This window comes from Artibeus jamaicensis, unplaced genomic scaffold (genome assembly GCF_021234435.1).
Source record: "Artibeus jamaicensis isolate MK-2021 breed Jamaican fruit bat unplaced genomic scaffold, CSHL_Jam_final contig_851, whole genome shotgun sequence".
Classification (NCBI taxonomy): domain Eukaryota; kingdom Metazoa; phylum Chordata; class Mammalia; order Chiroptera; family Phyllostomidae; genus Artibeus; species Artibeus jamaicensis.
In genome coordinates, this window is record NW_026521986.1 from 6,212,210 (window position 1) to 6,487,932 (window position 275,723).

The 275,723-nt window shown below is 48.2% G+C and overlaps 3 protein-coding genes and 1 non-coding gene across 15 annotated transcripts; 3 read left to right on the forward strand and 1 right to left on the reverse strand.

Moving 5' to 3' along the window:
- The first annotated feature begins 32,867 nt into the window (after positions 1-32,867).
- LOC119034821 (small nucleolar RNA SNORA57) lies at positions 32,868-33,018 on the forward strand. Its single transcript, XR_005079644.2, has one exon. It is a non-coding gene; the product is annotated as a small nucleolar RNA SNORA57 (small nucleolar RNA).
- Positions 33,019-74,883: 41,865 nt separating this feature from the next.
- On the forward strand, positions 74,884-114,842 carry PLEKHG3 (pleckstrin homology and RhoGEF domain containing G3). 9 transcript variants are annotated; one of them, XM_053673276.1, is made up of 20 exons: positions 89,165-93,122; positions 93,207-95,360; positions 99,404-99,584; positions 99,830-100,216; positions 101,281-101,378; positions 102,580-102,649; positions 102,983-103,029; positions 103,139-103,289; positions 103,380-103,511; positions 103,714-103,896; positions 104,106-104,198; positions 104,461-104,547; positions 104,782-104,815; positions 105,180-105,284; positions 108,012-108,050; positions 108,497-108,519; positions 109,024-109,383; positions 109,887-110,000; positions 111,593-113,018; positions 113,524-114,842. In XM_053673276.1, the coding sequence occupies exons 4-20, from the start codon at positions 99,869-99,871 to the stop codon at positions 114,252-114,254; spliced, it is 4,041 nt and encodes a 1,346-aa protein (XP_053529251.1). In that variant the 5' UTR covers positions 89,165-93,122; positions 93,207-95,360; positions 99,404-99,584; positions 99,830-99,868; the 3' UTR covers positions 114,255-114,842. The 9 variants fall into 9 exon arrangements, with proteins under 9 accessions (XP_053529249.1, XP_053529251.1, XP_053529248.1 ...); XM_053673273.1 differs by having other exon boundaries at positions 89,165-95,360; XM_053673277.1 differs by having other exon boundaries at positions 89,165-95,360; positions 108,500-108,519.
- Positions 114,843-116,346: 1,504 nt separating this feature from the next.
- SPTB (spectrin beta, erythrocytic) lies at positions 116,347-234,810 on the reverse strand. Of its 2 annotated transcripts, none has more exons than XM_053673288.1 (36): positions 234,597-234,810; positions 182,551-182,749; positions 166,006-166,157; positions 164,577-164,750; positions 163,475-163,566; positions 163,034-163,114; positions 162,549-162,664; positions 162,123-162,235; positions 161,163-161,350; positions 159,354-159,471; positions 158,572-158,730; positions 157,441-157,743; positions 156,534-156,684; positions 155,043-155,913; positions 153,774-153,911; positions 149,002-149,758; positions 148,329-148,531; positions 148,129-148,219; positions 146,739-146,885; positions 145,296-145,559; positions 144,762-144,968; positions 144,238-144,327; positions 140,111-140,389; positions 139,427-139,557; positions 138,285-138,489; positions 137,643-138,017; positions 136,040-136,284; positions 134,457-134,595; positions 133,715-133,799; positions 132,800-132,996; positions 132,451-132,500; positions 131,853-131,931; positions 122,195-122,454; positions 119,854-120,027; positions 119,564-119,606; positions 116,347-119,387 (listed from the first exon to the last, which is right to left on the reverse strand). In XM_053673288.1, the coding sequence occupies exons 2-36, from the start codon at positions 182,696-182,698 to the stop codon at positions 119,220-119,222; spliced, it is 6,993 nt and encodes a 2,330-aa protein (XP_053529263.1). In that variant the 5' UTR covers positions 182,699-182,749; positions 234,597-234,810; the 3' UTR covers positions 116,347-119,219. The 2 variants fall into 2 exon arrangements, with proteins under 2 accessions (XP_053529263.1, XP_053529264.1); XM_053673289.1 differs by lacking the exon at positions 234,597-234,810 and adding an exon at positions 203,298-203,362.
- Positions 234,811-260,425: 25,615 nt separating this feature from the next.
- On the forward strand, positions 260,426-273,009 carry CHURC1 (churchill domain containing 1). Of its 3 annotated transcripts, none has more exons than XM_037125899.2 (4): positions 260,428-260,540; positions 264,013-264,073; positions 266,203-266,273; positions 270,560-273,009. In XM_037125899.2, the coding sequence occupies exons 1-4, from the start codon at positions 260,502-260,504 to the stop codon at positions 270,650-270,652; spliced, it is 264 nt and encodes an 87-aa protein (XP_036981794.2). In that variant the 5' UTR covers positions 260,428-260,501; the 3' UTR covers positions 270,653-273,009. The 3 variants fall into 3 exon arrangements, with proteins under 3 accessions (XP_036981795.2, XP_036981794.2, XP_036981793.2); XM_037125898.2 differs by having other exon boundaries at positions 260,432-260,540; positions 264,013-264,148; XM_037125900.2 differs by lacking the exon at positions 266,203-266,273 and having other exon boundaries at positions 260,426-260,540; positions 264,013-264,148.
- Positions 273,010-275,723: the final 2,714 nt, after the last annotated feature.

The following is a 275,723-nucleotide window of genomic DNA, read 5'->3' on the forward strand; positions in this document are numbered from 1 at the left end:
TGTATAATCTTGAATTCTCAAGCAGCCATCAGTCATTTATTGATAAGCCTACTTCATACTCAGTGCCTTTCGAGGTCTATGATGGACTCAAGAAGTATAAGGTAGCATTCCTGCCCTCAGAGCTGAACTCCAAAGTCAGGACAGAGTTTGCTAACAGACTGAGGGATCATGTAGGTAAGACCAGAGTGTGAAGTGGAGTCCAAGGGCTCAGCTCTCAGCTAGCTCAGGGTGATCCAGGCAGAAGCGATGAAGTCCCCAGACAGGAGGAGCTCACAGCTCATTTCCGCTGGTTACGCCTTCCTCCTCCTGCAGCGATGCTCTGATGAATGCTCTTCCCATGCAGCACAGCAGGGGCATCTAAGTTTGTCTCTTTTTTCCCCAGCAGGCAGTGATTTCTCTATCAAAGTGTACCTGAGAAAAACAATAAAACAAAGTGTGCCTTAGGGCAACCCACATAGTTGATGAAGGAAATTTTCTCTATGGAGAAATATGCCAGGTAATAAATGTGGAAGGAATAATAGAGTTGTAATAATAGAGTGTGAATATTATCGTCTTACAAAACCTTAATGGAATAATGGGTCTAGGTACTGTTTATTGGCAGCAGTGAGAGCCACCGAGTGATAATGTGCCCCGTGTTGGACATATATGCCTATGATGTGTTCCTGGAAAAAAACAAAACCCAAATCAGATTGAGATTTCTAAATCTAACATTGGATTGATAGAAAATTCATGGGAGGAGGAACATGTTAAATAATACCACAGGGATTCAGTCAGAAATATCAAAATGGTGAGAACTCTACACACAAAAAATTACCATACTCTTCAAAAAATAAGGGAAAGGAGAGAGAGAAGGGGAACCTTTAGGTTAAGAAAGAAACTTAAAAGACCAACCAGTCAAATGCAATGTTTGGACCTTGCTTGGCTTCTGATGTGACTAAACCAATTACTTCATACATGTATATTTGACACTTGAACAGCAAGGGTCACTGTATAGAGGCACTGACACCTGTTTGGTTGAAAATCCCCATGTAATTTAAGTCAGCCCTCTGCCTCCATGGTCCTGACCATGGATTGAAAATACCATTTTTGATCTGAGATTGGTTGAATTCACTAATGCAGAACCTGGGGATACAGAAGGCCAACTTCTGCATTTATTTATTAAGAAAAATACATTTATTTTAATAAGAAATATATATGTATATTTATTAAGCAAAATATATGTATATGTGGACCCACACAGTTCAAACCCATCTCGTTCAAGGGTCAACTACACACACACACACACACACACACACACACACACACACACACACACACACACAGTCTGTCCAGAAGTTACCCAGCCATGTAATATGAAAAATAGAGACATTTATTGAAGAGGATACAAGATACGAGAAATACTGTACATAGGACAGTGACATCTTAGTCCCCTTCAAAATAGGCATCTTGGGACCTCACACAGTTCTGCCATTCACCATCACCTGCTCTGTACTATTTTCCTGAATCTCATCAATAGTCTAAAATCTCTTCCCTTTCAAAGGTGATTTTAGTTTTAGGAAAAGCACGAAGTTGCAGGGTGCCAAATCTGGGCTGTAGGAGGGCTGAATCACCTGGGTGATTTGATGTTTCGCCAAAAAACTCTGCAGAAGATATGATGCATGAGAGGATGTGTTGTCTGTAATGAAGCTGCCAACCACCAGTTGCCCACAGCTGTGGCCTTCTGAATCATCTGAATAGTGTCTGCAGAGGAATGTTCCAGCTCAACGCAAGAGTTGATGCAGGTTTGTTGCTCTGCTCCAACTGGGTGGCCCTGGAGAGGGACGATGGTGAGCAGGACTAGAGGTGGATTCTGGATAAGGTTAGAGTTGACAGGATTTGCTGATAGATTGGATGTTGGGGGTGAGAACAGGGAATGCAAGGATAAATCTAAAGTTATTGGCCTAGGCAACTGGGTGTTCAGTGTTTCCACAGGAAGAGTGGATGAGGAACAGGCTAAGGGAGAAAATCTTGAGTTCTTTTTCGGACTGTTAAGTTTGAGATGCCCATTAGTCATCTAAGTAGAGATTAGTCAGCCTTTGGATATACAGGGCGGATATACAAAAGTAGGTTTATAGTTGTTCCTACAGAAAATAATGCAATAACTAATAAATAATAATACAAGAATAAATTTGCTGTTTTGCATTTTCACAATTATAAACCTACTTTTGCATTGGTTTTGGTGGCCCTGTTTTGGTTTTGGGTTCCTGGGCGAGCTCAGAGGTGGAAATAACAGATGTGGAGTAACTGGCTATGGGACTGGATAAGATTACCTAAGGAGAAAGTGAAGCTCAAGAAGAAAAAGAACTAGCCATGGGGCCCTCTACATGTTAGAAGGGGCAGAGGAGAAGCAAGCAAAATGCAGGAAATCTCTCATGTGCTCCAACGACACAACTCACCTTCAGAATGTGCCACTAGCTAGTGAGGTAAGGGAAAACCAAGAGAGTGAGATGTCATGGAGGACAAGAGAAAGAAGTGTGACATGAACTAGGGAGTGGGAAGCTGCATAGAAATGTGCAGAGAGAACTAGCAAGGTGACAAGAGAGATGACCATCAGATTTGGGATCATGGAGGTCGACTGTGCATACTCGGAGGTGCCGTGCCCTCTTGAAATAGGCTGAGCAGAGAAAGGCGAGAAAGTGAATACCAAGACTATGGGCACTGCAAAATTTGCCTTGAAAGGAGGGAAGAAATGGTGCACCTAGGAGGTGATGTAGGGTCAAGGGGATAGAGTTGATTGGTGGTTTGTTCATTTTGGGCTATTTAAAGACAGGAGATGACAGAATAGAGTTTGTACGCTGATATAGATGGTCATCTGGTAGTGAGTGAATGGGGGTGAAGTGAATAGGACCAGAAGCCCAGGTTGGGGGGTGCCCTTAATGGGAAAAGGCATCTGCATTATAGGAGGGAAAACGGAGGGTGTGACACTGACACCCTCTCCTGAGTGTCATCGTTTTTCCATGTTCTCTCCAATATTCTGGAGTCTCTTACGTACCCAGAAGCCCTCTCCCTGTGCACCACTTGGGCCAGGCCAAGTCTTTGAATTTTCAACAGAATAATTCCAGATAGCAAAATGTGTTAGCCCGAACAAATCATTCCTAGTGGTGGACTTTCAGACACCACACAGGAAGGACATAGTTGTGCTGGGAAGTGTCTCTGGTTTCCCTGAAGCCTCATTTTCTTGGGTGGCCATCTGCTCCACTTACGCATAAATCCAGCCGTGAACGTCGTATTGTTTTTTCCCCTAGGATCTCTCAACCACGTCACGGGTCATCAAGCATTAAACCTAATAGCACCAGATCTCTGAGCTGCTTCCCTTCTCTAGAACTTATTCTGTGCCCTGGGGGTTATATTTTAAGGTGAAGTTTCCTTCTCTTTTTGAATCAATTGCTACAGGAAATATCGTTTCTCCTAAAAATTTTACTACAATGACTTTAATCACAGAGTGAGAATATGTAACCCACCATGGCTCCTGTTTTTCTTTTGCTGCAAAGAAGCACAGAAATACACTTAATGCTCCATCATAAGAACTTGGAACTTGGGCCTCTCAGATTTTTGTTTTCTGTTTTTACAGCTCTGTGTTTTTTATACTTTTCCTTTTGTTTGTTTCTTTTTTAATTAAATGTTTTATTTTGAAATAATGGCAGATTCCCACACAGTGGTAAGAAAGAACACAGAGGGATCCTGCGAACCCTTTACCCATTTTCTCCCAGTGGTGACGTCACAGCACAATTTCACAGCCAGGACATCGGTGTTGATCCAGTCGACACACAGGACATTCCTTCGCCATCAGAATCCCTCCTGCTGCACTTTTATAGCCACATACTTCCCTCCCGTCCCACCCTCTCCTTAGTCTCTGGCAACCGTGAATCTGTTCTTCATTCCTATAATTTTATCACTTCAAGAACGTCGGAATCATAGAGTATGTAACTTTTCAGGATTGGCTTTCTTCAGCCAAAATCATTTTCTGGAAATCCATCCAGATTGTTGCATGAGTCAGTAACTTGTTCCCTTCAACGACCACATAGCATCCATGACAAGCATGGAAGACAGTTGGTTTAATTCATCCTTTGAAGGAAATCTGGCTTGTTTCCAGTTTGGGGCTATTACAAAGAAGCTGCTACAAACATTCACATACAGGTTTTGTGTGAACACAAGTTTTCATTTCTCCGAGCTTATACCTTTTACAGTGAATTGTATTAGGTCTTTTTCTGCGAGTTTCTATAATCCCTAAATAAACAAAGACCATCTACTTTATTTGTATCATGATTATTACAAGCATGCTATAATCCTTCATCTTCACGGTTTACCAGTCTCCAGCTCCTCTCATGGCCTAGGAAAAGGGCAGACGAAACTTGGGAGAGTTACACTGTTTATTCGCAGGGCCGGAGGAGCCTAAATTCTGATACATGTTCTCAACTCCTTTGCTTTTATGTGGTTCTTATGAAGACCACTACAATTCTTAGAATATAGTTTATATTTGTTTCTTCTCTCCAGAATCCTGGTCTATTTGAACCCTGTTTAGCTTCAAGTTACTTGCTCAGGAAAGGCTCAGAGATGCAGCTGAGCGGTCCTTTCTGCCTGTGTGCAGGAAAGGCTCAGGGATGCAGCTGGGCGGTCCTTCTCCTAAAAAGCCAGGCAGCGGGTCTTTCCTCAGGAAAGCTCAGGGTCACTGCAGTCCCTTCATGCCTGTGTGCAGGAAAGGCTCAGAGGTGCAGCTGGGCGGTCCTTCCTGCCCGTGCACAGGCAGCGAGAAGTCCTACGAGAGACGGAAGCACAGTTGCCTTCTGGACCCACTTCATGTTAAATGTTCGGGTTGTAACGTCTAAACTTCAGACAATCACTTCATGAAAACATGTTTTTATACAAACCTCTAAAGAGAGTGCTCAATTCAGAGAAAGAGATAGAATGAAACCACCATGAGCTCAAGCCACAGGTTTTTGTTGAAGCAGCAGCAGACAGACTGTCAGTGGAGTCAGGGAGGATGAGAACGTGTGTGCGGCTGTTCAGTTTTGAGGTTCTAGAGTGACACATACAGGTAAGTACAGCTCTCACTCTCTCTGCCTGCAGTGGCGTGATATCTAACAATTACATTTTGTGTGTTAGTTTCATTCAGCATTCTGCTCACTCAGTGCCAGGGACTGGGGTGGGGGGGCTGTAAGTTGGGAGATTAGTAAGATGCCATGCCTGTGCCCAACGGGCTCAGACTCCAGTGGGAGAGGCAGGCGAATGCCTCCAGAGTTGTGAGACGACGCAGTCCGTGCTATCCCAAAGTCTGCTCACGGCAGTGGGGTCAGCAGCAGCCTCCAGTGACCTGGGGTGGTGGCAGCAGGGGTCTCACTGGACTGGGTCGCTGCTGTGGCCTTGCCTATGGTTAAGGCTAATTGTCCATTTCTCCCTTTATTCTTATTTATTTCCTAAGCCTTCCTGGTGACTCTACACCATATACTCTCAGTAAATTCTCTTTCTGCTTAAATCAGTCAGTGTTTATTAATAGGCCTCTAGTGTCAGGTCCTTAGGAAATGTTCTAGAATTGTTTGATGCATGTAAATGCAGAGCTAAGCCTCACTTGGTTGTGAAAATGTTGAAATAATTGAAATACTTCATGTCAGTTGGTAAATAGACACTGTCCCTCGCCCCTGAAACCCCGGCCTCCCTGGTCCCTCCCCTCAGACCTGCCCCACTCTAGTCTGTCATCTTGAGGGGTTAGGCACAGATGCTCCCATATAAAAGGTACATTCTTCCTGATTGACAGGTGCCTCTGGTGATGCATCTAAACATATACAGTGTGTGTATATAAGTGGAGGTAAGTATATTAAATATCTATATATTTATGACAACTTCATTGCAAATGGGAACTTACTACATGTTCTGTATGATTAATGTGAGACCTTCCCATATTAGGACAGGTAGACTTACCTCCCCTCTCCAATGGCTGCTTGGTGTTCCATTACATGGATTTAACCATAAATAATGTCACTGATTCAGGGAGGTTTTAAAAAATAGAGATACCCTGCCCCCATGTCTCAACACCACCTACAGGAGGAAGACTCAGGAAGTCTAGGGAGAAGTTGACCATGTGAATTTCCCAAACTCTCTAGGTGGTTCTGATTATTGGCAAGGTCTGGCATTTATTGGCATAAGCAATGCATCGGTTCATCCTACAAATACAAGAGCAAAGAAAAAGCCATGAAACTTCTGTTTTTTAAAAATGCCCGTCTTCTCCTTTCTCAGACACCAGAAATAAAATAAACAACATAAGAATTTGTGTTTAAGAACATCCAATACTTCATTTTATAGTCGCCCTGGCTTGCTACCAGATTGCAAGTTTTCTCTGTTTAGCAATAACTAAAAGGCATGCGAGTCTAGAAGCAAGATGAGAGACTGAGCCCTCTCAGTAAGTTCCAGATATCCAGGCCAAGTTTTCGCTTCCAAAGAACATTGCTATTTCTCCTATATTTAGAATCAATTCAATTTTGGTTGTTCTCCGGGAACTGAGCAGTGGCCAAACATCATCAGTATTTCTTTAGATTTGTAAATGAATCTTTTTTTATCATCACCCGAGGACATGCTTATTAATTTCAGACAGAGGGGAAGGAAGGGAGAGAGAGAGGAAGAGAACATTGATGTGAGAGAGAAACATCCATCAGTTGCCTCTTGCACGCACCCTGACTGGGAACTGAACTTGCAACCCAGGAATGTGCTCTACTGGGATTGAACCCATGACCTTTTCGTTTACAGACGAGACGGCAAGCAACTGCACCACTGGCCAGAAATGGAAATGAATCTTGATTGTTTCTTCATAAATCTGCATAAAACTCAGATAATCCACTGCAGTTCTTGAAAAGGATTAAAATGAGAACTCAGTTCACCACTTCCAGCCTATCAGGAAGCCAGAAAACTATATTTACAGGTAAAGAGGTTTATATAAATATTCTCCCCAGTGAACACATGATAGAGTTGAGAAGAAGCATCTTATGTTTGGAGGATGATACCAAATTAGGTGGAGTTGCTAAGAGCCCAAACAGTGAAAGCTGAACTCAATGTGACCCTTTTAGATTCGCCTTGGCAATTTTTAAAAAAATGACCCGTACCACAAACACAAGATGAGAAATGACTCACCAGAGCTATAGTGCAAAAGAATGGTGTGAGGCCCAGAGTGAGCAGCTCTGTTGCAGCCCCAGATTAGTGAGCCACAGAGAAATGACTGGGGAAACAAAAGAACAGGACCCCGGCATATTAATGAGGAAAAGATCAGCACATTCCTGAACGCTTTCCCCACATAGGACCTTGGCCCGCCCTTCCCTGGAGAGCCCTCCTATCCAGTTTGGGCCTTCATAATTTCGGGGCCTCCGTCTGAAAAAATAAAGGGTGCTCTGAAAAATGTGGATGACTTATGAGATGGAGTGGGCGTGTCTGGGAGATATTTTTAACTAACTGGACGTGTTTACACTGCAGACGGAGACCTCTGAAACAACTTAAAAACTGTCTTCGAATATTTATGGTGTGATTACAAAGAGTGCTGAATATCTTTTTTTCTCTTGCACAGAGGGCACAACTGGAAATCAAGAGGTACGTAATAATAAGTCGGATGAAGCTAGATCTAAGGGTGCGTTTGCCCGAGGCAGACAAGTGCACTGAGCACCTTAGCGTGTAGGGCCTGGAGTAGAGAGCGCGTACCCTGGAGCCAGATGGCTGCAGTTCGGATCCGGGCTCCGCCACTTACCCCTGGGAAGCCCCGCGTGGGTTACTTACCCTCCTACTGGTTCTGTTATCCCCATATAAGAAGTGGGACGTCAGTAGTGTCTGCCTCATGAGGTCGTGGGGAGGATAGCATGAGATGACGAGTGGAAGGCCCTGAGAAAGGTGTGATTATTGGCTGATCCCTAAAGATGGTAAAACTTCTAGAATGGACTCTTGGAGGGGATCCTTGAGTCTATTCCTACATGTTTAAAAGACTCTCATGCCCTGACTGGTATAGCTCAATGGATTGAGCGAGGGCCTGCAAACCAGAGGATTGCAGTTTGAATCCCAGTCAGGGTACATGCCTGGGTTTCAGGCCAGTTCCCAGCAGGGGACGCATGAGAAGCAACCATGCATTGATGTTTCTCTCCCTCTCTCCCTCCCTTCCCCTCTAAAGATAAATAAATAAATAACATTTAAAGAAACCTCTCAAACTTATGGTTAAATTTGTAGTTCTAACGCAAGTCAGCTCTGTCAACAACACATGGTGTCTATGCTAAACACCTCACACAATATTTTAGTCCTGATATCAAAGTTGCCTCAGCCTATCACTCTTATTCATAGACTTACCACTCTCGTGCTCCCAGTCCTGGCTGCCCCGCACAACCGCACGTACCTGCAGTCACATGAACTGTGAGCCTGGGTGTGGCTCAGGGGAATATTTGCTCGTTGGCCTTTTGATAGCAGAGAGACATTATCAAATAATTTTCATAACATACCATGTAATAGATTCACTCCTGAATTTCTTGTTAGTGAGCCAGTTTCATTGAATTCAAATAAATTCCTTTCGGTTCAACTTGTGGTTGTTGAGCATCTGCACTAGGCCCTTAGAAAGACAAATAACTCCTGTCCCCTTTAGAGACCTTGAGGTCTAATAAGAAAAAGAAGAAACAAGAATGGTTCATTTTACCACCATGTGGTAGATGGAACATTTCAGGGGCAAATTGTCATAGATGCATAGAGTCTGACTGATGGCATTTGCCTGGGAATCACTAAAAGCTCACAGAAGCCCCAGTGCTTAAATCACCCTTGAACAAAGCAAAGCATTTCTTGAGCAGAAGCTGAGAGTCGGAAGTGACAGCTTCTGCTGGGTCCAGGGACTGGCACTCAGTATGGCGGAGTGGGGAGCATGGTGGAATGGGGAAGAGGAGGCACATTTGAGACAGGGGCTATTGATTCCAGAAGCTGCTAGCACTGAGTGACACTCCCTGGCTCTGCGAGAGCCCTGTTCCCCAGGGCACCTGTTCCACCTTGGTGTCCATTGTAAACAATCATGGGAATGGACTAGGTGGTCTCTCCCAGCTCCTCTCCTGCCCTCTGTGCCGGGAAGATAGTGATGGAAGTTATAGGGACTCCATCTTCCCCATAGTGGAAAAAAAATCCACACTTTATAATTGTGGTCTTAGGGAAGTAATGTGCCTCCTTATGTATCAGGAGGGGCGGAGCAAACACCAGGTTTAGAGTTGGGTTCTGGGCCTGGGTTCCAATTCCAGCTCTGCCACTTACCAGCTACGTTACTCTGGGTAGGCTGCTCCTTGGCACTCAAGTTTTCTGGCCAATGGCTTAACATGGCCAGTTCAGGGGATCCTGGTAAGGATGAAATGAGATTGCATTTGAAAGCAGCTAGCTTCAAGTAGTTGCTCCAATGACGTTTGAGAGATTTTTGTTATTGTTACCATTATTATTTTGCCTATGAAATGTTGTCATAGAACTATGACTCAGTATTCGAGGCAACAAGAACTCAGAGGCCATAGGTTTAAACTGCACCTCTGCCTTAACAACAGACTTCAAAAGCACCACTGACAATGAACTCATTAAGAATCCTGGGCTGTGCATATGTATTCATCTGTCTGTTTTTAACCGTTCTTAAACATTTTCTAAATAGTAAAACAGTAAACACCAGAGCAAGATGTCCTGTCTGTGGTACACGGAGTAGAAAGAACTCTTTCCTACGACCCTATTTCTAGGGATTCTGGCCATATCCACCCAAAGCACACAGTATGTGTGAAGTAGACACTCATCCCAGCTTATTTCTATGTTCCAAAATTGTGGAAGTATAAAATCCTCTAGCAGTAAAGTGGGAAAGTTCAAGGAATTCTGCCCCTGCCTGAATGTTGCTATGATGTTTTTCACGACGGGAACAATAAAGAAATAGTAAGAAGAGAGGAGAAGGGAGGCCAGGAGGGAGACACAGGTATCCCTGCAGATTAAGGCCAAGCAGAGGTTAAGGAATCTCTTAATCTTTCTTTAGGCAGCATGACTTTTTCCTCACTGATGTTTTCATAAGTAACACTTATGAATCTGTTATGAATCAGCCCATCTTCAGGTTACAAGGAGGGTGGCCACTGACCAAGCCACTCCCTGCCCAGCAGGCCCTCAGGATCCTGAGGGGACAAAGTGGCAAGTATTTTCCTGGACACCAGGGCCAGACATCGAAATTGGCCCCAGCTCCAGTAACGGGAAGCCTTTATTTCAGGGCAGAGCTGGGGAGAGGCAGCTGAATGGGGAGTGTTCGGTGCCTTCCTATGGTACAAGGTCAATGCTTTTTTCAGAGCAACCAACAGATCATTCTTTGTCCATTCTAGCTGAGTGACACCCGAGGCCCCAAGAGAAATAGTTGGTGCCCGTCACGAGACACCGCACCCTCGTCACATGCTTGTGTCAGTCTCTAAAAGGAGACCTGACGAGCTGGTCCTGCGGCCCTGCCCCTGACCTCTTGCCAACAACTGGACTTTCACCCCCTTCTCTTCTTTGGTGCCTGGTTTCACAGATGCCAAATAGAAATCTCATTGATTCAGCATTCGGGATCATCAGAGCTGGACAAGCTGGTTTCCCTTTTCAATACCTTCAGAGAAGGGTTTGATAAATAATTGAACCAGGTAAGAAGTTGTTAGAGGAAGGGGATGGGGGTTGGAATTTAACCCAATTTGGAAAATGGTATTAAAAAAAAAACTTTAAGTAAGGTTGATGTGTTAGCCCCTAGTAGATAGATTTTATTTTGGCCCATCTCCAACTGAGAAAGATTATGCATTTAAATTAAAAGAAAGGAAGGAAGGAAGGAAAAGAAAGAGTTTAAGTTAATTTAAACAGCACTGATTTATTAGCAATGCCTGCCCTGGGCTCAGAAAAGAAGATCCAGAGTGGTAGTGATAGGCTGGGCATTTACCTCCTTCATGGTGTTCAAATCTCTTTTGGAATCAGAGCTATGTAGAAAGCAAACAAAATAAAAAAACATTAAATAAACAGTTGTTATATTCTAGACTTTTTTCTTCATTTGGTTCTCATCAAACTCTGAAAACTAGTAACAATCACCCCAATTTTACAAAGGGGAGAATGGAATCCTGAAGAGATTAAGTTGACAAAGGTCACATTTCTGGTCAGCAGCAGAGCCTGGTTTCAAATGCAGGTTTGGTCAACTGCAAAGTCTATGCTCTTTAAGTTAAAATAGAAAAGACCTCCAGCTGACAGTACATTAAAAGAATCCATACACTAAAAGGTTTCAGTGTGTATGAGAACATTTTTGATTTAAAAAGTTTGCCCTGCCAGTGTGGTTTAGTTGGTTGGAGCCTCATCCTATAACCTGAGAGGTCACAGGGTCAACTCCTCCCAGTCAGGGCACAGGCCTGGGTAGTGGGTTTGGGCCCTGGTTGGGGTGCATGTGATATTCCTGTCTCACATCGATGTTTCTCTCCCTCCCCCTCTCCCTTCCCTCCCCGATCTCTAAAATCAATAAGCATGTCTTTTAGTGAGGGGAAAAAAGCTATTTAAGTGGAGGTAAAATGGACTAATAAAAAAATACTAAATTAAAGCCCTGGCTGGTGTAGCTCAGTGGACTGAGCACGGGCCTGGGAATTAAAAGATCGCGGTTTGATTCCCTGTCAGGGCACATGCCTGGGTTGCAGGCCAGTTCCCAGCAGGGCCAGTTCCCAGCAGGGGACACACAAGAGGCAACCATACATTGACGTTTCTCTCCCTCTCTCCTTCCCTTCCCTTCCCTTCTAAAGATAAATAAATAAAAACACAGCTAGATTGCTAGTTATAATTTTTGTAAAAAAAACTTAAATTAATTCACAAGAAGACAGGAAAAGAGAAAAAAGGAACAAAGATGTGACAAATGGAAACAAATAGCAAGATGGTAGATTTAAAACCAACATATCGATGCTTACATTGAATTTAATAAGTCTAAACTGCTCCCAGTTAAAGGCAGAGATTATCAGATTGAATAAAAAAGCTAAACCCAAATATATATTGCCTATTAAAAAACACTAAATATAAAAACACAGACAGATTAAAAGTAAAAGGATGGTGCCCTGACTGCTGTGGCTCAGCTGCTTGTGCGTCATCCCATAAACTGAAAAGTTGCTGGTTCGACTCCTGGTCAGGGCACATGCCCGGGTTGTGGGTCCATCCCCAGCAGGGGCAAGTGTGAGAGGATGTTGGATGTTTTTTTAAAATTTTTTAGACTTCATTTATTTATGTTTAGAGGGTCAGGGAAGGAGAGAGGGAGAGAAAGGTCAACGTATGACGTATGGTTGCCTCTTGTGTGTCCTCTGCTGGGAACTGGCCCGCAAGTCAGGCATGCATCCTGACTGGGAATCGAACCCCGATCCTTTGTTTTGCAGGCCTGTGCTCAATCCACTGAGCTACACCAGCCAGGGCATGTTGGATGTTTCTGATGGATGTTTTTCTCTCACATCGATGCTTTTCCCTCTCTGTTTCTCCCTCCCTTCCCTGCTCTCTAAAAATAAATAAAATATTTTAAAAGTCCAGGAATAACAAGTTTTTTTAAATAGCACATGAATCAAAGTAGGGATCACAAGGGAAATTAGAAAATATTTTGGATTAACTGAAATAGCCTAAAATGCTGATGTTTTACAAAGTCAAATTGGTCTGAATTAGTGCGGTTTCTTTGCAGGTTATAAGGCAATGTGCCACTGGGGCAATTTTATTAAAATACGTGAGCGCCCTGACCAGTGTGGCTCAGCTGGGTTGGTGTCGTTCTGCAGGGCGGAGGGCCACCAGTTCAATTCCCAGTCGGGGCACGTGCCTGCGTTGTGGGCCTGGTCCCCGGTTGGGGTGCATGTGAGAGGCAACTAATCCATGTTTCTCTCTCACACCCATATTTCTCTCCCTCCCTTTCTCCCTCCTTTTTCCTCTTTCTAAAAATAAATAAATAACATGCAAAAAATAAAAATAAAATAAAGGAGCAAGAACACTGTGCTCTTGTCAGTCTCCGAAGTGAAGACCAGAAGGGTCATGTCTGGGGAGCATCTTCCTCTGCCTCCCTCCTCTCCCTGCAGCCCTGGCTCTGCCGGGTTCCGAATCACGAAGTGCATACCTGCACAAGTGAGGTTTTACTCCAGACACCTGGTGGGGTTGAGTGTTTGTGGGGGAGCACCTCGCCCTCGATGCAATCACTGTGCAGTGGGGGCGAAAATGGGATCCTGCAGAAAGCAACCTCACAAGGAGATCTGACCACAGATTCCTCTAACTGGCAGTTCCTGGTGAGTAATCACACCCCAGGCCTGGAACTTCTTTAGTAAAAGCCCGTCTTTGCCTTAAGTCCACTATGTCATTGTTTCTGTGCATGTCGCTTAACACGCCTTTGAAACGCCTCTTTACAGATCTCTCCATGGAAACCACTCTCAAGTGAGCATGTAATCCTTTTTTTCAAAGATTTTATTTATTTATTTTCAGAGAAAGGGGAGGGGAGGGAGAAAGAGAAGGAGAGAAACACGGATGTGTGAGAGAAACATCAATCAGTTGCCTCTTGCACGTCCTCAACTGGGGTTCTGGCCCCATGGGAATCAGACCTCAAACCAGCGACATTTCAGTTCACAGGCCGGCACTCGATCCACGGAGCCACGCCGGCCAGGCCGAGAGCACGTAATCTCGCTAACTATCCTGTAATCCAGTCCCTGGCTCGCTTCCCTCCACCTCTGCGTAACCTTCCCACGATCCCTCCTCAATTCCAAATGCATAAAAGCTGCAAACTGCCATTCTAGGGAGCATTCTTCTTAGTCTGTTGAGATCAGACATGTGCTTCCAGGCATATCCTCCCTGTGGCTCAAAAAATTTTTATAAAAGTTCTCTACAATTTTGGGTGTCATGTTGATAGCAATGGGCCAAGAGCTGGGAAGCTCTCTCTTCAATGAGCAGGAGTCAGCTGTCTTCCTGGCTCTGGGTTTAAACACTTGCAAATAAGAGCACCAACCATGGTCTTGCTCTGCTGCAAACTTCTGAAGAAAGCCAGAGGACTGCGTGAAACTCATTCAATCCTCATCGGTGAGACAGCCGGAATGGGCCTTAGAAAAGAGGAAAATCCAAGCCAAGGTTTGGAGATGTATAGATTACATATATTACTAGTAATCACAACACTTATATACTGCTTATTCTGTCCCAGGCATTAACTCTTTAAATCGTACAGCAACCCTGTGAGGTAGGTCCATTCTGCAGAGAAGAGACTGAGGCACAGCAAGATAAATACAAGCAAATTATTCAGGGGCCCACAGCCAGCAAGTGCCGGAGCTGGGATTCCGTCCAGGCTGCCTGTTCTGGCAACCGAATGCCTCTAAGTCTAAAGGCTTCGTGTTGAAGTACCTGGTCTCCGTCAGCCCCACAAGGATGTCCGAGGGAGGCCTTATAACCAAATGGTTGCTGGAGGCGTGCCAGTGCCTGGACAGAGGGACTGACAGACCCCGAGAGGTTAAATGACTTCCCACAGTCATTAGGCCATTGATGAAAGATCTCAACCTAGGGCTCAGACCTTCTAGTCCCCAGGCCAGCGCCCTTCGCTCCACACAACGCTGCCTCCTCACCTGGTGCCCCGAGAGAATGAATCCCTCACGTTTTTTGTTGTTGTTGTTAGGATTTTATTTATTTATCTTTAGAGGGGAAGGAAAGAGGGAGACAAATATCAATGTATTGTTGCCTCTCATGTGTCCCCGGCTGGGAACTGGCCTGCAACCGAGGTATGTGCCCTGATTGGGAATCGAACCGTGATCCTTTGATTCGCAGGCCCGCACTCAATCCACTGAGCTATACCAGCCAGGGCTGAATCCCTCACGTTTTCAATGTTCTGCTGTTAACACTTTCCAAAGCACCACTCTGACCAGCTGTAGATGCGGGTGTGGATATAATGAAGAGCGGAGGTAGTATGACGGGGGCACGGCTCCAAGAGCTGCATGGTGACAGGGAGAGGGAAGGGACTGGGAGTTACTGGGCTCTGTGGGTCCACAGGATGGGGGTCCATTGGATACGGATCCGGCCAGGAGGCTCAGTCACACAGATGAGCTGTGTGACTTTAAGCAAGTTACTTAACCTCTCTGAGCCTCTATTTCCTTATCTTAAAAAATGGTTTAGCCCTGGCTGGCATAGCTCAGTGGACTGAGCGCGGGCCTGCGAACCACACGATCGTGGTTCGATTCCCAGTCAGGGCACATGCCTGGGTTGCAGGCCAGTTCCCGGCAGGGGAGTCATGAGAGGCAACCACACATTGATGTTTCTCTCCTTCTCTCCTTCCCTTCCCCTCTAGAGATAAATAAATAATAATAAAAAATCTTACAAAAATAAAAGTAAATTTAAAAAATGGTTTAATAATACTAACAACCTCATGGAGCCTGTAAATATTAAATTCTAGGGATAATGCAGGTAAAGCACCCAAGGCAGTGCCTGGCACACAGGGAGGGCCAAGGCACTGTTGGCACACGTTTTCTAAGTACTGCTTCTCAAGTCTGCCTAGGAAGTAGCTACTTGAGTGTGCACTCCTGGAACTATAACCTCTGGATGAAAACGGAAACCAAGTCTTTCTCTTTCCTTCTTTCCCCCCTTGGGAATGGCAGTTTCTACCCCGGGTCTTTCCCAGGTGCTCACCAGCCTGGGGGTTGGAGACGCTCGCCTGTCAGGGCCTGTCCCACAGTTCAGCTCAGAGCTTCTCTTTGTTTTTAGCACATACCTAGCATTTATGAAGTTCCTCCTTGGATCCAGAGCAGGTATGTCTAACCGTGTGTTTTTTTCCCAAAGCTCAGAAATGGGAAGATTCCATCAGAATGTTTCATAGAATACACACACACACACACACACACACACACACACACACACACACACATTTAGCAGAGGGGACAAGGGGGCCCAAAAGAAGATTGCTTTTGCTTCCTAGTGTTGTATATTCAGCCTCTTCTGCAGAGGGTCAGGGCCCTAGACACCCTAGACTATTGCTCCATGGGGTGTCAAACACCGGGAAGGACCCTTGTTTTGGAGGACACTATCAAAGCTGCCATCTCCCACCCTGAGATCCAGTATGACGGGGAACACAGCTGCTTCCTCCTGGGTACCTCCCACTCTCATAGCTCCGATATGTGAAGCCATCCAATGACTATTTGACTTGGTGGGCAAAGCGAAAGAAGCCGTGTCTTGATGCCAGCACCAAGAGAAATGGCAGGGACCAGGACCCCGAAACTCTCCCAGAGCTTGGCGATCCTTGGATGTCCCATGAAGCCCTTGGGAAAGATAGCACAATTGGTGAGACCATTCACTGGTCCAGACTGCAGAATGTGCCTTCTCACCCTCTTCCTGCCTCTGGTGCCTGTGCATCCAGGAGATCCCTTTTCTCCTAGACTCGATCTGCTACCAGAGCATGTCCCATGTCTTGGCTCCTGTTTGTAAAGAACTAGCTTTTCTTGCTGAAACCTTGCCCATCTTGCTCAAATGATCTTCACAGCCACTCGTTTTGTTTCCAAACCATGCTCTTTGGCCTTAATCTAACCTCCCCGCTCTAAGAAGAGAGCTGAAAAAACTTGGCATCGCTGTGCCTTTTGGACCTGCCACCCACCACAGGAAATGGATGTGGCACTGAGAAACCAGGCTGGCCCTGCCCACAGCACATAATTACTGGGTTTGCTACTCTTGGGATGGTCCATGCCAGTGCCAAGTCTCTTGTACTTGGAGGAGCCAGGACATAACCCCCTATCCTTCCTGCCAAAACAAACTCAGGGAGCTTTTATTCTATGTACTGATTTCTTTGATGAGGTTTTCCAGGGGCTGATGGATGACTGTTCTCTCACCTTGGCCTCTAATTCTGCCCACACTCGCTTCCATCTTTTGTGGTTTTTGAGCTATGAATGGAAGTGTACTTGGATGTTTTATCATTGCTTTGGAACACAGGCCTAGAAAAGCACTGTGCTCCCTATAATTTCCACCCCTTTGTGTTCAGCCTCAGTTTTTGCTGAAACAGCACATGTGGCAAAGAATAGGCGAGGTGTGGGCCCCTCCCCAAAGTTCCAGCTACCTCCCTGCCTTATCAGGAGTGAAATCAAATGAGGGAGCATGTTTCTGTCTTTAATCAGCCATCAGTCAGCAAGGAAGTACAAACTCACCACACACCACACCTGTCTGGACACTGGGGGTGAGGGATGTTTCCAGAGACGGCGCATGCTCTCCGCCCACAGGGGGTTCGCCTTGTAGACTGTGCACGCACACATATTCTCCATGCAGACCCGTGTGGCCAGCAATGAACGGGTGTGGTTCTCAGCCCAGGGGAAGGCACAAGGGCAACACACCATGGGAGCTGTTGCACATGCAGTGACTGTTCTACCAGCTCAGGGCAGCTGGGGGCCGCTTCGGACTGGAGGGCTTTCGGAAAGTGACCTAGAGGAGGAGCTATTTGAACTGAATTTTTAAAATCAAGGAAGAGCTATTTAGGTGGAAGGGGAGTGAAGAAGATAAAGGTACTCTAAACTGTGCACTCATAGGGACCCATGCTGTGGTTCCCCTTTTCCTCTGAGCTTTTTCCTTCAACTGCTTTAACCAAGTAAGAGAATCCTGTTAGGCTGCAGGCCTACCCCTAAATCAAGAGATAATCAGAACCCCTGAAGGTGAAGCCCCTAAATCCCAGCTCCCTCATGCCCACCCCAAGTCACCTAATACACAAATATATATAGTCACTGAAGTAAAGATTACTAATTACAGAAGCTGAAGGGGGACACTCCTGCACTTGACCTGGGGTGTTCTAGTCACTGCCAACTGGAGACAGCTCTTGCCTCAAACCCTGGCTTCCACCCACTGCAGCCCCTGCAGTACTTTCTGCCCTTGATCCCTGTGCTAACAATAGCCCAAGCAAGGCAGGCTCTTCCCCTGGTCAGAACCAGGGACGAGGCAGAGGGGGAGGAGGAGGAGGAGGAGGAGGCAGCTTAGCATGTGGGAACAGTGAACATGTGCGAGGCTGCCAGGAGGGAACTGCCTGAGATCAGGGCCCTGAGGCTGCCCACCTGCCTGGGAACTGGGAGTGTTTGGGTTCCAGTGTGAAAGGAGCTTGTTATTGACACCCATTCCTCAGGATTGTAACTCTTAGAGCGTGTCTTTGCTCTTCACCACGATCTTCCTAGCAAGAGGCATGGGAATGGCGCGGCCAGGAGGAGGCCCAGGAAGGTTTTGTCAGTGGAAGGAGAACACAGGCTCCAGGGCGCAGGAGGTTCCCCTGTTTGGCTCACTGCTGTATCCTCCGTGCTTGCCACACATAGGCACTAAATTAGTATGTGTTTATCTACTGAATTAATTGAGCATTTAAAATTACCTTATCACACCCCATTTCTTGGTGGAAAGATGGGAAGGAACGGCTTCGGGCACATCAGGCCGTCACTCACTCAGATCCGGATGATGAGGTTCCAGCAGAGCTCGAATCCTTCAGCTTCCGGCTTTGGCCTGGAGAAATCGATTCAGCGGAGGAGGACCCTCCGTCAGGTCAGAGGGGAGGACGCTTCTGTCTCCCCGGGGCCTCCAAGCCTTTCAGCTGAACCTCGGTTTGCTGAAACTGGGGGTGGAGGATGGAAAGAATGGGAGGAGCTCACGGGCACTGAAGCGAGAGGCCCGCGCTCTCTGGAAAAGTTAATGAAGGTTTGGTGCTGTGCGCGTGAGACGTTCCTGAACAATTATCCAAACTACAGGGTCTTAGCTCCTGTATGTGTATATTTTAAAACTATTTTTAATAGTAATATATGCATCTTGTCAAATACTTGGAAAAATACTACACAAGTACAAAGAAGGAAACTATTGCCCATAATCCTACTCCCCTGTGAAACTTTCCCGGGCATATAGAAACTTAATATTTTTGAAATAAAATTAGTATTTTATTTTTTTTAATTACCTGATCAAGGCTAGAAGCTTTTATAAAAGTTGCAATCTGGAAAAAGCCAGAGCAAAAATTTTGCCAAGCCAGAATTCATGATCCATCCATTTATTTACTGAGAACCTACTCTATGCCAGGCCCAGTGATGGATGTTTGAGATACAGAAATGAATAAAATATGATCTCTGTCTTCAAGATGGTCACAGGAGGCCTAACAAATTAAAGGCCAAAAACACATCACTCCAGCCACACAGAATCAGAGAGGTAGTGTCGGGAAGGGGATGAAAGCATGGTGCTGGGGTCAGAGAGTGTCTCATCATTTTCTCTCAGTTTGAATTTCCGCATCTGTCACTGGAGGATGATAATTGTTTCTATTCTCTACAGAGGTTGTTGGGCGAATGAAATGAGCTAAAGCACAAGTTTCGCTCAGCACAGGGCATGTGGTAACAGAGCACGGGGGTCCCAAGGGAAGAGCAGTGTCCCGCATGGAAGGAGGGACGCAGGCTGAGTCTCCCAGGACGAGTGTGTGTTGGCCGTGTGAGTGGAGAGGAGGACTGGGTTAGATGGGGCAATGACGAGAATGACACGCGTCCTTCTAGGTCCAGCTGATATAGGGGCCTCAGGACACTGAGAAAGTGCTTAATGCCTGCATTGACCGCATAATGGCTGCCATGACCACCTATCACCACACTCAACCCCTGGAAGGTCCTGCTCTTCTCCCTGGAATCCCTGCAGTATTGTCTATGCATTTAGGGCCCTCCACGGTACTGCGCTGACCACGGGACGTGCTGCAGCTGCATCCCCAAGCACTCAGAAGATACCCTCACAGTCCAATTGGGGGTGACCACCTAGGAGTTGTCAGCCTGCATGAAGGAAGGGCCTAAGACCACCCAGCTGCCTGGGTGCCGGGCTCTGTTCTAAGCACACTAGCCGTATTAACTGGTTTCACCCTCACGACAAGCCAGTGAAGTAGGTGCTCGTTTGCCCCATTTTATAGTTGGAAAAACGGGCATAGAGAGGTTAAGCAGTTCTCCTGATGTCACACGGCTGGGAAGTGGGGGCGGCAGGCCTGGTCCAGAGTTGGAGCTCGTAGGCACCAGTCTATGTTAGAAGCATAGTGAGGGGTAGACAATCACAGTCTCTGCAGTTTATATGGGTATAAACATCAGTCAAGTTTGCTTTGTCGGGAATATTGGAGACCTACAAACAGCTGAACCTTTTCACTTCTAGGGTCCTGGAGATGGGAGATCTGAAGACTGGACACTTCCCAGAAAAACACGTGGTTGGAGAGGTAATTCTGGGAACTGGCGGGTCCTCTGAAGCCTGTCCATAGACCCATTACCGGCCTGGGAACTGGAAGTGAATGGTCTGGAGGTAGGGCAGGGGCAGGAGGGGGGTTTGCTGGAGGGGGCCCAGCAGCTGGCAGGTTCTGAGGCAGAAGCAGGCTGAGCCGGGCCAGGGTGAGAGCAGCACGGGCAGCCAGCCGGGAGCTTCAGCACGAAAGCACCCTTCAAACTCTGAATCATCCCTTGCTGCTTCTTTACATACTTTTGCAAGAAAAGAAGGCTTTACTTGGACTGATTTGCCAACGTATTATAAATCAAGAGACATACAAACCAGACTTAAAAGGCTAAAGAAACTCACAGAGACTCAGGAGCTATAAAAATAAATAATTTACAATGTTCCCACACAAGGCATGTAAACTCAACTTCAGAGAAGTGAATAAATGAAATCGACTCACTTTTTCAAGAGGTTACAAATCTAGCTAATATAACGCACAGCCTTTTTCTTCTTTAAAAATTAAACCAAGGCAAAACGAACAGGATTAAAAAATAAAAAACTTTGGAAAATCCCCCAGTGAGCAGTACCGTATTTTGCCGTGTATAGTGCACCCACGTTTTTGTGTGCATTATACACAGGATTATTGTATCCATTATTATACCCATGGTATGTACTCACTATATCCATGTATAATGCCTGTCCTTATTTTTCCCTCAAAAATTTCGGCAAAAATTGCACCTTAGACACGGCAAAATATGGTAACGGCTACATCTCTCCCCACCTTGAGTCCCAGACTCTAAAGGAAAATACCATTGCCCTGATTGGTGTGCTCAGTGGGTGGGACATTTTCCCCCAAACCAAAAGGTCGGCAGTTCGATTCCCAGTCAGGGCACATGCCTGGGTTGCCAGCCAGGTTCCTGGTTAGGGTGTGTGAGAGGCAACTGATCCATGTTTCTCGCATCGGTGTCTCTCTCCCTCTCTTCCCCCCTCCCTTCCCCTCTTTCTAAAAATAAATAAATAAATAAAATTGAAAAAGAAAAAGAAATACTGTTAGCTGTTGCTGTTCCTGCCCTGGGAGCTACCTCATCTCCAAATAACGTGCCTGACTTGCGTTGTTTTGCCGTCCCAACAAGGATTTAGGTTACGTCACCACCCCTGCCTCACCCCCTCCCATGTCTTTACCATTAAACCACTGTTTTTCCCTCCGTTGCATTGGTTAACATTGTCACTTTGAAAAATATATACTTAAGTCTCTCATGTCTTGTTCATCCAACTTTTGACAATGTCTCATTTTTCTCCTTTACAGATGAGAAAATGGAGGCTTGGAAATATCCTCACCTGCCTAAGACCACACAGAGAGAAGGTGAGGGGTGGAGCCGGGTACAAGCTGGCACCTGTCACTGAAGTGGGGTCACCTGCTATTTTTACACCTGTTACTGTGCAAAGAGAGCAGCTTGTCCAAGGACTCGGCTCCGTGGCTGCCGAAATGCCAGATTAGCTCGTGGAGGAGGGGTGTTTTCAGAGTACATTGCAGGGCTGAGATCAGTCCCGGGGTTTCCTCGCGTTGTCTTCTGCAGCGAAGCCGGACTAGAAGAGCTAGTTCAGGGCGTTTCGTAACGACGGGGACTGTGAAGCCAGCCGAGAGGCTCCCTGTTCAGCACTGTTACTCAGTGTCGGCAAACAAGAGCAAACACGTGGAGGTCAGTAGCTGCTGGTTTACAGTCCCGCCCCAAGGCTGGGAACACGGGGCGGCCTTCCTGGTGTCGCTCTTATTGGGTGTCTCCCTCTTCTGTGGAGCTGTGGGAGACTGAATTTGTCCTCCTTTTCCCTTGATGGTTTACATTCCAAATCAGACACGGGCACACCTGGTAATCGTTGCTTCTCAAGCCTTTTCGGTTGATCTGATACTCTGTCAGAATGAACAGCCCAAGGCTCATGTCAGCACCTAACGTGTGTCAGTAAATGCCCAACAACCGGTCCTTGGGGGGGGGAGCGGGGGTGCCGACGTGTAGCTTTTGCCAGTTTCCATGCAGTGAATATTCCTACTGGAGTCAGCCACCAGCTGATGTCACCGAGCGTGGAATTGGGAAGAGAAGCAATTCGTTATAAAGTATTTCCACTGTACAGTTGCATATGTATAACCTCAAAAGCACAGACAGCAGTAATAATTAGGAAGTGATGATTTTTGAGTATTTATTACTTTAAAAAATATTTAATTGATGGGATATTTAATTGTTTTGGGAAATTAAATATTTTCCCATTTAATTTTTTAATAATGGCTGTGTTTAACAACTCATTCACAAAATTCCTGAAAACTCAACAGCCAGCTCTTGTGAACATATAAAAATCAGCCTGAGCATACCACTGCCTCCTCGTACAACTTAGGAATGTTACCGGACTAAAGGGGTCTGTTTGCCTGTATGCATCAAAGCCCAACACAAGACAGGAACAGGAGCTTCCAACAGGGAAAGTAAGGGTTTATTTTTAGGAAGTGGCCCAGGCCCAGATACGGGTTAATAACACTCGAAAACCTGGCCCCTGATGGCTTCCAGGGGTGGGTTATGTAAAGAAAAAATCATTAATCGTGCTGACTAAGGGAGTCAGGGTCATGGTCACGGTCACGGTCTCTGCTGATTGGCCAGTGCTGGGGTAGAAGTAGCTAGCTGATCAGCGCATCTGGTCCCAGTATCAGCCATGGTGTCACTTTGCCTCATTTCACTGCTTTTCTGAGCCTGGAGCTGAAACACAGTTGAGGCCTAGATGTCATTTCTAGTTCGACCAAAACCCTGCTCTGGGGTCAACAGACCAGAAGCTTTGTGCTGCCCAGAACCTCACTGACCTGAGAGCTTTGTGATTAAGAGAAGGGTCCTGCAAGAGAGAAGGGGACAGTGTGGCAGGGTGCTGGACAAGGCCAGTTTGAACCAAAACGAAAGAAAGGAGAAAAGGTCATATTAAAGAAATGAAATTTCTATGAGGCTACAGGCCCTGCTTCCTTGACTAAAACAAGGAGTGAGGAGGCTGGGGTCTATTATGACACTATAACATCATAAGTGACCAGTGAAACAGTAAAAAATATCGAGGGGGGTGGGCTCCGGTCGCACGCACTGCGAGAGCAGCCGGGGTGGGCTGCGTTCTGGGAGAGCCGAGGAGAGCGGGGCTGAAACCTTACTCTTTACTCTCCCATGTGCAGATTAGGGCAACGTTCTTTGTGATTCTTTTTTTTTAAAAAATCTTCCTCTAAGGCCTCTCTTTCCTCTGGTTGGGGCAGAGGATTTCTACTTGCCTATGAAAAGTAACTCCAGAAAACGACTTCTTTGATTTAGAACAGTCTCTTCCTGGTTCCCTCGGCCCCTCCTGAAGAAAGATCTAGTCTTTCGGATTTCTCCCCATGCACCTTGAGTCCTCAGCAGAGATGGTGTGTTGGTTTGCGGGAGCTGCTGTGACAAAATACCACTAGCTGAGTTGCTTAAACAACAGATATTTACTGTCTCTGTACTGGAGGCTGGTAGTCCAAGGTCAAGGTGCCAACAGGGTTGGTTTCTTCTGGGGACTGAGAGGGAACAATCTGTCCCAGCCTTGCTCCTTGGCTAGTTAGAAGGTCATCTTCTCCCTCTGTCCCTTCACGTTCTCCATGTGCTTCTGTCTCCAAATTTCCCCTTTTTATTAGGATCTACGTCACACGGACTAGGGGCTCACCCTATTCCAGTACGACCTCATTTTAACTAATTATATCCACAGCAATCTATTTCCGAACAAGGTCACATTCTGAGGTAATGGGGGTGTAATATTGTGTTTGATAATAAAAATAATATATTTGGACTTTGTCTTATTTCTGGCACATAGCCCCTGAAACCCCCGGAATTTCCTAAGTGATAACAGCTGTGAAGGTATTTTATGTTATGTTAATGAGGTGACTTTTGGACCCCACCTAAGGATAGGGGCTAGTTGCCAGTAGAGCCACTCATGTGATAAGAGGGTTGAAACTTTCTATCCATCTCCCTAAGCCCCCAACTCCAGGGAAGAGAGAGGAGCCAGAGGCTGAATCAATGGCCAATGGTCAATGATCTGATCAATCACACCTATGTAATGCAGCCTCCATGAAAACCCAAAAGACCAGGTTCAGAGAGCTGCCTGGTTGGTGGCTTTCGGGGACAGTGGCGCTCTCAGAGAGGCCTGGAAGCTCCGTGCCCTTTCCCCGTGCCTTTGGCCCACGCATTTCTTCCATACATTGGAAGTTGTTCTGAGTTATATCTCTTGATAATCAGTGGGTGATCTAGTGAATAAAATGCTTCTCTGGGTTCTGTGAGCTGCTCTAGCGAATTATTGGAGCCCAAGAAGGAGGTGCTGGGCCTGCAGGTCTACAGCAGGCGGGTGGGAAGCGCAGGAGCCGCCCGGGTTTGCAGCTGGTGTCTGAAGCGGAGGGGAGCGGCTTGGCAGGCCTGAGCCCCTAACCCGGGGAATCTGACACTATCTCTGGGTAGACAGTGTCAGAACTGAGTTCAAATGTCGGATACCCAGCTGCTGTCAGAGAATTGCTTGGTGGTGTGTGAAAAACTTCTCTCCTCACATTGAAATTGGGGGCAGAACTCTTATAAATGGGTTTTCAACAGGAATTCTGGGAGGACACAGTCCAGCCCACAATAAATAGTGTGCAGTGGTGGGAGCCCACGTCTTCGTGGGGGTGGAGGGTCTGAGAGCCGTCCTCCTCGGCCTCCGCTGGGAGTGCTGGTTTGGTCTGGTTTCTGAACATCCGGTGCCTGCCACATGCTCACCCAGGTGATGCCAGTCTCACCTGGCTCTTTTGGCTCTGGCATTGGTAGTGTCTCTGGTCATTTGGTTCTCACATTTTACAGTATCTCGTTTGCTCTCAACTCAGTGTAATCTGATTCTTGGGGCTTACTCAAGCCCCTTGGAGGACTGGGGCCCTTGGTGGCTGCCCTCCCACGGCTGCCCTCCGTGAGTCCGCCTTGTAGCTCGCCTGTCTGGACGCTGTCTTCAGCCCGGGTGGCCCATGTTGCATGTGGACCTTCCTCTGCTGAGGAAGAAGGAACAGCCTCCCTGCTCCGGGAGTCTCCCAGGCTTACCCAACAGGCTTTCGAGCTCAAGTGGGGGGCGGAGCAGGGTTCCCTCCCCAGCTGTTTGCCTCACTTCCTTTTCTCTCCCCCACTTTTCTAGGCTGGGAGCCCATTCTACTGTTTCTCTAGATGAGCGGGTACTTGTTATCTCCCCCTGTGACTTGTAGTGAAAGTCCACATAGAGAACCCTGAGCAATACTTTTTATTTTGTTTTTTCCTTTTTAAATTTTTATTGTTGTAAGCAATACTTTTGCTAGTTAAAAAGAGCTTTTGGAATTTAGGGGGAAAAGTCTCTTCTAAAATAAAGTATGGCTTTCAAAATCTATGGTCTCAATTTTTGGATCATTCATTCCTAGCAGTAAAAAAAAATTTATACATACATATTTGATATGCATGTACAATACATCATATAGTGCTCTTTATAGGCCTTAGAATTATATGCATTTAATACTGTACTAATTTAGTACATGATTTATAAAACATACATACCAAAGTAGACATTTAAAAGATGAAAATGAAAATAGAAGTGTTAGTATTTTTTCCTTGTACTCTGGAATGTTGTCTTGATCACACCCCACTTTGGAGGCCACTGTTCAATATTGTTGTCTTGAAAGAGATTAGAAAACACAAGGGCCCTGGCCAGTGTGGCTTGGTTGGAGTGTCGTCCCATAGACCAAAAGTCTAGGGGATCGATTCCCAGTCAGGGAACATACCTGAGTCGCGGGTTCGATCCCCAATTGGGGCACACAGGAGAAGGCAACCAAGTTGATGTTTCTCACATCTCTCTCTCTCAAAGCAATGAAGAAATGTCCTTAGGTGAGGATTAAAAACAAAAACAGCCCCGGCTGGTGTAGCTCAGTGGATTGAGCGAAGGCTGTGAACCAAAGGGTCACCAGTTCTATTCCCAGTCAGGGCACATGCCTGGGTTGCAGGCCAGGTCCCCAGTGGGGGCCACATGAGAGGCCCCCACATTGATGTTTCTCTCTTTCTCCCTCCCTTCCCCTCTGTTTAAAAATAAATATAATCTTTTTAAAAATAATAAAAAAAAACCAACACAATGGTTTGGCAGCCGAAGCTGAGCAATGACCTGGTTGCTCTCACTGGATTCTTTTTTTCCCCAAAACATGGAAACCTGTCAGACGGGTGGAGAGCCGCAGAGCACCATGATTTAAGTGGAAGGAAAGACACACCAGTTTAATATGCATTCACGGTGAGAACCCTGCCATGTGGGAACCCTGCCGCGAGCTGGCCCTGATCTCCAAGGCCTGAGAGCAAAAACAAGCTGCCTTCTCTGTAGCACACAACCTCCCCTTCGTCATCACCGAAGACCGGGGATTTAATGCTGTCCCCTCCCCTCCCTGGGGCTACAGGACAGCTAGGGTGCCTGTCAGGCAGCGAAGAATGTGGGCACCAGACCTGTGTGTGTGTGTGTGTGTGTGTGTGTGTTGGGGTGGGAGCCATCAGGAGGTGGATTTGGACCAAGGTGAGAAATACCAAGTTACAGGGGACCATTCTGTGTGGCCTGGGGAATGTAGCCCAGCCCCTGACTCGGAAAACCAATGGGGAGCGAGATCAGCACACAGGACCCACACCCATGGATAGGTTTTCCCCTGGGGAATCAGGCCTGCATTGTAGCTAGGCTGCTGTGAGACTTGCTTTCGCTAAAACTCCCTCATCCAGGATTGGGGCAGAAAATGTTTACTGAATATCTGTAAAGTATTTTTTGGACTATAAGATGCACCCCCCAAATTTGGGAGGAATAATGGTTTTCAATGCTGCTGTTGAGTTCTGTTTACATTACATTAGTGAAATATTGTGTTATTAAATATTTTACCACACTTTTTGCTTCAAAATTTTTTTTCTCTTTTCCTTCTCTAAAACCTAGGTGTGTCCTATGGTCTGAAAAATGTAGTAACTTCCTAAAATCTGTGCTAAACCTCCCAAGTATGGAGTGTAACCAGTTCAACCACTTATCCCCTTGATCTGTAACATCCTTCTCTTTGATGTAATTAGCAACATTCTTTCCTTTGTTGTCTGTAAAAGGTAACCACTTAATGTGAACCTGTGCATAGTAAATGAGGGCCATCCTCTATGTAATGTACCCAGAAAAGCAATAAAAGCCTGTCCTGGTGGGGGTCGGGCCCTCTCTCTCACTTGGAGAGTGGCCATGCAGTCCCTTTTTCTCCACGGGACTTCTGTGGTCCATGTGAACTTGTTTGTTGCAGCCACAACACACGGACCCTGCAGGTGGGGGTTGGTATCACTAAGTTCTATGTGCTGGGATTAAAAAAGGGATGCAGAAGCCGACTCAGGGCTCAGCTGTGATGACTCTGTGTCCCAGAGGCCGGCCCCATGCTTCTTTTGAATAGTGTATCAAATTGCAAGGAAGTCCCTGAGTCAGAATGCCAAACCTGATTGTAGGGACAAACACAGAAACTCCTTCTAAGTCTAGCGTTTCTCACATGGGCACATTTGAGAACCCAGAAAGTCCGGGAAATAGATAATAGGAATGCTGTCTTGCTTTTCAATAAGGATCTGGGCAAATGTTATGGGGACTCGGGGAGATTCACGATAGCTGGTCACTTCCTCACCGTTTGTGATGTTGATTTACTCTGACATAACTGCAGGTGACCAGTTAAAAGTCAGGAAGTTCTTGAATCTGGCCTGAATTCTGGTTTGAAATCTGGCCAGTGCCTCTAAGTTTGGTGACTTCGGGCAAGTTAACTTTGCGAAGCTTCAAACAATGTATACAAAGTGTCTAGCACACCACATGGCACCCAGTAAGAATTTAACAATCCTGATAAAAGTTAGCTGTTGCAGGGAAAGGCTAGACTTACTAAAAATTTCCCCCTGATTTCCTAGCCTCTTCTGCTGACCTGATGCTTGTTCTTCCAATCAAAACTCTGAGGTATTAAAGTGGCCTGTTATTTTAAAACAAAATTTCTGGGATTCTTTAGCTTTCTAATTAATTTTAAAATTAATTTAGTTTGTACATATAAAAGTGCTTAACATTGCCGTTAGGAAAAAGACCACAGCGTTTCTTACCGTGTTTGTCTGTATTGTCACATCACCCATGTCCCTGAAGCAGCCCCTCTCCACGCCCATAGTGTTAACATCGACACCCCAGTTTGGTGTCCCTCCCAGGACAGGTACAGTTTAAGTAGGAAGCTCTTGAAAACTTGACCATTTAAAAAATTAGAAGTGTATCTGCAATACTGAGACTTCAAGCTGCATGACAGATGGTAGGAAGAAATATTTATATGAAGTCTGTGAGTGAGGGGGAAGACATTTCTCGCTGTTGCCTGTAGTTGAACTTGCAGTTGCCGCCTGTAGGATGTGCAGGCACAGACCTGGCAAAGGCTCTGTCAGTCCTGACGGTCTTCCTCACAGCAAACAGCCGTCACTTCAGTGACTCCCTTGGGTACCGGGGTTTTCTCAGCCAGCCAGCCTCCCCCCACAGCCTCCTCCAAGAAATGTGCGTGGTTCTTTCAGGAGGGTCACAGCTGGAAATGACAGCTGAATGGCTGGAGCCGGTGCACCAGTTTCACAGAGCTGGCAGCAAACAGGCAGGCAAGCGGTGGGATGCTAGGACAAGTGGGTGAAGCTGAGGACCGGAAAGAATCTTCCCTGCGTGTTTCTGGAAGGACAGATCCATGGGGCGCATCACTGAGAGGGGGTGTGGTTAGCCGAGGGCAGCTGGTGACCAGAGAAGGGAGGTACCTCCTTTTCCTTGTACCATTTTGACAAAAGCCTACCCTGCTTATTTTTAGTAAAATGTTTCAGAAAGAAAATGTAGGAAAAGGCACATTTTTTTTTTAATTTTAAAGTACGACACGAGCAAATGGTATGATCTTTCTGCGGCCACAAATTTGTCTTCACGTCTCCTCCAGGACTCTGGGTGCGCACACGCTGGTGGGCTCCGCTGGTGTGGGAAACACTGCCACCTGCTGGGCATTCTGAGAATGTTAGTAGACCCAGTTAGCAAACCCAGTCCCAAACTGTCCCTGCGCCCTGAAAGTCAGCACCTCAGCCGTGGGAGCCGGCTTTTCCGGTGGTTCCAGGGAGGAATTACTCAACTGGCCAGAATATAGAGAAATCAGTTAGGTCTTCTTTTTAACCTTTAAGAGAACTGTATTAAATTAAAATTCCAATACTTGCTTCCTGAAATGATCTAATTTGCCCTACAGATACATTACCTCCATGACCAAATAGCACTGGATTAGATTAGAAAAGTTATCCTTTTTCTAGCTTTACCCTTACCAGCACATGGGAGAGTCTCAGTTCGATAGTTATCTATCCCATAGTTTTGTTATAAGGATTTAAAAATCTGGCACAGCCCTGACTGGTGTGGCTTGGTTGGTTGGAGCATTGTCCTGAAACCAAAAGGTTGTGGGTTCAATCTCCCAGTGTGGGCACATACAATTCCGGAACCAGGTGTATACAGGAGGCAACCAATTGGTGTTTTTCTCTGACACTGATGTCTCTCTCTCTCTCTCTCTCTCTCCCTTTCTCTCTCTCAAAGCAATAAAAAAATGTCCTCAGGTGAGGATAAAAAAATAAAAGTAAATAATAAAAAATAAAAACCTGGCACATAGTAGGCACTCAATAAATAGCCTTGGCTGGTGTAGCTCCGTGGGTTGAATGCAGGCCTGTAAACCAAGCCTGTGAACCAAAGGATCGTGGTTCAATTCCCAGTCAGGGCACATTCCTGGGTTGCAGGCCAGTTCCCAGCAGAGGACGCATGAGAGGCAACCATACATTGATGTTTCTCTCCTTCTCTCCTCCCCTTCCCCTCTAAGAATAAATACATAAAATCTAAAAAAAATAAATAATGGCTCTTACTATTCTTAATTTGGTTCTAAAATTCTATGAAAATCTAGAAAAGTAGTAATTTATTAACCTAATACTTTTGTCAGAGAATATTTTTTAGATAAACTTTGTTCTCTGTGGCTGAGGTCTGGCCCTAAGTGAAACATAGGTCAGGGGACCATTGTCCCAGCCCCACCCCCTCTGTTATTCCAACCTGGCTTTCCTGAAAAAAGAAAACAAAACCCTCCCCAGCACATGCACACACTAGGAATTCTGACCAGAATGTGACCAGAAGAACTACAGGCCACACAGTGGAGCAGGGCACAGGCCATGAAGGGTTTCTTCTGGGGCCCTGGGACTCTGCTCTGCCTTTTGCCCTTCCATCTCCTATTTCTGGCCTTAGAAAAAATTTTTATTTTATTTATTTTTAGAAAGAGGGGAAGGGAAGGAGAGAGTGGAAGAGAAACATCAGTGTGTGGTTGCCTCTCATGTGTCCTCCACTGGGGACCCAACCTGCAACCCAGGCATGTGCCCTGACTGGGAATCGAACCGGCCACCCTTTGCTTCACAGGCCCGCGCTCAATCCACTGAGCTACACCAGCCAGGGCTCTGGCCTTAGAATTTTAATTTAAGTCACTACCGAAAGCTCAGTGTGATTCAGCAGCACGTGGGGGCAGGGGTGGACTTAGGAATATATTGAAGCAGAGCAAACAAAACAGGGAATAGAAACGCCATCCAGGGAAAAAGCCCCAAGATTGTGGGTCGGGGTGAGGAGTGGGAAAGGGGCTGTGAGAGGTGAGAAGAGCATCTGTTAGGAAGCTCTTGGCTAAACACCTGTTGAGAAAAATGAGAGGGAAGACCAGGAAAGAGAAGTAAGACTCAAGTTCTTAAGAGGTGAAAAAGGACCCCTCTGTGGCCCTCCTTCCACAAAGCCTTCCCCCTCTCCCACCCACTCTGCGCTTGACTCGGGCTGGGCGTGTGGAGCTCAACCAGATGCGGCTCCTTTGTAGGGAAACTCATGGGCCTATGGCTGCTCCTTGGAGGTTCAAAGCCTTGCGGGATTGAACCTGAGCCTCAGACCTTGGCAGACTTACTCAAACCCCATCCTGGCCTGTGTGAAAATGAGGCAACGCTCTATCCACATCCACGTTTCTCCTTCGTTCGCTGACGCACAGTCCATACAACATTCGCAGTGGAAATGCGCATGCGTTTCCAGGTGTCGTCTGGCGGACACATTGTGCTTTGCAGCCTCCTAACTCTGGAATCCACTGACCTAATAAAATTACGCTCTGTATAAAATATAAAACAAAAGTGCACTGGATCACTACAAAAGCAGTTAACTGTATCTTTGTTCATTATTGACAGACTAAACCCTCAAATTCAACCAGTCAGGACTCAACAATACCCAACACCAGCCATCAGAGTTCAGTGACTTAATTTTTGTGCCATTTTAAAAGCAAATTTGATGAATTGAGATAATAAATAATTCGTGTCTGGTAACACCGATCAAACATGAGATCACAATGTTATAAGAGCAAAAACTTTGAATCAGGCCAATCAGAAGATAGAGAAACTTTATGTGAGACTTCAGCCTCGGGCAGTTATAAAAATGAGGGGAGGGGTGGGGACCGTGGTCTGTAAATTCATTCGGAGGTCTGTGGTATGTGCTACATTTCTGTGCTCATCTAAAACCACGGGAACATGAGCGTGATTGGGGTGACCTGTGTGTCCACGGTGGAGCAGGATTCTGCCTTGTGACTTCAAGGCAATATTTTGCATGTGGTTTATGATCAGTCTGGGGTCTTATGATTATCCTCAGTAATAGAGTGTAGCTATTAATGCAATCTTTTTCCAACTACAGCATTCTGAATGATTCCTCAAGCAATAAATTAGCTAAATATTCTCTTAAGATTTAGAAAGCTTTAGAATTCTTTGCAGCGTAGTGAAGTGACAGAAGTATAACGTAGCTGTTAAATCTCAATGTAGAGTGTGGAATAATCTCCGGTGTTACCCAAAACTTTTTTCCTTTTCTTCTGGAGCACTTAGATAAACTCAATTTCCCAGCCTCCCTTTCATTTAGGTGTAGCCATATGACTGAGTTCTGGCCAATGAACTGTGGGTGGGAAAGACCAAAACAGTCAAGATATAGATCATTATCACTGGGTACAAGGTCAGTATACAGAAGTCAATGTATTTCTTTATACTACAACAAACAATTTGAAAGTAAAATTTCAAAAAACCAGTGCCAGTATCAGTAATACCAAAAAGCATTGCCTAGGACTAAAACATAATAAAAGATGTGCAAGAAAACCATAAAACATTATTAGGAGAAATTAAAGAGTGAAGGAGAAAAGAGGAGTTATATACCATGTCCATAGATTGAAAGAATATTTTAAAGCATTAACTCTCCCCAGTTTTATCCATAGATTCAATTCGATCCCAAGAAAAATCCCCACAGACTTACAGACATGAGTGTAAAACCGACAAGCAAATTCTGAATGCAAAGTGCCAAGAAGAGCACAAACAATTTTGAGTAAGAACAAAGTTAGGTAAATTATTGGTTTTTAAGCTACCATAATTAAAAACATGTGGTATCAGTGACTGGGTAGACAAATAGGCGATAGTAATAAAACAGCAACTCTCAAACAGCCCACAAGGATGTGATCGCCTCATTTGCAACAAAGATGTATTGCAGTACAGCAGGGAAAGGATGGTCCTTTCAGTAAATGGTGCTCACTGTTAAGTATTCAAGTGGAAAAATCTTAACACCTGCAATGACCAAACACAAAAATCACAGCAAACCCTCCTCTTCTTGGTAGGGGTCCGGCTTGCGGAGGCAGAGAAAAGTAATGTAGGGAGGCAGAGGGAAGGGGCTCCGGCCCCCTCGGGCGTCATGTCTTCAGTGCCGATGGTTTCCAATCCGCCAGTTCTATCCTCAAGCGCCGGGACACTGGTAAAAAAAAAAAAATTACAGCAAAATCATAGGCCTAAATGTGAAAGGTCAAAAAATAAAGCTTCCAAAACATAACAAAAGTAATATAGACTATCTTCATGATTTTGGAATAAAGACTTTTTTAACAGAAAGCACTATCCCATAACAGAAAAGATTGACCTTCCATATTTTATTAAAATGAAAAACTTTTGCCCTGACCAGGTGGCTCACTTAGTTGGGTGTGGTCCCAGAAAGTGAATGGTCCCCAGTTCAATTCTGGGTCAGTGCACAAGCCTGGATCTGGTCACAGGTCAGGGTGTGTGCCAGAGGCAACCAATCAGTGTTTTTCTCTCACATCGATGTCCCTCTCCCTCCCTTCCCCTCTCTCTAAAAATAAATAAATAAAATCTTTTTTTCTTAAGTTATTAAATATTTAGCTTTTTTCTTTTTTAATTTTTAAAAGTTTTATTTGTTGATTTTAGGCAGAGAGATGAAAGGAGAGGGAGGAGAGAGAGATTGATTTGTTGTCCCACTTACGCACTCAATGGTCGATTCTCGTATGTACCTTGACCAGGGATCAAACCCAAACCCACAGCCTTGGTGCACCAGAATGATGCACTAACCAACTAAGCTACCTGACCAGGACTGAAACTATTTTTGCAAAATAGCACAATGAAGGGAGTGAAAAGGCAAGCCACAGAGTGTGCAAATATAATTGCAATGCATATAACTGACAAAGAATTTAGATCCAGAATAAGAAAAAGACAGATTACCCAAAAGAAAAGTAGGCCAAAGACCCTGAACAGGAAATTCTCAAAAGAGAACATTCCGGTGGTCCAATGAGCTTTTAAAAAAGTGCTCAGTAATGTTAATCACTAGGAAAATGAAAATTCAAACTACAATGCGATACCGCTGCTCTCACATCAACTAGCTAGATGAGAAAGGTAGACGACCAAGTGTCGGCAGGGACCCGGAGCAACTAGAACTCTCACGCAGTGCTGAGGGTGTGTAAATCTGAGCAACCACTTTGGAAAACTATTTGACAACATCCACCAAGGTTTTACATACGCTTGCTCTGTGACCCAGCAATTCTGTTAGGTAACGTACCCAATAGAAATGTGTACGTACCTGCGCCAAAGGACACATTCATAACAGCTTTGTTGATAGTCCAAAACTGGACACAACCCAAATGCCCATCAGCAGTGGAATGGATCAATTGTGGTGTGTTCGGGCCCTGGAATATTATGCAGCAACGAAAGAAAATAGACTGCTTCAAGCCACGATATGCACAAATCTCACAGACACGGTACGGTACAAAAGAAGTGGGTGTGCCTTCCCTAGGCTCTCTTTCCTCCTCTGCCGACTAAATAACGAGAACCTCAAGGACGTAGAAGAGGGTAGAGCTGTAAAATAGAGCCTGGTGAACACCGATACTGTGAATACTTACTGGGACAGGAACACACGCTTTGTATTGTGACCTGGAAATAACTGTGTTAAGTCACGAGAGTTTGGCGTTGATCTTTTTCAGCAGCCAGCAGTACTGCTGTATAGGGCAATGCACAACTAAGTGATAACAGACGGTATCGTCACAAAGTGCTGGAGAAGCTCATGACAAGGAGAGGCCACCAGGAGCTGGTGCTGTCAGGAAAGACCTCTTCAGGTCTGCAAGAGCTGGAATCAAATGCCTGGTAGGTCCCGGGCTGGTGTGGCTCAGTGGATTGAGTGCTGGCCTGCGAATCGAAAGGTCTTCAGTTCAATTCTCAGTCAGGGCACAAGCCTGGATTGCAAGCCAGGTCCCCAGTTGGGGGTGTGTGAGAGGCAAGAGATTGATGTATCTCTCCCACATCGATGTTTCTCCACCTCTCTTTCTCCTCCCTTCCCCACTCTCTAAAAGAAAAGAAAATCCTTTTTTAAAAAAAAGCCTGGTGGGTCGAGGGAGAAATCCTGACAGGTAAGGGTAGAGAGGCTGGGGCAGATGCTGTCTGAAGACGGATGGAGAGCAACTGTGCCTGCAGGTGGACCCCAGAGCAGGGCCAGCTTTTGCGGGCGCCCCTGTCATCCACTGAAGGGTCTTGGAAGATAAGGGTCAATTCTTTCCTCATGGATCTGCAGCCCACGGTTTGAAATGGCGTATGTGCTCCGCCCCCACATTCAGGACAGTTTCAACGGAAATGTATGTAATTTTTTTCTTTTAAAAACATGCCCCACTGTCTTCTCTCTGTTTCATAATTATCTACGTTGAAGAGAATTTATGGAGCCTGATGAATAGCTTAACATTTTTTCTTTGAACTTCCAGATGTTCTGACCAGATTCCAACATCTAGTTGACATTCCCAGCCCTTCACCAGAGCCCTTCGGTAATTTTCTAATCCTCCCAGGGACGTTCCTATTTCCTGCCGAGAAACAAGAAAACAACAGAGCTTCCCAAAGGGTGGTATGCTTCAGCCCCGAGGCTGGAATCTCCATTTTAGGAAAGTGTTTACAAGGGTGTAAAGCTCGCAAAGGAAATGGGACTCTGAGTATCCGGAAAATCCCCGAAAGGAGCGGGAGAGCTCCCTGTAAGGATTTGCGGCGTTCTTCAGCGGTATGGGCCTGTGTAGGAAGTACATTTTGATTACAAAATATATCAGAATGAAAGTGTATGGAACAGATCTGAGAAAAAGACAGGCAAAAACGGCCCCGACCTGGCACAGCTCAGCGGGTTGGGTGTGGTTCTGCAAATGGTCACTGGTTCCATTCCCTCGACTGGGCACAGACCTGGGTTGAGGGCCAGGTCCCCCAGGTGAGGGCTTGCAAGAGGCCCCTGATCGATGTTTCTCTGGCACATCAATCTTTCTCTCCTACTCTTTCTCCCTCCCTTCTTCTCTCCCTAAAAATAAATACAAAAAGTCTTTTTAAAAAAGGCAATCATAAAGGAAATGAGGGGGAAAAGGAGAGAAGCCAAAGGCAAATACTTCTTTACTTGCAAAAAGATCTCTTCAGTGCACTTACATTTTTTTTTGTTACAAAAATACTCAAACATACAAAAAATAATGTCATGAACCATCAGGTACCTGCCATCCAACTTCAACAATTATCAACATTTTGTCAATCTTTTTTGCCTATCTGCTTTTTTTGCTCTGGAGGCGAGATCAGCAAATTACACCCTATGGGCTAAATTGAACTTGCCTCCTATTTTTGTAAAGTTTTACTGGAAACCAGCCATACCCATTCATTTATAATATTATCTACACCTGGTTTCACCTCTGGCAAAGCTAGTAGTTGCGACTGAAATTTTATGGTCTGGGAAGCTTAAAATATTTGCTATCTTGCCTTTCACAGAAAAATTCACCAGTCTCTACACTGGAATATTTTAAAGCAAATACTGGACATCATATAGTTTCATTTTTAAATGCTTCAGTATGACTCTAACCGATAAGAGCTTTATTAAAGCCATGTTCATAGTAGAATTATTATAGCTAACAAAATGAATAACTTCTTAATTTCATCTAATACCTAATCTGTGTTTAACATTTCCCTAGTATCTAAAAAGGAAGTCTTTTTACAGTTGGCTTTCTCATATCATGATCTAAATAAGGTTCACACATTGCATTTGGCTAATATGTCCTTCCAGTGTCTCTTAATCCACTGATCCATTGTCATTTCTCCCTTACCCCTGTCCCCACTCACAATGCCCTCTTTTGATGACATTTACTTGTTGAAGAAACAAGACCAGTTGTCCTGTAGAGCCCCCACATTCTGATGAGGCTGGTTGCAACCTCACTATATCCGTTATCATGACCACAGTGCATTTTTGTGTCTGGGCCACATGAGGGTGACATGAGGAACTTCTAACTGCCTCCCCTGGGGAGGTGTGTGGAGAGATGTGGATGAGCAATCAGTCCAACTGGACCCCGTACTGCCACTCGGGGATGTGCAGGAGTGTCCATCAGAGCTGCCTTTGAGGCTCTGGTAAGTCAGACCCAGGAAGGAATCATGCTTCTTAAGTCTGTTGAAGCTCATGTTGCACAAGGAGGTGAGAATGAAATCATGTTAATGAGGACCGCCAGTTGAGTGATAAAAGAGAGAGTGATATACCATTTATAAAAATTAGAGGTACAAAGCAAATCAAAACAGCTCTACCTACTGGATAAGGACCCAGGCCTTTTCAAGGATCTACAGTGAACCCCAGGATGCGTGCCCACGGGGAAGGAGCAGGGGTGGGAGAGGCCGCGGACGAGGAAGAGGGAAGACCACGCAGCAGACGAGTAGGTGGTGCACTGACCCTTGATGTCGGGTCGCCCTGAACTGGAGAGAGGGATTAGCTCAACCCTCAAACAAATAAACCAACCAGAAGGGACTGTTTCCTTAAGAGAGACCAGCCTGTGTGTGATTGCCAAGAAAAGCCAATGTTTTTTGGAATCTGTTCCCAGTTTTTTGGCGGCGGAGACTGGTGAGCAGATCTGTCTGTCATCCCTCTAGCTGGCAAGGAGACCGAACTGAAATGGGATCCCCCACTCTGTGGCCACCCGGTCATCCTAGAGTCACAGAGGCTCAGCAGACTGGCCTTCACCAGCAGACAGACAGCAAGACCACAGAAGAGGCCTCCACCCGTGGGCAGGGGCAGCGTTTCCTGAGGGAGGCATAAGGGGTGCTGGACCAGGGGGTGCCGGAAAGGCAGCTACCTGGAAAGTGGGGAGTTTGGGCTCCAAAGACAGAACTTGCAAGAGAAAGCAACCCCACAGGACAACATACTTTTGAAGGCCTAGGTCTACAACTGTTATAGATTAAATTGTGTCACCCCCTCAAAAAAGATGCATTGGAGTCCTAACCCCCAGTCCCTCAGAATATGACCTGATTTGCAGATAGGGCCTTATAGAGATAACCAAGTTAATACAGGGTCACTGGGAAGTGCCCTAATCCAGTTTGACTCGTATCCTTATAAAATGGAAATTTGAGACATGTACAGTGGGAGAACACCATGCAAAAATTGTAGTTATATTCCCACAGACCAAGCAACTAGGAGAAAAGCCTGAAAGTAATATAATATTGACTATTAACTGTAACTGAAAAAATCTTAAAGAATTTGATGAGATAATGCTTTAAAGAGTTTACTTAGCCTGGTGCCTGGACCTAGCAAGCCTTCCAAAAACTCTAGCTATTTTCTTTGCCCACTTGAGTTTCATTGTACGACACACTGTCTTCATGACTGTGACCCTCCCAGATTCTCTCCTGGCTGCTCTGCTTTGACAATACATCCCCGTCATCATGGGCATTGTTGTCTTTGGGACTAGCCACTGGTCAGGATTATTTTCCTTGGCCTGAGTTCAGATTCCCAAGTTCAAGTGTTGACGTCTGAGGCAAAGCCCCAGGACTGAGCCCTTGCTTCAGCATCCGGCCTTCCAGGTCTCCGTGGCAGCGTGCTCCGAGAGCCTCTATCTCTTCCTGAACCGCCCGGGGCTTGATTGAATTTCCTCTGGGCCTCCGGTTGGCTTGACTCTGCATCCGGAGGTGGCCCATCTAAATCGCCTCATTTCCGAAGGTTTGGAAACCTGCCAGTGCCCCCTGGCCAGCGTCTCCCTCAGGGTCTCTTAGCCATCGGTGTCTCTTACACGTGGGCAGTATGGATTGGACGTGCTTGTGGGAGGCCAGGCTCCCGATGGCCCAGGTGTGTAGCTACTGGGAAGGACAGTGGCATCTCTGCAGGCCAGACACTAGAGGGTGTAGTTTGGGTCCTATTCTGCCTCAGCACCTAAAGCGCCCGTTCAGGAAATCACTGAGGGCGGGTTTGTCCCTAGATTAAGTAGGGTGTGTTCATTTTTCACAGATTTGATAGCAAAGCTTTCATTACAATGTAAATCTTCACCATCTTTAGACACCTTAGCCATCTTGGTCTTTCAAGTATAGAATCCTTTAGATAAGAAAAATTATGAGCTTTGACCAGGTAGCTCAGTTGGTTAGAGCATCAAGGTTTTTTTTTTTTTAATTTTTTCTTTATTGTTGTTTAAGTACAGTTTTCTGCCTTTCCCCCTTACCCCTCCCCACCGCCCCAGCCCTCCCCACCTCCCTCTCCTGTTTCCACCCCCAAAGATCTTATTTATTGGTTTTTAAAGACAGGAGAAGGGAAGGAGAAAGAGAGGGAGAGAAACATCAATGTGTGGTTGCCTCTCACATACCCCATACTGGGGACCTGGCCTGCAACCCAGGCATGTGCCCTGCCTGGGAATCAAACTGGCGACCCTTTGGTTCACAGGCCTGCGCTCAATCCACTGAGCTACACCAGCCAGGGCCTAGAGCATCATGTTGATACACCAAAGTCATGGGTTTGATTCCTAGTCAGGGCACATACAAGAATCAACCAAAGAGTACATAAATAAGTGGAACAACAAATCAGTGTCTTTCTCTCTCCCTTCCACTCTCCTAAAATGAACAAACAAATAAATAAATAATTGAATTAACTCTCAAAGCAAAATTATGTAATCATTTTTTATCTCCAGATTTCTGTTGGTTAGGAATTCAGACCAAACACAGAGGGCGTCTCGGGCTTCAGATGGCAGATGTTGGTGAGGCTGGAGGTTGGAGTCACTCAAAGGCTCCTCCAATCACTCCTCCGGGATTAACACTGGCCACCAGCTGGGGGCTTCAGTGGGGCTATTGGTGGGAACATCCACACGTGGCTTCTTTATGTGGCCTGGGCTTCCTTAAAACACGGTGCCTTCTTTCCAAAGGCAATTACCTAAAGAAAAAGAGAGAGCAGGGCAAAGGCCGTACTGCCTTTTATCACCTAGTGTATTAGTCAGAATTCTTGAGAAAAACAGAACCAATGGAAACACACACACACACAGATTTATTTTTAGGAATTAGCTCATGAGAATATGAACACAGAAACTTCTATATGAATGTTCATAGCAGCATTACTCATAAAAACAAAAACGTGGAAACAAGGGCCCATCTACTTACATATGGGTGAGTAAGACGTGGTACATCCACGCACCGGAACGCCATTCAGCAATAAGAAGGAATGAAGTACTGACACCTGCTACTGTGTGGAAGAACCTTGGAAACATCATGCCAAGTAAAATAAGCCATATACAAAATGACAAACACGGTATGATTTCAGTTACATGAAATGCCCAGAACAGGCAACTCCATATGAAGAAAGAGAATAGATTAGTGGTTGCTAGAGGCAGGGGGTGGGGGTGGAGTTGGTGATGGACAGTGACTGCCAATGGGGTGTCTTTTTGTTACAATGGAGATGCTTTGGAATGAGAATGTGGTGATGGCTGCATGACATATGATTATACTTTAAACCATGGAACTGTAAACTGGTGACTAAAAACACTGCCTTAGTCTCATATGTACACACACATACACATATAGAGTGAAGCATTCATCCCTGAAAAAGATGCCAACCCGGAGGACTCTGGATCAGCTCTAAGCCTTTCTGGATTTTCCTGCTCGCTGTGGTTGGTGAGAAGGTTGGCTCCTGAAGATTGAGCTGTTGGCCCTCTGGGTGAGAAAAAGGCGTGGCTGGGACTCACCTGGGACTGTGCCTTGGCTGTTGGCACTCTTGCTGGATGTGGTCAATAGCCAACATTTTTATTATCTTCAAGAGAGGGTGTTGGAGAGGGAGGCTTCCGCCCTTGTTACTTGAAACTGATTTCTGAGATGTGTTAGATGAACAAAACTGTCCTAGATATCGAGGCCAAATATGTCATCTTAATCAGATGGGGACAAGGGCAGGCACGAATACTCAAATTGGAATTTTGATGTATTTTATTATAGGCTTTGGAAGTTTACCCAAGAAGTGAAAGAAACAAGCTGGTGTTATCTGAGACCATGGTTGGAGCTGTCACAAATTCCTGCCCTGGCTGCTGTGGCTCAGTGGATTGAGTGCCAGTCTGCAAACTGAAAGGTCGCCAGTTCAATTCCCAGTCACGGCATGTGCCTGGGTTTCCTGCCAGTTCCCCATTAAGGGGGTGCGAGATGAGGCAACCCATAGATGTATCTCTCCCACATTGATGTTTCTCTCCTTCTCTTTCTCCCTCCTTTCCACTCTCTAAAAATAAGTAAATAAAATCTAAAACAAAACCAAACAAAAAAAGAGCTGCCACGAATTCAGGGAAATGTGCTGTGTCTGTAGTTCAAACCCTGGTGGAACGAGTACAGGGAGGGATGACAGACACTTGTGTAAGCACCTATATCAGGACCCTTTCAGAGTTTTTTTGTTTGTTTGTTTTATTTTATTTTGCTTTGCTTTTTTTTTTTTGCTTTGTTAGATATACTTTATACGGTCAAATGACACTTTACATCTTGTTCCATTACCACAGTGAAGACTTGAAAGATTTCTACAATTCAATTCTGAAATCGACAATCCAATAAGCAACACTTACACTATAATAAGTGTGGCATATTTTTCACACACCTCCTAGTACGAGCTGGGGTTACATTTCTCTCCTATAGTTCCAATGTCCCCACCCTTCCACCACTTAGGGAGAATGTCTCAATGACTTCATACATTTTCAGGGCTTGTCCTTGCAGACAAACCCTGAATGAGAAGGGAGAGGACCGACTCTTTGCCAGGATTACCTTTTCTAATCAAGAAGCAAAGAGATGCTGAGAAAACCCAACTAAAAAGGGGAGAAATCATTTTTGCAGGAGGCAGGGTTACACCCAGGGCTGCACTGATTCTTTGCGCTCATCCTAGGCCCTGGCTCGCAGAAATCCAGCCGGATCCGCAGTTACAGGCATTTTTTTAAGGCTCCTAGTACATTAAAATGTGAAGAAATCCCCCTTCCCCACAAAAAAGAAAGGTGCAGAGAACTAAGGAAACATTTATTCTAAATGTTTACATTTGCCAGGATAACACTTTCACCACCAAAACATGGAGCAAAGGTAGTCATGCTTTGGCATGATAATTCCAGGACATATTTTAAATATAGGACAGGAGCTGCCCCCTCCGTAGGCAGTGAGGGGGCACAATTTAGAGTTCTACCTGAATGTCACCTTCCAATTCGGTCTTCCAGGGAGGACATCAAACTCCAGAGCATTGGGCCCTCTGTGAACTGTGAGACCTGAGCCCAGCGCCCCCCAGCACCCACCCCCCAGACTGGCCCTCAGCCCCCCGGAGCTGTTTCTTTTCACTTGGGTTGGAGCAAAACGGTGCAGACTCAAAAGCTGTGTTTTTGTGCTGAAGCCAGTTCTTATTAAGACCTTCGTTTTCAGTCAGGAAACATTTTGCTCTTAAGACCTTAATACTCTTTCTGGCCAATCCCATGCACTGGTTTGCTGCTGCTGCCCTGTGAGACCTGGGTGTTTTTGTGGATTTTATTTTTGTTTCATTTTAGTCAAAAGCAATACTTCCTACAAGGACCAAGTCAGTAACTATCCTTTCTCCAACTGCAGTCTACCAGGGTGTCAAGCAGGGCCACACTTCGCCCTCCCAGGGCGAGCTTGTTGGGCTGGTTCCTGTGGAGGGCACTGGGGAGGCCTCCAGCTGCTCTGGACCCTCATCCATCTCGTCTGCTGTCACCTCCAACCCAGGTGGCCCCCACTCTGGCGACTTGGCACTGGAACTGGCCCTGTGAGCCCAGGGATTCACTAGAACACACTTTGAGAAATTTGGGAAAGGAAGGTTTGGCATCATCAAACACCTTTAAATGAGCGAGCGTACACATGGCAGTCAGGGAACATTCCGGAGCATCACATTCCAGGTATTAATCTAAGCACGTCTCATGGCATCATCTCATTTCGTCTTCACCACAACCCAGTGGGGTCGGTACTCTTCTATGCCCATTTCACCGAGGAAGAACCAAGCGGAGAAGGAAGGGGTAGGTACTTTGCCAAAGTTCCACAGCTAATGAGCAACACAGCCAGGGTGTGAAGACTGGTCCATCTGGTCCCAGAGATCAGGATTTCAGAAGCCCTGATTCTGGGTGTGTAGAGAGCTTTCCTTTTCTAAACCAGCTTCACTTTCCCCAGGGCCTTTGAGTGAACAGAAAGTCACCTTCACACTCCACAGGGCGGTGAAAAAAAGGATCCTGCGGCGTGGCTGTGAATGCAAACAACAGGGACACCAGTGGCAGGAGGGGGACCCAGGCTGTTCCTGACAACATTGTGAGCAGGTGGCAGGAGGCGGGTCTGTGCCTCCTGAGCAGGTCACCCAAGGTTTCCCTGTGGCCTCCTGAAGGTTGGAGTCTGGCAGAGACAGGAGGAGACTCGGGGACCTTGGAGCGGGAAGGAAACTTGAAGATTTCCCCCCCTCACATGTCACAGACAGGGAAACGGAGGTCTGAGAGGAAGTGGAGCACAGCCTGTCTGCAAGTGCAGCCTGGGTCTCCTGGCTCCCACACAGTTTAGAAAGTGGAACACTTTCTAAATTAGGACTCCAAGGCCCTGAGAGGTGATGAAATTGACCGTGAACAGGGACCCGTCCTCAACTCCCATGGGGTCTGCTACCTGCTGAAGTGGCAGTGGACTGTGGGTGGCAGGCATGCTGCAAACCTGTGTAGGGCGAATGAATCCTGTGCATCTGTGTTTTCCAAACTTGCCTGATCATGAGAAGTACCCGGGGCACATGTTAAACATCAGCACTCCCGTCTGACTGCGGGGCCTGCGCTAGAAAGGCTGTTCTCACTGCTGGTCCAAAAACCCCAACCTGTTATCCCCACCTTTCCACGAACAAAAGGCTGTTTTGTTTTTTAGACTTGTTTCTGGTAGGCCTGAACTTGCCCAGATTTTGAGCACTTTTTAGCTATTGCCTTTCTGCCTTTATTCTCCGTGGTACAGACTGCATCCTCTAGGGGGCAGAAATGAGCCACTTGTTCTTTTCGGGGGGAACTGAGGCTTCAGACTTCTCCAGAACTTGGAGAAAATATGGAGAGGTGGTTGGAAAGAAAGCAGATCTTACGCACACATGCTTTTCTCACTAGATTGAAGTGCGATCAAGCATCCTCTAAGAGCCCGAGTACTGGTAGTGACTTGGGCTCCGCACACAGACAGATCCAAGTTCATGGATCTAATGTGCAACCTGGTGACTGTAGTGCACAATACTCTATTGTGTATTGAAATTTGCTTAGAGAGTAGATCTTGGATATTCTCACCACACACACACACACACACACACACACACACACACACAGTGGTAACTATGTGAGGTGGTAGATGTATTAATTAACCTTACGTGGTAGCCATTTCACAATATATATCTATCAAATTATGGTGTTGTATACCTTAAATTTTCACAGTGTTGTTTGTCAGTTATGTCTCAATAAATCTAGGGGGGGAACAAAAGAAAACAGACCCAAGTTCACATCCCGAGTCAGCCACTGACTGCCTTTGTGACTCCAGGGGGCTCGTTAAAGTCATCAAGCCTGAGCTTCCTGTTCTGAAAATGAGAATAATAATGATACCAGCTTAACACGGTTGTTGCAAACCTTGTAACATAATTGCTAAAAAATGTTTGCTGTTATTATTACCTCAACCCTTACTGCTGCTCTCTAAACAGCCCACGATATTAAATCTGTGGGGAAGGCGCACTCTGCTTTCTTCGGTGGTTGGCAAAGGCTCCTTAAAAGGGCATTCAGCCCACCCTTTCCCAGGCTCAGTCCTAGGACGACATTTCACATCCTGGAGACCAATAATATGAACAACACGGAGGCCACATTGGATGGAAGGAAACGTGTTGGCTTCCGTAATAACATCAAACTGACTTCCTCCAAGGTCGACCCTGGCTGCCGGGAGACTCTCCACACGGGAAAGGTGGCTGGATCTCCCGGCTCTGTCCTCCAAGACTCACCTTCCCCTGGAGATTTCTCCCTAATCTCACTGGTACACCTTTGGAGGGCCTGGGCCTGATTTCATGGAGGGTGTCAGTAAGTTTTTTTACCCTGAGACTTGGGGATTCTCTTCTTTTTAGCTTCCTCTGCAGTAGCTTGAGATTTCAGGATTCTTAGATCCTAACTAAAAATCATAATTACAGCAGTGAGAGAAGCCTGTAAGCCAGGACAAGTAGAATGGGGAGACTGAGACAGATGGCCGAACAAACTGGCTGGGAAATTTACAGCCGGGTGCAGAAGGTCACCTCCCTAGAGATAACATTTGGGTCTCAGGTGTATTTCAGCTCCAGGCCCAGAAAAACAGCAAAACCAGGTGGGTGACACCAGGACCAGCTGCAATGACTAACGATCCCTGCCCTGTCACTGACAGTCGGTAGAGACCATGACCCTGAAAGGGCACACCTGGAAAACTGACGAATGTTCTGCTGAAACCCTCCTCTAAAATTCCTTCCAGCAAGAGAGGGAGAAAACCCTTGAGGCAGAGGCTGCAGCTGCCCTGTCCCCCTGGGGAGCACCCCCTCTCCTTCCCCCACAGCCATGCATCTCCTAAACTTAAGGGACCCCATGAGCCTGGCGACCAGGGTGGCAACAGGCAGTGGTGGCTCATCCCAGCCTGATCCCCTGAACCTGCCTCCAAGGCCCCCTTTTCTCTGGCTTCCCAGTGAGCTGACAGCAGCCCCGCCCGGGCTCTCCTGTTGCTTCTTCTCAGCCAAGCCTGTCCTTGCCTCACTGTCCCCAGCTTTAATAAATACTTTGGATCAGCTGGACTCCTATGGGAAAACTTTCCTCCATGAAGAAGGGAAGAACCCACGCACCCCCTGCAGGCCCTATGCAGACTCACTCGGGGCCAGGTCCCCTGTCCTGTAACATAGAAAAAACTACCATTTTTTGAGCCCTTCTCATGTGCCAAGTACATATGGATTCTCTCATTCCATCTCCACTACAATCCAGGGGTTAGTTCCTATGCTCACCTTCATTTTACAGATGGGGAAACTGAGGCACTGGGAAGTGGTACCTTGCTCAAAGCCTCATGGGTACTCTGCGAAGGAGCTTAGGACTAGAATCCGGCAGTCAGATCCAGAGCTGACTTTCAAACCCCTTGGCTGTGAAGGGGTGGATTAAACACACTGCCTTCCCACCCCTCCTTGTCCTTGGGGCTGTGATTAAGCCTCAAGTCTTTGATAATACCAGTTTCATCAAAAAGAGCGACTAGAGGCTCCCTCGGGCTGGCCCCTGAGTCAGATCAAGATTCAATGACAACAGGGAAGAGTGGTCACGCAGGGACGGAGCTGGCCTCCCACGGTCTGGCTCTTCCCTCTATTTCCCACATGCTTCCACCCTCCTCTCCCACAGCGAGCTCCCTCCCTGCTTGAGACACAGGGAGATACTCAGTCCCCTGATCCTCTGCAAAGGCTCCAGGCAGATGCAGAGGGGCGTGTCGCTCCTTCGCAGCGCACTCAGCTCGCTGCTGTCGGGCACAGGTGGGAAGAGAAGCCCTTCTGAGGCCCTCCCTGGACAGACGCATTGAGCCCTCCCCTAAGAACAAAGGCTGTTCCCTCTTGTCTCACCTTTTCACCCCCTTATTTCTTCACCAGGGTGGAGTCAACACTCACCAGGGCATGTAAAGACACCATCCCTGCCCTGCAGACTCAGAATCTGCCGCCATCACAGGGAGGCGAGAAGGAAATCGCAGTGTCGAGGCTTCTGGCTTGTTCCTCACTGACAGGGGAAAACCCCGACTGTCAACAAACCCCAAATGATCCACCCAGTGATGCTGGGAGGCTGCTAGGCAGTGTCTGCGGTCTGCCCTGACCATATCACAAGACAGCCTGGGCACAGAAACCAAGGTGACAAAGGACGAGGCGAGGACAAAGCCTGAAAAAGGGGTGCTCGAAGCTCAAAGGGGGTGAGGCCAGGGTGCACGCACCCCCCAGGCTCCCGGGCTGCTGGGGCAGGGAGGGCCGGAAGGTGAGGGGGGCGGAAGGGAATTGTGGGTGGGGAGGGATGTGAAGAGAGGGCTTCTGTGTCCCTAGAGGCAAAAAGAAACAGCTTTGAAAGAAAAGCAAATGTTTCAGAGAACCAACGGGATTAGGATGTGAAATATCCAGACCTGTGGGCCCCGGGGAAGCTTGCACTGGGGTGTCTGTCATCACACAAGGGGTCCAGTGGTGGGGGGAGGCTGCCCATCTGATTTGTCCATATAAAGCCATTTGCAGGGAAGGCAGAGTGGAAGGAGAGGAAGACGCTGAGGTCATTAAAGGAGAAATGTTTCAAAGTTAAGCACAGAAGGCGGCACCCTCTATGATTCCATTCACACAATGTTCTGAAAAAGGCAAAACTACTGAGAAAGAAATCGGATCAGTGGTGGCCAGCAGCTGCAAAGGGGTATGAGGGGATTTTTGGAGTGATGGACCTGTTCTGTATTTTAATTAAGGTGGTGAATACAAAACTGTCAAAACTCGTTGAAAGGTACACTTTAAAAGGGTGACTTTAATACTCTGGTCTCTCTTCAGATCATATAAATCTTTCACCTTTTTTAAAAGGGTGAATTTTACTGTGTATAAACTATGCCTCATTAACCTGACTTAAAAATAAATTGGCAAAGGTGTCAAAAATTACATACCACAACTCAGCCGTGTAAAAAATAAGGGGAAAATGCAGCCTCTTTTTTTATTTGCTTGGTATTTTTGTGATTTTTTTTCAGCCTCTTTTTTTTTAGAAGCAATATAAACTCACAATTCCCATTCCCATTAATGTTAAGAGGGAGAATTTAAACATGCCAATTAAAGAAAAACCAGTGTCCTCTACTTCAAAATAGTTTTATTAAAGTAATTTAGCCTCTTTGGGATAAACATTCAAGTCCAATTCTTGTCTGAACTATTACCTGCTGCCTGGGTGTGGCCCCTCCGCCCCTCCTTCCCCTTCCCGCCACCTCATGAATACCTCCGAGGCAATGGCAGAGCGTGACCGGTCTGGACGCTGGATCCGTTGCTGTCCTCTGGTCCTCGGTGGCCTCTGTGGAAATGTTCTTCACCTGCCTGATCTGCTGGCATCGTGGTTGAAGCCCTGGCTGCTGGATCCTGTTTATTCACCTGGCTCATTCCTTGTCTCGGCCCTGCTGGTTCTGCAGATACAAACATACACCTGTTCGATGTCTCAGTACACTTTCCATTTTCTAAGGCAGATCCACAGGCTCTTAATTCTCAGCATCCTCCTGCCTTCCCTAGTGGCTCTAAGAACCCCCAGCTTTTTCCTGGGCCACACTCAAGCCAAAGGGAATTGGGGTGGGGCAGGGAGAGGGGCAGGGAACTTCTAAAGTCCCTCTCCCAGGCTAAACATAGAATGCAGTCCGCCCTACTTTGCTGAGGCTGCCCTCCTCCCTGCCCCGCACACACACACAGTGTGGTGACGGCCCCGGAGCTCCAGGTGGGCAGTGGGGCACTGATCTTTTTTGTTTCTGGCATGCTCTCAACCTGCGTGGCAGTCTCCTGCTGTTCTGCACACCTCCATCAAGGTGGGACGTGGGTGGGAGAGCGCTGGCCTGGCTGGGCCTCCCTGCTCCTCCCTCTCTCCCTCCAGATACCAGAAGAGCTTGTGCTTCCTCTTGCTGTGTTTCAGAGACTTCCTTTCCGTTATGTCTCCCTTCGTCCCTGCCCTATGGGTTTCCTTCTAGATGGTATCTTTCTCCTTCCCTCGGACAATGAATCAGTGAGTCCGAGGTCCATGCAGTGAGAGAAGACAGCTCGCTGAGAAGGGAAGCACCTCAGAAACACTGTTTCAAGAACAGTATCTTCTTTACTGTTGGATTTTAGGCATAAGGCAGTCATTGCCAAGGGAGTGTTTTTGCTGACATATTGATGGATTGTCTTTAAAATGATACAAGTTTTCTTAAAATGGTGGAATTCCCATCCACTCTGATACACACACAACACACACTTCATTATCTTCCCCGAGGTCACCTCACTATCTTTTCCCCCAGCTCTTCCTCCTGTGTTTCTAATCTACCCGGATGCCCGAGTCAGAAATCGAGACGAGACTTCTTCCAGAGCCCTTCTTTTACATCCAGTCTGTCTTTGTACATTCTTCTTCCTTAAACTGAAAGGAGTCTCGTCTCTGTCCCCTGCTCCCTCTGGCCTCTGTCCACTGCTGCTGCCTCAGTTCAAGCCCTGGTACTTCTCACCCGCATTTTCTGATCAATCTTTCTACCCCTGCATTTGCTATTTGCTTTCGTCTGTCATCTTCCCTGCCACTGACATGATCCTTCCAGACACATATCATACTGTGCTATTCCTCCACTTACGTAGGGTCCCCGTGCCTCTGTGACGTGGCCCCTGACCATTTCTCAAGACTCATCTCCTTCTCCTGTGTACACAGACTCTGCTCCGGCCATGTCAGATGATGTGCAGTGGACTGGCTGTGTTGGCCCGTCCCCACCTCTGTGCCTTTGCACATTCTGTTCCCTATGGCTGGACTATCCCTCCTCACCCTCCTGTGTAACATTCAGCTCAAAGATTTCCTTCTCCTCGAAGCCTTACTTGTCCCCATAAGCAAGAACTCTATGCTCAAGTCATCATGGTACCAACTTGTCTCTCTTAGGACACTTGCCACACAGAGTTGTATTACAGCGCCAGGCTGAGAGCCCCTTGGGACCAGTGAGACAGCCATAGTAACCTCTGTTTCCCCAGCATGTAGCCCAGTGCCTGGCCCAAGCCAGCCAAATGAATGAATGATGATAAATATCAGCCCTGGAGTGGGAAGAGAGCTTGAAGGTCTTTAGGTCATTGGGTTCAATGTTCGCATTTCCAGAACAGTCTCAGAGAAGGTTAAGTCACTAGGTTGACCTCCCACATCTTAGACCTGGTCCTGTGACTCCAGGTTCAGGGCCCTTTCTAACACTCTGCAGGGCCTCTAGACCAGGGGAGTGGAGCGGTGGGGCCCAGCCTGCGGGCAGGGCTCAGCGAGAAGACACTAGAGGCAAAAACTTAACTCAGGGCCAGGTATAACTTATTCTCAAGTAGGAAAATGGGTCAACCCCACAAAGGGTTTTTGTAAAGCCCTCTCACCTGTGCAATTGGAGAGATGTACACAAAGTCAGCACGAGCAGCTGGCACCCGAGGTTACAATAACAATGCTGCGGAAGAAATTTAAATAGAAGGCTCGTTTGTTCACTGCTGATTTGTTTGAGGCCCAACCAATTTATCTAGCCTGATTATGCTACTGTCGTCACAGGGCTTTTATTGCATTATATCTTTAGAAACAAACTTTGTATTTCATGATTTTTAAATAGCAGCCATACTTACTAAGCCCTCACCTTGCTTCCTCCAGGAGACCCAGTGTGGGGTGTTGGAGGAGTGTGGGCTTTGGGGTCCCAGGCCCAGATTGGATCTTGGGTCTGTGGCATGCCTCAGGACCAGTCACTTAACTGCTCTGTGCCTCAGCTTTTACATTTGTAAAAAACAGAGGTCATGCCAGTGTATCTCATGGTTGTCATGGGGGTGAAGAGAGGCACCAGGGAAGCAGCCAGCAGAGTGGGTAAAGGCTGGCCCTGGAGCCAGAGCTCTGGGTTGTACTTCCTGTTCCACCTCTTGCAAGACATGTGACCTCAGACATATTACTTATCTTCTCTGCTACTGTTTTCCTCTCTATCTGAGTACTGCTAGTATCCGCGTGGTACTTGGACAGAGCCTGGTGCGTAGGAGGCACCACCTCAGTGTAAGCTAGTGAAACACTGAGCACAGTGCCAGGTCCCTGCTCCTGACCCTCCCAGAGGGAGCCCCATCTGCACCTTCTGTGTGGTGGTTGCTCTTCAGCTCATCTGTGTCAGCTCATGGTGAATGAACCAAGCCCTCCCTTTCCTGTTCGAGCCAATGATAAGTAAACGCTATTTGTTGGTTCCTGGAGTCACCACATGTTGACCTCCAGCTCCCAACCGTATACACCCCCTGATCTCCTCCCATCTCCATGCTTTGCACATCAGGAATAACAAGTGCAAGCTCGGACTCGGGCCTCCGCGGCCTGGCCCCTCTGCTCCCAGGTCCAGGGCAGCGCGGTCTCCTGCCTGGCTTGACTCAGGCTCTTTGTTCAGTATGGCGACCTGGGCCCTGGCGACCGAAACTTCCCTCAGGCCTGTTCGGACCTGTTGTTCCTTGGATTTATTAGTCTCAGCTCACTTGCTAGACTCTCAGCGCTACCTGCCAATTCCAATTACCTTCTCCATTTGGGCCCAACCCCAGGTTCTGGGAGGAGAGCTCCACCCCAGCCCCCACTCGCCTTCCTGGAGCTGGTGGAATGAAGCAGCGGCGGCAGCAGCAGCAGCAGCAGCAGCAGTGAGCGGGGTGGAGGCCGGACCCTGCGCTGAGGAGGAGCCTGACTCCTGCTGCTGCTGAGAAGTTAAAAACAGCAATGGCGAAGGTCTGCAGCTCCTGCTCCTGTGTCTCTTAGAAACCGCTCTGCCCTGTGACAGTTCTGGGCCCAGGATCCCAGAGACTGAAGAGACCTGAGACTCCCCTAGGCCCACTCTTGTCTCAGGCACCCAGGACAGGTGGCCCTCCTGGCCCCGAGTGAGTGAATGTGCTCTGTGCAGAATGCTCACTACCGTTTCATTCTGCTCATGCTATCAACCAGCCCCTCCACAAGCTGGAAACACGGCTCCCGGAACTCGGATCAGTGCTCCTAGTCCCACTCGTGGGTACTGGGCAGCTTGAGCGGTTATCCTGCCCACTCCGTTCCTCTCCCGCTCTCCCAACCCCTTCTCCAGGCTAAACACCTCATGGTTTCTGACAGAACATGATTTACAGGCCCCTCCCTCTCTGCCCATGATCGCTGGATTTCTTTCATATCCATAGAAAAGCAACCATAACGATAACAATGAAGCCAGCAAATATTTAGGAATCTATTGTGTGGTAGGCATCTCACCAGGTGCAGGAGGGGGAGGAGCCCACCGGTATCACACCAGGTCTCCTCAGGGATTCGATCACGGAGATGAGCGGGAGACAGCTTACCCCGCCCCCCCCTTTGCGGGCTGCTGGTGGTGGCCACTGGCTGCATGCATAAGTATTGAGAGTTTAATGGTGCCCTTACTGGTGTGGCTCAGTTGGTTGGGCATAATCCAGCAGAGCAAAAGGCATTATTGGTTCAGTTCCCAGCCAGTGCACATGCCTAGGTTGTGGGTTTGGTCCCTAGTTGGGGCTCGTAGGAGAGGCAACCGATCCATGTTTCTTTACCTTCCTTGTCCTCTCTCTCTTCCTAAAAAAAAAACCGCAAAAACAAAAACAAGAGAAGTTTAATAGTTAGGGGGGTGATAGCTAAAGAATACAAAGTTCCTTTTAGAGGTGATGAAAATGTTCTAAAGATGATTATAGTGAAGGTTGCATATAGTCTGTGACTACACTACAAACCACCGAATTGTAGCCTTTAACGGGTGAATTGTATGGTGTGTGGCTCACATCTCAATAAAGCTGTTAAAGTTTTAAGCGTTGCCTTGACTGGTGTGGCTCAGTCGGCTGGGTGTTGTCCCACCAAGTCAAAGGTGGGTCACCAGTTCCATTCCCTGGTCGGTGCACCTGCCTGGTCCCTGGTTGAGGTGGGTGAAAGAGGCAGCCAATCCCTGTTCCTGTCCAATCTTTCTCCCACTAGTCCCCTCTCTCTAAAAATAAATTTTAAAACTTTTTTAGGCGGGTGTGGCTCAGTGGATTGAGTGCTGGGCTGCAAACCAGGAGGTTGCCAGTTCAATTCCCAGTAGAGGTAGATGCCTGGATTGTTCACTGGGTTCCCGGCTGGGGATGAGCGAGGGGCAAACACACATTGATGTTTCTCTCCCTCTCTTTCTCCCTCCTTTCCCCTCAGTCTAAAAATAAATAAAATTTTAAAATCTTTTTATTGTACTTTTTCCAATGCTATTTATCCCCTATACTCCCCTCAACCCCCATAATTACCACACTGCGTTGTTCGTGTCCATGAGTCCTCTTTCTCTTTTGTTCCATCCCTCTCCTCCAACCCCCCCACCCCACAGCTGTCAGCCTGCTCTCTGTCTATGAGTCTGTCCCTATTTTCCTTGTTAGTTGTTTGTTCAGTAGATTCCACGTATGAGTGAAGTCATATGTATTTGTCTTTCTCTGACTGGCTTATTTTACTTAGCACAATGTTCTCCATGTCCATCTATGGTGTTGCAAAGAGTAAAATTTTCTTCCTTCTTTACAGGCAAGTAATATTCCATTGTGTGAATATCCCATAGTTATTTTATCCACTCATCGACTGATGGACACTTGGGCTGCTTCCGTATCTTGGTGATTGTATATAATGCTGCAAGGAACATAGAGGTGCTTGTGTTCTTTTGAATTCGTGTTTTGGGTTCCTTCAGATAAATTGCAGAAGTGGAATCACTAGGTCATAAGGCAGATCCATTTTTTTATTTTTTGAGATATCTCCATAGTATTTTCCTCAGTGGCTGCACCAGTCTGCATTCCCACCAATAGTACACATGGGTTCCCTTTTCTCTACATTCTCATGAGCACTTGTTGTTTGTTGATTTCTTGATGATGGCCATTTTGACTGGTGTGAGATGATATCTCATTGTGGTTTTAATTTGCATCTCTTTGACAATTAGCATGTTTTTACACGTCTTTTGACCATTTATATGTCCTCTTTGGAGAAGCATCTGTTCAGGTCCTTTGTATATTTTTTATTGGATTGTTTGGGTTTGGGTTTGTGTTTGTTCAGTTTTGTAAGTTGTTTATAAACTTTGGATATTTAACCCCTTATCAGATGTATTGGTGAATATGTTCTCCCACTCTGTGGGTTGTCTTTTCATTTTGTTGATGGTTTCCTTTGCTGTGCAAAAACTTGTTGGTTTGATGTGGTCCCATTTGTTTATTTATTTTTGTTTCCCTTGCCTGAGGAGACACATCAGAAAAAATATTGCTGTGAGCAACGTCTGAGATTTTACTGTCTGTGTTTTCTGGTAGGATTTTTACAGTTTAGGATCTAACGTTTAAGTCTTCAATCCATTTTGAATTTATTCTTCTGTGTGGCATAAGAAGGTGGTCTAGTTTTATATTTCTGCACATATCTGTCCAATTCCCCAATACCATTTATTGAATACACTATCTTTTTTTTATAAGATTTTATTTATTTATTTTTTAGTGAGAGGGGAAGAAAGAGAGGGAGAGAAACATCAGTGTATGGTTGCCCCTCAGGTTTCCCCAAATGGGGACCTGGCCCACAACCCAGGCCTGTGTCCTGACTGGGAATCGAATCAGCAACCCCTTGGTTTACTGATTCCAAGCCTGTGCTCAATCCACTGAGCTACACCAGCCAGGGCTGAATAAAGAAACTATCTTTAGCCCATTGTATATGCTTGTTTCCTCTGTCAAATATTGACTATAAAGATATGTGTTTATTTCTGTTAATAGTTTAGTAACCTAACAGTTAAAATATGTTCTGTCTTCTACTTTGGAAGACATATTCCTTCATAACAAGCCTGCAGGGCCGGGTCAGGAGCTAGAGTTCCGGGAGCCCTAGGAGTTCGGCGCCGGAATGCGGCAGCACAGGGAGGGCTGGTCTGGCCCTCACACCTCCCCAGCCTCCGGCTTCCGCCCCAGCTCTGTCCTGCAGCTTGGGAAGCCTGTGGACTCTCAAAGCTCACAAGTTCCAACTCGGTGCATAGCACACCTCGCAGCACCCTTAGGGCCAGGCGTGCACACACTGGAAGTGGGGTCTTCCCCTTGGAGGGTCCTACTCAGGGGAGACACCAACATGGGCCCCGGTGGGTTAGGAGCCTTTGCCAGAGAATTCCAGAGCACAGTCCAGAGCAGTGCTACACCATAGAACATTCTGTGAGCTTGGAAGTGGCTTATTTCCACACTGTCCAATATGGTACTTACTAGCCTCAGATGGCAATTGAGCACCAGAAATGTGGCTATTGCACTTGAGGAACTGAATGTTTAATTAAGTAACATTTAAATTTAAATTGCCACATGTGGCTAGTGGCTACCATATTAGCATAGGTCTAGAATGCAGAGTGGTGGGGGTGAGGTGGAGGGGCTCTGCCTGGACATGTTGGGTTGACTCTTGATTTCACCCCATGAGCAGGGGGTGCGCCAGAAGAGGATCGGAGGGGGGCTCCCATGCCTCAAGAAGGCCCCAGAAAGGGACAGGAGCGTTGTTCTCAGAAGGAAAGTGCCGTATGAGGCAGCACGTTCCTGTCCGGCAGAGCTCTCCCCTCTGAGAAGAGAGAGGTGGATGGCTCTGGGTGCCCCCGAAGAAGTCCTCCTGAGATATTTGCTGGGATCTGTTTCACATAAGAGGCTTGCTCTGGTAGGTCAGGCCTGCCAGGACTGTGGGTCTTGGCAGAGAGAGCACACTCTGCTATTTTTTCTGCCGAGGCCATGTGAACGGGGCAGGCCGTGTGCATAGTTTCCATGGCATAATCTGACTATAAAGCCCTGTGTGTCTGTGGGGGCGGGGGGGACACGGAGAGGCTCTCAGCCTGGCCGCAGTCAGAACTGGGCCCTCGCCCAGGAGGCACATTCCCTCCAGATTCCTGCAGGGTCCTGAGCCGTGAGGATGGGAAGGCCGGGCCTGGCTGGCCGAGCCTTTGGAAGCTCATCTGGTTGTTGATTTCGGTGACAGTGTTGGCTCTTCCAGACGCCTGGATGCTGAGATAGAAGCAAGATAATCTCCAGAGAACTGGGCCAGGGTGAGGTGCAGGAGAACACAGGTTGCAGACTCACTGTGGGGCCAGGCAGAGGCAGGCAAGGAAGCCTCTGGTCCACACTTGGCTCCTACCTGCAAAACAGCAGCTGCCTGCAGACTGGCTGGGGCCCAGCCCCACAGGGGAAGTGGAACAGGATCATTTGCTCAGAGTGATTGATTCTAGGCGGGTTCATTGAGTACCTTTTGCTGCTAGAGAGAGGGTGTCCCTGAAGAAAAGATGCCACTCGGCCGGCCGGCCCCCCACAACTGGGGCTTTGCAGGCAGCAGCCGGGTACCCAGCTCTGCGCTAAGTGTTTTGCATATTTCATCTCATTTGGAACAATATAGATTAATAGTCACTGCAATAGCTAATAGCTCTTGGGTATGTACTAAGGAACCAGACACCAGTTTGTTTAATCTTCATAAACCCCTCTGTCCATGGGCTGAAGGAAACTATGCTTCACGGGTCATTTTGCCCCAAGTCACTCAAACCAGGAAACGGTCTAGACACGATTCGAACCCACACTCCGACCCAACACTCCCTGCTCTTAACTATTGATTGTCCTGACTAGGTTTTTTTAGGCTCTATCTCAAGGGCCTTCAAAATGAACCCTCAGCTCTGAATTAACCCAGTTTGACCCAAAGCTCCTGCTTCCTGTCTCTACCCAGGTTCCTTCCGGGGCTCCAAGCCTGGAGTCTCAAAGACACTCTGTCCTTGAGGGTGGCTGTCCCTTCGCCTGCTGTGAGTTTGTTGTGACGTGTCGGGTGACAGCCCCAGGCCATGGAGGATGCCCAAGACAATCCTGCCTTTCTGAGAGGCAAACTGTGCCTCGAGTCCCGGGCCGCAGCGGCACACACAATGCCCTCTGTCTCCGCCGGGGCAGAAAGGCGCATTATTGCGGTCGGCTGACCCGGCCCCGCTGGGGCGATGCTGCGGCCTGCACATCCCCCACACGGCGCCTCCCTGCACCGGGGCGGGCGGAGGTTAGGCGGGTGGGGTGCGGGGCACTCAGGGCCTGGGAGTCCCTTCTTTCTGAGGGACCTGCCTTGCCTCACACCTCAGACTCGTCCCCTCACCTTCTGTCCCCTCCTACAGGTCTTTCTCTGGGCCTACGTCTCACACTCCTAAGCCTTTGAACGCTCTAATTTAAACTATCCTGGAAAGCACAGAGCACTGCACCTGGTACATCAGGCTCTCCCCAAATCAGGCTTTCTCTTCTGTTTTCCTTATCTGGCTTCTCATGTTTGGACTTTTTTTTTAATTTAGATTTTTTATTTATTTATCTTTAGAGAGGAAGGGAAGGAGAGAGGGAGAGAAACATCAATGTACGGTTGCCTTTCCTGCATCCCCTGCTGGGAGCTGGCCTGCAGCGTATCAGCCTGCAACCCAGGCATGCGCCCTGACTGGGAATCGAACCGCGATTGTCTGGTTTGCAGGCCCGCACTGGATCCACTGAGCTACACCAGCCAGGGCATGTTTGGACTTTTTAAAAACAATTATTGATTGATTTTAAAGAGATTGAGGGGGGAGTCTCTCTATCTCAAAAGGATTGAGAGAGAGAGAGAGAGATTGATTTGTTGTTCCACTTATTTATGTACTCATTGGTCGATTCTTGTGTGTGCCCTGACTGGGGATTGAACCCATGAACTTGACGTATTGAGATGATGCTCTAAATCAGCCAGGGCTTTATTTATTTATTTATTTACTTACTTACTTACTTACTTACTTACTTTTTTTTAGGTTGGAGATAGTTCTGTCATCAGGAATTTTGACAGAGACCCTGAAAACAAGTGTGTTTTTAGTAGCAATAACAACCACAGTTTACTAAGCCCTAGCATGTACCAGGCACCTGCCCAAACCCATCACCTCACAACAGCCCTGGGAAGGGTGCTCTTCTAGTCCCAAGGTCGGTGTAAAGAGGGAGGCTCGGGGGACTTGAGTGTCTCGCCCAAGGTGGCAGAGCTGGTAAGTGGTGCAGCTGGAAGTCAAACCCAGCTCTTTTTTTTCAAATGTCGCTCTTACTTTATGCCTTTATTATTATTTTGGTTTAAGCCCCTTTACATTTTTTTGTGTTCAATATTATTTTATATGAGTTTCAGGCATATACTAGCATAATGCTTAGACAATCATATAAAGTATTCCCCCCGATTTTTCCAGCACCCAGCTGGCACCATACGCAGTTACTCCAATATTATTGACTGATTCCCTGTGTGGTACTTTACATTCCCGTGCAAACTCAGTTCTGACTGAGTTCAAGTCCTCGTGTCTGACTGTTGCATTACAGTGCCTGATTAGTTTCCCAGGACTGCTGTAACAAAGTTCCAAAAACTGGGTGGCCTAGAACAACAGGCATCTATTGTCTCACAGCTCTGGAGACTTGAAGTCCAAGATCAAGGCATCGATAGGGTTGGCTCCTTTTGAGGGCCGGGAGGGAAGGATCTGTCCCAGACCTCTCACCCAGCTGCTGGTAGTTGGCGGCAACCTTCGTGCAGTGACCTCCCTGTGTGCACGTCTGTCTCTGTGTCCGAGTTTCCCCTGATGATTAGGAAACCAGTTGTGCTGGATTAGGGCCAGCTCGAATGACCTTGTTTTAATCTGATCAACCGCAAAGATCTTATTCCCAAATAAAGTCACATTCACAGGTTCTGCAGGTTAGGACTTCGACAACTTTTTTTTGGAGCACAGTTCAATCTGTTAAAGCACCCTTTCCTGCTTAGTATCCCGGTGGCCCGAGATTTCTTAGGAGTGTTAAGAGGAGGTGATGCTTCCTTAAGCTCCAAGGGCAAGAAGATTTCTTTTCAGGCCCCACTTCCCTTGCTCACATGATAAGTACACACAGACAGACACACAGCTCTGGTCAGGACATGGGAAGGCTGAACTGCCACATTAACGTCTGGACCCCATGGAGACAGTGGCACATCTGGCCCAGGTGAGGCAAGGAGGGTGCTAGGTGTCGACAGGAAGAGGAAACAGCCAGCAGTGCAGACACTCCAAGCACAGCAGTTTTCACACAGCCACACCGAATCTGCTCTTAAATCACCCCATTTCCCTTCCAGTCCTGTATCCTTCCCAGTTGCATCCCCTTTCACCGCACTTCCGGGGCCCCCCTGCAGTCTGAGTCTGGAAGAGGCACTGGGCCTGTCTCTCTAGCTCTAGAATTTGATGCCAGAGTGACCGTTTATGGAGCATGGGAGGGAGGGAGGCAGCCTGCTAGCTGCAATGTGGGCTACTCTTCTATCTGTACCTCCAGCGACACCCAAGTTCTCCCACCTGGTTAGTTACTGCTCCAGCTGGGTCTCACTTAGCAAGTCCCCACTCATCTGCTTCTACCAGGTGGGGCCAGAGGAATGGATGCTGGGGTAGAAATGTTCCTTCCTGGGCCACTGACCTGAGGGATAGGAGTATGAGGACTTTAAGCCTCCAGGCTCCACGGTCTTCTAGCTGCCGGCCAGCCACAGCCCAAGGCCTTCTCTCCTAGCTTGTCTCCCCAGCTCCACCCCTGCCAGTCCCAGCCTCCTCTGCGCCCTCCTCCTACCACACCCCAGGAGGCTCCTGGCCAGCTTTGTGTCTCCTTAGCTTCTTGCCATCCTCAGGGGTTGCCTTCATCCATGATGGGCCTCCCAGGTCTCAGTATACACACTGGAGCTTAACTCGGACACACCTTACACAGTTGGACACACATGTTCACAACACATGCTCATACACACCTCGCAGACTCACAAACATTCATGCAATCACACACATATATGTTCACACACAACCACATGCTTTAGTCACATACATTTCACAATACCCATGCCACTTTATGTCATGCAATCACATGCTCACACATACTCTCACATAGCCTTATACACTCCCACCCATGACACTCTCCCACACACACACACACACACACACATACACATTCACATTATACAAACAGCCTCATACTCGCTCCAAGAACCTGCCTGCTTAGGGCCTCCCTGGGTTGGCCCCTTAGTGGACTTACAAGTCAGTCCACTGGGATAAAACACTCACTGGCCTTTCTGGGAGAATGAAAACTGAGACAGGGAGAGGGGCCCTCAGACAGAGTCACAGGGCAGCAGGACCAGAAGCCTGCTTGACTTCGGGTCGTGTCCCAGCTCCACCACCTCGTGGCTTTGTGAACGGAGATGTTCACCTTATTTCTCCCAACCTCGTTTTCCTATGTGGAAAATGGGGGAGATGTTCCCCATCTCGTGGAGCTGTGCTAAAGCTAGACATTGAATTTCACAGCTGCAGCCTGGCATAAAACAGACAGTTATTATTTATTTCAAAACTCAACTGTATTTACATTTTAAATTAAGTAACAGTCACATGACTGACAACTTGCAAGGCAGAAAAGGGCACGCAGTACGTCTCCCTCCCTCCGCGCTCCCACCACCAGCCTCCTTCCCCACAGCCAGGGTTACCGGGTTCTTACGTTTTTTCAGAGAGATCTGCACATATACGAGTAACCATACGTGCATGTATTATCTTTCTCCCCTCCCCCACGAACACTATGCACTGTACACACTGTTCTGTGCTTCTCTTTTCTCAGTACACCTTGGGGGCAGTTCCATATCAGTATGTTAAGGGCTTCCTCATTCTTTTATGGTCGCCTGGAATTCCATTCTATGAAGGTACCCTCAGTTATGTAACCAATTCTCAACAGATGGGACATTTAGGTTTTTTCCAGTCTTTTGCCTGCTCAAACAAAGCTGCAGTGAAAAATCTTGTACAGGCATTTTCCACAGTGTGACTATAACCATTAACACTGTAAATATTGAAAAATGGACACCAAAAGCTGCTGCTTCTTGTGCATGGGTCACTCTTCCTTTTTCATAGGCACCCACTTCTCCAGCCTCGGGTGTGCGAAGCCTGGTGGGCAGTACCACACACACAGGAGGACAGCCAGGGCCAGACACCAACCCTAAGAGACCCTTGCTTTGGCCGAGGAGACAAGACTTTGCTTTTCGATGCAAAGGTGCCGAACCCTTTTGGGTTCGGTCTACATGTAATACGCTAACACTGTCTGTATGTGGAAGGGCAGTGATGGTACATTACAGACCTGCTGAAGATAAGGGCGGGTGCAGACCAGAGAACTTAGTGCTCATGCATTTGCTGTTGCTTCATTTAGTCACCAGACACAGCAACCTGCCCTGCACTGTGCTGGGGGTGAGGACACAGTAGAGTCAAGCCAGAGCAGGCCCTGCCTTCCCAGAGCCTGCAGTCACGTGGTGGAGACCAAGGCAAAGCCAAGAATCCACAAACGATACGGGCTGTGGCAGTAGAACAGGGAGTAGAAAGAGCATCCCTCAGTTCAGGCCAACCCCGGGCTTCTGAGGCAGGCGGGGCACCCCTGCAGCCATCCAGGAGTCTGGCCTTCTTCCCTGGTTATCTTCCCACCTGTAGCTTCCTTTCCTTCACCCACTCTGGGCAGGTGAGGGCCCGGGGCTGGGTCAGGGTAGTGGATGCCTCCGGCTTCTCCGCTGCTGCCCACCATCACCCTCCCTGGCCTCGGAGAACTGCTTTGGTCACAGGCGACAGTGGGAGCCAGAGAAAGAGGAAAACTTAGCTGTCACCCGCTCCCCTCCGAGGCCAGGGCTGGCAGGGCCACTCACTGCAGCTGCTTTGACCTGTTCTTATGAGGTGACTCACCCTTCCTGGCACACAGGAAAGCAGCCATCTGATAAAACTGGGTTGCACCCAGGTGTCAGCTACTTAATGGGTGGCCCTCCCAGGACTATTTGCATATTAGATGACACCACGTTGAGGGCTTTGGTTCATGCGAAGGAGTGAATTCCTAATTACAGAGGCCACCAAGGTGGGAAGATTTTATCTGGGTAGATCACTGGAGACCTTCCCATATATTCTCGACTGTTCACTTCATTTAGGATGGTATTTTCCGTAACCTCTGCCCTGGTTTTATTGTAGTTTTAACTGTTTCTGTAGAAATGGAACATTTGCTCAAGACGGGGAGCCCCTCATATTCTGAGCCCCCACATTCACCAAACTCGCCTTCTACAAGGTCGTCTCCTCTGTGACAGTGGACCCACAGCCCTGCCACACGGAGGGACCCACGGAGTCATAACTGCGTCAGCACGGTCGGTCGGTTTTCAGCTTCGAGAATCAACCTGTTGTGAAAGAGGAAGATTGAATGGAATGTCATCAAGCCTGATGATATAAATTGAGAAGTAGAAGTGACAGAGGTTAGGGCTGGAAGGAGGCGTCCTGGCGGAAAGATGGTCCACGGCCCTAATAAACTCATTTTGCTGAGTAAGGAGACTATTGAAAAACCGACCCAACCAGAAATCAAGGGAGCTTTAAATGCACTGTTTAAAGTTACAAAGATAACCAGTAGAGTAACCGAGAGTTACAAATGGATAACGAGAGGATTGGGGAGAAAGGCGGGGGCTGGAGGAGTGGGCTAAATCCTCACCCTTCTCAGGGAGGAGTCTCAGATATTTGAAGCTGATACAGAAAAGTTTCGCAGCATCTGTTAGGGTGGCGACCATTTGAAGACAGAAAAGTGCCCTGGCTGGTGGGGCTCAGTGGATTGAGTGCTGGCCTGCGAGCCAGGGGGTTGTCGCTGGTTCAGTTCCCAGTTGGCACGTGTGTTTGGGTTGTGGGCCAGGTCCCCGACGGGAGGCACACGAGAGGCAACCACACATTGATGTTTCTCTTCTCCTTCTTTCTCCCTCTATAAAATAGAAATATATCTTTTTTAAAGAAATATTTTATTTATTTATTTGTAGAGAGAGGGGAAGGGAAGGAGAAAGAGTGGGAGAGAAACATCAATGTGTGGTTGCCTCTCACGTGTCCCCTAGTGGGGACCTGGCCTGCAACCCAGGCATGTGCTCTGACTGGGAATCGAACCAGTGACCCTTTGCTTCACAGGCCCGTACTCAATCCACTGAGCTACACCAGCAAGGGCATAAAATATAAATATATCTTTAAAAATAAAAAAAAATAAAGGCAGAAAAGTATAGCAGTGGTCGTCTCTGGGAAGGAGGAGCGGAGTAAGGCAGGGAACTGTGGCTTTTCTCTATAATCCCTGTTATACTTAAATTTGGGCAAGTTTTACTTGCACAAAGTTTACAAGAAATGATTTCTCAAATTTCCACAGTTTCCATAATGGGCATGTGTGGTAATGATAAGGCATGACGATAGAATGCACAAAAAATAACCCATTTCTTATTTATTTTTAAGAGTTTCATTGTTGTGAAGACACCTGGAAAAATCTACCATCTTAACCATTTTTAAGTTTACAGTCCAGTTGGGTTCATTATATTCACATCGTTGTACAACAGAGCTCTAGAATTTTTTCATCTTATGAAACTAAAACTCTATACCCATCGAATCATAATTCCACATTGCCCCCTCCCCATAGCCCTTGCCTACCACCATTCTATTTTCTGGTTCTATGATTTAACTACTTTAGGTACTTCATGTAAGTGGGATTATACAATATTTGGCTTATTTCTCTTAGCATAGTGTCCTCAGGCTCCATCCATGTTGTAGTATGTGATAGGATTTCCTTCTTTTTTAGACTGCATAATATTCACATGTGTGTGTGTATGGTCACATTTTCATTTTCTTTATCCATTTGTCCCTGGATGCATACTTGAATTGCTTCCACTCTTGGCTCTTGCAAATAATGCTTCAGTGAACATGAAAGTGCAAGCTCAATTTATTTTTTATAAAGGACATCACAAATAGATACAGAAACTAAGGTCAGAGAAAGTCCAGAATTTAGTTTGGTCCCTCCTGGACCAAAGGGCTTGCCAGGGCATGAACTCTTGGGTTCCTGCCTCCATCCTCCTGACAGCTAGGGAGTCGGTCAAGGCCTGACCTCTTGGGATGGTCTGTAACCTGGAAGAAGTATGAGGCAGAGTCATGAAATAGAGTGGGAAGTGCACAGAAAGGAGGCAAGTGATCCCTGGCTAGGTGGCTCAGCTGGTTGGAGCATCACCCAGGGCACCAAGAAGGGTGCAGCTTGGATTCCCAGTTGGGACACGCACCTGGGTGCGGGTTTGCTCCCTGGTCGGGGCCCGTGCGGGAGTCAGCCAACTGGTGTTTTTCTTTCACATCAGTGTTTCTCTCTCTCTGTCTCCTTCCCCCTCTCTCTAAAAATCAATAAAAGAATATCCTTGGGTGAGGATTAAAAAGAGGAGGAACCAGAAAGGAGCCAAGTTGGCATCAGCGCGGCAGACAGTGCTTGTTGTCGCCCATGCGCCTCCACAGAGTCTCCCACGGTCCATGCTCTTCCGGCGCTGCTCGTGCCACTCAGTGCCGTAGCCAGGCTTCCAGTGCCTGCGGGCTGTGGTCTGCGTTCAAGGTGAAGACATTGGATGAACCGATCTACTTTCCCACAAGCTTGATCTTTTTCCTTCAGTCTTGAGTCTGTGTCTTGTTGCTGCTTTGCAGGGCTGGTTTGGGTCTCTCCTGGGTTATCAGGACCCATTCACCCAGTCCCTGTCCATCCAGATAGATCAGATCCGTCTCTGGGCTGGAGACTGTGTGTGGAGCCCTGTCACTCCAGCTGGCTAGCTTGGATGGTTTCCCACTGTGTTAGGTGACAGATTGTTCTTGGACAGGAAATCATTTAAGTTCAGCTTTTCCTCTGATGATCTGGGGAAGCACTCCGTCAACACATGTGAAACTGAAATCTCACAGGGACCTGGTCACTAATGGACCCATGAGCTCATGTCCTCAGGCACAGCGTGAGATACTTTCCACAGCAGGGGAAGAGTGTGGGATATGGAGTCTCCAAAATTATGAGGTTGGTGAGGAAGGGTGGGGAGGGTGCTCCCTATGGGGCTATTGGGAGGCATAGAAATTATTTCCTTCCTCACCGGACTGTGGATTTGGGGACACCTGGTAGCCTCAGATGCCTTTTCGTGAGGTCCTTTTCAGAGGCAGCAGCTCTCAGAGGGACGGGCCAGGTGATGACAGTTGCCAGAGGTTAGGCAGCTGATGTCTGTGCTTAGGAAGGAGGTTGGAAGCAGAGGTCTTCCCTGTTTCCCACTCTACACCATCTGCCTTTCCTGACATGGATGATTGATTGGGCTGTCCCGTTCCAATTTATACTGCCTCTTCCCTTCCAAGCCCTGAGAAGGGCAGAGGAAGGATGTTCTCTAAGGCTAGTGTCTAATAATACATAGCCACTAGCCACATGTGGCTATTGAAATTGAAATTCATTTCAATGAAATAAAATTGAAGATTCGGTTCTGCAGTTGTACTAGCCACACTGAAGTAGCTCAATTGCAACATGTGGCCAGTGGCTACTGTAATGGACATTGCAGATCTAGAGCCTTTCCCCCATCACAGAAAGGTCTGCTGGACGGCGCTACTCTTAGCCTGCTCTCCTTTCCCCTTTATGATTCCAATCTGGAGAGACTGGAAGCTGCTGTTCTCTTAGTCTGGGGCCCCCAGACCGTGCTGCCTACTGAGAATTCAAAAGCAGAGAATGAGCAGAGTAGAAATGCCATCACTCCCCACTCAACATTGAGTCCAGGATGGCCTGAGGCTTGCAAACCTTGCTCTTCCTGAGTGTGACTCCCACAGTCTCAAAGCTACTTCCCCAACCGTTTGTATGAGTTCTGTCCTGAAGCAGGGATTCTGTTCTGCTCACCACAATATCCATTTCATGAAAATTTCAGGGGGTTCCAGACTAATCTGGTCTTCTGAGCCACATCCCCTTCTTAAAACACCCCATCTCCTTGGATGTTACTCTAGTTACTAACCTGCTGCGTTGTCCTGTGATGGACAGCACTTTCCTGTGCACAGGCTTTCCTGGCCATTGATCATTTGTTTGCCTGTGAAAAGATGCTGGCCATTAGGCCTGGGGGAAAGTGGGGATATGTGCATCTGGGAAGTCTGAAATGGCAGATGAGGTTTTCTGCAATAACGCAGCACGGCCTCGCCATGGTCCCCAGAGCAGTCTGAGGCTGTCCTTTTAGTCTTTCGGGACCACCCCCACAGCACCTGGTATGTGTTCCTCCTGTGCCGGTCAACAGTGGGACTCCATCCAAGAACCGCTTTCACCTGCTTTGTCAGGGAAGCAACTTCTCTTTCCATGGAGATTGAGAAGCTCAGAGGATATGACATGGTGATGGTCGCCAGCAGCAGCTCTCTGGCCTCACAAAGAGAGCCAGCCTATAAAGTGGGTCTCCATAGAGCACTAAAGGGAGAGGAAGCAGAGCCCTTCAACATTATTACAGCCAGTTGTGTCTTAATACTTTGCAAACTAATATATTTCTATACCCAGACTTTCCAATGACAAGACAATTAAAGCCTTTACTGCTCAAGTTAGTTTGTATTGAGTCTCTCTGCCATTTGCAACCAAAAGAATTCTAACTAATTCAGAGTCATTAGGTCTGAATATTTGGAAGAAAGCCTCTGTTTGAAGACCAAGGTCATGGCCAAGATACTTGTAAGGAATGACCAGCTGGAAATAAGAAATGAGCCAGAGGTTCATATACACCAAGGTCACACACAGACCAATCTTGACCATAGGTTTGCCATCCCAACACTCTCTTATGCTCCTGATATTTCCTCTAGTCTTTAGCTCTTCCCCAATTTTTCCTGTCTCTCAAGCCCCTGGTAGAGCCTACCTCCCACAAGAAGCCTCCTCGGACAACCCTCTGGCTTCTAGTACAAACTATAATTATCATAGAATGAAAAAGGTCATATATCATGTCTGCTTTCATTGTTTAGAATAGAACATTAAAGATCTTTCTGTTATATACTTGCAGTTCATTACCCTCTCCACTGGTTCAAGGTCAGAGATAGGATCAGACGCTTCTGTGTTTCTGACAGGAGCCACATGATAGAACCTCAGTGAATGTTTGTGGGTTGGAAACTTGTGGAAACCAGTGTGAGAGCTACAGGAGTCAAGTCTTTCTGCAGCTCTTCCCCGTGGGGACGAAGCATTTCTCCAGTGAGGCATCTGGTCTCTTACCAAAGGACTCTTTCACCTCAGAGAGGAGTAAGGATGGAGGAGGAGGAGGAGGAATGGGGAAGAGAGTGGAGAAGAGGTGAGGATGTAGATTTTTGCTTTATGGCTCAGACCTGCCAGGGAAGGTTTTCTGGATCACCAAGGATAGTGAAGAAGAGAAGTGACTGTGTCCCCAACTTCTCTGAACTCCCCAGGGGAAGAGGGGGGAGGATTGGGCCCGGGGTGGGGAAGGGCACCAGTCCGACCCAGCTCCTCTATGGAAATACCTTCGGAGCTGGTTCAGGAGCCACGTGAGAGAAACTAGTGTCCTCACTTCACGGTCACACCTCATTCTGGATCCACATTAATGCAACTGGAGGTTACATTTTCCACCAGACTTGGGTTTGAATGACATTTGCCTATTTGCCAAACATACTCCCCCTAACTTTGAAGCCCAGGATTTGCCAACACTGAACTGATTATAACAATTTAAAGGCCTGCTGAGTGATGAGAAGATATCTGAGGTAAGCCAACATTATCTGAATATCCGAATTCTTGAGTCATTCATAAACAGGAGAGCATCTCTTTCCTCCCTTCAGGTGTGATAATAGTCACATCTGAGAGCACAGGAAATACTACTCAGGTAGGGCCTCAGCTCTGGTTTTTGGCTGTTCCCTTTTGATCTGGTTATACATTTCTCTCATGGGGACAATGCCATGTCTTACACCAAGTATATGTGGTCCAACAAAAAGGACATTTGATAAGTGACTCCTAGATACATGGACAGATGGATGGATTGATAGACAGAGGGATAAATACCCAGTAAATACCTGCTTAGACAACAAAACCCTGTGTTAGGGTTCTGCAGAGAAACACAACCAATGGGATATCTATATTCCTAGCTGTCCACCTATCTACCTATCTAATGTTATTTTATATTTATTTATTACAAGGTATTGGCTCATGTGATGATGGAGGCTAAGAAATCCCATGCCCTGCCACAGATAAGCTGGAGACCCAAGGAAGCCCGTGGAGGAGTCAGAGGCCTGAGCCAGACAGCCCCGTTGCGGATTGCGGTCTGAGTCTGAAGGCTTAAGAACCAGGAGTGCTCAGGGCAGAGGACAACTGATATCCCGGCTCTGTCGGTCAGCCCAATTTTCCTCCACCTTTTGGTTCTAGACCCTCAGTTGATTGGATGATGCCTACCCATGTTGGGGAGGGCCGTTTACTTCACTCAGTCTACCAATTCAAATGCTAATCTTATTCTGGAGATGCCTTCACAGACACACAGCCAAAATAACTTTTAACCAGCTCTCTGGGCACCCAGTGATCCAGTCAAGGTGACCCATAAAATTAACTATCACAAACCCTAACATTTATTGGCACTGACTATATCTCAGGCACATGCTAAGTACTTTACTAATGCTATTTTATTTATGTGTGTGTGTGTGTGTGTGTGTGTGTGAAAATTACATAGAAAAATTGTATTAGGTGACTTCTAGGGCCTCTTCCAATTATAAGGCTCTTTCACATGGTGTGGCATCAGAAAAACCAGGATATTGAGGTGGGGCTTAGAAACTTAACACTTAGAAGTAAAAATGAAAATAACATTCATTACTAGTTACCTCTTTCTGTAGAGTAGGAACTGTGCTAAGTACCTTACAAATATATTCCCTCTTATTCCTGAATAATACGCTATGAGATAGGTACTACTATTCACCCCATTTTCAAATGAGGAAACTGAGGCACAGGGAGGTTGAATGGCTTCTCTAAGAAGCAGTGTTAGCAGCATTCAGGTGCGTGGACTCAAAAGCCTGTGCTCTTAACACAGCCATTCTTCCAGAGGGGCGGCAGAGCCCCGCATTGTGGTCTGGATGCCTGAGAAGGTACCACTCCATAAGTCACAGGGATTCGGGTGAGCTGGGGGAGGTCGAAGGAGGAGACAGCATTGTCAGAGAATCAGCAAGATCCACTGTGAGAACTGGCACCCACTGCAGCAGGGGCTGACGAAGGTTCTGGAGGCAATTCTACAGGAGGCTCAGAACCCAGCAGGAGGCCAACGCCCCACTCCTTTCAGCAGCACTCGGTAAACCTCAGCTTTCCCCCCTCTGTCTCTCCCTGGGGCCGGCAGGACAGGATGTTCTGAGTTCTCACAGCAGGACTATTCCTTGGGAACAGACCGGCAGCAGAGCTGTGATTAGGGCTTGAAAGTCTGTGGTTGCCAGGCAAAGGCCCTGCCTTACCTTTTATAGCCGTCTGGCTTGAAACGTCATAAGTATTCCAAGACTTTTGCTTTTTTCCCCTCTCATCAGCTTTATGACCCTGAGCACATTCTTCCTTTTCTTCCCATTGCTCATTTTACCAGCCTCTGGAACAAGTCTATAACTCACTTGTGAGCCCAGAAGGCTTTCTGGTGAGTTGTAAGACGATTCACTCTGGTTTGGCTGGGCAGAGTGGTGTGGGGACATTTCTTTTCTTGGGTTTCATTTGCTTAAGTTGCTGTCACCTCCTCTGCTTGAGTCTATCATTTCCTTGGAAGCTAGGATGAGGTGCTCAGTGGCAGGATGCACAGGAGCGTGGGTACATGTCCTGCATCTGCCATTAAGGGCCTCATGACCTGGGACATGTGACTTGGCCTCTGTGAGACTTGATGTTTGTTCTCATCTGCAAAATGGGAGAGAACTATTGCCTGCCTCAAAGGAATGGTGGGAGGATGGAGTGAGCACACCGTGCTATCTGTCCCCATAATGGACCTAGCAGGACAACCACAGGCCTGGGATAAGGGTATTTGGATCATAACCTCAGGGGTTATGGAGCCAGGCTTTTCTCCCTAGGTAAGCTTGGAGGTAAAAGGGAAGAAGAGCTTGTTGTAGCTGAAAGATCCAGTGTGCAGAGTTTGTTAAGACAGTAGAATCCAAGCTTTTTAGGATTGCAAGAGAACCTGGAAGTCCTCTACGACTGAGACTAAGGCAGTTACGTTGCAAAAGAGTGAAAAAGAGAGAGGGTCAGGGAGACCTCCACAAAGCAGCACACAAGAAGAGGTTTGATGGCAATGCCTGGCAGCCAAGCATAAGACAGGACTGGGTGGAGTGTGCAGGACCGGGTGGGGCATGAGTGTGGTCAGTGCTCAGGCAGAGGAACAGTTACCCCATTCACGGTGGGTCAGTTCCTCATTCCCCCTGGAGGACAGGGTGGTGACTTCAGAAACTAGATGGATTTGGTCCCAGTTGCCCTAACCTGGCTAGAACCAACCCATGTTTCCTATACGGTCTGGCATGGAAGCCACAGAAAAGGTTTGCAGATCTGGGCCCTGTTGGTTCCAGGGCACAGCTGCTCTGTCCTCTTTGGACAAGGTAGAGAAGTCAGGGCTGGGAACCATGGGCCCTTGTTAGGAAGAAAACATCAACAACCAAAATTACAGCCTGGCAGAACTGCCTCCATCTGCAAGTAACTGGGCAATTACCTCCCATTAAGGTCTCATTAATTTGTTTTCTGAGGGTTACAGTATAATACTGGGTGGGTATACCCCCACCCTGCTTATCACCAAGGTGTTGAAGATAAAGTATTTCTCATGAATCAAGGTGAAACTCTCCCATCTGATTAAATATAATAGCCTTATTTATCCAACTTTATGAGGTCTTAAAAGCCAGGCCCTTTTATCTTTGCAGCCCTGGGAGGGGCTGCAGGCTTTTAATTTTGAGTCCAGTTTCAGGAAGGAAGAGAAAGCACCAGGAAGGTAGAAGACACCAGGCAGAATTCAGACCACTTTTTTAAAAAGTGTGGTCTGTGGGTAGATTTCCCTTCTGTGATTGCTTCTGAATCACTTGCCATTAAACATGCAGTTTCCTGGGGTCTGCTTCAGTCCTGAACCAGAAATTTCCCAGGTGATTCTTATGAATATTCAGGTCTGAAAATCTCAGGTAGATCTGGAAAGCCTTCTGGGATTTTAATGATGTTGACAAATGAGGTACACAGACCACCCAAAACACCATTTCAGCCCAGAAAATCTTTCCCTTTAGCATTAAGCTAGGTTTGCCCTTTATCCATCTACAGCTGGTGGTGCAAGTAGAAAAATTTCTGGCCCAAAGACTAGAATTCAGAGAAGTTTGTATGTAAACCAACCCGGAGACCATCAAAGGCTGATGTCTTAGTTTCAGCTCCCTGGCTTCAGGTGTTGTAAAATGCTGACTTACAGCCCCTTTATCTACTGATAACAAAGGCGAACATAAGTGATCTCCAGAAATGGTTCACACGTGGCTCCCAGGTTCTTGAAAAACCACAAGTGATTGGCAAATGTTTCTGTTGCAGACAAAAACTCAAACAAACAACTCATTTCCTTCAAGAGCTCCCCACAGCAGTGGCCGCTGGCCTGAGTGCAGTAAGGAGGGTGGAAGCCTTCCTCTCCCTGCCCCCACATCTTCTTCCCCTTTTTGAAATCAGAATTGTCTGACGTTAAGCTGTCCAGAGGGCGTGGGGGAGGGGAGTATGGATGTGACCTCCAAGGTCACTGCCCTCTCAGAGTTGATTACAGACATTCCATTTTATTCATTTCAGGAAGCCTGGGGGCCACAGGGCTCTTTCTTAATCAATGTCCTGGAAGGCATACATGACATTGAACTTCATTCAGTGTGCTCTGGGGAAATGCAGACTTGGGTTCCACCCACAGAAGATTCTGATAGGATTGTGATTATAAGTAGCCTGGGTAACTCTGGAACAGGTGGTGGTGGCCCACACTTTCCTTTTTTAAATAACAGATTGATTTGGATCTAGTTAATAGACCACATGTCATTAATATATTCCGTATTTTAGCATTGTGTCACTCCTAAAAGAAACGCCAAGCAGTCACTCCCCATTTCCTCCAACTTCCCCCCAGCCCCGCCCCAGCTCTCACTCGTTCACTTTGTACCGATTCGCCTATTCAGGACGGTTCATAACTGGACCACATTCCTCTTAGTGACTGAAAATATTCTGTTGTATGGATATGCATTCTGCTTAACAGGTGATGGGCACGGGGGTTGTTTGGGGGACACTTGTTGGCTATTATGAATACTGCTGCTATGCACATTCATGTACAAGGTCTTGTGTGGACAGATATTTTCCTTTCTCTTGTGTATAAACCTAGGAATGGAATTGCTGGGTCACATGGTAACTCGTTTAACATTTCAAGGAACTGCCAGACTGTGTTCCAAAGTTTATTCACCAGCAGTGTATGAGAATTCTGATTTATTTACATTCTCATTAACTTATTATGTGTTTTTGATTTTAACCATCTTAAAGAGTTTGCAGTGATATTTCATTGTGTTTTTGATTCGACTTTCTATAGAGGCTAATGACACTGAGCACCGTTTCATGCACTTATTGGACATTCATGTATCTGCTCTGGAGAAATGCTATTGGGATCCACTTTTAAATTGGATTATTTCCCTTTTTATTATTGATCTGTGGGAGTTCTTTACATATTTTAGATCAAGTCTCTTATTTGCAAAGTGTATCCCATTCTTTGGGTTATCTTTCCCTATTCTGATGTCCTTTGGCATGTAAAAGTTTTAAATATTGAAGACGGTCAGTTTTGTTGCTTATGGCTCACACACTGAAAAAACACTACTAAAATGCAACCTGAAACTTTAGAAGCTTTGCTGCTCACAAGTATGGCAGAGATCTGTAAGTCGCCTTTGACAGGAAATTTCAGACTCGGGATTTCACTCCCCAATCCCAGCCTGTTCTGGCTCCTCCTCAGGGCTGGGTGCACAGAGGCCCAGGGGACTTCACTGTTTACATCCCTCCCACTCCTGAGGTCCGCCACAATAGAGCAGCTGAAATGACAGTTTGGAAATGTCCTTTATTGTGAAAACTCAATGGCCTTTGTCTCTGGGATTTGAAATTTTGATGCAAATACTGGCAGCCGAGCTTTCGGAAGGAGAAGGGGCCGGGCCGGAGAAGAAGCCTGCCATTGATTTCCACAGTGAGTCCCTTCAGCTCTGCGATGTCTTGGTTTTCTCATCTCCCCCACAAAAGGGGTGAAACTACCTCCAGCGCCCCACCTCAGTGGGGGTGCTGTGAACATGAATTACTAGTCTGTATTCGTTACTGAGGCACAAGGTATTATGATGATAATAATCAATGATTTAATAGCAGGGAGGGTGAGGTCACTGAAGGAAGCAGGGGGAGGGGCAGGACGGAGGGAGGCTGTGAGCTGCGGAGGGGCTGCAGTCCAGAGGGCCTGGGCCCAGACTCAGGATTTTATTTAGATGTGAGACTGTGTGATTTCCCTCAAGCGGCTTGGGTTATTTCATCTGAATTCAGCATCGCTCTATTGAGCGCTTCCTAGATGACTTCTGCTCTAAAGAATGATGGCAACCTTTTTTGGGAAAAAGCTACATATACATTAAAACAATTAGACACAATGCAAGACCTTATAATCAAATGCTGAGTTGAATATAACAAGTGTCAAAAGGAAAAGAACAGATGGTGGAGAAGGGCGGTGTTCCGTTATGAATCCCAGGTCCACCACGCACTAGTGTGGCCCCCTGCCTCAGTTTCTTCTCTGACTGCAACTGTTTGTTTAAAGGGCTTAGAATAGCCCTGGCTGCCCTTCCTCAGTGGGTTGAGCAGCGGCCTGCAAACGGGCAGCTGGCCGGGTTGATTCCTAGTCAGGGCACGTGCCTGAGCTGTGAGCCAAGTCCCAGGTTGGGGGTGTGCAAGAGGCAACCTATTCATTTTTCTCTCCTTCTCTTCCTCTTGCCCTTCCCCTCTCTCTAGAAATGAATAAGGCTACTAGCACATAGGAAGAACTCAGTGTGGGAACTACCTGGGGTTCTGTCAAGCACCCCTGCTGGTTATGCAAGCCTGGCCAAGTTGCCACCCTCGGTTACCCTATCTGTCGCTCAGTAGGCGGCTGTGAGGACGAAGGGAGACAATGTAAATCGTATAGCACCTACAAGTGGTAAGCATTCGCTAAATGAGTAATTACTACTGTCATATTACTTACTATTACCTGCTCTGGCGGAGGAGTAAGGGGTGAGCTCATGGCTTAGTTAAACCAGGAGCCTTCGTTGGAAGCTAGAATATGAGGTGGGCAGGAAGGTATTGAAAGGATTCAGGTGAGCAGAGCAGAACGCAGGATCGAAGAAAGACGGAAGCCTGAAGATGGACTTCCCTCTGAAAGGCGGAAAGGGGTGGGGCCTCTCCCCCCCCCCCCCCTTGCGCAATCTCGCTTTTCACCTTCCCAGCCAGCCCGTGCGGGGCCCAGCCAGGCTGGAGCAGACCCTCCCTCCCTGAGGAATGTGGGTTCTGCGTCCCCGGCTGGCCAGACCCAGCGCGCACCTCCTCCCCCGCGGTCACAAGCCTGGAGCCCCGAAGTCTTTACCCTCCGCCAGGATCCTGTTTCAAAGTCACCTGAAAGCCATTTCCTTCCTCATCCGCCCCTCCCCTACCTTCCCCGTAAATCACCTGGGGCAGTGTCTTTTGAGGAGGGGGGTATTTGTTTTTAAAGACAATTTTTTAAGCGTCATTTACTGCACACAGTAGTCTATATCCCGGTATCAAAAGTACCCAATGGCTCTATTATCAGTGTCTCTTTCCTCCTTCTTCAAACTTAGTAATAACGCCTAACCACTGGGGCTTCTCACGTCTTGGGCTGGGGCAGCGTCTTTTTTCCAGGACTTCAATGATGAATTATTTCGGGTTTTTAAATGTATGCTCTTGCTCAAAATCCAGTCTGCCCCGTCCCCTCCCCCCACTTCCAGGTGTGTATCTTTCTGTGCCCAAATGGTTACACACAAAGGCAGATGGGTCTGTCCGTTTTACAAAAATGGGGGTCCCCTCTACCATGGATTTCCGCATCTTTTTCCCTCACCTAACAGTCTCTTGGTGGACTCCCTCCAAGTAATCGGCTTCATCTCTTGTCAGCTTCTCACAGGCTTGGATTTACATCTGTAAAGAGTCACGGGAACCGAATCTTGGTGAGGATTTCAAGACGCGCCTCCCTGACTCACAAGAGCCTAGGTGACCTGGTCTGGTGGGTTCAGGACCCCCAAATCGGATCCCAACAAGTACCTCACTTGAGAAGGACCCTTTCCTGTACGTCCAATGGGGGACGTTTGGGCTGTCTGGAGCCCTCTCGGGAGGCGGTGGTGATACGAAGATGTGACAACCGGTTGACCTCCACCATGTGCGTCTTTGTATCTTGGAGCATCTAGGCTGCCCCGGAGTGGCCGGCGCTCTTCGGGACCCAAACGGTGGGGCTCCGCGCCCGCCCCACCTGCGGGCGTTAATCATCTGCCGCGCTAGAGCTCCGCCGCCCCTGCAGCCTCTACCCCGGGCTACAGCTCGCCGCGCTGGGAAGCTTCCCAGGCCCCCTTGGAGTCGCCAATTGCTGGATTCCAGCAGCGGCCCGAGTCTCCACCCACTGGAAAAATTCCTGCTCCGTCCCTCCCTCTCTCCTCCCTCCCGCCGCAGCCCGGGCTCAGCCCCAACTTCCTGCCGGGCTCTGGGAAGCTGCGCGCGGGCTGGGGGTCTGCGGGGGCCGCGCTCGCTGTTAACCGGGTCCCTGGCTGCGTCCCCGGCCGCCAAAGGGCTGGCAGTGGGCGGGAGCAGCCGGCAGCCTCAGCCCCTTCCGAGAGCGACTTTCAAACTTGCGCCCGCGTCGCCGCCGCCGCCGCACCTGGGAAGCCTCGCGCGCCGTGCGTGCCGGACCCGGCGGGCGGCCACCGCTCGGTGAGTGCCCTTTGGTTCTCCCCTCGCCCTCTGCCCGTGCAGCGGGCGGAGCGGCAGTGCCCAGAGGCGCTCCGACGCCCCCACCTTCCGGGGACACCAGCCTAGCCCCCTGCGGGGTGAGGACTCCGCGCGGCCGAGGAGGGCCCGGGGCTGCGGTGGCTCCTCCCAGGCGACCCTCCGGGCCCAGGGCTGGAGAGCCCGAGGCTCGGGCACGGAGACGTTTTCTGTCCTTCAGCCCCCACCCCGGAAACAATAGGAGTGACCGCGCTGGGTGGCTCCCGAGAGGCTCAGTTTGAAACCCGCGAAGCCCGCGAGGCTGCGCCCACCCACCCCACTGCGCGCTCTCTCCCCTGAGGTTCGGTTCTGGCCCCGGACTGTGGGCCCGGCGGGCAGGGGAAGGTCCTGAGCCTCTGGTCCTGGGAGCCTGGGAGGCGCCAGCAGCCTGTTCCGGATTGTGCCACACGGTACTGGCTCTTGGGATCTCAGCTCATGCCGGTGGAGGGATTAGAGCGGAGCCACAAGCGGGGTGTCCGGGAGCGGAAATTACTGAGGCCTCTGCCTGCCATCGTCTACCTTGACCTCGCCCACTCCTCAAATCGGTTTGGCTCATTTGCTCCATATTCTCAGCCCGTTGGTTCAGAAAGCTAGGATAACGAGTGCAAACTTGAAAGTTAAAGAAAATTTTAGATACCTACTTTTATTCTTTGGAGGGCTTTTGCAAAACAAACAAACAAAAACAAAAAAACAACAACGGAAGAACGGACTGTGAAATATAATGGTGGGAGGCTGGATTAGTGTGGCCCCGAGGCTGGGGGGCGGGGGGCGGTGTTAACGGCTGTTGTTCTGTCTCTAAACACACTTGTTAAACTTTGGCAAATAATGGGGCCTGGCCTCTGCTCTGGGGCCCCCAGGAGGCGATCCAGACCGCAACACCCGACAGGGAATCCGGGGGTTGGGGGTTCCCAGTCTCTCCAGCCCTGCCCCGGCATGCAGCCCAATCACACCGACCTTGTTCAAGAAATAAGCAGGGAGAGTAGTGACTGCCCCCAGAGGGCTCCCTGCTGAGCAAATCACCTGCTTCCCCTCCGGAAAGTGCCTTTCCAGCCCCTCCTCTGCTGTCCTGGGGGTGGAATCTGCGTGACTTAGCTGGGAGTACCTCACCTCAACCATCCCCAGCGGAAAAACTAGGAAGTAAGAACCAAAAGGTGTACCTCTTCTCTGTTATTCACCCCATTTACTGCTGCCCTGGGACGCTGCATCTCCTCCTTCTATAGATGCTGATAATACTTTTGCTGCCTCTGCTCCTTTAAGGGGAGGGTTGGACACTCTGTGGGCTACCTGGGTACCTTGTTCTGGGGGTGGGGCAAACCTAATCCTAGAAACAGAGAGGGGTTTACAAAAGAGCTTGAGGGCCTGTATTCAAAGTGTAGCAGCAGGAGAGTGGGAAGAGCCCCAGCTTGGGTGCCCAGCACAGGATGTGGCCTGAGATTTAGATCTGGCTCTACTGCATGGCATCCAAGGTTGGTAGAGTCTCTTGGGCTGGAAGGCATCTCAGACTAGCCTATTCCACTTACATGAAGGCAGCAGAGCCCTGTTTCGTGAGGTGATTTGAACCTGGTCCCTGGTGGCCAAACCCGGACCAGCACTCAGATCTCTCCACTGTCTAATCCATACTTTTCCCCCATGACCTAGGCAGGTCACATACCTTTTCTGACTCAGTTTTCACATGAGTAAAGTAGGGTACATGCCTGCTCTTCCTCATAGAGGTTGCGGTGAGCCACCTGTGTGGCAAGTGCTCCATAAACTCCCATACAAAATAAAGGGCTCAGCTCTGGCTCCGAGGGGCCCTCTAGAGCTTTATAATTTCCTGGGTTCGTCTCACATGTGCCACAAGGAAGGGTAGATACCAGGAGCCAACGGTGAAAGTTTACACCCCTGGCCTGTAGTCTCTCAGCTCGAGTAAACATTTGCCTTACAAAATCCCAGGGTCACTGTGTTTACACTGGAGGAGGCCAAAGGCCATGGCCTGAGGGAGGACGGGTTGGAGGGGGAAAGGACCGTGTTCCAGTGTGTGGCTCACCCCTTGACTTCTACCTCCCTCTCGGAGCCTTGTGCAGGCTCTGGCTCCCAACGTGGAGGGTTGCTGCAAGCCCAGGCTGGAGCTGGCTAGGGAGGTTAACTGTGGAGCCATCTGAACTATTTTCTGCTGTGTTAAGGGTTGAGGGGCCTCTGGGCTTTGGGAGTGTGTTGCCTTTGCAGCTGCACTGAGAGCTGTTTTCAGCTCCTCATTTGCCCCCCTCCCCCATCCCAGGCTGCCCCTCCGGCTCAGCCCGCTGCTCTGTTCCCCCTCTCAGCCCAGCTGCAGGTCCATAGGCCTTTGTTCCGGCCTGCCCTCCCCAGCAGAAGCCCTCAGGCTGGGGCCCTGGCAGCTGGAAATCACTGGCTACCAGGGAGGTTGTACTGGAGTGCAGAGGACCTGGCAGACCCTCATTTACTCCAGCATGGCTCAGTTTGGGGCCCCCAGCTTGCCTCTGGCCAGGTTTTCTCACTGTCTTTTCTCATCCCCTTTGTTCCCCTGAATGGGTGGATTATCCTTTATTTTTTCCTATACTCCTGCCTGTTCTATTTTAAATCATTCATTCATTCGACAGTTTTACTATATATGAGTGCTAGGCAGAGGCAGAGGAGACACAGTAGTGAACAATACACACACACACACACACACAACAATCATTGACCTATGGAGTTGAGTTCTAGTGAGAGAAGCTGACAGCAGGGTAAATAATTGAAATAGAAAGCACTTTAGTGATAAGCAGAAAAAGATAAGAGGGAAGGTGGATGTGAATCATGGAAGGGATGAGATGGTGTTTTAGGTGGGGTTGTCTGGGGAGCGACCAGAGGAAGGAGTTTTTGAGGGAATTGCCTGAAGGAGACATTTCCCCTCATCTCTGATTTCCTTTTCTCGAAACCTTGTTCAGGCTACACACTGCAAACTGGACGCACTGGGGTTCCAGTCCAAGCCTGGCAGCTTACTAGTTGTGGTGCTACAGTCCTTCGTGCCTGTCTTTCCCGCATGTAAAATGAAGTTGGTCATCATACTTACCACGTATGGAATTGTGAAAATGAGCAAGGAGACAGATGATGTATGTTAAACGCTAGCACAGCCTATACAGGTGTTCAACAAATGATAGTCTAGTTATTTCTCCAAATTCTGTAGAGGTAGCCTAAGATATTTAATGCTAAGGACTGTGTATGGGAAGTTTCTATTTCAATTTCTTAGGCAGGAATGGGCAATTAGAGGGAGGTGAAAATAGAAATCCTAGTTATTACAGACTTTCTGTTTAGTTTTTCTCCATGACCTTAGACTCCTGGTAGTTGAAAATGGGGGACATGCAGGTGTGTGCTCCTTCCCCTGGTGACTGGCGGGGCTGTGGGCAGCCCGACCCTCTCTCGCTCTGGAATTCCCTGTTTCCAACAAGCCCTGCTGAATCACACCTTAGTGTCTGGCCTCTCCACTCTGCCTCACAGTGAGAAGGCTATCCACCACTCTGCCCCCATCTCCAGTGTCTATTAGATAAGTGTGCGGACAGTGAGGGGGAGAAGGGGGTGGGAGGATGAGGGAGGGGCTGGAGAGCTGGGCAGATGGCCGGAGGAAGCTGCTCCAGGGAGCCTGTGGCGGTGGCTAGAGGATTCTGATGAAGGCTCAGAGGCAGCCTCGAAAAAAGTTGTAGGAAGGGTCCGGGTCTACAGAGTCTAGCTCTGCTCAACTCTGAGCAGCTGTCAACTGCTTCCCCTCTCAGCTGGAGGTGTGACCTCGAAAGGGAGGAGCTCATCTAAAGCTGCAGTGAGCGGTTTCCTGGGGGCACTGCCCTGGCTGGGCAGTGGAGGGTGGGGCCCAGGGAAGTGGTCATCACCAGGCCACTCCCTGGAGTGCCCCCCCCCGCCCCGCTGCACTCTGCAGGCCAGCCAGGCAGGCCCTGTGGTGAAGGAACTTTCAGGGCCAATCCGATGGTGTGTGGAGGCAGCTAAAGCTAGATAGAATCTGGCCTCAGAGGAAGTTGCAGAGAGGGCTCTCAACAGCCCCAGACACTTTTGTCACAGCAGAGAAAATAAGACGGAGTTGATTAGCTTGTGATTGTAAGGAGGTGCATCTAGAGATGCCGGCAGCCTGTTTGGGGGTTGGCCTCTCAGGGGTAAAGCCTGGCCTGTCAGCTGGGTCTCCACTGTGTTCTTATTTTGGTCGAAAGCTCTCTGAGGGCAGGAACTCTGCTTGATTCCTCTTTGTTCCCACGGAGCAACCAGAACAGTAGTACAAGTGATCAGGGCGTGCTGAGCTTGCACTGGCGTCCTGTCCTGAGAGGAATCTGGGCTTGGTGGTTTCAGCTACTCCAGCTTTTGCTCCACAAAGTTAGGGGGAGGAAGGCAGTGGGTGGCAGTCAAGCCCAGCCCCTGGGGCATGTCGCCACATGGGAATGCACTAAGGGAGAGAGGGGCTTTTTGTAGGCCTCTTGCTGCCCTCTGGGGAGGGAGCCTTGGTTTAAGCTCAAAGAATGTTTGTTTTTTTTAAAGGACTCTTAAACCTCCCTACCGGGCCGAGCTGACTCAGGCTGGACATAGGACCTGAGCAACAGTAGAGGAGGACCAGTAGCGGCAATGGCGGCTGTGCATGCAGCCTTTGGGAAACACAGTCTGAGGCTTCTAGAAGTTGCTCTGATTATTGCTGGAGCCTGGTTGAGGATGAGAGAGGGTGCAGGAGGAGGGACGTCAACTTCACTGTTGTATTAGGAGCCCGAGAGGAGAGATGGGTTCTACAGGCACTGGGAGCTCTTAAAACACTCATGTTATTTACTATCCAGGCTGCGAGACTGTATGTATAAGCATGTAAATCAGAGTTTTTGAGTAATAGATGACAAGTGTTTATGGAAAGGAAAAGCGAACCAGTATTTAAGCTACATCTACCTATTCTGCACATTACTACATTTCCTGTGCTTGCTGTATTACAGTAAATATATGTCGAATAATAAATTTTTAGTATTTATTAATAACAAAACCATGTGATAAAACCATAGGAATTAAAGAAATTTTCATGCTCTTCACTGATGTTCTATTCCTGACTGAAAGGGCCCAGGATATAAGAGTCTAAGAAGGTAACCTGTGGTCAGCTGCTCTGGCGGAGGGGCAGGCACACCTGTATTCCTCCAGCCTGGAAAAGTGAAAGGGAGCCTGGGGTCTTTGGGCCCAGTCCACCCGGGCCTCCTGCATTTGCCCGCAAGTGGGCAGTTGGGTGTGCTTGTAGTCTTGAATAGAGTTCACCCCATAATATGTCCCGTAAAATCAAATCACATCTCTCCTCGCTTATTCTGGGCCCCGGCCACCCAGCAGCCAAGGGTAGGTGCATGCAGCCAAGTAGGTCTCAGATCAGCCAGGACTCAAGTCCCCTCCCCCCTTTTTTTTACACCAGTGCCCTCAGACCCTGTTTAATTTTTATGTATAAGCTGTGTCATCCTATTTCCAAGCCCACAACCAAAAGGAAGCTGCAAAGAAAGAGTGTAAAGAGACTGGCATTGAGAGGAACAATGACCACAGTGCAGTGGAGAGTTGACCGAGATCAAAAGGCTGTGAAAAGCCGGGAATCCTTTATTTAGGGGGAGTGGCTTGGCACACTTGGGCCCTTGCAGGAAATCATTTTGATCATTGATGCAACAACATGGGTGGACCTTGAGGATATTATGCTAAGCAAGATAAGTCACAAAAAGCTAACAACCGTATGGTTTCACTCATATGCAGGATATAAAACTGAAACTCATAGACACAGACAGTAGTATGGTGGTTACTGGTGGGAAGGGGGGTGGGGGTAGTAAAGAGTAAAGGGGGCCAAATGCATGATGACTGATGGAGGATGAGTTGGCTCTGGGTGGTGGGCACACAGTGCAGTATACAGATAATGCATCCTAGAAAAGTACACTTGGAACTTATATAATCTTTTTAACCAATGTCACCAAATGCACTTAATTTAAAAAACTAAAGAAAATTGTTGATGTTTGCTGGTAATTGTGACCCCAAGTCATCAAGAAAATGTTATATTATGTTCTGTTGACTCGGTTTAGGAAGGAACTGAATAGCATGTTTTTAAAAGATTCCCACCGTGGCTGATGTGACTCAGTAGATTGAGTGCTGGCCTGCAAACCAAAAGGTTGCGGGTTCGATTCCCACTCAGGGCAGATGCCTGGGTTGTGGGGCAAGTCCCCCACTGGGGGCGTGTGAGAGGCAACTGATCAATGTATCTCACACACATGTATGATTCTCTTTCCCTCTCTCCCTCCCTTCCCATTTCTCTAAACAATAATCAATCAGTCAAATCTTAGAAGATTCCCAATCAGATGGACTAAAATTTAAAAAATGTTGATACTTAAGTAATATCATTTTCTCAACAAGGCCGAATAAGTGGTGTGGCCCCACCCACAGTTAAGGAAACTCACAAGGTTCGTTGCTTGTCCAGAGTCCCTCAGCTAAGACTTGGGGATGAGTTGAACTTCTGAGTGACTCTGGAGCATGTGCTCCCAGCTCTGTAGGGACCCAGACTGTTTTGAAACTCCTCACTCTCTTGCAAGTGGGGCTTTTGGGGCAGCTCTCTGTGCAGCAAGCCAAGGTTTTACTGTGTTAACAGTAGAGCCAGGATGGGTCCGCCTTAATTCGGCTACACCCAAGCAGACTGCCAGTTCTTCCCAAGGGCATTTGCCCTAGTGGAAACAAGAAAGCTTTCAATACACAGACATTTTAAGCACCTGCCTGAGTGCCACACAGCACTTTCTGAGGCCAGAAAATGACAGGGAGGAGCTGCAGTTTCAAAAAATCCCAGGCCTCTCTTTCCATGAAGAGCTTTGTTCCTTTGTTTTGGGTCTGGATGCTGCTGAAAGATGCTGTGCTGTGCAGTCTTGGCTCTGGTTGTCCCCGCCCGTCCCCAGGGTGACAGGGGCTGGCCCCTGCGTAGGAACCTCTCCCACCATGTGCCCCCCATCCAGATCCGGCAGATGGTGATTTTACCATGTCTACTTCTCTTTTATTGTGGAGATAGAAAGTGACATTTGAAGCTTCCTGTGTTTTTCTCCTAATCCCCTTCTCTTCTTTCCCTTCCCAGAAGTTACATTCTTCTGAATGTGGTGATTAGCATTCTTATGCATGTTTTTTAACTCATTATTGTGATATGTAGGTAATTTATATGTTACCTTATTTAGTTTTGACATGTTAGATGCATTCTTCTTGAACTTGCATTTTTTATTTAACAATAGTGTCTAGATTTATCCATGTTGATATATTTACATCTAGATTATTTATTTAACTATCTATTGGTATGTATTGTGTAATTAAATCACAGTTTTCTTATTCATGGACACTTAGGTTTGTTCCTATTTTCACACCACTATAAATAATACTGTACACAACACTCATGTGCCAATCTTCTCTGTGCTTTTTAAGATGCTGCTGCCCCAAATAATGCCCCTGAATCATTCATAACCAATGTATATTTACCAATATACAAAGCCAATGTATATTTTTCCTGGGAACATGAGAGCTCCTGTTTCAGTAACATTTGGATTATATCTTTTAATCTAGTAAATATGAGATGGTATTTAAAATTTATTTTATAAATTTGTTTTTAAAATTAGCCCTCTGATTACAGGAAGGGATGGGTACTTTTCATGTTTATTGGCCAATCATGTTTGTTTTCTTCTGTGACCCTTTGCCCTTAACAATAAAAAAAAATTTTTTTTAAACTAGGTAATACATCCACGATCCACACCCCGAAAGGGAATACAGCAAAAAGTTTCCCACTTATGGTCCCTAGCTCCCCACCCCCCCACCCTGTACCATGTTATAGGTTCTTGTGTATTTTTTCCATTTGAATTGCCATTGTCTTTCTCTTGTTGATTTTTAGGAATGAAAAAAATATATATATTTAATAACTGTCTTTTGCGGGTCATATTTATTATATATAGCTCTGAATTGTCTTACCTTTATTAATGTCATTTTTCAAGGGATGTTTAATTTTAATGTCAGATTTACTAATCTTTTGTTTGGACTTACTGTGTCTTGTTCAAGAAATCCTTTCCAAGTCTAATTTTATAAATCTACATTTTAATATGTTGTTTTAAAGTTAAGTGTTGCTTCCTATCCTTACATTTTAAATTCACCTGGAATGCGTGTGTGTGTGTGTGTGTGTACTGTTTATCTTTTAAAATACACACAGCACTGGTTCTCAAGCCTGACTACACGTTAAAGGTCAAGAGGAGCTCCTGAAAAAGTGCTGATGTCTGAGCCTCATCTCAGATCAGACCAATAAAACAGGAATATTTGGGGGTTGGATTGAGGCATGGTTATGACATATGCCAGGCGGTGTTTATGTTCAGCCCATGGTGAGAACCACTCAGCCTGGAAAGATGGAACTGATTTTATTTTTTCCCCCCAGAGGACTGGCCAATTTTTCCAGTAGTAGTTATTGCATACTCTATGCTTTTCTTACTGACTTGTTACTTTTAAGATCTGACTGATTTATTAGTGTTTTGAGGTATGTTTTACATATTTAAAATTCAACTATGTAAAGTGTATAGTTACTGGTTCTTAGCATATTCACAGAGTTCTGCAACCATCACCACTATCTTATCTGAAAATATTTTTATTAAAAAATTTAAAAAATTGTGTACCCATTGGCCCTAGGCAACCACTACCCAATTTTCTATCTCTGTGGATTTGGCTCTTCTGGACATTTCACCTAAATGAGTTCATACAACATGTAGTCTGCTGTGACTATTTTCTTTATGTATATATATAGGAAGAAGCATAGCATACATAGGGTGCAGTACTACCTGTGGCTTCAGGCATCCCCTGGGAGTTGTGGAACGTATAAGGGGGGGGGGGCTATACTGCATATTAGTTTCTGGTATACAACACAATGATTCAATATTTGTATACACTACAAAACAATCACAATACGCCTGATACTTGATAGTGCCCTTCAAAACACAGAAAATCTTTTTCATGATTGTTTTGCCTATTCTTGATTCCCTGTATTTCTGGACAGATTTTAGGATCATCCTGTCAATTTCTACAATAATGCCACCTGGAATTTTGAATGAGTCTGTAGTTCAGTTTGGCAAGTATTGCCACACTGAAGAATGTTAACTGTCCTGATCCATGAACATGGGATACCGTTTCATTCATTAGGTCTTTAATTTCTTTTAGCAGTGTTTTGTGGTTTCCAGCACATCTTACATTTCTCTTATTAAATATATTTCAAAGTATTTTATGCTTTTTGCTGCATAAAATACTTTTGGGGTTGTTTTGTTTCTTAAATTTATTTTTGGATTGTTCACTGCTAGTACATAAAAACAGACTTGATTTTTTCATATTGATCTTGCATCATGCCATCTTGCTGACCTCTTGTGAGTTCTAATAGTTTGTAGTTTGTAGTGGATTCCTTAGGATCTTCTGTATATGTAAGATCATGTCATCTGTGAAGAGAGAGAATTTTACTTTTCCCTTTTCAATCCGGATGTCTTTTTCTTGCCTGATTGCCCTGGCTAGAATTTCAGTACAGTGTTGAATAGAAGTGTCAAGAAAGGGAACATCCTCGCTTTGTTCCTAGTCTTAGGAGAAAGCATTCCACTTTTTCCATTAGGTGTGAAATAGCCTGTGGGTTTTTTTTGTGTGTAGATCCTCTATCTAAGGTCCGGGATGTTCCTTTCTATTCCTAGTTGGTGTGGTGTTTCTCATGGAAGGGCGCTTGATTTTCTCAGTGTTTTGGGGGGGGGTCTGTTGAAACGACCAGGTAGTTTTGTACTTTATTGATAACCTAGAATTATATTAATTGACTTTCAGGTGTTAACCCACATCTTGTATTTCTGGGATAAATCCACATAGTCATCCTGTATACTCTTTTAAAAGAATATGTGGCCAGATTCAATTTGTTAGTGTTTTCTTGAGGTTTTTTTCCTGCCATATTTATAAAGGATATTGATTGGACTGCAGCTTTTTTTCCTTGTGATGTCTCATCTGACTTTGATATCAGGATAATATAGCTTCATAGAATGTGTTGGGAAGTGTTCTTCCCTCTTCTATTTTTGGGAAGAATTGGGAAGAATTATTAATTTTTCTTTAAATGTGTAGTAGAACTCACCAGTGAAGTCTTCTAATCATGGGCTTTTTTTTATTGGAAGTTTAAAAATGATTAATTCAGTTTCTTGTTAACAAGTTTCTTCAGATTTTTCATTTCTTCCTGAGTCAGCCATTGGTTTGTGTCATTCTAGGAACTTGTCTATTTCATCTAAGTTCTCTACCTCATTAGCATATAATTGTTCATGTTATTTCCTTATAATCCTTTAAGATATATATATATATATATATATATATCTCCTCACCTGAAGACTTTTATTTCATTGCTTTTAGAGGGGAAAGGAGAGAGGAAGGGAGGGAGTGAGAGAAGCATCGAAGTGTTGCTTCCCATTGGTGCCTGGACCAGGGATCTGGGATCCGGGATTGAACCCACAACCTAGGCATTGTGCCCTGACTGGGAATTGAACCGGCAACCTTCTGGTTTGGGGAGGAACCACCCGAGCCCCATTGGGCAGTGTTCTTTTTCATTTTTAATGTTCTGCATTTATACAGTGCATGGCATGACCGAATGTGAACTTTGAACCCTGAGGGTGGGCTTGCCCTCAGATTGGGTGAGCCCTCGATCTAAGGATGAGCCCATCTTTCGTTCTGGAAAATTCATATACGTTCTGTCTTTGAACATTGCCCTTCTGCATTCTTTCCTTTTTATTGTGGAATTCTGTGAACCTCTGTGTCTCTTGATAGTTTCTATCTCAGGATGATTTCCTCCACTTCTTCCCCATTTCACTAACTTGCCTATTGGGTTTTAAATTTTAATAATGTATATTTCATGTCCGTTTGGGACTTTAGAAAATATATATATTTTTAGATTTTTCTTGTATTTCTAGCTCTTGGAATACCGATTGTTCTGTCTTCTGACTCTCTTCTGGTGGTTTTTTTCACTGTGAGGTTTGTAATTTTTTACACTGAGGTCCTCTTCCGTGGTGGTAAGGAGTAGGATGCTTCAAAACTAAGTATTTCGGAAGTCTGCCCTTACTGGTGATGATGAGGTCTAGGACAAATCGTGTGTGGGTGTGTGGCCAAGGTCGGGTAGGGAAAAGATCGTCGGAAGGCCCTTCCCCCAGAACTTTGCGTGCCTGGCTGCTGCTGATCACACGGATCTCTCTTTGCTTAAGAGCCGTCTTCCAGGGCCTTCGCAGGCCTCCCTACCTAAGTCCCGGACCCCCGTCACACTCTCTAAGCTATTTGTCCACTTTTTGTGGCCTTCTTCTCAGCTGGAGCATCAATTCTGTGATAGCCAGGTTTGTCTTATTCATTGCTACGTCCTCAGCACCTGGCACAGGGTTTAAACTGCCAGTGACTGCGAGTGGGTTTGAGTTGTCCTGTTTCGGACAGGAAGTCTTCTCAGCCCCACTTCTGCAGCTTTCAGGCAGCGGAGAAGAGGTGAACGGTTCGGCGCCAGTTCCCGAACCTTTTTCTGTGTCTCCATGGGCGCTGGCTTTCTCTCCCATCCCGAGAGCCCAGAAAACACCATTCATCCTGCGTGCCTCAGCCTCCTTTCGGCTAGTGTTTCCACAGCTGCCAAGATCGGTTATGGGGGATTTGTATGCTGAAGACCTGGGGGAAGACAGGGTACAGAAGTCCAGGACGGTCTGGCCCTCCTTACCGTTAGGAGGCTGTATATGAGGTGAGCCGACAGGGCACTCACAGAACACGAATTCCTGCCGCTCACTGCGCCACGGTACAGATTAGTGCCCCTACTGTGAGACCTCACAGGTGGAGAGAGGCAGCCCTGTGCTTGTTCCTGGTCATCTTTTTTTCCCCTTTAGGGTGTGTGTTTTATTGAACTGGTCTCAAGTCTGTGTATAGGTAAGCCCACCTCAACCCACTCCCAGGGAGACCAAAAGCCTTCATACATCTCAAGTTGAGGGACCAGAAGGGGAACCATGGTAGCTGACCATTATGCCAGGTCATCTTAGGTGGTCACAAAAGTGGTTTGTGGAGGCATATATGAGTGAGTTATGAGTTTGGGTGACTCTGTTTTGGCCTCTTAGGTTGCCCCACAGTGCAGCCACTTGTTCAGGAGCCAGTTGTTACTAGCCCAGTGGCATTCCCATGAGGGGGCGGTGGGTGGCACTTTTCTATTCCATCCTAAGGGAGCTGGTGTAGGGGCATGAACTTCCCTCTTACCTCACTGTCCAGTCCTGGGTAAGTGAGCAAATAGCTCTTGATCATAGCGGTGCTATGAGGAGATTACACAGAGAATGTGTTTAGCACAGTGCCTGGTTCATCCAAGTAAAATGCTAGTTGACGGTATTCCCTTTTGGCATCTTGGGAGCTGCTTGTGCCTCAGTTTCCTAATCTGTAACGCAGGTAACATAATAATACCTGATACTCACCTGCCCCTCCCCTCTAGCCCTGGTTGTTGGTAAGGCCCGAAGTGTTAATGTCCTCCAGCTCCGTGGGCCTGCGGTGGGGGAGGAGCTGCATAAATGGAGTATTATGGCGCTGGTGAATGATCTGGCTTTGTTATGTGTGTTCAGTAGTTGACTTCCTGCTGTTAGTGTGCCTGGTGTTTAATTGCTGCAGATGTTTGCGTGTCCTCAGCGGTGTGGTACTCACCTGCCTGGCCCTGGCCTCAGTCCCCACCCGGTAGGGACCTGCTAAATTGGAGCGGGAAGCTGCATTTCCTCTGTTAGGGGCCTCCCAGGAATCAAGAATGATAGAAATGCAGAAAGTATGACCCACACGCAGAACTGGTTCTGAATAGGACATTTATTGGAGAGGTTTTGCAGGAGGCGCAGGCGCTGTGATTCCCAGGCTGTTGGTGGCAGCTCTCTGCTCGCCCCAAGCCTGTTAACTGCTCGACTGCCAGTGCCCGAGTGGAAGAATGCAGCTTCCCGGTCCCACACGGCCCTCTCGGTGCTCAGATGGGAGCCCTTTTGAGAAAAGCAGTAGGTACCCAGCTGGGGTCATGCCAGGGGTGCAAGTGGGACGTGACTAGGACTCTGTCAACTCCAAGTCTTGCCAGACCCCTCCCCTGCCACCTCACCCCGCTGGGTGAAACCTGGCCAGCCACAGGCTTTGGGGCCAAAGGTAGGTTTCTCCCTTGGGCGTTCAGACACCTAGGTCCTTGCAGGTGCAGGTGCAGGTGCAGGAAAGACGGCTGGTCCTCTTTATCCTGCCTGGCTTCTTCTAGTGTGGATTTGTCCGTCCTGGCTTGGTAAGAGTGTCCTGTGTCCTTTTTAAGGGGACTGCAAGTGATTCTGCTAGGGGACATTCAGAGTTGGGTGGTTAGAGAAGGGGCCCTTCCTGGAGCGACCCAGCACACTGTTACACATGCACGCACGCACGCACACATGCACCCACATGCACCGGGAAAAGCAGGGTTAATCATTTACTTCGTCCGGGACTTTCCCTTTCCCAGAATCCACAGAGGGTGGATATTAGATAAAATCAAGTAGTGGCAGGTGGAGCAGGTGAACGGAAGTTCTCCCCAACCCTGTCCTGTCCTCGATGGATGCCACCAGGCGGGGGCAATTCTCACTACACTAGTGCCCACCACCTCTGGAGCTCTGGGCCATGGGAGCAGGGAGGTCCAGGGCAGATCCTGGCTTGGCTACGTCTTTCAACCTTGAATCAAGGCCTTGCTTTTCTGGGAGCGGCGCTCTGCTGCGTGGGCCCAGCACTCCATGCCATGTGGACCCCCGCGCTCCAGAACACGGGTTTGGTGACAGCTGCCCTTCTGCCCACGATCTGGGCTGTGTAGCCTCTCAGCTGAGGGAGGAAGCTCCTCTCCTCCCACTTGGGAACTGGTTGGATGAGTTTTCTGGGCCTCCCTGGTGAGGCCCCTGGGAAAGGCAGGGACCGGAGGGGCTGGGGGTGGGGCAGGTGCTGCAGGGTGGAGAGGGGCCTTCCTGGGCTCTGTGGGGCAGCGCTCCCCACGGGGAAGTGTGGGAGGCCCTGCTGTCTGAAGGGCTGGCTGCCTCTGAGAATTGACTTTCGCATGTGAGTCTCTATGGTCTGCCTTGGAAGTCGTTTTCCTACCTTCTCTGGGTCAGGCACCAGGCCCAAGGTCAGTGTCCAGGACAAAGAAGTGGTGTCCTTTGGAGCATTTTTCTTGGTGTAGTGCCCCGGGAGTGAGAAAGGCCACAGCTGTTTGACAGCTTGAAGCGCTTCACCAAAGGGCGCCACTTTACATTTACATGCTTTTCTGGTTGCTGCTGCTTGGAATTGGAGGGGAAATTGCCTCTGGGGGAGCTGTCCCGATGGCAGCCTTGCTCCCTAAATCTAACAGTATGTGCTGACCCCTCCCCCAGTGGTAGGGGGAGCTAATGGCCCCAGGTTTCAATGGGAGATTCCCTTCCAGTAAGTCCTGTGTCTCGGCTTTCTAGAGTAGCTGTTCTCATCCTGCTTTTAGAAGCACCTGATTCCCAGGTAGCTTCATAGCCTCACATTTATCTGGGGCTTCTTCCTGTGTCCCCCTTCACGGGGGTTGTTAATATGCTTCATTCTTTCTAGCAGCTACTCCCTAGGCCTCTCTCTTTCTCCTCCAAACCGTCTGAATGGTCAACACCTTCTTGGGCCTCTGGGTTCTTGGACATTCTGGTTATCTGGACACCTGCCGCCATAGCCCCGCATGGCGGTTTGTATCTTTTTAAGGCACGTTCCCACACCTCGGCTCAGAGCTTTGGTGCCACCTGCCTTGGTAGTGGTTCCTCCAGGCCTGGCTCAGGTGCGTCCTCCTCCATAAAACCATTGCCAATTCCTTTAGTCTGTCCTTGGCCTGCCTTCCAGCCTGGCCACTCGCTGCCAGCTGCCCAGGACCTTGGGTGGTCCAGGTCCTTGAGGGACTCGACTTCCCCACGATGCTGCCTTTGCATCAGATGTCCTCAGAGGTCTCGTCACCTGGCAAAAGCTTAGTCATCATTCGAGACTCAGCTAAAATGTCTCCACCTCCTTTAAATCCGCCCTGTCCTCCCAGGTGATACCAGCTACTCTAACAGTTTATGTAGTCGTACTTTTGCACCAGCATGTAAGGCACTGCTTTGTGGGTAATCTATTACAGGGCTGGTTTCTCCTCAAGAATTCAGTTCTTCGATGACAGGGGCAACGTCTTACTTTTTTCAGCCTCCCTAGTCATACTCAGAAGTGATGCCCCAGACTGAAGGCAGTCTGGAACCCCCAAACTGCTCACAACACCACTCTCTACCTCCATTTGTTATCAGTGCACTTCTTTTGTTTCTCTTGATGGGAGATCACCTCTGGGCAGGGTTCCATGTGTGATTTATTTTTGTATCTCCCACAAGGCTGCCCCAGTGTCTTCGTGCAAAGTGAGTGCTTAACAATACCTGCCCAGTGAATTCTGGAGCTCTCAACTCAGGTAGGAAGAGCAGTAGTGTTATCCCCAAAGACGGCAGACACGTGGCACAAATCGCTGCCTTGCTCCTTCTAGCCTGCTAGGTAGGAGCACAGCTAGGACTGCTTTCCAGTGGTGCTGCGTGAGTCCCTGGGCTCACTCACACACAGTCTGCTGCTCCACCCTATTTGATGTCCCTTGGGACTTAGAAAATGGGTGAACCCCAGGGCTTTTCCCCAGTACCTTGTGTCTTGGTCTTATGTCTTGTCTCTCTGCATGTCCACCCTGAAGCTGGATTTTTGTCTTTTCTTTAAAACCCACAGACCAGTGTCAAGGATGGTTTGTATTGTTCACTTACTTGTGATTTTGCTACCTGACATTACCTTAAATTCTTTTCCTGCTCAGGCCTGTAGTTGCCCATGGCCCTGCTCCTGTCCCGCTCCTGGCAGGACCTGCTCTCTCTCCCGGTGGAACCCCGAGGATTGTGTCTTGCCTGCTACAGCAAAGGACTCTGAATTATTTCTACTTCATCTTCTGGTTTGGCCTTCTGTTGGGCATGGATGTTAGACTGTTTTTTCTTTTCAGCTGAATTGCTTTATATTTGCCTTTATATGAGCTTGGTCCAAACCGATGTTGAGATCATAGATGGTGGATGGTTGGGATCATGGATGGTGGATGGTTGGGAACATGGATGGTGGATGGTTGGGATCATGGATGGTGGATGGTTGGGAACATGGATGGTGGATGGTTGGGAACATGGATGGTGGATGGTTGGGAACATGGATGGTGGATGGTTGGGATCATGGATGGTGGATGGTTGGTGGGGAGCACTAGGTTATGCTTTTAACCTAATTTAACAAATATCTTTATTAATTGAGATGAGGTTCAACATTTTAGGCACAAATCAGAAAATCTTTTGTCCTGGTTGCTTGTGGAAGAAATAATAATTTTTCCACCATCATCATCATTGCTGCCATTTATGGTGGTCCTACTGTGTCTCAGCTGTGTACAAATAGCTTTACTGTTATCATCTTGATCTTGGAGATCAGTGAGGCTGGTATTACTGCTAGGCTCATTTTATAGATGAGGAACTTGAAGGTAGGCAGGGTCAAGTGACTCATACTCTGGCCAGGTAGCTCGGTTGGTCAGAAAATGTTTCTGATTTTCAAGTGGCAATAGGAAAAAGTGATTGCAGCTTTAAAATGTTATCTGACTAGCCCTGGTGGGTTCACTTTCCGGTCAGGGCACCTACGAGAAGCAACCAATGAGTGCAGAAATAAGTGGGACAACAAATCAATATCTCCCCCCCCCCCCCAAAATCAATCGCTAAAAATTAAGCCCTGGCTGGTGTGGTTCAATGGATTGAGCACAGATCCTGTGAACCGAAGGGTCACCAGTTTAATTCCTGGTCAAAGCACATGCCCGGGTCGCGGTCCAGGTCCGTTGGTTGGGTGTATGTGAGAGGCAGCCAACCGATAGATGTTTCTCTCCTTCTTGGTCTCCCTCTCTTCCCATCTCTCTAAATAAATAAAACCTTTCTCAGAAATTAGAAAAATATTTTTAAAAATCAAGTGAGTCTTGCCCAAGGCCACACACAGCCGGTAAAGTGGAGGAGCTGGGTTTCGAGCCAGGTCTGCTTGACTCCAGACCCTGTGGGTCCCTGCAGTGCACTCATTCGTCCAGCTGCGTGGCCCCCTGCACACCCCTGCTGTGTATGCATCCTCTCTTCCTCTGCCGAGAACTCCGGGGGACCTAATGCGGCCCCTCTGTTCCCACTTGTTTCCCACCGAGATGCTCCAGTGCCTTTGAACCTGATGAAGTAGTGAATGCTGCAGCTCCTGAAGGTGTGGCTTCTGTTTGCTCTGTACCCCCCCCCCCCCCAGCCTAGAGGCCTCAGGTCAGGCAGCCCCTGCCGTGGGGGTGAGGGGTGGGGGTGAGGGGCTACGGAGATGGCTCACTGGCAGGGCTGGGTCCCTGAATATTGCCGATCGGGAGCAGTGGTCCCGTGAGCCTTTGGGACCTGGAGATGAGAGGGGTGGGCCCTCTGGGAGCACTGGCTCTGTCTATGACTTCCAGCACTGATTTTGGCTACTCCGTCTTTGGGGACATCGTGTCATTTCCCTGCTTAATGACAAGTAGTGCTGGGGACCAAGTTGATGTACCCTGGCTGTGAGCTGTAGCCATTTCTAATCATCAGTAATTGCTCTCGTTTGCCTTTAGTACGTGTCTATGCGAACGTCTGGCTGGACTGCTTTTCCGGCATATTTGTAGAGGGACGTTATTGCAGTTCCTTCTCCAAACTCCGAAGTAGTCCCTTGGCCACTTTCCTCCCCCCTCCCAGTTTTTTGTGGCCGGTCACTTAATATATAATATATGGCATAGCAGGGCAGCTGGGCTTGTGCTCTAGGCCTTCGGGGCCCAGTAGGACCGGACCGGTGGGGTGAACAAGCAGTCACCACTCCTGGGTGCCTCTTGGCTGACTGGAAACTTGCTGGTAAGTGACCGATGTGGAAACCCATTAGTCTAGGAGGAAATGGCTCAGGCCTTGACTTTGACCACTGTTTATCTTTCATCTAAGGGAGTGGCAAGCCGCTCCAGACACAGTCCTGCAGCCCTTCCAGCAGGTATGTATTGAGCACCTAGAGTGTGCTTTGCCTAGTGGGGGTGAAGGAAGAAGACGAGAAGGAAGACCCAGCCCACTGGGTTTTACTCTTTAGTCCAGAAGAAAAGCTTGCATGTACGAAACCCCAAGGACCAGTGTTTTAAACAATACTCAGGGCCATTAGAATTTAAAGTAGTACTTAGTGACGGTGTCCTATGGCTGTTGTAACGAACTTCACAAACCCAGTGGCTGAAGACATTTATTATGTTCCAGCAAGGCGGGCAGAAGGTAGCCTGGGTCCCCAGGCTGTGTTTCTTCTGGAGGCTCTGGGGGACAGTTTGTTTCCTCATCCTTTCCAGCTTCCGGAGGCTGCCCTTGTCCTCTGACTTGTAGTCCCTCCCTCCCTGTGCAAGGCCAGCAGTGTAGCGTCTTTATCTATTTCTCTCTGTCCCTCTGCTTTGTTGTCACATCAACTGTGGAGTCCTGCTGCCTCCCTCTTACAGGACCCTTTCAGTTACATCACCCCCCACCCCCATAACCTAGGGTAACCTTCCCATCTCAGGATCCTTAGCTTAAGCAGTCTCTCTTGCCATGTAAGGTAACACCCACAGGTTCCTTAAATCTAGGGACTAAGATGTTATATTCTTGGGGGGGTGGGTTGGCATTATTCAGTCTACAATAGGATGTGTGTTGGGGGGATTGGAAATGGTTGAGAAGGTCTTTCTGAAAGAGGTGGTTTGATCAAATTTGTGTAGGGAAAGAGGGCCTGGGACTTAGTCCAGGTTTGAGGGATGGCATGAGCCATGAGCAAATACTGGGGCTGTGCGCTGGTGGAGCCGTAAGGTGCGGGCCAGTGATCTTCCCGTGGAAACAGGATGCCAGGGCCTTTCCTTCCCTTCCAAGGCCCAGCCAAGGGGGGTTTCTAGACTTCAGTCTTTAGGCCCAGAATTCACATGAGAGGGCTTCAATGCAGTTATCATCCTTTCCCTTCCCTGCAGCTGCAGTCCTGCTTGGGAGACCCAGCCACGCTTGGTGGCCCCCTGCAGTTCTTGGGCAGTGGGAAACTCACAAATTCACGAGGGAAAATGAACTCGAGCCAACTGGCCAGGGTTTGGGCGGCCCAGAAACTCTGGTCACACTGTTTGCACAGCCTCTGACAGTTACCATACTCACATTCACTCCCCGGGGAGCCTTCCCTTGTCTTTGTCTGTTCCTGGGGTGCTCAGGGCCCCTGAGTCTCTGGGGAGGGAGAGGAGGGGCCAGAGAGGGAACAGCTTGTGAAAGGGGCAGAGAGCCAGGCCCTCTCCAGGATTCTCCTGGGGAAAGCCTGGGGTTGCAGTGAAAGGTGGCCGCCTGCTGGTGTGACCTCAGCTCTGCCCACTCTCTGCTGGCTGAGGGGCCTGTGGAGAGAAGCGCCTGACCCCATGGGGGGTGGGTGCGTGGGAACCGGCAGGCGAGGGTGGGCTTCTGGGCGCAGAGTTGGGGAGCAGCATGGTGTGTGGCTGTGCTGAACTGCAGGCGAGAGCGCAGCTGAGATCTCTGTGGAGGTTCCCGTTGTTTCTGCCCTGGAAAAGCTGAAAACGTTGTTTGGAAAAGTTGTGCCTTTTCTCTATTGCTCCCTTCTGGTACCTTCTCTGACGAGATTCTGATGGTGGAGTTAGGGGGTGGTCCTGGCGAAGGTCAGAGGCTGTCCGGGGACCCCGTAGAATGTAGTTGAAAGACCCAAGGAGGCAGGCTGCAGTCCCTGAGGAAGGACGTGGCCCGGGTGCAGGTACCGGGTGAACTTCCTTTCCCCTACGTGGCCCGTGCGCTTTGGAGAGGTTGCCTTCGGGGGACACCCCCTCGCTTCTTTCCCGTCTGCCTCTAGAGCAGGTGTGGCGCGTCAGGCTTCCACTTGGGTGTGGGGCGAGAGGATGACATCAGCCTCCTCCGCACCTGGACCCAGCCGCCCTGAACTGAACTGTTTTCTGGAAAGCCTCCAGAGCACCGGCCGGCACAGAGGGCTCACCAGCAAGTGCCCCTTCCCTCTCCTGCCTTCTCAGCCCACTGGTGGAGGAGGGCGGGCCAGCAGGGAGTGTCGCTGAGTCCTGGGGATTCCTCGGGACCAGAGAAGCAGAGGTCCTTTAGGAGGTGAGTGCCTGCCTCTGTGAGACCTTTTTTCTGAGATTGGTGGGGGCAGCTATGTCCTGCCGCCTCAGTGGTGAGAGGCCTGGGGACAGAATTGGAGAGGGGAGCAGTTGTGGGTTTTGGTGGTGTCATTTTCTTCTTGGAGGCAGGGGTGTGGGTCAGACTGTGGGCGTGGTGCCTGAGGCCCAGTGGGGACGAGTAGGGTGCAGTCTTGTGGTGTCAACTGTGCTGGGCACCCTCGGGGCCTGCTGCAGCCTGCCTGCCTCCTGCCTGGGGCTTCTCAGGGATGGTCCTCGTGGGGGCGGGGTAGACACCTAACAGGGATGGCTTATGTTTCACTTAGAGAAAGTTCTACAAACAAAACAGAATACCAGATCTTCCTTCCTCTTCTGCCCCCAGGCTCTTAGAGGTGTGTGTCTGAGCATCTTCTTGGGCTCTTCGAAAGGAAAGGTCCTAGCTGACCTTGTCGAAGGGGGCTTCACAGGCCTGGTATTTGAAATGGTTTTCTAGAAGATTGATTTGCTGATTGATGATTGACTGGATTGGTTCATGCTGAGAGATGGAAGAGGTCACAGTGGGGCAACTGGAGACAGGGCATTACAGGATGGGGCGGCCGTGGGCACCTGTCCGGAGGGTTTGGCTGCCCTCTGCCTGTGCCTCTTTCTGTAAGCCTCCACTTCCCCAGCAGACAGTGTCTTCCAGAATGAGTTTGAAGACCTGAGTTCTGATCTTGGCTTTGGGGCGAGTCTTTTTCCGTGAGGTGATGCTTAGTGGAGAGGAAGGAAGGGTTGGCTCTGCCCAGGGGCTTGTGGGTAGTTGATACCTGAGCTGTCTCTGTGAGGGTCTGATCACACACAGTCATGGCTGGGAACGGGCTTTGGGACCAGAATGCACTCAAATGCAGTGTGATGGCTCTTCTATGTCACTGTCAAGTGGTGCCTACTCACAGTCCCCCCTGGACCGCACCCTGTTTGCTCTCACTGCCCATTTTGCTTTTCATTCTTCCCTGCGGGGTCTCTACATTCATTTCTGGTCCTCTTATCCAGGAAAGAGAGCCTTGTGATTCTGGGTCTCCTGGTCACTGCCCAGCTTTTCTCATCATCCAGGGAATTTATAGTCTGACCTCATGACCACATGCTTTTTCCCTTCTTCATGACCTGCGATCTTTGACCTGGAATCCATATTTTACTGTGTTATTCTAATAGGAGGGTAGATGGTCACAGTGTAGCAGGTCTAGACATAATGGTAAGGAATCTGAACACTCAGCCCTTTGCCTCCGCGGGCCTTTGGGGGGTAAATGAACGTCATGTTAAAAACCCTGCCCTGACTGGTGCGGCTCCGTTGGGCGTCGTTGGTGTCATTCCTCAGGTCAAAAGGTCGCCAGTGATTTGATACCTGATCAGGACACATACCTGGGTTGTGGGTTCCGCCCCAGGTCCAAGCCACGTACAGGAGGCAGCCGATCAATGTTCCTCTCTCACATCAGTGTTTCTCTCCCTCTTTTTTTCTCTCCCCCCTCTCTAAAAATAAATAAAATATTAAAAAAACAAACAAAAAAAACAACCCCTGCTCTGTCAAGTCTTAATATAATATGTCCCCCATGGCTTGCGCTGAGACAAATCTGTGGCATTCAGGGCTGTGACTAACCCTTTGTCTGTGGTCCTGGCTGGTGTGAAATCCATGAGGGAGGCAGGAGAGCACGAACGCAGAAGCCTGAGTTCAAGTCCAGGCTCTTCTTTTGGCCTCAGTTTCTGAATCTGTAAAATGGGGATAATTATAGTATCTAGCTCACAGAGTTTTTAGGAGAGATAAGTGTCTCTAGCGCTTAGAACATTTTCGCTGTTATGCTTGGTGTTAGTCCCAAGAGGAGCCAGACTTGCAGGTGGATACGCTACATTTAATCAGAGAGTTTCAGTGGGAAAGATATTTTAGTTTCTGAGCTTGAAGTGTGCTTATGTTGCCATGCGGTCCCGAAAGAGCGACCCACAGAAGGTTTCCTTTAGAGATCCCTGAGAGAGTGTGGGGGGCGGGCGTGATGGGCGCTGCGGCCCGGCCAGCTGTGAAGTCCATTTGGGACTTGGGCCTTTTCCATTTGGCATCCCTCTAGGGGCTGACTGACCCCAGGCCTGTTCTGGGAAATGTCTTAGGCCCCCACGAGTCCTTGTTCCGTGGTTCCAGCTGGGACTGCCTGACAGGGAAGGGAGGGGTGGGGAGGAGCTGGGGTGGGGGGTGCAGCGTGCCACGTGTTTTGAAGGACACCAGAGTCTCACGGGGCTGGGGCAGAGGACGGGTCTTTGTCTTTCTTTGTGCTGAAATGACAGGTATTACCCTGACGGCTGGTTGTGTAGAAAGGCCTGGCTGGTTAATTTTGAAGGCTCTTTTGGAGCGGAAGGCAAAAGCAACGGTGCTGCATTTCCCCAGGGGCTGTCCTCTGAGATGCGCAATTCCACCCCGATGATTCTGAGATTAATTCTCCTTTGGTTGTGCCTGAAAGGAGGGACAGTGCACGACTGGTCCCAGTGCTGCCGCTGTGTCCTCACCTGTAAAGCAGGAGGCTCACATAGGGCACCTCAGGTGATACCGCTCTTCCCCAGCTCAGACCCACAGTGACAAAGCCCTGTGCTTGAGAGGTCCTTGCTGGACCTGCAGGGAAGGGTGGTGAATAGGTCTCGATTCTCCTGAAGCTTTGTAGAAGTACCAGTTTGTTCACCACCATTATTCACTGGTCAGGTCATTCTTAAAGCCCCAGCTCTTAGGTCACTTACAGTCTAGGATAGGGGGTCGCAAACTCCTCACAGTCTAATGCGGGGAGTGCTAGAGTAGGTGTAACCCTGGGGTGCTGAAAGATTATACAGAGGGTGCCCCAGATTTGGTTCCGGGGGAGGTTTCTAGAGGGCGATGGCTTCTTATCTGAACCTGAGCATTGGGTATAAGTGAGGCCAATTGTGGGGTGCAGCTATGTGGCATGGGATGGATGGGAGGAAATACTGTCCAGGCATAGAGAACATTTGCAAAAGCCAGAGCTTGGGGGGGGGGGGCAGTGTGGGCACAGCTGGGGGCTCTGGTTCCAGGTTGGGACAGAGGCACAAAAAACTGGTGGTGGTGGGGGCAAATTCATGGTTACTGGAGTGACAGTACCTTCTAGGTCCTTCTCATAGCTGTGGTCTGTGATTTGGACGTTTCTGAACCCAAGAACTAAGGGCCAAAGGCTTCAGGTCAGTGTAGGTGTGAAGGATGTTCTGGAACTTTTTTCCTCTGGAAACGGCATCAAATACACATTCTGGAAACCCAAATATTACTTTCTGGAAAGTAGTCTCAGTGAGCTCTGGTCCTCTGGGGTGGAGGCAGAGTGTCTCTGTTTTCCTCAAAGGCCACAGGCCCTCCCCTGACCGCTGCTTTAGGCAGGCCTACCTATGGGCCGTACCATCTGTTCAGGGAATAAAAGTCCACCTGAGGCTGTGTTTGCCTCACCTGGGAGCAGCTTCCTGCTTGCTCTGCTGCCTTGCCGTGCGGCGCTTAGGGAGACTCACCAGTGGCTCAGCCCTGGGGAATTTCCTGTGCCCTAGGAGCCAGGGTGAGTCAGGGACTTGTATCAGGTGCTGGGGTGGGGCAGGGAACAGGGGATAATGTGGGCCCAGCCTTCGTGCCATCTCATCTGCCTTCTCTGTCAGCACCCTGAAATTTTCAGGTTCATGGTGCAGCCACTGGTGCCCTAGAGATTTTGCAGTCTCGGGGACACTGGTGCCTTCTGGTGCACGCGTTGTCTTAGCTTTTAAGAGCCAGATCTTTGCCTGCCCTCATCTGGGGACCCCATCGCAGGCTCTGACAGGTGGGCACTCGGGAGGAGCTTTTCAACAACTACGTTTAGCATCACCATTTGGACTGTGTATGGAGCCCCTGCCCTGTGCCAGGCACCAGGCTCAGAGCCAGTAGGACAGAGCTGGGGCAGGTGTGAGGAGACGAGGCGCTGAGAGGCTAGGTACTGGGGTTCCCTCGGAAGGCACTGCCCCCAGGGCTCTGGCAGGGATGTCTGCTTTGCCTTTCAGGGGCCTCGGTGGCTGAGCCTTTCTTGTCTCCAGATGGGGCCCACACCTTGCTGCCAGCCTGGAACAGTGGCAGTGGAGCTGTTGGAGTCAGGAGGGACTGTTTGGGCCTCCTCGGAGATGCTCGTGGGGCCTGAGGGAAGGGACTTCATGGGGGTTCAGAGTTGCAGTTTTTAAAATTGTGGTAAGATGGTTTTAAAAATAAGATAAAATGTGCACTTTAACCATTTTTAAGTGGCACTGAATGCATTTACATTGCTGTGCTTCCATCACCAGGAATCCATCCACAGAATTTTTTTTCTTGAAACCTGAAACTCCGTATCCATTAAACAACTACCTCCTCCCTCCCCGACCCAACCCTGGCAGCCACCCGTTTACTCTGTGTTTCTGTGAGGACTCAGAGCTTGACTCCTTGTCCGCCCTGCACAGAATCTCCCCGGAGTGCCCGTGCTGGGCAGCGATGCCAGGATGCCCGTCTCTGCCTCCCTCCACCCGGACAGCAGGCAGGAGCGGCCGGCAAGCCTGACCTCCACCACGTCCTCATCCGGCTCCTCCCGTGACAGTCGAGGCACCATGGAGGAGCCCAGTGGCCCCGAGGCCTCAGCCAAGAACGGGGCAGGCTCCCCACGTGGCCGGCACCCGCGCAACAACAGCAGCAACTCCAGCAGCTGGCTGAACAAGAAGGGGCCGCTGTCCCCATTCAGCGGCCGGGCAGCTGCGGCGCCTGCGCACAAGCTCAGCTACCTGAGCCGCGTGGTGCGGGAAATTGTGGAAACCGAGCGCATGTACGTGCAGGACCTGCGCAGCATAGTGGAGGTAAGGCCCTCCTGGCTGCAGAGCTGCGTGTGCCTGCCACCTCCTCTCGGGCTGGCCTTGGCGGCCTGGCTCTTGCATAAACTTATCACCACCAGCCCGGAAGGACAGTTCTTCCTGGCACAGTTATCTCAGAAGGTTTGCTTCCTGTGAGTAGCGGGGCAGCCTCCCATCTGCCACCCTGGGGAAGCTGCTGACTGCTCACACTGCCTTGTGACTCTGGCTCAGACCAGTTGCTCTGGCCGCAGAACTGCAGGTCTCCAGGGAGTAGGCACCCTTGACAAGGTTGGAAGGGACTTCTGCGCTCAGCAGAGACTGAATGAGCTGAAGAAACTGACTCTAGACCCTGCCTGCCTGCTCCCAGATCCCTGCTCTGTGGTTTGGTAGCTGTGGGGGGGGGGGTCTCAGGCACGGGGTTCCCCCCGCTCCTGGCAGCACACACACGGCCTCAGGTTCCGAAATGATGAGGCATCTACCTGGCAGGGCTGTGGAGGTGAAGCATTTCACACTGTGCAGGGCACACAGGAGAAGATGGCTGTGTGGCGGCCCCCAAGGAAGCCACCCACTGTGGAGGGGGTTGCCTAGGGCTGCTGTGACAAATTACCACAAACTGTGTGGCTTAAGACGTAGGCATTTATTGTGTCCTGGTTTAGGAGGCCAGAGTTCTGAAGTCCAGATGTCGGCAGGGCTGGCCCCTTCTGCAGGCCCTGAGGGACAGTGCGTTCCAGGCTCCTGTCCCGGCTTCGGGTGGTTGCTGGCCATCCTTCCTGTGCTTTGTGCCCTGCAGGTGGCATCACCCCAATCTCTGCCTCTGTCTTCACGTTGCCTTCCTCTGTCTCTCTGCTTTCTCTTAGAAGGACACTAGCCATTGGATTTAGGGCCCACCCTAAATCCAGTATGATATCATCTCAAGATCTTAACTAGTTACATCTGCAGAGGTCACATTCTGAGGTTCCAGGCAGATATTAATTTGGGGGTGGAACTGTCCAACCCAGGCCAGTAGGTGATGTTTGAGAAATAGCTGTCCGACGAGGTGTGGCCGGCCTCTGATTCCTCTCTCCTTGCAGGACTACCTGCTGAAGATCATTGACACACCTGGGCTGCTGCAGCCAGAACAAGTTAGTGCCCTCTTTGGGAACATAGAAAGCATCTACGCACTGAACAGGTAGGGAGTGGGCCTGGCATACACTGTGTTGCACCTGTGAGGCCCATCTTGGGGCCGGGGGGGGGGGGGGTAGTGGTGAATCTTGGATGTCCCTGGTGTGGTGGGCTGTGCCGTGTGGGCCCAGGGCCTGCTGTCCGAGGGTGGGGAAGGGTGGCCCAACTCTGTACAAACTTCAGTTAGCTCCCTATAGGAGAGAGGACCCGTGGAACCGTGTGCCCTGGGGTTGAGGTGCTTCCTGTCGGGCAGAGAGGTCATCTGAGGCCGTGAGCTTGTTGGGTTTAGCCTGAACCAATGCCCCCTTGGGACTGCTGGACCCTTGCACACGATACTTTCCCCTCTCTCCCTTTGTGACCCCTTTGTCCTTTCATCTTTGTCTTCCACTTGCACATCTCTTAATTTCTTCTCCGTCTTCCTCCTGACCTCCTGGGAAGGCAGGGCTCCCTGGAAGGGATCTGACCCATTAGGGAAGTGCACAGGTCAGACGACGGGATGGCTGAGGCTGAGCAAGCCCTGGTGAGGGGCTGCTTCAGGGCAGAGGGGCCCTTTGAGGATCCACTGTGTGCTGCCTGGACCCACAGATGCCCCAGAGGAAGGGCAGGGGTCGGGAGGAGCAGAGCTTGAGGGGGCAATGCAGATAGTTCGGGAGGAACCTTACCCCAGGCCCTTCAAGATGAGCAGAGAGACCTCCTGCTGTGCATGCTAGAGCAGTCTGGAAGGAGACCTAGGCCAGATTGTGAGGGGATGGGAAGGGGGGAGCACCCTTTCTAGGGTTTTCTGTAGTGCCCCCATCTAAGACAAAGGGGTTCTGGAGTCACCCTGTCTCTCCTATTACTGCATCCTTTGTAACTGGGGACCTTGGTTCCTTTGCAAGCCCCCTTTCTCTTTTCTTTCTCCTTTAATCTCTGCTTTTGTGTATTTGACTCCTTCTGCCTGCAGAGGAGCCGTGTCCTCTCCCGAGGTGGGTACTGGTGTCCCTTCTTCCTCTTGCTGAGCATGTGGGTCTCCCTTGCTCCCCTTCTTTGCAGTGTTGCTGGATGCTGTCTGTGGTTGCTGCCCCGGGCAGGGCTCACTTTGAGGGTGGAAGCCCTGGCTCTTTGGCATGACACCAGGGCTGGCTGTGTGTCTGGGCACCAGGAGGTTGGGGAGGGGCTGTGGAGGCTGCAAGTGGTCTGGCGTCTGATGACCTTTCTTCCTTACTCAGTCAGCTACTCAGAGACCTGGACAACTGCAATGGTGACCCCGTGGCTGTGGCCAGCTGCTTTGTGGAAAGGGTGAGAAGGGCTGGGTCCTTGCCTCTTGTCCTGTTCTGCTGGAGGCTCAGTGGGACAGAAACTCCTACCTTCACAGGACACCTGAGCCTTGCGGCCCCCTCTCCAGGGGCAGTGCCAGGTGTCCTGTCTGGAATGGGGAGGGTGTTCTGGGGTGGAGCCGGGGGTTGCTGGGTGGATGGCATGTCCCAGACAGATGGGTACAGAGGTGGATCTACAGATGCTCAGAGAAAGGGGTACAGAGTTGCTCTGGGGACTTAGGGTATGTCTTTGGTGCACCTGGGTTTATAGTCTAGTGGAGTCTCTCTGAAATCACTATTTTTGGTTTCTCCTTAGAGCCAAGAGTTTGATATCTACACCCAGTATTGCAACAACTACCCCAAGTGAGTAATGGGGGCGGATAGGGGAGGCTGATCCATTTGGTGAGTCTGGAGCACCCCACTTGCCCACCCAGGCCTTCCGAGGCGGTGACAGTCCTTTCCCCACCCCCAGCTCAGTGGCCGCCCTGATGGAGTGCATGAGGGACAAGCAGCAGGCCAAGTTCTTCCAGGACCAGCAGGAGCTGCTGCAGCACTCACTGCCCTTGGGCTCCTACCTGCTGAAGCCAGTCCAGCGCATCCTCAAGTACCACCTGCTGCTCCAGGTAACCCAAGGGTCCCCTGAGTACATGGGCGGCTGCGGGAGGGCCGGACCCTTGAGTCTGTGGGCTACCTAAGTCCCTGCCTCCCAATAGGAAATTGCCAAACATTTTGATGAAGAAGAGGAAGGCTTCGAGGTGGTGGAGGATGCCATTGACACCATGACCTGCGTGGCCTGGTACATCAACGACATGAAGAGGAGGCATGAGCACGCAGTCCGGCTCCAGGTGCTCTGGGCGGGTGGGTCTGAGCCTGGAGAGGGAGTTTGGTTGCCCTGCAGGGGGAGCAGAGGGGCAGCGTCCGAGTGGGACAGGCTTCCCTGGGGAGACCCAGCAGTGGCTGGATTTTCGGGAGCCTCCAGAAGCCCTTTGAGGTCCCAGCAAGGTCATAAGAAGCCTGACCTTAGGGGTCGGGGCTTCTGTGCCGCAGGAGATTCAGTCGCTGCTCATCAACTGGAAGGGGCCGGACCTGACCATCTACGGGGAGCTCGTCCTGGAGGGCACGTTCCGCCTGCACCGGGTGCGGAGCGAGAAGACCTTCTTCCTCTTTGACAAGGCACTGCTTGTCACCAAGAAGCGGGGCGATCACTTTGTCTACAAGGGGCACATCCCGGTAATCAGGCTGCCGCCATCTCCTCTGCCTCCTTCCTTCCCCTCCTTGACCTTGTCCTTGTCCTCATTGTCCCCAAGTCAGTGCGGATGCAGCTCCGTCCTTCTTCCGATTATCCTCCCTGCCTCCCCAGGCGATTCTGAGGGGCTGGGCTCCAGGTTGGCTTCCCCTCCCCACTCCCTGTGCTTGACTGCCCTCTCCCTCCCCACCAGTGCTCCTCCCTGATGCTGATTGAAAGCACCAGAGACTCCCTGTGCTTCACCGTCACTCACTACAAGCACAGCAAGCAGCAGTACAGCATCCAGGTGAGGGATGGGCCGGGGGCCCAGGCTGGGGACAGACTTGCCTCTGCTCACTGAGCTGCGCTGAGCCTCAGGGCCTCCCTCTGGAAGGTTGGGGTCATTGCGGGCACCCCTCAGGCTTGTGCTGACGAGTTGAAGTAGCGTCACAGAGGCCCCAGTAGAGGCTCTCTGTCCACCTCCGTCCTGCTCGGCAGAAGCATGGCCCACATCGTGTGCCTTCAGGCCTGGGGTAACCCCTGGCTCCCTCTTCCTTGGGTCCTCCCAGGCCAAAACAGTGGAGGAGAAACGGACCTGGACTCACCACATCAAGAGGCTTATCCTGGAGAACCACCATACCACCATCCCCCAGAAGGTGCATTCCTGGGACACCCCCACCCCCAGGTCCTAATGGGGTACAGGGAGAGGGTATCCTTCAGAGCCAGCTGCAGGGTCCACCGGGGTCACCCTCCGGACATTGGCTCCACAGTGGGGGTCAGTTCAGTGGAGGCCCTGGCCCTGGGCCTCAGCAGAGCACCGCAGAGTCTGTGCACTGGGGGCGGCACGGCACGTGGCAAGGTTGTAATGAGGTGGGTTTCTCCCCATCCAGGCCAAGGAAGCCATCTTGGAAATGGATTCCTATTGTAAGTATATGTGGCCTCCCTGCCTGCTCTGTCCCTGTTCGTGTGCCTTTCTATGTCAGGCTGCGACCTGGGGAAACTTTGCCCGAAGCTAAGATTCCAGGGAGCCCCTAGGGAGGCCTGGGTAACTACTTCTATCAAGGCCTGGGGGTCTACCGTGAGCCTAGGGGCATGGCACTGCTGGTGGGTGGACCCTCCATGCCTGATGCTCCGGAACGCAGTTGAAGGGAAGATGGAAGAGGAGGGAGCTTTGGAGGCTCCTGGCCCCAGGGGCTGGGGTGGGCATCAGGGCTGTGGTTGGGTGCAGGCAGAGTCTAGGCCACAGCTGACAGGGTCCTGAAGGCCTGATTGTCTCTCCTGAGTGCAGATCCCAATCAGTACCGCTACAGCCCAGAGCGCCTGAAGAAGGCTTGGTCCTCCCAGGACGAGGTGTCCACCCACGAGGGGCGCCGCCAGGGCCGCCGGCAGTCTGGTAAGGGCTCCGGGCGGAGAGGCATCTTCATGGGCCCCTGACCAGGTGTGGGGGCCCTTTGCAGCAGTATTTGGGGCTGGCTCGCACCTCCAGAAATCCTGGGAAAGGGCAAGGCGGGCGTGTGTGGAGCACCCTCTCCGTGTGCCACCCTCTACCTGGCACCTTTGGGCCTTTCTTGCCCATCAGGGCTGGGCAGCCCCTTTTCCAGGGCCCTAGGAATGCTCGTTCCCTTGGGCCCTGGCACCCTGCTCAGCTCCCTGCCACTGAAACCTCCCTCCCTCACCACTCAGAACGCTGGCGGTCAGCCAGGGGTAACTCTCGGGCGTGGGTTGTGGAGCTGAGCAGAGGCAGGACATGGGGAAAACAAGTTATACTCCAAGTGGCATCAAATCCAGACGGGAAATATTGACTTTGGGTCTCAGGAAAAGTTCCATTTTCCTCTCCTGGGTTTTCCACGACTGGACTTGCTGCCATGTTCAAGAGTCAATGGGGTTAGCTGTCCATTGAGAAAGGGAAGACATTGCTTTAATTCTTAGCTCTCCTGGTGATGAGTGTGTTTTCTTTCTTCTTTTTTTTTTATGAGCATCCTTTAAAAAATTTTTTTTAATTGTATTTTTTTGCATTACTATTTATCCCCCTGAGTGTGTTTTCTACATCTGTTTTTACTCTGCTTTTCAGTCTGAGGCCCAGAGAAGAACTTGGCCTCAGCCAGGTACCTGCCAGACTTCTCCGCATGGTGGGAGTTAGGGTGGGAAATGTCTCGGAGATCCCCAGAGAGACACTCAGGCGTGACCGGGAGCAGTGTCCTGGCTTGGATCTCTGCAGTGCTTTGGGCTTCAATGGGCTGCGGCCCACAGGCCCCGTGGACAGCTGTGTGGATCGATGCACATGCTTTGGTTTTCTAAGCTGAGCTGTCTCTGGAAAGCTTCTGTGGTTTTACTTTGTTTGGTATTGCTCCCAGTGGATCTTGAACTCTAGGCAAATTGTCACCATTGCAAAATGTTATGGGGCCATATGTTAAAAGCCCCAGATTGGCGGTGTTAACTTCCTTCTATAATCCTCTTGCTGCCCCTCTAGAATTCTCTCGTAACCTGCCATAGCTTTAAATTGGAAGCTGCTGGCAACGTGGCTGTGCTCAGTAAGCATGGGTGGTGGTGGTGGTGGTGGTCCTGTAAGACTGCCTGTTGTGTGTTAGCACCCCAACTAGAGCTGCCGAGGCCCTCGGGGAATGAGCTGTTTCAGAGCTTAAGTCTCCACGTGGCCGAGATTTTAGCCTAGAAACTGAAAGAGTTAGGTTCACTCGTGTCTTGTTTTTGTGTTTTAGTTTTAACCGTTACAAGAGAGACATCTTTCTAACACACACTTTGTACGTACTCCGGAGCCTTTAAAACAGGATGCTGACCACAGGTGCAGGGCATCTCTGTGGTGTATGAACTGCTAGATTCTTCAGGGCCTTCCAGAGTGGGGACCTGGGGGTCCCCATACAGACAGCCTGCGTTTGTGGTCTTGTGTCCATACCTCGCTGATGAGTGTTTGTTCTCATCCATCTTGTGTGCTTCCTGCAGTATCCCTTCTTCCCCTTTCCATCTGCCAGAACTCAGGTGGTAGGACTTGTGGGGCGTGCGTGTAAGAGCAGGCCAGGACGTGGCCGAGAGGGGAGGGCGGGAGTCCCACGGAGCTTTCTGCCTGCTCGCAGCCAGCTGCTCCCACTGCCTCCGGGCCTTTTCTGCCTCCTGCTTGCAGAGAGCGGAAATGAGCAGATAAAGGGCATTTACGGATAAGTGAGGTGCTGGTGTCATTATTTGTCACTTGTTACACATTCTTGATTACAAGTTCTAAAATGAAAGACTTGAATGTTCTATGAAAACAGCTGGATGTTTAAGTTGTGCAGATCGCGCGCGTGTGTGTGTAGGTGTGTAGGTGCACACGTGCCTCAGGAGAGAAAAAGGTTTCCTGTATCCTCCTCTGCCCAGGAGCAGCTAAGAGACCTCAGTAGACTTTCCTTCCAGCTTCAGGTTTACAGTGGGCTTCCCACTTAATGCCCACTGGGCACGGCAGTATGGGTGGAGGCCAAGGCTCTACAGACTGGTCATCGACAAGTGTCCTCTTATCCCTGACTGCCTGCCTCAGGTCTGTCTGCAGAACAGGCTGGGGTACAGGGCAGTGACATCATCATCCACCTAATGGATGTGTTTTGTGTCCTGTCCCTAGAGCCTGGTCAGCCCCCGTGTGGCCGGCAGCACTCCCCGGCAGGCAGCAAGGCTTCACAGGGCCAGGCCTTAAGGGCTGTAGAAAGTCGGGTGCGACTTCTGCTTTCCGGTGGGGTGCTGTAAGAGAGCTTGGCCTGGGCTGTAGCTAATGTGCTCATGGGCTCATTGTGGGCAAGGTGGGGCTTGAGGTGGCGCCATGGACCTCCAGAGTGGCAGCTAGTTGGTCTGAAGGCGGGCAGTGTGGAGCTGTGGCTCCTTGTGTGAGCTGCCCTAACTCGGGACTGCAGGCACTGCTGCCCCTGGGGACTGGCAGTAATAGCCACGAGTCCAAGCCTGATGGGAGTGGCCCTTCCTCCCGGTGGGGTAGGTGTGAGGGCCACCTCCTTCAGGCCCTAGGGCTGGGGTGGGGGCAAGCCTGAGTGGACTTTGAGCTGGTGATGGGCTGGTGGTGCCGTGGGCGTGGGGGGCGGGGCTGTTTCCTGGCCTGCGCTGACGGCCCATGCACTTTCCTCCTCAGAGCCAACCAGACACCTGCTCAGGCAGCTCAGTGAGAAAGGTGAGTGTGAGGGTCAACAGCCAATTGGGTGGCTCTGGGGCAGGGTCCGGAAGGTGATGTAGGTAACCACCTGGGTGGGGGTGTTGAGGGCAGTTTAGAGGGGACTGTGTCTCTATTTTACCCAGAAAGTGGGCCTCTCCTTGCTGTCTAGCCAGGGGGCTTGATCCCCAACGGCCGCAGCTTTCACCCTGTTCTCAGGTGACAGCAGGAGCAAGCAACACTCACAGACCTGCATTGCTCTGCACACCTCCCTGCCCCTGGCCCCGGTTCCTGTTCTGTCAGTCATTCCTTTGAGGGTTCTAGGAATAGGAGCCCCCAGAGAGGTCTTCCCCAGGGGGCTCTAGGCCCCTGGACTCTAGCCTATGTCCTGTATAAAGAGGCTGGTTCTCCTGTTTACCTATCTTCCCTCTCCTCGCCCATGTACTGGGACTCTGCGGTGGCGGCAGCAGCCAGAGCAGTGGGAATGAAGGTAAGGTTTGTGGGCAGAGGGGACTGGATGGGTAGAGTGGGGTGGGACTGCCCAGGTCAGCCCCTGGCTCTAGCTCTCATTGTCTTCATTCATTTAACAAATACCTATCGAGCATCCCCTGAGCACCAGGCTCTGCCATGCGGGCCACAGAGGTGAATAAACCATGGCCCTGGCCTCAGGGACCCTCCTGTACCCTCACCCCGGTGGTGGCCTGCCCAGCCTGGATGCTCTCAGTTTCCTCTCTGGGGCAGGCAGGCTTCTCTGGTTCTTGAGTTCCTGACCAGGCCCCTGTCCTAGCTTTCCCCGGCCCCTACCTTGAAAACCACTCCTACCCCTCACTTCCCCTCACCCTTACCTGCTCTGGTCTTCACTGGGCTTAAGTGGAGACCAGGAGTTGGTATCTAGAGGTGCATCTCTGTATAAAGCCTCCTCACCCGCAACCACTGGAAGGAGGAGGGGGCGTTGCCCTGAGACTGGTCACGAGGGGTCTCGTGCTCCGAACAGCATGCAGGCAGTGCTGGTGCTCTCCTGGACTTTGGGCAGCCATCCCGTACTCGGGGCCTGCAGCCGGAGGCTGAAGGGGGTGCCCGGGAAGAGCAGGAGGAGGACGAGGAGGAGGAGGAGGAAGTGGTGGTGGAGGACGAGGAGGAGGAACAGGCCTTTCAGGTCTCTCTGGAGGACCTGGCAGGGCATGAAGGCAGCAAGAAGGGGTCTGGGCCGGAGCCCCCAGGCTCAGAGGAAGAGGAGGAGGAGGAGAGCCTGGCAGTGGCGGAGCAGGTAGCTGACTTTGCCAGCTCCCTGCTGGCCGCCCTCCACTGCTGGCACTATCGGGCCAACGCTTTACTTTTCTCCCGGGGTGCTATGGTGAGGTGTCTCTTTGATCTCCCCTCCTCCTTGCATGTTCCCTGGCATGTTCAAGCCCATGCTCATCCTAGAGTCCCTTTCCCTGCCCTTTCCACCCCTCTGTTCTCGTTTCTGTACTTCTGCCATCAGCATTTCTTAACCCCTCACTCACCGTCACGCCTGGGTGAGCCCCTGGCATGCAGTGTTCCAGCACTGGGTGCGAACTAGCATACTTACTACCCAACAAGCATGACTAACAGGGTGGGAGTGGTGGGCCGGGGAGAAGGTGGCACACAGCAGGGCTGCAAGGGTCAAGGGGGTTGGGCTTTTCCGAGGCTGCATACCTGGTGGAGATTTACATCCCCAGGTCAGGCAGTTCAGGTTGGCTCTGGCGCGGCTCAGGTCCAAAGCTTGCTCTCAGCAAAGCCCAGCCCCCTTAGGGAGCTACCCATGTTGGGATGGATGCAGAAGGCACCAGCTCCCAGTTGTCCTGGGAGTTGATGACCGCCCTCTGCTCTCTGCAGGGGAAGGGGCACGGGGAGTCTGAAGGCCCCGAGAGCTGCAGGAGGCCCAGCAGCCGGTCTGCCAACAGTGTTGAGAAGCGCATGAGCTTTGAGTCTGTTTCTTCTCTGCCTGAGGTGAGTGGCCAGCAGGCGGGAGGGGGACCATGCACAGGTATCTGGAGCCCAGCTCTCCAGGTCTTCCGGCGGGGCTCTCAGGCTTGGGCTTTCCCATTGGGTCTATGGGGACAGGACCCTATGATCCCTTTAGGAAGCCTGTCTGGCTTATGGGCACATAACTTGGTGAGCAGACAACCCCCTTCTATGAATGAGAGAAAGGCACTCCTTCCTTTGGGCAGATGTAGTCCTTTGCTAAGGAGCATGGTCTGCAGAAGTGACCAGATTTTAGATCCCTCAGCCAGGCCTCCCTGTGTAGGGCGTAAGGCGTACCTCCTGCAGGTCTGGTGTTTGTTTGTTTTGTCTGTTCTCTGCAACAGCTCTACAGGGTGGAGGAGGCTCAGGACAGTTGGGTGACGGGCCGGACATGGCTTCTGTGGGGCAGAGCTGAGACTGGACTGGGCCCGTGACTCGGAAGCCCAAGTCCTTCTTCCCACCACCCCACGCCATCTGTGTGTTGTCTGGAAATGGAGGCATTTGCTTTCTCAAAGTCACAATTTGTTCTTGAGGCCTAGACCTGTGAGGTGGGCCTCACGGCCAGAGACTGAGAAATTGGATGACACCGGGTAAAAGTCTGGAGTCATGCTGGCCACATGTGTGTGATCAACTTGTCTAGTAGCCACATGAAAAAATAATTTAATCCAGTATGTCAACCTGTTACCAGTTCAATATGTAATCGATATAAAAAGCTATTCGTGAGATGGTTTATGCTGCTTTCGTATGAAATTTGTGCAATTGGTGTGTATTTTACCTTTACAGCTGATTTCAGTTTGGACTAGTCCCATTTCAGGTGCTTGGAAGGCACGTGTGGCTGGAGGCTGCTGTCGTTGGACAGTGCAGGCCTAGGTCACGGCTTGTGCTCTGCAGATTCTGCACATCAGTGGGATCGAGTCTGATTCCTCAGAGTGTAGAGTGTGTGCTTATCTTCTCCCTACAGACCTCTCTGGAAAGCTGCCTGTACTGGCCAGTTTTGTGGTTCAGATGACTTATGGGGTGGTCAAGAGGAGGGAGATCTAGAATTTGCTTCCTTCCTTGCCCATCTGCTAGGCACATGCATAGGAGCCACATTCCTATCTCGCCCTCTTTGGGATTCCAGCATGTGGTTCTGTTGCCCTGTGGACCCCGAGCTGCGTGGGAGGCCCTGGCCTCTCAGGTTGGTTAGGCCTGGGTTTGAACCCAGAACAACTCCCTTGTGGGGAGCCTCTAAGACTATAGGGAGCTGCTTCACCACTGGGCAGGTGCTGCTTCAGTACTGGTGCTGTGGCTCTGAGTTTGTGTGTTTTGTCTGTCCGTGTAGCTCCCAGACAGGCTGCCACAGAGAGATGCCACCACTTTTTCCCATCCACATTCCTAGAATTTTCCTTGGGTTTGAGGACTGTGGGCCCAGCACCGCAGCTGCAGGGTCACTAAGGGGCAGCATCACGTTCCTCCCTCTGAGGAGTTGTTGCCCCTTTTGTCGTAAACGGCAGCCCCCTCTCACCAGGCTCTGAGCAGGCAGGCCGTGCTGTCTCCCTTGTCCCTGGGTCTCATGTGAGCTCCCTCTGCTCTCCCAGGCTGAGCCAGACCCTGAGCCTGGATCAGAGGCGGAGGTGTTTGCTGCCGTGGAAGGTCCCAGCTCGGAGGAGATGCCCTCAGACACAGAGTCTCCAGAAGTCCTGGGAACACAGCTTGATGCCCATCGGGAGCTGCTGGGGCTGGACCACCGAAGTGACATGGTGGACTTTGTGGTGGCCAAGAGCACTGAAAACATGAAGGCCTTGAGCAGTGAGGAGGAGGTGGAGGACGACGAGGAGGAGGAGGAGGAGGAAATGGGGACCGCCCAGGAGCCCGAGAGCCTCCTGCCGCCCTCTGTGTTGGACCAGGCCAGTGTGATTGCTGAGCGGTTTGTCAGCAGCTTCTCTCGGCGGAGCAGCCTGGCACTGGAGGACAGCAAGGCCGCTGGCTTCGGGACCCCGAGGCTGCCCAGCCGGAGCAGCAGTGTGCTCAGCCTGGAGGGCAGCGAGAAGGGCCTGGCCCGGTGCGACGGCACCACGGACTCCCTCAGCTCTCAGCTCCCCTTAGCAGCCGACCTCGGTGTGAGCGTGGCCACGGAGAGTGGCCCTTCTGTCAATGGGACAGAGCCCCCAAGCCCAGGCTGCTCAGCAGAGACCAGTAGGTCTTCTTCCTGCAAGAAGAAGGAATCGATGCTCTCCACACGAGACCGGCTGTTGCTGGACAAAATCAAGAGCTACTATGAAAACGCAGAGCACCATGATGCTGGCTTTAGTGTCCGGCGCAGGGAGAGCCTCTCCTATATCCCCAAAGGCCTGGTGAGGAACTCAGTCTTCAGGATCAACAACCTTCCCAGGCAGGACCCGGAGCCAGTGGCCCCGCTGGGGCACAAGAGACAGGTGGGCTCCAGGCCAGCTTCATGGACCCTGTTTGACCGACCAGGCCAGGTAGGGGCAGGTTCTGGTGACCCAGCTCCTATCACAGATGCTGAGTTCCGTCCATCTTCAGAAATTGTGAAAATCTGGGAAGGTATGGAATCTTCTTCAGGGAGTCCTCAGAAGGGGCCAGGCCAAGGTCAGGCCAATGGCTTTGACTTGCATGAGCCGCTTTTCATCCTGGAGGAGCACGAGCTAGGAGCTATCACTGAAGAGTCAGCCACTGCCTCACCAGAGAGCACCTCCCCCACCCAGCGGCCCAGCCCAGCCCACCTGGCCCGCGAGCTGAAGGAGCTGGTGAAGGAGCTGAGCAGTGGGTCCCAGGGGGATCTGGTGGCCCCGCTGCACCCCTGCATAGTGCAGCTCTCCCGCGTGATGGACAGCCACGTGAGTGAGCGAGTCAAGAACAAGGTCTACCAGCTGGCCCGCCAGTACAGCCTTCGGATCAAGAGCAAGGCAGGGACAGCCAGACCACCACTGCCATGGGAAAATGCAGCTGCCGCTGTTGCCCACCTGCCAGAGGAGGAGGCTGGATCACCATCCGGTGGCAAAGGTGTGACGGGGGTAGGGATTGGGCCCCTCCCACAAGTCTGGGGTTGAAGAGCCCTTTAAGAGTTAGTTGGCTTTTGGGGAAAAGGGATCCCTAAAGAACCTCTACCAGAGAAGGCTGGACCCCACACTGAGGGCCAAGGTCCGGGGTGAGCCCTGGCAGCTGGTCTAATGCTGAGACCACCCGTGCAGCCCTGGTTGAGCACTCTCACCGCCCTCCCCCTGTCCTTCCTGTGGAACAGAGACCTTTGGAGGAAATGGAGCCATGCCCTCTTCTCTAGGAGAGCAGAAGCTCTCGTCTTTCGTCCTTCAACTCTTGACCCCTTGTCCACTGCCTTTTCTTTATTCTCCCCATTTCCCTTTGATAAAGGGACCATGGATGGTAAATGAAGGTTCTCTTCCATCATTACACCCAAAACCCCACCAACCAGCCTTCCCCAGGAGTTCAGAGCCCTCACTTCCACTCTCCCTTCCTGCCCAGCGACTCAGGCAGCTCTCTCTCCTCACAGGTAAGAGAAAGCCAGTGCTGTCCCTCTTCAACCACGAGGAGGTGCTGGCCCAGGAGCACAGCCTGCCCAAGCCCTGTTTGGCTGGGGAGACATCACCGCGGCGTTTCTCCATCCCTTCTGCTGCCAACTCAAGGACCACCTCACCAGGGGCCCGGCCTGCCACTCGAAGCCCTCTCAGCCCATTTGACACTGAGACCTTCAACTGGCCTGACGTCCGAGAGCTCTGTTCCAAGTACGCCTCCAATGATGAGGCCGTCCAGGCCGAGGGAAGCCGGTCCCGAGGCCCACCCGTCAGCCGGAGCCGCTCAGTGCCAGAGAGCATGGTCGAGCCGCCTCGGTCAGGCAGGGTGGGCCGCTGCTGCAGCCTGAGTGCCAAGAGGCGCCAGGGCGGCCCAGAGGCTGCCCAGTCTCGGTCTCCTGGGGTGTTGCCCCAAAGTGGGCTGGACACAGAGGAGGCCCTATATGTCACTGCAGACCTCACCCTGGAGAACAACCGGCGGGTGATTGTCATGGAGAAGGGGCCCCTGCCTGGCCCTGCGGTGGGGCTGGAGGAGGGCAGAGGCCCTGGATGGAGCTCAGCAGCGGCCATAGAGGGGCAGGGCCAGGATTTGCAGGAGTCAGCCGAGTACCAGCCGAAGGAAGAGGGTCCCAGGGACCTAGTGGACCCAAGCCAGCAAGGCATAGTGAGAAACCTGAGGGAGAAATTCCAGGCCTTGAATTCTATAGGTTGACTCTTGAGTCCTGGGGGAGGGAGGAGTTTGGGGGATGAGGAGGAGCCTTGACATATGTCCACAAGTTTGGGCTCACCCTCCTTACAGGAGCCTCACCCAGGGCTCTGGGAAAGGCTGTGGACAGCCTCCCCACCACAAGCTCACGGTGACCTTCCACAGGTCCAGATGGGGCCCCTCTTCCCTCTGAGGCCAGTGTGGCCACTTCGCTTATATCCAGTTCTCTGGTGAGAAGCCAGATATTTAAGATCACCTCTTCCCAGGGAGAGCAAGCCCTGCTCAGGCCCCCAGTGTCAGCTGGCCACTGCCAGACCAAGGAGCCCGCCGGGGGAGGCGTGGGAAGGTGGTCCTGGGAGGCTTTGCTCTTTAGCCATGCCTTTTCTTAGGATCCGGGCAGGAATGAGATCCGTAATTTATTGTTTGTGTGCGTTCGTGAGTGTGTGTTTTCCCTGTTGATTCCCATCCTGTGAAGAATGTAAGGGACTCCGTTCAGGTACTTCTGTGGATTGTTTCGCTGACCCTGTGGTTGTCGCTAATGTATACACATTTCATTATTTGCCAATGGTGCAATAACCACTGCTGACCAACTGACCTCTGTGTGTGGCCTCCTTACTGGGCCTGGCTCGAGTGGGGAGAGTTGATCGTGGTGGGGGTGGGAGGCGGGATGTTGTGGGGGGAGCTTAGACGTCCGCTCCTACCATCCATGCTTATGAAGTAGGAGGCACCAGGGTGCTCGTGGGGAGCTGGGGCAGCAGGAAGTATGGGAGGGGACTTGTTCCTGGCTGCTGTGCTTCCATGGGCTCCTCTGTCGACCCCCAGCCTGGCATCCTGTCTTGGGGGCAGGGACATCATGCCAGCCTTTAGGTCTTTTTCTCAAGGGCCGAAGTTGAACTAAAGAAAGTAGAGATGGGGGAGTGGAGGGAACATTTTTCTAATAATAGGCAGAGGTTTCTAATGTCTGGTGCTTTTTACTCCTTTCTCCCTCAGTGAGTCCCAGGAGGCAAGGTTTCTAAACCTGGGGCCCAGAAATGTCTCCAGGTGGCCTGGAGCATTGGGTGAGGAGTGCAAGTACATTTTTTCCTGGGATGCATCCTCAGTTTCCATCCCATTCTTAAAGTGTCTGATCCAAAAGGGCTAAGATTGCCTCTCTATTTCTGGTTGCATTTTCTACCCTTTCTGCATGGGGTACCAGCCTTTTTTTTTTTGCCATTTCTTCTGTCTGGGGCCTGGGAGGAACAGGGCTGTGGAGCTCAAGTGGTAGACCGGTCCTCAGGTGTCACCCCAGGTCTGCTGGTTCAGGGCCACAGGAGGTTCAGGGCAGGGGCAGGGCTGGTGGAGCCTCTGCTGGGCAGCAGCAGACAGGGCGGAGATGGGCCGTGTTCTGCCAGCTGCCCTGAATGTTCCGTGGCCACTTCGGAGGAGAGAGCTGGCTTGTCTACCAGGCAGGTCTTGGGTGATAATGCTGACGGCCCACAGACGTAATGGAGTGAGAGTCAGAAGACCCAGGTTTTGGTTCTAGCGCTGCCGTTATCTACCTGGGTCACCTAAACGCTTGCTTTTTCCTCATCTGTAAATTGAAAGAAATGGATGACTTGTTCAAACTCCCTGACTCAGAGCTTCAGTGGGTGGAGCCTGGGAAGTTGTAGTGAATACTTTCCCCAGGTGATTCTTACACAACCATCTAGGTATGTCTGAGAACCTGGAACCTGCTCAGTGATTCTCACTGGCTACCCATCAGAGTCATCGGTGGAGCCTTTCAGAAACGGCTGTGCCTGCACTCCATCCACCCAGACCAAACGAACGCTCACCTTTGGAGATGTGCCCCAAGCAGGGCGTTCCGGTGATGCTGGTGTCCAGCCGGGTCTCTGTCCTGAGCCCTGTGGGGAAAGGCCTGCAGCAGGCCCTCAGAATGGTAGAGTGCGCAGCCCAGTGACCTTTAATTCAGGTCTCGGGACCTGGGTGCTGGCAGAGTTGTCCTGTAAGACTTGGACAAGCCAGAGAGTCTTGGGTACAGTTCCCTCCTTGCTCACTCACCTAGCCCTCTTGGCCCAAGTCAAAGGGAAACAAGGCTTGTCAAATAAGAAATGGAGAGAAATACAGAGTGTTATTATTGATTTATTAGAAAAACTAGTAAATGGGTTTCCTCTGTTTGGTGGAAGCACGTGTGAGCAGGTGGAGGACGAGGCCCAGATTGCATGGTCTGTGCCCCATGGGGTTGCAGTCCTGTCGCTGCCTCCTCCACTGTGACCTCCCTGAGCTTGCTCGTCCAAGGGACCAAGCCTTGTGGTCCTTTGGCTCTCTGTCTCCTCCCACAGAAGGGAGGAGGGGCATCCAGGACCATCCTCGGGGACCCTACTCGCCCTCCGAAGGGCAGGAAGTGGTGTGGGTGGGAGCTGAGCCTTCTACAGGCCTCCTGTGATGGGTGCTGGTAGGGGGAAGGGGGAGGTAAGCCCAAGAACTGTCCACACCCCCCTCAGCCAGAGCCCATGGAGGCCAGGGGATGAAGGGGAAGGAGGACCACCTGACCACGCCCCGAAGGAGCTCCTTCTAAACTGCCAGTTGTGCTGGTGTGGACTGGAGCTGTGTCGACCTAGTCTGGGAGTACTGTTAAAAGATTGTAGAGTAGAAAATATAAGGAGGACCAAAAACAAACACCCCCCACCCCCATAAAACTGTGCCAGGGTACCAGGTACCGAGCCTGCACATGGCACAGTCTCCCACACCAGGGTGCCTGCAATGTCTGTCCCGTTGGTGGAGGGCCTTGGGGCCTGTGTGATGGAGGGATGTGCAGGAGCTGGCACTAGACGGTGGGTCACATGCAGCTGGCCGCCCTCGACAGTGGGGGGCAGCCGGGTGGTGGTGAAGTCCTAGCGCTTCCTTTGAGGCCCTTTTCATTCTTGGGACTGTGGAGTTGCTCGTTGGTGGGGCCTCGCTCAGGCGCTGCTTTGGTGCACAGGGAGGGCAGAAGGTTGGAGCCATTGTCTCCCGGCTCCCTCAAGACTGGCCCACGGCAGCAGTGGAGGGACTCTTGCCACCACCTGCTCTTCAGCAAGGAACGTGCTCCCTACTCTGGAGCAGGACGTGCCCTCAGGTGTCCTGGAGGCCTTTACTGCCACATGAGTGGTCTTCTCACTGCCTCCTGCCTTGGTTTCTCCAGGTGTAGAGAGGCTGGTGAATGGTCTAGACTACGCTCCCTGCAGGTACAAAGAGGGCTGTACGGGTAAGTGCACAGAGGCCAAGTGAAGACCCTGGCTACAGAGGTGGGGTGTCAGAATCCACAAGACAACGTCACCCTCCTGTGGTTCTCGTCTGCTGAAGTCAGCTTCACCTTGACACGGTGTTCTTGATCCCGAGGTGTGCCTGCACTAAGTGCTCCTGGGAAGGCCCAGGAACCCTGGATGCCGACCCGTGTGGTCTCTACCTGAGCCTCACCCGCGTTCTGGAGGAATTATCTCGCTGTGTCTGGGGCTCCTTCCCATGGGGAGAGTGATAGAAATAGCAGTCCCCGGGGACCTTTCTGGTCTTCCCAGAGAAACACCTACTGCCACCAATTTGACCCTCTTTTGGACCTTAACCCCAGTTAAGATGCTAGGCTGGAGCTGTATTGCTTTCAGAGGGTGGGGGGTGGAAATCCTTGTGAAACGCGTGCCCCCCTCAATCTGGCAGCCCGACTGTCACAGCCTGGGGAAGGATTATCCCGGGGGTCTAGTTTGCAGGGCCCCTTTGGCTGTGCTTGGGTGGGGATGGGGTTCGGGGGAGTAGATATTTGGTGATTTCTGCACCTGCATGCAGAACCTTCAGGAGAAGCTGAGCAAGGGCTGCTACACTTTCATGGCCCTGGCGCCAGCATTTGTCCCAGCTGTCCATGGGTTATTAGATGCGTGGTGACATCCAGGTATGGCCATAGTGCCACCCCAGGGTGATAGGTCATGCATGAACTTGGCCGTCTGTCCACTGGGCATTTGGCTTTGCTTTACTCCAGGTGCTGGGCTGTCCATCTGGTATCTGGGGACCGTACTGCCTCTAAGGGCTCCTGGGTCTGAGTCAGATATTGCTGGTTCAGCTGCTACTGGGTGTTGGGGGGACGTCCCAGAGGGGAGAGGCAGCGCCTTAGGCAGTGTCGGGACTTGTCTGCTGCTTTCAGGTCTGAGCTCTAGCCCTAAGCTCTCACTGAAGCTTTAAAAAGACTGCTGGAGAGCTTCCTGACCCTACTGCCCATGGTTGGCAGCAGGGGACGCTGGAGGCAGTGGAGGCCCCTTGCACTTAGGACCCACAGACCTTGGAGGGTGCCCCCGCTGCTGTTTTGGTGGGAGGAGGCTGGAGGGAGGGATGTGGTGGCCCCTGAGGTAAGAGACCTGGTTCTGAGGAAGCCCAGTGGGGAGGAGGCCCATAGTGTCCCCACAGTCCCCAACAGCCCTTTCCCCAGGCCTAGGGCCCTGTGGGCCTACCTGAAGGCTCTGTCCTTGTGCCCCAGGGGTGGGTCAGGTATTTCCAGCGTCTTCTTCCCTTTCCCTGGTTTTGACTAAGTCAGGGGTGACTCCAAGTAACTTGCTTTGGGAGTGGGCAGCATCTGATGAACCCGTCAGCCTTCTCCAGCTTTTATGGGGCATGGGGGCCTGGTGCATCCTCAGCCCAAGAATGGGGTGGGGAGGAGGGTATGAGCCTGGGAAAACCGTACTCTGCCCGCAGGCCTGGAGGCCCAGTGGAGCTGGGAGCCTCTGTCCCAGGAGCTGCTCTGCAGATGGTGGGGGAGCAGGCATCGGGCCAGGCAGGTGAAGGCAGGTATTGCAGTACAGCATGGTCCCCAGAGCCCCGCCTGGTGACTCGGAGCAGGCAGGCAGCGGGCAGCAGGCAACCAGGCAGCAGGAGCGCCGTGGTCAAGGCTGAGGGCGCCCGCAGCCTGTCCTGGGCAGTCGAGGGAGGCACAGTGGCACTGCCCGGCCCCACCTGTTGGGGCTCCACAAGAGGCTACTTCTTTTTGGGGAAGAAGCTGAATCTCTTTTCCTTTTCTTTCTTGCCAAGGCTGGTGTCAGGGCCAGTGATGGAGGGCAAGGGCAGGCTCTGGGCCTTGGTGCGGATACTCTGGGACTCGTTGATGGCAGTGCTCACACCCTGCAGCCAGGACAGCATCTCCTCCTGTGGGGCGGGAGAGTCAGGGCCTCACGCTTCTCTGGGGAGGAGCCCGCACAGGCTGGGAGAGGAGCCCCAGGACTGCCCGTTCTGAGGGAGGGAGCCTCGAGGTCAAGTGGCTTGAGCCTCCTCCACCTGCCCCTTTGTTAGTGGGGGTCTGGGCCGGGCTGCTCAGCACTTACCTCATCCTTGCCGTGGAAGAGCCACTCACTGCCATTGCTCAACCTGGGAGGACAGAAGGGTTCCTGTCCTGGGGCCACCTCTGGAGCCCTCTGCCTGGGCAGAGGGCTGGCTCAGTCCCACAGCCCCCTCAGACATAGAGCACCGTGGGAGAGAGGTAAGAACTTGGACCATTAGCCTTTTTGATCTGAACAACCCCTGAGGGCCAGTTCAGGCATGTCATGGACCCCCATCCAGCCACTGATGCAAAACCGAATCGCCGGGGAAGGAGCAGTGGATGGGCGGGCCTCACCTCAGCTTGAAGACATGCTTCTTCTTCTTGTAGCTGGCAGCAACCTCACAGATGGCATGTCTCAGGGCCAGGGGCTCTTCCCCGTGGTAGGGCACCCCCAGCGCCAGGTTCTTGGCATCCTTGTAGAAGGTCAGCTCGCTATTTCTGAGCACACAGTACAGGTTGTTCCAGGACCTGCAACGGGGCAGACAGGCAGGTCACCCGCAGTCCTGACACGGCTCTCTGTACTCAGCTCCTCCAGCTGTGCCTCTCCTGTTACACCGTCCCGCCCTGGTAAGTAGTGGTACATCTTACTGTAGAAAAATCATCTCCATGTAATTTCATTACAAAAAGTGAACTCTGGTTAACATTGAATATATTTCCTTCTAGTCTTTTTCTGTTCGCATATTCACGTTTTTTCCTACTTACATACGGGGGTGGATCAGAGTAGGTTTTACTACAGTTGTGAGTACCCAAAACACAGTTTATTCTTATATTATTATTTGTTCATTGTATTTATTTATATTACAACTGTAAACCTATGTTTGTCCACCTCTGTATATTAGCTGAAATTGGATTATACTGTATAACCAGTTTTATGTCCTGCTTTCAAGCTTAACACTAACATGACTGTTTCCTCATATCCTCAAATATTTCTTGAAGTAATTTTGAATAACTGTGTGGTATCTCATCACAGATATAAATAATCCCTTTATTGGCGGGCCCTGTGACACTGGAAATTTAAACAGTACAAGTTAATGCGGTGAACATTCTTGTGCATGTTGAGATGCAGTTTTAGAAGCAGAATTATTGACTCTAAGACCAACCGTGTAAACTTTTCAGAGCATTCCCACATCCGTCAACATGTTTGATTTTCACTACAGAACTGTGGAATGAATAAAGCAGGGGTTGGTTTGGTGGTTGCTGGTAGTTTTCCTTCTGTCGGTGCATGCCGGTGCACTGTACTAGCGCTTTTAAAAGAAGCTCCTTGGTGTGTGCCAAGGCTCGTCTCAGCTGGCGTGTGTGGTGACAGCTGAAGCTTATACACTCGTGTGTGGGCTAAGCGGGGCTGCTTCACTGATAAACGTGAAGCGTGTTGCATTTTCACAGAAATGAATGGTGCGAAACATTGAAGCTTTTGTTCCTTCTCCCTCTCCCCTCCCCCCTCCCCCTCCTCCTCCTCTCCTTCCTTCTCCCTCCCTCCCTTTGAAGGGCAGGAATGTGGAGAACTATAGGGCACAGTGGGCGGGAGGACTGGAAGGTCAGAGAGAGAACCTGACCTGTACGGAGCTGGCAGCAGAGCGACTTCGCAAAGCCCAGATTTCTGACGCTCAGCTGGGGGATCGTCCTTGGAGCCCGAGTAAGGCAGTTGCTAGAAGGAACTGGGCCTTGGAATAAAATCCTGCCTTGGACAAATCAGTGACTTAACCTATCTGAGACTCTTTTCCTATGTGGAAAATGGAAACCTCAATATTGCAAGGTGGTTAGGAAGATTTTATCAGTCCTATCATAATGCCTGGCACACAGTAGGTGCTCAATAAATAGTAGTTTCCTCTTTCCTGGTGGACTCTCCACATAAGCAATAAACCTCTTCGGGACAGTGGGGTCCCCAAATTCATTTCTGGAATTTGCATTAGCTTAGGCATCCCCCGGGACAGGCTCCGTGTGCCGCCAGTGGCCTTGGGAATGTGGCTGGCTTCAACCTTGATGCTGCCCCATTTTCCTGGGACCCCACTGCCTGAAGGCGGGGCTCCCAGAGGCATCCTCAGACCAAACCTAAGGGCATGACTGCCTCAGGGACAGGAAAGGACACAGCCTGTGAACGAATGCCTCAAGGTCACGGAGTGGCTGTGTGATGGTCTGGCGAGCACCCTCCAGCTGCACGTACACCAACCCCGCTGTCCGCTCTTCCTCCTCTCCTGTGTTATAGGTAAGGAACTGAAGCCCAGACTGGTAAAAAGCGGGACTCCGGCAAGGTCCTATTGTTAGTGCCTAGATGGACCCACCCAGCCCTAGGATAAGAACAAACAGTAGTGTTCTCCAAGCTCTTCCCGTGCACAGGCACACTTTCTGCACTGAAGACATGCTGCCATCAACACCCCTGTTTTACAAATACAGACGTTAACTTAGGCTGAGTAACCTGTGCAAGGTCATAGGATTTGAACTTGGGGCCAGAACTGAAGACAGGCTTTCCCTGACACGCCAGCCAGCCCCTGGGCTGGGCGGAGGAGTAACCAGAAGCTCTCAATGCCCTAACCCGGGAAGCAAAGGGCGCCCTCTCAGGGACTTCACCAGCAGAGCCTCTGCTGGTGACGTCCCTGAGAGCCACCCACCCCTCCCACCACAGCCTCTTCCCACACACCTGTTGGATGCCTTCTTGTTGGGCCCCTCCAGGTCGTGCTTGCGGCCCAGGTAGCCCTCCATCTGCACGCTGTGCCCGCGGTCCCGCTGGGCGGGCAGCGTTGTAGGCTCCTCGCCCTCGCTCAGAGGCGTGTCCAGGACTTTAAAGAGGGGCTCTGTAGCGGGCCCCTCATCCCTGCCAGATTTCTCCTCTTGCCCTTCCACCTGTTGCCCCGGTGGGGGTGGTGGCTGCAGGTCTTGCGGCCGCTGTCTGTCTTCCCCCTGCTCAAGGGGCATATGGAGGAGTACACCTCGCTGGGGTTCTGCTGCCGGGGTGGCTGCTCCGCAGAACCGGGGAGCCAGCAGGCCCTCTCCTGAGCCTGGGTCCTTTCTGCCACGCATCCCCGCCCCCTCCCCTCCCCCCCCCCCCCCCCCAACTCCCGCCTGACCCCTCCCCCTGCTGTGGGTACCCAGCTGGCCTGCTTCCCTAGACTCCGCCCACGTCTCCGGCTCCTTTCCTACCCCCAATCTAACATCAACAGAAGTTCTTGGAGTGAGCTGAAGGTGGCCTGAGTGATGGTCTCGTCCAGGGGGTTCCAACACAGCCGGCAGAGCCCAGGCTCACCGCCCCGCGCCAGGGCCCCACCCCTGCTGCGGTCACACACTCTAACTCCGGCTGAGTTCTGCGTGGGCTCTGGCAAGACTTCCTATGAAGAAGGGGCCACTGTTAAGGCAGGTTTGAAAAACACGTGTATGAGATGGGGAGTGGGAACTCTTACCTTGCATTTGTATCTAACCCCTCAAAGTTAGGGCAGCCATTCCTTGGTGTCCCCCACTACCTTAAAAAGGAAGAACCCGGAGCAACTGGTCCTGCGCCCGTCATTTGACAGGAGTTTCTTGCAGCGGGACAGCGATTCCCGAGCCCGGCTGCCTGGTACCCTCACTTCAGGAGCTTTAATGAAATAGTCCCAGACCCCTCGCTCAAGATGCTGCTTTCACCGGCCTGGAGTGGGGTCTGCACATTGGCACTTCTTCATAAGCTGTTCGTGCATTCCGATGTGCAGTGGGGGTTGACAGTCACCCGTAAGGGACCCCTGCCCTGGGGAAGGGCTGTGGCTTTGCCCTCCTGCACCTCCTTGTGGAGGGTGGGGTGCTGCCTGCCACTGTCCACACTGAGCGTGGGGCCTCCACGTATCAGGCGCCCACGTCCCATTCCCCAGCTGGGCCCCAGAGTCCTTGTCAATCTGCTCCTGTGCCTGCTGCCAGAGAAGCGAGGGCAGGACAGATGGGGCAGCAGGGGGCAGCCTGCCTCCCACTGCCAGGTAGGGCAAGAATGGGTAGGTCTCCTGTGTGCCCGATGAGCACCCGGGAAGGCAGCCTAGCTTAAGCCGTCTGGTCAGAACCCTGTCTCAAAGGCCTGACCGCTGTGACGTCACCGCACTAGGTGGGAAAGAGCCTTGAAGGCCCCTGCACAGGCCGCATCTGTGCACCTGACTCTAACCACTGCAGATGGATGGAGGCCCAGAGAGCGTTGGGAAGGAGCTGGAAAAGAACAGACATACCCTGTGCTCCCCAATGTGGGTCCCACAAACATGGGCCAGAGAGATGGAACATGAGAGGGTGTGGGCACCATGTTGGACATCAGATTGAAGCTTTAACTCGCGCAGGCTAAAAGCGACCAAGGTCTGCCTGAGATGGTACTTAGGAATGGGAAGGGAGGCTCAGCAGAGATGTTTGAAGGCGGTGCTTGGAAGAAAGGAAAAACTAATCATGTTTGTGTTCCATAAAATTAGGGCTGTTCAATAAACAGTTATAAGTTGGGGTTCCAGTGAGATCTTATTTAAAGAAAGGATAACTGGAAAAGTTTGAAAATCACACTACCCTAGCCTACTATCTTCAATCTATGAGAAAACCTTTGCTCAGAGAGGTTAAGTGACTTATCCAAGACCACATGGCTCATAAACATTGGAGACAATTAGAAGCATGCACTCCAGAATTGGATGAGCCTGAGTTGTTATCACATCTTTAGAGCGCTCATCCTTTTCTGTCATAGAACCCCTTGACATCTGTGGCCAGACCACACTGGTCTTTCTGCATCTTGTACTATTTATATCTTCGAGAGTGCAATGAGCCAGCACTGGCCGCAAGGATCTGGGGGGCCCAAAGCCCTGCCTGCACGATCCTCTAGCAGGGATCAAGGGCAGGAGTAGCAGGAATAGGGCTGGTAGCCTGGTTTTGGGGTCCCGTGGACCCATTAGGCCAAGCCTTTGACCTGGCTGTAGTTTGGGGAGGTGGTCTAGTTTTGCAAAAAGTGAAGCCTCTTTTTCTCCCTAATCTCTCCACCTGGCTGCACTGCTTCTGGTCGTGGTGGGCTGGAGCCCTCCTGTCCGAGCCTGGGGGTCTCAGGGAGATGGCCCAGCAGACCCTCAGCCTGATTCGCCCCTCTTATCCAGCCTGTCACCTCCTGGGACTGGTCTTACTAGAGGCCTGTGGGTCCACATTTTCTTCCTGTACTTTCACTTCCATTCTCCTTCCTTTTGGGAACTGTCCTCTGAAAATAAAGACAAATTTTTCCAGGACTCCTTCCCAACTAAATTTCAGCTTTCTTCTGCTTCCTCCTAATGGGTGCCTGACCCACATTCCCTGGCAGGGACATTTTGCAAAAGTTAAATGGCTGGGTCATGGGTTGGCTTTGGAAAATAGCTTTTCCAATGTTTGCAAAGGTTTCTTATGTGCTCTTGACTGTTCACATGGAGACAACATAAAACGCACCCTGTCCTCTCTATCCTGAAGACCAAGGCCTGAGGAGGAGGGGGAGGAGTTTGGTGGCTGCTTCTCCCTCCCCAGGCCCAGGACTGGCAGAGCTTCTCTTCCCCCTGGGCCGGGGGAGGGGACATCAAAGAGAAAGATGATGTTGTGGTTCGGGCAGAAGGGGCCTCCTGCCCCAGGTACCAGGGGTAAATATGCTTTGTGCCATTTTATGAGAGCAGGGAAAGTGTGGGAAGGCAGCGGCAGTTCTGCTGCTGCTGGAACTGTGCTCTCCTATGGAGATGGTGCCTTGCCCAACAGGGCGGGGTCCGTGGAGCAGGCTACTCCTGTGGCTGTAGGGACAGGCAGGTTCTGCCAAAAGGCCCTGGGTGGATGAGATGATCTGATTCCCTTCTCTCCTCCATTCTCTAAGGCAGAAGGCCTGCTGCTTTAGCCCTCCGATGGTTAGGACGCACAGCTCACACCTGCACTGCTGAGGGGTACCCAGCCTAGAGGGGTCACCCAGAGGAGCTGGGGACACTGAAGCGGGAAGGGCCAGCTGCCTTGGGATTCTCAGTTAGGCTGGTATGGTATGCAAGTCTTCAGCTGTAAGCGAGAAGGGCAGCATGAGAGAATGAGCGTCGGGGGCTGGAATAAGGGGAAGGGCTGCCTGCAGCGTGGAGCCAGGCTCTCCAGTTTGGGTTTAGATGGGCAGGGGTTGGGGAGATGACTGAGAGGTGGGCACGTGCTCTGGCTGCTGGGATCATGATGTCAGGGGAGGGAAGGGCACAGGCAGGAGAGCCTTTCATAGGATCACAAACAGGGAGAGGCCCCAACACCTGAGGGGTGGGCAGTAGGGGGAGTGGCCACCTCAGAGTCTTCTAAGCTTGACTTTTTAGGGTCCTGCCTCGCTAGGAAGCTGGCTTGTGTAGGGATGCAGGCAAAGGTTGCGGGTCTCGTCCGCAAAGGAGGTTCAAGAAGAGGAGCGGAAGCCGGGCAGGATGGGTGCATTTCTTTTCTGGACTAATGGAGTTCAAGGTGTACTTCCAGGCTCAGCCAGCAGGTGGCGGAGGGCACAGCACACAGACAGCTAGCGCTCTAGCTCCCAGGAGGAAAAAAAAAACCTATTTGCAAACACAAGATCTTTTAGAGGTTCTTTCAGGGGTGTCCAATTTTTTGGCATCTCTGGGACACACTGGAAGAGGAAGAGTTGTCTTGGGCCACACATTAAATACGTTGCAACACAAAATCACAAAAAAATCTCATAAAGTAAATTTAGGATTTTGTGTTGGGCTGTGTTCATAGCTATCCTGGGACTCATGTGGCCTGAGGGAGGCAGGATGGACATCCCTATAAGATGCTCAATGACCCCAGATACACTGACAAGCAAAGAAACAAAAGCGATGAGGCTTCTCTCTAATGAGATGCTGATAAGTGAGAACCAGGGCATAAGGACGCACCCCGGAAAGAGAATGTTTGACCTGAGCCACGCGATGGTTTTGCCTATGTCGCAGCAAGGACCGGGCCCAGAGTGTGTGGAGCAGGGCTCGAGGGAGGGGCACTACAGGAAAGTCTGGGGGGCTTGGGCCATGGATGCTAGAATTCATATGGAGGACATTTCTTTTGAGAGATGAAAGTCGACAGTGAGGGATGGAGAAAAAACTGAAGGGAAAAAGGCGGACTTAACAAATACCTACTAGTTGCCAGATATTCTACTTATTTTCTCTCTTCAATCCTCACACTCCCCCTGCGAGGCACGTACGATCACTACACCAGTTTTACAGACGAGGGAACCTGGGGTTCAGGGCGAATGGGTAACTTGCCCACAGCCACACCTCTAGTGAGGGGAAGGCTGAGGATCTGTTTGGTCTCCAACTCTCTGCTCTTCCTGTGCAAGGGCAGGAGCAGCACTGTTCTAGAGGAAAGTACCCATCCGATGGGCTTCACAGTCTGAACGAGACAAGCTCAGCTTACCCAAGACATGTGGCCGGTCCTCCCGAGGCAGCTGTGGGGTCACATCAGAGCCACACCAGAAGGGGCCAGAAGAGGGGCTTGGAGCCAGTCAAGGCCTATTGCTGATGCTTTAGGTGAGCAAATAGCACTGGGGAACTAGGGGGTGGGAGGAACTGGCCATGTTCACAGCTGAGAGTTTTCCCCTCCCCCAGCCCTGGAGGTCTGGGCTCTCCTCCCTGGGTGAGGAGGGGTGAGGGGGCCACTGGCAGACAGGTTGGGAAGGCTGTTTAGAAGACAATTTTTTGCAAGAAAAGAAAAAGAGTTGGTTTGTTGAGTTGAGAGCAGCCAAACAGATAAAGAGATAGCAACTTAGGATGAGCAGAGACAAATGTGGGAAGAGAAAGAAGTTGTTGCTGAATAAGGAAAGACTGCGTGAGGAGCGGAGGCGGGACCAGGCGGTGAAGGGTCGCCCGTGGGAGGTGGGATGGTGAGGGCTCTCATGAGGAGTGGGACGGGGGGAGCCGAGCAAATCCACTGTGCTCCAGGGGCAGCTGTCTGAGATGGCAGCTGGGGCAGCAGGGAAGGCGGCGGGAGCAAACACAGAGTGGATGGCCACCAGGTAAAGTGAGGGGGAATGAAGAGGGGAGTGTTCAGGGTCCCCGCAGACAGGGAGGGCGAGACCTGGTCCACTGGCAGTGTCACGGGTGAGAGGAGAAGAGGCTTTGTCGGGAGCCGTCTCCCTCATTCCCACCACTGGGGTGGGCTCTTTGGGCCCTGGCCCTGGAGGAGCGGGGTAGGGGGTGGGGGGCTTGCTGGATCAGCATTAGAAAGACTAGAAAGGGTTAGAAGGCACTGACTCCCCCAACCAGATCCACCACCCACTGACAAGTGGGCAGCCTGAGGTGCTACCGGAGGCCCTCCTGAGCCCATCGATATCTGGGATGCTCTGAGACACAGTTGGGAAGAACAACTTAGGAGAGGCCTTTGGAGCAGCGAGGCCAGAAAAGATCACGTCTGACCACGGCACCGAGAGCTGGGCACACCCAGCAATGAACAGCTGTCCAAAAAGAGCCTGGAGCAAGTTTCTCTGGGGAGCCTGGACTGCTGGGGCTCCGGGCCAGACTGCAGGCAGACACACCCCTGCCACGCTGACTCAGGCATCCTGGGGAGACAAGAACACACCCAGGTTTGGGGGAAAACTGAAGTTCTTTCCAGGCGGGGTCTGCTCATTATAAGCAAACACCCAACTGGCCTTCACTGCAAAATGCCAGAAAGAGCAGCTCCGTTTGGCCTCACAGGGGGAGCGGAGAAGGGATGGGGAGAGCTTGCTCAGGCAAGAAGAAACACAGCTGCTGCCTCCACACCCACATCCCTTCCATCTGAGGACGTCAGAGCCTGGTCTCTGGCTGCTGATTAAAGCTTCAGGCTGCCTGCCGGGGGCGGGTGGAGATGGGGGGGCCGTGCAGGTTGCCAAGGGGGTGACAGCAGCTGGAGCCAGCCAGGCACTGGGTGAAAGGAGTCTGGTCTCACAGAAGAGTGGGAGGGGCTGCAGTCCAGTGCCTGGTCAGCCCCTGGGGCACTGTCCCTCACTTTCTCCAGCACTGGTTACTCCTCTGAAGCAACAGTGGCCTCGAAGACTATGGTGGGGAGAAGCAAGGGACCTAGAAGTCTTAACTCCCTGTGTTCACCCCTAATGAGGAAGCTAGCTGCAGGCTGTCTAGAAAGGTCACGGTCAGAGTGCTTGGGAAAAGGAGTTTTCCGAGACAGCTGGAGGCTGGAGACAGCACCCAGGCGGTCGCGTTCGGGAGTTAGCCTGGTGCCCGACAGTCCTCCTGAACCACAGACTGGATCTAACCTTGAGGCTGGAAGGCAGCCAGGGTGTGATTGCCCCAAAGAATGAACCCTGAAGACAGGCTGTTTCTTGTCACGCCTCTAGAAGCAAGCATCCCTTTTGGGGCCGGGGCTGTGGCTGTCAGAGGAGCCCTGCTGGGCCAGTTCCCTGGGCAGGCCTTGCTCTTTGTCACAAGCCAGGGACAGGCCCGGGGCACAGAAGATGCCCCAGGGCTGTTAAATGGGGGTGGGGGGGTGGGGCTGACTCCTGCGGTGGCTCAGATCCTCTCCATTCTACTTTTGCTCTGTGAAACCAACCTAACATCTCAACAGTCAGCAATTCGCCGCCACGGTCACACAGGATTCTGAGGCAACCAGAGCCTGGAAGATGAGAACCTTAGCAGGACCACTCAGCCCTTCCCAGAGCCACACCCGGGATGAAGGGGTGACACGGAGGGTGATGGGCGATATCCATGCTGCCTTCAGAGCACTGACCCTGTCAGGAGCTGAGGTCCAACCCTGCCTCTCCTCCCTGAACAGGGACACGGGCAAACACCCGGCCCTCTGCCCTGCCCTTCCCAGCTCCTGCCTCACACCCGCTGGCACCTGAGAAACACAACCAGGTCCCCTAGAGCTACAGAGAAGACAAGAGGAAACTGGAGAAAACCACCTGCCCCTGCCTTTTTTCAGGCACACTGATGACCTTCCGGAATGTTCTTGACTTTCTGTAATCCTGCAGAGGCTTTATAAGGGCGAAGAGACCCAGGAAGGTTCCTGAAGAACTCAGGACTACAACCCAAGGTCCTGACCTCCACCCCAGGAGCCTCGCTGTCACAATAGCTTGTTTCTTGTGCTTGGCCTCACACACACCCACGTATACACTTACCTGCATGGATCCAGTGGTTTTTACCAGACCACAACTCTAATGTGGAAAAGTGAGAGGTGAGGGAGGCGAAGCATTACAATGATGTGCTTGAAGAACATGGCGTGGCAGGGAATGGCACTCGGGCCCCTGCGTGTACACGTGTGTGTGCTTCCATGCACCGGGCAGGGGAGGACTGGGATGGGGCCTGCAGGGCGGCCGCCCGTGGTGTGCAGCGGTCTAGACAGCGGTTCAGGTGCCCGGTCCACTCCCGTCTGCTCCCCGAAGCAGGAAGCCGGCATGCACTAGTGATGGGTTTCACATGAAGCAACACCGCGTGGGTCTATTCTATAGGGCACCGACACCAGACCACACACAGCGGGACAGCAGACAGCCACCGTAACCCAGGCCTACCGAGAAGGCTCAGCAGACAGCCGGCCCTTCCTGGGAGAGGCCTGCAGTTTGCGAAGGTTTCCCAGCCTGCGTGAGACCCATTCTTTTTTCTTCTCATATCAAAAGACCAATTGGGTATCACACCCTCCCTCTGAGTTTCGCAGATCCTCATGAAAACTCAACACAGGGCTGAGATGGGAGAAGCAGCAGGAAATGTTTCCATGAGGCCTCGGGCCTGGTGTTCATTGATTCGCCATCTGGTTTCTTCCCGGGACTGGACACAGGCCAGCTCTCCCGGCTGGCTGGCTCTCTGAGCAGCGTCTCAAATGCGGGCTCACTCCACCCTTCCAGAGATACTCGGGTCCAAGCAGGTTTTATTCCCCCCAAACCCATTGACATTCAGATGTTGGATGGAGGCAGCTCTGATTCACATGTAATCAAACTTGCAGAGACGTACAGGACACAAACAATGGATGGAGTCATTCAGCGGGTCACAAAGGAGCCTGCAGACCTGGGACACCGCCGCACACAGACACACAGGGATGCACAACCGAAGCGCAGGTAGTACAGGAAGCAGGGACAGTCCCAGCCCCCGTGTCCACAGTCTGTGCCAGCCCCCCAGTTCTCGCTCCTTCCAGTGGGGGCTGTCACTGGGAGAGAGGGGCTGGGACGGAGTCCACTCTAGACCCCCACAAGCGATGACGGAAGCTTCAGAGGGAACTTCTGGGAGACCCTCCAGTGGGAGCCCAGGAATGCCCTCTGCTGGACATGAAGGGCTGGTGCAGCTCAGAGAGGGAGGCGGCTGGCCAGGCTGGAGGCCGCAGAGGGTGAGTGTGTGAGCGTGTTTCACAGAAGTGTGGGAAGGGTTGAAGTCTGGACCTGACAGGGATTCTGCACAGGAAATTCTCAGTATATGTGTATTTTTTTCTGGGGTGGTTGGTGTACCAGAAATTTCTACCTAGAATACCAATGTCCCTAACCCCCAAGAGTTCCAGCAAGCTCATCTGGGCACCTGTCGAAGTGGGGTACATGCAGTTGTGAAGCCATGCCAGACACATGCTGAATTTGTGCTTTCTTCTCAGCCAGCTGTTCCTCAGGGCACTTCCCCCAAACCTGGGTTACAGCCTACCAGGCCTCCTGCACGGACCTCCTGGGTCCTTTTAGCTCAGAGACCTCTTCCAGGTGGGGTTCCTGGGGCCATATTCCCTGGTGTGACTGGCAGCTGGTGTGTCAGAGCTCCTCCCATTTCCTCCCCTCAGCCACACATTCTCCTTTTCTACAAGCTGGGAACTGGCTCTGTGACCTCAAAGCCCTGGGGGTCTCCCGCACTACCGAGGGACTCCTTCAAGTCTGTTCTTGCCCCAGGACCAGCTCCATATTCAGACTTGCTGACCAGCAGGCCTCAGGCAGGGAAGGTGCAAGGGGGGTGGGCTCTGCCTAGGAGGGCGGAATGTGCTGGGTGGGGGGCAGTCCTGAAATGCCAGGGCAGGCAGGGCTGGGCAGTCTGTTTGTGGCTGTGTGTGTGTGGGCACTATATTAATGAGAGAGCAAGAGGGAAAATGGGAAAATGGGAAAAAGGGCGGTGTACAAAAACTGATCATCTCTGTATAAACTGTTTCCCCTGATTAGATGGTAACATATTTATAGAAGGAAATTTATTAGACTAGATAAAACCAAACTAAGAGTCGTGCCAGTGGGCTGGCATGTCAGTTTCTTCTGGGTTGGAGGGAAAACCTAAGTGGAAAATGCAGTCTGATCTGAAGGAGGAATCTGGGGGGGGGGCGTGTGCCTGTCCTCGACTTCCGCCCTGGCCCCCTGGCCGAGCCTAGTAGGGATGAGCGGGTTCTGGCAGCAATGAATCCAAGGAACTAGACAAGTGGGACAGGAAACTGACCGGGGATGTTCTCACGGTGGCCGCTGGGTCGGGAACTCGGGGACCCTCCCCCGCTGTCTCTCCTTCCTCCTCTTGAGGCCTGTGAAGACACAGCCCCTCCTTAGAAACAAGCACCTCTCTGAGGCCAGCATCTACCCCCAATCCTGGCTCTCCTGCCCTCCTCAGGGAGCTCATGCCACGTGTCTCCCTGTCCAGGCTTCTGGGCGGCCTGGCAGGTGCCTGGTAAGGAGCTGCTTAATCTGCCTTAACTGTCTGGTTCAGGCAGGTACTTCAGGAATGGACGCTCTGGGGCATGTGTTCAGCTGGCTCCCAGAGCAGGGGAGGCGACCCTGCAGCAGCCCCTGCTCTCTACTGGGCCTGTCTGTAGCAGGTCTTGAGGCCACCTGTGATTTGGGGTTAATGAAAGCTCCTCTGTGCCTGCAAGATGCAGGCACTCCAGATTTCTCTAACCAGTGGCCCAGGTGTGAAAGGTCACAGGTGTATTATTAAAGCATCAGAGGGCTGTTTCTGCTGAAAAATACCCTCTTCCCCCACCCCCCGCCCTTGGCAGTGCTCCAGTGAAGCCCACCACTCAGCCCACGCCCCCCCCCCATCTTACCCAGTTTCCTCCACGGGTCTCTCCAGGATCTGACGTTCTTTTAGCTCAAGCTAGAGGACGAAAAGGCCAGGGGTGTCAGTCACCACCAAAGAGGGGAGACCACTCTCAGACACATTTCTCTAAAAGTGGCTCTCCCTACCCAACACGCCCTGGTGTGTGTTCCTTTTGGGATTGATCCCCTTTTGTCTTTGGGTTCAAAAGTCAGTACTTTCTGCCACTCGTACTTCCTTCCATTCTCCCACCTTGCAGAGCCTTTTACACTGTTCAGGGGTGTGTATTAACTGGCTAAGAGTTCTTAACTTGAGATACCCTCCGGGCGTGGTTGTCACCACCCCAGCCTGCTGCTCACCGTGGTGGGCTTCTCCAGGGCAGCAAAGCGCTCTGCCCAACTGGCTGTGGATTTCTCAAAAGCCTCATGCCTCCTGATGAGCTTCTCCACACTGTCCACTGTGTGTCCGAAGTCCCGGCTGGCCAGGTAGGGCTCCTGGGCGATCAGCCACGCTTCAGCCACAGAGGCGTCCCGAGAGAACTGGCACACTTCCAGCACTGCCAGGGAGAACAAGACGCAGGCCCGCCCAGAGGGCCCAGGGGGCTGTCAGCACCCAAAGGTCAGCTCCTGCGGGGCCTCGGGGCCACTCTGCAGACCAGAGGCCCACACCTGTGTCCTCGTTACTGTGCGGACACCCTGCTCAGTGACTGCCTTCTGCCTGAGATGGCCTCTTCCTGCACTGGGCTCCCACCTCCTCTCTATCGACAGTGGTATTTAAAAAACCCACCAATTAGAACCAACTCCAAAACAAGATGTGGTTTAGACACCTCCCTTTGAGGAGCTGTCATCTGCCCTGAACACCCTCTTTTCAGCCCTTGGCTGTCTCACAAAATTGTGCACCAGTAGCCATAGGACCAATCCAGGTCTTTTTGGCTCTGGCGGGATTTCTCCACCTCTCCTAGTCTCCAGTTAGTTGTGCAGGACAGAGCTCCCTCTGTACCTGATGCGCTTCAGATCAAACACCCCGGATGCACTAGAGCCCTATCCTGACCCCGCTCCAAGCCACCGTCTATAGGAATCTCAGCCTGGCACGAAGTGGGGGGGCTGGGGGCGGGCTGGCTGGTTCCAGCAGCTCGGGTCTCCTGAGGGGATCCCTGAGTCCCTTGGCGATAGAGCTTTCTCGATGAGTGTGCTGTGGGGGCTCTTCTCCCAGCAGTGGCGATGTCACTCCCCGCCCCCCCCCTCCTGGTTCCCTGGCTCCCGGGCTGCACTCACGCATGCTGAGCCGCTCCCAGCGGGCCTCCCACTTCTCGTTCATCTCCTTCCTCCTGGACACCACCTGCTGCAGCTTCTCCCTGATCTGCGGGGAGGGAGGGAGGACAGCCCGGGCTTGGGTAATCCTGCCTGAGTGTGAGGCAGTGCACAGACAGATCCCGCAAAGAATGCTGGGTGGGCTTGGTCACAAAGACCTGGCTTCAAGTTTGGGCCCTGCCTAATCTGCCTTAACTGTCTGGTTCAGGCAGGTACTTCAGGAATGGACGCTCTGGGGCATGTGTTCAGCTGGCTCCCAGAGCAGGGGAGGCGACCCTGCAGCAGCCCCTGCTCTCCACTGGCCCTGTCTGTAGCAGGTCTTGAGGCCACCTGTGATTTGGGGTTAACGAAAGCTCCTCTGTGCCTGCAAGATGCAGGCACTCCAGATTTCTCTAACCAGTGGCCCAGGTGTGAGAGGTCACCGGTGTGCAGCCTTGGGCATGTTACTTAACTTCTCTGAAGCACACATGCCTCCCCTAGAAAGTGGGTGCTGTGCACACATGGGGCATCGGGTGGGTTATTAGCCTGCTCTCCCTGCAAGCAGCCAGCCCCTTGAATGGCTGTGGCTGGGGCTCTCATCACCAGTACTCCCTGGGGGAGAGAAAGGTGTGCCTCCTCCGAAGATCCCTCCCAGGAAGCTGTCTGGTCCAGCAGCAGTGGGGGCAAGGACGGGGGGAGGCCATCTCTGGCCCACCGTCCCTCTCACCTCCTCGGAGGCCTGGTGCTGCCGCTGTAGCAGGGACTCGCCAAGCTCCAGGCAGGCGTTGAAGTTCTTGCTTCTGGTTTCGATCTCTGCCTTGATGCCCTGGTGATACTTCATGAGCAGTTCCACTGAGGAGACGTCCCTGGGGTGGGGGTGGCAGGCAGGAGGACAGCAGCAGTTGAGAGAGTTTTGGGGTGAAGCAAACGCTGGTGACTCTGGTCAGCGTAAGGCCAAGTCCCGATCAGAGGGGCCCCTGCCTCTGCCTGAGGGTCTGAGGCCACTCCCTTCTCTGCCAGCCTGGCCCCGCGGGAACACCGATGCCCTGGTGTCTGCCACTGCCCATGGCCAGGGCGTGGGTGGGGTGCAGGGACCCCAAAAGAAGCCTGGGAATGTTATTCAGCAATAAAAAGGAATGAAGTACTGATACATGTTACAATACAAAGGAATCTCGGAAAGAGTGTGCTGAGTAAAAGAAGTCAGTCAGGAAAGACCACACATTGTATCATTCTACTCATGGAAAAAGTCTAGAGAGCCCTGGCTAGTGTAGCTCAGTGGACTGAGCATGGGCCTGCAAAACAAAGGGTTGCTAGTTCAATTCCCAGTCAGGGCACATGCCTGGGTTGTGGGCCAGGTCCCCAGCTGGGGGCACATGAGAGCAACCACACATTGATGTTTCTCTCCCTCTCTTTCTCCTTCCCTTCCCCTCTATCTAAAAATACATAAATAAAATTTAAAAAAAAAGTCCAGAGAGACTAGTGGTTGGTTGCCAGGGGCCAAGGAGGGGTGAGGACTGCTGAAGGGTACAGGGTTTCTCATTGGGGTAATGACAACCTTCAAAAAAAAAAGTCCAGAGAGACAGAAAACAGACTAGTGGTTGCCAGGGGGCAAGGAGGGGTGAGGACTGCTGAGGGGTACAGGGTTTCTCATTGGGGTAATGACAACCTTCTAAACTGGTACTGTGATGGTTGTACAACTGTGACTATATGAAAACCCATGGAACATTGAATTGCATGGTATGTGAGCTGTATGCCCATAAAGAAGTTAAATATACAAGCTTGACCTCCAGGACCAGCCCATAAAGAAGTTAAATATATAAGCTTGACCTCCAAGACCTGCACCAGAGAGGCAGAGGGGGGGCAAGGGGCACAGACAACTGCTAGCCCAATACCAAGTGCAAGGGGAGCCCTGGTCCCCAAAAGGCTCCCAGGGCCCTGGACTCTGCTGCCGCCTCCCACAAGCAATGAGCTCCTCCCTGAGTCTTGGGGAACAGACCCGTAACCCAGCGCTGGGTGAAGAATAAAAAGTGAACCCCGTATTTCACAGCCACCACTGTAGAAGCTCAAGAACAGGTGTCTCTCTCAGCATGCTCAGGATTCCCTTTACTCAGAAATGGTCAGTCCTCACAGCGGAAGTTGAGCTACTCAGTTTCTGCCCAGACCCAGCTCTGAGGGTCACCCTGGGACTCCTGGGCACCCACAGTGGAAGACCACCCCTCAGGGGAGAAGCCTCGGTGCAGTGCCCTGGACTGCCAGCATCTGGGACAAGGTGGCCAAGGCGTGGGGCTGCCCCGAGGACGCCCCCCTCACCTGGGCCTCTCCTGGGTCTCGATCTGCCGGACGATGCTCTCCATCCAGGAGAGGAGGTCACGAGCCATGCTGAAGAAGCGGAATTTGTCTGCCGTGTCCACGAGCTGCGTGCGGCGCCCGGCACAGGCGTCGAGCAGCGCCTGCCACGCGGCAGACACCTCCTGCTCCTTGTTCTGGATGGCGTCTGCCTTCTCCCCTGCGTAGGCCGTCTGCAGGCGGGTGGCCACGTCCTGGAACTGCTGTACCTGTGAGCAGGCGAAACCGGACATTGTTCCCCAGAAAGATGCGTGTTGGGCCCAGGATGGGTGAGGGCACCTCCTCCCGGCCTCCCTTCTCAGGGCACTGCTGGAAGGCGCCACCCCCTGGGTGCTGCAGAAGGCTCTTGCTTTGGCACCCCTGATGATCCAAGGCACCCCCACCCCTTGGGCTTCGGTCCTCATCAAAGGGGAATGAGAGGGACTGTTCTAAACACTTTAATTTATTACTCTCTTCATTTTGACTGCCACCCCTTGAAAGAGACACTATTACTATTTCTGTTTTGGAGACGGGGAAGCAGGGGCATAAGGGGGATGAGTGACGGGCCTGGAGTTACCCAGTAGAGCGGGACAGCTGGGATGGGAGGTTGCTTCCAAGTCCCCATTTATAACCACTCCACACGTGGCCTCTCTGAGGCAGGAGCTGCAGCAGACCCCTGTTTGAGGCCAGCCCAAGGGCAGTGCAGCCTCAGCCCTAAGAACTCAGTGCGGCTGTGCCTGCCTCTGACTCTGGTACCTCCAGGGCACAAGAGCTGCACTCCAGGCCCCACCTCCAGCTGGAGGACAAATCCCTAGGACACCTGCCCCACCCCCCACTGAACCCCTGGGGGCCCTGAACCCCATTGGGTTGGTGCAAGGCTGCACAACAGCCCATCTCTCCTGCTCCACGGGAATCCCAGCTAGCCCCCAACAGCTGGGGCCCCCGGTCCCTGGCTCTATCACACTGAACTGTGTAGAAGCCTATGGACCTGTGGCGGTGCCTCAGGGGCACCCCGATGAGGGGAAGAGGAAGAGGGGGTGGTCTAGGCAGATCTGGGGGCTCCTGCAGCTCCCATGTGGAAAGTCTGAACAGCCTCGTGGCTGAGGACACAGAGTCTGTAGCCAGGCTGCCAGGGCTCCCAGGCCAAGTGCAGGTTCCGGGCCCCTTACTGACCCTGCTATGGCTGCCTGTCCTCATCTACTAAGTGCAGGGAATACTGGTCTTTCCCTTAGAGGGTGGCTCCGGGGTTCAGTGAATATGTACAGCTTAGAACAGTACCTGGTGGTAGAAAACGTGGGTTTGCTGATAATACTGTAATACTTCGCACAGCCAGAGAAATTGTATTTTAAGGTATTTCAGGCACTGGGTTTTTGTCAAGATTCAGCTTGAAGAACGAGAAGCTGAAGAACATGTGAAAGCCACCGCTCTCTGCCTTCCTGCCCTGAGCTGTTGCCTCTCCGAGGAGGTGGAATCCCCTGGTGCCTGTTCTAGAGGTTTCCCCTGCAGAAGCCAGGACAGGACCTGACACCCCTGGGCCCCCAGGACACTGGTCACGGGGAAGACGTGCAAGGCAGGACCCCAGAGCCACCTGCACGCCCAGGAGGTGGAGCTCCCGCTCGAAGGCCGTGTGCACCCGGTGGAAGGACTCGGCGGTGCTGGCGTCCAGCCCCACGTCCTCCGGCAGCTCGCGGTGCTTCTCGTCGATGAGGCCCAGGATCTCGGTGCCTGTGTAGAAGTAGCGGTGAAGGTCGTAGGAGGCGGCCAGCAGCTGCATGCGCGTGTCGATGAGCTCCAGCAGGTCTGCCCACATCTCATTCAGTCCGTCCTTCCACTCGGCGATGGTGGCCGCCTCTCCGTGGCCCGCGTCAATGAGCCGCTCGATAATGGCGTTCACGTTGTCCACCCGCTCCTGCCCAACGGCCCCAGTCTCCCGGGCGAAGTCCCGGAACTTGTCCCGGAGCAGCTGGACAGGGGTAGAGAGAAAGGCAGTTTCTGTGGTCAGGGGCGAGTGGTGTCACCACACTGGCTGCAGACCCTCCCAGGCGGCAACCACGACCATCGGGAGCCACACTCCCCAGGCCTTCCCTGGGGCGTCCGGAGCGCCTGCCCCTGTGCCTGCATCTCCGTGGGCCTGGCAGGTGTGTGTGTGGGTGTGTGGGTGTGCACACGTCTGGAGCACTGGCTCTTGCATTTGAGGAAGACGAAGAGGGTGTTCGCTGAGAGTACTCACAGTAACATGGTCAAAGTCTTGCCCCATTTCTGGGGACGAGGCCACCAGCTCCTTTTCCGCAATCCACTGCTCCAAGTCGTCGGCCTCCCTCTTCAGCTGGAACAGGTGGTACATGTTCTCCAGCTTCCGTTTGCGCTCCTCCGCCATGTCCTTCAGCCCCGCGTACTGCTTGTCCACTTGCCCCTGGAGTCTGATGATCTCTTCCCTGGAATTCAAACAAGGAAGCGTTCAGAGACAGTGGCGATAGAAAACTCAGAGCAGCCAGCTCAGGGGAGCAGACCAGTCCTCCCAGCCCTGTGACTGGCCCAGGTGGAGAAACGCAGCTTAGGAGAAATGGTAGTGACTTCTCCTGGGGAAGAGTTGGGGAGAGAAGGAACTGCCCCATAGACCAGGATGACTCAGGGATGACAGAATGTGTCCCTTTTAGAGGTGGGTACTTCCCGCCACTGCCCGGCACCCTGGGAAGCCTACAGAGACAGGGCAAATGGGGAATTCTCCACTATTCTTCCAAGGAGTCTGAAGGGCAGGTGGTCTGAGTGGGACCCCAGCAGAGGTCGGCCCTACTTAGCTCTTTAGAGAGGGCCGTGCAGTACCCAGGGCCCCCCCTTCAGGGCTCCTTGGGAGATGCTGGGGGGCTGTGGAGGACTCACAGCTGTGGATCCTGTAAAGGCAACTGAGGTGGAGCCATGACTGGGGGCAGCCTGAGGTGTGTGGCCTGGTGGGCTTGCATCTTTGCAGAACCCGCACAGCTGAACAGCTGAGACAGATGAAGGTTGCTTCCTCCACCCCTCTGTAATAATTTTGTCAAGAAACTGAGATCGTGAAGTGCCTTCTGGACCATAAAATGAAAAGTGAGCATCTCTTAGCACAGCCCAGCTCTTCAAAAGATTGGGGCTCTCAGTTCACTCAGAGTGTGGTTTCATTATTTTGTTTTCCGATCTTTTTGCAAGCTAGGCCTCAGTTGGCCCTGTTTGAAGTCACCCATACAGAACTCAGGCATGAAATGGAATTGGGCCAATCAGGAGTCCAGAAAGCAGTTTTCTCAAACCCAAACTGTTCCTGTTTTCCCACTTGAACCCGAACGGATCCTGGTTGGTGGGGCCTCCGGCCTGACACCCATGACCCAGCCAAGTCACACGCACCCCTCGGGATGGCCCGCGGTGAGCAGGCTCTGGGCCCGGCCGGCCAGCTGCTTGATGTTCCGCCCGTACTCCTCCACCGCACGCTGCTGCCGCAAATGCCGCTTCAGCATCACGATGGCGCTCTCTTCATCCTAGGAGGCAGGGGACCATCAGCATGGGCTTGGGGAGCTTGGCCTGGCCCAGGTTACAGCCCAGCTCCTGGAAGTGCCTGAGATGGGGAGAACCAGGCTCTCGGAACACCCACAGGGAGCTGTACTGTCCTTTCCTGCAATGGAAATGCCGGCATCCCACCTTCCTCTCAACACCCCCAATCTGATATCTACCCTTCTGGGCCCCGCTCCAGCTTTCTGTTTTGTGGAAACTCCTCCACCATTCCAGCTTTTAGAGACCTGCTCATGCCACCTCTAACCGCCTTCCATAGCACAGGACCCATGGTACAAAAAAGGTGAAGAATCTCTGGGTCGGAGCAAATTTAAGTTGGCAGACAGGGCACCTGACTACAGTATGTGCTCTCTAGGGGTGCATGAAAGAGGTGGGGTGACCTGAGAAGGAGGGTCCCTCAGACACCCCCACCCCCATCCTCACCCCTCACACACCTGGCTTCCACGGCTCCCCCTGACTGCCCACCCCCAGCTCTTCCTCTTGGCCTTGGCACCCAGCCTGGCAGCCCTGGCCTGAGCCGACCTTGGGGGTCTCATCGGAGATGACGTAGAGCTCCTGCTCGCTGATCCAGGCCTCAGCCTCGCCTGCATCCAGGTAATACTGCTGTGCCTCGCTGGCGTCCCGCAGGCGCTGCAGCCTGCCAGCTGCCGCCTCCCGCAGCGTGTCCCACGAGCTCTGCAGGTGGCCCAGGCGCTCCTCAATGTCCTCACACTCGATCTCTGCCTCCTCCACCAGCCGCTGCCCTCTCTGCAGCACGTCCTGGATCCGTGGTGCATGGCCCAGGATCTCGTTCTGCAGGGTCTGGGGCCAGAGGGTTAGAAGGGCTCAGAGGCGGGGCCTTCCCATGGTGCAGGTGAGGCTGGGTCTGCAGCAGGTTGCCCAGGTGACACCCTGGCACCTCTTGCCCCCTCCCACTCACAGCAGAGTTGGGAGTGGCCATAAAAACTGCCAGGACCACACATGAGGCACAGTGCTACACACTTCACATCACTCTCCTCTCACCCTCCCACAGTCTGCTGGGATGAGCACCAGGCACTGGCCCAGAGCAGGGCCCAGAGCAGGTTAGGAATATGGCTCCCTCTGACCCCACAGCCTGTGCTCTGGACTGCTGCCCGTTCCCCCTGGGCTGGCAGAGCTTGATTCTCAGTTGTACAGGACGAAGGAAAGGAAAACAGTGCTCAGGTGGCCTCTTGGTATCTTAAGAGTTTGTTTGGTTTTTTTTTTTAGATTTTATTTATTTATCTTTAGAGGGGAAAGGAAGGAGAGAGGGAGAGAAATATCCACGTATGGTTGGCTGCCTCTTGTGTGTCCCCTGCTGGGAACTGGCCTGCAACCCAGGCATGTGCCCTGACTAGGAATTGAACTGCAGTTGTTTGGTTCGCAGGCCCACGCTCAATCCACTGAGCTACACCAGCCAGGGCTTATCCTAGGAGTTTTCACTCCTATAAAACTATAGTTGAGCCCTGGCTGGTGTAGCTCAGTGAATTGAGCACGGGCCTGGGAACCAAAGGATCACAATTTGATTCCCAGTCAGGGCACATGCCTGGGTTGCAGGCCAGTTCCCAGCAGGGGACGCATGAGAGGCGATTATACATTGATGTTTGTCTCCCTCTCTCTTTCCCTTCCCCTCTAAATATAAACAAACAAACAAACAAATAAATAAACATATAAATAAATCTTAAAAAAAAAACTATAGTGGACTGTTTCCCCTTGTACAAAGTTAAGGGTTTTGTTTTGTTTCCCCCCATTTCTATTTCTCAGACCTCTTGGGAGCCTGTATTATTTTCTTTTTAAAAATTAAAAAATATATATTTCATTTATTTATTTATCTTTAGAGGGGAAGGGAAGGAGAGAGGGAGACAAACATCAATGTGTGGTTGCCTCTCATGTGTCCCCCACTGGGAACTGGCCTGCAGCCCAGGTATGTGCCCTGACTGGGAATCGAACTGAGATCCTTTGCTTCACAAGCCCACACTCAGTCCACTGAGCTACACCAGCCAGGGCTATTTTCTTGTTTAAATCTTTCATCACCAGGATGGTAGTTTCCTCCCACTCTAGAACTGGGTCACCTTGTCTTTCAGGGGGCTGTGACCCATGTATCCCCTCATTTTCTGGTCCCAGAGGCCTGAGCCTGGGTGCTTCTTGCACATGGGCTCCTGGCCCCTTATACGTCATGCTCCCTGTCTGCAACTGTCTGAGGGCCTTTAAAGCCATCTGGAGGGTGGGGGGCAAGAGCAGGACAGGTGGGCAGCACAGTGACAGACAGGATTGAAAATATACAGAACGAGCAACATCCACGTGGCACCCGACTTGGAACAGAGGCTGACACTTTCCTTGGTCTGTGCAATTGCATGCAAACCTCCCAGGTGTCAGCTCTGTCTCTACTTCCCCAGATCTCAGGACCTCGGCAAGGAACCCTAAACGGTCTCGGTCTCTCTCTCTCTCTTCAAAGTGATTGCTTTCTGGGATCCTGTGCAGTGAGCTTGCTTGTGATGTCTTCTTCTGTGACTTCATTCATTCAATGCATATTTATTAAGTTATTTCACATAGAGCAGAGCCTGTTCTAGGGACAATGTGGAAACGAAACCTCTGTCTTCATAAAGCTTACACTCCAGTAGAGGAAATAGATGGTAAGCAGGTAAATAAGTGTAGGTAACAGGTGCTAGAAGGAAAATACGATGAGATGAAAGTCTGCCGCGGTGCGGCGGTAGCTGCTTTAGCCTGGGGAGTCAGGGGGGCCTTTCTGAGGAGAGGACGTTTGAGTGAGACACGCCCACACGAAGACCTGGGGGGTGAATGTGGCTGGTGGGAGGGAAGAGCAACGGCGAAGTCCCCGGGGTAGAGGAAAGCCTGGGCCATCTAATGGCCAGAGAGAGTCGGAAAAGCTAGAACACTGTGGAAGAGGGAGAAAGTGGTAAGAGATGGGATTTAAAGGCAGGTAGGGGCCGGGTCAGCCAGAACCCTGGTTCCCAACCTTGGCTGCATCTGGGAAAACAGACACAGCCAGGGCACCAACCCCAGTGACCCTAATCAATGGCTTTGAGGTAGGACTGCGGCATTCGTAGGGTTAAAATTTCCCCCAGGTGATTCTTCTGGGAAGCCCAAAACCACTCAAGTGGCACCTCTCGGGATTTGTTCTAGTTGCAGGGCACAGCCCATAAAGCAGTGGCTCTCAAAGTGGGGTGCAGACCAGCAGCCTCGGCATAATGCAGGGTCTTGGTAGAAGTGGAAATTACCAGGCTCTACTCCCAGTTTGATTCAGTGGATCTGGGGTGGAGGCTGGTCAGCTGTGTCTGAACAAGCCCTCTGGGCGAGTCTCCTGCTCGCTGAGGTTTGAGAGCCACTGCAGTAAAGGGGAAGGTAAAACGGGACTTGAGCCCTGGCCAGGCTAGCCTGAAATAGTCTTCACTAGGCAGCCACACTCTCCCGGGAGATTATCTTCCCCTTCTTATTTAGAAGAACCCCATTTATACTTGCCCTTTTCTTAAAATAGCATCCTTTGGCCAGAGGAGACGAAAATCTTTTGGCAATAACACTGACTAGACAGAGTCAAAAGTCTCTAGTGTTGGAAGGACTAAAGTCAGCTCGTTTTACAGTTGAGGAAACTGAGGCCTCAAGGACACTGTCTTCTACCAGCCTCCCCGCCTCGAGTGGAGGTTGTGGTGCTAACCCGCATCCTACTACCTTCCAGCCCAGTCCCTTCGTGTGGCCACTGGAGCCGTGTGATCATGTCAGCTGGAAGCAAAGGCTCTGAGGGAGCTTTTAAAGAACCTCTTTGAATATAATTCAGGCCCTGGCACAGTTGCTGGGCTCTGTGGGCAGATGGCAGCTGCTGTTGCTCTAGGGAAGGAAGTATTGTCGGCCATGACCTTCCTTTTCTAGGAGCTACAATGCCGACTGGCAGTTTGGGACACCCTGCTCTCTCTGGGGTAAGTCCCCTGGCTCTCCTTGCTCATGGCTGTGGCTGCTCCTAATTCTTGACCCAAAGAGCAGACCATGCAGGAGGAAGGACTCTCTGCCCAAAAGCAGGGTCTGCGGCCAGCTTTTGGCACTACACAGAGGCAGCACGACCAATGTAGCTGGCCTTGGAGGATACGAGGTAACTCTGACTCAAGAGGAAGTGTGGCACCTGCTCACTTCCAGCATCCTGCCCAGGCCTCTCTCAGAGAGAACAGAAGAGCAAATGAATGTGGCTCTGAGTCCGAGGCTGGGAGTCTGAGGTTTGTGGCTTCCTAATGGGGTTTGAGCTCTGCAAGTCCTCACATGTCCAGAGAAGTGGGGCCTACTAACCCCGAGGACACCCCACTTGCCCAGCTCAGCCCTGGAAGAGGGAGAGCAGCCAGGAGCTGTGGGCCTCCTCTCAGGGAGGCTGTGGAATACAGAAGCTGCAGAGTTAGATCTGAGGGCACACGTCTGGGTTCTGCATTCACCCGTGCCCTGATGAGTCTGAATGGCCCCAAATCCCAAAGCATCTAAACAAGCCCCCACCTTGCTCCCCTGTGGTCCTCCCAGAATTCTCTCCACCATCACCAAAGCTGCTCTTTTAGGAGGTCTGGGGACCCCAGAACTACTAATGACAGTGATAATCTGCTGTAGCTGGTCTTCTGCAGGAGGGGCAGGTGGTGCCGATGAGGTAAGGCAGTACCCACCTGGTTCTTCTTCATGAACAGCTGCACAGTTTGCAGGTTCATGCCGTAGTTGGCCGACTGGGCCAGCGGCAGCCTCTCCTCCACCCAGAGCTGTGGAGACCAAAGGCAGGACAGCTGGTGACAATTGTGCCCTCCCTTTCCCAAGCACCCACCACGATCAACACAAAGTGGTGCTTGCCATTTCTCCCTGGTTCTTCCCAACACCCCATGTCAAGATTTTGTCCCCATTTTACAGACAGGGACATTTTGATATTTTGAACCGAGGTTCCTGGTCACACAGGGGAACAGTAATGTATCTGGATTGGGAACCCGTCTGTGTGGCCTGAAAGTCTGTGAGTGAGTTAACATTCAGAAAGCACTGGCTTTACTTTTATACTTAATGTACTCATTGCAACAATCCTGTGAGGTAAGGGGGTGAGATGACCAGACATCTTCTGCCAAGAGCTGCCCTGGGTGGCAGCCGGTAATCCCGACAGCAGCCGCTGTCTCGGCCGCTGGGGGGTTGAGGGTTGCGGCCCACGTACCGTCTCATCCTCTAAGTCCCGGCTGATCTGCAGCTTAGCTCTGGATGATTCTAGCTGCTTCTTCCTCCTCCCCAGGGGCTCCAGGAGGTCCAGGAACCGCTTCTCGATGCTAAAGTCAGCACCCTCCTCATCCTCTCCCAGCGAGGGCATCTCAGCAAACAGCTCCCCCAGCTCCTCCTTTCGCACATTCACTTGGTCCTCCACACGCTGGGACACAAGGAGACAGTGTTGGCACTCGCCCCGGCACTGGGCAGCCCCTCCTCCTCTCCATCATTCACATCCCCCCCATCCTTTAAGGCCCAGTTTGATCTCCCTGGTTGCCCCACTCATCTTCCCCTCCCTGGAGCACCTGGACTTCTCTTCTCAGGCATGCCTTTATTAACCCATCTGGATCCCCATCTCACCCTCCACAAACGAGACATTTGTGCACAATAAAGGTAAGCCTGGCTGAGAGAAACTGGCTTTCAAGGTTCAGATTTGCTCCCCAAGATCCCTTCAACTCCAACGCTCCCAGTCTGCAACCCGCGCCCGTGCCTTCAGCTTAGCCAACATCCGGTTGACACTGGTCAGGTCCTTGCCCAGGTCATCTGACCGCAGCTGGTCCTCCATGGCGCCGATCCATTTGTTGAGGTCGGCTTGGGTCTTCGAGCGCAGGTCAGAGCTCCTGGCTGCTAAGAGCTGTTGGGTCTTCTCCTTCGTGGTGGCCTGAAGCTCATCCCAGAGTCGGTGCAAAGCCTCCAGCCTCTCGGACACCAGGGGTGCAAACTGGGGCTTCTCTTCCCTCAGCTGCGTGCCCTCCTGTGCGGGAGAGAGGCGCGCTCACCGTCCGGTGCCGGTGCAGCCCTGCTCCAGGTGGCTGCAGAGGGCCACCCGAGGGGAGGCCAGAGAAGCCAGGAACCCGTCTAGAACTTGGTGGGGCCCATAAGAAAGACTGTGTATCCCTGAGTTATCTGCAGAAAGCAGGACAGCGGAAGCTGTGTTTGGGGCAAGCGACTTGGGAAGCTGCAGTACGGAGAGCTGCAGGCAAAGGTCAGCTGGAACTAAAATCGGCTTTTAATGAAAGAAAAAAAAGGTTCAGGATCCATCCAGGTACAAGCAGCCTGAAAACCGCCCCGAGCCCACCCTCTCCTGATCGTCTCCCCAGGGGCTGCGCACTAACCAGCCTTTCAGTTACTGTCTTTGTCTTTGCACATTTTCACCTGCACAAATGTATCTTTTTTGGATGAGTACAGTATTTTACTTGGGTCTAGGCATATGTACCACTCATGATAGTCAATATTTATTAAGTAATTAATAATCATCCAGGACTATTCTGGGTACTTTAATGCTCACAACTCCTTTGGGGAGGGAGCTGTTATTACCCTTGTTTTACAGATGAAGAAACTGAGGTGCGGGCAGGGGGAGGGGGACAGTCTGGCTTGGAGCCTGCACCTTCCACTACTGTGGACATGGCCTCGTGTGGCCCCTAGGCCGGCTTCAGCCTACACTGGTCGCTACCATAGGAAAGAACAAAGGTATCTGATTCCAAGATCTAACGCCAGCCCCTGGGGCAAACTCATTACAGAGGGGACCCTTGCACCCCCATCTGCCAGGGGTGTGAATGGCCCCTCCCCAGTGGTTCTGCCCATGCAAAAGGTGAGCGCCAATGGACTGCTCTGCTCATGTCACAGGTCTCCCGGGCTGGGGACCTGGGGAGGGAAACAGAAGGCAAACAGGGATAACTGTTCTCCCGCCGATGGATGCTAGAGACACTTGAGTGTCTTCAGTGTCCTTCACTGTCCCCAGACTCAGGTGACCCAGGAGGGGTACCTATTCTGACCTGGCTTAACATGACTGGATATATCTGAAGGTTTAACTACTGTTTGGAGAAGTTTTTTCACTTTCTAGTTCTGCGCTGTCCCTCACGCTTCAGGACAATGTCTGGGCCTGGGGGGAGTCCCACTCAGGGAAGTGCACCTGAGCACCCGCCTGACTCACCGCATCGAGGCTCTCCAGCCACCCCTGGTGGGAGGCCAGCTCTGCCATGAACGCCTGGTGCTTCAGCCATTTGTTGGGAAGATTTCGTGCTTCATCATAGGAGACATCCTGAGATGTCATCAGCTTGTCATTGATCCAGAGGGTGAGCTATGGGCAGAAAAGAGGGGCCGGTCATACCCAGGTGTATCTTCCTGGCCAGGGGCTCAGGGCAAGACCTGCTGCCCACCTCGGGCCGCCGGGCCACCTCAGCCACAGAAGCAGCCACGCGGAGCCAGTGTGAGCACAGCGGAGCACCATACTCTAACTCTGGGTCCCTAACTCTCAGTGCAGGGCACTTACCCACATTATCACAGGCCTAAAATATGGACACTGGTGGGCCTTCCACACCAGCGTGTGCCGTGTGACACCAGGAATCTCTGTGCTTCTCTCCACATTTCCCAGACCTAGGACAGAGCCTGGGCTACTGCGGGAACTCAAGAACTATTTACTGAATGGATAAACCCACTCTTTAGCAGCAGGGCAAGTAGTCATTAATAAACACAGAGAAAATGGTTTTGGAAGAAGCAGCCAAAGCCAGAGCTTGTAATTAACAATGAGGGAAGGACTGCAAGGGGCAGCCAGTGTTTCCAAGATGTCCTGGCACTGTACCTGGCCCGGTCTACGCCAAGGGCAGAGGTAGACATAAACACAGTCATTTGGGCTGAGAGGAAAGGGGTATGAGGAGTGAGAGCAAGAAAGAAGTCAGGGAAAGCCCCGTTCCACGTGGAGATACTGCTGATGGAGGGACCCAGGAGAGCAGCTCAAAGACCTGCCTGCGCAGCTCGTGCCGGGCTGAGCCATGACCTTAGGATCAGTGGTTCTCCAACTAGGAGGCTTGTTGAAAGTGTTGCTCTCTCTCCACCCTTAAAGATCTGATTTGTCAGGACTGAGTGGGGCCCAGGACTCTGCTTTTAACTGGGGCCAGGACTGGTTCTGTAATTGCAGGCCCATGCAAAATGGAAATGTTCAAAATTATTAAGAATTTCAAGACGGCCACAGCAGAGCACTAAACCCAGCATGGAGTGCTTCTAAGCACGAGGTGCTGTGTGAATGCACAGGTCACAGGCCCTTGAAGCCCTGACCAGGGCCATAGGTGACTCTAATATAGATGGTCCACTGAGATGTCCACTAGATTTGACAGATTAAAAAATCTTTCCAGACTTGAAAAAAAACCAGTATTGTGGAACCAAAGACTCTAGAGGATGACCTAAGCTGCGGAGTACCCGAGATCCCCCTGACGGAACCCCAGAGTCCCGAGTTTGAGAGGGTCCTTGGGGACGTCCCACCTCTGGGGCACTTTGCTCCTAGAAAGGAATGTTCTGCCAAGTGGCCTGCCTTGCTGGAGCCTCACCTCCTGGCAGTTCTGGAGGAAGTTCTGGAGCTCCAGGTTGTCTCTCAGAAGAACTGAGGCCTCCTGGGCCTTCTCATTGTTCTTCCTGTGCCTGAAAGGGAAGCCAGAAAGCCGAGGTCACACAGTGTTGAGTGCGGGGCCCCCACGCAGCACGGCCAGTCCCACCTGATGCCAGCCCATCACCAGGGGGAGGAGAGTACCTGTCCCCAATCAGCTGCACCTTCTCCTTGATCTTGTCTGAGTAGAGGTTTCCCTCGGCTACCAGCTTGTTTCCAGAGTCCACAGGACTCAAGACCTTATCCTGGTTGTTCTCCATAGACACCAAGAAGTCCTCAAACTTCCGGATCCCAATCTCTGCAGCTTCCAGGGAGTCTGGGGGCTCCAAGTGAGCCAGTGTATATTCCTGTTGAAGCAAGTTTCCAGATGAGGCATGGAGCCAACCTGAGGAGGTGGTGAGGGAACGTGCTGGGCCGGAGTGCCACCTGCAGCCTTACAGGTCACAGTGTGAACGGTGCCCCTGGAGCTGTGCAAGGAAGAGACTCCCCAGGCCTTGCCCCCTACCCCCATCCTCACCCAGGGGTACCCCAGGAACAGCAGGCCTGAAGCCATATATGGAAGGGCAACCACCCAGGGGAAAATTCACTTCTCCAACCTCTAAGTGACCCAAGAATAGGCATCATTTGGGGCAGAAGGCTGAAAAAGGCACTTAAGAAACAAAGAGGATTGTCCTCTAACTAGTGGCCAGAGAGTCCAAGAACAGCCTAAGTGGGTCCCTGAGCCCTGTAGCATATTTGTAGACTCACCAGTGCTGTTGCCCTGAGAACCAGCTCCACCCGCTCCCCTCCCCCCCCAGCCCTGAACGCCTCTCCCTACCTGGTTAGTAAGGATGGCTTCAGCCTGCTTGGCATCTTTCTGGAACTCCTGGAAGCCAAGGCACTGGGCAAGGGAGCGGCCGCGGCTCTCCCACATCCGGTGCAGGGCATCCCAGCCAGTACCCAGGCCCTCCAGCCGCTGGCCCAGGAGCAGGTACTCTGGGTCTGTCTGGTCACGGAGCACTTTCTCTCCAGATGTCCTGACATGCTCGTAGCTTCCATGGTGCCCATCAATCTCATCCTTGATGGCTGCATGCTGCTGCAGGAGCTGCTCGGCCTCTGGGACGGACTCGGGCATGTCCTCGGAGGCCACGGTCTTCTGGGCCATGGACAGCCAGGCCTGAAATTCATCCAGCTCCTGCAGGAAGGCCTGCAGCTGGCTGGCTTCACCGAGCGAGGCCTCCTGCTCGTTCAGGGCTTGCTGTAGGCCCTGCCACAGCTTTTCCACGTGTGCCTGACGCCCGCCAATGTCCTCCTTCAGTTCTGGGTGTGACTCCATCAGCCGTTGTGACTCACGCTCCAAAGCACCCACACGGGCCTGGATGGCGGCCACGTCACGCTCCAGCCCAGACAACTTACGCTGGATGGAGATGACTCCTGCCAGGTCCCGGCCCAGGTCCTTGATGGACTCTACTACCTTCGTCTTGTCTGTGATCCACTTGCAGGTCTCCTCACAGTCCACGCAGTAGTTGTGCACCCGGAGGGCTGAGTCCACTGCCTCCCGCCTGTCCGACACCATGGTCTGGAATGCCTGCCACCTGCCAGGGGAACACGCAGGGGGGACAGAGAGATACCCTCTTCCATAACTATTCCCACAGCGTATCCCTTCCCAGACTTTTCACCAGAGTCTCTCCCCAGAGACTTTGCATACTGAAAAAAAATCATCTACCCAACAAACTGCAGTGGATAAGGTTCATTTACCCAACACAACATAACCCCCCATCGGGTCTTTCCGTTCACAGGAGGCAAGCAGCGACCTGATCCCAAGCGTGAGGGAAGAAGGCACATAACACTTAGCTGGCTCTCTATGTCGCTGGATTTCGGGCTAACAGACCACTGCCCCAGATCTTCTGAAATACTGAAAATAATTAGCTTGCATTGCCAACTTCAAGAATGCTTTAGGATGTAGGTTCGTAGCTGCCCTAGAGAAGCCATGAAAATGCCTAAGACCACGTTCAAAGTGCCCAGGGCCTGACACAGTCAGCTTGGCCCCAAAAGAAAAGAGGCCCGATGAGGAAGGGGTGAGAAGGAGCGAGAGATACAGTGGGATTGTAATTGAAATGGATAACATAACCTTAACCTTCCAGTGCACTGCTGGAGTGATTCTGGGAAATATGCAAAGGCCTGGTAGATGTCCTGGGGACCCGGGGTGGGTCTGCAGCCCTAACAAGCCTTTCTAGAGGACCCATCAGCCTGGGTCCAGGCCTCTGAAGACACCTCCCTTGGACCTGGGTTTACTCCTGCATCACGGTAATAGCTCAGCCCGGAGAGTATGCTGGGTGCTCATTTGCAAATTGAACCCATTTTTCTTGAGTGCCCACAAGGTATAGTAGGTCCATAAATAATGCCATTTCATTCAATGTCCTTTTGTCGTAACACTGATGATATGCCATAGGAACTTAACTCTTGTGTACCTCAATTAGCCACTGTTAAAACTGGTTTTGTAATAAGTCATTTTGCTGAAAGTCACAGAACCTATCAATGCCGTTAAGTGAGGTCTTACTGTGTGTGAGCATTATGTCAGCCTTTGGGATAATGCAGACATAGCCAGACTTTGCCTTATGGAGTGTAAGACTAGAGAGAAAGTAAGACCACCTCACAGAATAACTATGGTGTAAAGTGCTACGTACATGGCCTATATCAGGCACAGAGGACTAAGGGAGCTGTGAGGAGGGACAAGGGTGACAGTGACAGGTTTCATGGTGGTCCTCTGAGCTGTATCTCAATGAACAGATCGGTTTAAGGAGGAGACCCTGAGTATGTCACTCAGCTGTGTACCCCCAGCACTGGAGGGATGGCGGTTACAGGACTATGCTGATGGACTGGATAAAGTGCATTGTGGGCATTCCAAAGTGTGACAACGCTCTGGTCCAGACTGAAACACAGTCTTGTTGGAAATGCCTGGAGAGAGAAGAGGGAGAGTCCAAAGATTTCTCAGCTCCCCTCTTAGACCGAGAGGTCCCTGAGTTCTGGGGACTTCTGTGCCTGGCACACAGGTGGCGGGAAGGCTAGGGAGTCAGGGGAAAGGAGCTGAAGATTTTCTCCAGGTTGGCTGGAAACCACTGTGAGAAGATAGTGATGTGCTCTGGGGCCATTAGACCCCCAGGCCCTGCACAGAAGCCACGGGCGGGGCGGGGGGAGCTGGTTGCGCCCCCAGGCCAGAGGCCTGTGGAGGTTTCCTAGGCCTCTCCGAGTCTTGCCTTACTGCAGTCCAAGTGGAGGCTGCACAGAGCACAGGCTGGGGTTGGGTCTAGTCTGCCCCCCAAACCCACTGTCCTGTCTCCTACTGTAGGGAGGACATTGGTACAGCTGCTCCAGTTAGCACTGCCCAGGCGATGTTGGACATTCAGGTTTGCTCCTGGAGCCAAGGTTATAGAAAGGTGTTGGTCATCTCGTGTGCATGCAGTGGAAGGTAATCACACATTCAGTGGAGAAGTGTCTGAATGACTCACATGCGCCACAGTTGGCGGAAGTTATTTCCACGTTGTCGCTGCTACTCATTCACTAAGCATTTATCACACAACCATTACGTGCAAGGTGCCAGGCACTGGTCTAGGCTCTGGGGATACAGCAATGAATGAAGCAAGGCGCTGGCTCTAATTCACATGGGAAGAGACAAGTAAATAAATCCATAATCTATCAAGTGGCGACAGCCAGATGAAAAAATAGAGCAAAGTGATGGGACGGCGGCGAGGGACTGGGTGGGAGAGAGAGGTAGGCGATGTTTTCAATGGGGTGGTCGGGGAGGACTGTCCCAGTGAGTTGATCTGTGAGCTGAGATCTGAGTAACATAAGCGAGTAAGCCACGTGCTATCTCGGGAAAGACTTCCACATAGAGGAAACCTCAGACAATAATGGGCGAGGTGTGCTAAGCGCTGTGGGCAAGACGTAAAGATATTGCCCTTCTGTAATCTAGTAGGAGAGCTCTTCAGCATAACGGTAGCCATAATACAAGGTAGAATGTGAAGCTCTAAACCCGTACAAGTTTCATCTGGGACACTGGGAAGGAGAGGACCCTGGGCCAGCCTAAAGGGTGGGCGGGAGTCGGAGGACGCAGTTTGTGGAGGATGTAGTTTGTGGAGGACGTAGTTTGTGGAGGACGTAGTTTGTGGAGTACGTAGTTTGTGGAGTATGTAGTTTGTGGAGGATGCATTCTGGTAGGACTGTAGGTGGAGGTGAAGAATGATGGTCATTTTAAAAAATATTTGAAGGGCTAGGCCATGGGAGAAGAATCAGAATAAATTTTGATCTTGCTAAAGGGCATAGCCAGAACCACTTTACGAATTTCAAGGAGGCAGATTTCCACTTAATGTGAGATCAAACTTTCTAACCAAAATGCATTGCCCAAGTGGGGTGGGCTGCATGGTGGAGGGCTGAGCCCTCCACGTCTAGAAGTATTTGTGCAGAACACAGGCTGTCTGGAGTTTGGAGGTAAAGGGGCTTGTGTGTGTGCACAGGTGTGTGTGTGTGCAAGGCAGACAGGAAGCACTTGTCAGCTACGTATGTGTTGCCTTAAAGAGCTGTAGTCAGAGAATGACCTCTGCAGACCCCTAAGCCACGGATCCTTCTAAGTGAAATAGATCAGGCACTTGCCATCCTTAGGTGAGAGAACCCGAGGCCTGAAATGGTGGTTTTCATGAATCTGAGTGTTGAAATGTACCTGAGACGCCACCTAGCCCACAGAAAAGCATCCTCGTCCTCTGTATACACTGCAGACTGCAGAGGAGTCTCCTGAACCACAGCCCCCATCTTTGGATGTGGAGAAAATTGGCTTCATCCCAGTGGCTCCAAAGTATCCCCCAGCCTGAGGCCCCTGGAATAGCCACTGCACTGACCCTTCTCTTCCCTAACCGCACCTCCCAGATGGCTTCAGGCAAAACAACGCTCAGAAACAAGTGTGGGGAAAGGGACAGGGACAATGGGTAGGTGAACATGTGGCACTGTGTGTGCAGGGCAGGGTCCAGGGTGACAAACAGGGGACACGAGCCTGTGCTCTGTCCTTTGAGATCCTCGAGGACTCATGGGTAGTGATGCCCTGTACTGAAAGCGCCCCGCCTCCAAAGCCTCCTCAGGGCCTGTTTTTTGCTCTGACCGTGAAGTGTGCCCAAGGTTTCCTGCTCATTTTTCTCTTCATTCCAGCCAGCCGCAAGGTCGATGACGCACTCGATATAAGCAGGAGCTTTCTTTTATGGACATTACTTAGGAGCTCTCAGAGAACAATTTTCCCTGCCTAAGAAATGTCTGGGTAAATGTGGCATGAGTGCCATCTGGCCTAATTCTAACTGCAGTCCACTGAGAATGTCTCCCTGCCTCACACAGGGCCACCGCTGCCCCCAGACGCAGTATTTGCAGCCGTGTGAACACATCTCTCCCCCTCCCTGGGCTGATCACTGGACAGGTCTCTCGTTGCTGCTACAGAAGGAGACAGGTGAGAACGACAGGAGCAGTGAGGGTACAAACCTGGCAGTGCAGAGCCCGTGTCCTGACTTTTGGGCCACACCCCCAGGGTCTGGCAGGTGCAGGGCGATGCTCCCAGCCCAAACCACACCTCACCTGGTGTTCAGGTTGTCCTGGTACTGCTTCACTTCCCCGCTGCGTGGGTGGCCACTCTCTATCAGGCTGTTGGCAGCGAGGTTCACACCACCAATCTGAGTCACCAAGGTCTTCATCTCCTGGTCCAGGATGTCAAACCTGATAAGGACAGAGAAAACGAGGACCGGTGAGGCAGCAGCAGGCACTTCATTCCCAGCGGCCGCCCAGTCTCCAGAACGGGTAGCTCTTGTTTCCTCCTCCCACTTCCTAATTACATTTGACCAGGTAAAGGGTGGACAGGAGAAAGGAGAAAGATATGCTGACAGGACGTATTTGCTGGTTCACGGGTCCGGTTTCTTGGTTCAGCATTTCTCGGACCAGACTAGGAGAGAGCTGGTTCCATACTACACCGGCCACTGGCTCAACAGAGGGGCACGGAGGCAAAATGAGGTGATCGGAGGCTAATTACCACAGAGACCACCTGCCTCCACTGCCTCAGTTGCTGCTCTTAGACCCCATTTCCACTGCCTTGACACCTTGACCTGAAGGATACTCCCTGGCCACATGCTCTGTCCCTGGGTAGGAGAAGGGACAGCTGCTGTGGGGAGGGGAGCCATGTGGTTGTGAAAGCTGACACTTCTGGTATAAGAGTCCAGGTGCCTCCAGCATCAGTGTGGGACCACCTGGTCATGTGGTCCCACTCCCTGAGACCACCTGATCACGTCCCAGGGAGTGACCTTTTCTCTGCCTCAACTCCCTGGATTCTATGCTCGGAATTCTAGGACACACGTGGGCAGGCCTTCCATGCTGAAGGGCTGATGGGGTCAGAATACTGGAAGTGAGTGGTTTTGCAGACCAGTGGTTTACCAGCTGGTCTCTGGGGCTCCTCTGGGTTCTGTGGCTTAGGGACTGCCACAGAAAGGTACAGCTGCTGGGTCCCAGCCTCTCATCTCCCACTTAATCCTTTCAGCTCTACCTTCCCCTGACTTATATGTCAGGGATTCCATATACAATTTATTTGAACGAAGACTGCTGTAGCTGAAAAGTCACTGAATAACTGGACTAGGAATAGCTCCTTTGCTTGTTTTGAAGAAAGTCACGGGGGTGAAGTACCCAAAGCTACATAGACAGATTAGAACCTGTGACTCCTGGTGCCTGGCCACTGCAATAAAGGGCATCCCCCGGCCTCTCAAAGAGACCCTGGCTGATCTAGAGGCTATTCCCATACCTAGCAGAGGGGCAGCGCGTGCCTTGGTGTGGGGAGGCAGGGAGAGAAGGGCCAGCTCTGACCTGTGCTGCACGACCTCCAGGTCCTCCAGTGTGTCTGGGATTTCCATCTGGGCCAGCCACTTCTCCTTCTCTCCCATCCACAGCTCACAGGCATCTGTCTCCCCAAACACTGTGTACAGGTCCAGGGCATCCTGTAGCTTCTGCCGACGCAGGTCTGCCTGAGCCACCACTTGCTGGTAGAGCTCCCGGAGGACCTGCAGCCGATTGGTCACATCTGGGGAATCCCGAAACTCTTGGGGGAAGCCCTGGGCCTGCTGTTCCAGATGCTCCATCACCGCACGGTTCTCCTCCAACTCCTCCAGAAAGTCCTTGTGCTTCTTCCCCAGGGCCCGTGTGGCCCCTTCATCCTGCCCCACATCTTCACCTGAGAGCAGCTTGTGAGCATCTTGCAGCCAGGCCTTTAGGTCGTCTGCATCGCCTTGGAACTGGAAAAAGTTTTCAGCATCCTGCAGGTTCTTCTTCCGAAAGGCAGCCAGCTCCTTCAGCTGGTCCCACTGGGCAGATACCTCCTTGATTCGGGCTTCGATCTGCGGGTGCCCAAACTGCTTGCGTGCGACCATGCCCTCAGCCTCCTGGAAGATCTGGTCTAGGTGGGTGTCCAGCGCGCGGAGCTCATCCTCAAAGGCTTTGTGCTTGCGCTGCAAGATGAGCACACTGGTCAGGTCCTTGCCATAGTCAAGGGAGGAGTAGATCTGCTCCTTCTCCTTAATCCAGCTCTCGGCCTCATCCATCTCCCAGAAGAACTTCCAGAGCCGTTTGGACTGCTCCAGCTGGACCTTCCGCCCAGCTGCCATGTTGCTTAGCTCCTCAAAGCACTGCTCCAGGTGGCTGACACGGTCCTGGATGACCTGGGGATCACAAGGCTGGTACCCTGGGAGGAATGGGAGGAGGAAAGATGAGAGGGGGAAGGGCTTCATTTCCTGTCAAGCTTCAGATTGGAAGCCGCAGGGCTAGAACAACACAACCTAGAACCTGCCATTTCACTGGAGCTCTGGGACTGGAGGCAGGGCATCTCAGGTGCTCAGAAGAGGGCAGGCCAGATTCTTAATAATTACTTCACAGTAAACTGCCAGGGATAAGGGGGGTTAAAATTTGGGTCAACTCTTGGTAGAAATGTACTACATAAAATCATTTTTTAAGAAGCCTAGACACAAATTGCAAGATGATTTTTCAAGGATGCAGCAGAGTCTCCTATTTAAGACCTGAAATAATAAACCTAATTGCCTCTGCTATAACTTGGACTAGCAGAGAGGGTGAAAGACGGGATGATGCCTTGTGGGTGCCTATAAACACCTTCTGATAATAGATCACCACAGCAGTTGCCTGGTCTCTGGAGAGTTTTGCCATCCCTCAAGCTTCTTCCTGGCACCATTCATTAGTTAACCAAAGAAGCAGAATTCTAAAGCTAGGAGATTATCCAAGCTGGAGTTCTGAACCAGAGATGGGGCCCTGGCTTCTGAGGCCTCAACAGGGAGACTTCCAAATTCTCACCCTTTTCCTCAGTGAACTTCAGGGTGGCTGTGGTGATGGCCTTCACTTTGTCTCCCTGAATGGCGATGTCAGCCTCCGTCAATTTGTGTTTCTGTAGCAAGTCCTCGACCTCCAGCAAGTGCTTCCCGAACTCGGCAGACAAGAGGTGAGCCTGGCAAAGAGGACAGACAGGGTGGAGGGGATGAGGAGAGTTGAAGAGACCTACGTGCTAGAAGAGACCCCTCCAAAGGGGGTGACCATGGTGTCTGGGCTGGGGAGTCAGTGAAGCTGGAACACAGCAGTTGCCTGGCATGGAAGGGGCTGTAGAGCAGGAGTTCCTGCTAGGGTGCCCATTGGACTCATTCTTGGGTCGCCTTATGCAAGCTTGAGCCCCTCACCTGATCTCCTGCATCTGCCCTGGGTTTGTGTATTTTAAATAAATGTATTATAAATACACAGGCTTGGGCATGTGTATTTTAAAAAGTATCACAGTCACTCTGACGTGCACCCTGTGCTGAGAGCACTGTGGTGGAGGGAGAGGAGATTCAGATTCCCTGGTTGCCCCTCTGCTGGCAGGTCTGGATTCTAAGCAGTCAAATCATAACTACTCAGAGCCTGATTCTCCAGGTTCCTGATTAATGTCTGTCTCTCTGGGGCCTGCAGGTTGGTGCCCATGCTACTCTGAACCTAAGATTTCTTGATTATGGGGATAGAGTGGACCTGGGCTGGTGACTTGTCTGGAGCAGAGTGAGCCAAGCAGTTGACAGGCAGATGCAGCCAGACACTATGTGGCCTCAAATTCTCCCTTCTGATTCAGGGACATGACTGGCTGGGAGGCATCTAAGGAAGCATACACTAACCGCAGGGTGGGCACTGCGGCCGGAGGTGGGTGCCGGGGGTGTGGGGGATGGGCAGTCCCTGGGCCCACCTTGATCTCGTCCATCCAGTCGATGCTGTGCAGCATATCCTGGAAGAGCTTCTGCAGTGCCAGGGTCGTCTCGAGTCTCTGGCGCCGGGCCTTCAGCAGCTCCTGCAGGTAGTTCCACAGGCGCAGGATGTTGTCCTTGCGGGCTGTGATGCGCTTCTGGTCGTGGTAATTCTCCTTCTCCAGCTCCTGGGCCAGATCTTCCAGGGCCCTCACCCGTTCCTCGTAGGCAGCTGTGTCAGTCTCGATGGCCTCATGCTTCTTCTTGGCGGCCTCCACGGCTGCCAGGTCGTACCCAAAGTTATCCTGCCCCACAGAGAGAAACACGGGCAGCTCAGTCAGGCTCCTCTTGGCTAGTCCCCAAACGCAGAGAAACAGACAGTCCCTTTGGAACGACTGCTGGGTGGGAGGACCATTCCCAAGGACTTAGTTCTGCCATCTTTTTCAGCTCATCTCATCAGAGCCAAGTCTAAATGTCTCACAAGAACCTTGAAAAGAAGCTTGAGATTTTACTCACTGTGCCCTACGTGTGGGTGTGCTGTGCATAAGTTACTAACAGAGCTGCGCTTGGCCTGCTGGCACTCACTCACCGCCTGCCTTGAATGGACCTGCCTGGTTCTGGGCGGGAAGGGGCTTCTGACTCAGAGCCAGGCAGCTCTAAACAGATGGCTTGGGGCACACACACTCTCCCATTCTCTCAGAACACTTGCTTTCCCCTTTCTGGATGGAATGTAACTTGTTTCCAAGTGGGAAGAAACAGATCCTGTCCTGGACAATCGGCCCTGGGGTCAGTTTTTAGCTAGTGACACATGACTTGGTCCTGGAGGCCAGAGCCCAGAAGGCATGTCTGACACATCACATCCCCAGAGGACCATGGTTCAGTGTCACCTCAAACCCTGGCTTCAGTTAACGATAGCTTCGGGGGCCATTGTGGGATTGTGAGGCTCTCTCCTTAAAAATGAGATGTCACATTCTGCAGAGTTTTTCTTCAGATGTGAATCTTGACCCACCCAATCCTGGAAAGCAGGGATGCAAGGCCTGGGGAGAGGCCAGCCTGGGCTCCAGCCCAGCTGACTACTGGGGTCTCTGGAAAGCTGCCTCTCTCCTGCCATCCCCAAGGGTGTCCCCCTTTACCTGGGCCACAAGGCGCTGGTTTTCACTGAGCCATGTCTCTCTCATGGCGGCCTTCCGGTCAAAGCGCCGGGCCAGCTGCTCCAGCTTCTCCTGGCGAATGAGCTCATTTCTCAGGGCTAGCTCCCGCCGGTACTCAGCCTCCTCCAAGCTTTCCCAGGCCTGCCCAAGGGACAGAGGAGAATTCTTAGGGCACGAGAGGAACACCTGGGTTGGGGGTTCCATTTCTTTTGCCCAACACTGAGTGATTTCAGGAATGTAGGCAGAGCCTTTGGCTTTCATGTAGGGGCCAACCAAAGATTCTGGGAGCCCTGCTTATGAGCAATCTGTTCCCTCTTCCCCTAAACCTGCCTCGGACCATTGGTCTAATATAACATTGTCTCCATGGATGCGCTGTAAAATGGCTAAATGGCTATCTCCATTCTAATAAAATTTCCAGGGGTTATTAAGCCTCTAAACCTCTGAAATATTAGAAGGTGCTTCCCTTCTGTTATAAGAAGTTAACATTCCATCTTAAAAAATTCAATGTTCAGTAGTGCTAGATTTTAACAACTGGCTCCAAAAATGGATTCTGGGCATCTGAACAGGGGGCTGAATTAAGGGGTCATAGGTGGAGTTGATGTCTCAGAATTAGGTTCAGACAGCACCCCAAGATAGCCAGCATGTGCAGTTATTAACACCCCAGAAAGCAGCTTAGTTTAACCCTGTCCGGTGACCACTCCCTGCGCCCTTATCAAGAACTCGGCCAACTCACTGGCAACATGCAGTGGGAAAGGCTACTGTACCCGGTTGATGTCAGACACCAGTTTCCCATCGTGGGGCGTGTATACTTTCTGATTGTTGGCTCTCATCCGGGACTGGATGGTAAAAAGTAAGACTTCTAGATTCCCCTTCTCCTGAAACCTGGCAAGAAAACAGAGGCAGGGAGGTTAGTGTAGAGATCCCCACTGCCAAATTGTCTGAGTCAGTGTGGAACCCTGGGAACTTGGAGCTTGGATAGCAAAGCATATTTCCTTTAAAAACAGAAAGTGAAAAGAACCTACAGGTCTACTTCCCTGTTGAAACATCCATCATACTCGCCAGCCGAGATCTGATGGGGGTTGAGCCTTTACAGCACCAGAGAAAATGCAACATCCACCATGCACTTGCATATCATTTGCTCCCCAGGGGACGGCTAACTGAGTGGTCTGGGAATTCCTGCGGCTATCATTTTACCAATCAATACGAGGAAACTTTCCCCTGGTCAGCAAATGAAGAAGGCTTCTGGTCAGCAAATGAAGAAGGCTTCTGGCCAGCTCTTTAGTCAGTTTTTTATTGAGACAATAAATCCTTAGAAACAGCACCGTCCACGTAAGAACGTATTGCATCGAAAGCAACTTTCGCTTGAGTCCTAATGAGTCCTAATGAGCCAGCTCTCCTGACAAGTCCCAGAGGCCAGATGCTTCTGAGGGGGGCAGGAAAGGCTGATTTCTGGGGGGATTTTAGGTGTGGGAGATGAGAACTGGCAGTGGGGTGATGCCTGGAACTTGGGGTCCAAACTCCAGGTAACTGGGTACTCTCTCATTTCTGCACGTATGCAAGGATCTGCCCACTTCTCCATCCTCCACCTGGCAGCGGGGGATCAGTGTAAGCTCTTAGGCCAGCCTAGTAGCTCTGCCTGCTCACAGGCACACAGAGGGCTGCAGCACTAGGCACTGTGCACACAGCCAGGAGATATCACCCCTGTGTGCAGAGCCTGGTAGACTCACAGGTGATGTTCTCTGTATATTCAATTCAGGGCTTTCAGATGGGATAGTGTCGCACCAGAAACCAGATACTTGTTTATAGCACATTCCAGGCTCCAGTCTCACCTTTCTCTGTGTGAGAATCATGAATGAAGAGTGTAGAAGATGAGAGGAGAAGGAACAAGGCAGGAGGTACCACTGATGAGCTGGAAATCTGTTTCAGGAGAGCTGGGCAAGCTAACAGCAGTGAGCTGGAATGCCCCATGTGTCTGTGTGTGCCTGTTTTCACATGCATGTATGCACATGTGCACACACAGTTGTGTGCGCCTGTCCACGCGTGTGCGTGTGTGTGCGTGCACCCAGGCCCTGCACACACTGGGGGAAACGGAAGTCCTGACGGGCAGGCTCGGCGCTGTCCTGATGAGCAGTGACAGACAGGAGAGAAAAAGAAGGATTTACTTGATGATCAACACGGCTCCATGCAGAGAGTTCTGAGGCTTACAGTACAGACGTCATTACCAGAAAATAAGCCTGAAGCTCAGTGCACAAATGAGAAAGGAACTTCCTTCCAAGCACGGGTTCTTGGAAGGGACCCAGATGTCTGAGATTTCACTGCTGCCCCCACTCAGGGATCTGCGAAAGTACTTTCTTTGGCTACGAGTCAAAGGTTACTCCCCAGCATCCACTTCCTATAGGCTGATGCCTGGGATCGGGAAAGCCAGGAGGGGATGAAGCAGGTGACAGATACAAAGCTCTCTAGCCTCTAGAATATGCCTGCAAGGTACACTTCTCAAGGCCCAGAGTCTGGCTCTATCTTTAGTTTCTCATCCCACTAATGTCCACCCTTCCTCCCAAGGGCCAGGGCCTTACTTGGGTGGCTTCTCCACGGTGCGGTAGGTGCTAAAGGCCTGTAGCTGCTGCTGGACACCAGTCAGGGAGTTGGCAAATTTGCGGCTGTCCAGAACTGTGATGGTCTGCTCAATCCAGGTGAGCAGGTCCGAGGCGAGCCCACTGTACTTTTCAATCATCTTCTCTGTCTCAATGGCATGGTCGATTACCTAGGGAATCACCTTATAACTCATCTGCATCAGAAGAGCAATGATGCCATCAACGAGGACCACCGTTGAGGTGGTCTTCCTCCTCTCCAGCCCTGCAGTGCTCTGTGTTGGGTATGTTCCTTGAGCCCAAGGCTGTGGCTAAGGCAGAGGAATGGCAACCTTAGCAGGCAGCTAGTCCCGCTCAGGTTCGGGAGTTGCCTCCTTTTTCTCTAACCCTATAGAAGATTGGTCAGCTCCCTGTGCCAGGATACCAGCCACTATAGGGGCCAAAATCTCATTCATTTTCAATGTGTGTTAGGAACTGAGGGCTTCCAGGCACTGTCTTTGCAAAACACCAGGCACACGAAGATGAGTAAGTGGTGCCCACACTGATGCAGCTGAGGAGCCCGCAGGAAGAAGAATCTGGCCTGAGGTTCTTCACAGTGGGGTGGCTGCCTGGTATTCCATGGGAGCCTAAGAGGCCTGCAACCACAATAAACCAATAAAAGCCCCTGTGGGAATATTCGTGAGACATGGTTCTGCAGGTGGAAGACGGGCTTAGAGCTGCAGGCTATGACATCTTTCAGGACAGACCACCAATCTGCTTTGGAACTCAGCATGGGAGTCACTAACTTGGCTTCAGAGGAAGTGGGTGGGCATGACCTGCCCCCGACCCCACTGAGGCTGGAGCTCTGGCACAAAGCTCCGGGGATGGAAAGGCAGCATCTCAGTCAAGGCCTGGGTGTGGCAAACAGGGAAACTAGGGGACAGCAGTTACGAGACAGCTCAGTACCTTGCCAACGCGCTTGCCCTCCACCGCCAGCACCTTCATCTTGGAGAAGTAGTGGTAAAATGCCACCACATAGGTAATAATGGATTTCTCATCAGGGTTTTCTGTGAAGACATCTGCAAGGGGAAAGGGTGCTGTTGGGATTGAACTGGAAGCCAAAAATGTCTGGCTCAAAGGGTTTATCTCCATGTTTCTCCAGCATGAAGTCCAAAGGCTACCCCGGGCCACTGATCAGGCCAGGGGAGGTGTGAAGAACCAATTGAAGAGCAGGCCCCGAGCAGAGCCCTGGCCTGGCCACCATCCAGGCCAGGTGCCCAGGGCTCACCCAGCACCTGGCCTAGACTCCACCAGGTGCCCTGTTGGCCTGGTGCTCCCTCCAGCACACCAGCTCCCGCCGCTACAGCCAAGGCTGGGGTGGGAGCTGCTCACCTTCAGGGTCGAGGAGTGGGATAATGCCCAGCTGACGATCGGCCACATCGAATGCGTGCTCCAGGTTGTGCCGGGCATTGGAGTCTTTCAGCTTATCAAAGTCAATGAGGTCAGGCCTGAGGAAGAAGCCAGACTGTCAGAAGGGAGTGGCAGCCATGGCATTCCCACCAACAGGGCAGGATGCAAAGGCCCTGGGCAAATGCTGGGAGGTGATCCAAAGACTCTGGGCAGATGGAGGGAGGTAGATGGGCAGGAAAAGTGAAAGGAGGATTTGGGAGCAGAGGGGCAGGGGCAGCTGTGAGCACCTGCATGTGGGGGAGGAAGCAGTGGGAATTTAAGGGAGGTAGGGCTGCTGAGGGTGAGAGAAGGACGAGCAGAGGTGACACGCCTGTGAAGCTTCAGTAGTAACCTCCATGCTGAGTGCAATGTGTGCGAACACCTGCGAGGGTTCTGTCCCACCCCCACAGCCCTCTTCTCCTGCTCACCGGTGCTTGTGTATCAGGGCATTAAAGGCCAGGCCATCCTTCCAGCTGGAGGTGAAGTTGGTGACATTGACATTGGGGTAGCTGCATCCAAGAGAAACATTAAAACCTGAGAATGAGATTCTTTTCGAGTCCCAAACAAGTGTATGAACAGAGGGGCCAATATACCGGGAGAGAAATGGACCTGTTTCTCCTTAAGCCACTTCAACAGGAGGGCTCCCCCATAATGTGGGCCTCAAAGACTCATATACCCAAAGGACCCCCCAACCTGATCCAGGCAACTCTGGAAAGGAATCCTGTGTTCCAGGCCTCAGAGAATCAGGTGAGGACTTTGCACCAGTTATTCCCAAACTGCTATAGTTCTGGGTGGTGGTGTCATGTCCCTTGGAGATGGCAGAGCTCAGGGAAGCAGGTGGGTGGGGAAACGTGGGTCCCAGGGCATACCCTGCTGTCTTCATCTGACACCATAACAGCAACGCATCCTTGGCTGAGCGTGTCTCACGACCTTCCTGAGTTTGGACAACGATGTCCTGAATCTGGGGGCGCAGGAATGAGAGGGAGAGGAATTAGATTTGCATCTGGTTCAGTGCCTTCCTGTTCTGCCTTGGGGGGGACTCTTTCCCTCTTTCCTCCTCCTTAGCCATCCATCTGCCTCACCAGCCCTGTAGCAACACCACTGCCTGAGGCCCTGGGTCCCTGGGTCCCAGTGGCCTGCCTCCTGCCTTAGTCAGCGGCAACACACAGGGATGAGGATGAGACGGCTGTGACTTGCTAACTCTGCTGGGAGGCTGAGAATAAACAAGAGCTCTGTTCCCTTTGCAGAAGAAGCATGCTCTGCAAGCCCAGGAAACAGCACTGACATTGAAAGGTATTGCATTTGAACTAGGGGTTTCTCTTGCCTTTTCATTCTTTCCAGTCCTGCTGCCATTACTATTTAATCATGCACACTCATGCAGAGTGAGACGGCACACCCAAGATCACTTGGATGAGAACTTCAGTCCGAGAGCGAGTGCTGCATCTTCCTTTCCCTGCCTTTCCCTCCTCTGACCCGGTTCTTCCTGTCCCCAGACCAGCAGGTGAAAGGCCCTGCTTCCTTTCCTTGTGCTTTCTAAATTTCCTTACAAATAATGAACCTTGAATTTCAGAGTGGGAAGAATGAAGTTTCTGATAAAACACATGAAAGCAGATCTTTCTTATTTTTGCAATTTCTGAACCAAACTACGTCCAAAACCAGAAAGTCACACACATGAGGGGCGGGGAACAAAAAGCAGAGCTTCTAGCCAGATCTCACTCAGCGCAGCTACTAAATTCTGTCTTCTCCCTTAACAGACCACACTACTGACTGAACAGCTGGCCCTGCGCTTCAGCCGCTTGGTGATGCAGAGGGTGGTCTCTCCTTCCTACCTGCATTTCCCCCATAGGACAGGTTGCTAGCCTCCCAGAATGTACACAAACATTCACACTTTATATACCCTTTTATAACATTCCCAAGCCCTGTCTGGCCCAGAGAGGCTACCCTCATCCCTTCTGCCCTCTGGGAACCCACCTGGAAGCGAAGGATGATGGTCCAGATGAGGCCCAGGACCAGGCGGTGGTTGCCGTCCACGATGTCGTGGGAACCCATGTTCTCCAGGTGCACGCGCTGCTCCTTGAGGAACTGCAGAGCCTTGTCCACGTTTTCCAGGCAGTGGATGCGCATCTTCCCCTTCGTGGGCTTTGGCTGGGGGACAACAGTGGCCCCATGGGCATGGAGGGACCTCACAGTTACCACACATTGGCTGCGATCTGGACCAGCTCCTATCGTCAGCATCCACCCCGTATCCTCTTGGTTCAACTCCAACTCCCACCATCACTCCACGACACTTTCCGACTCTGTTCTTTCAGCCAAGTTCAGAGGTTCCCTCCCTCCAGTACCCTGCCACCTGGCCACGTCAGTACTGAGCCCAGGACTAAACAAAGCCTTCTGAGTGGGTGGTAAATGGTACTTGAACACAATACCACAACAGATGGTTGAGCACCTACAATGTGCCAGGCACAGTGATAAGAACTATTTACTGTCAGGTGGTGATAAAACTGGCTTTTGGTTTGGTGATTGCTAATGGGTCTGTCCCACCATCCAAGCTCCTCTCTCCCCACCCTGAATGGCCCCCAGCCCAAACTGAAGGGGACCGCCATTGACGAGTAACCTCATCAGCTAAAGGGTTCCCAGTGGTAATTCTCTCTAGTGGACTTCCAGTGCAGGGTGAGAACCAGAACTTAGCCTGGCGTTGAAAGGCAGCAAAAGAATGTGGTGCCTTTTCATTCAAATCCCAAGGTTTTATACTTGGGGAAAATGAGGCAGGGAAGGTCTTGCCTGATAGGCCCGACCAAGGTCACAGTGAAAGTAACATGAACCTTAAGCTGGTTCTCCCTCAGCGGCAACACTACTGCTGATAAGTTATAACTGACAGGGTCTGTCATAAACTCCCCTTTACAAGAGCAATAGAACACACAGGACAGTATCTCCCACAATTTTCTCTTGGTTCCAGGAAAGATGCTCATTTCTCCAGCTAGGTAATGGGAATGCATCAATTGCTATATCTTAGCCTGTGCAAGGAGGCTCCGAATAGATGGCTTGGGGTGCACACGCACTCTTCCATTCTCTCAGAACACTTGCTTTCCCCTTTCTAGATGAAATTCAGACCAGCCACAGAGGCCCAGACCCCACATGGAGAAAGTCAAGGACTCTGTGGCTTCTGGGAGAAGCATGAAAGGCAGAAGAGGCCAGAGGAGGCAAGGAATTCTGAGAACAGGTCAGGGAACCTCCTCAGCCACAAGGACACCTTTCATCATTAAGGATTAAAACCTCCCAAAAGAATAGGGAGCGAGCGCAGAGGGCCATGAGAACTGGAGATACCTGCAGACCACATCTTTCCTGAAGAGGTATGATGGCCTGGGCACAGGGAAAGGGACCACAGCACAGACAAAAGCTTTACCAGCATCTCTCCAGACAGCACCTCCAGCAGCTTGATGAGCATACGTCCATCCCGCAGGTCCTTGTAGAGGTCGGTGATGCGGCAGGACACACGAGCCAGGTGTGAGTTCACCCATTTAGTGAAGGTTTTCTTCTGAACCACTTCTCGCTCATCTGAGTGGGGTGGGGCAGGGAAGAGTCCTGGGTTAGGTTTCCAAGGTTGGCAAAGTCCATGTGCAATGACATGGAGTCAAAGAGTTTTCTCTGAATTGCAGGGTCCTCCATCCCCAGCAGAGCTATACTGCACCCTTCCTGGGAGCATTGTGACCCAGGCACAGCCTTTGACACACCAACCCATGTGCCATGACTGAGGCCACAAAGAGATGACTTCCACTACCATATTCTACACACTGTATCAAGACACCCTCATTCAGTAACCTGTTTTCCTGTGCCAGTCAGAATGCCCTGCGTCCTTGTGCCAGTGAGCTCAGACTTCAAGGCCAGCTTCGCCAATCCACCCATTCACAAATATTCCCTCTGCTAGAATGGGCTCTCTTGCCCCCTCCTCACCCCACCCTTTCACCTAAATCCTAGTCATCCTTCACATGGATGTCAGTGTCAACGATTCTTCTGCGTAAAGTTTTCCTGACTCCTCACCTAGATCAGGTCTCCCCTTGTGTGCCCTGACCCTTGCATTTGCAATTCTCATTTATGTTTCTCTTCACACTTGTACTGGTTTAAAGTCTGTCTCTCCTGCAAGACTTCAGGCTCCATGAGCCCAGGGAAGTCTCTCTTGTACCCATAGCTGTACTGTGGCCAAACATGCAGACATTCACTCAGTGCTTATTGGTGGCACACGTGTGCTAGCTTGATGGCACATACAGGGAAAACAAATTGCCTGTTTTCAATGAGCTCTGGGCAGGGAGAGAAGAATGATGAACAAGGAGACAGTGAGACTATGTGGAATATATGATCCACCTGGGGTTAGGGAAAACAGAGGCTTGGGCTGAGGACTATCCATGACTATCCTCTTCACATGAGAATGGCAGGCAGGGGTTCTCCACCTTCAGACCTGGGAGGCTGACATGACACCCACCCCCCAATCCTAAATCAGCATCAGCCGAACCCAGCTTCCGGCTCGTGTTGCAGCAGTTCAGGCTGGATGCCTCTCAGCAGCTCTGTAAAACAGGTGCTGGTGACCTGTCTGTTAGGGCTGAGAGCCTGAACGAGAAGCTGGAGGGAGGACAGAAGGCTGGGCTAGAAGGACGAAGTTTTGAGGAGTGAATCCTCCTTCTGTTTGCCGTAGTGAACTGTTTGTGGTAACCGGCTTCTGGGCACTTTGGTTGACGAGTGCAGGCAGGCGCTGGGCCTGTGGCCGTGGAGAATCCCCAAGGGTCAGTCACAGCGAGGGAAGACTCGGAGCGGCCCAGCCAGTAGGGTATGTCCGCGCCTCTGGAGCAGGCTAAATGTCTGCTCAGCTGAGCCTGAACTGTGGAAGCGTTGGCTTCTTAAATGATTAAATATCTGATTTAACAACGACAAAGAGAGCAGCCCGGCCAGCATGGCCTCAGGGGTGTGACCGGCAGTTCCCGAGGCTCTCACAGCACCAAATCCCTGCCTACTGCAAGGCTGTCAGTGTTGGGAGTGCAGACCCTTCATTCATTCACTCACTCATTCATTCATTCGTTCGTTCATGCAGCAGGTATTTGCTGTACAACCATTAGGTGCCAGGCTCTGGTGGAGGTGGGCAATTCAAGGACAGAAAGACAGCTCCTATCCTTGAGGCAGACATACTCAAATATGAGGCAGACATCACAAATATGAGAAGCGCTAGAGTCACATATAAAGAATTCATTAGCAGCCATCTAAATAAGACTTAAAAGAAAAGGAAAACACTACTTCTGAGTATACAACTCTTAAATATAAAATTGAAATGGCATTTTATTCATTGTAGGCCACTGGGCAAAGTTTCAGGGGGGAAAGCCCCCTTACTCTCTTGCTGGCAACAAATTTAACCACTTCCCTGATTTCAAGGACTGCTTCAGGAAAACACAGCTGAAGTTCGGACGGCGTACCGCACAGAGAGCAGTTGCGTTTATTCTGGAGCGTGCTTGGATTCCAAAGTTGGCCGCAGTCCCACGGTGCAGTTCCCAGAAACCAGACTTGTTCTGTGAGAGGCTAGTCCTCCCAGTCAGTAGTGGAGCTTTGACCAAGGGGGTTGGTATTTCTAGCCCCTTTAGAGGTGAGTGGCTCAAAACACTAAAGGCCTTTCTTCTCTCTCCTCCTCCTTTAAGAATCCCAAAACTTCATTCCATGGGTGCTGAGACCCATTTATTTGTGCCTAGCAAACTATAACAGAGTCCATTTAGGTGGATACATGGAATTTAATTCCAGGCTGCTGGGCTGGCACATAAATCAAAGCAGATCTCCCCAGTTTTTAACACAGAAATGATGCCTCCTGGACCCCAAGATATAGGGGGTGCAACACAGCTCAGGCTGGTGTTCCAAAATCCAGCATCCAGGCTGCCTTTACTTGAAAGCTGGAGTGAAACTGCCCAGAATCCCCAGCACCTTGAAACACTCTGCAGTGTGGAGACACGGGAAAGATTCCGAGAGGCTAATGATGATCGTGGGAGAGAAAAGGCCCAGGGGTGGAGATTCGTTTCCACCAGCTCATTAGCTCTGGCTGCTCCACACCGGCATGGCCCGGGTGCTCACCGGGAGCCTTCCAAGCTCAGGAGAAGCAGGTGGCTTGGAGCCGGCTGGGCTGGGAACGCTGGTGGTTCACACAGGCCTGGGACTCGACCATGCATTTGGCCTGCTGGCCCCAGGGCACTTGGGCCACTCTGCAGGGACCTGTTGTGGAAAGGAGGCCTCAGCGAGGCCCAGCCAGCACCCAGGCCTTATTTTCAAAGCCCTAACCCTGCCAGCACAGGAAAGAAAACAGCTCAGGAGCATGGTCAGTCACTCCTGCCCCTGCTGCCGTCCCACCCAGGGCCTCTCCGCGCCCGTGTGTTTCTCTCCCTCTCCTTTCCAGGCTGTGGCCATCCTCATTCCCCGCTATGTGTTAGGGTTTCCCCTAGAAAAGCCCTAACCACCTCTCTGACCAGCTAGTTAGAATTACTGTCTGGATATTGTGACTGGGTGATAGTTCCTTTATACCCCCCTTCAAAGATTCATTTGAGGCCAGATAAACCCACAACACCAAAACTCTCAAATACTTATTCACTAATACGTGAGTTCATACATGAAAAGTGCTTAAAACAGTACCTGGCCCACAGAAGGCTTGCCGTAAATGTTAGCCACCGTTCTTAGCATCACCGCTGTTCCTAATCCCGCGTGCAGGCCCATTCTAGATGCTGCAGGAAGCCCGGAGCACCCTCCCCTTCCCCAAGGGTCGCACAGGCCAGTAGCGGGAACAAGGCACAAACCCACAAGTAGTTAATTTTGCAACTACACTAGAGGTAAAGGGCAGGTCATTTTAATAATACACAAGCTGTCATCAGGTAATATTGGATTGATTACCAGGTAAATGACACATACAATAAATGGTCAAGGGCGAAGAGGAGAGAGGTCTTCTCTAACTGGAGGAGCCAAGGGCAGGGGGAGTTCACGGAGAAAACCACCTTGGGCAGGCAGAGGAGGAAGGGAACAGGAAGACAGGAGGTGCCCACGCAGAGAGGCAGAAAAGGACAGAGCCTTTATAAGGGGACTACTGACAGCTACGGGTAAAAAGAAAACATGTTGAAAATAGGTTTTAAACCAGATGTGGAAAGCGTTGAATGAAAGGCTAGTTTAGATTTCATTCTAGAAGCAAAAGGAACCACTGAATGTGTGACAGGGTTAGTTCCTGAAATATTCATGTGTGGGGCTCCCAATAATAATAAAAAGACAAAGTGTTTTAGCTTAAATGGAAAAGGACGTGTGCAAAATCGATCCCAAAAAACCCTTTAAAGGATCCGGAAAGGCACGCTAAATTTTCAACTGGGGAAACTCAGTATCATCAAAGTATCTGTTTACCCTAAAGTAATCTATATATTTACTATTTAAATAGAATTAAATTACATAATTTAAATTTAGATGACCTAGAGAAACTGTTAGGAAATTCATTGGAAAAACAAATTAAAATAGCTACAAAAATTCAAAAAAAGAAAGGGTGACCAACCTTCCCAGCTGTTTTTTCCTATCAAGTATTAAATTGCAGTATAAAGTTATAATAAAGCTGTGTGGTACTAGTATATGAATAGACAGACACAACAGTGGAAAAGAAATACTCCCGAGCACACATGGGCATTTCATGCTGCATAAAGGTGGCATTTCATATATGAAGGGGAAAGATGGATCACGGAGCTAAGGGGGTAGGCAAAACTAGATGGCCATCCAGGACAAATTAATTTAAATCTATACCTTATACTTCAGAATACATTTCATTTGGGTCAAAAAATTTAAATGTAAAAAATTAAATCATAAAAATACTGAACACTCCCTGGCTGCGTGGCTCAGTGGACTGAGTGCCAACCTACCAACCAAAGGATCACAGCTTTGATTCCCAGTCCAAAAACGTGCCCCCTACTGGGGACATGTGCCTGGGTTGTAGGCCAGGTCCCCAGTAGGGGGCATGTGACGAAGGCAACCACACATTGATGTTTCCCTCTCTCTCTCCCTCCCTTCCCTTCTCTAAAAATAAATAAATAAAATATTAAAAATTCCAAACTCAATGTTTTACTTATAATGTTCATGTAGGAAATATAACACAAAATCCAAAAGCCATAAAATAAAAGACTTAAAGACTATGCTAAAAAGATTTTTGTGGGGGATAAAATACCATAAGCAAAATCAAACAAATGAGGAAAGATACCACGAAGGGCTAATTATCTCATAGGTAAAAACACCTACAAATTAACAAGATCAATAATCCAATAGCAAAATGGACATAGGAACGTGAACAAAAAGTTAACAGAAAAAAAACATCAAGATCTCTTAAATGTGTGGAAAGTTGTCCAAACTATTCATAATAGAAGTACAAATTAAAAGCAGATGCACACGCAAAATCTAATACATGGCCCTTAATGAGTTTGAACAGACTAATCATAAAAGACATTTTGAGATGACTGGGAAATTTTGAATATTAAGTGGGTATTAGAGCATATTATGGAATCACTGTTAACTTATTAGGTATAATAATGGTATTACGGTCAGTTGGGAAATGTTCTTGTTTTTCAGAGACACGTACTAAAGTATTAGGGGTGAAATGTCATGATCTTCAATTTACTTCAGTAATACTTCCATACCCACCATGGATAAGCCAACACAGCAAAATATTATCAGTTGTTAAATCTATGTGATGATTCATTATACTTTTATTTTCTACTTTTTTGTGTTTGAAAATTTTCATACTACAAGTCAAAAAACTAATACGAACATACACCAAGGTGCTATGTTATGTTTCACATTATCAGATGGCCAAGGATCAAAAGGTCCTATCTGACACCTGTTTGGCAAGGATGTAGGGAAACAGCATTCATATGTTGCTGGGGAGAGTATAACAGCAGTTTGGCAAGACGGATCAGAATTACACATGCATATTCTTTTGAACTCAATAGTTCCACTTCTAGGAATTTATCCTACAGATAAACATACAATAACCTACATAACAAGGTTATTCACAGCATAGTTGAAACAGCAAAAGATTGAAAACCTAAATGTCCACCAACAGGGGACTGGTTAAAATAAAATTATATGTGCATGACAATGGAATATTATATAGCTATAGAAAATGAGTGGGCTATTTATATATTAATATAAAACAATCTTAAGCCCTGGTCACATGGCTCAGTTAGTTGGAGCATCCTCTGTGCACTGAAGGGTTACAGGTTCAGTTCCTGGTCAGGGCACAAGCCTGGGTTGTGGGTTCAATTCTCAGTTGGGGCATGAATTGGAGGCAACCAATTGATGTTTCCCTCTCACATCAATCTCTCTCTCTCTCTCTTCCTTCCTTCCTTCCTCTCTAAAAATCATTGAAAACATGTTCTCAGGTGAAGATAAAAAAATAAAGCAGTCCTCGAGATATCCTGGGTGGGAAAAATGCAGTATAGAATAATGTACAGTAAGTAGAATAGACCGCTTGCTAATCTGTGCATGAAACACTCCTGCAAAGACCCATGAGGCAGGAGCAGGGTGTCTGGGGCCCAAGATGGGAGTAAGACATCGTCTGCCCTTTCATATCTTGAGTGATGCCCACTGGATGTACATATGACTTATTCAATACAGAAATACACTTTTCTTTTTCTAAAGAAAATATTCAACTGTTTTTCTCTCCTTCACTCTCAAGATAGCCCAGTTTCTTTGTGCGCCCTGCCTCAGGACTTTGCACCAGACAAAAATTACAAGCACAGCTGCCTACACCTCCCTGACCACCCTTCCCCCCAGAAAGAGCCCGGAGTATGGCCTGTGGTCCTCAGGGCGGCGAGGCTCCCCGACCACCTGGCAGCTCTCAGGTCTCGACCACTTACTGTCCCGAAACAGGGGTTTCACAGCACAGACTTCTCCCCCCAGGGTCAAGGCTCTTCCCCTCTCTTGACTTACATCTTCTCCAGGACTCCTCTTGGTCGCTGGCCTCACCCACTCTGATACCTGCTTGAAATGTGTGTTATCAAAAGTTTCCAGTGGAGCTCTTTAAACAAATAGTATTTTATTGATTATGTTATTATAGTTGTCCCAATTTTTTCCCTTTTGCTTACCTCCACCCAGCACCTCCTTCTCCCACTGGCTGTTGTTCTTAAGCCAAATGGTAAAGTCGAAATACCTTATCTTGGAATCTTAATCGCCCATTTCTAGGCCCATCTATTTCTTCCTGCCACGGCTTCCTGTAAAACTTCTTGCCTGCATCATGCCTGTCTGTTACAGGTCTGCTCTCAACCTAAGCAACCTAAGTATTTAATAACAGGAGATGATTTAATAATTTTGGTATACTCATGAGAATACTAATAAGGTTGTAGCTCTAACAGCAAGAAGGTATATCCACAGAAAAAAAGCTGAAGTTGGGTGTTGCTATATAGCTGGGAGGTAAGACTGTGGGTAGCCTTTTTTTTTCTTTGCTTATTTATGTTTTCCAAACTTTCTGCAATAAACAAGTATTACTCTTATGATGAGAGTGAATAAAAACAGTATATAAAGCTCACAAACCCTGAAGAACAAATGACTGACGAAAAGTTAAAAGGGATCCTTCTTGAGGAGGTCTGCGTTTTCACCAGCACAGAGCCATAAGCTGCGGGTAAACCTGGGTGGCCAGAAAGATAAGTGTGAGAAAAGGCACCGTGGGAGGCCCTGGACCACTAGCCTAGGCCTGAGAACAACCACTGAATGAGCCCTTTGCAGGTTTACAACTCGGGGTTTCTTTCCTTCTCACACCAGGACCTGAAGAGCTTAGTGAACCTGAGTGAGTGATACTTTAACTCCACGAATTTGTGACAAACTTCGATGACGATGATGACGCAGATGCCTATCCCGCATCATAAAGCCTAGCACGGGGGCAGGCCCTCAGGGGCACGCCGCAAGCAGTGGTGCCATTCTACTCTCTCGTCTGCTCCGGAGAGGAATTTTTTTTCAACCTACCTACTCCTGTCACGCTGGTCCTGTGAACAACTAGAACATAGGTTCCCTGCCTATAAGGATTTAAAATCTAGCTAGGGTTGATTCTAGCAGAGAATCTTATTTTATTTTATGTTATTAATTTTATTATAATTATACATGTAGTAATGATTATTTTTAAAATCATTCTATTTTTTTCTTTTTTTAAAACAAGATTTTATTTATTTGTCTTTAGAGGGGAAGGGAAGGAGAAAGGGAGACAAACATCAATGTATGGTTGCCTCTCATGCATCCCCCACTGGGAACTGGCCTGCAACCCAGGCATGTGCTCTGACTGGGAATCAAACTGCGATCCTTTGGTTTGCAGGCCTACACCCAATCCACTGAGATATACCATCCAGGGCCCTATTTTATTTTTTCTATGAGTAAGGACTACATAGTTTTAAAAGATTTTATCTATCTATTTTTAGAGAGAGGGCAAAGGAGGGAGAAAGGGAGAAAAACATAATGTGTGAGAGAAACAGCGATAAGTTACTTCTCTCATGCCCCCAACTGGGGACCTGGCCCACAACACAGGCGTGTGCCCTGAACTGGCAGCTTTTTGGTCCACAGGCTGGCACTCAATCCACTGAGCCACACCACCCAGAGCGTAACAGAGAACTTTAGGATGCTTATTACAAACCTGCAAATGCCAGAAAAAAAGCACCAAAGACTGACTTTAAAAGTGATCAGTTTAACACTAAGATGTTGGTTAACTAGACTGGGCACATTAATACAAAGGAAGACTATACAGCCATGAAAACGAGGATCTGCATGTTTACTGACACGAAAAGATATTCATAGTATACTGCTCAGTGAAACAGATTCTGAGATTTTACTATAGATGATATTTTAATACTTACATGTAGTCATATATCTACAGGCATTAAAATGTCTACATGAGACTTGAACAATGTCTAGTTTTCAGTTTTTTATCTGCTTTTCTAATTCTTTTCTACACTAAATACATATTGTTGTATAATAAAATATTTAAAGATAGACAAGTAATCACCTATTTTTAAAAATAAAATAGAGTATATACTGTAGGAAAAGGAAACAAGTTATCTTAAATCAACTTAAATAAAGAATCGTTTTTGAAGAAGTGGAATGGGAGGGAAGGAAGCGGGTCTTGTCTAAAGCCCCTCAGGTGGAAACAGGCAAGTGCCCATGTGCACACGTGGTCATGTGTGTACCCGTGTACAGGTCCGGGGGTGAGGCTGAGAACCAGTCAACCTACCCAGAGAAGAGAAGTTCAAGGGCAGCCTAGGGAATCTGAACTTGGAACTTTATACTCCAGGTAAAGAAGAGGCTGGAGATTCTTAAGTCAAACAACATCTCACTAAAAATTGTGGGGGGACGATTCTAACTGCCCTGTGTAAACACGATGGGACAGAGGAGAGGCTGGAGTGAGGTGGCCGCAGAAGCCCCTGCTTGAGGTGACACGGTCCAACGGCAGGTGAACAATGGACATGAAGTGAGAGGGGCTGACGTGGACAGTAACACAGAACAAGGGTCAGCGGGCGCTGGCAGGTGAGGGTATTCAGAGGCTGTAAGACAGGAGTAAAAATGAGTTCAGTGTTTTGATCAAAAGGCTCAAGAAGCTGGTGGTGGCAGAAAAAATGGGACGGAGCATCTCAAGTGCAGCACCAAGGAGGAGAGAATGCAGGTCTAAAGCACATTGGAGAGGACCCGGGAGCCGCAGCGGAACCCAATGTAATGACTTTAAAACCCAGCAGTTTTGTCCTGCCCTGCCACTTCCGGCTGTATGACCTCCCTCATCTGTAAAGGGCCCAGCTGCACCCCACCTCCTTCAGAGTGCCAGGAGAGCCAGTGAGCCACCGAGGAAAAAAGCACCTGGCACACTGAGCAGCTGTGCAGGCACCAAGCACTGCCATCCTGCACGCCGGTGATGGCTGCATGGGGGCGCTACGCTCGCTGAGATTGAGGGGCACACAGGTAAGAGGCCCCAGGACTCAGCTAGCCTAGCCTCTGAGGAACAGGGAATTTATGGGGACCCCACTGATTTGCTAAAAAGGATCAATGCCCATCCCCCAAGCTAGGAAGCAGAGCTCCACAGGTGCCTCCCTCCCAGGCTGCCAGAGCTGGGAAGGCCTTGAGCATCCTCAGGTTCCTGCCCCTTGTTTGCCAGGTGAGGAAACAGAGGCCCTGAGGAGCAGAACAGTGACTTGGCCAAGGTCACGGAACCAGAGAGCCCGCAATGGAGGCAGGACCGAAGAATGATGTTGCTGGGACGGACCATGTTCTCTTCCCCCTGGCTCCCAGGCTGGCTCGCACTGCCACCTCCCCTTCCTGGACTGTGGCACCTCGACCTGTTCTCCCCATTGAGGTCAGAGAGATCTTAAAAAACCCTCACGTAACCATGTCAATTCCCTGTGAGAAGCAGGTTGATGGGCTGTGAGCAGCTCCACCCCGCTGGCAGCTCCGAGCCTATAGCTCTCCCTGCTAAGGGCTCCCACCCTTTGATCTGGAAAACCAGGCCAATTCCTTTGCAAATAATCACCTCATTAAATTCCTCAGCCAGTCCTTTTGCATTTCCTGCTGCTTCCTGCCAGGACCCTGAAGTGGCCATGGCCTGTAAGGGATCCTGTGATGTGGCTCCTGCCTGCCCCCTCCTACCCACCCGTCCCTTCAGGCCCGCTCCAACAAGCCCCTGCTCGTACCGAATTGGGTTGTAAGCTATAGGTTATGCTATAAACTCTTACAGTTCTCAGTAAACCTTCACGGCATTTATCATAACTTGTCATTATACACATATGTCCGCATTTATATAAACACATGTGTGATTATCTGACCCACTTCACTCTCACTAGACTGTAAAATGAGATTCCCTGGTTGATCTAGTTTCCAGAGTCTGAAGGCCAAAGGGTTCGGAGGCAAGATGCTCCCCGAGACTCAGCTGCTACCAAGCTTCCTTGTCACTCTCTCTCAGTGACATGATTAGGAGGGAAAATGAAGAATGCTACAAATGCTCTGGAGATACCGCCTCTCCCACCAAGCAGCACGCAGGGGGGCCCATCCCAGGGGTGAGGGGCGTGGGTGCCGGCTGCTCCCAGGACCCACAAGCAGTCAGGGCCTGGTGCCAGAGCCTGCCCTTGGGAACAAAGCTGACAGCCCACAGGAATGTCCCAAAGATGGAGGAGGCTATTACCACGGCTCACTCAGACCGAACCGCGTGGGGAGGGAACGGAGCCTTATTATTAACCTCGGTGTATTAATATTTGATCACGGCTCTCCACGATGATAGATAGCAGTCATCCAGAGACAGGGAGCAGCCTTCATCCTGCAAAGCTTCTCAAGGAGGAAGAGCAGCTCTTACCAAGAGGGGAGAGGGGACAGTGAGAGAAGGTGTTATGTCCTGGGCCAGGACACACAGTGTAGGTGACATGCCCACCTCTCTTGCAGGTTTGCCTGCACAGGTAAGTGGCAGGTTTATCTGAACAGCAGTCTGTCTTGGGGGAGGGGGAACTCACAATGGCTGACTTCCAAGAGAAAGCTGCTGAGCCGATTTTTTCCCCTTTGGACAGTATACTGAAATGATGGTTAATAATTATACATATTTCCGTGAATAGTGTATGTCCCCAATATATAGTCTCTAAATAAAACTCCATTCCATGTTTTGAAATCTGAGAAGAAAACATTGGAAAAACCTCTCACTAATGACAGCTGATCTTTGTGCCCACAGGTAGCTCAAGAAAGAGAGACATGAGGACCATAAACACCTGATGCCTTGGTCTCCCTTCAGGTGCTGCATCTGAATTTGTCCACTTAACAGACTTCCAAGAAGCTGCTGATCCCCCACCCCGGTGTGGCAAAAAAAAGAAACCACTCACCCTCTGGACATAAAGCCCTCCTCAGGTGACCAGGGCACCTGGGCTCAGCATCATTTTGGTGCAGGTAGGGAAAGAGGAGCAGGGAGAGGCCAAGCATCATTTTTGCCACCAAAGTCAGGAAGGAGCCCAACCACCCTCTCTGGAGAGTTCCTGGGGAGTCAAGGGGGGTGGGCAGGGAGCAGCAGGGTCTGAGGACCACCATCCTGGGGCTCTGATGGAACTTCTGCTGATCACAAAACTTGACCTTGGAGCCTGGGCACAGTGGGTCTGGAAGGCGTTGAAGGTTCAAAGAGGCAGCAACAATTGCTTCGGAGCACAGGATGCAGCCTGCAGTGCACCTGCTGTCCTTGGGCATTCTCTGAATTGTCCTTAATCAACCTCACCACTCGGCCTCATCTCATTTCTAGCATGAAGGCTACAAACAGAACACAGAAAGAAGTGCATCTCTAGCTTGAAATGTCATTTGGATTCCCATTTTGAGTGGGCTACACAATTTTGCTCTCTTTGTTGGAAAAGGGCAGCTCTGTGTAGCCTCTCCCACAGCCATTGTTCAATGAACCAGAGAGGATGAAGAAGGGTGTGTCCGTTCTTCTCCTCCTGACAGGCCTTATCAGGAGGCCGGGACTGCAAGCTGGTGCTCTGTGCACTGGGGAGCTGGGACGCCAAACTGTGTGCATGTGTGCGGCAGGGGGAGAAGGCAGGAGGGAAGCTGGTGCACAGGGTTTCTCTTTTCGGGGCACCTTTCTGTTGCACTGCTCCTCTCCCAGCTGGGCCACATCTGCCCTGAGCACCTGGGGTACATGACCAGGTGTGAGGAGGGATGCAGGCAGCAGGGGCTTCCTCTGGGATATGGAGGGAGGGCACAGAGGGTGGGCATTCTGGCTGGGTAATTCCCTGCAGATGCCACAAATGTCTATGGAATGGCTTCCAGTATGAAGAAGGGAAGGGGAGGAAGGGGGGTACTCCGGAAGACAATGAAAGTGACTCTAGAAGACACTGATAGCTTTTCTACTGAAACTCTAAGGCTGGGACATCTTGGTGGGATAGGAACTTGGCCTTGTCAGCTGTTTCCCTACCTCTAATCTTTCAAAGAAGGTCCAGAAAGTGGGCTGCCTGGGAAGGAGCTGGAGCCATCACGGCAGAGGACAGCTCCCTGAAGAACCCTCATGGCTATGCAACACAGAACCTCAAAAAGTGCTGCCAGCTTCAGAGGCTGACACTGAGAAGTAACATCTGCCCAGGGACCTACTAGGCAAATATTCCTGCTGAGCCCCCAGCCGTCCCCTTGGCATTGCCAAGGTCAAATGCATCTCCTTTCAGGAGCCCTCTGCAGTGTTTTCTCTCCCTCCCCGTCCCCCCCCCCACCTTTCACTTTAGCTAGGCTGATCTGCAGTTTCAAATCCAGAGTAATTCATTCTGGAGAGAGGTTGGGTATCTGTATAGCAATGTGGTGGTTTCTACCTAGAATAACCAGATGTCTTGTTAATCTTGGCCCGGGGCTGGGGGAGAGCTAGAAAAGATTAGAAAGGGAGAATAGGGAGTACTTCCTCTGGAGCTGAGAGAAAGTTGACTGAAGAGGCAGAAAAGATGGAATCCAGTTAACCAAGTGGAAGTCTTTGAACTGCAGGTCACTAAGGAGAGGAGGACTCGGAGGAGCTGCCACACCAGGCCCAAGGCGGATCCTTTGGATGCCTGGGCCATGGAAGAGACAGGGCTGGGGTCTTGACCGGATGGCCTCCAGGAGAAAATCCTCACAGCAGGGGGCTTCCTCCCACGGGCACTGGGTCTCTCGGGACCAAGCCAAGAGCTCCGAACACAAGCATCGGCCTAATTTCCCCAGTCCCTGGTTCTTCTTTTCCAACCCAGGCATTCTGAGAAAAAGTTGAAGGTGAAGGAGGAAGAAATTGACCCTGAAACAGGCCAAGGTAACTGGGCCATGGAATGAGCTGATGATCTTGAATGTCTGAAGCTGGTAGAAGGGACAGAGAGATACTAAGAAGATTTCCTATAAATACAGACATTTGCTTAGTATTTTTAAAATATTTTTTTATTCTTTTAAAGATTTTATTCACCCATTTTTAGAGAGAGGGGAAGGGAGGGAGAAAGAGTGGGAGAGAAACATTAACGTGTGGTTGCCTCTCATGTGGCCCCTCATTGGGGACCTGGCCTGCAACCCAGGCATGTGCCCTGACGAGGAACCGAACTAGTAGCCCTTTGATTTGCAGCCCGTGCTCAGTCCACTGAGCTACACTAGCCAGGGTGCTTAGTATTTTATTATTGATAAAAAGTGTGCATAAACTTTATCTTACTTGACACTGACAACCTTGGGAAGGTACTACTGTCTCCACCTGATAGAACAGGAAACTGATTCAGCCGTCCTCTTCAGAGCAGCATTAGAGATGGAATCAGGACTTGGATCTGGGTCTGGTGACCTTTTCCTTTTCACCCCAGGAGCTTCAACTTTAGACAGAAAATTCCAGGCCTATCTTTCTGACCTTGCCACACAAACCTACAAAGCAGATCACTGCCACCTTATAAGAAAACACAGAACCCAATGCCTTCCTTGCCCTAGTACACAGGAGTCGGGGGTGGCCATGGAGCATGCCAGGACGATGGAAACCAGAGGTAGCTTCTGCTTCCTAAGCCTCTTTGGAAAGACTGACCCCTGCCCAGACTGCCCGGGCAGCTCCAGAGATGGTGCTGCAGAGAAAAATGTCAGGAAGCCAAACCTGGGGAGGCTGACACTTCCTTTCTCTGCTCCACCTGCCTATCAGAATGGGTCCAGCGGGCCACTCTACTTTGGACCTTCCTTCTCAAAGCTTTAGTTTCTCCCATAGGTCACTCAGACTGAACTCTCAGGAGAGGAAAAGATGGTAAACTGTTTGGGTTTTTCTTTGTTTTCACACATCCTGAATGGAGCCCAAACTTCCAGGTTTGCTTGTTAGCTGGATGTTTGAACCATTAAGGCTCCTGCAACTCTCCACTCTGTGGTTCCTCTCTCCCTGGCGGGGCATTCAGATTCTTTGGTAGACAAGAAGCACTAAGAAGCACGCTCTTGGTGAGGAACAGGCAAAGCTGGAAAAGACTCTTTCCTGATGAACCTGATTAACCCATTTTGCTAGTTTCCCAGGCTGCTCATCAGACCTGGCTAACACTTTCAGGCCAAGTGGACAAACTCTTAGCCCGTTTGCCTGTCAGTCACACGCACCCTTCGATCAGTCCCCAGCTCCAGGCCACCTCCTCAACAAACAAGTCCTTGGCTCTCCCTTCATCTCTTCCTTTGCTCTCTTATTGCTATTTAATTATGTGCCTTTTTACAGTTCCTCTCTAATTCTACCCGTGCTAATTAATTATGAACAGCGTTCATTTTCCCTAATAGATCATAAACTCCTTAGAGGCAGACACTATGCAGTATTTATCTCTGTGCTTCTCCCCCCCACACACTTTTGTGTCTGGTCAAGGGTTTAGCTCTACACAGAGTAGGAGTTCAATGGATCGTTGTTAAAATGGAATTTACCTTGGTTCTTTAAAAAAAAACCCACAAAAAAAACAGGGTATCTGTGAAACAAATCAAATGATCCTTGCACAAAAGGCAGCCTCACTCCTCAAACTGTCCTTGGACAAACCTCATGGAATAGGTGCCCTTCTCCCTCTGGCCACATTGCCAGGGTCGCTATAGCCAGAACCCGCCAGCACGAGGGACGACCAGACTGGCAAAGGCAAGAGATCCGAGTTTGGTTATTTAAAGGGGTTAAAATTACATAAACAAATGCAAGGGATTGGTGCTATTATATGTCCCCAAGGAAAACCAGGGAAGGATCTTGTGTCATAGGGGGTCATGAGGAGGCAATGAAGGAAAAAGAAAGGGAGTTTCCTGCCAAGAACAAGGACACAAAAGGTGATAGCTGAAGCCTAAATGGATTCCCCACCATGAAAGGAAATGAGACACCCCATTCCTTTTATGGGAATGGGTCACCCAGACACTCCTGAGGTGAAAGGTCACTGTGGTCTCACAGGGGCCTAGGGCCCTGCTTATGCTTCAAGGTCAGCTATAGACCAAGGCATGTGGGAGCAGAGTGGAGGGAGGAAATTTGGAAGGGTACTGTCATGAAATTCAGATAAAGCCATGAGCAATGGGGGCCGGGGGAGAGTCGCTCTAGAAGGTGCTTGTTGAAAAGCCTGTGCCCTTTGTACATGGCAAAAGATGGGAACAAGCAACGAAGGGGGAACAAGGCTGATTTGGGCCACTCACTGGTAGAGCAGGTGCAGTGATCCACCCCGACCTCTGGCCACACCCTACACCGCCCCATAGAACTCCAACTCTCTCACTGGCCAAGGACTTAGGGTCAACATATAGCTCCCCTGGGCCAGGCTCCAGGAAGGCAGCGGTCACAGGGGTTGGTGGGGAAAAGAAAAGCCCCAAGAATCAGATCTCAGCCAGCAGGAGAGGAGAAGGCATTTCTACCAGAGATTTAAGCTCTCTCTCCATCCCTCTCCCAACCCCCAGAACACACGCACAGACACACACACACACACACACAGAGACCTCTATTATAAACCTGGTAAGTAAAAATCTAATTCTCATTTAAGGATAAGAGGTTTAGTCCAGAAAAATCCTCCTTTCTGAAGCAGTGTTCTCAATTTTTTCTATCAGACCACTCTTTCCTCGTGGGACCACAAAGAGGATGATGACAACACCTCTATCCAGGTCCGGGCAAGACACGGAGATGCATACGAAGGCCTCATGCACCTCTGCCCGCTGTCCTTCCCCCAGACACTTCTTCGCCCAAACTTTCCCTTACTTCTGACTTTGTCCTCAGATCATGCAGGACAGAGGCGGAGGGCAGGGCCCACCTGGCACCACTTCCCACCTAGGAGGGAGTGGAGGACACGCGGGAGCAGAGGCTGCCTGAGCCGGCGCTCTCTCCCGAGGGGGCCCCGCCTCTCTAGCCACACAACCACATCTCCGTCACTGTGCTGCCAGGGCTCACGACAATGCACACAGAGGGTTCGCCACAGGCAAGGAGGGGAGTGAGCCTTGGGACTGTGAGAACAGCTTCTCTAACCCACATGGCCCCCAACGGTACCTGCCAAGGCCTTGATCCGGGACCTCTCAAAGAGCCTGGCTGAGCTGTTGTCATTATCCAGCTCATCGTCCGGGACATCCCAGCGGGCATTGATCCGGCTGTACGGTGGCTGGTTGCCCACGTTTTCAATCTCCGTGGCTGATGTCATGTCAGCAGGCTCTTAGCAGCTATGCCTGCCTCAGTCTTCATGGAAGGGTCCCTGGTGGGGGGGGGGACAGCAACAGAGTCAGAGGGTTAGCTCCCACCCCCTTGGACTTTTTCTCAGGGGAAACTTATTTGGAGCATCCTACAGGAGTAGATCCTTGTGGGAGCCGCACAGAGTGCCATCTGCCTGGCCATGCTTCCGACCCAGGGTCTCTGCCTCCTTGGATAATAAAATATTGCAGCAGCAGCAGCAGCAGGAACAGTAACAGCGGCGGTGGCGGCAGGGACAGAGAGCTGATGCAGCAAGGGTCAGGACGGCCAGCAGGTGGAGACATCAGTCGTAGCAAGCCCTCTTCCTCCAAACCCGCTACTGCTGCTGCGGGAGCAGGGGAGGGCGGCTCTTCTGGGAGCCTGAGGCTGGTGGGTTGAGCTGGGAAGATCAGCTCCACCCCCACCCCCACCAGGTGGACTGGGGGAAGAGGAGAAGAGGGGAGAAGCTGGAAGCTGGCTGAATCTGACTCAAACACGAATCAGTGGTAAGAGAGATGAATGTGAGCTTCAAGATGCCATTGGTGTCAGCAGCACCGGTAGCTGTGCGGGAAAGTACACTCCTCCCAGAGGCTGCCCAAGAGCTTTCTGAGGTCTTCCCAGCTGCAAATAGTCAGAAAGCTGAGCTTTTGGTTTTGCCATCTCTGATGTGCGACCAGGTGCTCAGAGGAGGTTTCCTGTTGAATCCCAGGACAGAGCAAGGGGTCCAGGCGAGCCTGCTGTCCCATCAAAGCCACCAGCATCACGGTTGGGGGGTGGTGAGGGGATCCCATGGACAATGGAGCTGTGTGTGTTCACCTATGTAATCAACATGGAACACAGGAGCATTGGGGCCTCACTCACCTGTCACTTATCATGTCTGCCCACTTGTTCATTCATTCATAATTAATTCAAATATGCACCAACCCCCAAAAAGATGGCAGGCACTGCGCTAGACAGCTATGAGTAAGACAGAAAGGACCCTGTCCTCACGGAGCTTATATTCAGGCAGCGAGAGAGATGATTAAATAAGCAGTTACAGTAAGTGTGGTGTGTGCACCCTTGGGAAAGAACAGGAAAGGTCTGGAACTCGTGGTAGGACTGGGTGTTGGGAAGGGAAGTTCAAGCCGATTCCTAAAGAAACCTCGGAGGCATCCTGTGAAGGGGTACATGGAAAGGGGCAAGGCCCCACAGAGGGGAGCAAGAGCAGAAGCATAGTTCCGAAAGTGAGAGAGAACACGGCAAAGTGAGAGACCGTGCCATGCAAGGAGAGGGCGAGGGTGAGGGTGGGGAGGAAGTGGGGCAGGAAGCTAGAGGCACCAGGCTGGGTCCTGAAAGTCTTGGGCCTTAGTAAAATGACTAGCTTTCCTTTAGCCTTAATTTCCTCACCAGTACCTGCCAATGAGTCATCTCTCCAGGGAGCTTAAGGGACCCAAGATCAAGTCTGTAAGAGAGGACAGGGAGCCCAGAGCCTTCATGTCCAAGAGAGCAAAAGTGGGAGGGGTGGGGCGGGCAGGCTGTGTGGCAGACAAATGACACATGTTCACAACTAGTGAGCTATCAGGTAAACCACTCCCTCCACAAGTGTGTGCACTCACACTACACAAACACACACTCCAGCACACACACTCACCCACCCGAGCAGGCACACACCTGAAGAAGAAATGAAGTGAGCTCACCAATCCAAGCATAACTGCGGTGCCAGGGCCCTTGTTTTCCAAACAGAATCACTTCAGACTCCCCCCCCCTCCCCAGTCTGACTAATCAATCCCACCACATCCCTTTGAGGTAAGACAGGAGCCAGAATTATCCACCCTAATTGCGTAAGGGAGAAAACCAAGCCTATTATAGGATGAGACCTCCCCAAGGTCATCTAGGAAATTACTGCTGTGGCTGGGACCAAAGGCCAAGCTGCAGCCTGTTCATCCCCCTCCACCAGGCTGATTTTAGGAAGCCAGTGGGAAAAGAACATGGCACACAGGGACAGGGGACATGCCCCAGCTTCTAGGACTTGGCAAAGGTGTTTGCTACTCAGGAGAGGGAAGGTAGAAGGTGGAAAAGCCAGTCCTTACCACTACACAACATGCCCCGTGATGCCAGGCCTGTACCCAAGAACACCCTGGCCCCTTTGGAACAACCTGTTATTGTCTACAGTGGGACAGGCTACTTCCAGGGCTCACATTCCCTTCACAACTGGATGGGCAAAGGTAGCCGGGAAGGACTCCACACTCCACGTGCCTTTCCCCACCTCTTGGAAGGGGAACTACAGCTGGCTCTGAGCGGGAGAGGCTGAGGGACCCAGCACCCAGAAGGGCTGAGCTGCCAGACGCAGGAGACGCAGGAGGCGAGGTGAGATCAGATCCTGCGTGCAGGAGGTAACCGGACCCTGGCTCTCCTTGTCTTGGGCTATTTTTAAGAGTGGCTGCGAGAGGCCCAAGCCACAGTGCTGGGGGAGTGAGATTACCTTTGCTGTGGCTCCGTAAATAAGTCTGCCCCAGAAAAGATGAGCCTGAGCAGGCAGCCCAGCAGCCCCGCATTCAAGACAAGATTGATGGTCCTGGGTGCAGAAGAGCAGCCACTAGACAGCAATTCATCCTGCTTAAAAGCGCCATGCCTCCTGCCACTGCGGCTAGGGAAGGCAGCAGCTAGGGAAGGCAGCAGCTAGGGAAGGCAGCAGCCAGGGAAGGCAGCGGCTAGGGAAGGCAGCAGCTAGGGAAGGCAGCAGCCAGGCAACGGCTCTGCTCCGAACGCGAGAAAAACGTGTGTCTAAATACACAAGTCCAGGGTGTTTCCTTGTTGTTGTTGTCTTTAGAAGGGTCAGGCCCCTGAAGACAAACGCCAAGGAAAGAAGATTCAGAAACTCAAGGAAGGTCCTCTTCCTCCTGTCCCCAGCCACGCCCACCGCAGTGGCCTGCCCAGATGGCTCTCCATCAGAGCCAAGGGGTGGGGGTGGGGGACAGAATGCACAGCGGCAAGGGGCGAATCTCGGAGAATTTAGGTGCAAGAGGCAGAGGTGAAGAAAATAAGAAAACCACAGATGGTTATTCCAAGAAAACCAAATCAAACCAAAACCAAAACCAACACCAAAAAACTCCTTGATGCCTAAAACCAAATTTAACCCAGTGCTTTCCCAGTGTCATCCACGTCTAGTTTCTTTACTGTCACGATGTCCTGCTGAAGGCCTGACAGCAAAAAAACCATCAGTACTGAAAAGAATAGCGTATGTTGAGCAGTCACAGTGGGGCTACCTAAGCAAACGGGGAGTCATGGAAATGACGTTTCAGTTGGTACCCAAGAGGAACGTGGAGATGAGGTGGGCTGGTCACGTGAGAGGCTCTAAGTCACCTGTGCACCTGGACTGTTGCTCCCTGAGTATGCAGGCAACCAGTACACGGCCCCCCGTACACCCGAAGCTGTACCCCACTCCCCTGCCATGAAACTTAGGAAAAGAGGCACAAGTAGTAGTTCTTTGTTCAGTCGCTCCCAATCCACCCTCAAGCTCCCAAGAAATCCTTCTCATAATCTACTAGACCCTGGTTGGACTGTACGTGGGTCTTCTCTGGCCTGGGTGACCCTGTGCCCAGGAAAGCCCACCTTTCCTTTCCATCTATCTACCTGCCTGTCTAGCAGCTGGGCAGGCCTGTCTCTAAAGGCAGAGTCCACCGGCTCACCCCGACCCAGTGAGCTCTGCCACCTCTGTCCCCAGGCTATATTTTGAGCCGGATGGGTCCCTAGAAGATTTGCCCATGGCTCAGGATTGAACAGCTCATCTCATTTCACAGGGCACTCACTCCCAGACGGAGTGCCTGCTTGGTATGCAGATTTCACAATGTTGCTGATGAAATCCACAGCTCCGCCCTTTCCACGTGTGCCCAGGAACCCATCCGCTTCTGGGATCAGGTGTTAGGCCTCAGAATCACAACCTCCCGTGCTATGCCCAGTTAATCCCTATGTGCTAGGAACCCAAGAAGTGGCTGCAGCAGCAGCTGCTCTCTGCCTGCAGGGTGCTGCTGGAGCCCTAGCTAGAACTCACCTTGGCCCTCCCCGCAGTGCCCGGCAGAAGAGGATGGCTTCTCTTTTCGTCTCCTCCCCATCCCCTCTGCTCTTCTCTGGGCCACTCAAATGTGAGAAGCAGCAAAGCCCAGTGTACTTTAGGAGTGGCAAATGGGATAAATACAGGGTGGTGCCCCTCGGCCTTAGCAGGGTCCCAGGTGGAGGCTGTTGAAATAGCTTGGACACCATCTTGCTGAAACAGAATTTACACCCACTCTATCTTTGTTGTCTCTCTAGCTGTAAGGTTTGACTCCTCACCTGCTATCTGTTTTGTGCTGCCCCCAAACCTACTTCTCAAATGTGTTTTGGTACTATGGCAACCCAGGTCAGGAGATTAAACCCTGAAGTTTCCCTGCCAATGCATTTACAATGCACGTTCACAGACACCTTAAAGACTCAAATACATAAACATTCACTAAATCATCATGAGACAATAAACCAAAAAACAAAAATAAATAAATAAAACCAGCATGAGAGCCAGTGAGATGCCCAGTGTGGGGTACTCTGAGTCTATCTCCAGCCTTAACCTCCTCCCCACCCCCAAGCTCTAGTCTAGCACCTCCATTGGCCGACCAGATGTCTCTACCTAGAGATGACAGCTCAGGCTCAATATGGCTAAGACTAGGCACGTGGCTCCCAGGATAGGAGAATAAAGGGGTTTCGAGACCATGGGGTGACAGTGAGGCCCAGGTAAGCCTACCACCTGTGGGTGACCTTTCCAGCAGATGGACATTACCACTAGTGCCTGGACTGAGCTGCTTCCCCTCCCCAGAGCACACTCCACTTTTGCACACTCCACAGTTCCCATCCCAACCTGTGGGCCCCAGTCCTTCAGTGGCAGAGTGTGGCTTGGGATTCTTCAAGTCTCCAGATCCCTATCTGTGGTTGACACTATCAAGGATTGCCATGCATTTGCAATGTCCTTGCCATTCTAGTCTGCTGCTGTTTGGGAAGGCCTTACCCAGACCCTTCTGCTCCAGTTTCGGTCACCAGGCAGGGACTTAGGCACACATGTCACAACTTGTCCACCCTCATCATGGAAAAATTTCTTACTAAGAACTGGCTCCAGTTATGCTGCAGCTGCTGGAATTGGGGTGGGGGTTGGGATCATGGCCCCAACAGTTCTTACAGGGATTGGGCTGGGGAACAGGTGCAGCCCAGCTCTGATACAGGGATGGTCTCATTAGCTATCTTAACAGCATCGATCAGTGCCTCATCTTCTCCACAGAGGCAGATGTCCACTGGGAATGACTAAGGAGAGACGATACTCTTAATATACATACATAGTTTTCAAAGACCATCTTCTACTGGGATTCTTGGGCCCAGTATCTACATTCACAGAAAGCTATTACAATCCAATAACTCTTCTTAACTCTCCCAGCTCACTTCTCTCAAGATAGACACTGGTCTCCTCTCCCCAGATAAGTACCATTCTATGGTAGTTGAACTGAAAGCTGATGCCCAATTTCTCATCTTCTACAGAGACTTTTCCAGAACACCCATAGCGACCTCTCCCTTTTCTGGTAAAAACTGCATGGGGGAGGGGCAGTGAAGTCTCAACATTGGAAGTGGCCAAGAATAGATCAAAATAATCATTGAGATATTTCTAATGGAGTAACCGATTCAGAAAAGATCATCAAAAATAAAATGATTAGATAAGAGGTTGATGGGAGTTACACAGTAGGATCGAGTGAGTTCCCAATACTGGAATTCACTGACAAGTCTTAACATCACTACAGGACAACTAGATATTGCGTGTCTCCTGATATGATGTAATCTAAAGGACATTGTGGCCAATGACACGTATGCCAAAGAAAGTTGAGTCTCAACCTGACGAAGTCTTAGCACTAACTTCCCATTTATAGGAATTATAGGAGATTGAGTGACAACGTGAGGAAGCAAATAAACCCAGAGTGTGGGATATGCTACAGACAACTGACCCCATGTCTCTGATAAGTCAATGGCATTAAAACACACACACACACACACACACACACACACACACACACACACAAGATGCAAAGAGTAGGGACTTCTACAGATCAAAAGAGCCTTAATAGATGCAATAACTCAATGCTTTGTGTACCCTGTTTGGATCTTGAATCAAATAACTATCAAAACACACTATCAACCAGAAAAAATCTGAATTATAGACTCCATACTGGGTGATAATCAGGAATTATAATCAATTATGTTAGGTGTGATAATCATGTTGTGGTAGTGTAAGAAAATGAACATTTTTTAAGAGATGCTGATGCATGTAGGGAGTGGGACATGACATGTCACCTGGGATTTGCTTAAATATGCTTTGGCAAAATGGGAGCAGAGGAAACAAGTGGGGAACCCCTGAAATAATGTTGACTTGGAGTGATCCACACTTGGGGATGTTCATAATACTATATTCTCTCTACTTTTCGTATGTTTGAAACTCTGTACAGTAGAAATGCTCATATATCATTAAACTTAAATTTTACCAATTTTATAAAAACCACTCACATGCCCTAAATATACTGGATCATTGAGGAAGAGTCAACCCCAGTGCTCAGTGTGGTCTGGCTTCTGCCTCCTTCTCCAAGCTTATCTCCCACACTCACTATAAGCAGCCTGCGAGCCTCCTTTCAGTTCTTCCAACTTTCCATTTTTTCCCAAGCTCAGGCTCTTGCGTATGCTGTGCCCCCAGTCTGGGGCATCTCCTGAAGCATCTTCGCATGTCTGGCTCCTCCTCATTCCTTAGGTCTCCTCTCAGGTGTCACTCCCTTGTGGAAGTCTTCCCAAGCACTTTATCTAAGTTCTTTGTCATCCTCAGTCAGGGCGCCCTGCTCCATCCCTTCATAGCACGCATCTGCCAGTTTACCTACATACAGCTTGGCCCAGGCACTGCTGGTGGTGCCCGTCTGTTGGAAAGTTCACCTGCAGGTGGAAGGCTGGGCCTCTCCTCGCTTACACTATAGGTTCCAAGCAGGCAGCATGTCGACCTTATTCATTTTTATTTCCAGTGCTTACCACTGTGCTTGGGACATACAGGTGCTCAATAAATATTCTCCTCCTCCCAGGGACCTAAGCTCAAACGTGGTTTCTCTTTAAACCCTTCTGTCCCTCCATGCACCACCCATTCAGTTATCCTACTTATCTGTAGTGAGCACTTACTTAATATTTATTCATCACTAAGGCCAGTCATTACGCCTCTGTAAAGTGTCTTCCATTCATCATTTCTTTATGTTCTAAAGCTTCCACTTCACTCCAGGCTCTTCCATTTCCTGCCTGGGCTTGTGGAACAGTCCACCGCTGTTCATGCTCAGCCTCTTCAATCCATCCCGTGCAGCTTTCTCAAAACAGCACACTTCTGCTCCACAAGCTTTCAGCAAACCTGTCACACACAGTCTGATCCAAAGCTCCACAGCATTTGGTGCTGAGCTCCTCCTCTCTCTTATGCTAACTCTTCTCCAGCCAGGAGAGTCCACATGTCCCCCACCCCGACTGTTGTGCCATGTACCTCCACAACTTTGTGTCACTTCCCATAAGCTGAAATTTAGGCATCTCTCCTCTTTCCTTGCAATTTGGAATAAATATAATTAGCAAATGTTTAGAAACACAACATACCACATTTTTCTACAATCTGCATGAGGTTGCCTTTCCCCTTCTATCCAGCCTTGTGGATCCCCCACTGCCTCCGTTCTAGTGAAGGGGGGACATCAGAGGGGCTCGGAGAAAGCAGGTGATGGTCCGTGCGCTCACTCCCCCTCCTCATTCCCAGCCCCTCCCCCAGCCTCATTGCTATTGCTGGGTGAGGCCAGATCCTCCCCATCCTTCCCTCTGTCCGTCCTTCCAATCTTGAGAGGAGAATGAGTCTTCAGTTTTTCTCCTTTCCTTCTTCACTTTCACATGCTCAAATCTTTCCTCCCTCAAATAAAACTAGTCCTTGCCATCCATCCTTTCGCTCCTCCTTTTCAGAGACAAACTTTTTGACAAATTTACCAAGAATATGAACGGGTGATTTACAAAAGAGGAAGGAATACTCAAGGCCATTAGTTACCCAAGAAACTCGGATTAAAACAAGGAGACACCAGAGGCAAACATCATCAAACTGGATCATTCGAGGTGTAGATGGTGACGTGAGAGTGGGAGTGTGGACTGGCCTGGCCATTCTGGAGGGCAGTCTGCCTGTTCTCAGGTAGGTTGCATGCCCGCAACTCTGTTTGGGGGCACAGGGACCAAAGAAATTGTCACTCAGGTCTAAAAGGATACTTATCCAAGGGTGCTCAGTGCAGCACTGGCTGTGGTGGTAGGAAGCAGGCAATAACTTCTGTGTCCATCACTGGGGGATGGACAGTAACAGGGGAACGTATGCATGGAGGGCACAAGGCAGCCCTGGAGGTTCTTAAAAACATAGTGCTGTAGAAAATAAGAAACAGAAGGAGATCTTTAATGCACCATTGACTTAATTACAGACTATACATATATAAAATATATGTATGTAAAACAATATATAGTACAAGAACATATAAAACAAAAGTAACGGGGGATGGGCTGGGATGGGAGTAAAAGACAGAATACTGTAGTTGAAAATAATTAAATTAAAAAAAACAACAACAAAAAAAAACAAAAGTAGAGGTCTTAAAAACATGAAAATGGTTGCCTCTAGGTGGGGTGATGGGAATAGAGAGGAAAACGGAAATAAAAGGAAGTCAATCAACCCACCAATCAGTCAGTCAGGAGAGGGGTCTTGCCTAGAAACTGATGACAAAGTGAGAGGTACCATGGCCTCTGCTAAGGTAAAAACACAGTATATTCATGTACATTCAGGAGAGGCTCCCCGCCCCACATCTAACTCCCTCCCCATCACTTAATGAAACTATTCTCTCCAAAAGGTACTGACACTTCCCTCCCTTACTGCTTAAAACAGTAGATACTTGTCAGGTCTTTTCTTGACTCCCAGAAGCATTAAGCTTTGTTGGCCATTCCAAAATTTCCTAAAATCACTTCCTTTGTCTTCTGGGACCCGCTCCTTGTTCTCTCTTAACTCTCTGGCCTTTCCTCCTTGGCTTGCCCTGTGGGCTACATTTCCTCTACCTGTCCTTTGAATGGTGATGTTCTCCAGAGTTCTATCCTGGGCCCTCTCCACTTCTTCCTGTCAACACACTCTTCTTAGGATGTCCACTTCACTCCCATGACTTGAATGACCATCTCATGATACTGGGTTCCAAATCTATCTCCTTGACTCCCATCTACCACATCCAGCTGGAAGAGCCACAGGCCCCTCATACTCCATATGACCCCTGATTGAATCTATCACCATTCCCATCCCAGTTCTTCCTGTCTTGTTCCCTAGCCACCAATATCCCAATGGCCCAAACCTGGGGTCATCCTTACCCCTCTCCTTCTCTCCTAGTATCTCACTAACTCAGACCCCCTCAGTGTCTCTCAAGTCTCTGTTCTCCATCTCCACTGCTCCCTTACTTCTGGCCACCATCATTTCAAGTCTAGTGATTTCCTGCTGATTCCTTTGTATCCATATTTGCTTCTTTGCCTGCCATCCCAACCTATGCTCTGTGCTATAGCCAGAAAGATAATCTTAGAATACAACTGATAATGTCACTGCAACACTTTAATACCTCTTCTCTATTTCAAAAGAAAGTTTTAAAACCCTAATAAATCACAGTCAAAGCTCTTCACAGTTTATCCCCTACCTGAACACTTTCTATCCAATGCTTCCTCTCCTCCTTAAAGAACTCTATTCAGACCCTTGGCTATCTCTGGTCATGATCTTTGCACATTGTCTCCTAAACCCAGGAAACCCTCCCTCTTTTTCAGAATAATTTCTTGTCCTTTGGAACTCATCTTAGCCTTCACTCCTTCAAGGAGCCTCCTCATCTCCACCACCAACCCCTGAAATGGTGGGGTTGCTTCCTTTTTGTTTCTATCCCACTTTGTGCTCATTTTTATCAAAGCCCTTAACCACATTGTTGGATAATAATCTACTTCTCTGTCTTTTCTGATTGGCTGTAAGCTACTTGAAGACAGGGACATCTTTAATCATTCTTTTTGTCTTAATTACCTAGCATAATGCCACATACATGAAATGAGGCTATGAAATGTTGAACAAATGGATGAGAACTGAGAAATGCAAAGCACTGCTCCTTAAGAGGATAACAGTGGCTCCTTCAGAGGACATACTATGTGAAGGCCAATTTGGAAGTCACGGTGGCCCCAGGGCTAGAAATGTGACATGTAGCAGTAGTGCTGTGGATTCAGGCTGGGCATTGATGCCTCGACATTGCCACTGTTGCTTCTGCTGCTTCAATGATCTGTTCCTGCCATCTCTTTTTCTTTGGCTAGAGCTGTGGTGACAGCGGGGTTGAGCAGTGGCCTCAGGATCCAAGCTCCCATAATGTCTACAAATCTTGAAACCACTCAGGGCAGCTCTGACTCAACCATGCCTTATTTCCTCACCAGAAACACTGATGAAAGCAGCAACTTCTCACCCACAACTCCTCTAGATAGGGAAGCCATACCCCACTTAGCTGAGAAGCCTTTTTCTGTTTAATTCCTTGTGTCACAGAAGTGTCACTCATACAACGATTTCTATACATCTCTGCCACACAAATGAAAGAGCTATCTTAAAAGTTGAACCTACGCATAATATGTTATGGATGCCAATTTAGTTATTCATCATGTTAGAGGCGAAACATAATTAGATTAAAATTAATCTTTTAAAAGTTGCTCAGGCCCACAAGGACACCTGAGGGGACAAGTGCTGGCTGGAGGAGTTTCCCATGCCTGGCAGAGCCTCATGCAGTGAACTGTCCCCAAGATGCATGGGGTGTTGCCTGCCAGGGGCAGCTCCAGTCTTGTACCAAAGTCCCGGAAGGGCTGGTTTCTGCTGCACCCAACTTCCCAAGCCTGCAGAGAGAACACTTGTTGGTCACTAGAGTCTATTCAGCCCTTTTTTCCTAGACTCTGCCAATGGGGACACACCAGCAGCTGGCTCATGCAGTCAGTCAGCTGCTCACAGTCCTCAGGGAAAATACTTGGCTCTTTATAGGACTAGGTAGCAGAGTTGGAAATTTACTAAGACCTTTATGTGTATTGTCCCATTTAATATATACCCATACTCACAAGCTATTAGATATTATTGTTGTCATTACTGCCATTACTATCATTCCTGTTCTATCAACACAGATGACCTGGATTGAAATCCTAACTCCTGTACTTCGTAGCTGTGTGTTATACTATAAGTCACTTAAATCCGCTGTACCCCAGTCTCCTCCTATGAAAATGAGGGAAACACCCTATGCTTCTGTGGCAGAGATTGCTTGGGCCTACAGTGTCTGAATTCTACTCCTTCTACACACCACCTGGAGGCATCTTCCAGCTGCCCTTGCAGCTTAGTTAGGGCTGGTGATTAAGTGAGCAGAAGTGATGTGCGCCACTGCAAGGTTTTAGCCATGAAAATATTCCCCATCACTCTATAATTCTTTTCCCTAAATTCCTAGAACATAGATTATGGGGCCAAGATGGAAGGATATTTCCTGGGTAGCTGAAGGAGAGCAAAGCCTCTCCCTCAATTTATATCCATTTACTCATTAATGATGTGAGCAAGAAATAAAAGTTTGTTTTATAGTTTTTTATTAGAGAAGTTGGGGTACCCTAATTAATATACCCACCACTTACCACATAAAGTTGTTGTAGAAATGAAATAAAGCCATATGAAAATGATGTATAATCTGTAGAGTACCATATAGCCCTGAGGTATTGTCATTTACAAACATTATACATTATCTCTTAGTATCAAGTTTGTGAGTCTGCTTAATATGCATGGTCTCTGCCCTGGTTGGTGTGGCTCAGTTGGTTGGAGCATTGTCTTACATACCAAAAGTCTGCATCTTTGATTCCCAGTCAGGGCACATACCTAGGTTGTTGGTTCTGTACCCAGTCCAGGTGCCTATGATCCTCAGTCTGGGCATGTGCAGGAGGCAATCGATCAATGTTTCTCTCTCACATTGATGTTTCTCTCTCTCTCTGTCTCTCTCTTCCCCCTCCCTCCCTTCCTCTCTCTCTTCACACAATCTCATAGCAAAAAGAAAAATGTACAGGGAGTGGAGTCTATTGCCCATTCTGTAACTCTCCCTTTCACCCCTGCATCAGGCATCCATGCTCTCCCAAGCTTCCTTTACGCCAGGTTTCTCCATTGAGTTGAATGATCCAAGAGGCACTCCTTCAGACCTACCCTGCAATCCCTCCATTAAATAAACTTGACTTTGATGATCTAATTCCTTATCATTCTAAGCCTCTTAAAAGGAAGGATACTATTCTTCACTTTGGAGGTCCTTGCATATTGTAGGTGCTCAATTAGCACATAACAACTGGGTAGAACAAATGTGAGTATCTACCTTTCCAAGGGGCCAGGATACCCTTCCCAGGGAACATATTAATAAAGTCTTTATGGAAATATAACACCTTATTCAAAGGAAAGATATAAAAGAAGTAGTTTAGGAGCCAAACCAGGCCAGTGGGTAAGAAGTGCTTGGTCAGAGTAATAAGCTACTAAGGAGCAAGGCAGGCAACTGTCTATTGCTCCTACAGGGAAGGCCAGCTGTGCCTAGAGAGTACCTGAAAAGCACAGACTTCATTTGATGTACAACTTGTGCTAGGAGGCTGACCCTGGGCGGAGAGAAGGAGCTGTACGAGGTTAAAAATGTGGTGACAAGGGTGTCAGAATGAAACCCACAGTTCCTGCCTTCTAGAGTTATACTTAGACCTCTTAGTCTCACTGTTGGCCTGGGCATCCCCAAGGGCTTTGCTGAGTTTGCCAACCCCTATTCCAGCATCTTGTATTTGACTATAGAATTAAGACAAGCATGCACAAATAGTTGGCATTATTTATTCATTAATTCAACAAATTTTATTAAACACTAGCACCCCAAAACCCATTAAATGCTTATGTATAAATAGGATAAAAAATGTGCCATACCATGTCCATAAATTGGAAAATTCAATATTAGTAAGATGTCATTTTTTTAACCAAACTGATCTACAAATTCAATGAAACGTTAATAAAAGTCCCTACAATATTTTCAAATATAAATCCACAAGCTGTCTCTAAAATTTTTATGGAAAGACAAATAGAATAAAAATACTATTTTGAAAAGAAGAACAAAACTGAGGACTTACACTACCTGATTTCAAGACTTACGATAAAGCTACAGTTTTCAAGACAGCCTAGTATGGCAAAAGGATAGACAGAGATCAAAGGAATTGAGTAAAGTCCATAAAATAGACTGACACACACACAGAAATAGACTGACGTGCATATTCAAATGACTTTTGACAAAGGTGTAAAAACAAATGATGCTGAACAACTGGACATCACATAAAAAAGAGAATGTACCTTGATGTAAACTGCATACTGTATACAGAAATTAACTCAAAATAAATTGTAGACCTAAATGTAAAATCTAAAACTTCTTGAAAAAAAATAAAACAGGAGAAAAAGCTTAGTGATGTTGAGTTAAAGTATTTTAGATAGTATACCAAAAGTATGATCCATACAAGATCAGATAGCCTAAAAATATTTAATAAATTTTACCACCAAAATTAAAAATGTCTGCCCTTCAAAAGACATTGTTAAGAGAATGAAATTATGCACACAGGAATAAAATATTTGCATTACGTGTACCTGATAAAGGACTTGTATCCTGAATATATAAAAAACTCTCAAAACCCATTGATCAGAAAGCTTCAATTAAAAATGAGCAAAATATTTATACAGATATTTCATTATAAAAAGATATGAGTTACAAGATACAAATCAATATTCAGAAATATGTTGCATTTCTATATACTAATAACAAGCCACCAGGAGAGAAATTTAAAAAATAATCCCATTTACAATTGCATTAAAAAGAAAAAATACCTAGGAATAAATTTAACCAAGGAGGTTGAAAGTCCTATATACTGAAAAGTATAAGATATTGGTGAAAAAAACTAAAGATAACACAAATAAATAGAAAGATATTTCATGCTCATGTAATGAAAGAACTGATATTGTTAAAATGTCCATACTACTCAAAGCAATCTACGGATTCAATTTAATCCCTATCAAAATTCCAATGGCATTTTTTCACAGAAGAGAACAAACAATACTAAAATTTATGTGGAACCACAAAAGACTCTGAATAGCCAAAGCAATTCAGAGAAAAAAGGACAGAGCTAGAGGACAGTGAAAGCTAGAGTGTAGTGAACAAATCATTACACTCCCTGATTTCAAACTATACTAAAAGATATACTAATCAAAACAGCCTGCTATTGGCATAAAAACAGACACACAGATCAATGCAACAGAACAGAGATCCCAGGAATAAACTCAAAAGTATAAGGTCAACTGATTTACAACAAAGTAGCTGAGAATTTACAACAGGGAAATGACAGTCTCTTCAATAAATGGTATTGGGCAGTTATATGCAAAAGAATGAAACTGGACCACTGTCTTACACCATACACAAAAATTAACTCAAAATGTGTTCAAGACATAAATCTAAGACCTGAAACTGCAAAAATCCTAGGAGGAAACATAGACGGCAAATTTTTTAACATCAATCTTGGTGGTATTTTGTGGATTTGACGCCGAAGCAAAAACACCCAAGTGGGACTACATCAAGCTAAAACACTTCTGCACAGCAAAGGAAACCTGCTGAATGGAAGAAAATATTTGCAAATCACATACATATCTGATAAGGGGTTAATATCCAAAATATAGTAAACAATCATGAAACTCAATGGCAAAAAAACCAAAATCATATGATTTAAAAATGGGCAGAGGACCTGAATCCACATTTTTCCAACAAAGACATATAGATGGCCAACAGGTACATGAAAAGGTACTCAGCATTATTAATTGCCTGGGAAATGCAAATGGAAATCACAATGATACATCACCTCATACCTGCTAGAATGACTGTTACAAAAAAAAGACAAATAAGTGTCAGGAGTGGAGAAAAGGGAACCCTAGTGCACTTTTGGTGGCAATGTAAACTGGTGCAGCCGCTACGGAAAACAATATGGAATTTTCTCAAAATTTAAAAATAGGGCTACCATATGATCCAACAATTCCACCTCTGGGTATTTATCAAAAAAACCCCACTAACTCGAAAACGTACATGCACTCTCATGCTCATTGCAGCCTTATTTACAAAACCCAAGATTTGGAAGCTACCTAAGTGTCCATCAATTAATGAATGGATAAGGAAAATGTGAGATATATATCTATGCAGGTAGAGGTACATAGTGTAACCTTATTCAACCATAAAAAAGAATGAAATCTTGCCATATGCAACAGTATGGGTGGACTTTGAGGGTATTAGGATAGGTGAAATAAGTCAGAGAAAGACAAATACCATATTACCTCACTTATATGTGGGATCCAAAACAAAACAAAACAAAACAAGTTCATGGATACAGAGAACAGATTGGTGGTTGTCAGAGGCAGAAAGAGGAGGGACAAAATGGGTGAAGGGAGACAAAAGGTACAAACTTCCAGTTATAAAATAAGTCATGGGCATGTAATCTACAGCATGGTGACTACATTTAAGACTGTACTGAATATTTGAAAGTTTCTAAGAGAGTAAATCTTAAAAGTTCCCATCACAAGAAAAAAATTATGTGACTATGTATGGTGATGAATGTTAACTACACTTATTGTGGTGATGATTTTGCAATATACTCAATTGTTATGTTGTACACTTGAAACTACGTGGAAAGCCCATTGTTATAAATTGCTCTGATGATAATGATGTAGAATAGCCCTGGCTGGTGTGGCTCAGTGGATTCGGTGCCAGCTACCAGTTCAATTCCCAGTCAGGGCACATGCCTGGGTTGTGGGCCAGGTCCCCAGTAGGGGGCATGTGACAGGCAACCACACATTGATGTTTCTCTCCCTCTCTTTCTCCTTCCCTTCCCCTCTCTCTAAAAATAAATAAATAAAATCTTTAAAAAATAAAGATAAATATGGTATAGACAGGGATTCTGCCCTCATGTTGCCCAAGACATGGATATAAATATGATACAACAAGACAGAATTATGCAAGTGTCAAAGGAGAGGCATAGAGACAATATCATGAGATTTCAGAGGCAAGGGGGGAATATTGAAAGCTGGAGAAACTAAAGAGTCTTTGTGGAAGAGATGGCATGTGAGTTGGGTGCTGATAACAGGGATTGATGATTTCATTGTCTATATGAGCAATGTTTTATCAGGAAGTTTTCTCATACAGTTTTTAAAAAATCTAATGACCCTGTGAGACAGAAGAGGGAAGTACTACTGATCTCAGTTTCAGCTAAACAAAAACTTAGAGATTAAATTCCCCTCTCAACATTAGGGTGGCAAAGCCAAGGTTGAACTCATGTCTTCTGACAGTTCAGTTCATAATCCACTCCATGGTACACCCACCAAGAACAAAAGTTCTTCCTTCTGTAACATAGAGACAGACTGCTAATGGTCCATTTCTACCTTAGGATCTTTCTGAGAGAATGGGCTACTTCTTGCCTTTCTGGACATTGAGAATGACCCACCCACAAGGTTACCATGCTTATTTGAGTCTTTCCTGCATATGGGAACAAGAGCCAGCAGAGTAGATATGTTTTTAATGGCATTTGTTTAAATTCACGGGATAGCCCTGGCTAGTGTAGCTCAGTGGATTGAGTGCCAGACTGCAAACCAAAGGGTTGCTGATTGATTCCCAGTCAGGGCACATGCCTGGGTTGTGAGCCAGGTCTCCAGTAGGGGGTGTGCAAGAGGCAACCACACATTAATATTTCCCTCTCTTTCTCCTTCCCTTCCCCTCTATCTAAAAATAAAATCTTTTTAAAAGGTTAAAAAATGAAATTCACAGTATAAAGGTCTGAAAGTATCTTTGATAAATACTAAAAAAGCAAAAGACATGAAAGTTACAAGGATAATACTGACTGCCTCAAATGTATGGTCACACACATAACCCTGAAAATGTTTAAAATGCACCCCAGACCTTGGAGGGCAAATTGAGAAAGATATACTCACTCTTGGTGGGGATCAGCTCCCTAAAAGAACTCTGAGGCTATTTCAAGAAGCCCCCTTGTGACCCAGAGAGAACACCTGTTCTCACACCTCACTTGGCTGAGCTGTAACCCAGGACCCTTCCTTCATCCTTCCTTCAGGCTTTTGGGAGCTCATCCCACACACACTTGCTGAGTCTTGTCTACGTGCTAACCGCCAGGCTTTAGAGATCACCTTTCTATGGGAAAGAAACATATTACTAAGGAGATTATATGGCCTCTGCATTTGGCTGCTATCTTCCTCCTTTTGGTCCACTGCTAACTTTAATAAGATGATGCCATTATAAACACCAATTTAATCAACCAAACATTGCCTGGATGGATACTATAGACATACTCAGCATGAGATGGTCTTTTCTGCAAGGAGCTCATAGCCAGGCAGGGAGTTTCAATGTTCCTCCCTACACACTGGAGAAACTGCTTTCTCCTTCCTGTGTTCCAGTTTTCTCACTTGGATAATAGGGAGTGAATTTCTCCAGCTGTTAAGCGGTCATCATCAAATATTTATTGAGAGCTTACCTTGTACCAGGCACTAGACTTCACAAACACCATTGCATCGAATCCTCAGAACAACCCCATGAGGCAGCCTCTCTCATATTCCCCATATTTTTAGGTGAAGAAACTGAGGCTCGGAGGGTTCAGTGATGTGCCACAGTCCATCAGCCAGTAACTGAGAGCCAGGACTCAAACGCAGCAGCCTGGCCGAGAGCCCTTGTCCTTGGCCACTGCAACTGCAGCCCTGCCTGACCCAAGCCCTCTGCAGGAAGGAATGTGGAGATCAAAGGAACAGGGTGCTTATAAACAGTTTTTAAATCATCTGAGACAGATTCTTCCGCATCCAGCTCAACGCCAGGCAACAAGAACATCAAGAAAGGCAACAGGAAAGAAAGATGATCTATGCTGGGAAGCCAAAGAGGCCCTTTCGGGCCACAGTTAATCCAAGCCCGAGATTTCAGAACACAAGCACATCGGGTCTCCAGCCTGCAGCAGAACCACATTTCCTCTGAGATCTCTAAGCTCCTTCCCCTCATCCCTACCCCAAACTGGCACAGAGAGAAGACAGGAAAGCCAGGTGGGGTCACTTTCCCGGTACAAACAAGTGGCAGAGTTGGGAGGGAAATGTTTCTGTCGAATTTCCCAGCTCCCCTCTCTAAGTCCCACTATTTGTAAAGTCCCTCTGTGACACAGCACACATCTGCCTATTTACAGAAGAAGGGAAACTCCAATGTGTGGAATTGGAAGAGGGTTTCTTGCTAAAAGTTTTCCAAGGTGCTGCAGTTTGATAACACTCTCCTCATAGCCATTAAAGAGCGTGGGAAAGCGTTATCACCTGAAAGCGCCTGGGGCAAGGGTACCCCGGTTCCGAGCACTGTAAAGGGGTTCCCAGAAGCTTCCCCTGGATGGCACATCAGCACCTTACCCTGTAATCAGGCTCAGCTGCTTGCTAAGTAACTGTGACCACATTCCTTTCTGGACGAGACCTGACTCCAAATAGCTTGGCTAGGGCAAGGGGCAGCAGGAGCTGCCAAGTGCCTGTCATTCCCAGAGAGGCGCGTGAGTGTGCCTGGGGTGGTGAACACACAAGCCAGGGTAGGTCATGTGAAAGGTGCGGAGAAGTGAGTGGTCATTGCTAAAATTGTCTGTAAGCAACTCCAAAAAGCTTGCCATGCCTCATCGTTCCCCAGTACATGGTAGCAATATTCCTCCATTCAGCGAGGGCTTGAGCCAGTTTCCAGAAAGAGCCAGAGGGTAGCATGCAGGCAATTTAGTGCCAGAAATAGTAGACTAAGGTGACTTTGATCTGGGCAAGTGAACCAGGCAGTGCATCTTAGTGGTTAGGGGCATCGAGAGTTAAACTGCCAGGGGAAAACTCCAGACTTAGCCATTCACTAGCTGGGGGAGGGGGGGGCCTTAGGCCATTATTTATACTCATCGAGCTTCCATTTCTTCATCTATAAAGTAGAGTTCATAATAGTCATCACCTCAGAACACTGCTGTTTGGATCCAACGAGATCACGCATTTGGAGTCGGTCACAGAGTGCAGCCCTGAAAACGCGTGGGCCACTCACACTGCACAGGCTGCGGCTGCTTGCTTCCACAGCCCAGCAGAATGCACTGGTAGTCTGTCTTTGTGTTTCATTTCTCCAATAATAAAACAACTATTTCTCAACTATATAGCTCATGGCACTTAAGAGCAGGGGACTTGTAGAAGTCAAGGGACTTTTTAATCATCAGAAATGTTACCCAGGGTTTACACGACATCCACAGAGTGATCAGAGGACTTGTCCTTTGTGGGTATCTGTGTAGAGCCTCTAACTCTTGAATGACAGGTTTTTTCATATTGAAACAGGCAGCCTATACATTAGTGCTTCTCAAGGCTATTATGGTGCCCAGAGCTGATGTGAGGAAGCAACCATCTCCCCTGATGTCTGAGACACTTCTGCAGAGGAGACGCTCAGGGGAAGCATGGAGGAGTCACGGTGTTGCTGCTCGAGATTCATCATGCGGCTCCTCCTTCTTTCCCCCCAAAGCAGGGAGAAAGATGTTTTTACCCCGCTGGGGGATAAAACTGAATCAGTGTCTGAATGTTCGCCAACAGTTCTTCACAACAAACAAAGCAGTAACTTCCCTACTTTCTCATTTCTACTTGGTTACAGCCCCATCACAATCCCTTGCTTCTCCTGCTAGAAAAAGAAAAGAAAAGAGATGGGAGTGACAGTGCCTTGAGAGTTAGCACAGGGTCCAGGCTTGCTCCGGCGGCCGCCTTCTCTAGGTGAAGGCCACCAGCTGTCAGGCCAACCCGAGGGGCTGGGCTCTGAGCGCAGGTCTGCATAGAGAGGAAACCTGCCTGGCTCACTTCAGTGGCTGACCCTCAGGAGGTCGGCGGGCTTGGAGAATGTCAACATTCACCTTCTCTGAGCATTCACTGTGGCCCTTGACCTGAGCTATTCTACCACCACCAGCATCACCACCACCACCAGCCCCCCCTCCCAGAACAAAGCTGTGTTTTAGCCTAGACAGGACTGTTATTAACTCGGTGTATTTCCTTTCCACCAGTCTAATATGGTCTAGTTGATTGTTTTTAATTAAAAAAGTGATATATGCCAAGCCTTTAGAAAGTCCCAAGAATAACAACAACCAAAAAGAAAATCCTAACAAAAGCAGAGTCTACCCACCCTCAAAATGTACACCCACGCTGAGCAGACTCCTCATAAGAATTCCTTGTGGCATTCCTCATGGGAATGTAAAAATGATGGGCTAGAAAACCCACACTTCCTTTATTCTTACAGTTTCCCCTGTTGGCCCGTGAGTGGATGCCCGCGGTTGTGAACCACCCACACTATTCCTGTCCAAACCTTCTCCCCGCTTTCCAGGCAGCCAGACTGCCGGCAGCTCACACGTGAAGGGCGCTGGTCCCAGCACACAATGGGAATCTGTACCTCCAACTGCAGAGATCTGTAGAAGACCATCGCAGAAAACAGTGACGATGACAGGAACAGCCACGGTTAGCAAGGCCTGGGACATGGCAGAGACCCTGTGCTCCATGGCACACGTAGCTCACGTCATTATCGGCACACCCCGGAAGTGCTTTTCACTTTCTCCATATGATAAAGGAGGAAACTGAGGCTGACAGAGGTTAAGGACCGCACCCATGACCGTAGCCATGAGGAGCAGGTGGAGGAGTGTGACAAATGCCTGCCTGACGCTGGTCTGACAGCACGACTTTTGGATGAATTGTCACTAACGACAAATTGCAGCTTTGTTACAATGCAGGCATTCACATGAACTTTCAGCATGGCTTCATCTGAAAAGAAACTCAAAGATGTGAAAGCTCCCCATGAGCGTCTCCTGTTTACAGAGGTCAGATTTATGATTCTTCTCTCCCTTTTCCACCAAAAATAGCCAGACATTTCCAAATACATCTGAACCACATTCTAGGAATCCCACCTTATCTAAGACCTCCCCGTGGTATTTAGAAAGCCGTCTGGCTCTTTTGTGGCCACGGCATGCTACTTCAGATATGGAGAGGGGGCTGCTGCCCCAGACAGGCCTGTGCATTGCAGGTCACCAACCCAGCCAGACATCAGACCCGTAGAATACTCCCTCGATAGACAGACATGGAAAATTAGCAAAACACTGGGAAGTGAAAGATCCAAAGTAACCTGTAAGCAAATGAGCCCTGGACTGCCTGCATGAAATGAACTCCTCCTAAGCCCTTGCCCATTATCTGGACCTGGCAGAACTGGCCCACTCCTCTCACTTATCTCTCTTTGTGCCCTGCACAGTTCGCTACACCCACTGCATGTGGACGTCCTTATCAGAAAATAGCCACTTAACAAGCGTTTGCCTTTGAACAGAAGTAGCTATTTAGCCCGCCAAATGTCGATAACTCTGCGTATGCCTATTGGTACATAAATTACAAACACATCCATAAAGCTCATGAACACAGAACAGGCACGGACCACAGGGCACAAGGAGTGAGTCTCTTTGGGAAATGCCAACCTATTTACAAGCTGTAGTCTCAGCCCTTCAATTCGAATACACACCAGTCCCCTCTCCTCTCTGTCAACTAGAAAATGGGAACAAAACCTGCTGCTCCGTGAATGAAAGTTCATTCCTTCCACAAGTATTTTTTGAGCGCTGTGCTCTCAAATTTAAACCGTTACCGAACTGTAAGCTTCTCCTCATGAAAAGGAAAAGGTTGCGCTGCAGTCCTTTGGCCACACTGGTATTGGGTGACAGCAGCATTACCTGTTCAATGGACTTGCCAAGATGGAAGAGTCTTTGACAGTATGAACTTATCATTCTTTAGGGATCAGAGCTTCCCCACGTGTGTATCCAACACTGTGAAATCACCTCTGCAAGAGGCTCATCGGCTCTCTTTATTTTTGAATCAAATTATTTTGACTCTTTTCAAAGTTTATCATTTTGGGTTTTTAATGTGTGTGTGTTATTTGTTAAATATATTTTGTGGTCAGGCATTTTGAACCACTATTGATTTAAAAAATATATAGTTTATATTTTATGCATAGAGTAGGCAGATCATGGAGTTGCAATGAAATTCTGATGGCTTCGTGGTGCTTAAAAGATTGAAACCACCACTGTAAAGCCCTGTTGCAACCACAGCCTACAGCGCCTAGGGAAATACTAGATGCTACATTCCTGTATCACCTGCTGTGATCACAGTGAAAGCAGAGAACTGTTACTCCTGACTTGTGGTAACTTGATTATAATGCACCAGGATGACTGGAATTCCCTTCTCCCTACACAGAGAAGCCTGATCTCAACAACAGAACAAAGCCTACGTGGTAATTAAAAACCCTGCCCCAGGAGTGGAGTGGGGAGTGGGCTTCATTCTCCTTAAACCCTTGCAAGGGTCAGGAAACATTAGGGGAGGGAGAGAGAGAGGGAGTTGTAAAGCCCCTCAGAGGTGGGTGCATGTATCACAAAGGCTGTGTACAAGGCCTGGCAGGCCTCACACTTCACAGAGCATGTTTGGCTAGTGGGGTCTGTCCAGACAATGCACAGCTGCAGGAAGTCTGTGCAGGTACAAAGGGAGTGGGGACCCTGCAAGGACAGCTGAACGCACAGGTTGTACTTGTAGCTGGATGAAAGCACAAGGCAGATAATTGTGTGCACCTGTGTTGTGGCAGCTGAATAATTTAATTAATATTTATTGAGCACCTGCAGGGTTCATGGCCACATACCATGGGGAAAGAAAGGTAGTGTCTCCGGCCTTCAAAGAACTCATGATCTCATTACAATAAGACAATGACAGGGAGGGGATATAGCTGAGTATACTCGAGCACATGTGCACCAAATATACTTGCATAGCTTGTTTAAATTGGGTCTAAACATATATCAGAAATGGTCTTTGTACCACTGACCCTCCCCATTCTTGGTTGCTGACCAAAGGAAAGGAGTCAACTCAACAATCAGATTCCAATCTGCTCTAGGGTTTTGCTGATAAGGTGAAAAGGAACATCAGGAGCTCTGGCCATGCCTCAGAGAAACTGCATGTCTGGAGAGAGAGGCACTGGCCCGAAGAATGGGCGTCAAAGCCCAGGGGGCTCTGCAGCCAGCCCACTAAGCCATCGGGGACCAGTCACCCACCAGTAGTGCCTCCACCCTCATGTTTCTTAAAAGCCGTAAAAGCCACTTGTCTGCATGTAGCATCACACCTCAGGGTGTGATTTCCCCAGTCTGTCAAAAGCTTTGCAGCCTAAAGCACAGCCAGTTTTTGGACAGGCATCCAGTCCTAGAGGTTCCAGAACATTAAAATAGAATTTCACTAGAAAACAGTGATCCAATGGGCCTGTGAAGAGAGCCCAAGGTGACTACTGCTGGTCTTTTCTCCTAAAAAAACACTGAAGCCCAAGATCCTGGCCACAGGAGGAGGTATGCTCCATCCACATGAAGGAGAAAGGGCAGAACGTATCTGCACACAGCCTTTTTCCAAGTACAGTGCAGATTTTCACCAAAAGGATCCTAATGTGGACATCTAGGGGAGATTTTTCCAACCCATCTCCAATGGGGGTGGATGAATGAATAGGGAAAAGCCCGTTCATCTATCTTTCAGAGACCTTGCCAGGCTGGCGATAGCTCCATCAAGCTACACTGGCTTTGAACTGGAACATTAACTCAGAAGTGGAAATCTGGGGCCAGGAGAAACAATGAAACCCTTAAGTCAAAATAGCAAGCAGGACTCTAGAGAGTCTGTGATGAGAGCATTTACTTCCCTGAGACAGCGAGCCAGCTGGGGGGAAATGCTGACCTGTTATGTTCCCTTCCTTTTCCAGCCAGATTCTAAATAAATCACTTGAAACTCACTCCAGAGTTCATGCCTAACAGGGCATCCCACCCTTCGCTGTCATGGCAGCCAGCACAGACCAGCTCTTGCAAAGAAGCGTGCCTTGCTTCCCTGAGGTAGAGAGCAAGGGAGGCACGCCCCCAGTTCCTCCACAGCCTGGACCAGGTGGCACACACATCCTTTACCTCGAAAGTGCTTTTCATTCCTCTCATCTGTGTCCTCCTAGTTATACTGATCACGATGTTTGAGACCACGCTTAAATATCTTCTGAGAATAGGGACATCCGTGACCTTGTTGGATAATCTTTTCCGGTGACTCATTGCATCACATTTATAAGTTTTATGTTTCTCTTTTATTCTTTTACTGCACTTAAATCTACTTTTTAACAAAAAAACACAAAACAACTAAATGATGGTCCCTCCTATTTTGCCCTCATTACGAAGATAGAAATCTGATTACGGGCACACACTGGAAGTCACACCCACTCTTTCCCTCCTGCTTGTTAACAACACAGTCCAAATATCTTCAGCCTTTCATGATGGATCATGTTTTAAAATCACATTCACTTTCCTTGCTCTCATTAACACCTCCTGCTTCCCCTCACGGCTCTCTGACTAGGAACTCCCAAAAAGACTCAGCCCTAAGGAATAAGCTGACCAGATGTTGAAAGAATGACCCATTTGTTCCCCTCCCACTGATGGCAACGTTTTCAATATTGTCAGGACATCACTTAGTCACTTTCGGGTCTTGGTTTAAATAGGAAGTTAAGTCTATGGCACAACGAACCTTCTCTGATATTAACAATATTAATGTAAATTAAATAAGTCAATCGTTATGCATATTACAGTTTCTGAATTACTAAACTACAAGGCACCTCCACAAATTAGCCAGCCTATCTCAGAACTTAGCTGCTCACTCACTCACATGTACAGAGTCCAGCTGCTTTCATATTATTTACTACTTTCCCATCATGAGGTATCAAAGCAGCTTTTGGTTTAATTATGGCTTACAGGGGAATCCTATATTTTTGAAAACACGTTTTGATTTTAGAAAAATGGAAAAATAAGGGGCTACTTGTAAAGTAGCCTCGTAACTTGTTTATGTTAATTTAAAAAAATCAGTTGACTTTTAATGAGCACCTACTATGTACATGTACCATGCTAGGCACTGTGGAGGATATATCTGTCCACTCACAGAGCTTCCAGTCTACTTTAAGGGACATTATATGGATTATAAGCCCCTATCTGCAACAATTCCGAAATTCACACAACTCTGAAAGCATGAAGATATTTGCAACACATTTGCTGGTGAAGTTCTCCCTGAACTGAGGTTAGGCTAAATTTATTGTCTTCATATAAATATGTTTTACTGCAAAAATAAAAACATGTTGATTGTAGGATGCTGCCCTAAACACTTTATAATGCTTCCAAGTCTAAAAAACTCTTAATTCCAAACACACATTCCCTAATGGCTTCAAAGGAGATGACCTTGGACTGCAGAAACAACACAAGCCAAAGTTACTCCATTCACTGAGTGAGGGGTTAAGCCCTGTTACTCTCTCAGTTCTCAATATCTTTATTTTATTTATTTTTATCCTCACCTGAGAACATTTTTTTAATTGTTTTGGGGGGGGTGAGAGGAAGGGAGGGAGAGAAAGAAAGAAACATCAATCAGTTGCCTCCCATACACATCTGGACCAGGGATCAAACCCAAAACCTAGGTATGTGACCATGAATGAGACCCACAACCCTTCGGTGCTCGAGACAATGCTCCAACCAACTGAGCCACACTGGCCAGGGCAGTTCTCGGTACCTTTAAAAACTCTACTCTGCAAGGGACAAATGTGTGTCACAGCAATATTTAAATTAACTTAGTCCCGTGAAAAAAGATACAGACAATGGCAACAATATAGTTGGGAATTTGGGCTCCATTTTATTAAAACTTGGACATTTGACCCTAACTCAACCCAGACAAAGCAATGCTGGGTGCATCTCCTCTTTAAGAACAGAACTTGCATTTCCACCTACTGGATGGAATCTTGCTCAGGTCATTCTCCTGCTCTAATGTCAGGGACTCCCGTCTTAGTCACTAAAGTGACCCTCAGAGTAAAGTAGGACGTTTGCTGACTTCATTAACTAAAACTCACCTTTGTTACCATCATTTAATCAGGAGGCCAGGGAGAGGTGCTACCTGGTCAGTAACCTCCTGCTCACCTTCAGCAGTTAAGGAGAAGCCCCTGAGCGCCAGACCGACCCCGGGTGCCATAGTTTACAGATCCCTGGTCTAGAGCACTAACCCATCTCAGGTCACAGGGGCTCTAACTCAAAGACCAAGTTTAGTGTAACCTGGGGTCTTGGGAGCACTCATGCTGCACACAGAAGGGCCTGAGCTACAGCTGGGTTATTACTTTAGACCACGAGAAATCAAACGACGGCTCCCAGCCTCTTTTTGTACAGCCCAAGAGCTAAGAATAGATTCTACATTTTTAAAGCACTGTAAAACAAACCAACAGGAATATGCGACAGTGATCATATGTGGCCCACCAAGTCAAGAATATTTACAGAAAACGTTTGCTATTTACAGAAAAAGTCTGCCACTCCCCACCCCCCAATTTCTCATCGGTGAAGACAGCAGGGAGAAGGATTTAATGTTTTTGTTTTAAAGATTTTTTATTTTTATTTTTAGAGAGCAGGCAAGGGGGGGAGAAAGGGAGGTAGAGAAACATCAGTTGGTTGCCTCTCACAGGCCCCCAACCAGGGACCTAGCAAGCAATTCAGGCGTGTGTTCTGACCAGGAGTTGAACCAGCAACCCTTTGGTTTGCAGGAAGATGCCCAAACCACTGAGCTACACCAGTCGGGGTGGGACTTAATGTTTAAATGCCCTCTAAACATCAGACACCACGTTCGACCATATGTGATGGCAGAGTAAGTTCACGGCACACACGCCTGTGGATGCTCTCTGGAATTCTACCTTGGAACTCTCCTTCAGGAGTTTAGAACTAACTGATTCAATCTGAAATTTAGTTAAAAAACAGCCACTTTTTCTTACAGTACATTTCCCCCCATCACACCAGTACACACAGGACGGCAAACACCTTCAGGTTTCAGGTCCCTCCCCCGGGGCCCACTCACAGCCACGCTGCCCTCAAAGCCCAACAGCCTGAGCCAAAGCACTCAGGTCCCCTCCCCAGTAAGACTCCAGTTGTTGGGAGAAGCCAAACAGGTGGAACACGAGAACTTCCTATTTTCTCTCATTCTTTAGGTTACCTGTCTGTGTGAACACTGAAGAAAGTGAAGTTCTTTAGTGGGGACCTCAGGCGTCCCCTCTTTTCAACAGCTGCCTTTCTCAGTGACGGCACAGTTCTTTCTGCCCTCGCTCCCCCTGTCCCTTCCCCCTGCCAAACTCTGTTCTGAGGGACCAACGATGACCAGAGTTAATGTGCTCCTACCCTCACTCAACAGGGTGATGGTCCAAGGACTGGATGATTCAATGTGGCTGTTGAGACACTGGAGATAGAAGAAATATTAAACACAGGGTTAAGCTGGCCTTGATCTGTTCATCTCCCTATCTTCATGTCCTATCCTCCTAAACCCGACACACTTCCTGGGAGGAATGACCTCCTTCCCACAGAAATGTCCAGTGAGACCCCTTCCTGGACCTGGCTCTTTCTCCCTTCCCCAGAGAGGCCCAACCCTGGGCTCCCACGTCAGTCATGTCCCAGCTGGTCTTGTAGAATTTCCACCAGCTGGGCCAGGCCCAGAAAGCCACATGGGTAAGAGGAAACCTCCTCAAGTTACTCCCCATCCCATCCTCCAGGATGCAGGGAGACTCACTCCCTGCTGCAGGCCGAGGCTGCACCCTTCATTGAGGGGAAAAGTGAGAAACTTGGTATTATTTCCTGCTGGACAAAATAACAGCGCTCCCTCACCCCGGACACTTTCCTACAAATGCGTTCTCTGTGCGCAGAGAGAGGCTGGCAGAGAAGGGCTGCTGAGCCCCTCTGATGGGCCTGGCTCCCTGGTCACGCCTTTCGGGAAGTGGCACCTGAATGAGATCATCCCTGGGACCCTTGCCCTTACTTTAGGGCAACTCGCCAAAAAGCAGGCGCCTCTCTCAAGCACTCTGTGGTCAAATGACAGCAGGGACGCCTGGAACCAGTTGGCTCAGTGGAAGAGAAGAGCAGCCCTGATGCTCCAGTAACCAGGCGAAAGCTTCCCAACCAGCAGAACACTTGGAGGAGTGACAGATCTAACAAGAAAGCAGCAACAGCTTGGGGAAGGGGTGGGGGGAGGGAGGGGGAAGGGAGGGGGCAGAGAGAGAGAGAGGAAGGAAAACAAGGGGAGGGGGGAGAAGGAGAAAGAGAGAGAGAGAGAACGAGGTGTATATAAGAAGAAAATTCTGGCCCTGGCTGGGTGGCTTGGTTAGAGCATCGTCCCGATAGCCAAGGTTGCAGGTTTGATCCCCAGTCAGAGCACATAGGAGTAGTAACCTGTGAATGCATAAATAAGTGGAACAACAAATTGATGTCTCTCTCTCTCTCTCTCTCAAATCAATAAATAAAAAATTTAAAAAAAAAGAATAATAAGAAAAGTCTGGGTAGTTCAAGAGGCGTGCACCCACAGGGAGACCCTGGCCCATCACCAGAGGGAAACTTGTACTAAATATTATGCCTTACGAAATACGAAAATGACATGCTGAAAAGTTAGTCTTTATGGTTTGGGGAGACACAGAGAGATGGGCTGTATTAGATAAAATATTTCTATCACAAGACACCATCGTCCCTTGTGTGCCAACACTACACAACTGGCTGAAGAGAAGTATGACCTCTTCTTAGCGAGTGGCCTCCAAAATTGGATTTTCCACACAATTTCTTTTGCAGCCACTGGGATCACAAAACCCAGGACACACGCGTGTGCGCGCACACACACACCCAAAGTGAGAAACCAGGGGACTGTGATGACTGTCTGCCTTAGAGGGGACCACCTAAGCCCCACCCTTCTGGTCTCCTTTCAAGCAACACCAGGCAGGGCTGGAGCAGGACCCTGGTTAGGACGCCTGTGCAGGGACACCCAGAGACTCAGGCTGGGGTGCTGGGAGGAACTGCGGAAGCCCTGGACAAAGCCCAGGCTCTGGCCTGAGGAGTGAGGCCTGGCAGATGGCAAGGACACACTTGGCCCACCCGGCTGGCCTGGGAGCCTCCCTGCCTGGTGCAGGGGAGGGAAGCAAAGGCAAGGACGTGCTCATGCTGGGGTCCGGAGCTCCCATGGGCCCAAGGAGGTGAGTAAAGCCCAGGAGGCTGTCTCTCCAGGACCAGACAGGACTGCTTCTGTTCTAGAAGGCAACTCACCTCCTGGGAGAGGGGCTTTCTGATGCTCACGTTACAAGTCCTGCCAAGACTTCCTCACCCGGACTCACCACAGCTGCCATCTGAGAGGGAAGATCCGGTGGGAGGGAGGAGCCCACAGCCAAGTTGTTCAGACTATCCAACTTTCTCTGCACTGCTGACCTGCCTCTGAGCCATCTGCTAAGCAAGCTCAGCATGACGTCCCTCAAGAGGCTTAGCCAAGTTCAGCAAGGGAGCAAGAGTTGTTGGATTTTGAAAGGAAAATTTAGTCTTGCTATTGACTTTGGGAGACTCTAAGCAAGACATTGCTCTTACTCACACTGCTTTCTGCCACTTGAAAAGGGAGAGATCATACTAGACGACCTGCTCCAAAAGGATTAGCAGGAGCAACTGCTGCAAAGAGAATGTCTCAGGTTTTCTAATCCTTCCATCCTGGGCAATGACGTGTTTCCAGGGTTTATTATGCCTCACCACACAGGAGTTCAAAATACCTCAAAAGAAAGGGGCTCTGCCTAAAGGGCAGGAGTCGTCAAGAATTCGGCCCCTGGTGGGCACCAGAGGAGGGACGACTTGGCTCCAAGTGTGGGACAGCCACTGCTGAGAGGCCACAAGAGTCACTGGCACAAGAGATAAAAAGGGAGCTAGTGTGGTTGTTGATATGCTTTGGGAACTCGGGCAATTCACTACCTCTGTGTGCAGGAAACAAAGTGCTTAGTTTTCTTTCAAGACTCAAAAAAAATTGAGTCCATATGTTCATTTCCTAGTCACTCGTCCATGTGGTGTAGTGCATCACCATGAAGGATTACCACTAGAAAGAAGTAGTTCCAAAATGCAAAGTATGGGGCCCCCAAATGCAGCACGCCTTCTGCAAACAACCCGAGTACTCGCGTTCGGTGGTGAGGGTACCAGGAAACCACTACCATCGTACTCTGCGGCCGACCCTCAAAGGAACTGGGGAAGTCTTTGCTTAGAAACTCTTTGGTACACATGTGTGACAATAATCAAACCACAAAGAGCATCCCTCCACTCAGTGGCTGGACCTCAGAGAGCAAAGGACACCAGATTCGGAGAACCATTTGCAATACATGGGAACAGCTGTTCTCTGGAAAATACAAATTATTTCTAGTGCATGGGACTTCAGGAAGACATCTAAAATCTTGTCCAAAATTTTTGTTTTATTAATTATTTTGTTTACCACTGCCGGGAACAGGAGAACCACTAGTTGGCAAAAATATTGTTCAATATTTTACATTATTATAGGATCCATTTCTAATAGGACCTTGAATGCATTGATTTTTTTGACCCCTTATAACACCTAATGAAACTGGCTAAAGATGAACAAATTTGCTAAAGAGAAATCAAGCAATAATGACAGGAAGTAGCTGTCCTTTTTGGTCACCGACCATCTGCCAGTCATCTGACACGTTTTTTATCTAGTCCATAGCACAGTCCTATCTGCAAGGTTAGGTATCATTATTCCCCATTTTACTGAGGAAGAAAATGAAGATCGAAGAGATTAAATTACCTGCTGAGGTCACACAGGTAGTAAGTGTTGGAATCTGGATTCGAAGCCAGGTCAGACTGTAGCCAAAGCATGTGTCTCTCTGCCACACCACAGGGCAGGAGTTTCCACTAGAAATGAAGTCACCTCGCAAGGAATGGAAATTTACTATCTCAGTACAGTGAGCAGAGAGTGAGGACGTGTACCAGGTGACATCGGGCAAAGGAGCAGCTGTCTTAAGCTTGGTTTGAATTCAAATCCTTTCAAGGGTAGGGTAAGTGACTTGGGGAAGCAGTCATTTTAATATATTTTGCAAATGAAACTACAGCAGAAGCCTGCAGACACTACCAAGGGCACCATCTAGAGAGGGTGGAAACTTGAGCAGGGGATAAAATGAGATCAAAGTCAGGAGCGGTGGGAGGCCCTCCTGAGGGAGGGGAAGTTGAGCAGAGCCTGGACACTCAGGAGCTACTAGAAGAGGGGAAAATTCGAGGGGAAGCTGCAACTAGACACCAAGTTGGAAGAGGAAGGAAGGGGGGAGGAGAGAGGAAGGAAGGAAAGATAAAAAGCAAAACAAAATGGCAGTGTAATTTGGCCTCTGTATATTTCATAATAAAAGGTGGGTGCCTGGACCCTGCCTGGGAGAAAGGACAGGTGACTGACTCCTCTGGGCAGCAAGGGAGGTCTCACCCTATTCTTTGGATCAGAGGAAAGAATGGAAGGAGTCACTGAGCTCAGCCTTCCACTCCTCCAACAAACTTGACCTCATTTTCCTAGCCCCCTGAGCTTGAACAGAACACCCGCCACTAGCAGTTCAAAACCAGTGTCACATTATTGGTTAGAGAAAAAAGAAAACAAAACCACATGAGAATAAAAACAACCTAATTTGGCATCATTTAAAGACCAGTTAAATAAAGTGTAGTTCCTCCACATGATGAAAGAATTTTGAATGAAGAGAATCTATAGGTAGGTATGTATGGAAAAAACGACCCTGTGGATTGCTGAATAGAACAATGTAAACTGTTAAATCATATTATTATTATAAATATTGTGTAGAAATAAATAGCAAGCATGTATGCTATTAGTACGTGTGTTGTTAATAACTTGGAAGAAAATGTATCAAATTATAGCGAATGATTATCTAGGGCAGTGATTTTCAACTGGTGTACCAAAAGAATTTTTAAAACATTCAGTACTTGACTATTTAGTCAGGGGCACTGACCTCTTTTTCCTTAGACTGTCAAATAAAAAAATGACAACAGCCAACACAACAATATCCATCCAGTGTGAATGAATCAAAATTATAGCTGTTTTTTCTCTCAGATGGGCAAAAATACATATTTTGGTGTGCCACAGAATTTTAGTAATTAGTTTATGTGTGCCATGAGATGAAAAGGGTTGAAAATCACTGATCTAGGGGATAGGAAGGTGAAAGATGAGAACTTTCACTTTCTATGGTCTGTGTTTCAGCAATATTTTAGGCTAGTAAAGCTTTGTACTGCATTTGTAACTAGAAAGGAAATAAAAGGGAGAAAATTTTAAGTGTCCCAAAAAAGATGATGAGTAAAAAGTTTTCTCCCACCTCATCTCAATGACAAAAACTAACACTGCCGAAAACAAGTCAGAAACGACCCTCTAGGCAAATACTTCACACTCATGGAATTATAGCAAATGTAGCCTGGTCCCTGGGCTTCTGCTCTTCCCAAAAATAGAGTTTGGGACGGCAGGAGCTAACCTTCCTAGCAAAGGGCCCTCTTGTTCATTGGGCATCAAGGAAATCCCCCAGTGACATGAACGAAGCAAAGAAAGTGCATTCACACCCAGAGAGCTTTCAGGAAACAAGATCCTCTCTTATCACCATCAACAAGGAGACTCATCTTTCACCAACTCATTGAATGAGCCCCTTTGTTTCCCCTAAAAGATCATCATATATTCTTTCCCTGCTGCTACAGAAAGTCCAGGTGCCCCAGAATCAGCACTGAGAGGCGCAGGAGGAGTCCCAGTACAAACTTACTCATCCACATTACAAGAGGAGCAGGAGCTGAGCTGGCAGGGCACTGAGAAAAGAAACGAGCAAGAGTGTGGCGGTAGGAGGGTTTGCTTTATAACCATGCTTCCAAACTCAGGTGCGTCACATGCACAACATGTCCCACCACAGATCATTAAAAAAGGAGAGAGGAAGGACGGGGCCTGCTTCAGGATGCTGTGGGACAGGGACAGGAACCCTGTCCGTGTGTTGACAAGTACCCACTGATCTGTCATTCTCTGTACCTGCCTCTGGTCAAATAGTCAACATAAAGTCTCTGTCCTTCAGGATTGTAGAGTCACCTCAAGCCTCATGGACAGGTGGGATGCCACTGTGTTACCCATCATGGTGCCTGCACGCAGTAGGGGCTTGGCAACTGCTCACGAGCTTACTCTGTTCACCAGTGTCAGGGCACAGGTGCAATGGTGCTGACTGGCTGCCCTGGCACTTGTTGCTTTCCTGCCTCCCAAAGACTTCCACCATCCAATCCACTAGTCCTTTCTCATCCCTTCTTACCCTCTCATCCTAACTTGCTTTCCAAGGGTCCCGCCCTGTCGGCTCATAACTCACATTCTCTAGCACACAAAAACTTCCCTTGACCTGTCTCCAACCATCCTTTGTCCATCAAGTTCTCAGAAGAGCCGTCTGCGTTCACTACCTTCTCCTCCCCGCCACAGCTTCACTCTAATTCCTGACAACTGAATTGCACCCTCCACTAAAACTGCTTTCGTGAGGGTCACTCGAGCTTCTCACAAAGCTATTGGCCTCCTCCCAGGTTTTCTTCTTAACCTTCTACTGTGTTAGATACTATTAACCATCCTTTTCTGGAAGCTGCATTTCCATGGCTCTGTTTTCCTTTGGCTTTTCATCCTCAGTATAATGTTACAAAACAATCTTATTTTCTAGGTCCTCTTCCTCTGTCCATCCCTTAAATGTGGGCATTACTCAGAGTTCAAGTCCATTCTCTTCCCTCATGGGATCCTCTCCCCTTGCTGTGCTGAGAACTGTCAGAATGGCTCCCCAGTTCCAGACCCTCCGGGGCTCCAGATTCCTTACAGTGATTCCACTCAAGTTTCTATTGAACATGCTGAACTTTTACTTTATACCCCCTCCCCACCCTCAAAACTGCTCCTTCATTTAAGACATAAATCTCAGTGAATTAGCAACACTAACCTCCTGGATACCTGAGCTAGAAAACTCTAAATCATACTCAACAGCTCCTTCCCCCTCCCCTCCGCGCCTTTGGGCACCATGCACCTACAAGTGAATTTTAAGGACCCGCAAAAATGCTTTAAGACGTGAAAAAATTGGCACCAAAGTATAAAATTAATACTGTAGAATCAAAATTAAGAATAATTCCAAAATCCCTTCATGCTTTTGACAGCACAAACATTATATGTGATGTAGGATTCTGGTAAATTTTAATACCTTTGGTCCTTTATATGACAGGGCCCACAAAAGCTGACAATAGTTCAGTCCTTCCTCACATAGAAAGTTCAGATACTCTGTCTTCTCAGAATCTCTTGGACTCACCTCTTCTCTTCCATTCCCATTGTCCTGGTTTAAACCCCCTTCATCCCTTCATTATATCTCTGTAAGATGTCCTAAACACAGCTGATAGCACATCACCGTCCTGTTAAAAAATTTTATAGTGTCCCTAGGACCTAAAAAATAGTCATACCTCTGTGCTTGTCAGCTTCAGAACTCATCAAACCCTTTGGTACACCATAGTAACCCTTTTGTACTCATAGCATTTTGATGAGAAAAAAAATGTTGTGGGACTTGTCACATTTGCTAGAACTTGTATGAGTTATGATGCCGTCCTACAAGAGAAAATGCTCCATCGTTCAGTACTGGTCGGCTTTGGCACTCATTGTAAGTTCTGGAATGAGTTAACAATGAGTACTGAGATACCACTGTATAAACTACAAGCTTTTTATATGGCATTCAAGGCCTGCTACAATCCAGCCGCAACCTACCTCTTGGGCCCCTCCATCAAAACACGCTCCCACTCATTTTCTGCTGCAAACCACACCAGACTCATCATGTCCCATGTGCTTGCCCATGGAACACCCTCTCCCCAACTCAGCCAGCGGAAAACTTGCACTTGTCTCAAAAGGACCAGTTTAGCTGGCTATTCCTCAGTGAAGGCTACCTTCCCAGGATCCTTAGCCCCAACCAGTTCTAGCTTCCCAGAGACAGTGGAAGACAGTGGAACAGTTTCCACAAATCCACTTGCCTCACTCTGCCTTGTGTTACACTCAATCTCCTGGGTGGCTGTCCCCATGGCAAAACCACAAAGTCCCTCAAAAGCAGAGAGCTGTGTCTTAGTCAATCGCCTGTGTTTTCCACACAGCCAGTGCATAAAAAAAGCAATGCATCCTGAGAAGCAGCCACCTCCTGTCCCTTCTCTGCACACCATCTGTCTCTGCTTCACTGCTACTTGGTCCTCCTTATCATTGCTGCCTGTATAGTGGACCCTTAGCTAGATCTAAACCAGGAAATTTTGCAAGCTATGAAAAACACTTAGCTTCGGATCCACAATAACCATTCTTCTTTGTGTTTTAGATTTTAGATGGTGAGAAAGAGCATAGGCTTTGGGGTTAAGCAGTCCTGGGTTCAAATGTGCAGTCTGGCATTTAGTTGACTGTGTGACTTTAAGCAAAGTTGGCTTGAAAAACCCCAGTCTCCTCATCAGTAAAAGGGGAATTACTCTAACTCAGTGCACCGTAGTGAGAAGTAATTGAGTTAAGGCACTTAGAGTCCCAAGCATGGCATCTGGCACAGAACAGAGGCCCATAGTAAGTAGCAGCAGGAAACAGGAAGAGGGTCTCAGATTTCTCAAACCATTGGACCTCATCAGAAGTCATTCCCTTCCCTGGATGCTCATATAAAACAGGAATTCTTACACTGGCATCATAAATTCAAAATTTGGTGGTGCTGCTTATGTCTTAAAGTCATCGTGGGGAAGTAGAAGGGGCATAGGATACCATGCAGCTGTTAAGAATGAAAGAGGTCAATCTCTACATCCTGATACAGGAAGACATCTGAAGTGTTTCATCATTAAGTGAAAAGGGCAAGTTGTAGCACAGCATGAAAAATGAATAGCCACAACATACATATATATACACATTTGTGTGTATGTTATATATAGACACACATATGCACACAGACATACACTAACACAAACACATACCTAGATCTATGTGTATATGTTTGCCTGTATCTAGAAAATCTCTAAGGGATATATGAGAAATTGTTAATAGTGGTTACCTCTGGTAATAAGTCTACAAGTACCATTTATACTCTTCTGTATGACTTGAATTATTTTTACCGTGGGTATGTGTTCATGTTATAATTTTTTAAAACCTGTTTTTAAAAGCTGTGGGAGAAGGAGGAGGGGGAGAGACAGGGAAGGAGGAAGGACTAGGTCATGGATGGAGACCTGAGTCCACTTACAGTCCTGCAGTTAACTAACTCTGTGACCTCAGGCAAATCGCCTCCCCCCACCCCTGCCCCATGGATCTCTCCCTCACTGTAAATTAGGGGAGTTGAACCAGACACCCTCCCAAGATTTCTAGGTTACTAGATGACGTCTGTAAGGTGCTCTGAGTACATTTTATCCATAAAACATCTCTCTCTCTAAGACGTTTTGATGCTTTAAGCATCAGGCTTTAAAAAAGAAAATTACACTATTTCATTTTTTACCTTCTCACACTTCACATAGAAAGCACTCCCACCATTTACAGATAGAGAAACCAAGTATAGACTGTAATGATCACTTGCTCACCAAACACACACTGCTCCCTAGACTCTGCTGTTTGCAAAGAATTATGACACCAGGAGCTTTATAGCTCCCAGTTCATTCCATGCTTCTTCTGCAGAGGAGGCACAAGGCTCATGCAAAACAAGCAGAAGGCACTGTTTGCTGGAGATGGGGTGAGATGTAAAGTGACTTCCTCTGGGTCAGAGCTTATAACAAAGCTCACTCCCAGCACACCGCGGAAGTATTGCCCCCTTGGGATCGACTCCACGTCTTTCTCCCCACCCAGACTGAAAGCTTCACCTTGAAGATGCATTTCACTGCAGTCATTTTTCTGAGCGTTTTCTGGGTCAGAAGTGGGGACAGCAGCTAAACCGAGGCTGCTGACGGAGTTGCTACGCTGAGGGCACGGTACTGAGTTAGCTGCTCTACCCACCCAGCTCACCCAGTGACTGGCTAGTCGAGTACTTTTCCAGTCTCCTGGGCAAAGTGACTTCACACCGCTTTGAAAGCAAACAATCTCATTTGTCTTCATAGGGGTGGGCCTCTGCCTTGCAGAGGGTACAGACTTCCTTTCCTCAGGACAGTTTGCTTTGATTCTACCACAACACCTCACTCCCTGGGCCTATAAACACCCCTACTCTTCTGATAACTTCCCACACTGAGGAACCCTCCTGCTTCAGACTTTAGGATGAATGTCTGGACATCAAGATTGTCCAGCAGTGGCAGAAAGCATGTATACAGAGTGCTCATATCCACCTTGCAGAGAAAGGCAGAGCCTGATCCACCAGCCCTAACAGTAGCCTAGATTTTAAGTAAGAAAATCCCAGATCAGAGCACAGTTAAATAGTACAAAGTAAACCAACCCTGAAAATAAAAAGGACTTCACCCAAAAAGCATGCTGCCAGACCACGATCCAATACTCAGCCTGTGGGTAACCTTTGCTGTGGCCCCTAGTAATCCTTGACATGGCAGAATCATCACTGGCATCTGTTGCATTCTAGAACTTCTAGAAGCTGCTATTAGTTGACCCCGCCCTCACTGTCACCTCTGGATCAAGTTTGCTGACTGATGTCTGCTTACCACTGGCCTCATTAATGCCCCTTGGCACTCACTGGGACTTTGGTTGTCTTGGCCAATTCCCTTCATTTGTCTCTCTACCTTCGGGTCCCTCACACAAGGCCTAACATTGTCCTCTGCCCTTCATTATTCCAGGTATATCTTTCCAAGACCTTCCAATCATCAGTTCATCTCAGACCCCCTTCACATATTTATAAAGGCCTAGCAGCTCCTCTCACTGCCTTTAGAAGCTAAAAACCAGCTGTCAGTCACTGTACACAGAACGCAGCAAAAGGAGAGAGCGGTTAGATTGCAGTGGGAGTGTATCCCTGACAGAGAGTTTTGTTGAAAGAAATGAAACATTCTCAAAGGCCTGAGCAAGCAATATTCTGGTGAGTTCAGCCACTGGTGAAAGTTTTTGTTTGGGTAAGACAAAAATGAGGGCAGGACAAACCGACAAATAAGTGCTAAAATATTTTCCAAGGTACTTTCTACTTTGACATGGCTTAAGCACAAACAAAAGAGGATAAACGCATCCAGAAAAAAAACCCCAAACCTCTATATAGGGATTTTTGGTCTCTGTTCTGAAATGCCTTTCTTAGTTCTTCGCCATTATAAAACAGATCATGTGTATACAGTCTGAAACACCCACTCAAAGAGCCTTTCATAGCTGCATTCTGAGGGTCAACCTCAAACATTCACTGAAAAATGAGGTGGGAGGGACTGTATTCTAGATGAATAACTAAAGTTTTCTAGCAATAGAGCTACTCTGATGAAGTTAGTTTAAAAATCAGCTGCCATTTTTCCTTTGATAAATGGAAAGCAATTGGGGAATATTGGGGTGGTTAGATAACCTCAGGGCAAAAGCATTCCTCATCACTCCTTATCTGTACCCCATCGACAGTGAGCACGTTCCATTACTTTCGGTACTGAGTATTCTTGAAACTTCCCCTATCACCCAACTGAACCAGCATTTCTTAGGCACTGCACATTAGCCAAACACTGAGTTGGACTCTGGGGTCCTATGGACACCACACAAATATTCCTTCTTCAAGGAACTCATAATCTCGAGGACAGTAAGTCCTGTACACAGCCAACCAGGGGACGATGTGAAAAGTGACAGCTTAAGGACTCAGAGGAGAGAGTGGGTATCTTCCTGGGGTAGGGAAGAGGGAAAGCATCAAAGGGGTTATGTTGGAGCCAGGACTTCAAGATACGTATAGAAGAATTCAGGGCCAAGGAGAGGGAAAAAGATATTCCAAGCTTAGAAAAGAGTAAAAGCAAAATCATGGAGGCATGAAAATGCACCCCAAGTTTAAACAGTCACAAACCTCCAATAATCCCAGGGTACGTGGAGAGGGAACAGAATGGGAGAAGGAGGTTGAAACAGATCATGAAGGCCCCACCTGCCTGTTTAAACTTTATTTTGGGGAAATGGGGAATCATTTAGGATTTCAAAGCAGTTGAATGACTCAGTCATAGTCATGCTTTTAAAAAAATAATTCTGAGGTCAGGGTGTGAGATGAGTGGCTAAAGACCAACTATTCAAACATAAGACAAGGAACAGTGGAAATTGAAAGACAGAAACTAATTTGAAAAACTTAAGGAAAAAATTGCATAGGATTTGACAGCCAACTGGATTTGGAAGTGTGAAAAGAAGAAAAAACAAAAATTTGCTGAGGTTTTTACTTGGGAGGATGGTGACACCCTGAACCCAACTTTGAAAACAGGCAGAAGAGCAGGTTTGGGGGTGAAGGAGAAAGCCAAGGGGTCCTATTGCTACATGGTGAGTTGGAGACCTTTGGCTGCAATCAAATGGAGACAGTTGGCAGACAGCTGTAATGCAGATCTGGAACTGAAGAGGGAGGTGGGAGCTAGAGGGAAGGACTTAGATGCATTGAGAACCCCAACAATCAAAGGCTAGTTGAGAGGAAGAAACGAACAAAAAGAGAAGCAATGGTAGGTAAGCTGGGAGAAAAGAAGGAGAGCCCAGGTCCTAGAATCAAAGGGAGGGCATAGTTCCAAAGCAAGAGAGTGGTTAACACAGTGAAAGATTGCAGAGAAATTGAGAGTTGGGTGTGGAGGGCAGTCATCACATGTAACGATACCAGACCTTTCCTTAGGCAGCTGTAGTGCAGGAGTGTGTGCGTGTGTGTGTGTGGAGGTGGGGGATGCTTCCTGACAGGGAGCACACTGTGCAGTGGTTATTAACATCTTCATCCTTAGGTGTCACAGAAGTGCATCGGAAGTAGAGTTCTAAGCATGAATTATTTATTAAAAACTAATGAGGGGATTTGAGCCTATTAGGTTAAAACATTGCAAAGATAAAGCAACATAAACAGGTATACAACTAATTACTCTTCTAATTTCAGAGCAGTAAAGATGCAGGATCAAAGGGAAAAAAAGAAACTCTTAGAATTTCTTCTAAGAGGCAGAGACTGCTGACCTCCATCAAAATATGGTGGATGTGGTAATTCTAAGAAAGCATAGAATAAATAAGCACTCTACTTCTAAGCACTCTAGAACAAATACGCCAGGGTTCAAGTCCAGTTTTGATCTTCTAGGTGTGTCACCTTGAGTAAATAAACATCTCTAAGCCTTATTTTTTAATCTATCAAACTAGCATAATAGAAATAACAAATACATACCAAAGTTCTCAACATAGTGCCTAACCTATAGTAAATGCTGGTTCATTATAATAACAACTCATCATTATAATAATGCCTCACCTCCAAGTTAAGATATAGATAAACTCAATTATATCTAACTTCAAATGTTCATTCTTTATTTTTTTATTCAATAACTATGTTTGAGCCACTCCCCTCTATGTACCAACCATGGCTCTAGATGCTGGGCATGAGAGAGAGAGCAGGCACAGACAGACCCAGTTCTCTATCACAAGAAGCATGGTCTGATGGTGTAGAAGACAAGCTGACAATTAGAAAACAAGATAATCTGTCCTGAACAAAGAAATGAGAAAGGTGCTACAAAATAATAGGAGGAAGCACTCAGTCTCCCCTGGGGCCTGGCGAGGGAGAGGGGCTGTCAGGCAGGGCTGCAAACATGAGGCAACACTTCTTCGGCATTGCTAGGAAACCTGCAAAGAAGCTTTTAAGGATAATAATAAATATTAAGATACCATCAGACACACACACCCCTCTGAAAAAAATGTCAGAGAAAGAGAAAGTTCTTTGCCAAGGGCAAACAGCAAGAGAAATGGAGCTGGAAGCAACCCAGGTTCTTGTCATCCTGCTCAAGGAGATATTTTGGCTGAAATATATCATCACATAATATTTACACCCTTTCCCACCTGCATCTGGGTTACATGCTCTACAAAGCAAATTAAACATCTCCTGCCTGTCCTCTAAAAGTCTAAAATTTTCTAATAGGCAAACTAATATAAGAGCTTTGATGACAAACTATCCCCAAATGACAGTGTTCTAAAACAGTTCTGAAGTTCGGCTTTGTCCTCAAGGTGAGGATGTTAATAGGTTTTGCCCTTCCCTTTGGAGATGTCAAACACCAGGGAGAAATATTAAAATTGCATGATTTGAGTTCTCAAAAAATAAAAATAGAATTACTGTATGATCCAGAAATATACTGGAGTATATACTTCCAAGACATCTAAGTATATACCCTGAAGAGGTGAAAGCAGGGTGTTGAAGAGATATTTGTACACCCACGTTCATAGCATTATTCACAATAGATAAGGTGTGACCAACCCAAGCATTTGTCAATGGATGAATGGACTGAATGGATAAACAAGATGTAAACAATACATACAATGGAATATGACTCAGCCTTAAAGGAAGGATATGCTGAATATGTTATATCATGAAGGAACCTTGAAAACATTATGCTACATGAAATAAGCCAGTCACAAAAGACATCGATTCCACTTATATGAGGTACCTAGTTAAATTCACAGAGACAGAAAATAAAATGGTGATTGCCAGGTGCAGGGGGTAGGGAGAGCTAGGTCTAGCTGGGTATAGAATTTGAGTTTCAAAAGACAAAAGAAGTTCTAGAGATGGATGGTGATGATGGGTACCCAACAATGTGCATGAATTTATGCTACTGAATACTTAAAAATAATTGATATGGCCAATTTTATGTTACATGTTTACAATTTAAAACAATAAATTTTTTAGCCCTGGCTGGTGTGGCTCAGTGGATTGAGTGCTGGTCTGTGAACCAAAAGATTGCTGGTTCACTGTGTCCCAGTCAGGGTACATGCCTGGGTTGCAGGCCAGGTTCCCACTGGGGTTGCCTCTTATGCAACCACACATTGATGTTCCTCTCCCACTCTTTCTCTCTTCATTACCCTCTCTCTAAAAATAAATAAATAAAATGTTTTAAAGCAATAAGTTTTTTTAAAAAACGGTGTGATTGACTTGTTCATTAAATAACTCTTCTTGATCATTTAGGAGCCAATGAAAATACCTTGTTTCTGATACTTAGATGCAATGCCCTATGAAGAGTGATAGAGAATTAGACTGGCGCATTAGAAAGTTCTTTATCCAAAGGGGCAGTGTCAGGTACCATTCTCTGGAAATGGACACCTACACAACCCACTAAGAAGGTGGCTTTGTTGGCAGCCATCATCTGACAATTTTTAAAGAATATTTATTTATTTATTTTTTAGAGTGAGAGAAAGAGAGGAAAAAAAAGAGAAAAAAATATCAATGTGAGAGAGAAACACCTATTGGTTGCCTCTCACACATGCTCCAACAGGGACCTGAACCTGCACCCAGGAATGTGTCCTAACTGGGAATTGAACTAGCAACCCTTCAGTTTATGGGCCAGTGCTCAACCAATTGAGCCATGCTGGCCAGCACATCTAACAATTTTTAATAAGATAATCCCCATGTACCAGCACCACTGCATTGGGGGATGATTGTCAAAGTGCACATTCCAAAAATTACTAATTAAACTTCTATTTGCAAAAGCACTAGGCAGGGCTTTATGTAAGACCCACAACTAATATTCATAAATCAGTTTGTGCCATTCAGCAAATAATAGATGGACACAAGAAAAGCTAAATAATAATTATAAAAGAAGTCTATGATTATGTTCAATTAAGCAGTACATGTAATTAGCTCTTTAACAAATTTGTTTTTTTATTGTATTTTTTTTCCATTATCATTTCTTCCCCTTATTCCATCCACTCCCTTTAACAAATTTAGGGAAGAGAGAGATTACTAGGGGCTGGAGTGTTTCAGAAGGACTGATGGGAACTATTCCAAATCTGGGAGGTATGTTCAGGACTCAGTCAGTAGAAAAAAACCTGGTTCAAGTAGAGGGTATCATGGGAAATGGTAACAGATAAAGATAGACAGAGATTGGGGCCAGATTACAGTGGCTCTTAAAAATCAACTTTATGGGTTTGGATTTCCATCTCTACCTGGAGAAAAACCACCAGAGGTTTTTGAGAAGGAGTGTTTTATGTTGTGCATAGTGTTCCAGTACAGGATGGCTTGGAGAGAGAGACCCTTAGCAGATAGAAAGCTGGACCCCAGGCCACTTAAGTATATATCTGGGGGCTACAAACTCATAAAAATGAAAACAAACATGTGCTTTTGCTAGGTTAAAGCTACGACTCTGAAATCTGGCAGGCCATGAGCTGACATCTGCATTGGATTTTTCTTGAAGGATGTACAGGATATGGTTGACACTGGTAACTTTTTAGAAGAAGGAGAAAGGTGGGGGAAGACTTTTACTTTTCATTATATAATCTTGTACAATGTGGATACGCTGAACCATGTGCATGAGTTCATTTTATAATTCAAAAAAGTTTTTAAGACACATCAAAATTACAACTAAAATCTATTTGAAAAAATAATGACAGAACCTACTTAGTGAAGGAAATAGACATACAAATCCAGGAAGCCCAGAGAGTCCCAAACAAGAACAAAAAAGGCCCACGCCAAGACACATCATAATAAAAATGAAAAAGGTTAAAAACAAAGAATCTTAAAAGTGTCAAGAGAAAAGCAGTTAGTTACCTACAAGAGAGGTAAGTAAGACTGTCGGCTGATTTCTCAATAGAAATTTTGAAGGCCAGAGGGATTGGCAGGAAATATACAAAATGATGAAAAGCAAGGACCTATAACCAGGATTACTCTATCCAGCAAAGCTATTATTTAGAATCAAAGCACAGATAAAGAGCTTCCAAGACAAGAAAAATCTAAAGGAGTTCATCACCACTAAACCAGTTATACAAAATGTCAAAGGGTCTTCTTGAATAAGAAAAAAATATGAACAACAAAATCGCAATAAATACATATGTACCAACAATTGAATCTAAAACACAAAATGAATAAACAAGCAGAACAGAAATGGAGTCATGGATACAGAGAACATTTTGACAGTTGCCAGATAGGAGGGAGTTGGGGGAATAGGTGAAAAAAGTGAACAGCTTAAGAGGTGTATTGGTACTTATAGGATAGTCATGGGGATGTAAAATACAGCACAAGGAATATAGTTAATAATATTCTCATAACTATGAATGGTGTCAGATGGGTACAAGATTTATCAGGTGATCACTTACTACGTAATGTCTAATCACTGGGGTGTACACCTGAAACTAATATAATAATGTATGTCAACTAATTGAAAATAAAACATGATTAAAAAATATAAATACATAAAAAGTTTTTTGAAACATGACAACACAAAGTGTTAAAAAGTATTTGGGCTCTAACCAGCAAATTCAAAACATGTCTACTTATAAGTGAAATTTATTTCAATCTTATTTGTACCATATCTTAATCTCTGTCACATAGTGGAGATGTTGTAAGAATGACCTAAAAGTAATAGCAAAGAGTATACAGAACTAACTGTACATTTAAGACTTTACTTTGAAACAAACAGATGTTATGAGCCACCCACAATAAAATACCTCCTTTTTGGTATATTTAAATGAAAAGTCTTTCTAAGTCTATTACAGACCAACTCCTCAATGAAAACAAAAATCAGAAGTACCATCCCACAGTACCTTTGACAAGATATATCCCTAGCTCAGTAAAAGGCTTCGTTGTTCTTCCGGTGCTCAGACCAAAACCAGTTGGATCATCCTTTACATGCCGTTTCTCTCTCGTCCTCTATATCTCAATCCCATTAACTCTACCTTAAAAAATTGACTCAGAAGCCTGCTGTATCTCACCACCTCACCACCATCAGCCAGGCCCATCATCTCTAATCTGGACCACTACCATAGCTTTCATTCCACTCCCTGATTCTACTCTTGTCCCCTACAGTCAGTCTTCCAGAGAACAGATGGAAAGTTCCTCACTAAACACAAATCTGAACAAGTCACTCCCCTGCTGCCCACAGCTTCCAGTGGCTTCCTATTGCATGGCTGAAACCCAAAGTCCTTGCATGACCTCAAGCCTGCATGACCCAGACCCCATTTCCTCTCCAACATCAACTCCTGCATTCTCCCCCTGCTCCCTCCACTTGAGTCACATCAGCTTCCTGACCAATTTGGGACAGGGCAGTGGCCCCACCTCAGGGCCTTCCTTTGCACTCAACCTGAATCTCTTCTCCAAACATCCTTTTTTCTCCTCACACCCTTGCTTCACTTGTGTCTCTGCTCATATGAAAACTCATCAGAGAGGCCCTTCCCACCCATCCTGCTCCAGATAAAACTACCTCCCTTTCCCTTCACACTGCTTTATTTTTCTTTGTAGCACCTGAAATTATGACACCTGCTCACGTGTTTGTTGTTGTTCAGTATCTGTCTAGCTGAACCAGAATGTGAGCTCCATGATGCCAGACTTTCTTTTTGTCATGTACACTGCCATATCCCCAGGGCCTAGACTGTGCCTGGCAAATGAATGCGTTTATAAACAGTTGTTAAAGACTGAAGTACAAATCAAGGCACTCAAGATCACTGGACAAAAAGATTTTTTAAGCCCAAAGTGAGGCCTATGCATAATAACGCCCAGTAAATTCAGAATAAGGGAATGAACAGCCAAAACATCATTGATAGGCATATAAACCCATCATTCATCTATGGTACCCTAGGAATCCACAAGCATGCTTAACATTAAGTTATTGCTTTGAAACATCATCTGTGTACATTCTGGAGGGCCATTCTTGAGGTTTTGTGGCTAAAGAAAGTTTCCTCCTCCCTCTTTCCAGAACTAATAAACTTAAACTGAAAGTTCTGCTGAAGCAAGCAAGCAAGCAAGCGCTGTCTCAACCATAAAGCCTAGAATACTCTGTTACTCCAGGGGTCCCTAAACCCCAGGCAGAAGACTGGTACCAGTCATGGCCTGTTAGGAACCTGGCCACGAGGGAAGCTCACCTGAGCTCCACCTCTTGTCTCCCCATACTCCCTCTGTTCTCAGAAAAACCAGTCCCTGGTGCCAGAAAGGTTGGGGACCGCTGAGTTACTCTATTGAAGAGATCTGGACAGAGCCCCAGCCTTGGATCTAGGAAACTAGGTCAAAGTCAGGTTCTGCCATCATCCACTGGAGAGACTTGGGAAAATCATTATTCACTTCTAATCCTGTTTCCTTAATTGTAAAGTAGAATGACGAGATCTTCTTTGCTTTTTCATGCGGGCATTATAAAATAAGAGGATGTATATACGAAGGCATCCTGAAAACTGAGTGGACTATACACCATCTGTGTGATCATCACTTTGTGCTAGCGGATTTCTAGTTCACACTTCCTTCACTGCCGCTGGTGAGCTTTGTCCAAACACAGATCTGATCAGGTCCCTCCCTTGCTCAGCCTTCACCGATTTCAACTCAAACCTTCAACGTTCTCCACAAACGAACCCAGACTATCTTTATGGCCACATCTCTAGTCCATTTCTGGACTATACCTTACACAGCCACACAGGAGTGAGGACCTACTCCTCACTCCCGAATCTAAGTATGCTCTATTGCCTGTCTATTTCAGACCAAATGCCCAGGACCCCATCCCTGCCCATCCTCCCTTCTTCCATTAGAAAAACCCTAGGCTCTCCCTAACCTGAACCAGATGCTTCCTCTGCTAGGATCTCTCTCAGGTATCCTGTTGAATCACCAGACCAACAGGTCTCCATCTGATCCCTTTTTGTGTCCTTAGCACATAACAGTGTAAGGTACACAGTAGGTGCCCAATGTTTGCTCTTTCTGACTATTTCTCAAAAGGATCTCTCAGGCCTTTCCAGCTCTAACTGTCTATGACTTAGGGCTCAGAGTCTGTATTACAAAAGGCCTCTTCTTAATTTTCCACCCTGAGAAAATATGATAGAAGGTAAATTTGACTAACTATTCCTAGGGGGCCTGTGGAAACAGGCAGGAACTGTGGAGAAGGACAGAATGAGGGTAGGGACGTACCGCTTTCCAGTCCTCACGTTATGTCTTTCAAGTATCCTTTGTTTTACATGAAGTACTATGAATTCTCAAATGAGACTCACTCATATTTTCAACTTACTCCCTTTTAGGATTATGCAAGTTTCTGCTTCTTTTCATGGTGGTGGAAACTTCTGAACTGACTATAATTCAAAGCAATTATTGTTCTTTAGCTGTCAAGGTGCCCCGTTATTCTTTTCATAAATATCCTGGATGATCTGAGCCAAGTTCACTGCAAAGTCTATTTTTTTCGAGCCCTGTGCTTTTTCACTTGCTCAGTTTATAGCATTGAAATGAAAGAAAGAAAGGAGGCCTCACTTTTGCCCCCAGTGCTAACGTGATAAACGTCTGGATTTTAATTGCCCTTGCAATTATACCCTTGGCCAGGTCTGCACAGGTATAGTGTGGAAATTAAACATTATGGCAAAGCCTGAAAAGGCCTCACTGAGGTAGGAAGAAGATGCTTCATTATATTTCCCGCCACCAGAAGAAGGAAAGAAAAAAATCAGAGGTGGTCTGGGAATGTCAAAAGCTAGCCAGGCAATGCATAAAGGAAGCATTTTCTGTCTATGACTGCTGCTAACACTCACACTGTGTGAGCTGTAAAGCTGGGATCCCCTAGTGGTTTGATATTCAGCTTAGGCTGGCTGAAAATGGAAGAATTGGCTCTTTGGCTGTGAATTAAGAAATAAGCACAGCAACAAAGGGAAACATGCTATGACATTTTCTAAATATTTACCAAGGGGAGTTGACAATTCAGTGAGTGTAGCCGGATCTGACAGTGAATTCTCCTGACTGCTTCCTACACCGTCCCTCAATCACCTTCCCATCTCCGAAACCACGTGGCCAGTGCCTTTTGGGGTTGTCAGAGGAAAGCAGCATCTTTGTGATAAACCCAGCAAAGGCTACGCAATGATTCTGGCACACAGATCACTGCATTTACCCTTCCTCCTCTGATTTCTTATCTGAAATAGGGAAGTAACCAGCGAGCTATTCGTAAAAAACTGAGGCCATACAACTGACTTTTAAAACAAAACACTTCTTTCCACAGTAACTTTTGGCTAGTAATATTCATATGGTTTCAAAACCCAGTGTCCATGAACTTCCCTGCCAGTCCTCATTATAAAATCAAATTTCTCATCAGCCCACACAGCGTAGTTATTTTTACTCTCAATCCTCCCAAGTCGATTTGTAAATGTTAATCTGCAGGTTTGAGGTTAGAAAAAATCATATGGATGATGAAGAGATAGACTTTATTTCAGTTTAAACCTCCCACTGTTTGCCCTAGCTGGTGTGGCTCAGTTGCCCGTGTATCATCTGGCAAATGGAAAGGTTGCCAGTTCGACTCTCAGGGCACATGCCTGGGGTCTGGGTTCAGTCCCCAATCAGGTCGGGGCACAAACAGATGGCAGCCAGTCGATGTTTCTCTCTCACATCGATATTTCCCTCCCTCCCCTCTCTCTAAAAAATAAATAAAATAAAATAAAATAAAAAATAAACTCCCCACTGGTTACGTTTCCTACCTTTTCAGGTATTGGATAGAGGGTAAAGTTTGTGTTTGATTTTGATATAATTGACTGAGTTTAGATTAAACAGGTATCCGATAGTCCCAATAATTCCCTAAGGTCCTTTCTCTCCTCCACGGCCCCAGAAATGCTACGTAATTGTTGGTCTTGAGATTAATACCATCTCAAGACAGTAATGTGCATACTTCTTGCATAAAAATACATGCATCTGTAACCCTAACAGGTAAAGGGGAGATTATGGAACAGTTTAGATTTTAATGTACACTAACATCTCTCCCCCCATCTCCAATATATTTTTTTAAAGATTTCACCAAGGTGAAAGTATTGAGTTTACAGTATATCCTCTCAAAATATTCCCCAAAGGGGTGAAAACTTCAGTGTGTTGATTAGGCAGAACTCTAGGAAATAAACTCAATTTTGGCCTCGAGAGAGAGAGAGAGAGAGACAGAAAATAACGGAAATGTAGGAGGCATGTCCCGAATCTGCACATAGACAACCAGGTAAACTGCAGCTAGTCTCACTATTAAACAAGTGACTACACAAATAGGAGGCTGGACTCAGTGACCTCCAAGGCCCCTTCCCTCTCCAATAGCATTTGCCTCATGAATTTTTTATAGTCATCCTCTGTCGTATCACACTGTCCTCATGCATCATCAAGCCCTCCTGGCCACTTCCAGGACTGAAAGGAAAATCTGTTTTCAAAAAAATACATGCTTTGACTACTGCCAAAATTGCAGTTCTGTCCTTGAAACAATGACCTAAACCTCATGGGCAAGGCCAAACACCAATGAGCAAATACGTGCCTGATACCATCTTCAGGTAAGATTTTTAAAGCCTGTCTGATATAAGCAGAATTATTACTCAAGGTCTTGAGATTAGATTGTGAAGCTATGCAATCCTACAACCAAATCTCTCCAACTTGTACTACTATATCCCCTGTTGAGTGTCTACCTTAAAAAGAGGGTGGAACCAAACAGCCGAGTTTGAATCCTGGCCCCACCTCGCACCAGCTGCATGATGGGAAGCAAATTATTTAATCTCCTTGAACCTATTTCCTCACTTGTAAAATGCTGATAATATGAGCTACTTTGCAGAGTTACTGTGAATGAAATAGGCTCATATAAGGAATGAGCATTTACTTATTCATTCTCTCGCTCACACAACAAAGGTTAACCTAGTGTGCAGGCACCAAACTAGGCACTGGTACAGGAAAGATGGAGGGTGGAGGAGAAAGCTGTTACTATGTTTATTGACCAAAAACAGTCTGTCTCCAGAACTGTGGCAGAACCCTCAGATTTTGACTTTAGTTCAAAACTTTCATTCATACCTAGTTTGCCTAAAATAGTCATTTTTATTTTGTCAGATGTGACCCCAGCTAGGAGCCTGCCTCCTGCCATATCTTTACCCGCCCCAAAGCCAATCACCTAGCAGGTGTTCTGCTAGGGGACACCTAGCTGGTGAGCCACACCAGCTAGGGCAAACTTGGAAGAAGCAACAACCAGAGCAAAAGGTAGTATCTCAGCTCTCAGCTGGGCAAGCCACTCGGGAAAACTTGATACGCCTGTGCCACAGGCCTGTCCTGGATGCCGGGGAGTTTTCAGGTGCTTTCAGTTCTACCAGCAGACTAGCTCCTCCCCAATCATTGTGACTGAGCCAGTGATAAAGCTAAGAGCAAGAGCTAATGGGTCTAAAGGCCAGGTTTTCATAATGTAAGGTTTATGTCTTTCAGTTGTGCGTTATTCTAGAGTTTGATCAAGTGCTGTATAAATGACCCATCTCTGAGGAGTCCGTTGTTTCCAAGGCTGGCAGGCTCTTCTTCAGTGTATTCCTTTCCCTAACTGGCCCACAGCCCCGGGGCAGTACAAACCTAGCTATGTTGAGTGCTGGGTGCTCAGTACACTTAACTTTTTGCACCTATCAAAGAAAGAGGTTAAGATATTCTGGAACTCAGGGCTCCTAGCGAAAGAGTAAAAATCTCACCCTGGAATAGGAAATGACCTGCCCTGGGTCATGAGGGTGGCCGGTGGTCAAAGAGGAGATTCTAGAGTAAAATTTGGAACCATCTGTGAAGCTTAGGACAAATTAGTGGATAGTCGAGAGGTGCCTGAAATTTTGGTTTGCAGACCCAACTCCTCTCATTCAGAAGCCACCAGAATCACTTGCCTTAGAAACTGAGGTATAGATCACGACTATCTCAAGGCTGTGGATTTTGTATGGGTGCCTTTTGCCTGGAGGTAATGGCCTAGCCTCTCCTCACAGGAGTTTTAGTGCAAAATCTGTCACTATACTACACACACACACACACACACACACACACACACACCTGTGCATGCCCATCTGATGCATGTAACATCAAACACACACAACAACAACAGCAACAACCCAGTGGCTTCTTTTCATTTTCCTTCAGCAAGTCAACCTGCTGTTATTAACTCCTGGCGCCTCTAACTGCTCACCGAAGACAGTGGTTTGGATATTAACAGGCTACAAATCAAGGCCCTACCCTAAGCTCGTTGTCACGGAAACAGTACTCAAGCCTACAGCTACTTTCCCACCCTTGGAAGTATGGGCGAGTTGGTGGGAGTTGGGGATTGTTTAAAAGCTCCTGTTATTTCTCCCACTTTCTATTTCTCGGGGCCAAGTCGTTGGAGAGAGAGGGACTAGTGGGGCGGTAAGAGTAGGCTGGACCATAGCAGCTTTCAGGAGCGGAACTCTTTGGGCGAGAAAGGGTGGGACCCTTGGAGAATGACTTGAAGCACTCCGATCTCTCTCTCCTCCCTGGGTCTGCACCCGGCCATTCCACGTCGTTCCCAGAGCCCTGGGGCCGCCCTGCTCCCGCTCCGCTGCCTAGACCTGTCCTCCCTCCTAGGGTCCTGGGCTGCCCGGGGAGCGCACAGCCAAGTTCCCCAGAAGAGAATCTGAGCAGCCCCAGGACTGAGAAGCCCGGCGGCGTAGGCAGAGACGGCAGAGGGACGGTCGGATAGGCTAGAGGCAGGACCCCCTTTGCCCCCAAGCGGAGGTCCTGGAGGAGACAGCCCAGGACCAGAACACGCACCCCCCTCACCGCCCTCCCAGCGTCCCCGGGGCGACACTCCAGGATCTGCCTCTCCAAAGCAAGTGCCCAGCTCACCAAGCACCTCCCCAAGCCCACGCGGATTCCCGCGCCCCGGGGTATTCGTTGCCGCAGCCGCCAGGGCCTCCCGGTCCCCGCGACGCCCCCACGCCCCGCACCTGGGGGTGGGCCCCCACCGGGGCCCCTGGGCCCAACGCCTCTCTGCGCTCGCGGCGCGCACCCCACACTCGCGCATCCGCACCCGCGCCCAAACCCCTGGGGCCCCCGGGCCCTCCCGGGACTCACCAGCGTCCGAGCTGTAGCGGGGGCCAGCCCGAGCCCGGGGGCGGTGGCGGTGGCGGTGGCGGTGCAGGGGAAGGAGGGCAGCGCGGGGCTCCAGGCACAGCGGCCGCCAGGCGCTTGGTGCTGCCGAGCCGCGGACCCGCCCAGAGATATAAATAACATTATCTGAGGAGGGACATTCCTGCCGGGGGACATCGCTGCTGCCGGGACCAGATAGTCCCGCGGCGGGGGCGGGGAGGCGGGGCCGCAGCCTCCCGCAGCGCCAGGCCCAGCCCCCGCCTTCCCCACCCACTCCCGCACCTGCCAATCAGCCTCCGCGACTGGGGGCACCTGCCAGGCTCCCGGGGCGGGCTTCTGCCTCCTAGCGGGCCGCCCAGGCCCAGGACACCAGTCGTCCCAGCCTCCGCAGGGCCCCATAGTCGCTCATCTCCCCAAACCGCGCACTACCCGAGCCCCTTGCTGCAGGGAAAAGGGTTTGATTCTGCAGCTCGGGCCTAATTCTTGCGCCCGGAGCTCGGGCCGGCTAGCCTGGCAAAGAAAATGAGCACTTCAGCCTTTCCCGCCCTGAGTCCCCGCTGTATACAGCCAGGTGTTTTAAATATACGGACTTGCTTAGGCCGTAGGGTGGGCGAACCGAGCACCCGGGCAGTGCGCCCCGGTTGCAGCGGTTTGGGCAAGGACTCATTGTCCCCTGGGGCTAGTGCGTTTGCCTGCTCCCGGGCGGGCTTCTTCCCTCTGGCGGTAAGAGAAGATGCTGGGGGCACAGAGGTGGGCGCTGGGCCGGAGGCCCCCCACTCCCAGCCTGTTTCTGTCTGTAAACCTGGCGGAACCGGGGCGGACAGGGCAAAACTGGTGGAGCGCAGCCCGCAGTCCCAAGGCGCTCGCACACTGCGGGGACTGTAATCAACAGGCAAGCTGCCACACCAGCCCACCCGCAGCTCCTGGCCGGCCCCCAGTCTCCAGGTGAGACTCCAGGTCTTCCTCACTCTAAGCCTGGGTGGTGTGGGATGCAGCAGGCCAACGAAACGCTAGAACCAAGGGTGGTGCCAGAGAAGAAAGACAAGGCACGCCCGAGTCACCTCGGGAGAAAAACTAGTAGAAGAACATGGACAGCTTGCAAGGTGGTCCATTTTCGTGACTTTCTTGTGCAATAAAGGTTAACGGTCCTCCTTCTCTACCTGCCTACCTGGAATGGCTTCTCACCAGTCATCAGACCTGGTAATCTCAGGTATTATGGAGATGGCAGTGGAGGGTAAAAGGGCGGAGATCCAGGAAACAATTTTAACTTTGATGCTGCCTGGCGTTCACAACTACGGAACAGTTTTATTCCTGAGTTATCTGCCTGGGAGTATAATTACGCTGTTTTCCAGGATTCACTGGGAACAGGATATTTAATGGCCAGATGTACATGCTTAGTTTATACATTGAGCATCAGCAAAGATATTTCACTTCCTGCAGCAGCCACATTCGTTGAGAGTGGGCAGTTAGACACCGAGATCTGTGAAGGGGGGCAAACTCCATAGCTATTACAAGGCCACAGAACTCTCCTCTGCACTCCCTTATTAAGCTTGATTTCCCAAGGACCCTAGTAACATAGGGAAGGTGAATATTTGTCATCATCCATCAGATTAGCAATGATTCTCCCCTTTTTGATAACATTTAAGAATACATTAATTTATTACTGAGTTATAAGCAGAAAAGATCTTTTTCGTTTAAAAAATTATTTAAGAACCAAGTTCTTGCAAGGAAAACGAGAAAAACAGGCCAACTTTCAAAGCTGAGACAATCATATATGTCAAGTAGAAATCCTTGATCTACTTTTGAACGAAAATAAGAGAGATAATATGTTTTTAGAAGTCTCATGTAAAATAACTTATTAAATCAATTTATGATTCCCTAGACTTACAGATCCACAGCTACATAATTATAAACCTCGTGAAACAGATCATTCTTAGCTATAGGTTTGTGGCTCTAAACTGAGAAATTGCACACAGATTTCTTTGTAGCCTTAAAGTTTATAATTTTTTAACCACGAGAAAATATGAGTATGATAAAAGCACCAATTCAGTGGACAGATTACTCCAGGATTTTACAAACCAGCTCAGCTGCCTTAGTTATCTCCACTTTAGCTGAAAGCTAAATAATTCAATACAACCTCATTCGCTACAGAGGCTGTTACCCTGACAGCATCCCCAAATGCTTTACAGCTAATAGAGTTACAGTGAAATGATGAAGCAGAACTGAGGGAGAGAGAGTTGGGAAGTACAGGCATACCTCGTTTTATGCATTTCGCTTTATTGTGTTTCCTTGGTATTGCATGGTTTACAAACTGACCGCAAGACCCTCCACTAGCAAAACAACTGTTTTTATTTCATTACTTGCTGTTTTACAGTGGTCTAGAACCAAACCCACAGAATCTCCGTGGTTTGCCTGTACAGAGGAAAAAGGCAGTGTCAGATGAGGGGGGAAGTGGTAGAACCAGGGAGTGGGAATTAGACACTGGGGAGAGCAAAGTAGAAAGGAAGGAAAAGCTGATATAAGGGTTGATCATTGAGGTTATGGTCGTGGGCAACAGGGATTGAGTCTGCAGAGACTTCCTAAGAAGAGTACAGAATACCTCCTGGAATTATCGGAAGTGTGGGTGATTGTTAGGGGGCCGCCCCCTCTGACCACCACCCCAGATGGCCATCAGGCAATTGGCAGCTTTGGAAGAGTCCTGGGCCAGGAGAGAAGGTGGGCTTTGAAAACAGATGCCGTCAGCCAGGAAGTGGGGCGAAGCCCTCATTACATCTCTACCCAGCTCCAGCTGAAATCTGTGGGGGAGGCCAAGAGGATGTAAGTCAGGTCATTAGAGAAATCTAACACAAGAAAGAACATTCACTTGTTATCTATTTCTATATCCTCTGAGTTTGTCACACTGAACTTGCATTATCTGATAATAGAGATAATTAAGAAAATAATAGGTAGAGATAGGATCAAGATGGTGGATTGAACACATATTTTTTTTTTCTCTTCCCTCCTAAATCTTAGAAAAAGCTGTCTTTTTTATGTTCATATATATTTTATATATTTTAATTAACAAATTTTTTATTGTTCAAGTATAGTTTTCTGCCTTCCCCCCCCACCCCCGCTCAACACCCCAGGCCTCCCCACCTCCCTCCCCTGTTCCCCCACCATTATTGTCCGTGTATCCTTTGTAATTCCCCTGAAATTCCCTCCCTTCTCCCCTCTGGTCACTGTCACCCTGTTCTCAATTTCAGTGTCTTTGGTTATATTTTGCTTGTTTGTTTGTTTTGTTGATTAGGTTCCTGTTAAAGGTGAGATCATACGGTATTTGTCTTTCACCACCTGGCTTATTTCACTTAGCATAATGTAAAAAGCTGTGTCTTAAAGAGAACCCAGAAATCTAACAGCACAGAGAAATGAGAAAAAGGGAGATCAATTTTCTAAGAATTTTTATGAAATTCTGAGATATTCAAGAGAGAGGCAGTACTGTTCTAGACAGAAACAATCAGGGGAATCAAAACAAGTTCAGAAGGAATAGTTTAGGCAAGTTCCAAGAAAGAGTCAAATTGTACAAGAGGCAGAAGGGGCCCTAGAATAATTCCTCTCCCCTGCTGGCATTGAGGATCAGAGGTCTGCCTGTGGGATAAAGAAGTCAGTGGGGATCCTGGGACCTAAGGCCAGGAACCTCCTGACCGCCTGGATATGAGAGGGAGCCCTCACTGTTTCTGCATAGCATGTGTGCCCTTCCTTCACAGCCCCTGGGAGAGGCTATGATAAACAGACCAGGCAGGCAAAAAGCATTATCAAAAAGAAGATGGGCAGACAATTAAAATCACCCAAGATTTTCGTGGGGGGAGGGAAAGCAATCCCATGAAAGAGAAACACAAAACTCAACTAACAAAAGGAGTATCAGACAGAGGAAACTGAGTTAATGAAAGAAACAGAAGAAATTCTCCCAAACACAGAGCAAAAGACAAGGAAATGAAAAGTTTATGAGATTTTTTTTTTCATGAGTGAAAGCTACAGAGGCAAGATACTCACGGTGCAATATCTATCTAATAAAAGTTACAAAAGGAAAGAAGAGAGAGTAGAAGGGGATAATTCATAAGAAAAAAGTAGAATGGAATTTCTCAGAGTTGAAGAAAAACATAAACTATCAGATTATAAAACCTTACTGTGTTTAGAGCAGGATGAAGATTTTAAAGTATAGTTTACAGGTTTATGTACAGTGTATAGTTCATGATTTTATTTATAAACTCTAAGGACTCAGATTAAATCATGAACCAAAACTATAATAAACTAGACTAACTTGCCATGCCTTGAATTAAATGCTTAAAATTATTTTTACTGAAAAACTTTTTATTGAATCACAAAACCAGAGTTATTTGAAATGAATTTAAAAACTTCCACTTCAAAATGAACGTATGTATCAGAAATCTCCTTGAAAACAGAAACACAGAACCGAATGAACCTAAATGAACCTAAACTTACCGGATGCATGACTCATCCACACCAATAGGTAACAACAATGGAAGCGTCAAGAAGTCAAGAACGGGGTGGAGGGGGGCGGTGAGGTACAGAACAATAGTGCTTAGCGCTTAGAAAACATTAGTTCCCTTCTTTCTCGCCCTTTCACCAAGAGATACTTTTCATAAAACTAAGCTGAAATTTCCATTCCATTCCTGGAAATATTTAGGGGGACCACTCCCTCCGCACGAAGACAAAGAAGCAGAAAAGCCCGCCATTTACCATACAGAGGAGCCAAGGGGGTAGGAGAAAACTTCCCCTCAGGCGCCTCAAACAGAATGGTCCCTGGCATGCGTCTGAAGACCTGCAGTAAGTGTGCAGATACCAAACTGGCCACCCTCGGAAGGAGCCGGCGACCCCAGTTTCAAATTTCTCTCCACCGTAAAGCAAAGAAGCAGAACAAGGCTCACATCCCACCATCCACTCCAGGGCTGTCTGACTTTTGGCCCAGGGTGACTCTGAACAGGGCCCAACACAAAATCATAAATTTACTTAAAACACAACGAGTTGTTTTTGTTTTCGTTAGTGTTTGTATATCTAATGTGTGGCTCAAGGCAACTCTTCTTCTTCCCATGTGGCCCAGAGACACCAAAAGTTTGGACACCCCTGCCAGTCCCTGGGAGCACTAATCAGGGTTTGGAATGGATAAGCATCTTCCTTTTAAGCTCTTCTTCCCTTTTCAGGACTACATTTGCTGTTACCTAAAGGATGGAAGATTGAGCCGATGTAATAGCAGGCATGTGTTGGGATGTGCCAGTGAGCTGGTGCCTGAGGTGCTGATGTTCTTCTGCAGTTGCCTTGTTCGGGCTGTATTACTGTGTGAGGGCTATCCTGACAAATACCACACACAGACTGCCTGGCTTACATGACAGAAATCTATGCTCTCGCCATTCTGGAGGCTAGAAGCCTGAGGTCAAGGCGTTGCAGCCTTGTTTCTTCTGAGGCCTCTCTCCTTGACTTGTAGATGGCTGTCTTCTTCCCGACTTCACAGGGTGTCTACTCTGTGTGCCTTTGTGCTAATTTCTTCTCTTCCTGTAAGGATGCTAGTGTATTGGGTTAGGCCCGCCCATAGGACCGCATTTTACCTTCATCTCCTCTTCAAAGGCCCTCTCTCCAAATATGGTCAGTTTCTGAGGTAGGCGGGTGGGGTGCGGGGGAGTCAGAACTTCAATATATGAATTTGTTTGGTGGGGAGAAGTGTGTATATAACTCAGGCCTCATCTTTTCTACATGAGTTGCTTCTCTTAGACTCCTAACGCTCTCCCGCTCTCCAGTTTCACTCTCCTATTCTTTTTCTACATAGTAGCCAAAGTAGAGCTTATTAAGAGGAAATCTGATTATTCACTCTCTACTTTAAATCAGCCAGTGGCTTCCCATGGCTTTCATGATACAGTTTTACATTTCTCAGCACTTAGCCCAGTGCCTGACACGCAAGATGTACTTAGTGAAGGCAGAAAGGCCTGGAAGTGAATAAGTAAGTAAATGAATTAATGAACAAACAAATAACAAAAGCTAAAAGAGGTTTGTAATCTTGGAGATCAACAAAGAAGTAAGTAATCCAAAGTCATTTCTGTGTGGCTTAAAAATACATATTTGTGATTTTCGCCCATGAGATGCACTTTCCTATTTACTTTTGAGTAAGGTTATTTAAATGAATTCTCATTTCCTGAGACATAATGGGTAATATTTGTGCCTGAATTTCTCTACCTCCGTAGACACTGTGACACCTTCCTACTGAACTGTCTGTGGGTGAGAAATGGAGTTAATTAGATTTTATATCCACACCTACCATCAAGTTCACCTATGGGAGCAGGAACCTAACGTCTTCTGGTGTCCCGTTTATGACGAGGTAGAGCAAATACATCAGTGGTGGTTCGGCTGCGTGGACCTTTGTCCCTACCTGCCTCACCCTCTCTGTGCCGTTTCCGGCCTCGTGCCTGGGCAGTGGCCCTGCTCCAACCCCCACACTCCATCCAATACACCGAAGCCTTGACACACAGGCTTGAGAACATAGAAAAGTGGGTCGGAAAACCTTACAAGCTTTAAGCAATGTTGTTTGACATTAACACTTGGCTATTCCACAAAGTAACGAATCTGTGTGTGGACAACCAAGAGCACCTAAACCTTCAGGGGAGAAATTTCAAAATCAAGGTTGTTAATAAGGAATGACAGCTAGAGTGCTGGCAATTCAACCAATTAAACAATTTTGTGTTTATATGATAATTACTGCCAGCATAAATGGTCTTGTGCTTTTATTTGTTTGTAAGCAATTTCCGAATTCACAATATTTTAAAAATGATATTAGCCAAGACCTTTGGGGAAATTTCAATAAAGTTTGGAAAGATATTGCAATAAAAGACTCCATTACCTCTGCAAAGGCATCTCACTTTTTAATTTTGTGGGACATTTCTGCAGCTGCTCAACTTCTGCTTGAATATATTCAATGCTGTGAAGTCCACCAGAAACTGATTCACTCAAACATGATTTATTTTGTGAAATAACTGGTTCTTCCCCCAAACATCATTTTTTCCTGTTTTCCTTTGTGTATGGCTAATTCTATTTTTAAAAGATTATTTATCAGTTTCTTTTTGCCAAATGCTATATAATCATTTCTATTCAATTTCATGAAATAAATTGCTGTCCTTATCCTTATTGCTGAATAAAGAAACTGAGAATCTCAGAGTTTAAGTAATTTCCCAAACACCACATAACACTCCAAATTCCTGACTTATTAGAGTTGTTTTTCCAGGGAGCAGTGTCCCATAGTTTTTAAGCTAACAGATTCCTATGATAGTTAATGTCGATGATCTATGTTATGGTCTAATATTTTAAGTCCATCATTAAGAATTTAGCCGCAAATTATACTGAGCACATGGCAGTAAGAACTTTGTGCTGCTGGATCTATCCCATCATCACTTTAATCTTCCAAATACACCTACTTAGGCATCCAGCTCTGGACCGTCCACAGCTGAAACAAACAAATGAGAGCGGCAGACTCTTCCATTGGAAGGGTTCCTTTCAACGCTGTGCGTGAGCGGCAACTCCGCCCCTGACCCTGCCTAACCCTGTGCCCCAACTCCCGCTCTTCACCTGTACCCCGTACTGCCAGAAAGTCCGAAGTAGGAGCCTGCCCACGTGGTTTCAGGTACCTGGGATATTCCCTGCCCTCATTCCAAAGATTATATAAGAATCTGCTAACATGTTTCATAACTAAAAACTAACATTAAAATGTAAGTGGCCCTGGGAAGAGTTAAGCTTCTAAGGTGTAGGCTATTGGCTACACCTTCTAAGGCTTGAGCTATTAGAATGAGCAAAAAATGGCACTCAGTGGCATTTTCATAGTCAAGCAATTTTTAAAAAATTTCTTTTGTAAAAGGAGCAAAGCAGGGTGGATTGAATGATCAGGAGACATAGAGTCAAAATACCAGGATTCTACTCACCCTTAAACCTCTCTACGCCACAGTTTTTCTTCTGTTAAATGATGGCATTGAACTAGCTAGTTCCTCTGAGGACTCTTTTAGCTCTGCCTATCTATGCTTTACATTCATAAGAATATACTGGATATGCATTAGTGTTCTTGAAAGTGAAAAATGGAAATAATTTCATTCTTCATCAAAATGAAATTGGTTAAAACCAACTATAGTAAGTATACACACACTCACATAAAACTTCTGTGTAGCTGGTTAAGTGATGATGGGATTTTATATTTATTGATGGGAAAAGATGTCTTGACATAATGGGGATTTTTAAAGTAGACTTCAAATAATTCCTATTTGACTAAGAAATAAAGTATTTTTATCAGGAAGTATACTCCTAAAACTCTTGTTATTTCTAAACAGTGGCACTAAGAGTGTTTCTTTCTTCCTTCCTTTTCTATGACGCTGGGGTATTTTATAAGCATAGTATACTTTCATAAGAAACAATCAAGTTATTTTCAGTTTGGAGGAAATATAGTAAAGTGTAGCTAGCAAATATTAGACCCTTTCCTGTGAGCCAGTTTTGATGGAGAAGGGGGCAAGGGCAAGAGCAAAACAGCAGTGAGCTTAAAGAAAGCAGCGTCTAAATACTTTCATTAATAACTCCGGTAATGAAACAAACACGTGTCATGAAAGTCAGGAGCTGTTCTCGTTACACAAAGTGGGTGCAGTTGATGTGCTTTCCTCAGTGCTCTCAGTCACCACCGGCCACGGGAGACGGATGGATGGAGCTGCTGGACCGGCGCTCCCTCCCTGGCCGATCCATCCCACGAACGATGAACGGGAATATTGGCCAAAGCCATCACACTGGCCGGTTAAAGCTAACCATCTTCTGACAGAATTAATCCTATAACTTATTACTGTGCTTTAATTATTTTAGAGTTTCCTAAGTTTACCTAGTCAACCTTGATAATCATATTTATTGCTGAAAACAAATTTGAAAAAGAAATGTAGAACTAGTTATTAGAAGATAAATGAAATCAAATAGAAATGTATACATAAGTCAGCAAAGGAAGACTAAGCTTCCGAAATGCAAAATGGTGAACGATAGTTTGGGTCCAAGTTGAAATTCGGTAGGAAAATAAAGTCGAGTGGAAGGTCAAAAGCGCAGTTCTGCACTAGAGTTGCCTGCCATTCAGAAAGGGTCGGGCATGGCTGCATCACCCAGCAGGAGAGGCCTGGAGCCCACGCCCCCCAGCGATACCAAGGGGTGACCACAGTTAAGTTTTGGGGGAGTGGAAGTTACATGTGGATTTCCTCTGTGGAGGGGACTGGCGCCCTTAACTCTCACATCATTCAGGGGTATTTTCTTGTCAGCAATTATATCAGGACTTCTGTGCTAAAATTTTTTTAAAGATCTTATTCATTTATTTTTAGAGGGGAAGGAAAGGAGAGAGGGAGAGAAATCTCAATGTATGATTGCCTCTCATGTATCCCCCACTGGGAACTGGTCTGCAACCCAGGCATGTGCCCTGACTGGGAATTGAACCATGATCCCTTAGTTTGCAGGCCCTTGCTCAATCCACTGAGCTATACCAGTCAGGACTATGCTAAGATTTCATACCTTGATTTAAGTTGGGGGTCGATGGTTATATAGGTTAACAGTCCAGGCAAATGGGAGAGGAGCTCTGCCCACAAGGAAGAGCATTTCCAAGTTTCAGACCCAGAGAAGCTCAGACTTCTTCGGATGTGCTGGCAGTTTTGTAAGGATCATGGTGGAAAACTGTAAGTGAGATCTCTTTGGGTCAAGGACAGACAGTGTATATTAAGGGTGGTACTATTTTAAGAATGCATTTGTTATTTATTTTATCATATTCTGCTTCCTGGGAGGATTTTATTTACCAGAGCAGCTTCACGTATTAGTCTTCCCTTCCCAACTAGGTTGTATATAATGGCTGATACTTAAAAGCACACCTGCAGTTTCTTTTCTATTACTCAAGGTGCCTGGAAGAATGCTGAACAACAATAGATGGGCCATACATAAAAATATGCTGCCCTGGCTGGTGTGGCTCAGTGGATTATGCACTGGCCTGTGAACTAAAGGGTCACCGGTTCAATTCCCCGTCAGGACACGTGCCTGGGTTGCGGGCCAAGTTTCCAGTGGGGGCGTGCAAGAGGCAACTGATTAATGTTTCTTTCACATGTGGATGTTTTTCTCCTTCTCTTTCTCCCTCCCTTCCACTCTCTGAAAATAAATAAATAAAAAATATATGTGTGAAGACTAGTAATCAGCGTATGTATGTAGTTACTACCGGTTGCTTTAATTAGTAAAACCATGTTACAGAGTCTGACTCTCGCCCTGGGTCCCACAGAGGATATAGCAACTGACCATCAGGTGACCATGTGTCCCAGTTTACTCAAGGCAACCCCCTGGTTCACACCTTTTGTCCTGACAAGATCATTAATAGTTTTCCCTAGTGCTCTCAAAAGTATCCAAATTATATAATGATTCTATTGATCAGACATCACTAAGGGGCTTCCTAGTAAATTCCAATATACAAAAAGTAATTTGACTTTAGCAGTGAATGAAAACTTTGTGGCAAAAAAACGACCGCAAAGTACAAAGTTAAGATTACCTAATTAACTATTTGCTATTTCCTAAGAGTTTCTCTCTCTATAAATTTAAGTCAACTCTGCCCTCTAGTGCCGTATGACAGTATTAAGACATCCTGAAGACGGCACTGCTTGGCTTCTTTGAAGCCGAGGGCGGTCGTTCTGCTGATTGCTTTAGAGGGCTGGTCCTCAGCCGTGCCTGCTGCTACATTAGTTTCTAAAAAATTACCATTGCCTATGCTGCATCCCCAACCCATTAAATCAGAATCTCTGGGAATGAGACCCAACTATCCATTTTTTAAAGCTCCCTAGTTGCCACCAATGTACAGTAAAGGCTAAGAACCATTGTTCAGAGCATCAGATCAAATAGTTTGTTGTGGCTCATTTAGTTGTTGACTCCATGGCCCAAACTACATTTCTAATCACGCCTGGAGAAACCTTGGAAACGAAGAGAAAGATGAATGTATCAGGTCAAATCTACATCACTACTGGGAGGGAAAGGCATTAAAAACATTCTAAGGGATAGTGTCTTCTTGGGGTATAATTTTCTTTTTTTACTTATAGTGATGATTTAGATAGTGAAATGAATCTGTTGTTTTGCCATCAGCTCTGATGACACAGCTCAACCCTAATTCTGGGCTGATGAAATTATCTCTTGAAGAAGTTCCGCAACAGCCAAGAAAGTTGGAGCCGAAGATGGGGTCAAATGAGGTAGAGCTCATCACATCAAGCGACTGCTTCCTTTCTCTTGAATGTTCAGAGACTTGTTAATGGGGTTTATCATATGAGAAAGCACTGATGCAAAAGCCCAGGAAATCTGCTGGATAGACGTTGCACTAATTAGAGCATTACCTAAATTAAGTCACTGGGGGGAAGTGAATCCCAAAGGGAGAGAGGAAGGAGAAAAATCATCAATGATCAGCAAGAGGGAGATAGCTTTTGCAAAAAATCGGTCAAGAAGCAGGTTTTTAATAATAAGCCAATAGTTTACTTCCCACTCTCTTTTTCTAAAGTTCACTAAAAATAGCTAATGGATCCAGTGTCTGAGACTGACCCTGTTAGAAGAGATTTTTTTTTTCCCTCTTAAAACAAACTCTTAATCAAAGCTCTGGAATCAGTCAGCGTGCTGGCATGAGAAAGGAAGGGTCACTTGGGAATTTTGACAGTGAACATCAGGGTAAAAAATCCCCTGTGAAAGAGCAGAGGCCTCTAAAAAGATGAGAGAGGAAGGTGTACATAATAGATGGGGAGATTCCCATACGCTGCCCATGAGATTGCACTGTTCAGTTCTTCAATCTGGGCAAAGGCCAGACTTGGTAGTAGTGGGGGCAGAGTGGGGGTCTGAGAGCTGCATCAGGAACTGAATCTCAATGATTCTCTCTGTGCTGATTCTATGTCTATAGAACAGCTACCAATAATTTTAAAAATTCCTTTGCAAAAAATAAACAGGGACAAAGTAAAAATGTTTCCACAGATATATTGACTCATTAGAATGGTTCTTACTCTTTTCTGGGTCACAGAGCCCTATGGGTATCTGATGAAGGCCTTGGACCTTCTTCTTTCCAGAGGGAAATGGAAATTTAAAAAAATACATAGTTCGGCATACAGTTATATCTTTAAGAGTCTTTGATTTATAAAATAACCTTCTGCAAGTAGATTTATCATTAAAATTATTATTATAAAATATGTAGTAAGAGCTCAAATACACAAATCTTTGAATGGAACATTCCGCCCACCTTAGGTTAGATAATAAAAAGTCCTTGTCTTCTAACTGCTCGAACTCCAGAACAAAATGGCATGCAGCTGCCGCACTGAAAAATAAAAACATTTGAGTCTTCATAGCAAGGAGGAATGACATGTTGAGAGGTGGTGCGCAACGTGAGAGTTATGTAAGGGTCCATGGCCTACGTAACCAGGGAATTTTAAAAAGTGTATTGAGTGTTCCCAGTATAAGGCATAGTGCTAGACCATGGAGGGGGTCAGAGAGGGGGACCATATGGTCTTTGTCTTCAAGTCGTGTGTACTCTACAGGGCAGAGATAGAAGAAGCACACAAATTTCTCTAATAGGAGGCAAAATTTATTAAATCCCATCTAAAATTTACAAGCAACATATCTTGGGGGAGGATTCAGACAGCAAAATTACATTCCACAGAATGTGAAAAATTACCTGCACACCTTCTTCTACCTACTTTCTGGGTAAATCCTCTGCTGTTTTCGTAGGGGAATTTCACTGCATCCATTCAAGATAGAAAGAGCAAGTGACTCTCTCTTTTTCATGCCTAATGATCAGTTTAAATTTAAGGAAATTGTAAAAATGAAGAGATAAAAGGTAAACCAAAGCCATATTATGACTGGCTTTAAAAGCCAGGGTGAGGAGCTCATACAGAATGCAGTTGATAATGGGAATTTTTGAAGGCTTTGAAGCAAGGCAGATAAGATCAGAACCGTGCAGCGGGAAAGTTGACCTGGCAGCTGTGTGCAGAAGAGCTGGAGTAGAGAAAGACAGGAGGCGGGCTGTTCAGGAAGCAAGGTATGAAGTAACTGGGTCTGAACGAGGGTGGTGGCTGAGGAAGTGGACAGGGGCTGGCAAATTTATAGGAAACTGAGGGTTTTTTAATGGTTGGGTCTTGGGGGATTTACAAAACCCTAAAAAATATGCAGTATTTTAGAGATGTCCTCTCCTAACCTAAAGCTATAGCTATAGAGGCATATAGTTTCCGCCTGAATAAAAAGGGACCCAGCTACATGGAAGAGAGTAGGTCCACTCTAGTCGCCTGTTGATGACTGTTGAATCCTTTATCAGTTTTCTCCTTATCTGTATTTTTTTCCTCCCTTGCACTAGTAAGCTTCTTGCTTGGAATTCAGAGGAAGACAGGTGAGCAATCTGAAAAGCCAGAATTCATCGTAAGCCAATAAGTGCTACCTACAGTTCAATACAGAACATATTTTTTTTTTTTTACCATAACCACTTAGAAATTCCTTCCTTAATACTGGCTATTTCTTGAAATTTCATTATATTTTTTTCCTCCCTTTACTACCAAATTTATCACAAGATCAGCTTTTGTTTATGTGTCCTTTGAATTACTATCATTCACCCCTTAACCCATAGAACACAGGGTCCCCCTTTACAACCACGGTGAAATAGTAACCCCTCCTAAGATGCTGGATCGTCTTCACCACCAGACGCTATGAATTTTCTGTTCTTAGTCTTCCCTGTCCTCTTCAACATTTGGTTCTGCAGATCCTCTCAAGTAACTGGGTCTGAACGAGGGTGGTGGCTGATGAAGTGGACGGGGGCTGGCAAATTTATAGGACACCGAGGGTTTTTTAATGGTCGGGTCTTGTGAGATTTACAGAACCCTAAAAAAGGGTTCTGTAAGCTTTCTTTTCCTCTGAGTACATACCATTCTGTTTCCCTCCACTTCTGGGATCTCTCTTGTGCTGTCTTCGCAAGCTGTATTCCTTCCTACTTTACAAAATATAATTGCAACCCAAGGGATAATCTTGGGCTGTCTACTATTTATGATCTTGAAAAAGAAAAACGTTTTCATTCAATTTTCAACACTCCAAAGAATGCCTAAATCTACATCTGTAGTCATCGCCACCCGTCTCATCTCCAATTTATTATTTTCTGCTGGACATCTCCAAATGGATGTCTCAAACTTATCATGTCTGAAGGGGAGCTCATTGATTACCCCTCAAAACCTAACTTCTCCTAACTCCCCCATCCTCATCATGATACCATCATTTTCTCAGTACTCAGATTCTAAATCTTGACTTATTTTTTATTGTTCCCTCTCCTTGCATAGCTAATCAGTTACTGTGATACTCTATCAGTCCTGCTTTAGAGAACTCACATCTGTCTCCTCATATCCCTTCTTCCTGCCACCATGTGGACTCTGGTCATCTCTCTCTTAGGCATTTCCAACACTAGCTCTTCTTTCTTCTCCTTTCAATCCATTGAACACTTTAGTTGGGAATGTTAATCTTGCAAAACCATTTTGTCATAGGTATCATTCCCTGCCTGAAACTCTTCAGTTGAATTCCAGTTCACAATGAAATGCACTTCAAATTTCTTAATCTGACATTGAATATCCTCCACTCTCTATTCTTTGCATGCTTCTATAGTCACCTCAGACAAATCCTCTTCACAAATTCTCTTCTGCAGCTGAAGTGATCTTCCAATTGCTCCTTAAATATGACATATCCTTAGAGCCAACAGGTGTATAATCCACGGGGCCCCATTCACAGAGAACGTAATGAGGACGGTGTCCCTGAGGCTGTGCCCCGGCTGTCTTTATTCCCACATTTGTTTCTGTAGCTTTGTTCCTGATATTCTCCTGTAGATTGCTCTCCCCTAGCCTCTTCCCTAACTCTTCCTTCAAGGCCCAACTCAAGTTCTACCAGCCCTACCAACCGCCCTAGCCATGATAATCACTCCCTCCCCTTAATTCCTAGACCACCGATCTGTAAATAAGGTGACCATAAACTTTATCATCCAAGCTCTGATGGTTGAGAATTAAAGGGGGCACAATTACTCTGGGACAGCAGACATAGACTGGGGCTATCCAGGACAAACTGGGGTGTATGATCAGCTACTTATATATTACTCATATGGCACTTGGTATGTTTTATCTAGGAGTTTGTGTTTGTTAAAATGTATGTGTGCATTTAAATGTACATTCCTTATCTCCTCAATACCAAAAATCCTCTGAGCACAAATCAGATATACTACCTCTTTATTCACCTGAGGCCTGGCCAGCATCTTACATATAATACACACTAAAAATTGTTTGTTCATCATGATGGTACCTTTACTCTTATTTAGGAATGAAACTTGGGCTAGGAGTAAACTTTCAAAAGCAGTTAATTCACCCAATTATCATTCTGGCAGGAAGACAAAGTTTCTATGTTCCTAGAAAAAGATACTGACATTAAAAAATGTCAAGTTTTAGGTGAGGGCTGGGTGGGGGACTCTGGGCCATGGCTCTGCCTTGCTCCCTGGTAGTGTCTCTGTCTGTCCGTTCTGTCTGTCCACTCTCTCCGTCTCAGCAGCATCCCCTTTCCATTGCTCTCTCACAGTTTCTCGAAGAACACCGACATCCTCAAACAGGGGGCTTACGTGACTCATCGCAATAAGCCCCGATCTAGGAAAATGCTGCTGTGGTTAACTAACCTGAAACCAAATATTTGGAAGTGTTGATCTGCCTGACTTATTTTGCATAATTGACATCTGGCCCCAGGTCAGCATTATCTGTGCCAACCTTCCAGTACACAGAGGAGGAGAAGGAAGGAGATCTAACAACAGAAAAAGAGAGCATGCAGTCATGATAGCTGGGCTCCAAAAATAAACTAGAACACAAGTCGAAAAATCAAAGACATGTGGGAAAGAAAGAATTAGGACAGAATCATCTCTCGGGAGCAAATGCCGAACAGAGAGCAATGTTACCAAAGAGCAGCAAGTCAAATTAAATGGGGTGTGAGTAGATGTTGAAACGCTCCTGGGAGGAAAACCATTTCGTTCAAACTCTGACGGTTTAGGCCTCTCTAAAAATCCCTCCGGCCAAGCGGGTGACTCACATTAGGTGGCATTTATCTATTTTTTTTTTACAGGAATCACACAAGGAAGTTTGCCTTTGATTACTTCTAAAATTTTGTTCTCACAGAGGTTTCATCTGCAAACCTTTGGCCTGAGGTTTTTGTCATCTGTCGAGTAGTAGTCTTTGAACCCCTCCTGACATCAGCAGTCCTACTAAACACAACAAATAATCTATCTAAAGAGTCTCACATTCTCCCAAGTCTGGTGAAGAGCACCTTAGAAAGAACTCCCAAACATTCCTAGAGACGCTCTTCATTTTCCTACGTAGGATTTTTTTTATACCTAGATCTATCTGGAAGTATTGGGTATATGACCCAACACTTGGAGTTCTTAAACCTTTTACTTGGTTCTTTTTATCACAAATAAGGTCATGGTCTTCTTTGGAAGATTGAAGCCCGCAATAAGTTACTGATAACAGCAGATGTGCCACTGTGCTGTATTTTCCATACCCTTTATTGCATCATTCTGCTTCCTTTTCTCCCTATCTCTCATTCCCTTCTTTCTGCTTGTGATTTTATTTTGTTTTCTTCCTCTACCATCTTTCCTCAGATATATTTAGGACGCTTGGTTCCAGGCAGGGCCCAGTACTGTAGATTTAAGTGTTGATCTTCTTACACTCAGAGAAGTATATTAGATAACTTGTTGAGAGTTCATCTACCTCTGGCATTCTCTGGGGCTGCAGCTAATTACCATCCCTTGATTATCTACCATGCCTTACATCTTTATTAGATTCTCTGGCCTCTTATTTGTCAACATAGCTAACATTTATGAAACACCTAATATATACATCAGACCCTGTGCTAGGCAAATGATCTTATTTAATTTTCACAGCAACTTGATGAGGCGGGCATATGCCTGTTTTGCAAATGAGGAAAAGGGCGTAGAGAAGCACCTCGCCCCATGTGTCACAGCTAATGCGATGGAGCTGGGATGTGAACCCACCTCTGCATGTCTCCGCAAAACTGCTCTGGTGAAAAATCTGATGCTGGTGTATATCAGGAAGAAGCCTGAGCAATTTGAAATCCATTACATGGTAACATCCATCAGGGCTGTGTCAGCATAATTGTGAAGTCAGTCTCCTCTGACTTAAGGGTGGAAAATTTATCCTTCATGTGAAAAGACTGGATGTTACTTAGATCCAGGCTACCTACTCTATGCACCAGCCTTCCAAACTTGTTTTCCCACGCCTCTGTACTTTTGCACATGTGGTTCCCCCTGTGTAAGGAATACCCTGTTCAACATCCCCTAACATCCAAGAAGTGTGCTGAAATATTAACTCTCTGGGAAAACCTTTCTTGACACAGTATGTCTCCTCTGTCCAACCTCTCCCAGGCTGAGGGGCCTACCCTGGCATCCCTAAGAACAGTTATTACACTATATTGTGATCACTGTTTTTTTCTACCCCCACCCCAGGTTTCAAGTTACTTGAAGGCAGGCATAATGTAAGCATTCTGAACATCCTATGAGTTGAATTAAGTTGAATTCCTGATCTTTAATATTATCACACTCCTTCTTCCAGGCATGTTCACACTTTGAACACTATTTTAAATTTTGTAGTAAAGGCTCTCTGTTGTAAGCAATCTCAAGTAGTAACTGAATCGGCCAATGAGGACTAAGAAACCACTCTGGTGGAAAAGCCATGTACCCTTCTTCAACCAAAAACAACACGCCATTATGAATCCAATTATCTATAAAAGAAAAAGACAAAATAGTGTATAGAACCAATTAAAGTTAAGAAGGTGTTGTTAAACTTCCAGGAAAGAGGTGACAAACTGAACTCTAAGTTTACAGATAATTTCCTAGAGAGAAATGAGGTGTTAAATTGAATATTAGAGTATGTTGTTTTCCTTGTTGAGTCATCCAGGCCTTGGGCAGAATCTTTCTTTGGGGGGGACATAGCATGAAGATATGACTTCACAATATATTTTTGGAGAGTAAGTGGAGGATGTTGAACTTAAAACAATTAAAAAAATTTTTTGATTTTATTGATTATGCCATTACAGTTGTTCTATTCCCCCCTTCATTCCCCTCCACCCTGTACCCCCCCGCCCCCACCATTCCCCCCTTTAGTTTATGACCATGTGTCTCAAATTCTTTAGATTCTATATTTCCCATACTATTCTTGCCCCCCTATCTATTTTCTACCTACTGTCTATGCTACTTATTCTCTGTACCTTCTCCCCTTTTCTCCTCCTCCTACCCCCCTGTTGCTAACCCTCCATGAGATCTTCATTTCTATGGTTCTGCTCCTGATCTAGTTGTCCTTTTAGTTTGCTTTTGTTTTAGGTGCGGTTGTTAATAACTGTGAGTTTGCTGTCCTTTCACTGTTCATCTTTTTTATCTTCTTTTTCTTAGATAAGTCCCTTTAACATTTCATATAATAAAGGCTTGGTGATAATGAACTCCTTGAATTTGATCTTATCTGAGAAGAACTTTATCTGACCTTCCATTCTAAATGAAAGCTTTGCTGGATAGAGTAATCTTGGATGTAGGTCTTTGGATTTCATGACTTGGAATACCTCTTTCCAGCCCCTTCTTGCCGTAAGATCTCTTTTGAGAAATCCAGCTGACAGTCTGATGGGAACTCCTTTGTAGGTGACTGTCCCCTTATCTCTTGCTGCTTCTAGGATTCTCTCCTTCATTTTAATCTTGGCTAATGTAATTATGATGTGCCTTGGTGTGTTTCTTCTTGGGTCCAACTTCTTTGGGACTCTCTGAGCTTCCTGGATTTCCTGGAAGTCTATTGCCTTTGCCAGATTGGGGAAATTCTCCTTTATTATTTGTTCAAATAAGTTTTCCACTGGTGGCTGTGTCTTTCCCCCTTCTGGTACCCCTATAATTCGGATGTTGGAGCATTTAAAGATGTCCTGGAGGTTCCTAATCTCTTCTCATTTTTTTGAATTCTTGTTTCTTCATATTTTCCTGTTTGGCCATTATTTTCTTCCTTCTGGTTCACTCCCTTGATTTGAGTCCCAGTTTCCTCTTCATCACTATTGGTTTCCTGTGCAATTCCCTTCATTTCAATTAGTTTAGCCTTCATATGTTCCTCTGATTTGTGACTATACTCAACCAGTTCTGTGAGCATCCTGATAACCAGTGTTTTGAACTGTGCATCTGAAAGTTTTGCTATTTCTTCGTCACTTAGAGTTATGGGCTCTGGGGCTTTGAGATCTTCTTGAGCCATTTTTGGTCTGTTCGCACCCATTAATTATGAGGAGCGGAGCCTTAGGTGTTTACCAGGGTGGGGCCGCCCAGGTGGCTAGGATTGTGACACTGTATGTGGGGGCGGGGTCAGAGCAGGGAAATGGAGGTGCCCTCTGCCACCACCGGGGCCTGCTTGGTCCCGTGGTCTAACCGCCCAGTCCCTTGCTGGTCTATCTGTGCAGGAAAGCAGGACCACAGTAAACCCACCGCCCTGCACCCTCGCTGGGTACACCGATCGCTCACTGGGTTGCTCACTGTGTGGCTCACTGGGCCTGCCCATTGCAACCCCACGCCTGGGATCACGCGCCTGAGTCCATCTGACCCCGTCTGACTGAGTTTTCCTGTGCAACCCCGCTCCGCCACCTGCTGGCTTCACCCCTCTTACCGGTCAGGCTGAAGAATTGGTTGTTATCAGACTTCCAAAAAGTTCCATTTTCTGTGTGCTGGCTATGTTTTCTGTTGCTAATATTTTGTGGTCTCTCAACTTGCTTGTGGGAGAAAGCACGGTGTCTCCACCTATGCCTCCATCTTGGCAGAAGTCTGCACACACCAGCTTAAAACAAATTTTAAACCAAAATTTGTTCCCTAAAAGTATGTTGTTTTCTTCCTCAAATATTAAAACACGCGACAGCAATGACTTGGAGTGAAGAGAGCGAAGTGTAAAGGAGATGGGGGGAGTGATGGCTGCTTGGGCCCTGGAATTTCGTGAGGTGGTGAAAGTGTGTGTTCAGCTTTTCTAATAAATCAAAAAACATTACTGAGCACCTACTGTGTGTCAGGCTTAGAACGCTGAAAGCTGGAAAATAAGCATTGTCCTCAAGGAGTCCCAGTCAAGTGGTGACTGCCACAGCCAGGGAATGAGTAATACATTATTATAGGAGGTTAGAGCGGAAACTAATATCCAGTCTTTGTGGAAGAGGCAGTGTTTGAACTGTGTCTGGGAGACTGAATATGACTTCAACAGGCAGAGAAAGGGCCATTCTGGGCGGAGGGAACAGCACAGCAAAAGCTAGAAAGAAGACTTGAAAGCATTTAGTGTGGCTAGGGCCATGAGAATTTTGGGGAGACTACAGATATGTAATGTGTGAAGACAAGGACAGGAGAGCAGAAGCAGAGGTGGGGAGCAGCAGGACATTAGTGAGAGAGGTAAACTGGGGCCCGGTTGTGAAAGGCTGTGAACGCTCTCGTAAGAAACCTGGTCTTTATCTTGAAGGCAGTGGGGCACCCAGGAGGTTTCAAAGCAGCAGCGTAATACGATTTATTATAAATGTTACATTGGGGGCGCTGTCTTCTGTAGATGCCTCAGTTCTCTCAGACCTTGGCATGTACTTTCACATGAGCTCTAGAGAAGATTTTGTCAGGAGAAAGAAGTACGAGAAACCAGAAGTGGGGTTGGAAACCTGTGATTAGGGCTCCCTGCCTCTTCGTGTCTTTGGGTAACTTTCCAAGTCTGCTTCCTGGAGGAGCCTGGCTTGTTGCTCTCTCTCTGTCTTCTGTGGCTTCCCTCTCTCACACGACTCTTCCCCCACAGTGTCCTCTCCAGCACGACATGCTCACTCAGTCTTTTCAAGTGCACGCAAACCACCTTGTACAAATTGAAGTACACAGTCTCACATTACCTGATTCAGCTAGACACAGGCTCACACGTTGCGCAGGCTGTTAGTCACTACCAATCCCCTTTTCCTAATTGATCATCCTCTCTTCTGTCTTAGACCTTCTGCTTATGGCTGGAGTTACTTGTCTTAGCACCCTGGAGTCTTGTGTATATACTCATGTCTCTAAGACATTTGTGTGTCATTTTATAAAACAACTGTGTGAAGCAGGTATACTTATTATTGTCATTATTTTACAGATAAGAAAGTTGAAGCCCAGCCAGTAAGCAACCTGCTTAAGGTCCAACTGTTAGTAAGATACAGTTAGGACTGAAATCTAAAATCTTAGCTTTAAATCACCATGTTTTTTCCCAAATATTTCTTACAGCTTCCATGTACCCCTTCTCCATTCCAAGTCAAAGCTACTCTTCAATAGTACCCAAGGTTGGTTTTTTTAAAAAAGAAAGATTTTACTTATTTATTTTTAGAGAGGTGGGGAGGCAGGAAGAAAGAGAGGGAGAGAGCATTGACGTGAGAGAGAAGCCGACTGTTTGCCTCTCCTACACGCCCTGACCATGACAGAACATACAACCTAGGCATGTGCCCTGACCAGGAATCAAACCAGTGACTGTGTGCTTTGCAGGGTGACACCCAGCCCACTGAGACACACCAGTCCGGACAAACGACCCAAGCTTCTTGATTCCCATGGATTTTGTGCCTGAACTACTGTGAAGTAAACCCTCTGTCTGCTGGCCATTCTCCAGGACAAACCAGGCCTCTGGACTTGCCCTTCCTCACTTCCTTGGCTGCTCTGAAAAGTCCAAACTCCTTCACCTCTCAGGGTCCGTACAGACGGCAAATAACAAAAGCCTGCTCCCAGTCTTACTATATCCTGGGGCACACATTAGGAATAAACTAAAATAAAAACATATTTAAAACCCAGTTACATTTTGATAATTAAAGTCATTCCCCTCGATGTAGGGTTTGAGAGAGAATATTTCTCCAAAGGCCACTATGTCAGAGATTTTTTAGCTATATCATGAAAATTGTATGTGGAAATGATCATCTGTATGTACAAGTGAGGAGAGCTAAAGGAAACAAAGAAACAGTAGCTATTCCCTTGCTTTTAAATGGCATGTGTTTGAAAGCTGGATTCTATAATCTGAATAGTTATGAGAACCATAGACAGAAGAAATTTAGTCCATTTGGCCACTGAACTAAAATGTAAAAAGCCTGGCCCTGACCCTGACCCTGACCCTTTCGACCAGACTCACCTGTGTTCACAGTGTTAACCTGGAATCGCTGCTAGTTCATTCATGCCAGACAGGCGGTACCAGAAACAGACAAGCACTCCTATTTCACACTTCTCTTGAGACAATGGAGAGAGGACACATACCTTCACCAGATGAACTGCTTGGTGATGAGCATCACTCCACCTGTGAAATTGGTCAGACACTGGAAACTTTGTCTTTCTGCCAGAATGATAATTGGGTAATAAAAGTTTTGGGGTGCTTCTTCACTCCTTTAAATGAAGAGTGAAGAGGATAGTTACACTCAGCCCTGCATCCTTCTAGCCTCTTGGTTTTGGGCGTCATAAAAGGCAAAAGAAAAGAGGTTCTAGAAGAAGGGTGTTAGGAGACTTAAACTGAACTCTCAAGGTAAAACTTTAATCTTGTCTCAGGGTTGTAGTTTAGCATATATGACTGAACCATCTTAACATTTAGGGCTACCTAAATGAATTCCTTTGCCAAGAGATAATCTCATGCATAAACCACAATACATGAGTGTATCTGATACACATTGTTGACATCACAAGTTCAGTAAAAGAACATTCTATTAGAAGGTAGTCCTTAAATGGTTCCTATGAACTGTATTTTACATAATTATCTAGAAAAGAAAATAGAGGCTTTGTAACTTTTAAAAACTTATGTTATACCACTACGTGGTCATTCCTCTCTGGTGCTAATCTCCTGCTGTGTAGTCTCTCTTTTCCTTTCTTTCACTTGTCAACCTCAGAGATTATCATATGCCTTCTACCAAAATCACACTTTAATTTTTGGTCCTTTCCACCTGCCAGAATCATTTGCTGACTCTTCCCCGAACATGGTTATATTTGAATACAGAACTTTGTTGGGTGGATAGCTATAAGCTCTTGAAATTTTGTGCCGATGAATAAGATGACCTTTTAATTCACTTGCTAACTTTATTAACAATATACAATATCACTCTGGAAAGTTAGAGAGATGTTGGTAAATGTGTTGATTGTTTTTCATGCTTCAGAACATAAAAGTCAGCAAAGAGCTTAGTCATTGAGATCTTTGCCACGTAATTTTCATTTTTAAAAAATCATGAACGTTCTCTATTGGTCAGGAGGTAGAAAGCTATATGTCTCCCCCCTGTGGTTTGTGCTAGTGTTTGCCTTTTGCATCCCATTTCTTTCCATTTCCATCAGTCCCAGTAAAATGCTGCTAAAATAATCTTCCTAAGCACACACTGATGTCACTCCCCTGCCCAAACTTTCAGTGGCTCCCTACCACCTGCAGGATAAAATCCAAACTCTTTGGTATGGTCCTGAAATTCTTATACTAAAGTCTCTGCTTTTTGAAATCCTATACATTTTTCGAGGCCCAAATTCCCCTTTTGTAATTCCCCACCTGCCAGAAGTCTCTCCATTGTGTGCTGTAAAGCCACAACCTTCCGGTCAATTATAGGCATTTCTGCTCATATTATCTATCAGACTGTACTGCGAATATCTGGGGACTAAGAAAGGACAATGTCTTTTTCATTTTTCTGTTGTCCACATGGTTCCTTGCACAGTAATGACACTCAACAAATGTTTAAAGAATTGAATATAGATACAGTGGTTAGTAACATTAAAAGTCACCATCAGGCTTAAAAACAGAGGATGCATTTAAAAAGTCAATCAAAAAAGGAATTGTATAGGCCAGTCTTGTGCAGTAGAAATATAACTCAAGCTACATGTATAATTTTAAATTTTCTAGTAGCCAGATTAGGAAAAAAACAGGTGAGATTAATTTTAATAATTTATTTTTATTTAGCCCAATTATTTTAACATCATCAATATAAAAATTACTAGTGAAATATTTTACATTTTTTTCACACTAAGTTTTCTAAATCTAGTGTTCGAGATGCACTTACAACACATTTCAATTCAAATTTGCTTCATTAAAAGTGCTTTGTAGCTATTGTATCAAAAGGAATCTGAGCCCAGAGTAGGAACCAAGCCCTAGTCCTGACAGACTATTAAGTAGTTTTGTTACCATAGAAGACCTTTAACCCCTTATTTTCTCAGTTTCTTTATCCAAAAAGGGGAGACATAACTTTTCTCACTGTTAACAGAAGTCCCCAGTTGAGTACAGAAAAGGAGAGCCTTTATTTCTGTGAACAGCTGCAAACCAGAAAACACAGCTTCCCAAAAGTGCAACTGCAGGGAAAATAAGGGGAGGCCACCTTTTATAGAGAAAGTTCACACACTGGTTCCTGACTGGTCTGTTTATGCAAATGAGGAATTCAGCTGAACAGTTCTGATTGGTTCAAATGGCACTGTCCTGATTGGAGTTGTGCATTCCGATTGGCCTCATCATAGAGCAGCTCTGATAGGTCAGTATAGATGCAAATGAGGATATAGCTGTATAGTTCTAATTGCTAGCGGTAGTAGGTCGATTGATCATAAGAGGATACCAAGAACTCCCTTATAAGGGTTGACTCAAATGGCAGAAGCCCAGTGAAGGAGGCTGACAGCCTGCCTGGTCCATGCCATTTCCCTGAAATGCAGTGTGTAAGAGGCCTCTGTCAGCAATATTGCTGGACTCTGGTTATGAATTTGGGCCCCATAAACCATGAGGAGTCTTTCTTGGCAGATGTATTTCTTCTCAGGGTTCACATTACTAATCTTACACAGTTGCAAAAGCATTAAATTAGAAAGAAAAACGACACTGAAATGTCGAAAATGTCATACAAATGTAAGGCATTATAATTATTCCAAGAATAGAGTGAACACTGACGTACCACTTTTTTCTGGCACACCTGTGACTTTCAGTAACTAGTGCAGACCCTTACCAGAGGCTGACATACCAAAGGTTACAATTTCAGCACTCCAGTGGAGATAGAATCCCCTTATTAGCAAACCCAATTAAGCTGGCTAGCTTTGAGATGGTTATTGGAAAAGAAAGAGGGCACCAGTCGCAAGCATTCTGAGCGCCACAAAATTGGGAAATGATGCAGGGATCACTGATCTGACCATTTTCTATTTATCTAGTGATTGCCTGCCACTGATGTGCTTCCATCTCACACACACACGCACGCATGCACGCACACGCACGCACACAGAGAAACACCTTTCCCATCCCTGTGTTCTCCAGAAAACTCTGGGATGGTCACTTACTATTAACATTTAACGTGTTCTTTTTAGGAGATTCTCTGCAAAACTTTAAATGCTTCTTCCCAAACACTTCAGCTAATGCTTGTTCACCTGCTGAGATCTGATCTATCATTCTCACTCCCCTAAGAAATGGTTAAGAAAAAATATTTAAATTATACTTTCAGCTTTGTATCTGGAGTAAGCCAAGGCAGCTGACAGGTTGAAACAAAGCTGAATATGGGAAACAATTACCTTTCTGATTGATTATTGACTTGCCTGTCAGCCTAGACTCAGGAAGGGCTATTAGAGCTTTGCTCATTTCAAGATCCCTTTCCCCTTCCAGCCTCATGGTCCTCTTTCTAGACAGTTTTAGGGTCCCAACGGTTGCCCTCAGCTCTGCGAAAGAGACCAGGCTGTGCCCTAACAACAGTTGCTAAGGGGCGGAGACTAAGTTCTGAGACAGAATACCCTAGGGTCGAGTACTTAGGGCGCATGCGGAACCTTCTCAGCTCTCGCGAGGTTCGTCTTCCCGGAAGCCCCGGAGGACCTTCCCGGTTAACTGCGTTGCAATGTGTGGCGACTGTGTGGAAAAGGAATATCCCAATCGGGTGAGCGAGTGAGCGCCGAGAACTTCCCGCTCCCTTGGCCCGTGCCCCGCCCTGGAGGCTTCTCATACCCCCGTCCTGACTACCCCGCGAGGCCCGGCGCGAGTGGGGAGAACTCAGCGGCTCTGCCTATTCAGTGACCCGGTAGCTGTATTTAGGCACTTGACAGCTACCAGGCGGCCGGTGGCGGTCCTTTCCCAATGGTCCCCGCCCTTATGGCTGACATCACACTTCACCCTCTACAGCTCCGGGGGACAACAGAGGAAACCCCACCACTGTCAACCCAGCCGACAGCAGACACCCCCACCCCTACCCCTAGTCTCATCCTCAAATTAGATTTGATGTTCAATTTTTCTTACTGAATTCTAGATCTGGAAGGGACCTCTGAGGTCATCTGGTCCAACCTAGTTTTGCAGATGAAGAAACTAATGCACAGAGAGACGAAATCACTTGCCCAGTTTCACATTGTAGTTAGTATGAGAGCCAAGACTAGAATTTAGGTTTCCTGGCTATTATTTTCTTTCAAACCTCTTTTCCTCTCAAACTCAGGAGGTTGCAAAGCTTGTTTATTCTTATTCATTCAAGGTATTATACTTATTGAACATTTATATGTGTGTAGCTAAATTACTTTGCTCAGAAGAAATAAGACTTCTGTCTTACAGTCTTCTGTGCAGCCTAAGGGCTTACATTTTAGGGTAGTATGTGATTAACAAGAAATGAGTAGTACAGTCCATAAATGCCATTCAAGTCTAGAGAATGGGGAGAGCAATAAGGAGTAGCACTGGTCTCCCAAAAGAAAGAAGAACTTAAGTTGGGACTTGAAAGTTAGTCATGACTATGGTAGGAAGGAAAGAGCTGAAGGCTGGGGGAAAACAAAAAGAACAAGGATTCTTGTATTGGGTGGGAGGTAGAAAATCTGTATAGTTTCTCCTGCTTTTTACTATTTAGAGTAATATTTAGTCTCTTGGGAAAGATACATAACAACATGAAAACTCATATGGGACAACCTCTTTGAAAAGAGGCTTAGCATTATCAAATAATGTTAAAGATGTGTGTACTGAATGACCCAGCAATTCCCATTCTAGAGTAATATTGTTTGTACTGGTAGGCAATACCATTTTACATCATTAGAATGGCTAAAATTAAAAAAAAAAAATGATAATGCCTAGTACTGGTGAAAATGTGGATCTACTGGAACTCATACACCGCTGGTGGGAATAGAAAACTGGAAAACTGTGTGGTGATTTCTTATAGTTTATATGATATCTTTACTGTATGACTCAGCAATTCCATTTCTAGTAATTTACCCGAGAAAGGTACATGTCCACATAACATTTGTTCATGAATCTTCATCACTGCTTTATTCATAATAGTAAAAAAGCCGAAAACCCAAATGTTTGTGAACAGATAAATTCATGCAATGGAATACAAAGCATGAAGGAACTTCGCCAATCAAGAAAATTTAAAATCTTGATTGGGGTAGTGTTTATCTTTGCAGGTATGTTTATCACAGGTCATTTATCAATACCCTTATAATATGTGGATTTTATAGTGCTGGCAATAAGTTATACCTCAATAGAGTTTGTTGTTGTTTTAATCAAAGCAAAACACTTGTTTTTAATAGCTGGAAGTTTATATTGGGCTGGCCAAAAAGTTCATCTAGTTTTTCTTCCATAAGATGGCTCTAGTAGCACTTAATTATCTTTAACTTCATTGGAAACAATTTTGTTAGATTGTGTTGTGACAGCTATCCCATCAGCATCGTTTTTTAAAAAACTTATCAAAATTAATGAATTTTTGTGTAGCCATTTTAATATTGAAGATGGAAGAAAATATGCATTTTTGGCTTAAGAAAGGTTGAAACACAAAAAAAAAGATTTGTGCAGTGTATGGAGAAGGTGCTGTGACTGATCAAATGTGTCAAAAGTGGTTTGCTAAGTGTCATGCTGGAGATTTCTCATTGGATGATGCTCCATGGTCAAGTAGACCACTTGAAGTTGATAGTGATCAAATCAAGACAGTAATTGACAACAACCAACGTTATACTACGTGGAAGATAGTGGACATACTCAAAACGTCCAAATCAACAAAGTTATTGGTGAAAATGAAAAATGTTTTCTATTTTATAGAAAAAAACTAATGGACTTTTTGGTCAACCCAATACTTTAATCCCAAGGCTTTTCCTCCCTTTAGTAGTTTAGTGCATGTGCCTGTGATTACTGTCTTCTAACTATATAATTAGCCCCGACCAGTGTGACTCCGTTGGTTGGGAATTGTCCCGCAAAGCAAAAGGTCACCTTTGGATTTCCTGTCAGGGCACATGCCTAGGTTGCACTTTGGGTCCCCAGTCAGGGCGGGGCGCCTTTGGTAGGCATCTGATGGATGTTTCTCTCTCACATTGATATTACTCTCCCTCTCATTCTCCCTCCCTTCCCCTCTCTAAAAAACAATGTACTTGGCTTGACTTCCCTCCACCGGAGTTATCTTTTTCTTTATACATAGCGCTGAGGAGCCACTCAGAAGGGAGAGGTTAATTGTGCAGGGAATACAGGAAAGCTTCACTGTGACGTCACTTCAGCTGGGTCTTAATTCCCCTGATACTTCATAAACTGTTTGAAGGAAGAAGCCTGTGACTCTTCCTCAAATTCTCCACTCAATAGGAGGCACATAGCTATACTGGAGAAATGTTGATTTGAATGGTTTTTCATCACATTAACTATTAAAAATACTCTTTACATTTGCTGGTCAGAAATGAGGTTGAAGTAGATTATTTATAAAATGGGTTTTGGTCCTGAACAATTATTAGTAAGTCTTTAGCAAAGACCTTCTTTGAGCCAGGAGCCTAAGTTGTTCCTTGGTGGTGAAGCAAAACCCTTTCCTTTGAATACTGTGGTGTCAGTCTAAGGAATTGTAGAGTTTTTCCCTTTCCTGCCTGAATCACACATATCCTCCAGACTGACATCTATGGAGCTGAGAGTTTATTTTGTTGGTTTATTTTACGGTATCCTTAAGGCTTCAGAAAATGCTATTTTAACAGTCAGCTGAGCACAGTGTTAAGATCATTTTATCACTGGCCATGTTTCTATGTTGATTGTATTTTAATTCTACTTTATGATATGATACCTTATCTAATATTCTTGGCTATTAGGTTTTCCAGTTTTTCCTTTTCATATATTATTAAAGCTTCATTAAATTGTTTTTAAATATCCACTTGCATTTAGTTTTCTTAAACATAGTTGCAGACCTCAGAGACTTACAGCTCTGTCATTCATTTACCATGAGGACATCTGGAGGAAATGTCCTCATTTAGCACATCGAGAGGGAAGATAATGTCAAAATTAATTGGTGTTACCTTCGAGCAAGTGAATTTTGGTTTTTTTTTTTTTTTTTGCCTTTGGAGGTTTTAAGTTTATTAATCATTTTCACCACATATTCTGAAATAGAAGAAAATTTAATTACCATTTTAATATTTTAGGGTAACATCTGCCTGGAGAATGGATCCTTCTTGCTGAACTTTACAGGCTGTGCAGCGTGTGGTAAGCGGGATTTTATGCTGATCACAAACAAATCTCTGAAAGAGGAAGATGGAGAAGAGATAGTTACCTATGATCGTGAGTAGACCTTTTCTTTTCACGCAAGTCTGTTAGCAGGTGTTGATTTTTGGAAGTTGGTATGTTGTGCAAAGCATTATGAGGTCTGTTTTGATATTGTATTGCAACACATAGTTACTAGTTAGTAGTTAGGTTTTTAAGAGGAAATTATAAATAACTCCTCATTTATCTAGCATCAGATAGTCTACTTAAATGACTTTTGGAGAGAACCAAAGCTTATGATTCAGGCATCACTTTTTTTAAAGCATTTATCCTTTCTGAAACAAGATATTGAGACTTTTTCTTTTAACTTTAGGATCATACATGTGAGTTTTCACCTGCTGTACCGTAATACAGTGATGTCCTCCATCAGCTCTTAAAGTGTTCAGGGCTGTTTGCCCCTATTTTACACTTGATCTTTTTTTAAAATTGTTATTCTATTACAATTAAATAGTTGTCCCATTTTCCCCCCTCTGCCCTCCTCCACCCAGCCCCCCCCCGCCCCCACAGTCAATCCCCGCACTGTTGTTCTTGTCCATGGGTCACTTATGAATATTCTCTGACTAGTCCCTTCCCTTCTTTCCATCTTTATCCCCCTCCCCACTCCCCTCTGGTCACTGTCTGTTCTGTTTCCATGTCTCTGGTTCTATTTTGTTCATTGGTTTATATTCGTTCATTAGGTTCCTCTTATAGGTGAGATCATGTGGTGTACATTTGATCTTAGCCAAGGGCTGAGGAGTGATGTTTGCCCCTATTTAAATGTCCCTGCGTGCTATGGTCTAGTCTTGTTTCTGCCTACGTAGTTTTTTTCGTCTATTTCATTGTCAGTCTGGTGTTTCTTTTGCTGCTATAAATGTGCTACCTTTATATACTGTTCCTCATCCTCAGTGCTGGGAAACCAAACAAATACACTGTGTGTAGTAAAAATAAGTTGATTCTGAGATTGGCACTAAGAAATTCTATGAGTGAATTAAGTGTATGCATACCTTAGTGCCCAGGTATTGTGACAAGCAGTTAAACTGTGCACATCCACCTTTGGTTCTTTGGTGCGTTCTGAGCATATGAGGAGTAAATGCACAAATACTTTGCAAGAGGGCTATGAAAAGCACTAAGCCTTTACAATAGAACCAGACTATCAAAAAGTGTTCTAAATTAAAAGAATCATTTTCTTCCCTTTAGATGTAACCTTTAACTCAGTTTTGTTCCAGGCAGTAGGTCATAGTGGTGAAGAGCAAAGGCTCTGCCCTGATGGGAATGGCTCACTTGGTTGGGCATCGTCCTGCAAAGCAAAGGGTCACCAGCTTGATTCCTGGTTGGGGCCCATGCCTGGGTTGTGGCCCAGCTCCTGGTTGGGGCGCTTGCGATTTCTCTCACACGTCGATGTTTCTCTCCCTCTCTTTCTCCCTCCTTTCCCCTCTCTCTAAAAATAAATAAATATAATCTTTTTAAAAAGAGCAAGGGTTCTGGAGCCAGAATGCTTGGATTTGAGTTCTGGTTCCAGCGCTTCCTAACCCAGTTTCTTACATAACCACAGTGTGCGTTTGTTTCCGTATCCCTAAAAACTGTCTCCTGCTTTGGGTTTTTGAAAAGATTAAGTGAATAAACAGATTGAAAGTATTAAAAACAGTGTTGGCACACTGTAAACACTCAATAAAGCATTATTATCATAGGTTTTTATTAGAGCCTTTTGTTACCATTAAATTCACTCTAGCATCTAGCTTTGGTTGTTTTTTGATTGGTTATAGTAGCAAAGTTTCTGTCCTCCCTGAGAGTAGAAGCCTTTACATGGTTAGATAGGTCTGGCTAGTTTAAACAACACGTTTTCACGTTTGTTCATTGATACCTTACAGAGCTTTCAGTGGGAATTAATATACGCACATCGGCCCTTAATTATGCAGTGTTACTTTGTCACGGATTCTAGATTTCTTATCAAGGCAGGTATTATAATGGGTTTCCTGCTGTGTTAAAAAGGACAGTTAAGATTCTTTTAAAGCAGCACCAGTGCTGAGAATAGAAATTTAACTGTCTAAAGACACCTTCTGTGACTTAACTGTTACGTCTCTCTGTTTCGGCAGATCTGTGTAAGAATTGCCATCATGTAGTAGCCAGGCATGAATATACATTCAGTATCATGGATGAATTTCAGGTAAATGTGTTAACATGGGTATGTTATTGTGGGGGCAGGGGAGATAATAAAACTACCTTTGAAAATCTAGATACAGTTTTCACAAATGAAGTACTAGCGAATGTTAAGTGAGATCATCCCTCTCTTCTGTGTAAGTTGAGAGAGATTTTAGATGTAGCTGGATCTGCTCAAACCTGTTTTTACAGGAGTCAGCAATCAGAGTGTGTGCCTTACAAATGATTTCTCAGTCCTGTCACTTTTGTTTATGAAGAACAGCACAGAGGTGACAGTTGCTTTTGTCCCTACCCAGTTGTGTGATTGCACAGTGTTGGTTCTGTGTGTCGGCCTGCTCACTGCCACCGTACTTGCTGGGCATGGAAATTGTGATAAGGGTTCCCTGGTAGGCATGTACAGTTGAGCGATTCCATAGTCTCAACTGCAGTAAGACATGTTAATATTATTTGTTAAGTAAAATAACAAAATGGATGTATCAAGATTGGAGGAGAGAAGCTAGACCACTGTAAGGAAAGAGAATAGGGATTTATTATAAGGATTAGTCCTTACACCATCGGGAGAGCGCAAGAAGAGAACAACAGAATTCTGTAGGCGGGTGTAGGCCTGGAGTAGGCGTGATGGTCAGAAAAAAAAGCGGGACAGGGCGGGAGAGCCGGCCACGCCGGGAACCACGAGGGCACACCGCAGCCTGCGCCCACGCCTCCCTGCCTCCGTTTTCAAACCTCCAGCTTGAGTTCCTTATTTCGTGTGAACTAAATGTTCACCCATAGGATATAAATATTAGGTTAGAGCTTTTAACAGGCAAAGGAGTTTTTAAAAAAACCCTTCAGATTTTCCTATAATTCAGAAAAACAAAATCTTTCATAACAGCATGTTATAAAATAATATATCCATTCTCACTCATTCTTATTTTAATAAGGAAAAAAGCACTAACTCACTTGTCATAGTAGGTTCTGATATATGTTGTGCTTAATCTAAATAACATCTTGACTACATCTCCTCAGCATCCAAAAATTAGGCCTCAGAAAATATTTATATGATGTATATAGATTAGGCCAAAATCCAGATCTCAGTGAATGAATGATGGCCGGACAGGGGAATGAGCGTGTCGTGAGCTTGAAGGAGCAGCTTTATCCTTTTATGGGAGGAAAGAAGTGCTTGTAGCTATTTTCCAGAAGCTTCTAAAGGTCCTGTGAGCTTTTTAGAGTCCCTAAATAGATATCAAGATTGCTTGTTTATGCCCTAATTGAGCTGTTGTATATACTTCGGAGTATATACAACAAAGTCTAGCTGATTTCCCTTTATGACTGAACACAGACGTTTTCAGAGCTGCCCCAGAAATGACTGTGGGATAGAAAGAAGGTAGAGGAGGATAGCCTGTACTCACAATGCCCAGATAGAGTGAAATTCTCTTGAAAACAACTCTTAAACTGGACCCTCTACTTCCAGTGTATCTCTCCTAGTATCCCCTCCCCATTGCCCATGTGTTATATTCTGCCATCAGGTTATTTTTCTTAAAATGATGCTTTCAAACTACCTCACTGGCCTTTGCAGAGCTTACCTTTAGCTGCAGTATAATATCCAAAGTCCTCATCCCAGAGTTCTTGCTGGGCTGCAGCTTCACTTTCTCTCATTTCCCACCACACTCCTTATGTACCACACACAGCATTGACTTGAGACTTTCTCATCCCTCCTGTTACAGAAGGAGATTTTTATTTCTTCCTCTCTAACGCTTACCCTTGCTGCAGTTCTCCAGGAATCGTATGTTACCTTCACTCTCTTTAGCATTCTCTTTTTTCTCCATGGGATTTGAAATTTCTTTACATTAAATATACTCAGTTATTCTTTATTTATTAAAAATAAATTAAAATCTTTTTATTTTACTTAGCTACCTCTTTGAGTCATCCTTTCATCACCTCTTTCCTTTCTTTGGAAAAAATAAGGATTCTATTTATAAAACAACCACAATACCCTGGCTAAACAAAGTAAAATTTTCTGATGGCAAGAATAGAGAGGAACCCAGCCGGGTAGCTCAGTTGGTTAGAACATCATCCTGATACAATAAAAATCAATATTTCTCTCTCTCCCCTTCTCTCTATAAAATAAGTAAATTTTAAAGGAATACAGGGGAAAGAGGACACAGAAGTACAGAGTTTAAACGGAAAGTACATTATAAATGATTACAGATCTAAAAGCCATTAAAATAACTATGTTTTCACCCCAAGAAACAAGAGGGGAACCATGAGACTGCTTTCTGTTCCTCTGTGGACTCAGGAAGTGGAGGACTCGGGTCAGAAATAACAGATAGTGATAGAGAAAAGGGGCCAGGGGACCCTCAGAATAAAGACAGTGATAGAGAAAAGGGGCCAGGGGACCCTCAGAATAAAACAAAGGATCTTGTCTTACCCAAGAACCCCTCTGCCCTCGCCACCCTGCTTCCAAATCTGTGGCTTGGGCTTTACGCAGGTGGGGGCTTTGAGGGTCTCCATGAATGACTGGGGGGGGGGATTCTTATTCTCCCAAATTGACTAGTTTTGATAAAAGATTTCCTAATCCCACCACATTCCTGACAGTACACAGAGATATGTTTCTGACATTCCGAGGGAGAAATCTAGACATATTTTCCCACAGAAGTACTGCTATATATGGTTAGTCTATAGTACTTGTATAGTATAAATTTAAAAGGCTGCCTGGATTTCCTGGGAACCTAACTGTTGGATACAACTACTGTGGGAAACTGTCTTTTCCTAACAGTTGACCTACAATGAAATTTGGAATACAAACTGCCTATAAATCAAAGAGTACAGGTGTAATCTGTCTTACCGACTTAATCATCTTTCCAGATTATACCATATGTTAGGTTTTTTCTTCCTCCCAAGTTAGATTGTAAGTTTCGCAAGGTCAGACCTTGTCCTTGCCTTCTCTCGTGTCTACCAGTGTACCTAACACATTGCAGAATATTTAGGCACTTCATAAAAACTTGCCAACGGGTAGATTAGTGGAAAAGTTGGGTATTTGTCTAAGTTCACATTTTCCTATTTTGACTTTATTACTTTTCTTTTTTTGACTTTGTTACTTTCTGCTTCTTCATTTCCAGTGAGAGGGTGCCATCCTAGCAGTAAAGTCTGGCGGGTAAAAGCAAAAGTATTTGAGAGCAGGAAAAGACCTTGGAGAGAGGGGATTTTTATTTTTAATTCATGAGACTCCTGTTTGCTGATGTCTAGCCTCTATTTCTGTTGTGTGTGCAGAGTAGACTGAAAAATCAGCTGCGGTCTTTAAAGAACAATCTTTCCACTGCCAGAGCCAAACTCCTCTGCTGAGCCCCCTGGGAGGATGGAAAGGCAGTTGCCTGATTCTTCTTTTTTTTTTTTTAAATTTTATTTAGTTATTTTTCAAGTACAGTTTTCTGTCTATTACCTGGTTTTGAGTCCTTGCACCGTAGTCATTGTTCGTCTCTGTGACTCTCTGGACCCACGAAACACAAACCGCCCTGGCCGATCACTTTCCAGAGAGCTGGCGATCTCAGTGTCAGGCGTGGGTATGCTAATAGACTGAGTAATGGATGTTTGTTTTCCTAAGGAAGATGAAAGGTTTTTAAGCAAAGGATTTAAAAGAAATGTCCCTATTGTTTAGCACCATATTAAATATTCTAGAAAGGTACCGCTGTAAAAACAGGACTTTGCCCTAAGCATGTTTACCTAAAACACAATCCCTTCTGTCACCAATCTGAACATTTGTTAAACCCAAGAAGCATAAAATTCCTTAAATAGATCAAATTCTAGACAACTACCTACCTAACTATGAGGTATGCTTAACATGCTAGTGGATTTAACGTAGTTTTTTATTTTCTTGGGGTAGATAAAAATAGCTTTTTTGGTTTAGAAATTTTCTCCCTTTTTTGTTGTTTTAAAAATATTTCTATTTCATATTAGTGTTAACTATTCTAGATGGGAACAGCTCTAAGACCAGGAATTTGTCTTTAGGGGTCCACACTCAGATTGCTTCATTACTTCAAATAGCAGCACTATTTCTTAAGTCCACAAAATGGCCAGGCATGTCCAAGATGACATTCTTGTGCAAGTAGACAGACCATCAGCATGTACTCTGTTGGTATAAACAGAAGGCTCTGGGATACACAGAGTAAACCGGAGACATTGCTTATAGGTGTTGAAATTGATCTAATGTACAGAAAGAACACCCATGACGACGCAGAGAACAGTTTTACCTGAGTCAGCTAGGAAGCATCTTTCTCCCTGTTCCTCGTGGTAATTATGCACTTTATCTTGTCCTAGGAGTACACCATGCTGTGTTTGCTATGTGGCAAAGCTGAGGATACTATCAGCATTCTCCCTGATGACCCCCGACAGATGACTCTGTTATTCTGACGACCTGCCAGTTCTGTTGTAACTCTGTTGTGTTGGCTTGTCCTGATGGCTTGTCTTCTTAGTTTGTAATGGAAATTATTTGCATATTTTTTCTGCCTACACTTACCTATTCTTCGAAAGAAAAGAAATAATTTAGGGGATTGCTGTTCTCTAGAGCTGAGAGTTCTAAGTTCCTAGTTCACATCAGTGCAGCCAGAGAGGGAGTTCACCTAGTGCCCAGATCTTGGTCCCAGTAAAAGGAACCAAGGGCTCCTTGGAGAAATGACTTATTCTAGGATGGGGGCTGTAAATGTACAAGATGAACTTGGAGCGTCTTACACCACAGAAAAAGAAAGTGCCCAGAAAAACCACAGTGATGGGGTATGTCAGAAGGACAGAAGAGCCACTTGGAGGAGCTCCCAGTGACCAGAGCAGGGATAATCTGAATAAAAAGTTAAATAGCATTGGGTTATAACCCAAACTGTGAAATAAATATTCATGAGTCCATACTGATATAAACAAATGATTGAATAAATACATACATAGATTAGAATAGGCAAATCTCCCATACAAAAGATTTTCAAATAACATATGCAGGTACTCCCCACTCCTTAAATGTGGGCTGTGTGTAGTGACTTCCTTCCAGAGAATAGTACAGAAAGGAGGGACAGACCCTAGCCAAGAGCAAGATTAGCATCAAAGGGGATAAGCCATGTAATAGCATGTGTCCTTGATGTGATGTGATGAGATTGGCACTTTACCTTGGTGGCATTCCTCCCCCAAACCCATGATTCCAGTCTGATCATGAGAAATAGGTGATACAGATCCCGTCCAGTTAAGGGACGTCCACAGAGTACCTGACCAGTTCTCCCTAGAACTGTCAAGTCATCAGAGACAAGGAAGTCCGAGAACTCTCACAGCCAGAGAGAGCCTGAGGAGACATGAGTACCTGAACGTAATTTATGCTGAATGGGATCTTGCACCAGAAAAGGGACATTTGTGAAAACTGGGGAAATCTGAATGAAGTGTGGACTGTAGCTAATACAAATAAATAGAATTAAAGTGTGATTTACACTATAATCCCTGTTCCTTTGGGACCTCTAACTCTTTCAATTTGAACTTCATGGGAAAGACTCAACACTTTGTACCGGCATGTCTTCTGAGGATTAACTAAATATAAATTTAGTTAATATAAATTTAGTTTCAGTTGCTCCAAAGGGATCTTAGAATATTTTACTTTGAAAGAACACTAGCTTCAGTATCCTAAACCGTGGCATTTAGGCCTCTGCCATTTGGTAGCAGTATAACCATTAAGCACAGCATTACTCTAGACTTTATTGTCCCCTTTTTAAAAAACTAGGCTCACAAGAATTGATAGTATACTTTCTTTACAGTACTGTTGGGAGATCCAGTGAGTATCCAGTCATTCATATGACACAATGAGATAGCTTCAGTAGTTGTTCTCACTGTGAGACCAAACTTAAAAAGGCCAGGCATTAGAAACAGAATTATTTCCTCTTCATATCTAAGGGACTTGGGCATTGTGAACTTAGGCTTTGCTTGTAAGAAAAAAAAGTGAGCAAAATGTTCATTATTGGTACTAGGGCAAAGCTTTGATGTATAACAGGAATAATAATGACTGAGGTTTCTTGAGTACTTACTATGTGCCAAGGCCTTTTTAAGTCCTTATTTAATCCTCATTCACAACTCCATGAGGTAAGTACTATTATTGTTCTGATTTTAGAGCCAAAGAAACGAAGGCACAAACAAAATTAAGTGGCTTACTCAGGGTCACACAGCTAGTCCAGCGGTTCTCTCTCAACAAGAGTGTTCAGCACACACGAAGTATGAGGGTCTCTCAGGGTCGGGAAGAGGTCGAGAATATCAGTGACCGCACTCTGAGCCGTCTAGGCATGTTGGCCCAAGATGTAATATTTGGAAAAGTTAAGTCAGCTGCCCCTTAGGAATCAGTTGTTTTATTCCTGGAAAATGGTTTCCACTTTCTGCAAATCTATATCTGACCTGCTGAGGAAATCATTTGGTGAAATGAACCCAGAAAGCCGAGAAAATGCTTCATTACTTTAAATAACAGCACTAAGCCCATTATAGCCTCAGAATTGTCCCTTCTTGGAGTTTGAATGCTTCCAACTTAGTCATTTGGAGCTCAAGAGTATGATTTTATATGCCTGTACTGTTATCTTCGTCCATTGCATGCTATGTAATTATCTATTTTGGTCTATACAAATTTAAAACATAAGGTCCTACCCACATATTTTATTATTATTATACCAACATCGTGCTATGTTTTGTGATACTTTCTTTCTCATCTTCTAGAATTTTTCTCTGGATCTAAAAGAATAAAGACCTTTTGAACCCAATTCTACCGAGTTCCTGTCTTTCTGTGTGAATAAAGAGGCAGTAGCCCTTTTTACCCTCCTGCCCTGGGAGGCAAGGAGGAAGCGACTCCCCCTGCAGACGTTGCTGAGGACGTGGGCTGGTCCTGGCATCTTCTTCTCTCTTTGTGCCCCGGTGGGGGTACGGGTCTGGGGAGTGCAAAGCTCAGTGTGTTTGTTGTGCTGTTTTAGCCCGCTCTGTCTGTCTCCAACGGTTCTGGGTTCTCCCAATACTAATGAATTGACGTGATTTAATCTGGGCACAACCAGGTTATGGTTTGTTACTTGTAAGTTACCACTAAAAACCTGTGTTCGGTGTTATTTTAGTGTATGAAGAATCCTTTTGGTTTCATTCTTTTGTGAGCAAGGTTAAGTTACTTGGCTTCATTTGAGGCTCTTGGCTTTAAAATGTATACTTCTTGACTGTAGTACAAGTCTCTCATGAGGTACGCTATGGCTGGGGAGGAAGGAAATCAAGAAACCCGGGTCTAGCGTTAGCTTTGCCCCCTACTCGCAGTGGAATATTAGGCAAGTCACTTATTCCATCTGTACCTCGGTTTCTTCCATGGAAAACTAGAGATAATCATGCCTCCTTTGTGGAGTTTTTAAATCACACGATGTAAGTGAAGGTCCTTGGGTTGTGCAGTGGTGCACAGGTAGCTGTCAGTGGCCTTTCTGCAGAAACCTAGACAGAAGGACGCACCGTTGTCAGGGTCGGAGGCGGGGGCTTGGGAGTCAGGCTGACCTGGGTTTAACTTTCATCTCTGCCGCTCTGTAGCCCTTCGTCCTTGGTAGGTGTCTCACTCAGTTACCTTCCATTTAAATAGAGATAAAACTCCCTCACAGGGTCAGCATGGGGTGAACTAACCTAACCTATCTAAAGTACTTATCGTAGTCTACGAGCATCAGAGATGGCAGTTCGGATGATGGTTGTGACGGTGACAATAAGAAATCACCCATTAGAGTTTGGCTAACTCCTAAACTGAGGGCAAATAGCTGTGGGAACACAGTCATGGAAATAATCATGTTTCAGCCTGGACCTGTGACCTCCAAAATCCCTTTCTCCATACTGTATGTAAGAGCCCTCAGAGAAGGGACCATCTCTGCGTCTCCACCCCAGCACTCACTCCCTCGGGAAGGCCTGCTGATGAGGCCGCTCCCCACTGCCTGAGTGCCCCGGGGAAATCTGATTAACTGAGTTTGTTGGTCTAGGAAAACGGGTGGTTCTATTAAGCTTTGTTTTGTCTGTTTCTGACCACAAGCTGATTCTTCTGAGGGTGTCAAGGCTGACAGACGAGATGAGGGGTTAAGGAAAGGAAACTTATTTCTCTCCATGCTAACAGCACGACGAAAGATTCGGTAAACGGGTGCCCTGTAAAACAGGTTCCTCCAGTCCTGCCTTCTCTGTTCCTTCCTGAGCCAGACTGGGCAGCTCCCTTCTGAAGCAAAGTGCGTTTTCCTTCTTCAAGTGGGGAACCTTCTTCCTAGCATTATGGCCCTTTCCGACTCTGCAAAATCACTTACACGATAATCCTTACTCCTTTGGGACCTCTAACTCTTTCAATTTGAACCTCATGGGAAAGACCCAACACTTTGTACTGGCATATCAGGCCCTAAATGGCCTGTAGCATTACGCCAACTCTATCAGTCAGGATACCCGACTCTCATTGGATGTAATGACAGGCTACAGCACTATCAAGATGATGAACAAATCATTCTAGCATCCAGCATGAATTCTATATTTCATTTCTTCAGGGAAGCAATTTGTCTCTGTGGTTATTGCTCTAAAATCAGTGCTTGGTCCTGCCCTACCCCCCAAATCCATACCCTAAAGTTGGCTGTCAAGCCTTGAAAGGCTTGAGTTTTCCAGAGTCCAATTAAGGATGCTTAATTTAGCAGAAGGCCCTGCAGAAGGGTGCCAGGGGATTCCCACCGTGACACTCAGGGTACCCCTTTGAAATAAAGCTGTAGTTGAAGGTCAGTGGGGATTCTTGACTTCTGTTCCACATTTGCTGCTCAGATGATGCAAGTTCTTAGAAAATGAGGGAACAGTATGAGAAAAGCATTTCCCCATCAGCACTGGGGTTCTCAAGCAGTGTGTTCAGTTTGGAGAACTGGCCTTCAAGGGCTTCAGTAAAGAAGTAACACATTCCACCTAGTGGTCAAAGAAAGGAATGTGAAATGAGACATTTCCAGAAAGAGGTTTGTGGTGCAAATGACAGGGCAGTGGCCTCTGGGCAGGTGTCTTTTCCAGAACACAAGAGCACCTGGCCTTGGTGGTGGTGGTGATGGCTTTTGAAGGCCGAGACTCGATGAGGAACCTGGGGTGCGTCCTCACAGAGCCATTCAGCAGGATTGTTGTCCCCGAGAACAGCTGTCCCGCCGGGAGGTCTGACCGAAGGGAGGCCCTTTGCCGCCCCACCCTCGTGAAGGAAGACGTGAAACCAGTTCATTGTTCACACCCAAAGTTGTGTGTCTAGTGCCTGAACTTGCTGTCAGGTGAGTCTGAGAAAGACAAGGGTGTAATGTGAACTTCGTGAAGGAGGGAAAGTCAGTCTAACAAAGGATTAAAAACAAGTGCTCTTGGCAAGGTGATCAGGAAACAGATGAATTGTCCTTTGTGTAGCAGTGACTTCACCTTCCACGCCCTTGCTGTTATTTCTACTGACGAAGTTCACCGAATTGACTTCCCAAGAAAT

What these genes read in the sequence shown, in the direction of transcription:
- PLEKHG3 (XM_053673274.1), top strand. Translation starts at nt 99,869, where the DNA reads ATGCCCGTCTCTGCCTCCCTCCACCCGGACAGCAGGCAGGAGCGGCCG. An exon ending in ACCTGCGCAGCATAGTGGAG is followed by an intron (nt 100,217 to 101,280) that starts GTAAGGCCCTCC and finishes CTCTCCTTGCAG; the next exon opens with GACTACCTGCTGAAGATCAT. An exon ending in AGCATCTACGCACTGAACAG is followed by an intron (nt 101,379 to 102,579) that starts GTAGGGAGTGGG and finishes TTCCTTACTCAG; the next exon opens with TCAGCTACTCAGAGACCTGG.
- SPTB (XM_053673288.1), bottom strand. Translation starts at nt 182,698, where the DNA reads ATGACATCAGCCACGGAGATTGAAAACGTGGGCAACCAGCCACCGTAC. An exon ending in CCGGATCAAGGCCTTGGCAG is followed by an intron (nt 166,158 to 182,550) that starts GTACCGTTGGGG and finishes CACCCCACTCAG; the next exon opens with ATGAGCGAGAAGTGGTTCAG. An exon ending in AACAAGAAGGCATCCAACAG is followed by an intron (nt 120,028 to 122,194) that starts GTGTGTGGGAAG and finishes GCCCCGTTGCAG; the next exon opens with GTCCTGGAACAACCTGTACT.
- CHURC1 (XM_037125898.2), top strand. Translation starts at nt 260,502, where the DNA reads ATGTGTGGCGACTGTGTGGAAAAGGAATATCCCAATCGG. An exon ending in AGAGATAGTTACCTATGATC is followed by an intron (nt 264,149 to 266,202) that starts GTGAGTAGACCT and finishes CTGTTTCGGCAG; the next exon opens with ATCTGTGTAAGAATTGCCAT. An exon ending in GTATCATGGATGAATTTCAG is followed by an intron (nt 266,274 to 270,559) that starts GTAAATGTGTTA and finishes ATCTTGTCCTAG; the next exon opens with GAGTACACCATGCTGTGTTT.